Source organism: Ammospiza caudacuta, chromosome 3, assembly GCF_027887145.1.
Source record: "Ammospiza caudacuta isolate bAmmCau1 chromosome 3, bAmmCau1.pri, whole genome shotgun sequence".
In the NCBI taxonomy this organism is placed as follows: domain Eukaryota; kingdom Metazoa; phylum Chordata; class Aves; order Passeriformes; family Passerellidae; genus Ammospiza; species Ammospiza caudacuta.
Window position 1 is genome coordinate 33251191 of NC_080595.1, and position 288358 is coordinate 33539548.

General features: G+C 37.7%; 3 protein-coding genes across 3 annotated transcripts; all 3 read left to right on the plus strand.

Moving 5' to 3' along the window:
* The first annotated feature begins 25573 nt into the window (after positions 1 to 25573).
* Positions 25574 to 181707, plus strand: KIF6 (kinesin family member 6). The gene is made up of 22 exons (XM_058802336.1): positions 25574 to 25639; positions 26499 to 26605; positions 28612 to 28686; positions 42271 to 42418; positions 44990 to 45099; positions 53769 to 53898; positions 61975 to 62181; positions 67109 to 67252; positions 71550 to 71636; positions 74699 to 74802; positions 89205 to 89310; positions 90136 to 90262; positions 92341 to 92553; positions 122273 to 122375; positions 129185 to 129240; positions 152193 to 152243; positions 166260 to 166341; positions 167308 to 167443; positions 168931 to 169022; positions 176115 to 176204; positions 178650 to 178756; positions 181546 to 181707. Exons 1-22 carry the CDS (start codon positions 25574 to 25576, stop codon positions 181560 to 181562), a joined length of 2358 nt encoding a protein of 785 aa, XP_058658319.1. The 3' UTR covers positions 181563 to 181707.
* Positions 181708 to 188726: 7019 nt separating this feature from the next.
* On the plus strand, positions 188727 to 197930 carry LOC131555738 (potassium channel subfamily K member 16-like). Its single transcript, XM_058801934.1, has 5 exons — positions 188727 to 188939; positions 193148 to 193262; positions 193796 to 193962; positions 196294 to 196459; positions 197707 to 197930. The coding sequence occupies exons 1-5, from the start codon at positions 188727 to 188729 to the stop codon at positions 197928 to 197930; spliced, it is 885 nt and encodes a 294-aa protein (XP_058657917.1).
* Positions 197931 to 202223: 4293 nt separating this feature from the next.
* LOC131555737 (potassium channel subfamily K member 17-like) lies at positions 202224 to 228338 on the plus strand. Its single transcript, XM_058801933.1, has 5 exons — positions 202224 to 202442; positions 213957 to 214071; positions 222897 to 223063; positions 224208 to 224376; positions 226076 to 228338. Exons 1-5 carry the CDS (start codon positions 202224 to 202226, stop codon positions 226369 to 226371), a joined length of 966 nt encoding a protein of 321 aa, XP_058657916.1. The 3' UTR covers positions 226372 to 228338.
* Positions 228339 to 288358: the final 60020 nt, after the last annotated feature.

The window sequence follows — 288358 nt, forward strand, 5'->3', positions numbered from 1 at the left end:
TGCCTAGGAGCAGTACAGCATTTGCTGTGACCCTAAAGCTTCATGGGATGTTCAGAGATAACTGAAGCCCAGAGCTACTAAACAAATCCAGCATGACATCTTATTCTACATGGATATTTTTTAGGCTAAATATCACAGGACTGGGAAAACTGCTTCTGTGACACCCATGTGTGAATTTCTCTGTGAGCTTCACTGAGGCTACAGGGCCCATTATTTCCCACCCTGATAGCATCACAAGATGCAGTGTGTATGATCCACATCAAATGGCAAAATTCAGGCCTAGAAACAGGACTCCAAAATGTTGGTGAGAAGCTTTAAAATCCAAATGCAACAAATATAGGAACATAGAGAGCTCATAGATTTAAGCTCACACAGTCTGTACAGAAAACCTAAGAAATAAACCTTGTAGTTTTGTGCATCCTTGGTTGTTCCATTGCAAGCAGAAAAAGAGATAGATAATACACTGAAAAGCACATACCCCAAGTTAATGGCCCTGGTCAGCCAGCAGAAGCAAGCCCAAGATTTACAATGAAGGAATTCCTAATGAAAGTTAAAGGGTTTTCCCCATTTCTCTGGAGGCATTGGCCCCCTGTCTGGCATCAAACTGTTCAACTCCCTCTAGTTTCTTTGTGAATTAGGTTTTGTCCTGAAGAACCTCAAGAATCCCAAGAGACCATGACTAAAAAGGGCTCAAAGTAAAAATGAAAGTTGCCTATCTCTCTCCTCCACTGTGTAACCACTTATCACTGAGTACCCAGAACTGTAGACAGTGTTCCCAATGTTGTTTCAGCCTAGCTCAGAGACATGTTTCCCCAGCAGGCTATTCGGATCAAAGACTTCAGGCAACGCCCCTCAAAGAAAGACAAGGCAAAACACAGGGGGTACTTTTTCACCATCTGCTTCCATTTTAATTTGCTGCAGTCCCACGTGTCACCAGAGTCTGTGGGGTGGTCAGCTGGATTCTGGTTCATGTGCATTCATGGCAGGGTAAGACTACAAGGTCATCACATCCTGTTTCCTACAATCCTACAATCACAGACAACTGTGTAATAGACACGTAGTCCAGCGGTCTCCACAGCACATTTATTCCAAAACTATCACACATTAACATATGCCTTTTCAAGTGACCAATGGGAAACAATTAGATAAGTTTTCCAGTCTGAAGTGAGGCAGCAATTCTCATTCTTGTTTAAAGCAGCTGACAATGACAAACTAGGTATTTCATTGTACAGAAGTATAAGATCATCTCCCTGACCTCTGTTAACTGATTCTAGAGACTATAAAATTTAGTCCACTCTATGGATAAAAATGCATAAAACTAGAGATAACTTTTTATTTATGTCAAAATTAGAAAAAAACCCGAAATATTGATATGCACGTAATCTGAATCGTATGTTGACGTATATTGCAAAAATCAAAGCCAGTAATTAAAAAACTGATTCTCAGAACTGATGAAGTGACAATCTTATCTTGCTTTTTGATAAAAGTACAGTGATACCATATGAAAATGTTACTACATTATGATAGGTCAACTGTAATTTGTATTTACAGTATTTCCTTAGGTAAGGTTCCCATTCCACAGTAGCTTAGCTACACTAACAGATGTGTAAATCAGAAAGACTAGGGGCCCCTGGAGATGTCCCAATATATGTGGACATCCTAAACATCACCACTGAAAGTAAGCAGGGGATGAGACAGTGAGGAGTCACTTGCTAAATTTTGCCTCTGATTTAACAGAAAATGTGTCATGAAGGACACAGTAGGGCATTTATAGCACAACACATGTCACCCAGCAGGTACATGAAGCTATTCTAGATAAGTCCAGACACAGCTGGAAAACAATTCATGGGACCCCAAGGAAAATGTCAGAAATTTTCAGTCAGAAAACGCATCTGTTTTTCTCCCTATAACTTAGCAATGGTGAGTGCCAAAGACTTTGTAACATTCACGCAGACTGCCTGAATCCTGCTGACGATGAAAGGCTGAGGTCAAGCTTTGTACTTCTGGCATTGGCAACACATTTCAGGGCCTCTACAACAGAGCCAGAGAGATTCACTCATTGGGACGCCTGACCCACAGGGCAGTAAAAGTATGAAACAAGCAAAGAGGCCAAGTTCATATCTCAGTAGGGCACAGTTGGAAGACAGTTCATATTGGCAGGGCCCTAGCATGGTTATTACTCTATCCCTGCATAACAGTGCAGGAGGATGCTGACACATCAGAGCTCAAGTGAGAACAAAACCAACTGTCTCTCTGCGCACTCAGCTGTTAGGAACAGTTTAATTGGTTCCCGCTGTATACACGGCTGCAAAAGTAGCAAAGGACTGAAGTCCCCTCATGTTTGGTCAAGATCTTGCTTTCTTTCATCTGTTGTGCAGATGCTGATGGGGGTCACCTGCCTGGAGGGGGGTCATGATTCTGCCGAATGGATTTAAGGAGGGTACTCACAGTCCAGGCATCCCAGCTTAATGGTCAGTGACTCAGTAAGAAAACCAAGATTGTCTGCACTGGTGGATGGCTCCATTTCCTAAAGCTTGTAAGGAAGAATGATATCCTGGCAAACCTTTCCTACAGATGTATGCTGTTTTATCTAACAAATAAACCCATTCCACCCAGTAGGGAAATTCTCTTACAACCATTATCAGCAGTACCTAAGTTCCACAGTTTCAATACAGGCAAAACCGTAAATGAAGTGTGGAGTGTAGGAAGAACGAGAGATTGTAACTAAAGGCTCTGGGAAGATATGAGGGAGGGAGTAAAAATGGAAAGAAGTACCCACTCTGCAATAGGGTGACATTCTTGCATTCTGGGAGAAATATGATTTTGGTGAATATATGGCTTGTCTATAGACAAAAGACTGAAAACAACATAATGATTATTATAATGTTATAATATTTTAATTAGTAACCATGGCTTTGCTACACTAACACTTCAGAAGACATAAAGGTGTATGAAAAAAATGGGTCTAACCTACCCGCAGTGAGAGTACTTGTATGACAGGACAGACCCTCATTAGTTTGTAGGCATCTGAGAAAATTGTGCCTCAATTTCCAAAAATGCTAAATCCATTAATATTTGTAAAGTGCTTAGAAATTTTTCAGATGAAAGTGCTGAATGCAAACAATAAATTGCAGACTTTAAATTGCTATATCTATGTGGTTTATCCTCACATTTTTATACAGTGTATGATTGCAGACAAGAAAATATTCTCAGCATTTAACTTCTGGTCAAATAGGAGCAGACCATTGACATGACCCAGCTCTATCAGGAACAATCTGACTAATGGTCATGCAATATCCACAGCATTCAGGGCTTGATCTTAAACCAATGGAAAGTACAGAAGTTGCTGTATTGATGATTTATTGACTACATGTTTTCAGAGGGAATGGACTGTTGTAACACACTAGGGGGAAACAATGGATTTATGTTAAAGGGAAATCGTGTTACACCTCTAGAAGAGTCCAGGAAACTTCTTTCCAAGGATCAGCAGAGACAAAGATGCTTAAACAGTTCCCCAGTTGTTTCATTCCTTCTTGAAAAGGTTGTTTTCTTTGACCTGACAAGCAAAGGAACAGAATTGGCAGGCTGATGAAGAACAACATGGATTCCCATGTATTTCTGTCACAGCCTTCTGGAGATTTGAAAGAAAACAGATGGCAGTGCAGGACCAAGAGCATGGAAAGAGATTAATGATTTTTAAAGACCAGCATGATTTACTTTAAAAAATCCTAATTTTTTTAATATTTCTAAAGCACTGAGCTTTCCCGGAAAATGGAAGAACTCAAAATATTTGTTAGTTACGAAAGTATCAGTGAGAATATGCTACTGATGAGTATGCCTGTTTGAAATGTTTTAAGAAAGATTTAAATGCAAAAGAAAATACAAAATATCCCTAAAAATAACTAGAGAAAGGTTAGCTAGTTAAATATTTTCTGAAAAATTGTCACTCTTTGTAATCTACTTTTCAACTGGGGAACCAGCAGAGATGCTGGTCTCTTTTTTCAATGTTAAGAAGACACAGACAGTGCTAAAAATGCAGGTATAGTTTCTTCACATGCATTGTTGACACTTAAAGGCATCCAAAATATGAATAAGTTTCTGGAGGTTTATGATATGTCTGGTCAGCTTCCTCAGTCAACATCTTACAAATATGACTGCTGAAACATTGGAGGATCTTCACATTGTTATCTCTCACAAAGACCACAGAAATATAAAATGGACCACATAGAGTCAGAAGTCCATCTAAACCAGTACCATTTCTCCAAGTAAAGGTCAGTTGCAGATATTTAGGGAAAGCATATTAAAAACCACACATAGTCTGATCCTACCTCTGTTCAATCCTTTCAGTTTAGGACTTGCAGATGGGAGTACAGCCAGATTATCATGTTTAATAGGGGACCCATCCTCCAAGATTTTTCACCTCTTCCCACAGCTTTGTCTTAGGAGAAGAAAATATTGCCATGTGCTCTTAAACCTTCAAAGGTATGCTTGCATGATTTCTTCACAATAAATCCAACCTGAATTGTGCTCCTTGGCAGAAATGTTCCTTCTCTTTTGTGTCTGTGTTTGTGTATTTCTTCTGTGAAGCTGTCCTGGGAACACATCTTCATGTCAGATCTTATAATGTTAAATTGGACCTGATCATATTCTTCAAAGAGGAACAGGGGACTGTACAAGTTTCTATCACTTAAGTCTTCACAGCTTATTAATCCAATTCTTTAAGCAGCTGAAAAGATTGTCCCTCCAAACAGCGAACAATATGAAAAGCCCCCCAAATCAGGCTTGTTCATTGCCTTGAATAATAAAAGCTATAAAACAATTGAAAGGAGTTCTTGTTTATGCCTCCTTTATAAAAGTCCTATACCAGAGAGACAGAATAGACTTGTTGGGTCTCACAAATCAGCTTTGTCCCCATTTCAAAGAAGAGCTGGGCTGGCACATACATTGCTTGAATTTTAATTATTTTGGGACACAGTGAAGAGAAAAATACTCTCCAACAAAAACAAATGTGAACTTCAAAATTCATTAGCAGAAATACCAACTTCAACAATTATTACTGGGAAGTCAGCAAACACTTGTTATTCAGGGATGAAGCCTATTTCTTCCTTGCTGCCAAGGTTTTTCTCAGTTTGTCAAGGTTACCTCTATTTCCATTTTCACAGTCTAAACACATCCTTCTGATCTCCAGCTCCCATTCCTTGAATTCCAGCAAGTCTTCTGATCTCATCCCTTTCTTATCTACTTCCTTCTTTTTACTTGAAGTAGGAATCTTTAACTCCAGAAAAGCCTCATCTCTGGTGAAAGCCTGCCATACTGTCCATACTGTCAGAATAACTTTTCTACTAAATCAAAAAACCCCGAGCTTCTCCTGATCAGTTTTGCTACTCCATGTTACAGAATCACAGAATATCCTGAGTTGAACAGGACCCACCAGGATCACTGAGTCCAGCTCCTGGCCCGGCACAGGACCATCCCCAAGAGTCACACCATGTACCTGAAAGCAATGTCCAAAAGCTTCTTGAACTGCCAGGCTGTACTCTGATCACTTCCCTGGGGAGCCTGTTCCAGTGCCCAACCACCCTCTGGGTGAAGAACCTGTTTCTAATATCCCATCTAAACCTCCCCTGATACAACTTCAGGCCATTCCCTCAGGTCCTGTCACTGGTCACCATAGATTTTGTCCTGTGTCTAGTAAAGTCCTACTATTAGGAGACATTATCTGACACCATAGAGATCACCAGAGAAGCCAAAATTTCAAGCGTTGAAATACCATGTAGGAAACTGAAAATATATATCTAAAGGGAGCATGAACGTTGAGCAAAATATAAACCAGACACAAAGCCTCAGGGAAGGAAAAGCTTGTTTAACCAACACCAGGTACCCATTTAACAACACACAGCACTAAGATGGTTTGAGGCTACTCTACCAATAGCACTGCCCAGGGTGTGATGTGTTCATGTGCCTTCGTGGTTCTCAGCAAATCACAGCTGGGAACATCCTGTCAAGAGAAATTAACCATGAAGACAGAACTGACACACCAGAGCTCATGGAAGCTTCCAGCAACATAGGACACATTTGTCTGTGCCTTCCACTGCTGTAAACCAGCAGTAGTTTCAGTAGTTTCATGGACCTTCAGAGAGTTACTCTGCTGTAAGAAGTATGTGAGCAGAATCAAATGCACTCTGTAGATTTGCCCAAGTGCCTCAGCCAGCATTTCAAAAACAGCTTATAATTTTGGCTGCCTCAATTTTTGAGTCTCTTGGTGTCTTAAAAGACACTAAAAATAAAGAGCCAAAATTACAGGTTACTTTGCACAACTTGGGCCTCAGTTTCTCTGTACTAAGTTCTGATGTTACTTGGACTTAGAATTGAAGCATGGAGTAAGTTTCTTGAACCATTCAAAGCTCCAGAAAACTTTCACTAGATGAGAGCTGACTTGCACTCCCTGTGTCTCAGGTCACTCAGGTTGGAACATAACAATTCCTTGAACTGATAACAGACTTGTGCCAAACAGAAGTAACGTCATTGTTAAGTGGAATTGCAGAAATATGATAAATTATTCATACTACTGCATGTTAGTATGTGTACTGAAAACTACCAGTTTTCTGCACATGCCTGAGTTCAAAGGAATGTGATATTAGGAATCACAACTGGCAAATGGAAAAGCCACATGAGACACCACTGTCAATAATCAACAAACCAAAAAGCATGGGAAAATACACATAAAATCTTTCATCCAATGAAAATAATAGCAGTCAGCTTTCCTTTAATTTAGGAACACGCTGTGCTTGCCTGGGGGTTGCAAGGGCAGGGAAGGGAGAGAGGGTCAGCTCTCCATAGGACTGACCCAGGTTTGAAAATTCACAGCAACTAAAGTGCTGAAAGCCAAGCCTCCCACACATCCTTCCCCTTTGTGTCAGGAAATAGTGTCCCCTGATTGCTCAATCTCTAAGTCAGATGGCTGGCCTGGAGGGACTAGATGGGTTTTTCGGATACCATCAGACCTTGGGGGAATTTTATATTGACTAAAGCAGATGGAGCAAACCCAAACAATTTTGGAGATCCCTTCAAGATGCTATTCAACTCTTGATAAGCCTCTCTGTCAATGAAGTGTAGTAAGTGCAACTCATATCCGTACTTGGTAAGAAAAATTTTTGTGACTGATTTTCAGGATGAACAGAACTACACATAAGAAGCACAACTAAAAAAAACCAGCAGTGATAGCAGCAGACAAGTGATATGGTGTGGTAAAGCCACTAGGCTATCCAGGGAATTTGCTTACTCAGCTCTGTGAAACCATGAGACCTCACTTCGTAACACATAATATAGACTTTTAAAACCTCAGGGCTACACTGACTGTCATAAGCTGCAACAGGCAATAGCTTTCTGTTCCACAAAACAAAACTGAAAAGATGCCTGCCTTGTTCATATTGTGTTTTTTTAATCTTGCTTCCAGGGTTAGTCCATCCATAGTTGAACTAGCAATTTCCTGGCTAGTACAATCTCATCCAAATTCAAGGACGCTAAAACCCATGCATTCTCATTGGAACTGAATTTATGTCCTACCAGATCAATACCTCTCTACCCATTTTCTTCCCAGCCTTCCACTCAGTGTGCAACTTTCCTGTTGAACCGCAACTGACAGTCTACAGGGAATTTCCAGACTTGCAAACCCCTACAGGTACTGTTGCAAACCTATTGGATGCTGAGACAAAGGAAAGAGAGAGGAATAATGAGACAGACAGGAAGCAGTCAGATGAAAACAAATATGGAATTATCTCCTCCTTAGTTCCTCTTCTTACCCTCTCAGCTTTCAGCAGTTCTGAATATATGAGTCCTTAAGTACTTCAGAGAGACTAACTGTTGAAACAGGTAAAAAGTGTTTGTGGCTCCAGACACTTGCCTTGGCTGTGACAGCTCTCAATTTTTTATTGGGGCATAAAGATTTCTAACAAGTTACTACATTCCTTAAGAAGTTTTGTTCTTTTACATTGCCAGCCAAAGTGATTAGGCTTTTGTTAAGGAAAAAAAGCAGCTTCTTGGAAAAGGAGCTGCTAGGCCCACTGGAAACAAAATCTAGTAAGAAATAAATGGGATTGAGGAAAAAATTCTGATGTGTCACAGCAAAGTAGCTCAGATCCCAGCATGATTCCTTCCAAGTCTGAAGACTTCACTTCCAAACTACATCCTTGAAAGATCTGCTTTTTGAGATCCTTGCAGGATCTGCTTTTTTTTCCCACATCCTTACACATTCATCCGTACCGCTTCTTATTCTCCAGCTCATTACTTGCATAGCATGGCATCCCTTAGTGGGGATTAGACCTTGACCACCTGCCCAGTAAAGGGTATCTCCATCACATTAGCCAGCACAGTGATTACATCAACCTGCAAATGTTTCCAGCACAGCTAACTACACTTGCTCAATTTTGATACACAGTGGAGATCCCAGTAACCCTCCTTCCTTTCAGTCCTCAATTTTCCTCTTTTATTGCCTTCTCCCTGCCCCAATAACCCACTCTGCCACCCTGAAGAGGAAAAGTATTTGCAGACTTTTCCCATTATCAAAACAGACCGATGCAGGGAATGCTGACTTGCAGCGGCCTTTCTTGTGACTCTGCTTGTTGGCTGAAGCCAATTGCTAACAGCATGGGGACCCGCATTGTGCAATTCACATGGCTTCTGCTCCTCAGCCCAGCTTTCTGTTTATGCTCAAGGGCATCATCTCTCCTTCCAGCAACTGCACAGGCCAACAATGCTCCTGCTGGCCAAGAGTTTCCTACGGTTACAAGTGCTTGCAAAGTGTGTCATCTTCATGCAGGAGGCCTCAAACTGTTCCAGGGGAAGCAAGCTGCTTCTGTCATGGGTCTCATTAGAGAAGATGCCAACGAAAAGGACAGCTGCCTACACAGCTGTCCCCAGAACTGCTCCCTTCTCCACTTGAAGAATGAACAGTCACCCAGGTGTGAGGATATTTTCAATCTCAGAGGAGGTAAGGTTAATTAAATGCAGCATTGAATTTTAATTGCAAATAGATACAGCTGTGTGCCCCACTGAAAACATCATCTTCTTATGAAGTAGGCTTGGGAATCTCTGGACTGCAGAGGTATAAAAAAAATTACTAAGAATCACTACCTTTAGTTTGGACTTGGACCAGGTGCTGTATCAGTATCTGCAGGGAAATTCTCCTTGTAGTAGGTGACTTGTTAATGTATGACACTGTTACATCTAGGTTTTAGATGTGAGAGACACCTCTTTTCTGCAGAAGTAGAGTTCTTTGGAGAGCCCTTAGTATCAAACAAGTACAGGCTCGAGGTGCTAAATTTGGCAGATTTAGCCAAGAGTCCCCTCACTTGTTTTAGTATTTTTTATCACCAATAGCCTGTCAGAGTGGGACAGGACTTCATTGTCAGGGGCCAAGGAATTGCCTGTCTTATCCTCATATGGAAAGAGGAACTGCTTGGTGCACAATATGACAAGGAATTAAAGAGTTAAAAAAGAAATCCTATACTTTGGAGTTGCTTAAGGAAGTTAATTTTTGCCTAAGGCTTGGGATTTTCCTTTCCTGCTACCAGAACATGAATTTTAGTTAATTTTGTAGTCTTCTAAAAATATGACCATCCCTACCTTGCTCTCCTCAGACCTCCCTCATCCCCTGTCACCCCCATCCACATACAGAAGAGTGCAAAAGCCTGCACTGTCAGCCCCTCTGGATACCTTTGGGAGAAGCAATCAAACTAAACCTGAATTGTGCATGCTGCCAAGCTGGCTTCAGGATATTTCAGAGGAGAAAAAAAAAAAAAAAAGAAGAAAGAAAGACAATCAGTACTTGCAGGGATTTGTTCTTGAAAACAAGCAAAAACATGAGGAGCTTTGCTGCAGCAGCTGCACTTACATTGTAGTAGCCGTGTGTCTGCGCGGATCCTCCCTGTTCTGCAGTCCCGTAATCCACACAGAGAGATGCCTGTACTGCTCCTCTCGCTGGCACTGCTGTTAGAGGGAGACTGGAACTGCTGCTGTTTTCACTTTCAGACCAGCCTCTCTCTCAAATCCTCTGACGTCAGACAGCCTGCAAGAGATATTTATGGAATGAACAATCTAAAAGTTTTTCTAGGTAGATTTAAAACTGCAGTTTGGCAGGGGGGAATCTGTCATTTTTAATAGAAAACTCCTCCAAGGGGTTCAGGGAGGAAACTGTGGAGAACTACAGATGCGGTTTTATAAGTCCCTGGCAAAAGGCAGTACCTGTACTTTTCTGTCCATGGCATATTATATCCACATCCAGCCTGTAACTGTCTGTCATGAAAGTCCCCATTTGGAAAGTGGTTTTCCAGTCTCTCAGCTGTGCTTAAACAAGGTTTGAATCAAGCGTGACATAGAGGTCTCTCACAGACACACTCCAAGCCCACAGCCCTCTGCTGTGTCCAGGCTTTTACTGGATTTAACTAAAACAGGTCAGAAACAGGGCCTTCCAAGCATCTTGTCCACATCCTCTTTCACTTTGGCACTAACCTCTTTTAGCTGGATTGTCTTCTCAAGCATGTGGGCTATTTTGGCCATCTTCCCTCCTAACTTCAAAATATCTTCTCTAGAAGTTGTGTCATCTCAGATAAATACCAGCTCAGGAAATTAATTTAGTCTTTGATTTCTATTATGCTCTGCCTATTTGCATCTTTCCATTATTCCTTTGCTATTGTACAGTATGACACTTTTCACCTGCTGTGAAAGCCACTTAGGTATTATGTGGGAGAGAAGAGATGCTAGAGCAAAAACCAAAACAGTATTAGCCTTAATGTTAATCAGTACTTGAAGAGTGACATGCTCTCATGGTATAATCCTGCTGAGGTAAGTGGTGATAAATTTGGACTGATAAGACCTCTTTGTTTTGTATTTAGAAGCTGAGCTTGGCTATAAGCCTGTAAGTATCAGTAGTCCCATCTAAGAGAAGTCTGAAGGTGAAGTGATATGTGGTGAAAGTCCTTGAGTGAGCTTTGCTTGATTACAGACAAACCTTTTTAAGAAGTTCAAAACTTGTTCAACATTTTCTGCAGGAGTGTACAAATGTGCTGCTATTATAAGCAACTGGGTTTGGTTTTTTTTATACCACATCATTTCCATTTGTAGGCAGTTAAGAAGTATATGTCTTGGTACCACTTTTGGAGATGCAATTGCTATTTCAAAATGTGCCAAGGTTCTTTTCTGTGCAACTTACTAGCAGAGCAAATTTACCATTTGGGGCTGTGCGGACTATGTTCATATATATATATATATCTGCTTTCTCTTTTCTGCTCTACCATTATCACCTTCAGATCAATAAAAATCATCTGATCAACATCAAAAGACTTAAAATCAAATTTTTTGATAACTTTCTAATGGCAGCTTTCCCCATGCACTGTAATATCATCACTATGACCAAAAGTTTTGAGACACATTCCAGAATAAAATGATATCTCTTTGAAGAGATTTCCACTTTTATACTCACAAAATGAGTCTAAGAATCGGGCAGATGGAGGAACCAGAATATTATCCCAGTTCCAAAGCAGTATTCAGTCAAGCGAAGGAAGTAAAATATTTTTATATATAAAGAAAAAAATGAAAAGGTACCCAGTTTTGACAGTGCAATCGAAGCACTGACCAAGTGGTGTTGTTGTCCCCTCTGGCTATGAGATTTGTCACTTGTCTACTCAGCATCAACAAGGATCAGTCAGGGATGAGTCCCCGCCTTGTTATGCTGCATGCTAATCTTATTGAAGATCAACCCTGGAGTTACATTGTTACCTGTTGGCAGTTTGTCCCATGGATATCCCGGGGGAACTCTGAAGGGCAGAGTGATTCAGGGCTTTTCTGTAGGATACACAAGCTGTTGCTTGCAGGGAGTTCCACATCACACAAGATTTATTTGGCTGAGCTTCTCTAAAGCATAGTAGAGACTCCTGGTGTTTGCTAAAGATGAAATGGCTATCCATTACTCCTCTTTCTTCTGTTTGGTTTATAAGATTATATTACATCTTCTCCCTGGAGAGTGGAGTAGGAGGAACATGGAAATCCTGACCATCAGACAGAAGTAAAGCATGAATAACCACAGCCTGTCTTACAGGCTGAGCCAAGAACAAAATGGCATTCCTTTATTTTGAAAGATTTTGCAGCAAGATTGAAATGCCAAGAGACTGAAATGCTCTGTTTACCCATACATGACATGGACAGTGACAGTTACCCTGCGTCCAGTGCCACATTTCATTTCTGTCCTGAAGGAATATGCCCTTTACCATGTAGTTGTTAAGGTAGAAATATTCATCCCATAAGAAGTGCTGTAACATTCCAGCTACTGTGGACTAAGACAGTATCTCTATGAACCTGTTGCATTTCTATATGAAAATGAAAGTAGAATATCCAGTTGTGTGGTTGTATATTCATAGCCTCTGCATTGAATCCCACAGGAGTCAATCCCACAAGATGCCACAGAAGCCCTTTCTGGAACACAACACCTTGATATGAAGAGCACAAAGAAATCCTCTATGGGCAATCTGTACTCCTGTTTCCTATACTTGAGAACCCTCTCTATTAGATTGGGAATACATATGCAACAGAAAAATTGCTTCATTTTAAACAGAATTTATTTAAAATAGTAATTCTCCCAAAAGACACTAGAGACAGGCACTTTTGGAGGGAGAGGAGGATCAACTTTGGGCACTGGACCAACACAAGCATGGGCACTACTCAGCCCTAAAACACAGAGAAAATACAGAGAAATGTCTGCATCACTTGCATAAGACAGCATGTGCTCCTCAGATCCAAACCAGTCTAATGCATGTTCACATGTGCAACTGTAGAAGTCCAGTTGTCACTCCCTTAGTGCTACATAACAAAATAATAAACCAAAGGAAATGAAACCGTATTAAAATACTATTCTTGCTGCCATAGTGGAACAGGCCATTCAGCTCACTAATCTAGTACGCTGCCTCAAGCAGTGGTTAGATACCTGATGATTCAGAGCATGAAGAATGGAAAACACACTACATCCAGCCAGTTGTGGGCTGGAATATTACGTAAGGATGAGTGGTTGAAGAGAGAAGAGAAATTCTTTCTTGAACCCCATAGTTGATCAGTTTACACATTTAAGTATGAGGTTATTTCAGATGTTGGTTTTTTTTCTCTTGCACTGGTGTTGCTATGTATGTTATTTCTGCATATATTTCAGTTTGGGAAACTGCCAGGTTTTTTTTTTCCAATCCACTGAATTCAGGAAATGCAAAGTTATGGCATATGTTCAAAGAATAGCACACACCAAAGCATGCAGAGAGCTCTGTCTTTGTCCTCAGATGCACACAGACTTGGCCCTAGTTTTTAAATCCACCCAGTGATTTTCCTGTCGTTTTGAATGACGGAATTCTATTCACTGTGTACTCTTGGCCCCGGATTTAATTCTACACTGCACTGACCAGAGGGAAACTACCTACACGTCTTGTAGATATCTTCATTTCCAAAGCTTGAAGCAGCATCATGGCTCACCAAGTTTTAGTAAACAGTTTAAGTGTTTGGAAGGAAAACTGGTGATGTGTTGTAGATAAATGTGCCAGGAAGAAGGATTGTTCTAAGACACTACCACATGAATTGTATAATTCCTCAGACAATACCTCTGAATTGTATAAGGGATCATACTCTAATCAGGAAAGGGGGAAGAAAGCTATACAGTATGCACTTGAGGAGTTTCTTTAGCCACAAAGGACCATGCAGAACACAAGAAGTATCTGAGTATCATAATCAATGTATAGTACTGAACAGACAGCATTTTAGACTCTGTTTCCTCCAGTATCAGAGGCAACACAAATTAAAAATCAGTGGAAAATAAGGCTCATGCAACAGAAGGAACATTTCAAATTAAAAGTAATGCTGTGTTAAGTAGAGTAAGACTTACAAAACCTTCTTCTCTGCAGTACAATGTGACTGAACTCAGAGCCTGAGGCAAAGACTGGACTTCTTAAACTAAATCACAACTTAGATGGACAGTATTCATACATGAAAGTAGATAAAAGGCAGCACTAGCTGAGAACACCCTGCTCCACCACCAGCAGAAGAGGAGGCAGGAAAGAGTGAGCTTTGTCCCACACAGGGAGCTGTGGCTAGGCTCTGACTCCTTTGCAGAAGTCAATTAGACCAAAGAAAATTGAGTAGGCAAGACTATTTGGACAGTTGGTAACTAAAATTGTTCTGCAGACATATAATATCAGAATTAAACAACATTTTGTAATATATCACAGCCTGACTAGCTATTCCCAGGGCTATCTTAGATCCATTTTGTTTTCCACCAAAAACTGTATAGTGAATTCAGGTTAACCAGGGTCCTTTGAGAGCTTTGTGGGATAACAGTTTCTTGGCTTCTTTTGTTCACATACTGTAGTGACAACTGTTAAAATGGAGATGCTTCAAAGAAACCAGAGGAAAAACATATGTACTCAGTAGAAATGCCAGCAATTATATACCATATTAACAGCAATCATCATGTGTTACAGGGGAGGCTAGGTAGGAAAGAGAGTTCAATTCTAAGGATTGTATAAAAATTAAGTATCTTGACTGTTTTTTTTTTTCTATTTCCTAGACATTATCTTTTCTTGCAAAAAGATTTATTTTTAAAGGACTCCAGGAAGCCAAGAGAGCCTATTAGACTGGCAATTATCCTGAGTCACTTCCTACAATGATTTAAAACTCAGAAAATCTTTTTTGTGGGCATGAATGCAAAAGTGCATCAGTGGCCCACAGATCTGAACCAGTAAACCTGAAAAGAGAAATAACTTACAGCTAGTTACATAATATTTTTAATTACATTGAAAGATTGTCAAGGTTGGAAAATCAAATGCTGAAAAATTATAATAGCAAACACATTGTGATATGGGTATGTTTAGCCACTACCCATGCATAACAGCTGTGGCAGAACATGGGATGAGATCCAGCTGCCTGCATTTTAGTTCAAGACATTTAGCTCAAGACAACTGTCTCCTTGCAGCTCTTGCCACAGTTGATGTAAGCCTGATGGAAGCTCAGTGATGAAGCAAGCACCTGAAAATGCAAGCACACAGTTGGAGCTGGTGCTGCAATTTTTGTGCTTGTACACTTCTAGGTGTTTTGGTTCACCAATGCTTATGCTTTTTACTGTACTTCTTTCTGTATTATTTGCTAATTAAAGAAAAAAACTCCCAACAGTTCCAAAACTTTTGCCCATGTAATCCTACTGAATTTTTGAGATATGAACATAATCCCCAGGGTCCCTGAATACAATTTTACTCCACTGCTGTCATGATATTGTACTTCTCTCCTCTTGTGAAGCTGCCATTTCAAGAAGCAATGCAATTTGGCCATGATATATTCACGTGTCTTCTCAGGCAGGAAATTATAGGCAAGTTCTTGAGCTTTGCTTCAGAAGCATGCTACAGTATTATGGACATAGGCAAATAGTCTTGGCACAAGTATTCTTGGAATTTATACAAACTGTAGAGACTGCTATGCTTCAGCACCAAGTTTTATTACCACACCAGCCAAAAGTGACCTTGTGTGCTACCCCACCTGCAGAAGAAGAAATTAAGACAGCCTGTCTATAGGATAAGAGCATAGAATCTTGACTGATAATGCCAAGAAACATTTCCTAGGGTTTTATGATATAAGAAATGAAACAAGCAAACAGAACAAAATGAAACATACAGGCATTCTTTTTCCTTTGTACCTATTAAATACCATGACTAAGAAGTCATTCTTATGTGACACATAACATTTATTGTGAACACTGTTTTCAGCACCTACACAGTAGTCTACAGAAATGTGTCAACTTAAAGGATTAAACAAAATGCCACCAAAGTCCAGATTACATTTATTTCTTCCTAGACAGAAGAAAACCCAGTGTTATAAATTAATAAAAGTTTGAAGACAGAATACTCATTTGAAGAATCAGGTTTTAGACTGGGCTTGGGCGGGCAGTGAAATATGACAGAAATATAATCAGTCTTCTAGTGAAGACAGGCAAGAAAAGCAACTTTACACAAATGCACTAAGCATACTGACTTCTCTAGGGTTTTAGTCACTGCTGATTTACACATGGTTCAACATATTCAATATCCCACAGCACTAGGATTTTGTGTCTGAAGTAAAGCAATGATGCTCTGTGGGTGTGTGGGTGGGGGTTACATTATGTAATGGGATGGCTATTGTGCTTAAATTAAAAAAAAAAAAAATAAAAACAAAACGTAACAGACAAAAACACTTCACAAAAACCCAGTGAGCTGGAAATGAGCTGGAAATTCTGAAAATTAAACCAGAATAACAATTCTCGTATGTCTAAACCCACTGTCTCCCAAATCCTATAGTGCGGTCCTTAGGATCCAAAGCAGCTTGAAATAAACAAAGTTGGGCTGCTCAGCATATTCTAAGACCAAGGTACAACATATTGTCAAATGTGCCATAAAAGAGTCCATTTTGTTCTGATATAACTATTTCTAGAAGACACACAATTGGTGAAATTATCAGTGATGAACTAGTTAAGATAAAATTTCTTAACTTGTTTCACAAGAAAAGGCTATTGTACTTTTATTTGTCATTTCATTTGATTGTATAGATAGAAGTATAGACAGAAAGGTGACAGGCTTAAACAAATATTTGTACAACTTTTTGTTCATTTCACAGATTTCATGTCACAAAAGTTATTACTGTAAGATTTTTTTTAGGAATTATCAAAAACCTAAAAGTTTTGTTCCTTCTCCTCCTACCTTCCTCCTCCCACCATTAATTTGTCAGATCTAGGAAGGTACTACAATTTAATTGCCCTTGATCAAGTTTGTCAGGACATGAAAACACAATTTGCTCATAAGATAAATTCTTCAAACTTCTGAATAGTCAATTGTGTCTAGCTGACATATAAAATAATGCAATATCATGTTATATGTAAGAATTATAATATTATGAAATTATAATTATAGTATGTTTGGAGGAAGGGACACTTTCTAAAATCTTAAACATATGATTAGATAAAAATTTTACCAACTTAAATAATTTGAAAAATAAATTGAGGGCTGGAAGTTATGGAAGGGCCTGTGAACCTGCAGGAAGAGATTGGGCTCTGTGGGGACTGTTAACCAGTGAATCACAACCACAGGATTACCAACAGAGGACTGGCATTGATGCCTCATTTCCCTGAAAAAATGGAATGAAGACACTTCTATTTCCTCCTGGTCTCTGAAACATGACAAAAACAAAACTCTGTATTACAACCAGCCATAGTAGCTCTCTGAAGTAATTCCAGAAGCACAGGACCACTGGAGAGCAGTAATGTTTGGAAGCAGCAGGGGGGGACCAAAAGCGAGTGGCTTCTTTCACATAGAATCAAGCCCTCTGAGGATACATAACTTGTCTGAGAGGTTAGTCCATGATCATTCCCAGAAATTAGGGAGTGTAAAAGAAATCCAAATGCAGGAGAATGATTAGAAATTGGTGAACGAAGTATTTTGTGAACCTTAGTGCTGACAGAAGAGCACAAAGCAGCTGACTTTGGCAAAGATGTTTTTTTACAATAAATAGCTAAACCAGATTCTTTTCTTCACACTAGTGTTACAAGTCAGATTTAGTTAATGTCTGTAAATCTCTTTGAGATCTTCCAATGGAAATTACTATTCAAGTTTTATAAAAATATTATATAAAGCAAAAGTTGCACTGCCAGAATATATACAATGGATCTATGGGAAATCATTATTCTTCCATGTTTCAAAAATTGTTTGACAAGTTTTGAAATTATTTCTCTGGGAACTGATGTGACTTAAATGTGCTTATCCCTTGCCATTTGTTAGCTCATGTTTGCATTTACTGTCCATTAATAATAGATGAACACAACAGCCTAAGGTACTTGATTCTTTTATGAACTGTATAATTCCACATTTCAGTCCTACACAATATCAACAGCATAGGGAAAACTGGAATGTGGCAAGAAGCCCAGGAAAAGGCAAGTTGAGTTGGATTGGGAATTAGCTGGAAGGATAATAATCCTGCAAGCCAATATTCATTAAGTAATTTTATGTGTAGCAGAAGAAAATCATGATACACACTTGGCATCTGGAGACTTTAAAATGCTAAGAAAAATATTTCAATAACTGTACAAAGTGGTTAACAATTGTCATGCAAACTATTTATTTTTACGCGCCTTGATTCAACATTATTCAGTTTTACTCAGCACTATTCTGAGACTATGTGTTACATAATCTAAGGAACTGCTTATCAGACAGCCTAGGTATTCTCTGAGATGTTATACAATTCTTCTTCCCATTTTCCTTCTACAGCCATCATTTGCCCTACTGCTGAATCATGTTCACTTCAGCAATATGGGATTAAAATTCTGGAGGTGCTTTGGCATACACTGGGGCCTAGGTTACCCCTATGAGGGCATGCAAATATATCAAAACTGTAAAACAAGAATTCAAGCCAATCAGTAACTAATGACAAGAGCAGATAAAAATTAGCATATCTAAATTGCTATTCTGGAGTAAGTTCATTTCTGTTCTTCAACTATTAAATATGTGCCAAAATAACACTATCACCTGTAGGCACACAGTTTGCAGTAATTGGGAGTGGGGCTGGGCCCAGCCTCATCCCCAATGGGCACAGCTGTGAGCAGCATTGAAGGCAATGAGCCATGGAGTGCCCAGGGGCACTGACCAGCCACAAAAAGAACAGAGGGTGCACAGGTGCAATGCAGGAACATGAGGGGTATAAAAGGCTGGGCTGAAGAACAGGAAGGGCAGATACATCCTTCTGATGTGGTGTTAGTCTGTATGGGTGAATGCTTAAATTGTATGGTGACACTCTTTGTGTTGTGGTTATCTAAACTGCAACACATGCTATGATGCTCACCTTCCAAAGGCAAGATGTTTTATCCTCTTGTAGCTTGTGATTTGTACCAGACTGCATGGTTTAGTCATGTGGCTCTTCTTATAAGCTCTCCAGTGCAAACTACAAATAATGTAAGCACCAAGGAAAACTAAATGTTATATTGCTAGCAATAATTTAGTTGCTGAACTAGTAATGTGACTGACCCAGGAGGACAGTTATATCTTAAGGAAGGCTTTTGGATTATCCCTCATAAGAAAGGTTGGTGCTACTCTGTCTATCTGGATGTCTGCTCATGAGTGAACAACATATTATTTATATGAATGTAGGTAGCAGACGAAGATTTGGGTTTGTTGCTTTTGTTTTTCAAGTACGATTTTTGTTCATGCATCTTAGTGAATTAGAATAGACCTCTGAAAATGTAATGGAGTCCTTACATATCCCACTAGACTTATACAATGCAAAATGGTTTTTTCTTAGTCTAAAAAATCATAGCCTTTTCAAAGACAATAACTGTTAAAAATCTTATCTGTTGTTTTAAAACTTTTTATGTACTAGTCATTTGCAAGAAAAAATATATTCTAAAGAAAGTATCAGAAGTTAATAAATTAACTGCTGGAAAATTTAATTATTCATGTTAACAATCTGATACACCTAAATCTTTAAATATCATATCTAGTACTTCATGTTTATTACCTTGGGAAAAATCTGGCTGGAGTGTATGTAAACCACTGAGCTCCCCACAGGTCACAGAATAGTGCAAACTTGAGAAGAAAAGGTCATGATTTTGTCAACAGTTCTCCAGTGAAAAATATACTATTAGCTTAATAATGACTTAACCTAAAAAAATTACTGCTGACATATATTTGTCTGTCAAATTGCTACCAAGAACTTTAGGAAGCTTATTCTCAGAATTGAGGATCTGTTCTCTTCAGCCATACATGAAAAACAGGTAACATGCAGGTCATGTTACAAGCACAAGGTCACTTGTGCTTGTACTATTAGGGTCTGAGACACAGCTTTAATTTGATAAAGATTATTTTCAAATATGAGAGAAATGCAATTCACTAGTTCATTATATTCTTGGGGATTCATAAGTGAAAGATTCTAGGGAAGTCTAAACAACAACTAAGTACACAATTCATGGCCAAGCCAGAGACAGAAGATCAACAGTGGTTAAACGAACATTTTAATGCAGTTACTCAGACAAGAAGCCTGCCTCCTCACATTGGCAAATAACTCATGTCTGCAATCCCTGGATACCAACCCTTGCCCATTAATGTGATTTCTCAACTGCAGATGCATAATGTCAACATGTGACAAAATCGTGCAGCCTTAAAAGTATCTGGCATTTGAGATGTAGAAACACAGAATGGCTGGGTTGGAAAGGACTCTAAAGATCATCTAGCTCCAACATCCCTGCCCTGGGCAGGGACATATTCCACTAGACCAGGCTGGATTTGCAATATTAGTTGAATAAGCAATAGTAGTTGATTTATTTTAAACTAAAAACTGATTATTAAAAGAAAAAAAACCTACCCAAACTAATCCTCGTTTTCCTTTCATTACCTGAAAATATCTAGAAAAAGGAGGGTTTAAAATACTATTGCACTGTGCTAACATGACAGCTATTCTAGTTGATTTCCAGCAGATCAAGAATGCATGTTAATTTCTTAATTCACAGAATTGTATGGGGAAAAACAATGTTGTAATGTTTACAGTAAGGCACAAATACATGGAAAACTTCAGTGGGAAAGTTCATCTTGGTGTTTTAAGTTATTAAGTGCCTCACTACTTAAGAAACCATTTTCTCTGACTTCACTGTAGGATGTGCTTGAACATACTGTTTGAATAATCCGTGGCTTACTTTTTTCCTTGAAGAAAAAGGCAGGTACCAGCTCTAAACATTTCAATGTCTGGCACACCTGGCTGGAGCATATTATTACATCCAAATTGAAGAACTTGTGAGCCTGTGCAATTATTAGCATAATAAAAGAATGCTCATTATGACAGTTTCCTGAGATCAGTAGATCCGGTTAACATAATTTCTCTCAGTTTTAGGAATGCTATGCTACTTTGATTATGGTGCAGACTTTTGCTTCCTTAAAGATGGCCACCTTTTCTTGTGCAACTCCATCATACCATAAAAACACTTATCTTCTCACCCACTCAAGGAATGGCCACCCCATCCTAATCCATCTTCTTATGAGATCAAATATTCTCCTTCTGTATTTTTTCTTAATTATTCTCTGTCTATTCACTTTCCACATACGAGCTCCATGCTTCCATCTGTTCCATCCAAAGAAAAAGTCTGAACAAAAAGCCCTCAAGAGCTTTGTTACCTCTGTTTACCCTTGCCTCCAAAGTAACACTTCATTTTACTTTCTCATTTTCATTTTTACATTACATAAACCATGAACTTTATTTTTACCAGCTGGAGTTCTCTTTCATACTTATATTCTAGAGACTCTTTCACTATAGCTCCCTGCATCATGCCCTCTATTTTCACTAAACAATAATTGCCAAACTGAGATCGCAACCTTTATCTTTCCCCTTTTGAGCTATAAAATTTAATTGTACTCCATGGCTGTGATCACCTTCCACTGCATTGTTGTATTTTCCCCATGTATGTCCTCAATGAATGACAGCTTCTCTACCCTCCACTCTCATTCTATCCCACACACAGACTCAGTGTTGTTGCTTAATATCATCCTTTCAGTTATCATTCCATGCTGTCAGCAGCTGTGCCTCCTCCAGCAACTCTCCTGTCTATACCACATTACTTTGTGTTTCTTGAAGGCCCTTGTCCATACTGCAACACCATATGCATGACCACCTTGCAGATAAGTTTCTGTCTATGATCTATCAACGGCATCAATTTCATTTTACACTTTCAAAAATACCTTTCCCTGCTTTCTGTGATGCTAGTTTTCATTCCACAAAAGAGCTCTGCAGAGATCTGTAGAATTTTTGTCATTCTTTTTAAATTCTCTTTACAGCAACAGCTCGATAGGAAAATTCTAGCCTCTGACTATTCTGCTAATATTACCCACATTATTTCTATTTATTTTCCTCTTCCCCAGCATTGCCACCTGTCCTAAACTTAGCAATAGCTGTTTGGTACACCTGTAAATTTACACAGTGCCCAACAAAACTTCTAATCTTTAGCTTCAATTTAACGTTATTTTAAATCAATGGTGTCCAATTATTGAATTTTATAATGTTTTGTTGAAGGTGATGGAATTTTAATCCTCTTCAAAAAAGAGCATACACCAACTGGTTATACAATGACTATAAAAGAAATTATTCATTCAGCAGAATTAAACATAAGATTCTAAATTTCTCACCAGCTTTCAGATAAAAAAGCCCAAACTCTACCAATTTTTCTATTCATAGTTACCTAGAATTTTATCTCTCCTTAGTCAGAGACAAATCAACAATGGACTTTGGAAGGTTTCATAATAAAACATCAATAAGAAAAACTATTATGCTAAAGATAAACGTGGGAAGGAGGTATAGAAAATTGTGCAGATAACATTTGCAATGCATGGGAATTAGGTTTATGTCTCCTGCTAACGTTTTTCATGATAGCTTGCAACAAAGGATCTGGTTTACCATTTAGAAGATGAACTCCCCATCCCTACTTCATGCCTCCAAACCAGAAACAAACTGCTGAACTTGAAAAAAAAAGATTTGTCTGTTGTAGTCAGAGTCCTAAGAATCCCTAAATTTCTCTGTGGAATTTTTGCTTACTCTAAAAGATCCAAGCAATTTTTAGGGCACATAAAAATGTGTTGGGTAAGAATGTGAGAACAGTGAAATTTTAAGGTGCTTTCTAAATGTTTTTCTTACATACATGAGGATGTAGCCCTGTTTCCTAAGAAACAGATTGTAACAGTAGCCTAGAAAAGAAAAACATATCTGTCCTTCTCTCAGGGCTGGACTGTTTAAAGCTGAACAAGGCAGTTTTGTCTTCATGACAGCCCTAAGCATTTTAATGCTGGACAGAAAGCAGAAGAGCACAAGGGTTGTAGGACTCTGGCATGATACTTGAGGTAATATTTTTTGATAGTTCCACTTTTTCACATTCCATTCAAATACCTAATTTTCTGTATTACCACACCTTTTTACTATAAAGGTTGTACTGTTTCTGGCAGTGCTCACATAGCAAACTCAACAGATACTGTACCTAAATTTAGGCCACAATTCAGACTTTAATTTCTGGTCGCTTAAGGAGTGTTTTTGGTTATGTAAAAGATACATATTTGGCATTAATGTTTTCAGGAGTTGGGTGATGAAACAAATTCAGGATTTGGCAAGAGTTTTGGCCCTTCATCCTGCCCAGCTGATCTATGGAAAGATTGTGTTCTAACTTCTAATTGTTATCTCAGCCAAATGGCATGATAGTTGCCAGGAGTAAGTAAAGTCTATGAAAAGTAAAACTTTGAGATAAAAAAGAGAGGACTTTAACATTTGGGCTATTATAAAACTTAGAAGGCTGTTTATTTGGAAGCATAGTAAGTTGTTAGGTGACATAATGGAGAACAAGTCCTTGAATTGCCACGTCCAGTATATATTGTGACCAGTATTATTTGCTAAGTGGAAGAAAATGACAATGGTATAAAGACAGATTATTCATTTTGATGCTCTATTACTTCAGAAGGCAATGGCTGACCTTTTTAAAATATGGAATTTCCAGATACCATAAGTTATACAGTCATATTATTATTTCAAGTCTATAGGTTGCTTGTGTTGTGGGGTGCACTTCTCAAATCCTGCAGCTGAAGAAAGTGACACATCTTTGAAGTTTAACATAAATGCAAATGCTGAAAATTCCTCAAGTACAAGGTGATTTCCCAAGGAATACAGTAAGAAAATTTCACAGTAAATTTACAGCAAACCAAAACTTTTCATGCCTCCAGCATAAGGTATCATCTCTAGACCTGTACATTTTTAGTTAGATGTCACCTTCAGGCCTTTCTTTAAAGGCCATTCTTTTGCTCTGGAAGCAGCTTGAGTCTGAACTGGCTCATTGGCTTTTCTGTGCCATAGCATATTCAGACTATCCTATGATAAAACAGCGTGTCTTCACTGTGCCACTGGCTCAGAGTTTACAGCTCAGGCTTCAGGTTGAAGAAAGGCACCTAAACCATTTGCAGAGCAGGCTTGGCCCCAGAAGTAATAGTGTAATTCACCCAGCTCCATACTCCAGCTACTGAACACGGGCAGACACAAAATGGCTTTCCTCACAATTAACTGCAATATTATAATATCTGCCTGACTATAATAGATGCCTGACTAATTCATATTCCAGCTAAGCTGCTAAATAACACAGTTGACTAGTAAATGTGCAGTTTTCAATCTAGAAATAGGAAAAAGTGTACTGTCCTGCATAATTTCAATTCCAAACAAGCAAACCAACATTTCAGTTCCCAAAACTTCAATTAAACATCACAATTATTTCAGAGATCTGGAACTGAAATTATTTATGCTTCCTTCCCAAATTCTGATCTTTTAGCTGAAATTCATCAAACACTATGTCCTGCTTCCTTCTTAGCTGCAATTGTTTCCCTACCTGTAGTCACTTCTGCTTCTAATGTCACCTTTGACATCCCCATCCCTACTGACAAGAGGCAACCTTTTTTTCATAATTTTGGAGCAATGCCGAGAAGATAATTACTTATTCCATTACCCCATTGCAATGTCCTGTTTTTCCTTCACTCTTTATTTAATCATAAAGTAATATTTTCCATTCGTTTTCATTTTTACCCTTTTGACTTTTTGCACTTGACTTTAGATGGTGATCAAGCTTTTTCAGTTTTATTCCCTGAAGGCTCACTACTTATGCCTCGTACAGTTTCTGAGCCAGTTATTTGCTCAGCTGAGAGAACAGAGCCTTTTCCCTACTGTTTTTCCTATTTGGAATACAAGTTTATCATACTTTTACCATATCTGAGTTAGAGAAATTTCTATCCTCCTCCATAATTAGGTCCCTGATTTTCCACTTAATTTAAATTAGTGTGCTTGCAATTACTGTAATCTGATCCATGCCACTATATCCCGCCAAAACTAAGGCCAAAATACAATCATGTTGTTTGTGTGGCTCTTCAGTGAGCACAGAATAATGGGGTTATGCTTTTACTGCTCTCTAAGTTTGGCCCTTGTAGCAAGACAACATCTTTTTCCACTAGGTTTTGGTTTTTTGGGGTTTTTTTTCCACGACCAATTTTATATTAGAATTAAGGAGTTGACGTCCTTAGTGCCTGTAATCTTGGTATTTCTCCCCAAGATGTTTCAACTGCATAAAGACGGAAGACCTTCTCTAGAGCCTGACACAGGTGCGGGACTGAGCCGGGAGATCCCTGCGGACAAACAGATGCGGCACAAGAGATCAGGCGGGGGATCCGGAGCGCTCCGCATGCCCTCCGCACCTCTGGGCCGCGGGGAGCCGGCACGACGAGACAGGCAGGCGGTCACCTGGGCCAGGCGGAGCCCGGCCGCTCCGCGCTCCCTGGAGCCGTGTGAGGACCGGGAGCCGCTCCCTGGGGCCGTGTGCGGGCCCGGTACCGTGTGAGGACCGGGAGCCGCTCCCTGGGGCCGTGTGAGGGCCTGGTTCCCTGTGAGGGCCGCTCCGCGCTGCCCGGGGCCGTGTGGGGGCGGCGCGTGCCCGCGGACCCTGCCCGGTTACCGTTGCCGGGGCCCGGCGGTGGCGGCGGCGATGGTGAAGGAGACGATCCAGGTGTACGCGCGGGTGAAGCCGCTGGGCAGGCGGCAGCAGGCGGGGGTAGGCTGGGAGCTGTGCCCCGGGGGTGCGCTGGGGATGCCGGGGAGAGCCAAGGGCTGGCTGGGGACCCTCGTTCCTCGCCCAGGTGCGGGCAGAGGAGCGGAGCCCGTCCCCTTCGAGAGGCTCGGGCGGCTGGCAGGGGCGGGGGCGGAGATGCTGGTACGCGGGTGGGTGTGCGGCGAGAATCTCTTGCTCTCCGAAGCCGTAGGAAGTTCATAAAATCACGAAGTAGAGGAGTTTAGGCTGTAACTGTTGGGGGAGTGGCTGAGGAACTTTCTCAGCCACTATTACAGAAGGGCTCCGCAGGAAAGCGCTTGACCCGCGTCACTGGGTTTGGGCAGCTCAGCAGTGCTCTGAGCAAGGGAGGGCAACGCGTTGCTCCCAGTGTACACCCCAGGGATAATAAAGATAATGAAAGTGTTCCTCAGGAACCGTGCATTTAGGTCTCTTAATTGCCTTCTTGTTTTAAACCACCTCTTCTCGTCGCAGCCTTTGTCTTGCCGTAGCCTTTCCTAATGTACTCTTTCAGATTGTTTTGAGTGGTTTGCACTGGGGGGCGTACTTTGTTTTTTTATAACATTACAGATATCAAAGTGGTTTAGTAAACAAATTATGTCAAAGAGGCTGCGCTTTTGTTTCAAGCGTGATTGTGGTGTTTACATGGTGACAGGGTAATGCTGTTATGTGCTGAGTTTGTTGTGTAGTAGTTAAGGGAGATCTGCTCACGTATTCAGTGCAATTTGTAACAAGTTTGTCTCCAGACAATTATAGGTGCTAAGCTTAGGTGAGTTTTGTATCTAAGGGTAACGCTGTTCTGTTGATGACGTTATTCTGTGAATTTGCATCCATCCTTTATTAGAGTTATTCCGTTGATAATGAGGAACCTCTGCCCAGTCTGGAGATTACTGTGCCACGTGACTTAGCAGATGGGTTCATCAATAATAAACGAGAAAGCTACAAGTTCAAGTGAGTTGAAGCCTTGTCTTTGTACCTTCTGCCTGCCTTTGGTGACTGACAGTGTTATGTGTAGTGATACAGGTCTATAGACTCCGGAAAAGTCTAAAATTAAATTATAGTATAGATGGGTTTATTTTTTATATAACTCCTGTAACTAGAAGAATATGTCAGGACAGGCTCTTCACCACAACAGGTCTGATTGCATTGGATAAAATTGTCATACTGTTGTCTGTCCATTGCAAGTCATTATGTATTTCTAAATCTCATCTCAAAGATACATTTACCAATTCTTCTATTTTTGCACTTTGTTTTGAACTTATGTATGAAGACTGAATCAGGACTGTATGTTATCTTGTGATTTTATGAGTTGTCCTAGACTGGCTAAAGTTTTGATGTAAAACATTCTGTTTGGAAACTGTGTTTCAGACATAGCCAAAGCAAAGTAACAAAAACCAGAAACTGTTGACAGAAGTAAATTCTTGGTTTGAGAGTGTAAATATTTTTTAGGAACTTAATATCATTTTTATTAATTCAACAGAAAAGTGAGGCAACACTTTAAAATTTTGGTGATGAATAAAGCTAGATATATCATCTCTTATGATGACGTCAAGACTGTCTTTTTCCAATTCAGTTATGCTTCATTTTTTATAGTAAACAACAAGTAATTTGTTTCTCTATGCTATTAAAAAAGAGAGCTCCACATAAACTGCAGCTCAGACTGATGTAGTTTTAACCTGCTTGGAAAAGAGGAGCTGCCCTCTCCAAATAGATTCATATGCAACTACCTTAGTCTGTAAATGCCCAAGCCATCATGACTTAATGAATGCAGATATTTTTGTCTGACTTCATGATTCATTTAAAACTCTGAGATGCATTTTGAGAAACCTTATGACTTACTATCCTTAAAACAATGCAAGAATAATTTTTGAGTTACTTGACTGATTAGCAGGATAGAATAAATGCTTTCATGTTTTGTGTGTTGCATTTGTCTGTGATGCTGCACCCACTGCATGGGTCAGCACGGTGCTTTTCTACACACCCAGTGTCCCTAAGGCCTTCCTACACACCCTGGCAAGTTCTGTGCAAGAATAGAGTTCCAAATAAGGGGGGCAACACAGCAGGGCACCAGCACTATGGGGAGCTGCTGGAACATGTGGATGACAACTTTCTAACATACAGTTAAGACAATCAGATGTTTACAAACGTGGACAAGCTGTTGAGGGATATTAAGCCTGGAGGTAGCTTTGACTGCAGTGGCTGTGAGATAATGAAATTCAGGACACTGAGAGAAGAGAGTTAGGCAAAAAGCAGGATCACATCCCCGGACTTCATAAATACAGACTTTGGCTTTTTTGTGGATCTGCTTGTAAGAATTTGGAGACACATTCCTGGAGAGATGACCAGGAAAACTGGCCGATTTTCAAGGGTCACCTACTCCAAGCTCAAGAACAGTCCATCCACATGAACAGAAATGATGCAGAGGCAGCAGGAGAATTGGAACAAATGGTCCCTTCCAATCTCAAGAATTCTGATTCTGTAAAATAACTGCAGATATTTTATATTGAAAGTGACAAAACATAATTAAATATCTCATTGTGACCTACAGTAATTGTGCAGCAGAATGAAGGAAATTGCTTGGAAAAATGTGAGCCTGGCTGTACTGGTGGGATGCTGTATTTGGTTATAGTGTAATCTATTTATCCAGGATTCAGTGTGGTGCTAGTTACAAACACTAATTCTCTTGATGGTTTTAAAATACGGTTTATTTTTTTCTAAGCCACATCATTTTATCAGAGGATTTTATTGTACAGATCTTGTCAAAGCAGCTCTGTGTACAGCCTATTTATGTACAATAGCACAACAGCAAGCTGTGGTTAAGACTACAGGGAAAACATTGTACTAAGTTATGTAAGCTTAATGATGTAAACATTGACTATTACAAACACAAACAAAAATGTATGAATCAAGTACTGTTTTAACATTCTAAGCAATTATTATTTGCTTAATATTTTCAGATTTCAGAAAATTTTTGATCAAGAGGCAAAACAAGATGTGATTTTTGACAGCATTGCCAAACCAGTAGCAGAATGGTATGTTGTTGATCCTGCACGTAACCAGGGAAAAGCTATTTCTGCTTTTGTTGTGTTATTTGAAGGAGAGCTGTCAAGTCTTTGTCTCATTGTTGTAAAAGTGAATTGATGTTCTAATTTACTAAATACTGACATGTCTGAATCCAGGAGATATACAATCCCCTCAGAATGTTATGCATACTAATGTTCCTTTTTTGACTCTTCAAATAGCAATGTTCCTGTTGCCTCTTTTGTTGTATAGCAATAGAAATCCATGGCCAATTATTTTTTTGTCTGTAATATAAGCTGACTTCATTGCCTTGGAATAGTATTTTCTATATAATTTAATGCAGAGGTAAACCTAATGAAAATTTTATTCCCCCCATATAATTTTCATTAAGCTAGGGACTCTCACTAATGTTTGTGGAGATATTCCTAAGTCTTGTCATTACTTCTGTTTTGACATGTAAAGCTCTGCTTTTGGCACTGTTTTTTTTTTTTCTCCTCCATTTTCATAAGAAAGCAATGCTCATATCTGACAGTTTGCAGAGGCAAATATTTAAGACTGATGAAGACCTCTGCATTCATTGAGTGGATTGAATGCTACTCTGAAACAGGTGGATTTTTTTCAATGGAAAATGGATTTTATGCCGTTCTCTTTGCTCAGTTTACTGTCTGTGTTCCTGAAGTTTGTACTGGTGTGGGACAAAATCCCATGCAGGAGGAGGCAGAATTTCTGTATAGTGTTTGCTTGTTTATCAAACTTGCTGCTCAAAATCCAGACTGGTAGTGAGCTGACAACTATTACTTCAAGTGCCAACTTCTTTCTCATTCATTGTCTGACCCATCTGTTGGTTTACGCCACAATCCTGCAAGTTATTCCTCAATGTATTGCACAGTCCTGTGTTTAGCACTGTAGGAAAACAAACTTCAGCTGGACACTCAGCGTTTCTCAAGTTGTTACAAGGAAGAAAAATATATCCATCTCTATAATTTTATTGTCTTTCTCCCCACTCCTCTTGTTTTCGTCTCTGAAGTCCCACAAAGCAGGAAGGTAATTGACAGTGAAAATGAAAAGCCAGTGAATTTGAAATTTCATTAGAATATGCTAACTAGACTAAAAATAATGCTTGTTATTTTCTCATTCAAAAGATATTTCTTTGCTTATCTGACATTATAGCTTCACATTAACTCATACACTAAATTTTAAGTATTTCTGGGTTTAATGTTGACTGCAGAAAAAATCTCTATCAAATTTGAGTGTGTTTGGAAAGAGAAGCATTCAAAGTCCCATTGTTATGTACTATGGACTTAATTTTGATGTGTTGAGGATAACTAACTATTAAGAAACTGGCTACTTTCTTCTCTTTGGAGTGTTTTTCTTGAATATGGAAATGTTTTCCAGTTAATGAGTTCACCTATGCAGTGTTGTATAAGTTCCCTAATAATCAGGAAGGGGTGTTCTTCTTTATTTCAGTGTCAGCTGATAAAAGACTTGTTTTATATATTAATTTTCTCCATTACGTAGGTTGTAGTTTCAGAGTTTAGATGGTTTTAAGTACCTGAAAGTACTTTAGTGCTAGTAAAATCAATGGTGTTTTGGCAGACAACTATCTCTAAATATCTCTAAGTCCTTGTCTTTAATGCTGAAATTGACTTCTACAACCATTCTTAATGAAATCAAAAATGCCTCTGAGCATTATAGTGAGGTTAAGGTTGTTTTCTAAACTATGCCTGTGGTACTGATAATGTTACTCATGCTTTTATAATAGAGTAAACAATAACTGAAGTATGTTTATGTTTTTGTCCACTCCCTTAATTTTTTACCTCTTTGTAGACAAAAATATAAATTTCAAAATAAATTCAGAGTCATGAAGTTCCTTGGCTAATGGAGTCCTGAACTGGGCCTGAAATTTGTCTCACTCTGTGGTTAATGATACCATTTTGTTTTCCATCATGGAGAGAATAAGAATTGCACTGTTTCTCTTGGAGACCACAGTTTTTCACAGTAAAATGTCCTTCGTTATTTGTTTCTTTCACAGTCAATATTCTCTTGCATGAAAAAGCTGTTTGCAAGTACACATGTTTCTGTGTTAGAGTGACTTTACTAAGGGAACAAATTTTGTGTGTGTATTGCCATTGAAAAGAAAGTAGCAGGAAAATATCAATGAAATAGTTCAGTAACATTTTGAGGTTCTTTGTCATGCATTCTTGCAGTCCTGAGAAAATCCAGTTAGAGACTTGAATGCTTAGGAAAAAAAAATCTTGGGCATTGTTTAAACTAAAACCAGAAAGGCAATGCTCAGGATTCTAAAATCTTTCTATTTTGTTCTTGGATGGATGGAAATTGGATGCAACTTTCTTTTCTCCTTTTTTTTTTTTTTTTTCTTTTTAAGTAGGTTTTCTTTGATGTTGGGCCGCTTCTTCTCTTTCTCTAAGTCCACATTGTCATCTTGCCTGTGGTTTCAGAGGCACCAGACATTAGTTAGTTTAATTTGCTTCTTCAGTCAAAAGTGCCAACCTCTGCAAACCATTATAAACATATGACTTGCTTGAACTTTATTAGTTTTTTTTCTGTCCTTGAGTCATCTCTTACATTGTTTCTTTTCCTTCTAATTTTAAATATATATTCTTGATAATGTTTTTTGCAGAGTTTAAGAAGCACCACTAATTCTGTTACTGTATCAAAACCAGAGAAAATAAATAACACCCTACTTTAAAAGTTTACTAATGGCTAAGCATTGCTTTAGCCTCACAACTAAACAAGGCTACTCTCAAAATTTCAAATATTAGTATTAAGTTTATGTATGCAACCAGAAATTAAGTAGAAAATGTTAACTGTTTTGAATTTGTTGATTTTTCAGTTCTAAAATGAACTGAAAACTCAATGTATCGGTATTAGATTTCTTGTTGTTTTAAAGAATAGCAGTTGAAAATGTTTCCAGTTCTCACGCGAATAAGAATTAACTTAGTTGTTTATAAACCTAATGTCAATCACCTGTGATCTTTTGAAAAATCTGATGGCCTTGGGGATGATGCTCCCACTTCTGCAGGTTCTGATTTCTTATGGGTTATATTTATCCTAAGAATTAGCATCTGTAATATATAAACTACTTCAGTTGACCCTCAGCTGGTGGTGTGGGGCTGCTTTCTGCTGTGTAGTCTTACAGAAAATGTAGTAAGAACATTTTTATAAACAGTTATTCATTTTATACCTGGATATATTTGTCACACAATATTGAAAGTAGGGATCTGCCTCACAAAGACCTGTAGTATCTATATAGAGCAAAAGGACACATTGTTTCAGATGTCATCTTGAAAGAAATATAGCCTAAACTTTCCCCTAAATTGAGAAATTAACAATGCTTGCTGTTCTTTCTCAAAGTGAGTGCAATTATGAGGCAGTAAAAAGTGAGAAGTGTCATTGATATTTCTTCTCAAATGACTGTTAGTTGCTTGTTTGTTTTGACATAAATTGTGCAATTTAGAGTTGTTCAAGAAGGTTACTTAATTTAAGTTACAGTTTGACAGTTTTGATTCAGAATATCTTTGTGTTACTTATCTGTTATAGTGTTTATGGTGAAATTCTAAATATATTTAGAGATCTTGGTCAAAACAAGAAAATATTACTTTTTTTTTCCCTGTAGGAAAACTTTTGAAATTTCTAAGGAAACTTGCCTGCACTAATTTCTCAAAACTGTTGCATTCAAATCAGTTTTCTTTTTTAAAGATGAAGCATTACCAATTTGGATTTATTCCACAAATCTGGCAAAGACATAAAGAAAAAAGAAGTCATACTGAGATACTTTGTTTATTTTTAATTAAAAGGAACTTAATCTTACCTCCAAGTGTTAGAAGATACCTGAAAGCTGAGTCTCTGTGAAGACAAATTCTCCTGAAAACTTGTTTTTCAGATCCTTGAAATTAAGTTCTTCCTTCCTTTAATCTTCAATATAATTTGGAAGGGGGAGAAGGGGTTAAGGGGGCTGGTTTTGCCAGGATTTGGTTAATTTATTTTTTAATATCGATGAATTGAGGTTTCATGAGATAGAAGGAAGGAAAATGAGGGACACTGATTTAAAAAAAAGCTCAGATCTGCAGGAACCGAGATAAAGAGAGGGCCAAGAGTATTCAAATATCAGAGATACTGGTGTCTTCTGCTTTTTTCATTAGTTGAATGTTTTATTATATTGAATATTTGTTTTGACCATTGCTTTTATGTTACTACTCATTTAAAATGAAGATGGCAGAACTCAGATAAAAATGTTAATATGAAGCCAAAATAAACTAAGAAAATTAAATAAGTTTTTAAGATCAAAGTCGTTTCTTGTTATTGTTAAGGATTTTCTCTTACCTACTTAAAGTACAGAATTTAGTCTTACTTAATAAGGGGTTTTCAGTGTTTTATTTATTCGTTTTATAAACTTTGTACAAAACTTTCACTTTGAGTTTTTTAACCTATTAGAATAATTAAGTAAAAAGAGGTCGCTGTAGGTCATCTGGACCAATCTTCTCAGGAAACCAAGTCTGGCTTCTAGGTCATGTTTCTCAGGCCCTCGTCCAATAGAGATGCAAAAATGTCCAAAGATGGGAATCCCTCAATTCATCTGGGAACCTGTTCCAAGGTTTAACTACTCTCACTGTGAAGAATATTTTCCTTATACCCACTTGGAGTTTCTTCTCTTGCCACTTGTGACCCCTGCTTTTTTGTTCTACCAGTGCAAACCTCTGGGAGGAAGGTGGTAGTTAGGTAGGTGTAAGGCTTTCTCTTTGCTGGGTTGATAGGAAACAGTTCACTTGGCTTCTTGTGCATGACATGCTGCAGCCTGAATTCAATTGGTTCGCGCAGGCTCATTCCAGGTTCTTTAGTGCATTTTTATCTGCTGGGGAGCCCAAAAAGTGGGAACAGAACTCAAGGAGGAGAGTATTTTCCCTTTTTTTTTCCTTTTTTTCTCCCTTTTTTGCCCTTTTTTTCTCCCTTTTTTTCCCTTTTTTTCCCTTTTTTTCCTTTTTTTTCCTTTTTTTTCCCATTTTTTCCCGTTTTTTCACGTTTTTTCCCATTTTTCCCATTTTTTCCCCTTTTTTTCCTTTTTTTTCCCGTTTTCCCTGTTTTTCCCGTTTTTCCCGTTTTTCCCGTTTTTTCCCGTTTTCCCCCGTTTTTCCCGTTTTTTCCCCTTTCCCCCCTTTCCCCCTTTCCCCCTTTCCCCCCCTTTTCCCCCCCTTTTCCCCCCTTTCCCCCCCTTTTTCCCCCCTTTTTCCCCCCTTTTTCCCCCCTTTTTCTCCCCTTTTCCCCCCTTTTCCCCCCTTTTTCCCCCCTTTTTCCCCCCTTTTTCCCCCCCCATTTTCCCCCCATTTTCCCCCCTTTTTTTCCCCCGTTTTCCCCCCTTTTTTCCCCCCTTTTCCTTTTTTTTTCTTTTTTTTTCCTTTTTTTCCTTTTTTCCTTTTTTTCATTTTGTTTTCTTTTTTTTTTTTCTCTTGTTTTCTTTTTTTTTTTTTGCTAATTTTGAAGGTAACTGTTCTGTTTGATTCAGCAAAAAAGGTCCAGCAGCCGAGGAAGCAGAGTTCTTGGTTATACTTAGGCAAAAGCCTCCCTAAAGTCTCATTAACAATGAGCACAGAAACAAATGAAAAGTTCTGTGTCCATAAGCTTTAAATAGAACAAATGATCTTCACTGGAAATTGAAACAAAATGTAGTCAGAAAACCCAACCACAATAGAACAACCTCAGTCTGCTTTCAACCTCTGTCTACTGTCGCTGGGCTTTTACCACTATTTATATTGTCTCAGATACTCAAGGACAAAGTACTGAATGATATTTTAGACTGTAGTAACTCCCCATAAATTGTCTAGCTCTCACTTGAGGAATTTCTCACTTGAGGAATGTTAGGTGGTTGTAAACATAACATATCTATCAATTTAAGTGGAATTGCTTCCATTGGTTATACTTCTGTATCACCCTATATTTAGGAATTAGACAGCTTTCAGGAATGAGACAAGGCAGTGGAGTGACTGGAAGTGCCTGCTGATAGCTCTGTAACAGCATTCATTTACATAGGAGTCTGAACTGAATTTTCAAATAAAAGTTCCTATCTCACTGTGCATGGTTTGAAATCACCAAAAATTACAAGTTAGAACATGCAAGTTACTTGATAAGTGAGTGAGAAACTTGGGGGGAAAAAAAAACCACATGATATTGCTCTCCTTTACCTTCATGTAAAAAATTGTCCTGTGCTTGATAATGTATAGTTTCTCAAGGTCCAAAGGGCAGAAGAGACCACATGTCATAATTAATTATTCATTAAGCCAAAACTGATTTTCTTGAGCAATCATCATTACATAAGCTTTTATGTAACAACACTTGGGTTATTAATTGGTGTTCATGTTTTACTGAAAGTGGAATATATAAGGAACATTTGTTTCAGCCTTCTGTTTTTCTGTCTCTTTTTCAAAACAAGAGACGTACTAAAATTAAGAGTATTCCATGTTAATATGGAATATTATAATATTAAGCAAATATTCCATGCTTTCTTTTTGTTTAAACTTGTTACTGTTCAGCTCTGTAAGGTAAAGCACAAGCTGTTGTGTTGCTAGAAACCAACACTAAGTTTTTGGTGCTTGATCAGAAAATAAGCATTCAATTCTTTTGGGTAAAATGTAAGAACAGATCTAATCCTTTTATAAATTATAATCATCTTGAAGAGAACCTATAATTTGATGATAAATTATAATGCAAAATACAACAATAAAGAAGATTTGAGCATGTAATAAACAATAATCATACTTTGGGAGTTGCTCGCCTGCAATTTATGCTGTTATTTGCTTTTTTCCCATGCACTTTCTTATTCTGTTTTCCACCATGCCAAATCTTTTTACACTGTTTTGTGTTGTTCAATGATATTAACTTTGCTAAGGAGACTTTCTTATTACATAAATACTCCTAGAGTTCATAATGCTTATCACACAATCATGATGTTTCTTCATCAATATTTTGTTTTAAATCACCTTTTCTTACAGTGATCAAAAAGACAAGACTAACATTTATCATCCCACGCACCTCAAGATGCAGAAAGCTTATGTAGATATGGTTATATGGATGTACATTTCCACCATATGAAACAAATATTTTTTTTCTTACATTCAGTTTAACATGTGAAACTTCATATGACTTGACTACATGTATTTCACTGAAATACAAAAATAAATATTCAATTTTAAAATGTGTATTTACCAAGTGTTGACGTAATTATAATTTATGCTACAAAATCTGGAGATTCTGATATTCTGGTATCATGAGTTAAATCTAAAATATTGATAGTCTCTTTGTTTAGTTCTGCCCTCTTTGAATTTGCAACTGACTTTTTGGAGCCTTTCTTGACAGTCATGAAACAGATCTTCCACACATTAATAAGCCACAAAGGCAGCTCAATATATTAAATGAGATTGAAATACAACCTTTTTCAGAGCTGTTGCATGTCCATGTTTTCCCTGAAATGTCATGTTTTTTGTGGAAATCTTAGCTTAACAAAATTTGAAGTCTTGGCCGTGTTTCTTTGAGATTTCCTTATATGGAGAAATTCAGGTCAATGAGATTTGTGCCCATTCAATGCATCTTATTGTCCACAGGTATGAACTTTAACAAATCAGACTTGCTGCTCATGCATGTGGCAAATTAAGTTTTCCTTGACACATTTAAGTTTGTCCATGTTTTCCAGATAGAAACATAGAATATGTGGTTATAAGCAGTACAAGCAAAGCCAAATCAATGACTTGTTAGAAACTGACTTTTTAGTATCTATTATTCTTTTCTCACAGAGAGTAAGTCTATCACAAAGTGTTACAAATATATGCCTGCATGTTTTAGTGAATAATGAAAATGATCCCTTTCAATTCTGTAATAGAATGAAACAAACATACAAATTTAGGGAAGATTTTGAGCATTGTATTTTAAAGGGTTTTTTCTCTGTAGTAGGTGCTTTTAGGTTTAGCTTGGTATTGATAAAAAAACAAGACTCTCCAGTAACTCTGGCAATCGTAACTTTGGTAAAACATGCTACAGACAGATTTCTCCAACAGTGTTTTAGCTAATCTGTCTGGAAGTTGTCCGTGAATTTCTAAACAGGGTGCTTAATGTTGTATAAGTGCATGAAAGATCTTTTCTGCAAATCTTCTCCTTGGATTATGGGTCTTTAATATGTTTTGTTTGAAGCAGCAAAGAGACTACTTATTCAACAAAATGTCTTCTTAACCATGCCAAAATTCATCCTTTGGAGAGAAAAAAAATCTGGATATTCTGATAACACCAAGGATGCATGACTAGAGCAGAATGGTTCCCCCATTATCCAAGAGGAGGCAGTCATAGAACTACTGAAATGCTTGGATATTCATAAATCTATGGGACCAGACGGGATCCATCCCAGGGTAATGAGAGAGCTGGCAAACGAGCTTGCAAAGCCACTCTCCATCATTTACCAACAGTCATGGCTCACTGGTGAGGTTCCGGATGACTGGAAGCTGGCCAATGTGATACCCATTCACAAAAAAGGTGCAAAGGAAGATCCTGGTAATTATAGACCAGTCAGCCTGACCTCAGTACCTGGCAAAATAATGGAACAGTTTATATTAAGCGCCATCACGCAAAATTTACAAGATGGCCAGGGTATCAGACCCAGCCAGCACGGATTTAGGAGGGGTAGGTCATGTTTGACCAACCTGGTCACCTTTTATGACCAGGTAACCCACCTAGTGGATGCAGGGAAGGCTGTAGATGTTGTTTACTTGGATTTCAGCAAGGCCTTTGACACTGTCTCCCACAGCATACTCCTAGACAAACTCGCAGGCTGTGGCTTGGACAGGAGCACTCTTTGCTGGGTTCAGAACTGGCTGGATGGCCGGGCCCAGAGAGTGCTGGTGAATGGTGCTGCATCCAGCTGGCGACCAGTCACCAGTGGTGTCCCTCAGGGGTCTGTGCTGGGGCCAGTTCTGTTTAATATTTTTATTGATGACATGGATGAGGGTTTAGAGTCCTTTATTAGCAAATTTGCAGATGACACTAAGCTGGGAACGTGTGTTGATCTGTTAGAGGGACAGAGGGCTTTGCAGAGGGACTTGGAACGGTTGGATGCATGGGCAGAATCTAATGGGATGAAGTTCAATAAGTCCAAGTGCCGAGTCCTGCACTTTGGCCACAATAACCCCCTGCAACGCTATAAGCTAGGAACGGTGTGGCTGGACAGTGCTCAGGTGGAAAGGGACCTGGGGGTGCTGGTTGACAGTCGATTGAATATGAGCCAGCAGTGTGCCCAGGTGGCCAAGAAGGCCAATGGCATCCTGGCCAGTATCAGGAATGGTGTGGCCAGCAGGAGCAGGGAGGTCATTCTTCCCCTGTACTCAGCACTGGTGAGGCCTCACCTGGAGTATTGCGTCCAGTTCTGGGCCCCTCACTTTAGGAGGGACGTTGAGATGCTTGAGAGTGTCCAAAGGAGAGCAACGAGGCTGGTGAGGGGCTTGGAACACAAGCCATATGAAGAACGACTGAGGGAGCTGGGGTTGTTCAGCCTGGAGAAAAGGACACTCAGGGGTGACCTTATCACTCTCTTCAACTTCCTGAAGGGTGGCTGTGGTGAGCTGGGGGTCGGTCTCTTTCTCCAGGCAACAACAGACAGAACAAGAGGACACAGTCTCAAGCTGCGCCAAGGGAGATACAGGCTAGAATTAAGGAGCAAGTATGTTACAGAAAGAGTGGTCAAATACTGGAATCATCTACCAAGGGAGGTGGTAGAGTCACCATCCCTCGAAGAGTTTAAAAAAAGACTGGATGTGGCACTTGGTGCCATGATCTAGTTGAGGTGTTAGAACATGGGTTGGACTCGATGATCTTAAAGGTCTCTTCCAACCTAGAATTTCTGTGATTCTGTGATTTTTATTTATGTGTAGTTTTAAGTCCTCACATGACTACCATCGCTATCCATGTGAACTTGTGTAGTTTCAAACACTGAGTTTAACAAAAATTTGTGACTTTTGTTCAGAGACTCTGAAGAGCAAAGATGCAGACTATTCCTGTGGGAACTGGCATCTTGCAAAGTAGGCTTTACTGAAAAGTCAGAAAAAAGCTGCTGATTCCCTAACAACCTTTCCCAGCGACGAATCATTTTCACTACTGTTGGGGACAGCTTTAATTTGCAAGTGAGCATCTTTGAGGATCTCTTTGGTAGATGCTGTTTAGAAAACATGCTCTTCTCTTGTCTCATCATAATGGGTGTTGGCAACTTTTTTGGTACCTGCTGTAGTTACATTTTAGGATGAAAGAGACAATATGCATATTATCTGCTCACTATACTGACTTCTAGCATCTGAGGGACCCATCGCTTTACCCAGGGTGATTATGCAGTATACTTTGATGTTGTTTTCATAAACAGCATTTTATGGGTGGCTAACAGTTTATGAAAGTTTTTGAGCTTTTTATTTTCCTAAAGGAATTGTACATCTTGGGTTGAAAATACTATGAACAAATCTTAAGCTTCCTGAGTATTTAGTAGATAGTTATTATTAATTTATTGATTTGGTATTGGGCCATCTAAATGTAGTTAAACTTTCAGTGTTAAACTCGTTGGGAAAATAAGCTATAATTGGATTGATGGAGTTTTGGTTGGGTTTTTTTTGCCTTTGAAAAGAGCAAAGTATGTCTCCAACAAGTATTTTCTATGGTGATAAGTTGTCCACAAGGCTCATTGCTAAAACATCCTGTATGGCCATTGATTTCAAATGAAGTTACTTAAAATAAGTGTGAATAAGACACATCAGACCTGGATTTTTATGACTTAATCCATGTTATCACATACAGATGTTCAAAATTGACATTAACTAATAGTCACACTATTATACTTAGAATGATAGTTATATCTCTTCAGTTTTGAAATATTCTTTCATAGGTATATATGTATGCACAAAATTAACTTTTGTGTAGTTCATAAGTTTCATTTTCCCTCCACAAGCCGATGTAGTAGAGGCTTTTCACTTTCACTGCGTCTTCCCCTCTACTTTCGAGGAGGCGAGATCATGGTCTACAGCTCACTTCTGATCCAAAGGAGTTTTGTCAGTCCTGCCTGAGCTCCTAGTCCCTTGTCTCTTGTTTATGAAAGTGTTTTGCTTCTCAGACTTAGAAAGGGAGTTTGTTCTCCATCCTGTCCTCATTGAGTTGCATGTTGCTCTTAGAGGGCTTTGCCAGCAGTTTCACTGGTACTATTGGAAGTCTTCTTTCCTTACAGGCTTCCTTAGCACCTCAAGCAGGTTGTCCTTAAACTGACTTGCTGGTATGACTCTGAATGAAAGACATTCATGTTGTAAATATGGACAGGATGCAGTTATTTGTATATATTATACACACACACATATAGATACTTGCACATAAATTTAGAAAATAATGTTGACTTTTAGCTCAGAATTTAAATAACATAACTGTGGAATCAAAATCATCTGTGTAATGCAATATTAAGATAACCTATAATTGCATTAGTTTAGAGGAATGCATTATTGACATGGATATGTTCACATTTTATGAGCGGTTAGGGTTTTCCAGAAAATTTTCAGAGCTATGCTGATGTACTACAGAAAATAAGAATATATATGAATCAAATAGCAAAAAGAAAACTCACTGACTTTTGCAGCTGTTTTGACAGCATATGGTATGTGACATTTTATCATGTGTTTACATGTGAGATGGTTCTAAACAACAGCTTTTTCTGAGCTTGTTAGAAATCAGAATACAAACATGTTGAGTTAATAGTCTGCAGCCACATGTTTATTAGTTTTTAACACATTGCAAGATACACCTTTAAAGATGAGGAGTAAGAAAATTTAACAACCCCAGTTGCCAGCTCTGAAGAGCCAGAGAGCTCATCTGTAGGAACTGAAGAGCAACTATACAGCATCAGAACAAGGTTCCATCTAGTGCACCATGTTGCCTCCCACAGGGACTAACAGACAATGCTCAGAGGAACAAAACAGAGTAAGCATGTAGAGCTGCCTCCTGCGTGTATCCTCTTAGTCTTTAGTTATTTGTAGTTCTAATTTCTCTGTGATTAGTTGCTCTGAAGAAAAATGTGATTTAGTCCAATCTCTGCTGAAGCCTGTGTGATGTTTTAATGTCCAAAACATGACATGGCAAAGAGTTGCACAGCTTAACTACAATTTGCTTGAGGAATCATTTCCTCTTGCTAGGTTTGAATCTGCCGTGTCTGAACTTCTGTTGATACCCTTTTTCTTCTGACAACTCATTACTGTCGTCAGTATTCAGATATTGTGACAGTGGGCACTAGAAATTCCTAAGATAGATGAATGAGGTGTTTTATCATAATAATTGTTTTGATTTGTAACATCTGGAATCTAATATCTATATATATTCCATCTTTATGCATTTTGGGAGCAGATGTTCACTGTAGCTCCTTTCAACATGTTTCTGGTTTTGTCTTTGACATCCTACTGTAATGGATTAAAATAAGCAATTTGGCAACTACCCAGGCCTTTAAATAAACTTTAATAAGTTGGAGAATCATTGCATCTCTTGTGGCGCCAGACCAGCAGCTATCTATATACATGTTTCTTTTCATCTTACACAAGGGTTGTTTTCCCTCTAGTTATTTATTAAAATTGTCGTTTATTTATCACTTCTTCTTTAAACAAATTGCACAGGAATAATTTTTACTTTTCAGTTTGTTGATCAAAATGGGTAGGTCCTTAAGCATAGTAAATCCAATGCAAAATTTAAAATGATTAAGCTTATCTACTGTTTAGTGGAAATTAGGTGGAAGTCAATGGTGGCAGTGTGGTGAATTAAAGAAAGATATTTGAACTGGACTTTCATTAGGCACTTCTGCAAACAGAAATAAGAGGTGTGAAAAAGATGAATCTGAATGCCATTTTATTATGGCATGAATCTGAATGCTATGTCATTAACAGCTATTTTGTCTGTTCTATCAAAGCTTCATGTACAGTCATAATTATACCAGAAAAGTTTGCAATTACCAATGTGTATTTGTGTGTTTTCTTAGTAAAGGAAGATTTTATTACACTGATTTAAGCACAGGTTCTCCTGCATACCCTTTTCAAAGGATAGTCTGGTAGTTCAGTATAGTCATAGTCTCAGAATAAAAGCTGGACCCTGGTATAACATTATCCTTAATGAGATTCTAACTATAATATAGTTTTCTCTATTTGCATTTAATGAGGTCCTATGTGAAATATTTCTTGATTCTGCTAGTGTATGAATAGCACAATTCTAGACATCTACAGTCTTTAAAGAGATTAAATGTCATCTTTGCAAAAAATCATCTGCCAAACTAAAAAGTATGAAAAGGTAGTGTAAATAGTAATAAGTATGATGAACTAATAATGGATTAAGTCAAGGCATCAAGAAATCCTTCCATTCTAGATAGTTTAAATTCTATAGAATCTAGAGTATATATATTAAAGTGTACTCTTGTATTACCAAAGATAGCTTCTATGCAATTTAGAATTACTGTTAATTGTACTTTGGTTCTATACAAAGTTGGTCATGGACAACATGTTCTACCTTAAATGTTAATTATCTTCCTTTTTTTAATTGTATAGTGTTTTGGCTGGATACAATGGTACTATCTTTGCATATGGTCAGACAGGCAGTGGCAAAACTTTTACCATCACAGGAGGAGCAGAACGTTACAGTGATCGAGGCATCATTCCCAGGACTTTATCTTATATTTTTGATCAATTGCAGAAGGTATGGAACATTATTTTCTGTTAATTTCTAATGTCTGGTTTCAAATATTTAACTGTTGCTTATGGTTGTTTTTATAATAGTAGTAGTGGAAGTCCTAAAACTAATACTTAACAAAATATCTAACTTGACACGGTACTTACTGTGTGCAAGCATATATGCGTAGTTGTTTTGGCTACCTGATTTATTGCAATAGTCTGAAAACAATGGGCATCGTTAGGGGGGGCTTTTGTTGTTGTAAAACCCAGTCTATTTTCAGTTGATGCAGCATACCTTCAGATCACACAAGTGGTTCTCCTTGTCTAACGCTTACATCAGCTCCACTCTGGTTTTGTATTGCATGCATTGCATTTCATTGTTGACTTTTTATGTGATGAAATGAGTCAATAAGTGAAAGGATGTGCCAGAGTAAGCACATTGATTTTTTTTGTTGTTATGCTTATTATGTTTGTGAGAAATTTAATTTTCTTTTAGTGTCTGAAATACTTACATGAGTCAACACAGTCAATTATTCCAGTACTTTTATAATTATAGGAGAAAGTGAAGAGAGGAGTCTGGTGTAATTTATGTTTTGTCTCTTCATATATTCCACCAGGCCTCTGACTGATTAATCTTCACATTTTAGCAAAGCTATTTAATTAATCCAATTTAAATATGATTTGCCGTTAACATAAATCATTCCACTGTACATTTATACTCTTTCAGTTGTGTACTGCAGAATACCAATCTGTTTGCAGAAGGGTATACGACTCAGTCGCACTAACATGCCCTGTCTCAGTAAGGGTTAACAAGAGTGAGTAATTACTTTGGCTCTTTGGAAGTATGGCTTTGGCAGGTAAATGTACACAGCATGTACAGGTGCACAAAAACTTGCCATTGTGGGAATGGAAATAAAAAAACACACATGGTCATGTTATCTTAGACTTTCTGCTGCGCTCACACAACCTCCATGGAGGACTTTTGTTGTGGAAAGTGAACAGGTTTATCGTGTAATTGCCAACAACAAACAGTGCTAACACACCAACATTCTTTTCTAATGTTAATTATGTAGTAAAGAAAAATAACTAGATGAGAATTTACTCGTATGTTTGTCAGATTCTCAACACAGAAATACAAATGTTTCCCATTTCAGACTGGGTTTTGGATCAAAAGTTATACTTAGTTACACTTATGGGGCTATTTCAATTTTCCTGCTTCCACATCATTGTTTCATTTTTTTTTTTCTTAGTGCATTTTAAAGGATCTCTTCTTGGTGTTTTATCTTTCCTCTTGCATTTCTTTTCATATCTGTCCCCTGTTGCATTTCTTTATACCTACAACTATGGTTTGGAAGATGCTCAAATAGAGGAGAAGAATCATTTGCCTTCTAACCCTAAGTAGGATGAAACAGGAGAAAGTGAAATCAGGGACATGAAATGCAAGACTTGTTAAGCTCTTACTTGGACAAAGCACAATTTGAAACCAAAGAAACAAAATTGGAGAACTAAATGAGAAGCAAATCAAGCCCTTTGTTTTTAATAACATCTCCTTTTCATTTAGAAATTCTCCTATTTCCATGGCATCCTGTTTGAACTGTTCCTTACTACATTTTTTCCATCCATCTGTAGTATATCTTTTAAATTATGTCCCTTGAAGTATTGAACTGTCATAACCAATTAAAAAAACACGGGAAATAATTATTAAATGAAACTGACAAGTTATATCTCAAAGTATTTTGCAAAAAACCTGCAGTGGATTGAATTATTACATTTCAACTGTGATATGAGTGCTTTCACAGTGGTTTTGTCTGCTGAAAAAAAAGTGACTGATTTTCTAATTCTCTTTTATTTCTTTAATTTTGGAAATCATAGCCCACTATTTTGAGGTTTATGTTGTTTGGATTTGGCTTTGGGGCAGGGGAAAATTGTCGGCAAAACTCAGTTGTGTTAAATTACTTTTTGGCAATGTAATTTACCAAAAGAATTGTGATTGCAGAGAACAGCTGACATCATATCATATACAGTGCTCTAATGTTGTGATGAAGAGAATGAAAACCAGTATGTCATTGATGTTTCTAAGTTAAGCAAATCTTATTTTTGTTGCCGTTTTTACTTTTGCTTTGTTTTTTCTTTAAGTACAGTCTTTCTATCCATAATATGAGCATTTACCTTCTTATAAAAACTTTCTTTTTTTAGTGCAGAAGTGAAAAATGCCATATTGCATAGTTCTGTAAGCAGCTCACATGTTCTAAATATAAACAGACTTTTTAAAGTATACAGAATCAATTAAAAATCCCAGACTAAACTCATGGTAATGGTGGTTTCTGTGGGGGATTTTTGTTTTAGTGAGTGTTGTGTGTGTGTGTCTCTATTTTATTTGGGAGCTTTTGTGGGTTGTTTTTTTTTTCTCCTTTTTTCTTCTTGAGTCCTTATGCATATGGTAACACAAAACATGAAAGTATCAGAAATTGAATATGTGCACCATACCCATGAAAAGAGACAAAGTGAGAAAGTGACCTAGAAGCCACAGAAATAAACTTGTCTTCTAATCTACCTCTGACTTCTGTTTATAACACTATTTTTTTTTCTTATCCAGGATAGCAGTAAAGTGTACACGACTCATGTTTCCTACTTAGAAATCTACAATGAATGTGGTTATGATCTGCTGGACCCAAGACATGAGGCCTCCAAAATGGAAGATTTGCCGTAAGTAATAAATACAGAAAATCATCAAAACCAACAGGAATCATTTTAGTATACGCTATTACATTGTTTAAGGACTTTTTGAAGTTGTGCTACTGATCTCAGTGTTCATTTAATCAAAATACTTTGTTTTCACAGTTCTGTCAATGGCGGCTAAGTGTTCTGTTATTTTGCGTGCATGGAGGGTAGGGAGTAACCAAAGGTGAAAGGATTGAAAGTGTTCACTGCTATTATGCAGAAGAGATTTACAGGCACTGACAAGGAGAAGGTGCACTTGTTTTTCTCATGGCACCCTGTCTCTTTGTATGGCATGTATGACTGTGTGGGGCAGTGACATGGAACAGATGGTATTTCCTAACAGCAGTAATGAGAATCTCCCTGCTTCTATTTGGACCTTTTACTTCAAGGATAATTATTTTTCTAGAATATGCAATTGTGAAATAAGGTAAGTTACAGCTAGAAAATAGGCCACAAGTAGCTCCAAAGAATAGTATATTTCCTTCAGAAAAGATGGCTGCTCTAATAGTAGTCATTGATCAGACACTAGCACCTAGTGATTGGAGAAGGGTAGTAAACAAAGGTTTGTAGATCATGAATGCTCCAGGTGGTGAAGTTAAAGATTTCTAATTTATAGGAAATCCAAGTCCTAGTCTTTAAGTCTGAAATAATAGTTTATAGTATGTGTTATTTTTAAATAGCTAAGCAAACAATAGGTGTGAATAAGTGAGTTGTTCACTGGATTTGCAAGTACGCTGAAATAATGCTGGGCACTGTGGATTTTATCATTCAACATGATTGTAACAGACACTTGTATCAGCAGTGATTTTATTGCTGTTTACAAGAGCAGGAAACATGCTGAAAATTTTCAGTGGGACAATAAAAGAAAATCAACAGAATTTTATTTTGAAATAACTAATTATGTTATTCACATATTATTAAATTTTATTTGTTAAAAATAAATCAAATTTATCTTTTTTATTTATTAAAGAAAATCTTGCGGCACATTATTTTGTGTTTAAATGGAGCTTTGTTTTTTCATGCAGTATGGGGTATCTAGGATATGTATGTACAAAGTAATTTTCAAGATTGATCTTTATGAAAGAAGCTGGTCTATAGATTAGGAAAGCAGCAGACAAATGCAAAGTGTGGGACTGAGCTGTGAATTGGTCTAATTGTTTCAGTTTATTTACCTGAAAAATGGAAGTAGAATTTATTGCTTTATGACACATCCGTGCTATGAAGACTGTTTGTCATTATCAGTGTCTTTCATGATGAAGTTTAGGATTCTAATCTAATTTATTTTCTGCTTCCTGTGGCATTCAGACCAACATTTTAATCAGAGGCTAGTTTGCATAGTATAATTTAGTGCTGTGTCCATTTTTGGATGGACAGAAAATAGTAAATAGTGTGTTACACTTTTTTCTACTTATTAGATTTAATGCTATCAAGTTATTCAAGTTTATTACATTAATAATTTCATTTATTAAATTATTTAAAATATTTTATCTGAACTCATTCAATTTAACATTTTACAAGGATGAATTTATTCAATTCAAAGAAACTGAATTTTAATAATATAACTGTGACTTTGAAACAGATATTTGGGGTCACATGCTCTGGAAAATGTCATATTTTAAAACTAGGTACTGAATATTTCCTAATAATTGTGATTTTTAGAAAGCTCCAATTAAGTTTATATATGGTGATTCAATAAATGAAAGAATAATTCTGTGTTGTGTGTTAAGGTTATTTTAAAACATAAAAGTTGATGGATAATTTGATTGTAAATTAGGAATAAAGCATGCTGGGATAGTCATAATTACTTGTAAACTTGCATAGTGTATACTACTGCAGGATGAGTTTAATAAGATAATAAATTTTTTCTCTGCTAAGTAATAATAATGCTTGAAGGTTTTACTGTACATGGGCATTATTTCCACTACATCATTTATCAAGAAAATATGTACTGTAAACTAAAACTATACCTACATAAGTTACATGTTTTATGTGTAATAGTACTTAATTAATAAAATATGTTTTGTTTATTTTTTAATATTGTAGTCTGGGAATTCAAAACTTAAAATTTCTAGTGTCATTCTGATCTAAAAGGGGAGTAAAAATTGCAGGAATAGGTGGTTACATGATTAACTATATTTCAATTACTTAAAAGATAGAGGTTACTTATAAGTAAATAATCATATTTTAAAATATATCAGGTGTTTATCATCTAATATATATTTTTTGGAGAATTTTATGTGCTTAAAACCTCTTAATATTTTAGTGGCAGTAAGCAAAATACAAAATAATAACTTTAAATTTGCTTGAAAGCCTGTATTTAATGAGAATATTAAAAAGAATTTGGTTTTTATACTTTAAAGGTGTCATATTATATATAATTTTCTGTTCAACCACACAGTGGATCATCTAAGCTTTGAGCACCATAAAAAGCCAAAGGCTTTTTACGGCTTCAAACCCTATGTTCTTGGGTAAATATTAGCAGTCACAGCTGATACTTTCCTAAGTATTTAAGATGGACAGGAAGAGTATTGAAGAAATGTGTCATTTTAGAAGAATAAGCAAAATGATTAGTTAACCTCATGTGATGTGCAGATTGTTCTGGAATAGTATTGCTATCCATATTCTTGCAAAAGAAGGGGATGTAATTTGAATGAAAGATATGTACTTCTGACCAGCAAACTCATCTTTATATTACCAGCTCAATGCAGGGACTAAGCACAGATTGCATTCAGGTGAGAGAGGCTGTGAAAGGCTTGTGGATTCATGACAGACTTGTTGATAGTACTTGAAAAATGAGACCTTGAAACTGTATTTGATGCTTAAGGCAAAAGGAATAATACACATTTTTAAAATTGTCCATTACATTTAAACATTACACGATTATACCTGGAATCTCAGCTTCTGAAGTCAAGGTTTTGTGTGTAGCCATACTTTGTTTATTCTGTAGACTATGAAATTTTCATCTTAGCTCTGCTTACTCATTTCATCCAAGTCTGCCAGATGAGGAAGAGATTCTCACAAAAACCACTACTTTTCTGTAAATAAATTCCTGACAAATGCATGAATATGAGCTGCATGTCTATATGTATACATATACAGATTCCTGCATAGAACTATGAAGAAATTGAATTTAATATTGGCAATCTAATTCTGTTTGTAGCTGTAGAGAATTCCATGTTTCTACAAGGACTTTCTGATTGTTTTCAACACATAAAGGTATGAAATAATTGCTATAAAGCAAAGCTGGTAGGAGACTATTTAAGTACTTACTGCCACCTTATGTTTTGCAAGAGTGTTGAAATTAGGAATACTTTTCTGAAGCTCTTAATTTGCTGTGCATTTGTGAATGAGCCTTTTATCTCCAACAGGTTCTTGGTTGTAGTGTATATGTGACCAAATGTTACTGAATTTCACTTTAATTACAGCCTATCAGAAAAGTTCTTCCTAATGTGTTCTTATTTATCCAGAAGAAAGGAATTTTTTGACATCATATATAGCACAAATGTAAAAACTGAAGTTATAGAACCATTAGTCGAGAATGACTAGATTAATTCATAGGTAAGCAATAAGTAACTGCTTTACCTCTCTGATGGCATATGAGGGCTAACTACAATTAGTGCTGTTTTGCCTTAGAATGATAATCTAAGCTGCAGTAATTGAGGAGGTACTTGTCAGGGAGCTCAGACAACAATTCCTCCACAGTGATGTGGCCAGGGGAAAATAGAATGTAAATTTCAAGTCATCAAAAGGGATTCCCCGTTTTTGTGTGAAGATTCTTTAAAGTCTTCTTTAAAGAATCTTTTGTGCGAAGATTCTTTCAAGTCCTCTTTGAGAGGGAAGTGTTTAATTTTTAGTATGATGCAGTCTTCCTTTAAGGAAACCACACTTTAAGCTCAGAGCCAATTAACTTCAAACATCAGCAATGATGTCTATATCAATATATGTTAGTAACATGCAGAACTGTTATGTTCCATGGGGTCAGTGTGAAATAATTTCCCTTTGAAACAAAACCTGTTACTGCATATTGATGAATTATCTCAAATGAGTTTGTACTCTTCTGTTTCTCTACTGCCCTCCAAGGGCTTTAAGAGTTATCAAAGTGCTGACATGGAAAGCTAAAGCAACTACTAAAATAACTCCTGCCTTCCTTAACAAAGAAGGATAAAAATAAAATAAGGCTAAAGGAATGATCTTAAACATATAGGAAACACATTTTATTCAGTCTGATTTTTTGATGCAAATAAACCTGATTTTCTCCTCCAGTCTCAACAGTGTTAATGTCAGCCCCTTTTAATGGCTGTACCAATTCTGTAATTTGGAAACTGACCACCAACCATAAACCTACAATAATATATTTCTAGTGTTCTCAGAATTATCCCTATTTAATACTTCTAAGGCTAATAATATTACTTGTTCACTTTTTTATATGAAATAAATTCTTTCAAAATTAAGAGTGCTCATTGTGTTACTAGTGAATAGCAAAGGTTAAGAGAATACAAAGTTTTGTGAGGTTAGACTTTAATGAGGAGACAGCTAAAAACTGTTTTGAATAATTTCTTCAAAGACTGATTTTTTTAAAATTACAGTTCAAACAAATTACACTTAAAATGCATACAATAACTTCAGCATACAAGATATATTGGTTATTCACATCCATGTTTTATGTTGATTTGTTTCCTGAAAAAGAGTATAAAGTCCAGTGAAGCTTTTTAAAGGTAACTTTTCTACAAACATTTGAGCAAATGTCAAAATGTATTTAACAAATTTTTTTTTTTGTGAGTGAGATTATTTAAGTTGCCTACAAATTCTAACAGATTTTGTATGTTTTGTTCATACATGAATCACTGATCTCACTGGTTCAGTTTTGATCCCTTGTTCTACATGATGGGATGGGTGAGAGAGAGTGCACAGCTTTTTTCAGATGTCAGTGAGAAAAGTTTAGCAATAAATGGCTTGATGGGGTAACTGCTTTGGTAAGACAGAATAAGAGGAGGAAGATAGGAGGCAAATCTTGCATCCCATCACATGCTGGGTGCCCTGCACCCATGCAGAATTGGACAGAGCCTGAATGATTTCCCCATGGCACACTGCACAAGAGCAGTACAGATCCTGGCCATGGAGAGAAGGTCTCCCTTTTGCTCTTTCGAGCCTTTGTATGATTTTCTTACAAGAAAACAACTTCATTCTAGAAGGTGTTCTTCTGAGAACTCAGTGAATTTATTCGGCAGCCAAGGGATCTGTGCAGCACAACTTGGGCCTGAATGCCCCACTGCATGCACAGCACCTCACAGGCTGTGCCTGCTCAGGTTCACTGTTACATGAATCATTAACCCTAAATATGTAACAGCCTCCAGTCATGTCCATAACATCCAGAACAGCCTAACTGTGTTTTTGTTGTCTCAAAACAGAATCCATTGGAGACAGTGGGAAGGATTTCCTATCACAATATGATGTGTCAAGCAAGCAGTCTGCCCGAGCCCTTACTCATCTCATAGTTCTGCCATGTCTCATAAGGGAGATTATGCTCTAATTCTCTTCTTGGATGGTGTCCTGGTTCAGGGCAAATTCGGGAGAGAACCCCCAAAGGGGTTCCTCCAGAAAACTGCAGATTCAACCGCCCTCTCCCCGCAGCTGGTTTGGGAAAAATACCTCCTTGGAGAAAGTTGGAAAAAACTGCTTATTGAACAATTAAACCTAAACAATATTGAGCAATAAAAGCTCTTGCTGCTCCAAAAGAGATGACAAACTCAGGAAGTCCCCTCCATGGGCTGTAGCTCAACTCACACAGTCTCTTATCAGTCCCTCCAGTGCTGGAAATGTCGTGGCCCAGGCCCAGCCTGGTGGACCACAGGTGAGAGCTGCCAGTGCCCTTCTGGGTGTTCAGTCCAGAGCAGGTTTAAACAGGTCCAAAGAAAAGAAAAAAAAAAATCCATAAAACTTCTTTGCCTCAGCTAGCTAAAACTAACTAAAAGCCAAGGAGAGCTGTGTCCTGTTGTCTGTCCATCTGCAGAAAAAACAGTCCAGGAGGAGGAATGTGGAGGAGTGAGTGCAGTTTTCTGAAAATAAAAATCCACACTTCTCTCCCCACTTCACTCTTGAAACAAGTCTTAAATTTGCAAAACTTATTATTCAGCATAAGCAGAACATATGACTGGGGATAAAAGCAACATATAGTTAGCCCAGGACAGATAGAAAATCAAATCTGTGTGCTGTTGTGGTGGTGGTAGCTGAATAACTTTGTGACCTTGCCTCTTGAATAAGTGTTGACTTTGTCCTCTGTTGTGGTATTCAGGTATTCATGTGGTATTCATTATCTTTTGAAAGATCATCTTTTTGGAATGATGCATAAGATGATTATCCTGACAATTCTTTCCTAAAAGCTAAAGTCCCTTGCAGTTATAACATATTTGTTTCTTATAACTGATAAATACCTAATAAAAGATAAATAGATATCTATTTTATCTATTTATCTCTGTGCAAATAGATACCTATTCGTATCCATTAATTTATTCTGTTCTTCTGAACAGAATACAAGATGCATACTTGCTGCTTTTCTCTTTTAACTTGATCCTAAATTTAATTGTGGCCCTATAGTCTCGTCACAATGACACAGTATCACTATGTCCTGCTAATGTATTGGCATAGGGCTTGTATATCTTCATATGTTGTTTTTTTGCATCATTATGATCAATTCTTAAATGTTTATAAATTTTTTAAGATTACTTTATATTTCTTCAATTCTAAGCCCTAAAGAAAGATATAATAATGGGAAGCTTGACTTTTAAAATGGTCATTCGTTTTCCAAAATATATTAAGGGGATTTTTTATTATCATTTTTAGTGCACAAATTAATGCGATAGTATTAATTAATCAAAGGAATCTTTAAGGTCAATATTTGCTAGTAACAAGAATTTAATAAATGAAAGCATTCAGTGTGCAAGGCTATCCTGCATTGGTGGCAGCTGAGTTGATGCAGGAAAGAGCACAAGTTAATAAGAGTATACTGCAATCAGAATTGCTCTGGGCTTTAGTGTGTGATGCAGATGCAGACAGAATACAATCTGACATTATCAAAAGTTTGATACACAAGGCCAGACTTATACTTTGGGGTTTATGTTTTGAATGGGGAAGCTGAATTTTGGGAATAAATGAGAAATGTCTTATACCACCACACAAAAATAAGGCTAATGGTGGGAGGCAATCTTGGAAGAGCAATTGTTATGATTACCAAAGATTTGTGTGTATTTTATGTGCAATTTTTCTTGAAAAGAGTGAGCGCATTTCAATGTATTAAAATTATTTCTCTATATTAATTTGAATGTTTTGACCATCAGACTGTGAACTACTCCCACAATGTCTAAGAGCAATACTATGGAATGCTGCTTTGATGCTTGATTTCATTCTCAGTTTGAGGTGGGGGAAAAGAAAGTAAAGCAGAGCAAAACCCAATCTCTCTGGTTTTGAAGCAACTTGGAGTAATTAACCAGCAAAAACTACCTACTGATAAAAACTCAAGACCCATACTCCCTCTTGTGGTTTATCTTGAAGAACATGAAAAATATTTATATACATATATGTATATCTATAGGTGTATATGTATGTATAGAAAATATTATCTATACTTAAGCAGAAGATAAAGTTTTAGTTTAAATAAAAACAACTTCCAACTTTTAAAAATGCTCTAATTTGTTTTAAATTGTATCAGAACATGTAACTCACTCTGAAAGACATGTTATTTATCTTCAGATTTAGTGTACTTCTGTTTTAACAGATTCTTCTCTGAGTTTTCCAAATCCAGTGAGGCAACTACTTGGCCTCCATGTTGGGTACTATAGAATGTCCCAGCTGAGGAGACACTAATGTCTACTTACTAATGCCAATAAATTTTAACTCTCATTAACCGTCTCAAAAGAAAAAAAAAATCTTATGTTGAAGGACTATTCAAAGAAGTGAAAAGGATTTTCAGTAATATTTAGCAGCTCTTTTGGAGCTTTTGCCATATCTTTGATGCTTGCATCCAATTCCTTACTAGCAGCTTCTGTCTTATAGATGTGTAACTAAGAACATTTCTAATAGGGGGAATAAATAAAATCATTGTTAGCTTGCTTTTAATTTAAGGGGGGATAATTTACAGTTGTATTTATTACCATTTAAGAAAAATGAAAAGAGAAGTAGTCTTGACAAATGTTTCTAAAGTTATTAGAAACATGTTGACTACAGATGTGTTGATTCTGAAATATTCCATGTACATTTGTATGTCAAAATAATGGTATGCTTTATGTATCATCTGTACTTGGTAATAGCAAACAAACCCTTACATATTATTTGTTTGTGAGGGTTCATCTAATCTCTTACTCTTGAAATTTTAATATCTCAATAAATAAAAATACCAAAGCTTTCTCTAAAATGTACAGTTTTCTTATATTTCTTTTCTATGTGAAGTTTCATAATAAAGGAATAAAAAGGAGGTGACAGTAAAAAAAGACATCAATATTTCCTTTAATGTGAATAATTTGTTCTTCATGTGAATAATTTATTCTTCATGTTCTTTCATTATGATTTAACTTTGGTTTTAGATTTCACCTTTTAGGCGTGATCAAAATTAAATTATGAAACAACTCTAGTTTTCACTGTTGTTTTTATTTTGCATGTAGAAAAGTGACAATAATGGAAGACTCTGATCAAAACATTCATCTGAAAAACTTGTCTCTTCAGCAAGCAACAAATGAAGAGGAAGCCTTAAACCTACTCTTCTTGGGGGACACCAACAGAATGATTGCTGAGGTGAGATTTGCCGCTCCAATCTTCTTAATACCACCAAAATTAAAATGGTGAAAAACATCTCTTCTCTCTCAAATAAAATGTATATTTTTGAAGTCCTTGGACGTAAATTGCTATCTCCTTTGTGAGTGTATTTCCACAGTGAAATTAAATAAGCATTTCTCTGATGATAGTGTTCTATAGTGGATCTGATTGGTGGCTCTTGAAATCGTAACTCATTGAAATTTAAAGTAGAATACAGAAATTCTCATTAACTATAGACTTACTTTTGAATGTGGCATGTATCAACATACACAGACGTGTAAAGATAAGAAAATATGTCCTTGCAAAGCATTGTCAAACATTCCCAGTATAATTTTTCCCTGGAAGTGTTCAACACCAATTTGGATGGGGCCCTGAGCAACCTCTTCTAGTGGAAGGTGTCCCTAGTCATGGGATGCGAGGGGATTGGGCTGTTGGAACAAGATGATCTTTAAGGTCTCTTCCAACTCAAACCATTCTATGATTCTATGACTAAGCACTCAATTGCCTTTGAAGTACTTAATATAAATCCCCTCTTTTTTTCCTTCTTACTGCATAATAAACACGTGGTGTTTTATGGAAAAACACAAAACAAACAACCTCCCAAACCAAACAAATAAACAAAACCCACCAAAAACCCAGATAGTAGTTCAAAGGAAATTCAGAATAAATACATGCCAATATTCACACACAAGGCTGTTTTTACGGATTCTGAAAAATTAAAATTAAATGTTTCCGTATCTGTAAGGTTCTTTTTTCCCTTCATGCTTGGATACGGAACGTAAATATAAAAAAGTGTATTGTATAATATGAGCACTGGCAATGTGTCTTTACTACAATAGAGTTGATTCTCTTTTAGAACTTTTTTGGTTTTCCTCCTCTGTATTTCCAAAAGGATATATCATAAATCATTGACAAGAAAGATACTTAGATTATATGAATAGTCAGGTAGTTCTGTGCTCCTGCTGGATGACCACATACACCTGGACACAGAGGAAGAAGCATTTTATTACAAAACATAAATAGGTAACACAAATACTTGTTCTTTCTCAAGGATGACTGTTTCAGCAGTTATATTTTGAGAGGTAGGAATATGTTAACGCAAGAGATAATCAACATAAGGCCTTCCCATAAACCTGAGCATTTAGGCAAGGAACTGCTTCATGATATTGAAATAGAAATATTGATACTATGTGGAGGAGAGGAACTTGACAAAGTGTAATAGAAGACAAAAGGGTTAATCTAGAGATCTAACAAAGAGGACTTATGACATAAAACATAATTTCTCTGGAGAACCATATTTTTAGATCTTGAGTTATGATAATACTTTCTGACCTCTGAAGATTAGAACCCTCTTAAGTAAACTTTAAAGGAAAAGAAGCAAGATTAATAAACCTAAATAGAAAAGAAAGTAAAATAAATGCTTAATTCATCTTTTTTAATGATGAGTTTGGCTGTGGAAAAACTCAGATGACTGTCATGGATCACATATGACACGTGTAGCCTCTAAAATTGCAATCTAGTGCTTTCACCCTGAATAACCTTTCTTTGAAGAGTTGACTCTTTTGAAAACAAGAATGACAATTTAATTTCTGCATTGCCTATGCTAATGCAATCTAACTTGTGATTTGAGGGGTGCATTTTTCCCTCATCACTGATTGTGCTAAAAAAATGTCATCACAATATTAAAGTATTTTGCAGGCAAAATTTGTTCATTCATTCTATTTCAGAATCTAAGAGAACGTTTATAACTGAATGCTTCTTTCCCGCATGTAACTATATAGCCCAAGAGAAGGAAAAAAAGGCAACTAATCTAGTTTGCTCAGGATTACTTTGCTTAGGTCCTTTTTTCTAGTTTTGATGTGTACTACAAGTTGTGTAGATGGCAAGATGGGAGACATTTGTGCACAGACGATTCATAATGTAAAAATCCAAATAGGAATTTTTTGTCTCATATTTTGCCAGAGAGAAATAGGCAGAGATCAATACAAAAAAACCTGGAGTCTTTTGTTGGCAGTTCTACTGAATGTAAGGACTAGATTTTTGTTTGCTTGCTGATAAAGCAGTTTCTTGGTATATTTAAGTACATATGAATCTGCAGCAACAAGTTATAAAATCTGACCTGTTTTCTTATATTTTCTAACTGTTAAGACAAATTTATGATTTTGGTACCTAAAATACATGCTGAGGATTTAAAAATCAAGTTTGCAGTATAAACAATTGGTAGCAGCAACATCTAAAAAAGCTGCTGCATGGAAATAAATGTTTGGCTGTTTAGGTAGTGTTCACAAACCATTTTATCTTGGTATACTATTAATATAGCTTCAGCTGAAGTGGTCTTTTCTAAGTTTTTGTGATGGGAATCCCATATAACCTCTGCCTTTTGAAATAACATGCCTAAACCTCTGTGATTTTGAGAATTCATAGTAGTTTTTAGTGTTTCTCTAAAAGCAATAGACTAAGGTAGCCTCCCAAGGATGTGCAGCAATTTCAAAACTGTAAAATCCTTTTCTGAGATTAGTACATCTGAGGACTGTAGTGACATGTACAGTTAGAATTTATTTTTTCCTCTACTGAAAAGCTATTTTGCTTTAATGAGGAAGGAAATGTTTTAGGGCATGGTTTGATACCTACAGCACTCTGTTTTTTTTAAATTTGGCACACAGTGTATAATACACAGTATTTGTTCCATCATTTAAAATGTTTGAAGGACAAATGGGGCAATCAGTAAGCTTTTGGCAATGTTTAAATATAATCATTTCAAGAAAGAATGAAATTTTATGTTTTAAGGTTAGTTGTGGAGCCTGACTTGTGACCTATGAATTGAACTCATTCTATTTGTATTTATTGTACATTAATATTCTCTTGAATATATTTAGAAACTCAGTGGTAGTGTTTGACTGCAATTTTAATTCGATGAGATAGGAAAAACAGGATTTCAGTGTGTGAGCATATGAAATTAAATGCCACTTTTGACAAAAATGCATGCTATCTGGGTTAGTGCCGCAGTCTAGAAGAAATTACAACTTTCTGCTTTCCTAGGTTCCTCTTTGGTGTCAATTATTAACTTCTTTCCACTCCAACAAATCTGTAATATTGTGTTATGAGCACCAAATAGTATTGTTATTTCAGCACAGGTGTTTTCATTTCCATGTGTGGTAAAAATATTACTGGTCATACATACTACTTTGAATAGTCCTTAAAATGCTTTGGGATTTATATGGATAAAAGGCAATATATAACATAAGCCTAATAATGTCTTCACCAGGGAATATTAATTACTTTAAAAGTTACCTGACTTTAAAAGTTATCATGGTCTAACTGTGAAACTGTGCTTCTAGTAAATATGAAAATGAAGTATTGTTTCCAGGACATGATTGCACCTATTCTGATCCTGATATTTTCATAGAAAACTTTTTTCAATTTCAAACTATGACAAGTGTACTTAAGTACAACTGAACAGCACCTATACCTGTAACATATTATTTAGAAAGGGAACTAAAGACATACTGAGGTTTCTCTCATCTACCAGATATAAAGACAGGCACCTCCTATTCCTCTATTTGTATGCTCTTCCTTATAGGATAGTTCTATTGGAACTGGAGTTTAAATTCATTAGACAGAGATATCCATCTGAACTGTGAAATGACTGTAGTTGTCAACGCATCTTCCTACAGATATCCCTCTGATTGTAGCAACAAAATTGGAGAAAATTAATTTGATATCAGTCTTGAATGCTATCAGTACTTTCTCTTTTTTCTCCTTGCTCTTCTTTGAAAAGTTCAGAAGCAAAAAATCCTTAAGAAGAAAAAGAAGTACTCCTTAAAAGAAAATTTTGTAAGTTTTCACTGGGACATTCTCTCAAAAAACTCTGAACACTGAGAATTGACATCTCTTTATGCATTGGCTAATCACTAATTCACTCATACAGGAAAATCATATTCTTCTGCTGTCTAAATATTTTGATTCAAGGAAGAAAAAATTTCACTGGAATGGTCTAAGTTGCCAAGTGGCGATGGTTTGCAATATGGGCTTAACAACTGCATTTATCACCTGCAAAATTGTTTTGTCCCAGCGGTCCTGCTCTCTTTCATGTATTATCTCAGTCAATGTTTTGGCAGCCATGCTTAACACATTATTCTTCCAGATAGTAGCAGCTTCTGTTAGTCTAGTGGTGATTTTCAAACAGCTTTTCATATGTCTTTATCCTGTTTAAGAAGCTTTCTCTTTCTTAGGTCCTCAATCCTTAAGAATGCTGTTTAGACCTGTAGCATCCATTTCTGGCTATTTTTAGTGAAAACATTTATAACAACAGCTGCAACAAATAAAGGATTTGGGAAATACATAAATTCCTGTATAAGGAAGAACTCCTGCAGTGTTTTGCTGACTTAAGATGGGTAAGAATTAGATTAAGATGGACAGCTTAGGTTCCAGCAAGTTTTTGGATAGTTCTTGACCTTGCATTCCTTGACAAAAATATCCAACTCAGAAGTTTCTTCCAGTATGACTGTGATGTAGATTCTCATTTGAGTAGAAGCCATCTTCTTGCAACCATTGTACAAATAGATGTAGCAGTTAAAGTCACAAAGCTTCTATACAATTTATTTAATTTCAGCACGGGTATATTGTCATCCTGGAAAAAAAAACAAGACTGGCTTGTATGGCTTGAAATACACCTTGTACGTATTTTCCATGATCAAAAGAAGTGTTGATGCTTTACCAAGTCAATATTACTGAATTTGTCCTTTGCCAAGCTACAAATGGGCAGCAATAGATGACCTGGCATTAAGTCCTTTGTAGTGTTCACGTGATATCGCAAAGCATCTGAAGTCTGCTGATGTGGTTTATGATGTAACAGAATTCCTGGAAAAAATTATTCTTTGTAAGCAACTGCTGCTCATCAGTTGTTCTATATATAACTCTCACAATAGCAACCATCTGCTGAGAACCAGGCCACTCCCCTCTTTCTCTTTTTTTTCCTTCATCACATCAAATTAGTGTTAGGATGATTTCATATACATATGGTTTGAATACTACTAACAAAGCCAAAATGAACTCTGAAAACCACCAAAGGAACATTTTAGTAGGCGCTGAGACACTGTCCAGAAAATGTTGTTTTCTGTTTTCAAACTTTCTAAACGGATGAATTTGATACTCAGAAGTTGTGTAAGATAACCAAATAGTAAAAGAAAAGGCTTGTTCTTGGACTAGAGATGCCAACGCATCATAATTTCTCTTCTGTGCTGTGCATCTACTTGTGTGGTAAAAGTAGCTAAGAGTGGGGCGATAATGAAATTAACATTTCATGGTCGCATCCCATTTAACAGTTTAAATTTTTATTGCTATATGCTTTCTGCAAGAGTTCTAACAGAGCTTCCTGTATATGGGAACTCCAAAGCAAAGAGTATCATACTGCAGAAAGGAGTTTTGGTGTCTTGATTAAGCCATGGTTCTACTCTGAAGAAGGACTTCACAAAAATACCAGTTTGGGATTCTAGCCAATGACTTCCAAACCAGCTTCATTAATTTTTTTGCATTTACATGAGGAAAAAAAAAGCTGTGGAGAGAAAATCAATGGAGTTTCTAAATGACTAGTTCAGCCAAATCTACATGGAACACTCAAAATAAAGTTGTGGCTAGTGTATCAGAATAGACAATAAAAACCTTGTAGAGCAAATGTGCCATGTGCTTTTTGGAACTCAGAGTCCTGAAATTAGGTTCTTTTAGGATTTGAATTTTTTTTTTTGCCTCTGTTGACATTAAATGGGTGTGATTAAAAGCCCTTTTTGAAATAGACAAGGTTTTGCTTTAGTGTGAATCTCACATTTGCTTAACAATGCTTATTCAGAAGTATGATGATTTTTTCAGCTTCTGTTATAGCAACATTTGCTTTGTGCTTCCACCTGTACTGATACTTGATCTGGCTTAGACTTTTCTGCATTATACTGTGACTGATGCTATCTCTGTAGTGCAAAATGTCCCTAAATATCAGTTCTGTCAAGGAGAATGTGCTTAATTATTAATTCTGTTGGGGATTTTTAGCTGGGAAAAAAAATCCAGTCCTGCTGCAAATAAAAAAGTCACAGGCATCCCAGTAAAATAAGTGAAGTTGGCTCTGATTATTCATGGAATCAGAATTGCTGAATGAAGTACATTTTCACAGCATATAACTTTTTCTTAGTCTAACTGCATTTTAAGTAAGTTTGGGAATGCTTTCTTGCTTGACACCTTTCCCTCAGCCTGTTTATTTTCATTCCAACACTACAACTCACTTCCTCTTCATTTGCCCAGCATCACCTCTGAGGACAGCATAGCATGTGACTGCACTCTGATACTCATTTCACAGGATTATGAATTCTAAAATTCTTCATCTTTATGAACTAATGAAGAAAATTCTTTACCTTCTCCCTCTGAGCTTGCCTGTATTAGGTAAAGCAGCCCAAAAGAAAATACTGCCAGGGCTGAAATTTCCTTACAGAATTTTCACCAACGGCTACAAGTATATGTTGTTTCTGCACACTACCTACTTGTTCATGTCCAGTATGCTGCCATTTTCAGGTATTCTGCACATTTGTTTTCTCTAGCTGTGCTGTGGCTATATCAAGAAAATTATCTAGGTTAAATATATGTTTGCTCTCTTTTTTTTTTTTTCTTTTTTTTTTTAAGCTGGATCTGTTCCCAAAAGCCATTTGATTGTGCTGGCACTATTAAGACTTAAAAAGTGGGAACTTGAAGTGGAGACAATTGAACCAAATGGCCCATATTATTCCTGTGAAAGGACAATTCACTTGTAGTCTTTTTGTTAAGAGCTGTCCTTTCTGGATCTGTAAGACAACATCTTCAGTACCTGCAATGGGAAGGCCATTTTAACATCTGCAGTGTTGCATGCTAAAGCAGATTATGTAAAAAAAAAAAGGCAATATGTTTATATATCTGGTCAGAATCACAGGATAAGTCTACATAAAAAAAATACTGCAGAATGAATAAAGTAGAGACCAGAGATTAATGTAGACAGTATAACCGGGATGTTTCTATTACTTTTTTCAGCAGCTATAAATAAATATAGATTTAGTTGCTGACTCAATAATATTGATTTATTATTTTACTACTCTGGTTTTTTGCAGGGTCAGCATTTATGTCCTGAGAACAATGTAGTCATACTTGTTTATGAATAAAAATACTATCTGTATGCTAAACCTTTAATCTCCATATATTATCTCAAGCTTTAGCTATTTATGAAATGAGGATTATGTAAAGTAATTTTAGATTTAAGTTTCTAACAATACCTTGAAACAAGTAAACAAAAGCTGCTTTCTATGTTTAAAGGTATTTTATATGTTTTTTAATAAAAAATGCAAATGTGATGGCATATGGTAATTAAAATCTAGAGTTAAATAACTGAGAGCTGTTTAAAACTTTTAGTTCTGCATTTCAAATATATTGAGAAAACCTCTGAAGTGATACTAAGACTGCACATTTCTAAAAATTGACCAAGACTTTCTGTGTTTTAAATTAAGGAAGTGTGGCTGTAGTTATTCCCAAAAAAATATATTTAAAGCCAAATATTTCATGAAAACTCTATCATGCCACCTAAAAGTCTGATATTGATTTTGCCAAGCAGAATTTTTTCATAAAAGTTATAATTCAGAAGTCTAAGGCCTTATAGGAAGTCCTAGTCCTTGTTACACTGGTAGTTACCTATCATAAAAAAAAAATGCACCAATTTATTAGGTTCTTAGAAATCAACATTCAGTAACTTTTCCTCCAGTCAAGCTGCCCTTTTCTAGTATTCCTCGTGTAGTAAGGCCACTTGTTTTGCTGATGTTACAGTATTTTGGACCAACCTTAACTGCTTACAGTACAATTTGTCCAGATTAAAGTTAACCAAGTATTTTTCCAGAATACAAAAGTCAGGTAAATCCTTTTGGGTTCTTTTTGCATGTTCATTACGGGTCCAATAGCTAAAAAATGGGATAGATTGCCAGATTACTGAGCTATAAAGAACTGAATTTATTTATCCACTGAACATTGAGAGTTCTTTTTTTCCTGTCATTGTAGACACCAATGAATCAAGCCTCAAGCCGGTCTCACTGCATTTTCACAATTCACATCTCCAGCAAGGAGCCTGGATCTGCAACTATCCGGCGCTCCAAGTTGCATTTAGTAGATCTCGCTGGATCAGAACGTGTTGCAAAGAGTGGAATTGGAGGCCACTTGCTGACAGAAGCCAAATATATCAACCTGTCATTACATTATTTGGAGCAGGTAAAATTGAAAAAGAGTAAAACATTTCTCCCTTTACTAAATTCCTGTTTAACAATGTGCAATGTTTTGGAAAACTTTATTGCAATATTTACTCAGTCTTAGGCTATTTATTGCAGGTTTTTTTTTTAACATTGAATTGATGTGTCTTCCTTTAAAATAAAATATTTTAATTTAGAGCAAACTTAACAATGAAGCAGTAGGATTATAGTTGGTATACAGGGTAGTATTTCCAAAATAGTTTTTTTGTTTTCTTTGAAATACTAAAGATATTTACCAGATTTGAGCTATATTTCTCCTAAAAATGTTCTGCATAATCTTCTTCCCCTTCCACAGCTGGGATCAGGATGTATCACTGAAAAGCAAGTGTTTGGGCTTTATTTGGTTCAAGCATTGTAATATGGTAAATTATTGGGCTCTTCCCTCATGTGTCGTTGTTTTATTCCTCTACCAATTTAAATCTTTGATCTTTTTGCGACAGAAGATATCATTGGTAATGTATTTATGCATTGACTACCATAACTGGATTTACACCAATAGTACTCATGGATGTAGTATAATAATAAGTAAAGAAATAAAATTTTGTTATTGTTATTATTATTGTTGTTTTAGTTATTATTAATCTCCACAAAGCTTTGTCATTCAGCAGTTGTTACTAAAAATATTCACCCTCTTAATAAGGTATACTAAAATCCCTATTCTTCTTTCACTGTTGCTTTTTGGTTTTCTTCTTTGGAAAAGGCAAATATTGAGCAAATAGATTGCTCCTAACCAACCTCATTAATTAAAAAATACTTCAGACAGCAGCAGTGAAAGGAAACTTTGGAGATAAAGATTTCTAGTAAAAAGGTTTGGTTAATTATGGCGATTATTATTGTGATTAATATGTTTTATGATAATTATATAATTATTAATTACTGAAATAATTATTTAAATACTATTTTAAAAAAATTAAGGTTTTAATATATATCTCTTTGACCTACCATGATGGTTTTATATGAGTGCATGTTTATGATGCTTACCAAGTTAGAGTAAGAAACACTTGGCAATGAATGAAATCTCTTTTGTGAATGCTGCGCTATTAAGCAATCACTGATGATTTACAAGCATCCATTTCAGATCCCACACCTGGAAGAGAAATTAATTTCTTCCTAAAACCAAATATTTAATATTGCTTACACAGTTGCAGCATGCACTGTTCCTGTTGCTAGAAATTAATTATTTTGGGAATTCCAATGGACAATACAGTACTTTCTCCTAAGGCTTCTTTAAAAATTTTTATGTAGAAACATAGCACGTCAGTGAGGCTGTCATTTAGGGGGACAATTAAGGAAAATACAGAGAAGAAAAAAGGCTTAATTCTAAAATTCAAATCTGTACTTTTTGAGTTACATTATAGTACATGTGCTATTTAGTAAAATATGCAGTTGAGGAGATCATCATTAAACCTGAAAATTTTGTGAGTGTGTATATGTGAAAATTCTTTAAAATAATGATTAGGAAGTATAACAGTTCTACTTGCTGGGGAGAATATTTTTCAGTTTTAAGTGTTTTTCTGCTACCAAGAACAAATCTCTTGGATTTCATTTAATTTATAGTCAGAGATATTTCATCTGTCAAAAGAAGAAGCTTAAGGTACAGCAGGTGGCAGTCAGTCATTTACTATCGCACTAGATTTTTTCATGCCCCTCATTTGTTTAAATTTTACCTTGAAGAATAATATCTGTATTTAAATTGTACTCAAGGGAAGTGATGAGTATCACTTCCTAAAATGAATGTCTTCAGAATAATACAAATTATACTTAGGATCCCTTCTTATTTATTGTACGATTTTTATGTAGTTAGCAGGGAATGATACTATTTTTTCATGCAAATTTTAATTCCTATTTTAGAGAAATACTGTTGGAAATAGGCATGTTGTATTCTGTCTGGGATTGTGTATTAATAGAAATGTTTTCTAATATTGAATAAAAGACCACCAAAGACAGTAAAAATGTCTTTTTTCCCCCAAATAATTGGGAATTTAACCACTCAATCCTGAACTTGCAGTGAATAATATATTAAAGTGCACAAATGCTTCAAAATTTTAATTTCTTATTAAAATTCTCAAGTCTTTATCCATCTACTGGTGGTCAAGTATTGATTTATGCCATTTTGGAATACTTTTCATGGTACAATAGTCATATTAAATGATTTTTATCAAGATGACAATAAGAACACAGTTCTGTGTTACCACGCTTGATCTACTTGTTAAATATCAGCAGCATGTTAAAAAAGTCTTCAAATAAATCCACTATACTTTTACTCCAAGCAGCCTCTACATCTAGAGAAAACTGAAGTTAGTTCTTTGTAGCTGATCTGAAATGATAGCAGGAATTTGAAAGTACTTATTACTATATCTGGGTAGGGTTTTTTGTCTGAGAGATGTAGTAGCGCATTCTGGAATTACAACTGTAGTGTAACTGTGCATATGTAGATATTCCCTTAAGACAGAAATATAGAAGATCCTGGACCAGATTTAGAGTTGCAAATTAAGTTGTACTGCCATGTGATTTGACACTATAATGGAATTATTTCCCCCAAAAAAACCCCAGGTTACTATGTTCTCATTGTTTTAATGAATGTGTTTGTTAACCCTCTTTTAACACATGTTCCTTTTACATAATGTTGAAAGATTTTTATCCATTAATGGATGGTTGCTGCCCAAATTTACCAAAGGGGTTTTTTTTTATAGTTTGTGTGTTTGTTTGTTTGCTTGGGGTTTTTTGTTTTGTTTGTTGGTTCGGTTTTTTTCTGCAAAGACCACAGTTTAAGCTTCTAAACTCTACCAGAAATGGGAAGTAGGATGGGAAACAAAGACCTCTGAAGCAGGAATATGGCTTCAGAGCCTGTGATACACTAAACAGCAAGATAGAGGTGTACCTGACAGCTGTTTCTGCAAGTGATGCACGCCAAAATGCCCATCTCTTGAGGATTCTCTGAGAACTGGATGGCATGAGATCCTGGTGCAAATCTGCTCCTTGCACCAAGGACGTGGATGGAAGCAGGGACCCTTGGGCACACTTCAGATCATGTCATATTCACTTGCGAGTCTTGCACTTTCTGTTGCGCTAGCAGTGTTTCCACATGTGTCAGTGGAGTTATTTGTGAGTGACTGTACCTGCTCTCTTTCATATAGCATACAATTTTACAAAATGTGAGAAGAGTTCTGACAGTTACTAGGGCTTAAGGTGGTTTGTCCGACCCACTCAAAATTAATCTTTCTGCTTTAGTGACATTATTAAGCATAAAATTGCAGCTATTAAAAAAACCCTTTTTATATCTAAAGGATAATAACACCTTCTTAAATGAGACAATTTTCTGATTTTTGCATTTGGTGCCTCTTAGAGAATCCAGGTTCAGCTTCTGTACAGGTGGTCTTTGTCACTTTGTCAAAGTATTCAGGAGTCTCCTCTTTCTATTCCAGATTACTTGATTGGATTGTGAAGATCTATGTAGATGAAGTTTTACTAATGGGACTTTGAACTAAAATAATTTGTGTTATGAGACTGTCACGTGACAGTGCAATGGGTTCTGCATCATGATAGCTGGTCACAGCTTTCCAGCATTAGTGTGGGAGGGTTCAGATTCTAACTGGGCTGCAGACTTCCTGCATGGACTTCAGAAAAAATGAACTTCCCTGTAACAATGTTCCCATTTTTAATGGAAATAACTTATCTTCTCTCTGGCTCTTTTCTCATCTTGTCTATTCCATTTATAGTCTCTGTGTGGCAGCGGCTGAGAATGTGCTTATTAATGTATGTGCTAGAGTACTATGAAATTTCTATGCAATATTATAAAGTAACAAAGTTTTAACGTGTTTCTATATAACAACTTGTAACATATGAGATTTGAAACCCTTGATCCAGGAAGGGGTTTCTAGATTCCTTTGCAAGACAGTAATTTTCTTATTATGCATTTGTGTTCCTCAGGGCTGCCAGTGTAAGAGTTATAGCTTTAACTTTGTGAAGACCATTTAGAGAAACTAATGCCACAAAAAAGTCACTACTAAATTTTCTAAAATAGCATTTTTTTAATGTAGTGTAAACAAAATATATACCAATATGTAACATTTATTAAAGAAAAACCAACTCCTAATCATTTAGGAGAGCTTGCACAACTCATATAGCTGATGATTTTCAGTAGAGTGCTTGGCCAGATAACAGTTCACATATTTTATATCACAGGACATCATGGGGTAATCTGGCTTTTTATTTAATAATTAGGTCCCATAATATAAACAGCTGAGGAAGGAAACTGAGAATGGTAGGTGTACAATTTCCTTTCTGGCCAAGGCATATATATTCTAAACTGAATCATTTCTTTCCAGCAGTACATTGTAATCATGCACCCTTTTATTTGTGCTTTGCTTTCCAAGACATTTTCTCAGAAATAAATATATTGGCCCATGTACAAAGTGCATGTTTTAAGAATGTGTAATTTTTAAAGCATGCTTTAGCAAATATTGAGGAAGTTTTTACTTTAATACTATACATATTTTGTAGTTATGACAAAAAAAGCATGAGGAAGATTTTCATTGAGTTCCTGTGTCTTAGGAAAACCTGTGGGTTTGAGTTTATCATGTTCAGTTTCCATGTTGCTGAGAGACTGTAAGGCTAGGGCATGATAAAATTTAATGTATTTGGTCTTTCAGGTCCAGCTCCTACAAAGACATATAAACATACTGAATTTTAACTTGGAATTCTTTCAATAAAGCCAGTGGGTTTGCAGCTAACAGTGGAGTGCATAAGCATCCCATTTTTGTTGTGTCAAAAGTTCTTGAGCAGATTGGATTTGTTCTTTATATGTTTTATATGTTGGATATGTTCTTTATACGTCAAACATTAAGAGACATATAAGTTTAAGTATTTTATTTTTGCTATTGTTTCAGGTAATAATTGCCCTTGCAGAGAAAAACCGGTCCCACATTCCTTACCGAAACTCTATGATGACCTCAGTGCTAAGAGACAGCCTGGGAGGAAACTGCATGACTACCATGATAGCAATGCTTGCTATGGACAAAAGAAACATAGATGTATGTTATTTCTATCTTGAACAAAAATCTTGTCACTTCTCTCTAGATCCTACTCTTTTGATTTTTAGTATAGATTAAAATTCAAGTGTGTAAGCTTTTATTCTTATCTTTTTGAAAGGATATTTTAATTTTGTTTCTAGGAGATAATTTGGAATAGAAATAGATAATCAATGAAAAATGCTTTAGGATAGAAACAAATCATTTAGAAAAATGTGCTTTTCTCCAAGTAATCTCAAGTCAAGGAGCAGTTGGGAAATGACTTGCACCTAGTGATGAGCTACACTTTTTTTCAATTTTCTGATTTCCTGGTGAATAAATTTTTGAGTTATGAAAGTACATTTCCACTTAAAACCTTGGCAGAACTTCTGTTAGACATCTTTGGAGTCAATTTTATAGAATATGGTAGACAAATGGAGCGTTCACTCGGAAAGAAGGGGAATTGGGAGGGTAGTTTGGGATTTATGGAAATGTTTCAAATATTTTGTATCCTGTCACTGATTTCCTGAACTGGAATTATGTGTAGTGATGTTTTCTGTTTTTTGCAAATAGATCTGTATTAGTTTTTATCAAAAGTCTGTAGTTTTTATCAAAGGGCTCCAGACAGACGTAATGGGGCTACATCTGTCTGGAGATTGGTCAGCAATGATATTATTCAAGGATCTGTTCCAGGGCCAGTTCTGTTCAATTCATTCATCAATGATCTGGATGCAGGAGTTGAATGGCCCACTAGCATGTTTGCTGATGATGCCAAACTGGGAGATGCTGTTGACTCTCTTGAGAGACAGAAGGCCTGGCAGATGGATCTAGATATATTGGAGCATAAGGCTGTGATTATTGGGATGAAATATAACAAGTTCTGTATTTATATTGGAGTAATGTCCAACACAAACATAGTTTGAGAGACCAGTGGATGGAAAGTAGCCTTGCAGAAATGGATCTAGGGGTGCTGGTCAGAGGAGCAGTGAGCCCTGGCACTTAAGAGGGCACCACGTCCTGGGACACATGAAACACAGCACAGCCAGCAGCTCTAAATAGGTGATTATCCTGCTGTCTGCTGTTCTCGCCTTGAGCACTGTGTGCAGTTCTGAGCCCCACAGGTTAAGAAGGATGTGAAGGTCCTTGAGTGCAGCCAGAGGAGGGCAACAAAGCTGGCTAAAGTCTGGAAAAAATTACCTGTGAGGAGCAGCTGAGGAATTTGGGCTTGTCTAGTTTGGAGCAAAGAAAGCTGAGGGTGGCCTCATTCCTCTCTGCATCTCCCTGAAGAAGGAAAGTGGAGAGGGAGGTGTTGAGCTCTTCTCCCTGGTGTCCAGGGATGGATTGTGTAAGTATGGTTCAAAGATGTGCCAGGGGAGGTTCAGGCTGGACATTAGGAAGAATTTCTTTGAGAGAATTGTTAAACACTGGACCAGGCTGGAGAGGTGGTTGGTGTCCCAAGCCTGTCAGCATTTAAGAGGTGTTTGGACAACGCCCTTAACAATGTGCTTTAACTTGGTCAGGCAGTTGGATAAGCTGATCATTGTAGGTCCCTTCCAACTGAAATAGTCTAGTCTATTTTATTCTAGAACATGTAGCAATGTGAGTACACAGAACACTGCTCAAAGCCATTTATAATCAGTTTATTTCCTGATTTTCCTAACATAAAAGCATTCTAATATGACTAAACAAGAAAAGAAAAACTATTTAGTCTAAGACTGTTTTCTGAAATACAGTGTAAAATATACTCAAACCGTACTTCATTTAGTTATAGACCTTTCCTTTAGAAAAGTGGACTTTACTGTTAAATGAAGACATATTGCTCAGACTTGCTAATGTAGTTATGCAAACATATTGTCTGGTTACTGAGAAAGTTGGGGAAGTTTGCTAATTTTATTTTAAGCTCTGTGAGATCAGAAGCCTTTCATATATGAATTCATCAGGTGTATCTCTCATTGTGTTCTAGATTTCTATTTTGGAAATATTTAGATCGAGCAATTATCAAGAACGAGCTATTAAACTTTTCATGTTCTTGCTTTAATATATACTATTTACATCACAGATCTTATTCTTTGGTCCTCCCAAAAATAAAATAAAATGAAACAAAAACCCTAAAAAGCAAAACAAAACCCAACAACAAACCAAACAAAAAACAAACAAACAAACCCCAACAAAATAACAAAATCCCTTCCTTAATCCCCAAAATCTGGAATGTCCAAATAATAAAGGAAGATGATAAGCTAATATGTCCAAATAATATAAAAAGATTATAAGTTGCTAATCATCAGAAAATGTCAGAATTAGAATAGGTGCATGAGTCATTATCTATAGCTATGTTAGGGCCGCATGTTGGTTTTTTTTTTTCATTGGGTGTTCATTTCACTCACAAACAATGCAAAAGATAGAACTATCTGCAGTATGATAAAAGCCACTTTCTGAAGGACCTAGTGTTGCTTCTTGTAATGAAAGTAATGAAGCAGAAAATTCAGAGTAAGAAAGGGTACTCATATGAAGAGGACAAATAGATTATTATCCTATAGAAGTGGATTATATTCCTACTTCTACCAATGAGTTTACTGAATTTCTTAAGTCATTACATTAAATTTTTTTGGAGTGCTTGGATGAAGATGTTGATTCTGATTTGTAGATACATTATTCAATATAACTGTAGCTGAAGCTGAATGGAAGCTATTTTGAACAGCAGATCATAAAATTACAATGATTGAGTATAATTTTTTGATACTTTTGACTTCAGTTTCTATTCTGTTAAGTATAATCATTCCACACACTTGCAGAAAACTTTAATTGATTAATCCTTGTAAAACCCTGAGGTGTTGTGATGATAAGCATGCTACAAAAATGATTAGGAAATTAGATGTCTGCCTTGATTACCATTTTGATGGCATGGAATAAACAAATTGTAAGCTAGCATATTGAACATTGAGAACTGAATTGATTACCTACTCATTAATTTAACATGTGCTGCACACTAAATGGGGCAAAGAGATCTAATGGAAATGTATGTATGTGTACTGTACATATAACTGTACTTACTCTACATATAGGATTTAATTAAAATCACATTGGCTGATCATCATTGCAAAGGAACAGCACAGACAGATATAGAGCCCAACTAATACAGTGTGCAACTCTATTAATTGTAAGGCCTTCCTTTCTCTGTGTGTATCCTGTGTCTTTAGCAAGAATCATCTTTCCTCGTGTAACCCTTATTCAACGTTCCAAACCGAAACCTCCAAGCACTTAAAGGGACAGAAGTTGTGTAGAAAAAGGTGTATGAACATAACATTTAAACTGGTGTTTCCCTATACTGGAAGACTGAAAACTGCAGAATTACTTCTGTTCTGAAAATCGATTCTGTTACAGTAGTGAATTAATTTAGGGGCTAACAAATTCTCTTTTAAATGCAGGCTGTCACATCCCATAAGGGTTTATCATCCTCAAGGATCATTTAAATTTCTAAGATTTATTTTTAAGATTTAATTCTGTGTTTTATTACTTGACTGAACTTTGATGCAGGTGCTGAGGTTTTATTCGTTAAATATGTACGTCTTATAACAGGGTCTGGCATTTAAGTATCAGCTGATCTAGAATGTGAGAACAATAGTTATCAGCATCTTTGATTTCTCTCTGTGTGCTAGATGGGAGTACACAATGGCTGTCACAGAATTTCCCCAACCAATTCAGTCTTGTATCTTTTTTTTTTCTGCCTTTCAGTCCTGTGGATCCCTGTCTTAGCTCATCTGACAAGTTTTTATCTGGTATCATAGTTCCCTTGTATGTCTCCCAGTTTCAAGTCTCCCAGCTTGTTTCTCAGTTGTCCTGGATTTCCCGTATTCTTCCCTCCATTTTTTCCCCGGCTTCTTTTACCTAAATTGCCTAGTCCATTTTTCACCAAAAAACCAACCAACAAACCAAAACCAAAATGACAACAACAAAAACATAACTTTTATTAGTTTTCTCTTTTTCTCATCATTCAAAGGTTATTGCCTTCTGTGTAGCATGGCTTTGTTATCCTATAGTTCCAGCTGGGGACTTACCTGAAACACAGTTGCTCAGGGGATAAACTGTATCAGTAAAATATGTCCTATGATTTAACAGTTTTATGTGCTCCTGTCATAAATATGCTAACCTAATTTCCCTTCGGTATTATGATTTTGAAATAGAAAATGGTAGAATATTTCTGTAACATACTCAAAAAATGGAAATGTAGTTTAATGGCTTCATTAGCAGTCTGGCTACTTACCTGGTGCAAAGGTAATTGGAATTCTGTCTTCTCTCTCATTTTTTAAAATTTTTCTTCCAGGAATCTATATCAACCTGCAGATTTGCACAGCGAGTTGCTCTTATTAAGAATGAAGCAGTTCTTAATGAAGAAATTGACCCCAGATTGGTGAGAACTGTCTGGGCACAGAGGGAAGGAGATTGCCTGGCTTAAGTTTTGTTAATCAATAGCATACAAATTGATGTTGGGGATTTTATACTGAAAAGTGCCATTAAATTGTTTTCAGATGCAAGCTCCAACTTTTTTTCTTTAAAATAACTGCCACTGTAACTTTTTTTCTTTTGGACACAATTATAATTAAGTGGATCTTTATCAAATCTATAATTAAGTGGATCTTTATCAAATCAAAGGCTTTCTCAACTCTTAAAGCATCTGAGGAGAAATGGTCACTTTCATTATCATCTTAGTGTTGTTTCTTTAGTATGATAATTCCTAAATCATAGTCACAGATTATTGGATGGTTCTAAAACTCTAAGAACATACCAAGATTGCTAATCATTTGATGAAGGCACACAATTTCGCTGAAACAATTTGTGTATTAAAAAGCTGAGAAATATACCAAGTCCTTCATTGAAATTGGTTCAAGGAACATTTTAGATAGGAACAAAGAACTTTGTGAAGTTACCATCAAGAAAAAAAGAGGGAAACAAGCAAAGGAGACAGAAATGGCTAATTAAGTAGCTAATGATTTTATTTATTGTTACTTTATGGTAATTAACATATTTCAGTTATTGTTAATAATTTTACTTTTATTTTTTCTTGTCTCTTCTTCTTGACTTTCAAAGGGAATAGAAGATCCTTGTCAAGTTTTCAGCTGGTTTCCTTTGTCATTATTATTATTTATTTTATTTTTCCTTGCAATTTCTAATAGCAATAGTATCACTGTTAAAAAAACAGTATTTTTTAAAAAAAAAAAGGCAAAAAAACCCCAATAAGCATTGCACAACTTCTTAATTTCTATCTGTCTGTTTTCTTTTCTTTTATACATAGACTTTCTAGTAGCAAATCATGCAAAGCATTTCTTCCATGGCCACAGAAAGCTTTGATTGAGGTAAAGCATATGCAGGCTCCTGAACATTTACTACATCCTGTGGAGCTATACTCCACAAGTTTGGTATGTCTTGCTCTGCAGGATCATTTAGCAAGTAAAGCAAAAGTGGACACACGAGAGTTACAAAACCATCCCCTCTTGTGGAAAAAACAGGGGAACACAAGTACCTTGAATTTATATGGCCCTGTGCTCATTGTGGAATTTGTTGCCCATCTTAAGTGTATTCCCAGGGGGCAACTCTATTATTCAAAGTGCTGGACTTAAGATCTTTTTCATAAAAATCAAATTTTATTGTAATAAGATAGCATTAATTTTATGAAAAATCAAAACACAATTTATTGTTGGTATCTATCATCTGTGATATATGCATGCTTTATAAAAGGTGTTCACAATACGTCTTGGTGGATCTGAGTTAAGTCAGATTATTGCATAAACTTTATTCTTCATAATGGAGAATTCCTGACTTTTTATCTTAATGAGAAAATGAATTTGTACCTCTTATACTTTTAAGTGACTCATCTTTGAACCTCTCTCACTCATGGCTAAAGGACATAATTTAAACTGAAAATTGAGGTCTTGAATTAAACCTCATCTCTTCTGGTGTTCATGTAAAAATAGAAATGAAGTTATTTGCCTTCTGTAGATTTTTGTTTGTCTTAATAAGACTTGAAAATGAATCTTCTATCCATATCCTGAAATTGGGATTTCTGTTGTTGTGAGATTGAAGTTAATCATCCTAATAAATTTGAACATTGAACAGAGATCTTACTGTGATTCAGCTGTTTTAATTTTCTTGACTCACCAGCTGGCACAAACTATATCAGAGTATGGCACCAAAATGGGGCAACGTAAAATTAGGGTAAAATATTTGGCCTGCAACATTCTCTAAGTGTTCTTGCAACTTCTCTAATTAACAGTCATAATTTTAATAGGCTATTAAATAAAATATTTTAGACTTTCATACTTTATTCTAAAAACAACCCTATACACTGTAGGTTTAGAGTTAAAAGAAGTAATCATATGCACATTTAAAATAATTGAGTTTTCAAAGGAAGTTATCTTAGGAAGTTATGATTTAACCATTAAAAGAAATAGAAATGTTTGAAGGTGTTTTAACATCCAGCAAAAATAGGTGTCATTGATTTCAACAATCTCATTACTGGAAAGTGCATGCAATGAAAATGATTAATTTTCCTTAAAAACATTCTTCTCTTGGAAAGTTATTTTGCACATGGAATCAGTGTATGCAAATCCATCTAAAAATACCACTGGCCTACTGATACATTTGAGCCATATAAAGAGAGACTTCATTAAATAATCAACCATTAAGTGTCCAAGAATGCACTCATTCATGTCTTAGACTTAGGTATATGCACATTGCTCTGCTTTGTAGAATTTGGCTTTGAGAGTTTAATGATTAGTAAAATTTGGTTTTATATAGGCATTTATTCCCAAAGTACAGATTCTGACAATGACTTCCTAGAATTTAAAAATCTAAAGTTTTCCATGTAATGTTATTACTATTCATTAATACCATTTAATTTCATTGTTGCTTCCTGCCATCAGTTTGTTGTTAGCAACTGATGCATCCTACAAGTATAGCATGCAATAATTTTAATAATAGCAAAATGTCACATGAAAAAGAAAAAAAGGTAAGATTAAAATTATGATATTGCTTGGAAATTTCTGTTTCTATAAGAGAAAGAAAAAAAAATTGCTTTTGTTGTATAGTTGTCCTTACTCTAACAAAGGTGTCAGTTCTTAAATGTGTTTTCATTATTAAGAGGTAAAACGAATGAGTCAGAAAAACTCTTTTTATTTCTATGTCAAATAATGTTTCTCTTTTGCAAAATATCTTTTGAGCTCTTTCTGTACAGCCAAGTCTTCTAACACAAGAATTTACTGAATTTGGAAGACTTTTCTTGGGTTTTTAAATGGAAAAAAAGGGAAAAAAATGCTTGGTGTATTTAAAGTATTTTGACAGTTTTTAGAAAAGACATCTTGTTTAAAAAAAGAGAAAACTACAGTTTATTTACCTAAACTAGACCTTCTACTGAAAAAATCATAAACAAGCTATTAATTTGTTGGTGATGCTTGGTTTATGTCTTGCTGTTTGTAGATGATTATCCAGCTGAAAAAGGAGATCCAGGATTTGAAGGATGAGTTGGCACTGGTGACTGGCAAGCAAAGAACATCAGAGCTTTCCCAAGAAGAGCTACTTCAGTAATGTCTTACATTGTTTTCATTTTCTCCTTTTATTATTATACTTTTCATCTGTTTCTTTATTGGCATAAATATTTAAATTCATCTGTGAGTTTTAAGCTTCCTTGAGTGAATAATAAAGTGGAGTTAGGTGCCAGTTTAGAATGGCAGATTTCCATGAAAAGCTCTGTGAGGCTGCTGGCTCATGTTTTTGCAGCCTCAGCATTGAGGAAGTGAAGTAAAGTAAATGCAAAGATGGGAATGCCTGTCAAATGCCAGGCAAAAAGAAGTGTTGTATAATAGGGGAGAATGAAAAACAGTCTCTCTCAAAACTGGATATGCAATCTGAGTAGATTCCAAAAAATATTCTTGTGCTAAGATGTATCCTGCTGCAGCATTAGTTTGATATAAACCAAAAGAAATCTCACATTTCGGATCCACGATTAGTCCGTGTCTTGAAAGCCAAATATTCTTTTTTTTTTAAATGGAACATTCGGTTGAAATATACTATTAATTCATGTAAATATTGTAACATTCTGTAGCTTTTGGTAACAGATCAGTACCGCATATAGAAACTTTCTAAATATGATGTGTTTACTCAGGTCTAAATGTTCACATTGACTGAATTCAATTTCTAGGCTTGAAAAATTGATTCCTATGTAGTATGGACCTATTTAATTACTGTACCTCAAGTCTATAAAGAAAGAACTACCTAATTTTGTTTGATTAGGATGTTAACAGTAACCAAATTGAAGCTGTAGGAATATTTAGTCTTTAATTTCTCAAGGGACTGCTCCAGAAGACAACTGCCAGTGCTCACAATTTCCCCCGACACATAGGAGAGTCTGGAGACATGAGGACAAGCTGCTACCTTGAACCTTGAATTTCTCATTTAGATTGTTCTCATTATTGATCCTTTACATCAGCAGTTATCAGTAATTATAATTTTAAAAAAATAGTTATATATATATTAAAAAAAAATAGTTATCTCCTACCAGAAATGTCCCTGCAGTTCCTATGGAGTTAATATATATTTATCATCTGCCCAAACATGAGTGTCAAATGCACAAATAACATTGCAGAGTAGCATGAGATGTGACCAAGACTAGCCATAGAAAGAAAAGCACCTTTCTTTTTCATTATATGCAGAATTAAATGCCCTTATTGGTTATCTTCTTTTTACCCTGGCAGAAGGGTAAAAATACACCTTTTTAATCTTCAAAAGATGACAGACTTTCAGTGATTTTATTCAGACATACTTAAATAATTTATATGTTAGTTTAAATAAGTGCTTTCATAGCATAATTGTAAAAATCTGTCACATTAATTTTCCACTGTTTGCTGCTTACTTTGTGTAAAGAAACTGGGGTTTTGAAAATTGTATGAGTTTTCTAAGACCACAGTCACAAATCTTACTTGCTAAGATTTTTTATCTTTTTGCCATGGAAATGGCAGTCTTATAAACAGGAATAGGTTATAAATAGTAATGGATTAATGATTTATTAAATTTTTCATTATGATTATGCAAAGGAAAAGTAGGAATGTACCTTCTGCATAAAATTGCACTGTAGCATACCTCTGGGAGGCCTGATTTCAGAATTGTGACTAAAAAGAATATTAGTTTTATGTTTTTCCTTTTTATCTATGTAGCACAATATATAGTACATTACGCTATCAGAAAAGGTTTCTTCTAGGCTCATAACAAGGAATTTTGCATCCCATTACTCCAGAAAGAAGCAGGGTGGAGACTTTTATGAGTTTCTACCTGTATTAAGTCGCGCAATTAGAAATAACTTTCAAGGACCTCAGCTACGCTAGGTCAATGCAAAATTTTAAGGTTTCTAAATTTATCATTTCTTTATATTTATTTAGGGTCATGTAGCACATGTATTCATTGTTTCAAAATTAAGTTCTTTCTTGGAACAAATGCTGTGGAATTAAAATATAGAGCAGCAGTTAAGTACGGCTGACTGGGATATAATAATTTTCCTGAGGATCAATACTAAACAAGAAGGGCCTCAAACAATTAATCTCATCAATCATCAGTGCCATATAATAACATTTTTCAGGGATTGTTTTCTTAATATGTTTTTAAGTGAAAAAAAAGAAAATTGGATATATAGAGTTGCTCAAACAGACAGGCAAAGAGAGTGTTAGAGAATAACTGTCACATACATGAGTCAGACTGGCTTGTTGGTATTTGGGCTGCAGTTGAATGGAATGCTGAAAGCTAAGTCAATCTTTTCTAGAACAATTCAAGGGAAGGAAAATACCAAATGTCAGTGTTTATGAGTTTTGCATTTGTCTGTGTTCATGCAAACAGAGTGCTCACAGATAAACAGCTGATGCAGCTCAAACACCCAAATGAAAATATAATGAAATGATAGTATAAAAAGCCATTACTTCAATGAAAGTATCTTTTTGTGGTTTTGAACATTTATACTTTTTGAGCTTGCTTTCATATGGCGATAACATTTGTGACCTTGCTGATTTACATGTGTGGGCTTGAGGTCCATAAAAGTTCTGAGCATTTATGACAATCAGCAGATAGAATCTAAGTGTTCTGTCTCCAGTTAGAGTCTATCAACACATAACAGCAAATCTCCACGACAGTTCTGTTTATTGGGACTGGCCATCTGAGCTTGGAGCTACTCATTATCTGGAGAGTTTGTACACATTAAAGAATAAATATACAAGTGAGTAGTCCAAACAGAACTATGGACCTGGATGATGGCTGATAAAATCACGATTGACTATTACTGGAAAATGTCTATGTTGGGATTTAAATCTGGTTTTGCATCTATAATGAAACCTAAATAATATTATTTATCAGGAGCCATACAGATCAGTTTGTTATGACAGGGAGAAGAAGAAAAGAAATATGGTAAAGGTGATAATGCAACATACTCTGTTGTGCTTTATTTCAAGTGGCCACCCAAGAATGATTTTAAAGCACTAGTATTGTAGGGGATTATTTTATTATTATTGTTTTTATTGTTGATGTTTTTCTTTAATGTCAGAGAGGAAACTGTAATTAAGGTCATTATGGATTTCAAATCCCACTTAGACATTTTTGCTGAGTTAAAATATCTTCTGTTTAAACTTAAATAAACTATATCTCATTGTGTGTGTGTGTATATATCTATGTAAATAATTCAAGTTTATATAGTTATTTTCCAAATTCTTAGACTTTGACTGAAGTCTAACTGTGGTTAATTTTATTGCAAATACTTGACTAGTAAGGAGAACTGTTACAAAGGATAGTCTTATAAAAAATGGATATGTTTTAATACTTTTTTTGATTCATCATATGTATTTTAACAGACGTCACAGCAAAACTGATCTGCTGAGAGTATTCTGACCCTGGGTTCGTTTTTTTTAATTCTTTGATGCTGAGCACTGATGGTGAAAGGTACAAAACATGTCAGTGAGAAACTCCATGCACTGAGTACACATTTATTGTTTTTGTCCCACACAATACTTTATCTTAGGCACTTTTCAGTAGAAGACAGATGCCAAAATGAAACCAAGCCCAGTAGTATGTGTGTAGATCCAATATTTTTTAGTCTAACACAATGCTTATGGTATTGCATAGGTTTTTTTGCTCTCTACATATGTTGCAGGAACTAGGTGTTAGTGATTACCCAGGAAACAAGTGTTAATAATAGGTGAAAATTATATTTTGTATATTTCTTGACTTACTAAGTCAAGAAATGCTGAACATTTCTCATAACGATGAGCTTCATTCTACTTGTTTACATTCAGAGCATTCCAAAGGAAATTGATGGGCTACTCAATGCAGTTGGAATTGCTAAATATTTGCAGGTAGCCTATGAATAAGCTGATTTTCATTCTTTATTGTTTTTTCCCTCAAAAATCAAAATTCTTCAGGGATTTATTTTAATTTTTTTTTCATTTAATGGAAGGAAAAAATCTGTCAAATAGGCTTTCCTCATAATTGCTACAATGTCACGCTACTATTCACTAACTTTAAAACAAAATGGAAAACAAATGCTTTTGCCTTTTGGAAATGGTAAAGTATAATATGATGCACCTTATCAGCTGTGTGTGTGACTAAAGCTACAGCTCTCTGGAATTCAGAATTCTGTGTTAAATGGTGAGCGCTTGCATTACTGTGTCATATTTTTCATTTGATTAGTTTGTTCTCATAAATGTTAAATATAAATCAATTCTTCTGCTCTCATTTTGTTTATCTAAAAAGCAAAGCTTAAAAATTTCAGCTAGACTACATAAGTGGTTCAGAATGTACTTCATAAAATGCTTCCAAAATCTGAATTGCTTGCTTTGGATCTTGTCTTCTATTTCCTCAGCAGTAAAAGGCTGATCTAAATATTTCTTTGAGCTGAAGAATTAGTTTCATATTTAAGGGGAAAAAATTAGAAAAGGAGCTCTTTGAACTATTTTAAAAAGTAGAAAATAACATCCTACATCCCAAATACAAGGAAATCGTACTCTTTCAGGTTTCAGCATTATGGTTTAGAATAGAATTAAATTACCTTCAAATGATTTTTTTTTGTGAGTTATATGCCAAAAGTAAAAGGGAAAGTCCTTTTTGTTTGAATAATTTGTGATTTATTTTAATAATATAAATGAGCTCACTAGCAATTTTCAGTATGTGCCCAGAAAGTCAGGATTTCAAATCAATGTCTTATGTTCCAGAGAACCCACGCTTCCAGAGCTTTTGCCAGCTGGAAATCTCTGAGAACAGGACTGGAAGTACTGGCTTAGCACTTTAATTTATTAATAACTTTACCTTATTTCTTTGAGATACATATGTTATTACAGACACTTCTATTTTTTACTTCAACAGCCATATATATTGTTCATGTTACTCAAGTCCTGGAGATCTCATTACTTCTGTCTTACATTTGTTCTGTTTCAACATTGTGACATCTGTATGCTATCATAGTATTAACAATATTGCACTGTTGTACAATATAGACCTTTAAGAGTTACTCAGTTAAGCTCTTGAACAAATGGCTTCTTTTACAAAGCAGAGCAAATGTTCTTATTTGCTGATGTCAGTGTTCAATTTCATTTGCAAGGTGGAAGAAATAAAGACATATCACCTTGCCTTTTGGCAACACACTTTTGCAGACTATAGAAGTTAGCAGATTGACCAACATGAACTGTGTAGGCAGTATTCAAGAGAAAACAAGCTACCTTAGCTATAAAGTAGTCTTAAGATGTCTCATGTTAACTGCTTGCTTAGATGCCTGATTTAGAATGCTATTAAATCAGTGCATTTTCTTAGAGGACGTGTTTTCTCCTACATGTTATGAAATCTGTAGCAACAGCACAGAAAGTTCAGATTCCTAATGCATGCAGCTAAGCTATGTGCTTAAATTGTAAATAATTTTCTGTGATCCTGCTTTTTGTTCCAAGGCCCCTGAAAGAAGGGGAAAAAATCTTATTTAAACTGATCACCTTTTACATTGAAACTATTCAGAGACAATAAACTGTAAAGTTCTTTTCAAAGGATAGCAAGTTTGTTTCAGCATGGGGGTGGGAGGGAAGTAGATGATCGACTGTGTCCTACTTTTTAGTGTTCAAAATTATACCAGTCATCTAATGTTATATGGTTTCAACAGTAACGGTGTAATAAACGCATATTAGTGAGGTGTATGGAGAAAACATAACATAGCTTCCATTGATTATTTATATGTTTGAAAAAATCTTGGAGCCAATTTTCAAGTATATATGACCAAATGTGATCATAGAAGCTTTTAGAACCTCACTGAAATTCACTGAATATTTGGTCATGTGCATTCTTCTGAAGGTACCACTAAATATCTGTTTGCATATTTTGGAACTTTGAATACTTTTTGGTCGTCTTTTTCTTTTGAGCTTGTAAGTAATAACCTGTAAGTGATACTTTACAGAGTTTTTTTAACTACTTCTGTCTTCTAAACAGTAAGATTATCTTGGTGTTCATCCATATGAGTACTTTTGGCTTCTTTGAATTGCTATTATGCTTGTCCTATGTAATTTCATTTTATTTCAAGTTCTTCCTACTTTGTCGATATTTTGATTTTTTAAAATTTTGATTAAAAAAAGGTTGGTTTTCTCTTGCTACTTTTATATATACTCCAGTGATTAGAACATAACTACTGTTATGGCCACAATTATTAGCTGGCAGTGAGTAGCATTCCTTTCTGTATGCGCTTTTGGATTGTTTTTATAAAGTGCTGTTGAAGAAGGAAATCATCTACTCAGCAAGCTACTTGACATGTTTCTTCTCTGAAAAAAAAATTTGCATGTGTAGAATTAAAGGCAGTAGGCACCTTTTTCTCTCATAAACCAGCCTTGGTCTTTTGATTGTCCAGTCCAAACCACCCCTTTTCTTACTGATACAAAGATTTAGAGCTGTGTGCATTTCATCATTGAAATGAATGCTTTTCAACTGTGTAGAAACTCATCTTACATCTGTTTGCCACACGGTAGCCATCTAATTCAGAATAATCTCCTATAATATGTAGTTGTTAGAGCACTATATAGATATTTTTCAAAACTGTGTAAATCTTCCAGTCTGTAGAAGGGTAAGACACTCAAAGGCTTACTGCTCTTGCTTACTACCCTGGTCTAAGACTGAACCAAATCAATGTAGCCTATAACAGGGCTATGATAATAGAACTATTCTATGAAATATCAACTGAAGGAATTGTACAAAGGCTTATTTAACTGCTTCCACTATTTACCTGAATTATTATTATTTCACCCAGGAGTTAGCACACTTTTGTTAAATGAGGGGTTAAGCAGTTATTTCTGGACACAGCATAGAGAATTATCCTCTATAAATGTCAGTTAAGCTGTCAAATGTACTACCTGTCAGCAATGTATACCAGCTCTTCTCTGGGCAAGCTGGGTGTATTCTGTGTACTTTTACCTTCTGTCATTTCATTCACAACAATGCCTGGAAATACCTTTCCTTTTTTCCCCTATCTCACATAGCATTATTCATAGAATCCCCTACTTTGAATCTCCATGGTCTTCCCATGCTGATGCACACTTGAGGCTAATTTAGCTTCAAGTTAGCTGTTTTAAATGTAATAGTAATTCTGCTTCCACTGTCATGCATGTTTTAGATCAATGAATTCGTAAAACTTTTAGAGATGTGGCATTCCTAATTAAACAATATAGACATTATTATTAAACTTAAAAATAATTTTTGGAATTAATATATTTTAAAACAAATTGATACCAATTATGTTACCAATAGGAAAACTATTGCAAAGTCAAGGTAAACAAACTTGTTTAATTAAAATGAACTCTCTAATTGCCACAAGTTCTTCATTAGCTGCCTTGTTAGCAGCCTAGTTTTCATAAACTTAGATTTTTGCTTGTGACAGAGTTCACAACTGACACACAAAATTAATTGTTATTTAAGTGGACTTAATTTTGATACATAACATACAGTGTCAGTGATCAGGGGTTAAAAGGCAAGTTGTCTCAGGAATGAATCATGGCACATAAAGCAAGGTCAAAACAAGTCCTTCCAAATCTGTGTTTTGAGACTGTGCATCCTGCAAGCTATTGAGAGCTCCAGATTTTAAAAACTTACTCAGTTGGCTGGAAGTGCTTTTCTGATGCATTTCAGCTGTGTAATTTGCACCCTGGTTCATCCAAACAAGTGACTGATTCAGAAGCAGATTTTTAGAAAAAATATAGGTGGGTGTTATTTAATGAATGGGTAAAAGTGAAGTAGTACAGTGCTCAGTTAATCATTCTGAAGTTGTGCTATCAGAAAAATTGCATGGAATCTGAAGTAATGTGGGTAGAAAAGTTTTGTGATTTATGTGCAGTCTAATCAGTAAGGATTCTACATTAAAGAAGAATTTCTGAAGGGTGGAAAGTAACAGAAGAGAAATAAAGTTGATAATGTAAAAGCTGTTTCTGAGCTGCAGTGCAGTGTGTGTTTACATTATTTGCAAAAGAAAAGATATAAAGAGGGGAAGGCTCCACCAAGAACTTGGGCCTGATTTACAGTCACTAATGAAAGAGCACTGTTAGTTTAACACGTTTCCATCCCAACTGTTTATGACTGTTCTACTGTGAGTTTTCTTCCAAGCATCAGCACAAGGACTTGTGCTTGACACAACTTGTGGTTTCACATTCTGTTATCATGATTCAAACCTGCCTGGATCAGCACTGTAATACTTTTCTTTTTGTACTAGGTTAATATGTAAAGGGCCACTATCAAAATTAGTTTTAAATTAATCTTGCAAATCACTTAATACTGTTCCCTTGACATTGACTTTAAAACTTTTGTGCATGTGTCTAATCTTTTGCTCCTATTTGGGGTTTTGTTGTTTGGTTTTGGGTCTTTTTCTGATGAGCACTGGGAAAGAAAGACCCATTCTTTGTTTATTGCTGTTTTTCACAGAAAATTAGTTTTTGTTTCATACATCTCTATTCTTCATCCTTCTGAGAATTTCTGTTGGGAAAACTATTCTTTCTGATACAGCAGGGTTCTGGCAATAGTCTTCAGCATACCCTTGCTCTTATTAATGTAAGTTAGGCCTGCTGTTCTCAGGGCAAACATTGCAGTAGTAAAAGAACAGAAATCTATTAAAAATAACCTTGGATGCTCCATTTACTTTAATAACATAAAACCATATTTACTGCTCTGTAGTTTACCTTACAGCATACAACAGAAAAGAGAAAAAAGGGAGTCACTTTGCATGCCCATGAGTTATGAGACATCTTCATATGATACTTATTTTCCTGTCATGTTAAATTAACAGTGATTGTCCACGTTCCAGTTTTGATTCTGGAATTCTGCATGAAAACATTTTTTAGAGCCTTACTAAGCTGAAACTAATGAAGAATGCAGCATCTGGCTTGCTAATGTTATTAACTACAACAAATGAAAGATTATTAGTTTAATATTTGTTTACACACAAAAATAGACTTTTTAGGATTTCTAAAATATACTTTTAGGTTTGGGGATTTTTTTTTTTAATACTGGTTTAATACTTTCAATGTAAGTATCTTGTGGCTAGGTACTCCTATTTCAGATAAATGGAGCCTTTTCTGATACAACTCACCAGCATAACAAAATCCCTTCATATTTAAATAAATTAAATTGACCATCTTATGTTAGAAGAGTACCAAATACATATATATATACATATGGCATATTTCCACTGAAGCAGTTAAGTGTAACAAGTAAGCAGTTCAGTTATTTTCAATTCAGTGTTTGTACCTAGCTCCATGATTAGGTTTCTGTTGAATTTCAGTTAATTAATCAGCTTCTATCATAGCTTTTTCCTATCAATCTGGCTTTAAAAGCAGAACAGTGTGAATTCATAGCTATAAGTATTTTTTTATAAGGGTCTCTCCAGTGTATACAAAATTCTTGATGTTGATCTTCAGATGATAGTACAGAAAGCATTTCTTTATCTGGTTTTCTGCCTCAGTGAGTGATAGGTATTGTTACAAGGTTTTTGGTGTAATTTCATTACTAGGCCTTTGTCTTGAATTTTAATTGGGGGAATTTTTTTTGCTACCAATTGATACCTTCCTTGCAAAGCTCATTTTGTAAGTTATAACTGAGAAATAGAATGTCAAAACAGGAATTTATTTCTTCTGTAGTCCATCTTTCATATAACAGGGAGGTTCAGGACTGCTGTAGTGCTGCTCTCCAAAAATACAGTCAAGAAAGGAAAACATAATATCATACTGTAAGCAGGAGTGTTCACTTATATTCAATGTTATGGAAAGTGGTTTTGGTATGTTTGTTAGTTGTTTTTTTTTTCTTCTTCTTGATTTTAGCTGGTTTTCATTATATGCTTTTAATGTTTAAAGCATTTAAACATTTTTCCTTCCCTCTAAGTTACCTTGGCATTCTCAATCATTTTATAGAACCTATGTATATGATTTTTCTAAATTATTTTCCAATTGACTTTTGACAGTTTGTGTAACGGGGAAATCAAGGTTCAGCCTGGGTTGTTTTGGGGAGAAGAAAATCTCAGTCACATACTTAAAAATTTTTCAAACATGATATATACTCGGTGTCCAACATGCTCTTTCCTTTGGCAATTTCATTATCAAAACACCCTTCTTTGGGCAGCTTTATTTTATAATTTCTGTTTTGAGAGAACATAAAAATATTGGCCATTATTCTCAGCATAAAAGCATAAGATAAAAAAAGAATTAATTGCTCAGGTCTTTTTGAAAAAACTCTAGTTCACAGCTCTTACAGAAAATAGGACATACTGACTGACTAGATGTATGGTCTTAGGACTGAGCCACAATAGATGACTAAAAATACTTTATTTCCTATGCCTTTTTTATTCTACTATGACTGAGTAAAAAATGAACCTTTAGAAAAAGGTTTTTTATTTTACCTCATGATTTCATATTGCCTTTGTTCTGCCACTTACCCATATCTCTGAGTAGATCAGTAAAGATTTGCTAGAAACTTCTCAGGACTTCTTTTTCTCTACGAGTTTCTTGCTACTCTTGAACAGCTGGATGCTACTTTGCTTAGTGTTGGGATGTTTATCTGTTCTGGTTCAATTCTTGCTGACATTTTCTTGCAAAAGTCTTTGGTTTGAGAAAAACTGTTCAATATGCATTCTCCTTGTAGAAAGCTAAGGATCAAACATAGGTGACTATTTCAGAAGATGCTACTATTGCTAAGGAGAATGGTATTATCCATCTCTTGAAAGTAACAGAATGAAAAAATGAAATCTCTTTTGGCTCTCCTTTATTTTCAAAAAGGTTTTTCTCACTGTCTCTATTGGAGGATGACTACAGTTTGTGCATGGTTTTGACCAAAAAACTTGTTCTAGGCTTGTAACTGTAGGTGCCCTAAATGAATTTCATAGATCTTTTACAGCCCTATTTTATATAATTCTGTGCTCTAATTTTCATTTATATTTATTTATATTTTCATTTATATTTTTCATTTATATTTCATTATATATTTAATTTTATGGAATATTTAGAGAAAAATAGTAAACTGATTTTGTCAGGAATATGAGAAGTAAAAAGGATACTCCTCTTGTAAATTCTGTTGTCATTTGTTTTTGTGCCACCTACCAAACAGATATACCTTGTCTAATATATCTTAGGAAAAGGTAAATGTACAGTCAGTATTCCTTTTTTATGCTTATTCTCATCTGTATTTTTTTCCCTTGCCCTGTGATTCTTCATTGTCTCCTTGAAAAATCTTGTAAATATTTCTGAAAATGAAGTAGCATTGTCTATTTTTAATTTATAAAACTGAAGATCTGAACTGTATAAATTCATTTGTTATTTTGACAATCTTTGAGCTGCTGAATCAGTTAAACAAAAGATGGTTCCGTTTACTACGATCTACTCATTGAGAAGAGAATCTTCAAGTTGCCTCTGCATTGCATTGTTTAAATAAACCTTTGTTTATTGCTTCAATTTTCTGGAAGAAGTCCCATAATGTCCAGAGTGTTGCCAGACTTTGTGTTATTTTAGAAAGAGTTCTGGTTGGTGTTTTTTACATGGAAACCTCAAAGACTGAGAGAGGCAGTGATTTCTTTTGCTAGAAGTCATGGAGTTTTGCATGGCTGGTTTTCTTTTATTTATTTATTTTAATTTTTGTTTTATCCATAGCATTTATACTTGGATGGTCTTTTCCTTATCTTGTGCTCAGTCTTAACAATGAAATATTGAAAATTTATCTAAAAATTTAGTGACAATCTAGGGTTTCCTACAACTAAGAAAGAGGCTGAATTTGTTTATAACTTCAGATTTACACTGTACTATTTTAGATTTGACTCAGTCTTTTGGTGCTTAGATCTCTTTTGGCTTTTATGTACTACTTGGAAATCAAAACATGAATTATATTGTTGTGATTTTTCAAGAATTCAGAAAAGGTAACATAAGAGAGAGGAAATAACAGTTTATATCTATAACTACAGCTTGTCTAGTTTGCTACACTTAACAAATTAACCTTGACTCTTGACTGCAATAATAATTTCAAAAAATTGAACATTATGTTTCAGGAATTATATATTCTTTATCTTTCTCTAGAAATATTTTCACATTGTAGTAATTATAATTGCAAGTCAGGGCAATTTTTTATGATTGATTCCCATAGCACAAATCTGTTGTAATCTGAGTATGGGTAAATCCCGGGCAACCAGATAATCTTTAGAAGGTTAAAACATCTCCCTCATAATTTCTAGTTGAAGATAAAGGCCCATTTGTGTAGATGACTTCATACAGTCAGTCTAGACAATCTGATTATCAAAAACCATTTTTTAGTTATTTCCTCTTACTTACTGAAACCAATAAGGTGCTTAAGACAGTGAAAAATACTGACTCTGTGTAATCACAATCATATTCTTATTAAAACTATAAATGCCTCTTTTTTCACAGTGCTTACACAAATACCTGCCTCCATGGATGAAGGATTAATTCTCCTGCTCTTTGTGCTTAGTGTGTCTGCAGAGAGCATGAGTAGCTTTGTGCTATTGGCTTCTGTTTTGTTGTACTCTTAATGCTGTGAAAAATCATGTAGCAATAATTAAAATTTTGGGTTATTTTACTGAGTAAATTTTGTTATCTCTTCAGCTGAGAAGCAAGTCAATGCCAATAATATTTCTGTAGCTAATATTTCTCTTTAAATATTCTCTCCTTCAACCTCTCCACATGTACAGTTCACATTGACTTCAGGGCAGTCCTATAAATTAAGACATTGTGAATTTTGGACATTTGATGAGTGGGATGCATAACATATATGTCTTTTGCTATTTAAGTGAAATTATGAAAATGAGAAAGCAAAGTTTGTTTGAAGCTAATCCTCTTGTTTCCTTTTTCTTCTGTTCTGAGTGTTGCCACTTTGCTGTCTCTAGAGGAGATAAATACCAAAGGTTTTTGTTGTTTGTTGTTTTCCAATTATCATTCCAGTCCTGCAGCATTATTTTCTCCAGAAAATAGTGTTAGGGTTTTTTTCAGATTGTCGTGCATGTTATTGTTTCACTCTCCAGCAGGAATTTCCTATTACTGTAATGTGAAGAATTCCAGTGAGAGAAGTCTTCAGAAGCAGGGAAATACCACAAAACATACTCTAGGGTCAGCTTTGGATGCTGTGATATTGTAATGGCTACAATTTTTCTATGTGGTTACAACAAAGCGATTCTGATAATAAAACAGCAACAAGATTCCCAATCCTGTGACTGAAATGACTATGAAGTGACATTCAGAAGGCTCGCATATATAGTGGGGAGCTGAACAAAAACAGTCCAAAAGAAACACTAGGCACAGAGATGAACTCTTGCCCTTCTTGGGCACTTGATGCAGCTACCTTAGATTCCCTGCCTCAGGCTCAGAACTTAATCTTCTGAGGATGATAACCTAAATAAACATTTAAAATTATATAATTATGCTTTACAGGGCATATGCCTGTCATTGTTGCCTGCCTTTTGCCTATTAAATAGCAAAGAACATTTGTCAGGAACCAGGAAGCCATAAATCTGAACCCAGTTGATGGAGTTTAAATTTGCACTTGAAGTTTCTCAGAAACATACCTTAGTAAGTGGGTTAAAAGTCTAATTTGGGCTTAGAAATCCTCTTCCCTTTGTATTGAGAATGAACTGCAATGCATCCTGAAATATGAGACCTGGGAAGATGGTGACAGCATGTAAGAGGAAGACTGACTCTATCTGTAGAGATGCGACATCTGGCCTAAAACATGATATATTACACCTGTATAGGTTTCTGGTCTGATAATTTTAATTTGGGTTTAAAAAATAAAGAAGGTGCTTCTCTGTGCCAGATTGTCTTATGAAGACCAAATTACTGAACGGTATCTCCCTAAGGAAGACTTGCAAGAGAATAAAATGCTAATTATATTTCATTCCTCAGAGGAGCAGTAGGTCTTTGAGAAATGCATAAATATCTGCACTAGAAGATATTTTGCCTTACTTGGTTATTGGAGCAGGTAATTTAAGCATGAAAGCTGTGCTATCTGCTGACTATTGTAATAGAAAAATAAGTTGATTTTTCTTTTGCAGAAATAATCATATTAAGTTACAAATCCTATGCCCAAAATATTTTAAAGTGTAGTCTTCTGAGAGAGCAGATTTTAAGCCTTTTCAATTATGAGATAGCAAAGAGGAAAAGGTTACAAAATAAATGAGAAAAAGAAAATATTACTTCTAAGTTGCTTTTTTTTCAAGAACTATTCCTTACCATGTACCAGTATGTTCATATATGCAGTTGTAGAATCTTCAGTATCAAATCCAGGTTTCATTAATCAGAACAAAAGTGCATTTCAAATGCATGGACCTTGAAGAAAAATAGCCTATTAATATCAGGTAGCTTGGTACATTTTGTATTGTATTTGGCATGCCACTTTGCAGAGTTGTCTCCTTGTTTGTGAAATTTCTTTTTTTCTCTTCAAAAAATGTAATTTCCAGGTTGGTTGAGTTAATTGAAGCATTTCTCAAAGATAATGATCCTGATAGCTCTCTAGATGTTGGTGCTGACATGCGGAAGATCAAGTATTGCTTCATTTACATGAAGGTATTTTTTTCAAATGGGGATCAAAGTGTGGCTGGTACTCTGAAAATAACTTGAAGATATTCATGGTTTAAAAGTGTTAAAAGAAATTCAATGTAGTTGAGAGGCACTGGGAAAGGGTAAACAATTGAACTTTAAATAGTGTGGAGGACTCATAGAAAACTTACATTTAGATGGGGAAATTCAGCAGCGTTTTGTGGAAACATCAGGATCCCAGCATGCAGTAAATTGTAAGACTGGAAGTTACTGGAATCAAGACAAGTTGTTTTTATATGGATAGATGTTCTCATCTGTATTTCCAGCATTGCTGAGGCTTTATTTTGGACAAACTATGTTGACAGAGGTAAAAATGTAGGTTAAAAACATTATATCCCTTTACCTGTTGCACTAATTCTTCTGATGGGCTTGCAAGACCTTCTGAAATATTGAGAAAACAAGACACACTTGATAATTGTGAAATTATAGAAGATAATACTTTTTTGTATTTTGGGATATTGTCTTTTCAATATAACAGTGTATACATTCCTAATTTTAATGTATTATTTTTAAATAATTAGTTTTTAATTATATTTTTAATGCTATGATACTAGAGAACACTAGAGTTTGTGTAGAAGGAGTAAATTGAACCCTTGCTAATGAAGATTAAAGAATACAATTTGTTTCATACTTGATTCAATGGATATAATTTGACAGTCAACTGTGGCATGATTTTTTTCTGTCAAGACTATAGAAAGGTTTTACCTTTCTTTCTATAGCTAGACTCCCTCAGAATAGAATAGAGAGTTGGATGGAAAGTTAAGCGTGTGCTTTTTTTGTTTCTCTTTATAGCAAATTATAAATCATCCGATAACTTCAGGTAAAAAACTGCTCTCAGAAGACACCTCTGATGAAAAAAACAGTAATGAAGAACTGGAAAAACTGAAAGGACTTCTGCAGCAAAGAGACAATGAAATCAGTATCCTTTGTGGGGAAAAAAGTACTATTTGGGTTTGAGATGATCTTACAACCATTTTTCTTTGTGTGAGAGAGGCTGTGCTGTGTTAAAGGAAATACTCAATTCCCAGCTTTTATGTGACAGGACTTCTGCTTTGCACCTGCTTCTCTTTCCGTTTTTACCAAAATCTAAATTCTGGATCCAAGCACCTCTTCGCTTTAGAATGGTCCAACCAATAACCAAATATTGTGGATCAGGCCACATTTAAAACATTCTCCTCAAGCAAATTAAACTACTTTTTAGAGGGGGAAACTATATAAAGCATATAAAGATGCTATATAAAGACCAATCTATACCTTACAAAGAATAGAATTTCCTATGTGTCTTATTTTTAGCCAAATGAGGTGTTGCTTTGGGGACTACAGGGCAATTTGCCCTTAGAACAAATATAAAACTTGTACTTTTTACATTTAAATTTATATCATTTTGCACATAAAAGTGCTAAACTATTCAGATGTTCTTTGTCTGTTTCACTGCCTCACAGGAAACATGAGTAGCTGCGCTGCAGCCTGACAGGTGGGATGTATTTTAGCAGTTTGGCAGACCTGTGGGCTAACCACAGCTGCTACAGCCCCAGCTTTGTGGCTACTCAGTGGGGAAAGTTTGTAATACAGCAGAGAAATTAAAATATGGGGTTGTTGAATGTAAAGGTAACAGGGGTTGTCTCATAGTTATTAGTAAAGAGCAAACTCGGTTGCATTCTTTGTGCTCAACGATTCCAGCTCAGTTTTATATGTCAAATGAGAATAGCATTTTTTATTGGCGTGTAACATGTTACCTGTCTGAACTGAGGTGGCAGGAAAGCTTCCCCATTTCTGCTCTTTCACAGATGATAAGATTGTGTTTTTCCAAGGTGCAGTTTCAAATAAATTTAACTAATACACTAACTCATTTATTTTGAAAGAATATTCTTTCTAAAACTTCTTCAGTTTCTTTTTTAATGGAAATTTTAAGATCTGAGTTCCCAGAAACATTTCCTCCTGAAATGAATTACTTCATTAGCATGAGAAAAAAAGCAAAAGATCTCTATAAAACACACTTCTGCTCAACAGAATTATACAGCTTTGCTCACAGAAGTGAAACGAGGAAACTTGTGCAAATCCATGTAAGAGTTAAATAGAAAGAATATAGGAAGACTTTGAAGAGAAGACTGATTTAGGGAGTCTGCAGTGGCTAAGTGACAGTGCATCATCACTAGAACATTAATAACATGTCTAATGTGATGAAATGGTGGGAAGTATGGAAGCTGTTGAATAAACTATGAGTTTCCTCTTGCCTACTGTAGCTAGAAGCTATCATAAAAACTGAATTGGAAAGTGTTTTATTATTATTACTTAGTCTAGTTAATAATATTCCCCAAAGACTACTTAGAATTTCTGCTGTTCATTAAGAAGATTAATTAGGATTAAGAAGAGCAGCATATAAAAAAACAGATCACAGGGACTTCAGTGTTGCTAATTGAATGTATGCAGGATTTCCATTATATGTCCTCTATGAGCTGTTAGGCAAAATGTATTTATATTTAATATACTTCCAGTAAATTCACAGTGTTATTGCAAGAAATTTCCTAAAGACTTTTTCTGAATTTTAGTGAACCTTTAGTGAAAAGCTTACAGATAGGATATACTTGCAAAGCTACCTGTAAATTAAGAGGTTTTTTCTTTTGTTATTCTGTAATAAAAAAGTTTTTTTTATTACAGAATTTGAAAAATAAAAAGGGCCTACCACAAGGGCAATAAGATCCTGTTTGTCTGAATATGCTTTTATCAGGAGTTGATTGAATGGGATCAGCCATTGTGGTCGATGTGTGACTTTGTTATTGTTTTAGAAAGAACTAATGTGCTGTTTGGAAAAACTGAGGTGGATGAAAATAATTTCAAAGAATATGTCCAACTTTATTTTCACATTCACACATATGCTTCCATAATGTGAATTTTTTAACTTTGGAAAAAAATAAAATGCTTATGGACAAACAATGATGATAGTCGCTTAAAAAAAAAAAAGAAAAGAAAAAAAATTTTCCTTAATATATTTTGCAGATATTCTGGTAACTATGCTGAAAAAAGAAAAAAAGAAAGCACGAGATACTCTTTCCCAGCTTAATACCACCTCTGCTGGTTCTGCAGTCTTGGAGCAGTCTCCTTCTGTGAGCTTGGAAGAACGTCAGAGTCCATCTAGATGTTCTAGTCTGAAAGAGGCAAAAGTTTTCAGTTCTTCCATTCCCAGACTACCTTTTCTTTCCAGAGCAACAGGTTAGTGTAATTAATTAAGTGAACAGTTATTGCATCATTCCAGTATCACTTATAGCATATCCTTCAAATGTAAACCAAAACAAGGAAGCTTTATTTTTAGTACTAGTCATATTGTGCTAATCCTATATCTACAAATGCAAGGTTTTAAATTTAAAGCCCTCTAAGGTTCTGATGGCTTTTACAAATTTATGTAAATACTCTGTTGAACGGCCGTATGGAACCATAGTATAAATTCAGTTGCAGGCCCTTTATTCTTTCAGTAAATTAAGAGAAAAAAATGGGGGTTTGAGCATAATTCATTAAGAAATATAATAATATTTTCCCCTGGAAGATCCATTTCAATTTATCCGTATAAGTGATATTTCAGGATTTAAGTTTGTGTTTAAATCATTGTAGAACCAACTCAAACAATTAAATAATATTGACCAGTTAGCATGGATTGGTAGGGCAGTTTTTATAGTGGTTATTTGAAAAGTGTTAAATGTGGATCATTGTAATTTTCTTTCCATACATCATTTGAGCTAGTTATTTATGAAAATAGGTAGCAATATTCTTGCAAGTTGTTAATTTCAAAATCCACATGAAAAAACTTCTAATAACTGTAGACAGATTTTTCTTGCATGGTTTCATGTTTTCTTCAGTTTCTAGTTGAATTGTTCAAATAAAAAGATTTTTTGGTGTCAGCAGATTCTAGAAGTTCTTATGTTTTTGTTACTAAAGAACACACCTCATCCTAAATTATCACATGTTACATATTCTTTATTTATATTTCTGTAAGCTTTTTATGCATTTTGGGGATGGCTAGCTGAAGAAGAGTTTTTAAACGTGAAACTCATACATGGCAGCTGGCAAGTAGAAACTTAGATTTTGCTAGAGTACTAGTGGGAATGGCATTCTTAAACCACATAAAGTTGCCAGTTATCCTCTAAAATTGCATTGTAATTGAACTCGTCAGTTTTCACACTTGCTATTTTGTTTCAGTTGCTCAACTACTGAGGAATTCCCTTTGCCTTCTACTCTTTGTATTCATCATCCTTCTTCTCATTTTATAGGAAGAATTTATTGGATTTGGTGTCACAATACTATAAACTAAATATAATCATGTCCTTAGAACACATTTCCTTTTCATTACCTCAGAAATATGCCTGCAAATAATAGCTATATTTTTTCAACAAATTGCTAGTATAATTACATCTTTTATACAGTGGCATTTCTTTGATCTTTTAAAAAAAGCCCTCATAAGCATGAGAAAATTCTTAGTATTGATCAGCGCATTCCCTTTTTACAAACATTGTGTGGGTACATTCATATGAGTTTTCTTTTAGTGTAAAGTAAGAAGTTTGAGCATGTCAGCTCAAATTGACTGGGTTGTAGAACCTTATTGCCTGCACTCTGCACTGGCAAGGCCAGGTTGGATGGGACCCTGAGCAGCCTGCTCCAGTGGAGGACATCTCTGCTCTTGGCTGGGGGTTTGGTACTTTTTCATCATCAAGGTCCCTTGCAATCCAAACTATTTTGTGATCCTTTGCTAAGTTTGGATGAGACATCGTTCTCACTTAAGCACATAGACTCATTTTTCATCTATTGAAAGACTGAAAATTATGTTCATCGCTATAAAATTATCTATCCATTTCAAAATCTATCTAAGCTATATATATATGTATGCTATTTTGTCTATAGGCTTTAAGAATTCACTAAAGATTGTGAAAGGGCTTGGGCCAGAGCCAGGAGCAAACTCCTAGGTTGAAGCTTTCATGTAGTATTAAAGCTATTCTTCATAATTTAAACCCTTTGCATCCTTTACATTGTTTATGAAGATTTCAATTTACAGCACAAAGGCTTTATAGTATGTTAACTATTTGAAAAATTTTGCTTTTCTTTTTATTTAATTCTGTACTATCAAACCTGCTATCAGCCTGATTTATTGCATTATAACATCATATTTCTATTGTCTCTAATGTGTTTTTCATTTTCTTATCTAATTTCCTCATCCTGAAAGTAAAATTAGGAAATCAAAAGAAAATATAAGGAAAAAAAAACTTAGTTTAACTAAATAGTTGTTGGAACATCTATCTAATAATTTGTTTAATAAATATATATTTAGAACATTCATTTATTTTGCAGTTGATTTATTATGTAGCTTTACATTTGCTTGCCCAGAAACAGATCTTTACCATTCTGTGATAGAAAAATATTATTACCATTTTTTCCCATATGATCTAGGACCATATCTAGATTGAAAGATATGTGTAACTAGGTTTCTTGTCTATCCTATCCAGACACTTCTTGAAGTAAGAGAAAGGCAGTAATACTATTTCACTGCTGAGCTTGATGTGATAATCTGTGATAACACGAAATCTATCTTGGTCTCATCACAGCAGTAAAACAATTCCTGGTCCAAATTTGTCCCTCAGCAGGCTGACTTTGAAAGTAAATGAGTAGTGACTCCAACAAGAGTTAATGTTCTACAGGTACAGCTGTAATTTATCTCTTTTTAGGTCATCCTGCACTGAATGTGCATGGTCTTTTCAGAAGAAACTGAGTAAACATAAAAAATCTTCAAAGATTTGACATACAGTATTATTTACCTTCCTGTACACTCTGCCTTTTCCCCACCACGTGTATTCTGAAACTCTCAACAGAAGCCTTTAATCACAGTACAGACTCAAAGATTAACAAGGCCTAACACCCAGATTTGATTTCCATGTAGGTTTTTGGGCACCATTATATAATCTTTTCAGCTGATAGTACTAATTTGTAAAGAGTTTATTCCATAGAGTCATAGAATTGCTTGGGTTATGTAAGGGTCCTTAAGAATCATCTAGTTTCAAACCCCCTGCCATGGCCAGGAATGCCACTCACTAGACCAGGCTGCTCAGGGCCCCATCCAAGCTGGCCTTGAACACTTCCAGGGGTGGGGCATCCACAACCTCTCTGGGTAACCTGTTCCAGTGCCTCAGCACACGCTGAGCAAAGAATCTGTTCCTAACATGTATTCTAAAAACACTGTCTTTCAGTTTAAAACCATTTATCCTGTCACTACCTGTCCATATAAAATGTCCCTCTCCCTCCTTTATAAGCCCCTTTAGATAATGGAAGGACACAATGAGATCTCCCTGGATCCTTCTCTTCTCCATGCTAAGCAACCATAGCTGTCTTTGCCTGTGTCTGATTTAATGTTGAAAAGTACTTTTTCTGAACAGGTATGTCTTTAGCTGCTTGTTTGAATATTATATTTGAAATAATGTCACCAGTAAAATATTGTTGAATATGAGATTTGATACCACTGGAGACCTAATTAAGAACAGCTGCAATTAGACATGTGGATTGTTGTTGTTTTGTATTGTGCTTTTTTTTAGTTTGTGCCAGAGTATGGATTAGTCTGTACTTCTTGACAGCCACAGCAGAGAAATATGCAAATGCATATTGTCCTAGTAATGCCCTAGCTTTGCTGGTTTTGGGTCACATAGCATTGAATTCTACACTAATTACAAATGATACCATTTTACATGCTGTCAGATTTCTTCTTCTTGGATCCCAGAAGACTTCTTTTAGGAAGGACTGGATGGCAGGCAGGCTGCCTGGAAGCAGTGGAAGGCTGCCTGCTGCTGTCATTTTGTCAAGTCAGATGGCATACAACAGTGAACAGACCAGAACTTGCTATCTTAGTGCAAGTTACACCATAAAAGGGGATAACTTGCTTTTTAATATCCATCCTCCATCACAGAGAGCTCTAAATTATAAATCCATGACCACATGAGGGAGAGTGAGCAAAATAGTCTGGCATAGTAGCCACTGTTATTATTGCATCATAATATCTTTCCTGAATCTGAAACAGACATAACTAGCTATGAATTTAAATTATGTTTCAGATGATCATACCAGAAAATGCAAAGATAAGTTATTGGCATAATAACCTGAGCATAACAAATGCTTCAGCAATTTTGCTTTTAATATAATCATTTAGTTCATAATCGTAAAGTATCTACTGCAGCTTTGTGTTAATAATTCATATCTTCTAGACATATAATTGTAGAACTACATGTAATCCTTCTTAGGAGTTGAGTCAATTGTTAATTAGTAGTTTCAGGATAAATCAGAGAATGAATGAGTCTATCAAAACAAGAAAAAAAATCAGACTTCATCAGACAGTAGAGTGATAAATATTGTATTGTATTTAACTTTTATTGCATGATATCACTCCTGTACAGAGAAGTCTTATTTTGCAATCAGTTTCTGATTTCAATGATGGCTGCTTGCCTCTTAGGATAATTCTGTGAGCATAAAAGATGATATATGTATGATATAATTTTTTACCCTGATAGATTTGTTTTTCTCCTGAAATATAAACAGTTTAGTTACAGAAAACAGTGTGACTATTGTGACATTTAAAAAATGCAGTAAATCTTAGTAAGAGGTTCAAACTGTTGTATATGCTGATGGATTTGAGAGTGATTATTTTGCTTGTACAAAAGATTTTGTTAGGATAATGTTTTGACCAGTTTGAGCCCTTTCATTTTTTTCGTTGAGAAGTTGTGAAGTTTTTTGAGAGTTTTGTGAAGAATTTACCTTCTTTGTATCCCCTTCATGATTTAAGATCACTTTTTGCTTGACACCATGAAAACACCTATATAAAAAAGTATTCCTGCTGAAAGGCTGACTAACTGACTTAGAAATGTAAGGTGAGAGATGGTTTCTGTAAACAGATTACTCTTATGAATAGCATGAAAATAGTGAAGCTAAGACACATACTGCCCATTTCTGAATGCTAAATATTTCTGTCATCTATTAAGACATTTTAAAATATATATCTTGTCTATTTATGTAATAATTTGGGGAAAATGCTTCCTTCTATTGTTGAAAATCTATCTATTGTCTGAAAAGAGAAAGTTCCCTAATGCAAAAGGCTGACTGAGGTTTTCAGTCAGTGGTTTTCCATCTTATGTTTTTCACTTCAGAGTAAAGGCAGGCCTCAAACATTCAGAAAAATTATATGCTTAGCAAACCCATATGTATCTTGGAGCATTTTCTGTGTCCAGTAGTGCTTTCAGATATCTGAAGGCAGTCTTGGCACTGTGCTCATGACAGATCTTTTGTTAACAAACACATGTAGTTATTTTATTGCTATCTGGCCAATAAAAGCGTTCACTGGTGCATTTAGGGCACTGCTCAGAATTACTGTTGATCTTTCTCATTAGTCAAAAAAGAAAGTATGTTCTACATTTTCTGTTAAAGGTCCAGGAAAAAGTATATGTCCCAATTGCTCTCCAGCTGAACTTCTACCAGCTCCTAGTAACATGTAGTGCATATTTCATTGCTACTGTTAAATCTTTGTAACAACTATTTCTTGTTACAAAGATTTGTTAATTTCTGAAGCATTAAATATTTCCTATAGTGCAGAGTGATTATAGTGTAGAGTGCATTTTGCCAAGTTTAAGGACCAAGCAGGAAGTATCAGACTTCACTGCTTGATTTAGTTGTTTTAAAAAGTCTTCAAAATAAATTCAGCAAATATTAACAGACAGCAGAAACTTTTGAACAATTTTATTCAACTTTACTTCTGATAAGCTTAGCAAAGTTATTTTCTGGTATTTCAAGTTACCAGATAAAATGTGTATTGCTAGGGCTTCAATTTATGTCATAATTATGAATGGCTGTCAATGGCTATCTATGAGAAGTTTGTAGCATGTAGCTGTGAAAATTTTTTACTCTGTCACATGCTGTTAGACATTTGGTATCTCTGTTGTCTTTTTAAATCACAGTTTTATTCCCTTTTTTAATCTTGTGACATGAACAAAAAAGTAAACATTAAAACTCAAAGTAATTTCTAAAACAGAATTACCCTCCTTAAATGTACACTCGCTGCAATAAATACCAAGCAGTATTTATTTAGTATTTATTATTTATTAGCAGTATTTATTAGCAGACTAACTCTGAATTTAAAGGAAACTCAACTAGCTTCTGGGGCTTCCTCATTTGTTTGTTTGTTTGGTTTTTTTTTTTCAACATCGATTCTTCTATCTGTACTGCTTCCAAGAGCTTTATTTTGTTGGAATTCACTGTGAGTCCACTGTGACTTTCGCTTGAGTGAGAACTTTGAACTCACTGAGGTTAGTAAACAGCAAAAAAAGGACTGTGTTAAGAAGTTTAAGACTCCAGAAACATCTCTGTAAGGAGCAACAGATGACTATTTCTTGTGACATAGAAATATAATTACATGTTATTTGATTTAAAGGGAGCTTCTGCAATTGATAATCAGTGATAAAACCCTCTGTGTTACAATTTTCATCATCTTAACTAAGTGTTTAGAAATATGAACATCAGATTATTTTTATGAGATGAAGCCCAGATTTTCCTCTTTGGTGCTTAGTTCCCATTTGCAACTTCAAAGGCAAATTTTGTAACTTGTAAGGATTTAATGAGAGTGAGAAGATCATAGCAGTACTTTCACTAATTTTTCAGAGACACTGAACCTTACTTATATATTGAAAATGTTGTTATGTAAAAAAACTTACTTCTTCCATCAACAGCTTTTTCTTTCTTCACATTTATTTGGTTTTACAAAACATGTCTGTTTTTTCTAAGATTCTCATCATGTTGTTCTTTCCACTTCTCAAATGGGAATCTCTTCTGATGTAGAACGTATGTTTGGAAGCTTGTTAAAGATGCTTTTGGCAGTTTTTACTGCCTTCCTCTTGAGTCTGTTTAGATGGGGAAACTTTCCAGTATTTTTATACTAGTTTACTGTTCTCTATACTGGATTAGTCTGCTAAATGTAACCTAGTGTTCCTTGGAAGTTCTCTGCTATTTCAAATCTTTTTGGCTTTCTGTTTCATTAGCCATATTTTGACTGTCCAAAAATACAATTGGATCCTTCAAACTAACTTCTTAAAGTTTTTTTGGGTTTTTTTGGTGGCTGAAGGTCTTTAACTCTTGATATTTTAGAGGTAAAATACGCTTCCGAAAGTTTCTGCATGTTTGAAGGGTGATCAAATTCCTTTATATATTGACTGTCAGGTTTGGCAAATACCTCTGTAAAACTTCTTCCATATTGTTGTTATGAGCATCAGCCCTGAGAGACTACAGTGCCTTTTAACAGAGCCACTACATGCAAATTATATATGCATGTGGGTAATCAAAATACTACAAAGTTCTTCTATTAGCTTAAACTCTAGATATTTCTGTACAGACATTACTAATTCTGCTAAATAATATAATATGTCATGTCTTGAACTTTTTCAGTAAAATAACTTTAATGCTGAGTTGAAAAATTCGATTATAATGTCTAGATTTCTGTCTCTTTTATTTGTCAATTTAACCTAAAAAAACCTTTTTTTCATTCTGTTCCTGGCAGAAACAGATATTTTCTGGAGACTCTTGTCTCAGCATATTTGAATATAAAACCAGAGTAGGTATTAGTGGAAATATCCTACAAATCCCTACCTTTTTTTCCTGATATTTGTACATTTAAGCAGGTTAAGTTTCATACAAATGTTTCAGGCCAATTTCATGCTTCTGTTCTTGCACAATTTTTTCACTGAAGTTTTCTATGCCTGTTTGCCTCAGTGATAATTGACTCTTAAGTTTTGGATGCTTTTGTTGAAAAAATCATTGCACAGTTCACTTACCTCTGATGCATCAACATTTTTTTTCTCTTACACTTTTAACTCTGAAATATCTATTTAGTAACTGTGCCTTTGATTCATTAATTTTCAGCCCTGCTATAAGTTCAGAAGGATACTTTCAAAAGAATAACATTATCTTCACAGGTTATATTTTATGTTTATTATACATTGTATATTTAGGTTAATTTGAGAAAAAATAGACCATTATAGATATCTGTGTGGAAGAAAAGAGTAACCACATAAATGAAAATAAGCTAACAGCTAGTGATACTTGGTTTTCCACACTTTACAGTAAGTTTGGTAGATTTTACTTCTAGGTCAGGTAAAACCTCTTACTGATTTTTATTGCAAGGCTGGTCTTACAAATCTTTGAGTGAGGTTCTCTGCTTTAACCATCTACCAAGCTATATTGAAAGCAATCTTTGATCTTTTTGTTCATAGAGTCGCGTTCCAACTGGTCTAAGACTTCTTAAGGCAATTTTGGCATTTGAAATGATCACACAGCGTTATACAAAGAGCTGAAGTTGCTCTTTGTAAACCCGTGCATATCAAAGATGCTTCACATGCAGATAATTATGCCATTTTCCTGTAGCAGAAGTTATATGACTGAAGAAATTATTTAACATTTGTAAGCATTTAGCAGTAATTCCAGGTCTTCTTCAAATAACTTGTATCTGGCTTGAATGCAGTGAGTGGTGGAGTTGGGCATGATAAAAGTCTATCCATTTTTGTGTTCTATTACAGTACGCTCATGTTTAATTTTCTCTCCCTTAACAATTTCTTTGTTTTCCATTTTTCCTAGCAATATTCTTCCTAGAGATGAGTAATTTGGTATGATTGAGCAAAACATTTGCTGAAAGATTTTGTTGTTTCTTTTTTTAATGATTCTATGCTAAATACTCACACAAATAGCCCTATCAAACTATGAGCCCCTTCCTGATTTTCAGCATACTTTTACTAAACTCTCATACAAATAAAATTAAATTTCATCTTTTACTCTTTCCTTATCATCATACTAATGTCCAAGAATTTTCTATTACCAGTATTCTTAGTCTTTAATGTGTCTTGACTGTAATTATCTCAAGCCTTCTTATTTTGGTCACCTCACAGCCCTTGAACTGCTGCTGAATGTTCATGTTACTTAACTTGCTTACAGTTGCTGTCTTAGCTATTGTAATGGTTATTGTAACCCTGTAATTCCTTAAAATAAAGATCATCTCAGAAACAGCATTTTGAAGTTCAGTTCTAGGCAAAACTAATATAGACATGTAATCTTAAAATCTGGTGCTGTTAATATCAGATGCTGTGTTTGAAGGCTTCTGCAGTTTATTTTATTATGTATATTTTAATGCCACTATTGCTTTCTGCTGCCATTTTAGGCTTTCTACTACCTAGATATAGAAGCCTTTGAGAACATCAGTTTATTATGCTGGACATCACAATAAACTTCCTCAAAAATCTAAATGGAGAGATTAACTTCTTCCTTAATATTTGTTATGTATTTGAAGCACAAGTCTTATGGTGAACAGCTGAGGGATCTGAGGTTGTTTAGCCTGGAGAAAAGGAGGTTCAGGTAGAGGAGGTGGACCTCATTGCTCTCTACAACTACTTGAAAAGAGGTTGTAATGAGGTGGGGGTCAACCTCCTCTCCCAGGTAAAAAGTGACAGGATAAGAGGAGATGGCCTCAAGTTGTGCCAGGAGAGGTTTAGATTGGATATTAGGGACAAATTTTACTCATAAAGGGTTGTCAAGCATAGGCGCAGGCTGGCCAGGGGAGTGGTGGAGTCACCATCCCTGGAAGTGTTAAAAAAGTGTGAATACAGCAGTTGGATATGGTTTAGTGGTGAACATCGTGGTGGTGCTGGGTTGACTGTTGGACTCGGAGATCTTGAGCTTGGGCTTAGATGACCTCAGAGATCTTTTCCAACATTAACAATTCTATGTATCTGTGATTTACACTCTATTTTAGGAAGACACTGGAGGGTTTTTTTCTTAGCCCTCAACATAAATCAAACCAGTTTCTCCATATGTATGTCTCAAAAATATAGGGAATACAAAGAGGACATGTTTCTGTGTCACTGCCAAAATACACAGCAGCACCACCTCCTGGGCATAAAAGTGCTGGAAATACCTGCGTCTCTTCCAAAGCCAGATAATTCACAGGGAGGGTAAAAACCCAGCATAAACTGCTGATTGATAAATTTTGTCCAGTTTTGTTTCTTTCTTGATATCTGTTACTTAGTGTTTAGATTAAGTACAAAAGCACAAGATTTATTATTTCTTCCTGTTTTAACTTGCTATTGTAATTCTATTTATGTATTTAGCCTATTCTCTTCTGGTTTCTGATGTGTCATATGCATATTTAAAATGATAAGTATTTAGACATTTATAGCTCAGCCTTTTATATGCTTGTTTTCTGAGCACAACAACTTGGCCCAGTGATCAAAACATCCGCATGGCTGAATGAGAATAATTTAGGGTAAATAATCTCCAGCTCTTGTGGGGAATCCCGAGTTTGGGCACATAGCCTGTAAAGCTGAGTTAATCAGAAAAAGGAGAAGTACTTAGAAAAATAGGTCTAAGGCAGTCATGAGATTCATTGTATCATTGCATGACCAAGCAGGATTTATAGTTAGGGCATCTGTAAACAACTAATGGTGTTGATCTCTGTAGGCCTGTTTTTAGTTCCCTGTGATGTCAGTTGGACCTAATCATATATCAAACACTCATGTAATGTTTTGATACTCTGTGAATTAGAACTTTAATCTAATTATCCTATATCCTTACTGTTTGAAGAAGCAAGATTAAGTCCAGAGAATTTCTTTCCCATGTATAACTTCCCTTCTAAGAATTTCTTCCCTTGTAAATTGTTGCAGGTTGCTGTCATGTGTTGCTCTTAGGTACAACTTTGAGGGATTTAATGGTAAATAAAACTGGATATAAAAATTAAGGTATTTTTCAAAGTTAAAAAAAAAAAAAGTCCTGATAGGGATTTCTGAATTTTAAGATTGCCTGGAATAGTTATATTTTGGAATGTGGCCTGTTTGATTTTGATTTTAAAATTTTGACAAATGCTTCTTTGAGATTGGGATATTAACATATCCACTTCAATCCACAAAATTATTATGCAGCATCATGGGAAAATGGGAAGAACTACTCAGAATGAACATCACCATTCTTGAAGAGAAAGTTTACTTGAGATTTATAATACAACTTTGAGGTATTTTAGACTCAAATAAACAGGCATGTTTTAATCTGTGACTGATAAGCCCTGAATGAAGAGAGCTTTTTCATAATAAATGATTTTGCTACACCCTTCCATGCATTTGTTGCACTAGGTTTGATTCCTGCAGTGTACTCTGTGTAGAGCTGCAAATTTAAACTGGTTTGAAATTTAATATGGTATAAAAAGTATCTGCTTGTCTGTTAAACAGAAATGATCTCTGCATATATGTAATGGCACAGCTCTACAATATTTCTTAAATTAGGCCTTTGGCCTAGAAATGTCAGTCATTTAGGACCTGCATTTTTAAGAAACCCTGCTAGAAGTTGCACCTATTACAAAAGGGAAGATCTGTGGTCAGGCTATTGTTTCAGAAATGTCTTTGCTGTCGGCATTCTCATGAGGTGCTGCAGAGTTTTCTTGTTTTGCACACTTAAAAGTCAGATTTTCTCCAGATTTTTAAAAAGAAGGAATAGATTGAAAGGTGCCAACCATGAAAGATACATGTTTTTATATTCCTATGGCTGAACTTGTTAACTGTAGCTCTTAATATTAAATCATTGAATTTATATTTAGGGGAAGAAAGCTTGGTAAATTGAGTCATGTCTTGAACTTTTTCAGTAAAATAGCTTTAATGCTGTGTTGAAAAATTCTATGATAATGTCTAAAACAGTGGAAGCGGACTCCAAAAAAGGGAAAAAATTGAAAAGTTGATTGGTCTTTTATTCTGTCTTACACTGTTCTCCTGGACTTTTTTTATTCGAATGTCAGGAATCTTTTTGATCTGTTTAATGGAATAAATTAAGAGACCATGTGCTGGTTACAAATAGCAAATGTGTTTCTGAATACTGCTTTTGTCTTTCTTGTGAAAATACTGCGGCTGCCAAGAAACTGTAGTAGGAGTACACAGTAGAAGCAATTGATACTACAATAGTTATTGTACCTCACACTTGACAGCCTGAACTCTGGGAGGGGAAAATTTATTTGGAAGGGGTAAAAAGGAATGGGCAGGTGCAGATTGGAGTTATCTTTTATAAATAGGGTAGAAAGGAGCAAAAATATATGTGGCTTAGGACGCGTTCCTAATGAAGCTGTGAATAAGATCAGAAATGAGAGAGACTGTATATTCAAGGGAAGGAAGAGCTAAGTTACTAGGAAATGAAAAGTGAATCCAAGAGAGTTATTGAATGGGAAATGGGCAGAAAGACATGACAGTAATACGTGTTTTGAAATTCACATGCATTAAAATGGAAACAATAGTTGGGAAGTGGCTGCTTGTCATCCTTAATTTACCTGTAGCACCCAAGAACCGAAAGTTCAAAGACGGAGGCCTCAGAGGAATCTCATTTTAGATTTAACAGAGCTTCTTTAAATTAGTAGTGCTGTAGGAAGAAGAAGTACAGTTTTAAACTGAGGCATATATAATTGTGATCCCTTTGGTAAATTTGTTAGTCTTCCAGATGAAGAAGATTGATCTGGAGTCAAAGCAACCAGATTAATAGCAGATTTTCTTTTCTTTATTGATACTTTTAAACACTTGGTTAGGAAAAACTGTATTGTTACAGTCGAGCACCTAATTTTGTCATAATAGACATTATGCAGAGAAAGGTCTAGTAAAGCACCTGTTAACAAAGTCCAAAAATATATGATTGACAGCCTGTTCAGCTCATCTGATGAGCATCATGTATTTCCTGATTTCCTGTTGCAGCAGCCCAAGTGTTTGTTATAGAGACTTTCTCATTAAAATGTCCTTTTTTATCTGCCTCTGAATGAGGCATTAAGAGTGTCAATGCCAAGAATAACAATGATTATGTTTTCATATATAACATTCATTATGTCATGTTCCAATGAATAGTCTCTCTGCAGGCTTTTCATAAATGACTCTTTACAGTGCATTCACATGTGAGGCTGTACAGAGAGAGGAGAGGGAAAAAAAGCAAAATGGAAAAAATGCAATAGTATCAGGTCATGCATGGATGAAGTAGTCAGTGTGTTTTTTGTTTGGAACCTGTTTGATACTATTTTTCCAGAGAAATGTAAAAATGAATTTATTATTACTGGACTGTAATGCTTTGAGTGGTTAAATATGTACTAGTGGTGTACAGTTCTGGGGCTAAATTGAGGTTTTGTGTGGCTGAATGGAATGCCCAGCTTGGTTGGATTGAAAAACGTCATAAGACTTTTTTTCCCCAAACATTTCTGCCAAGTGCGTACAGGAAGTGGCTTTGGCAGTTGTATCCAAACAAGTAACTTCATTTCCTGGAATCTGCTTTTTGCAAAATGTGGACTTTAGGAAAGAAAGTGTAAAGAGGGATGTTAAGTGGTAGAGGAAAGATCACCCTTAAAAGCCTCTGAGAAGAAGGTACAAATTATCAAACTCCATTTTTTCTTAGTCACAACAGTGTTATATAATATCTTTTTTTGAAATTGATAGTTTATTTATATAGTAAAAATAACATTAAAAATCTATTGACCATAACTGCACATAATTATGAAACCACTGTATTTATTATGGTCCATTTAACCATGGTCTATTTTATGTCTGTTTGGTGTTTACTAGCAAGGCAGCCACAAAGTAGTTGAGATAGAAAAGAACATGTTGTATGACCACTCATATTAAAAGGACCTATGAGCAACCTGAGATTTTGTAAAACTTCTGCTTATTGTCATTAAAAAAAAAAACTAAAAAGAGAATAGATGTTGCAGGTATAGTTTTCAGTTATACAGAACACACGAGATGATGTAATATTAAACATATTCTGCTAAGAATATGAACATGTTATCTGACTGGTCAGGTGCTTTATTGCATGCTATTGCGAGTGCATCTTTTTCTAGTCTAACTTGCTGGATTTGAACTACAGTTTTTTTCCTCTGTTTTGTTTCGAGGTGTTTATTTGTTTTGTTGTTTGGGGTTGGTTGAGGTTTTTTGTGGGGTTTTTTTGGGTTTTTGGGGCTTTTTTTGCCAACTTTTTTAAAGTTACTAACCTTAATATTTCAATAATAGTGCCTGCATTATAATGTACTGCTGGGTATCTGCCAATAATATAAACAAAGCCTTCATCATCCTAAACCCTTAATCTCAGGGTCAAATCATTGATATTTTTCAGATGCTTGAAAAGCGGTAGTCAGAAGCTGTTTTGCATCAAATAATTTTTAAGGGTTGTTGCTAATGAGGGACTATTTCAGAGTTCCTAAGAGGGAAAAAGTACCTTGAGAAATGTAGTAGCAATGAGTTATACTGTGATGGGTCAGATAAGAACCTTGGACAAAATTTTAAAATTTCCATTTTCTTATAAATAATACTACAAAATCCTATACTTCAGACAGCAAGGTAAGTGCTTAAAAATATCTTGATTTCAGAAAAAAAGCTTCAAACTTCAGACAATCAATAAATCAGAATATATAGTTTTAGTAATAGATGTAGTTACTTGCTACACAATGACAATACATAAACCAACTTTGTATAACTATAAGTATTGTTCTATGTGGTTTTTATCCAGTCATTAAAGATTCTGCTCATAGATGAAGACAGGAAAAAATGCTTTGGAAGCAGTTCAGAACAATAATTAAAACATAATTAAAGATAAGCAAACAAGTAAACCTTTCCCAAGTGGCACAGGCTGTTCTTGCTATGTCATAAACAGCAGCTGCTGTACGTTTTGGGCAAGTGAAAGCTTTAGCTTTCCCTTTTCATATTTAGTTCTTTTTATATTTTATTCTTCATGCAATCATCTATTTTTTTTTAAAGTTTACTTTTTTATTGCTTAAGCAGACAAGCTTCAGACAGTTGTTAGCAGTTATGCCCTTTGACTACTTGTGCTACTCTTTTTATTCCAAAAGAAATTAAATTTCTTTGTAAGAATAACGTACAAGCTCCTGTTAACATTTGCCTTTGCAGGTTTCTGATTTTTCAGTGAATGCTTGTGATAAAGTGGATTGTCTAACAGAGGTTGTTAGCTGGCTTATTCTTGTTGTTTGTCATAAAACAACTCAGCTTTCCACTGCATTATGGAGGCAATACATTGCATTGAATAAGATCCTAGACTGAGATGTACGGCATCTGGTTTTTATTTCAATCCTTATTATTTACTAAGTTTGTGAACTTACACAAGTGACCTCATCTCTCTGAATCACTTTTTTCAACTGTGAAATAAATTAAGAGTGGCTTATCTTCCTTGATCACTTTGAGATTTCATGTTCAAAGGCCATCTGTAAGAGCAAAACCTTGTTTTTCTAACATTGAGGAGCAGTTGAAATGATTTGTGAAAATAAGACAGTGAATTAGATGCAGAAACCAACATGAAATCTTGGAAGTCTTGACTCTTCATTTTTAGTCAGCATAACTATCCAACCCAGTTCTTGAAATTTTCTTTTCATTGATAGCTTATTTGTTTGGGAAGCTTTGCTGAAACTCTAGACTATGCTGGCTACTTAAAATTCTATACAAGCATGGGCAAACGTATGGTATGTTTGATATTTATTATAAATTCTGAGAGTAAGCTACTTGCAAAGCTGTCTCTACTTGCTCAGTAAAAGAGAGAAAAGCACTCAGAGTGGGCTAAAAAGTTGTGTTAAAATTATTGAATATTTTTATTTTGAATCTTTTCTTCTGCAATACCTCCCCACTTTGGTCAGCACTCCTTATTTATGCCATTTACATCCAGCTATAATTCTGGGGAGAAATAATTCTAAATATTTCAGAAATTTGCTTTAATCGTTAGGTGTACAGAGAGAGACTGACATCAGTTTGAATAATGACCAGTGGCTGGAAACAGAAGAATGTCATAGCTTTGTATCAGAACCATTAAAAAAACCTCGCATTAGGGAATACTAGAAGTAAAGGAGTTCCGGGAATATATCCTTTGGATTTTCAGCAGGTTTATTTAATTAAATAAAGCCTCATACAAGAGCTCATGGCTCTGATACAGCACATTTAATGTTGTAGTAAGGTTGAATGACAAGGAATGTCCATAATTTATTGTCCCCTTTGATCTTCGGGAAAACAAGCAGTTTAAAGCCGTCAAATAAATATAGTGTGCTTGGCTTTCAGGAAGAATTATACTATTTTTCTAGTGATAGTCACTTATTTCAACAGATTTTCAAGGGGCAAAGCTGCTTTTAATTCTATGTCCTGACATAAGCAGATTTAGAGCTACAGAGGTTATTGGTTCAAAAATTGTCTTTTGATCCTTTGTTGCAAGTTAATTATATAGTTCACTTGGTTACAAATTTTGGTTAAAAAGGAATTGAAAGAAGTTTCTTTTCACAGTGGAAATTGTGCCAATAGGAAACGGAATTAGATTCAAATACTTTATATTACATTATTGGGTTTTTCATTTAGTTTTGGTTTTTTGGTAAGAGAAGTTCCCTCAAATAGCTTCCAAGACCATTGAATTTTCACCAGAAATCTCTGTGGTATCATGAGCCAGAGAGACAACAGGGTATTCTTGCCTCTGTGACCAATCAATTTTGCCTTTAATATCACTGGTACAAGAATGTCATCACTTTTGATTAAAATGAGAGTTTTTTTAATCACAGAAATAAAAGTCAATAATTATAATTCAGAAGAACCCAGATTAGTTTATTTTTAATTATGATTATTCCCAATTTTAATACAATAGACATGTTAGGCATCGTAACAAAGTTTTACTTTTATCTATTTATTTACTGTGGAATCTATAGGCAGAATAAATAAAGCTGAGAATAAATTAGTGCGAGCAGTTCTCTGAAGAGAACATATTTAGGTTATGTCTAATGTTATTGTGCAATTGTATGTGTGTTGTATAAAAGAAAAATCATTTGTATTTTGAATAATGAAGATGTCCTTCTAGTTTTGTGGGGATCAGGGGGGGAAGTTTCACTTGTTTATTCTCAGGAGCAAGAAAGGCTCTGTCTCTCTGCTTATCCATATGTTTATTGTGTACATATGTTGGCTGTCTCTTCAATTGCTGTGAATGTACTTGGGAAAAAATATCTGCACCTGTTTGTTTGCAGGATCAGGAGTTTAGTTTCTAAATTAATTTGCTTTCCATTATCACTGTTGAGGATGGAAAAAATGTGTAATCATGTAGTGCAAATATACATCTAATAGTGAGGGATTTGGAATCACTATAATTTTTCAAAGGCTCATGGAATATATATATTTCTATAAATAGGAACCCACCAATGAGACAAAAAGACAAAAAGTGGTCAAGAAATTGCTTAGGATGCATAAATAGATTTCTGAAAGACAAATATTTTTGAATTATTATAAGCAAGTAGATGTTGCAAAATTGTAGGTTTATTTTACCACACTCCAGTATCACATCTGACTTTTATATCATGGGGAATGGTTGCTGTACATGAAGACAATGAATTATTATTTTGCTGAATGTGGTAATTTGTTGTTATGGAAGCAGGACTTATTTTAATGGGATAGGCCAAGCTAACCCACAACTACAGGGCAAAAGGCAGTTCCTGCCTTAAGGAACAATTTAAGATGGAAGCTTCATCCAAAATTTGAATTTACTTTAGCATGATGAGGTTTCGGGGATTGAATTTGGAGTTAATATGTGCACTTCTGCTTCAAAACTATATTTGTACACCCTGACCCAGTTACTTCTGATGTTTACTCTGAAAACAAAAAATAACATGAATAGCACAGATCTTTTGGTTAACTTAGTGGCAATTTTGAGGTATTAGCTATTTCTGGCTATTCATTCTCCCTTTGTTATGATATAAATTCATTCTCTGCAGCAGACCTGCCCTCGATGAAGTTATCTTAATCCCTTCAGTGCCCCAATATGGTGGAATTTTACCTTGAAAGTATGGGAGAGGAGGAATTAATTGTCCAGTAATTTTACAGTGCTCATAGTTTTATGACTTTAAGCTCAAAACAGAAGTTTCTTTTAATTAAGTAGTAGTTCTTTATTAAAATGTATTAAGATATATTTAACAAAAAAAAATCTGACTCCAACTTTTTACAGCAGCAATAGCATAAATATCGTACATGGCCAGTGTGATCTCCCTTACTGTAGCAAGCTGAGACTGTCAGAGAGAGAACTAATTTTTAATGAATATGTTCCTGCTCCATTTCCCTTTTATATTCTTTATTGGTTCTGGGAGCAGTACTGTAGTTAGACATAAAAGGTGTTCTTCATTCATCATCCTAGAGTGCATGTACCATGCTCCAAAGATGAATGTGCAAAGAAGAAAAGGTGCAGGTGAAGCCCTGGATTGAAAGGAAGAGGCTTTGAGATCTGGCTGCATAGGGCTAGACATACGATGTAGTGAAGAATAGTCCTTTTTTAGCCATTTGAAGATTGCAGAACTGGCAGTGGGGAACTCTCACATTCAGTCTTATTAATTCAAAACCTAGGGATATTTATATATTTGAATGGCTATTTTCACAATAACAATGGGCATTAAGGATTGTATTTTGGGTGATAATGATAGTACCAGAGGAGAATTTAAGGTTCCTGATTTTAATTACACTTTCAATTTAAAATATAGACATTTCAAACATTGCTTCTAGGTCAGATGGGTTATTAGAATCCTATGGGTTGTGTTTTTTCAAATGTTTCTCAGTCTTCTGTGAGGAGTGCCTGTGCCAAGAGGAATAAACAGGGATATTTGTTTGAATTCCAGAAATATTTCTGTAGTATTAATGAAATTTCTCAAACTTTTTTTTATTCCTTCAAGCCATCTAAACTAAAGACACTTATTACCACTTACTACTTTTAGTCTTGGTATAAAAAGTGAGGTTATTGCTTTATCATTTTGTCATATGTTAGAAGTCCCAGATTTAGCACATGCAAGGTTTTAGAGGCTTTTAGCTGATACATAGGATTGGATAGTGCAATACCAACTTTCACTGACCCTGATAACACTTTGGCCAACTTCCTTCCATCTTCCTTCACTCAAATGGGTCTTTAGGTGGTGTTTCTTTAGAGCTGCACTCAAATAGCAAGTTACACATTTTGAGTATTCACTTAAGTATATATCCCTTCTAAGGAAAAATACATCCACATACTTAACCTTCTGCAGTGGTTTTACATTGACCATTTTTAACCTCCTTTGTGGTGAAATTGCTAGAGCAGAATTACTGTCATCCCTAAAGTAACTGAAGAGGGACACCAGTGGATGCAATCAGAGGATAGGAGCTCTGTTGTCACGTTAGGAACTTAGAAGCATGAAAGCAGATATTCAGTTGCAATAATTAATGACTTATTGATTTATAACCTTAAAAAAGGGTCACCTCACAAGGGCCTAACTGTCCAGCTGAGTTTGTCAGTTATATGTTTGTTGATAAAAGCAGTGTTTCTGTTCAGTATACACAAATTTTTCTCTGCAATATATTAGTAGAGTGTGAATGCATTTTTATTTAAATGAAACTTTTCAAATTCATCTGTAAGCTACTAAGTGAAGAAAATCATAGATTTATCTTAGAATTTCTTAAGCTTGAGCTGTATGAGAAGAATAACAAAAGAAATATTTGAATGGAGTTTGTCTCTGCCTTCATACAGAGTTTTCCGCTGGTCTCTGGGACCTGGGATAGCAGAAGGCTGGGGGTGATAGTAATGACTAAAGTGAAGAAGGCATTCAGAAGCCCTGCCTTTTCCTTAGTAACTAGGTTCCCCACCTCATTCTGCAGGGGACCCACATTGTCCTTGGCCTTCTTTTGTCACGTGTATATGTATAGAAGTGCTCCTTGTTGTCTTTAAGCCATTTCTTTACATATTACACTTTGTGTAGCCCAGTACAAGAAAGGAACAGTTAAACAGCATAACATCAGTACATATAAGGTGATAAGGTAATGCTAGGTCACAGATTGGACTTGCTGATCTCAAAGGTGATCTCTTTTCCAACCTACTTGATTCTGTGATTCTACATACTTACTGTACAGCTCGCATACAATCAACATGAATATCCAGTGGCACTGGAAACAGCCAATGGTTTCAGTCTTGGCAGACAAAATATTTTTGATAAAAACAAAGGGAAGATAACTCATTCTTTTACTTTTCTCTACAGAATGAATGTATTAGGGATGGAAATTGAACTTTCCTTTTAACAGTTTTCAGTTTCTTTTCAAAATGTCTTGCTATAGATGCAATTTGATATCCAAAAAAATTGACCGGCTGTTCATATATATTTTTGTAACAAGGACAGCTACTGCTTTTCCATTTTGATTAATTTATCAATACTTCCATAGAGGCAAGATTTCTCTTTTTACAAATGACCGCTAATGACTATAACTCAAACCATTGTGAACTTCAGTAAATTTAGTATTATAAATTAAGAATGTTCAAATTAAAATATTTTTATTCCTGCTCATGGAATCTGAAGGTTTTATTCTTAGAATATTGAAAGGGAATACTACTGATGTGTTGCATAATTTTGTTCTTAAAAATATGATGTGCATGCTATTTGTCATAATTGTCAGAAAAAAAATGATTTAAACTCTGAGCTATTCATTTTACTTTATCTCATTTTTAGTGAGTAGTAGGATTTTAGTAAAGCTAACTGAAATATAGCTCTAATTTGCAGTTTTAATAAATTGTTTTGATGACTGCCTCTGCTCAAAATGTTTTATTAAAAATGCAAATTACAGCTTTACTTAAACCTGCTCAGCCTTCTAGACTGTGTTATCACTAATTTAGAAAGCAAGTACAATTACTTCATGGTCTTTGCAAAACTGATTTTAAAAAAGAATGTACATGGCATTCAGAATAGTTTTTCTTTTTTCTACAGTCTACAAAGATTTAATATTTCCTTTACAATTCAATCCTTCAAGATAGATTTTTATTTCCCATCCAAAATGAAATGCAGTCAAAAGAGTTCTTAAAAGCAGTAAAAAACCTTTAACAGCTGAGGAAAGTCTAAAATAATTAGAAATTTTACTTAAAGATAACTGAGAGTTTTGTAAAAAACTTTGTCTGCTCTTTCAAAACCACTATAGATGAAAAAATTGAATAGATGAATGTGGCTGAACAGGAAATAACTGCTCTCTTTCTACATTCACTAATCTTTACTTTGTGTTACTAAAATGCACTCTTTGTGTAACCCAAGAGGCACAACTTCCTTAATTCCAAAGCAAATTCAACACCTTTTGTCAGGTTAGGTGTTTAGGAACATGCAATTTACACAAGTATTCTCTAAGTGTCTGCTGATTTATGGGCACAGGACTCCCATTTTAACTCTGCTGGACTTCTGGAGCTTGTCATGTGCCTAGAAGACCCCAGTTGTGAGATTAGTTGAAACTACTGAAGGCTCTATTTTGTGTGTATACTTAAAGTACAGTTAATGACTGTAGCAGTTACATGATTCCCTCAAAGAGGGATAAAATGCTTTTTCAGTAGGTGAGTGCTTGAAATTTATTGTGGTCACTTCTGAGGTATAACATGCCTAATGTTATATTGTCATGCTATTGTTTTTTCAAATCTGGACATTGGTACATAAGAGGCTTCTGTGCTCATTCTCAGAGATGAACCCCAATAAAGCTTTGAGAGGGCAATAATCAAATTTCTATTTTTTTACAGATCAATTTTATTAATTTCTTAATTGCTGATGTTCAACTTCCAAAAGATCTAAGTGATGGAAGTAATAAAGCTGTGTTCATCTTGAATATAAACAGATAATAAATTTTAAAATTACTTAATTTAGATTGCTGCCTGGCAAAAATAAAAAGCTTACCAGGAAGTTTATCTCATGGTTTCTTCTCTGAGCTCTCTACCTCAGCATATCCCATCCGGTGCTGGTGTTCCTGCTGGGAGAGAAAAAAAAAAATTATTTTCTCATGAAGTTGCCCCTGCACTCCTGTAGTTTATAGCATGAAATATTAAAAGAAAAAGATAGTCCCAAGATGATACCCATTACAGAGGATTTTTTTTCTTTTCTACCTAAGATGTAGTATATAGAAGCTTCTACTTCAGAAAACCTCAGGATCTTAATAAAGAAAAAGCTAAAATGTAATATGAAATTAAAAGTACAGTAAGTTTCAAAAACCAGATTGATATTTATAACAAGTTCTTTTCCCTCTCCTAAAGGGTTCTGAAAATGAAGTATGCCTCTTTTGTGGTTTATGGTGTTACTGGCAAGCCTGGTGGTAGAAGTTATGCTCCAGACACCAAAAATACATGCAGATGTCTACAGATGTCCCTAACAAAAAAACTTCACTTGCATTTGATCCAAGCTGTCATGACTCCACTGATGTAGGTTGTCATTTTGTAGAGCCCTTAAAATATTCTTATCCACAACTCAGAGTAATTCTTCTAAAATTGAGAAAGATATATTGAAAAGGAGAATTTACGTACTGTGTCTATCACTCAAAACAGCATAAAACATGTAAATTGAGAAAATGTTGAGACTATTCTATTTTTTTATAAATATGTTGGTTTGGTTGAAAAAAGCAGAAAAGTTTCTGAGCCTAGAAGCCCTTTTTCGGGTCTAACACAGAAGTGCAAATATTGCTGCTCCAGCATGTCAAGTACATGAAGCATGTAAAAACTAATTTAATTTGCTATTACCCAATCTTAATTGAAAACCTCTTCTTAAGTTCAGTGGTCTAAATTTGATTTTAAATCAAATCTAATTTGAGTTGACACAAGTGCATAAATATAGGCCCTTTCTTGTATTTAGTAAAACTTTTACAACGGCATCAACCATTGAAGGGAACAGATTTAGGTTCCTAAAAACAAGGGAAATGCAGTTTCTTTGTAATATCTGGTATTTGATGTAAACTGCATAATGGAGTATGACATATATATCCTGTTTTATGAGAAGTTATCTGAAATGTGTGATTCTGTCATATGCAGAAATGAATCTTATTTATTTAGAAGTGGCAGCACCATTGGGTGGGTCTCCTAAAGTTCTTGTGGGTTTGACTTCATATTTTCCTTCATATCCACCCACTGAGATTCTGCCAAGCCTACCATTCTTCATTTCATGCTTTGCCTTTGTACCTACTAATTAAGGACTTTCAATGTGTGTGTGTATTATACAATCAAATATGATCTCACAGGCAGCTTTAAAGAAGTAAATGATTGCAAAAGAAAATGACATTTTTTCTTTTGAAGTAGGGTGTCATACATGAAATGCAAAATATTTCTCCAATAATATTTGTCAGAACACAACTACTTTATTCCCCACTGCTGAGATACGTAAACATTTTGTTTCTGCCAAATAGCCTTAAACTGCTTTCTCGTTTCTATGCTCCAACTTTGGCATTGATAACACTGGTGCCCACTGGCTTTTTAAAGAGAATATACTAACATCATTAGGCAACAGAAAAGTAGGCATGCTGTAAATCATTAGTTCTAGTGCAGATATGCTAGAGCATCTTGATTCCATGCCATGTAATCAGAGAAATGATACTAAAAATTATATCTGAGAAATATAACAAATTATGTCTGAGAAATCCGTAAGAAACAAAAAACATAATCAGACCAAAATGATCCTGAGTCTGACATCTAGGAAAATATGTGCTCTATCAGGTAGAAGTCATGACCATATTTGGTTGCTATTAACAGTTTCCTTTTATCCTGCAATTCTCTCTAAAATTGTGCTTTGCAATATTTGACAGGGAGGCAAACTGGTATACTAACTTTCCAGAAGAGGAAAATGAGGGAGCAGTATTTCCATAGTTTCAATCTTTACACGTAGATATCGCTCTAAGATTCAACCTGATATTCAACCAGACTCACCACATTTCAGTAAGGAGCCTAAAACCACATTTCTTTCATTAGACATTAAAGGTCAAGTGGCTTTTGTTGCAAAAGTAGAGGAGTTAAAAACATACCTGCACCGCCACTTGAGATTTCTTAAAATAATGAAACTGAAGAAATTTAACGTAATTGAATTCAGCTATCATGTCCCATTTAGAGTTTTTTTTGTTGTTCTGTGGTCTTAGACAATCTTAAAATAGTCAATTTCATATTCTTTAAAATTAAGGTTATACTTAATTTAACCCTTGCTTTTGAAATACAGTTCAATATTTTCCTTACTACTCCTGCAGAGGAATATTAATTACTGTAATGGTCTACTCCTTATGAGATTCTTGTAATTAGTTAGTTGCTGCATTCTTTGGAAGCATTTCAGTTGAACTTTATAAAAATTGACTTTTATAGAGTTGACACTATATGAAATATCTAGGGTTTTTCTGTTTTATTTCAATCAGCTTAAGTAATCCCATTCTTAGTTATATTAATTGCATTCCAAATAGTGTTTGTCCTTGATTTGTGTCCATCATGCTCCTGTGCAGGATTTTTCTTTGCTGTTCATCATTTTCAGGGTTTCAACAAATTGTTCATTTTGCCCTCTTCCTCCCCTGTAAATAAACAAAGAAACTCCAGAGCCAGAGAAATTAATTTATGCTCATTTTAGTTTTATTTAGTTAATTGCATCTGAATATTTTAGTTTTCCTTCAAAGCTTTTAACTTCCCCAGAAACTTTAACACTGCAGGAGTTCTGTGAGCAACCTTGTTTTATGTCTTTCCCATTTTTGAATTGTAGTTTAGTGAAGATAGCCATATATAATACACACACTTTTCATGAGAAATTTAGCTGAGCATTGCAGTGGGGAAGTATTTGTTGTATATCCTTTTGCCATCTGCTTGCCTATTTGTAAGTATTTATTCTTTATTGACTCAATATTGCAAGCTCGTTTACATCTTTTTCCATTCTGAACAGATGGCTATGACATCTTGATGGATCCTGGTAAAGGTGTAATGAATTGTGCTAACATGACCTCTAATACCTTAGTTCTATAGCAAAGATTTACCAAATAATTTGCCTTTAGTTTCCTTTGAAAGTTTTTGCAGTTCCTTTGTTCCCATTTGATAGTATGTGGAAATACAGAATAGCCCAAACAGGCTGACAGTCCTTGTAAGCATGACGACTCACAATTCATGCTGGTTGGTATCCTGAAATTCTTCAGACTACCCTCACTTGAATGAGACTTTACCTTGAGCCAAGAGGACTCCTTGCCTCTATTGATTTCAGTGCAAGGTTTGATAACTCTTGTCTAACAGACCACTTAGTAAAAATTGAAAGAAAATAGAATGACAAAGTCTTTTACTCTGAAAATAAAATTTCTGCAAAACAGATACATGGGCAGATATGTGGACAGATGCATTTCTCATCAGAATACATTGTCTGAACAGTTATTCCCAAGAGTTTGCTTTTGTCAACAGTCTTAATGTTCCTCCCTCAGAACAGATCAACTTGCAATCTTAATACTTCTCTTCTGGAGAGTTGTTTACAATTTTTTTGTGGGTTAAACCAGCAGCCTCTGGCATGAGGGCTGCTGAAACCTCCTCAGAGCCCTCATACCAGGACCAAAATCTGGTTACAGGGTGGTATTGTGAGGAGACACTGTGGTTCTGCTTTCAGACAGAGATGATGTCAATTTCATGCTATTGTTTGACAGATTTTCCCAAACCTAACTGATGAACAATGTAAATTTTTCCTGTAGGTTTCATGCATTAAACTTAATGAACATCTTCTTGCTCTGAGGAATAACCCTTTTACAACAAACCAAAAAACAGAAGGTGGCCAGACTCAAGACTGGAAATGCCTTTTCCAGATTGAGCAGTCTTGAAATTTGTATGGGGAAAAAAAAACCCACTAAAATAAGTACTTTAAAAATATCTGATATTTATAAATTTTGATCACTAATACATGCTGCAATAGGATCTGTTGGTGTTAGATGCATTTAAATATCAGTATGGTCATGTAAATAGACAACTGTGTTTGCTCACTTTTAAAAACAAAATAAGGCCTATGTTTGCATCCCCTTGCATGCATCCCCTTGCATGCTCCTACCTACTCAGTCTAGTCCTTGATTAATTCCAGTTCATACTATTTAATTTAAAAATAGCATTCATCCAAATAATTTCTTTGTTGGTAGTTGAAGACCCAGTGCCACAACGGGGCACCACACACCTACCCTACATATTCCTTTAAAATTAAAGTTTCTTTAAAATTAACATTTGGTGTTTAGGATGGCTGTAAATAGCATTTTGTATGAAACAGCACAAAATAAATGCTTAAAATCTCTAAATTAGTTAGTGATAGAATAGCATGCGCAATGTCTGCCAGGGTCTTGACTGATATGCAGGCTTATACCGCCTATAGCCATACAACTGAGTCCTTAAATCCCTTTTGTCTTTTCTCACCTTAAAAAGTAATCAACAGCATTCAAAAGCCTCATTATGTTTTTGCTAACTGTATTTTCAGTAATTACTGGTTTTGAGAGTTTAGCCCATAATCAATACCACAGGAACCTTTCTATTTCTTGGTCACGTCAGATTTTGTTCTAGTTCAGAGCCTGGGAGACATCGCTGCCACTCTGCTTACTTAGGCAAATTCAGTAGGACAGATGTAATTTGCACAGTTCAGCAGAGGAGCTTATTGAACCAATTTTTTTTGTTTAATATGAAAGTTGAGAGAGTTCACTGGGTCAGAGAACAGACAGAAATCAGACCTTCAATGAGAACATTCCTAAACACACAAATTCATGATGTGGATTGAACCTGAATTTTACCAAAAATTTCAGCTATGTGAATTTGCTAGAAATGATGATGGGTTTTCTGCAAATTTTTCATTGTATGAGTTGAGCATATTTGTGTTTTAGTATTCAAGCCAAGTTACACAATCTAACAGGAAAGGTATCATTAAAATTAGGTTGATGCAAACTTTATCTCTTTTTTATGCAATCCTGTCAACTGAGGTTTCATGAATGTGATTGAAAGAAAATTTTATGCTTTTTCCAATGATCTGAATTATTTTTATGGTAATGACTATTCCAGGTCACATTGTAATGACTTGATGACATGTGTTTCCTGGTCCTCATCCTGCAGGATATGGTAGTTCTTCCTTAGATAAGAGTTTTCAAATATTTATTTTGTAACATTATGCCATGAGAATTAAGAAGGAGAGGAGGATTTTTTTGGCTCTTTGAGTGAAATAAATTGTTTTCTCTAGAAGTTTTAGCTGAACTATTCCATCATCCTGCCAAAACTTTGTCCTTATCATTGGTTTCTTCTCTTAATTCTGTTTTTGTTTATATATTGTAGGCATTGTTGTACGTAGATTTCAATTTCAAAGCTAGAGAAAAACAAATCCATTAACACCTTGTTTAAAATAACATAGAGCTTATTTGTTAGAATTAAGCTCAGGAATAACAGCATGCCAATAATGGCACTTGGAGGTCATTTGAAAGAAAGTGAGGCTATTTTATGAAATTACAGATTATTTAAGGAAATGTAAACATCATGATTGAAGATAGCACATCAACCATGGAAAAGAAATAAGCTTCACTACTGAGCAGAATGAAAAAACTACTCCATCAAGCTTTCAACATCTCTTGCAGTCTTTTTACTGTTATTGATATTATTGTCTTCCCTTATTTTCTCCATAAATGTCACTGCCATTACCCATAGGCTGCAACATTATTCTGTTGCTGATGTATGCTCATATTACACTGAAATACAATTTCAATGGTCCTTTCTGTTTCATTCCATTTATACTATTTTCAGAATGGGCTTGTTTACTACTTCATATGTTTCTGTATTTTCTTAAAATGAACAGTGTAAACCAGAAAATTTCCCCTTCCAAAGTGTTCTGGGGATCTATTTTTGTGTGCTTTGTTTGGCTGTAGAAATCTGATGCCTAGTGCTGGAAAATTATTATCAGGTTACCTTTAATTTTGGTTGATGCATTTCTGCCAGGCAGTAGCAATAATCACTGTAATAGTTTTGTTTTCCAAACTTACTTTACTGTTTTTATTTGTACTGTCAAAGGCAGCACATGGCCAGAAGAGTTAAATACTTTACATTGCAGTGTTATGTATGAGTAAGGGCATGTCACTGTTTATCTTAGGCTTGATCATGAATTTTTTCCAGGCTTTCTGCACTTAATACAAGCTTTTTCTGCAACGAAAGCAATTCTAGGGCGTCAGTTCAGGCTGCATGTTAACATTAGTGCTAGAGATGGGATGAATGTACTATAAAATTCTGCTCACAAAGCTGCCTGTTTTTCTACAAGGCAAGCATGAAACATGAACATTACACTCTCAGGTCATCACCTCAGAAAAAAAATATTTTCATGAATTCTCTTGCTCTTTTGGATCACACAGCAGTAAATAGTGTACTTTATCTTTCCTCGATTTTCATATACAGAAAGGGTGGAGCATTTCTGCATGCTTTGCCATTCAGACATTCCAGGTGGTTCTCTTTTCAACTCAAAATTTTTGAATTAGTAACAGATGTTCTGATTCTTTTGACAGAAAAGGGGTAAAATTTTCTCTGTATTTTAAAGAAATCTTTTTACACTTTTACTGATCATTGAACCTTGACTCCTACTTTTTGCTACCAGCCATCTCTATAAACAGTATATCACAGAAATCTTGCTGCTAATGGGAACTTATCCTGATATACATATGATGAGGTGCACCAGAATATATTTAGAATTACTTTAAAATGCAGCTTATGGATCAGTAAGGGGTAACATCCCAGTATTGCACATCCCAGCCTGTTTAGGCATGTTTTGCTTATTTCTTGCCTCAGCTTCACTGATGTAAATGAGTATAAGACTTGGTGATGCTGACCCCAAAAACAAGGTATTTCATGCCTATGAAATAAGAAATATGTGTTCAAGAAAGCAGAAGAAACTACGGAAACCTGGAGAAGGAGAAAAACCTTACACCAAAATTACAAAGCAGGTAGCCTGGACAAGAACTGGTATATGTGCATATGTTACTGGTAATGCTGGTCCATTGGCATTAAACATAGAGAAAATCCTTGCACAGCAGAAATCCTAGAGAGTTTTACAGCTCTTGTTCAAAATGGATTGAGGAGTCTTGGATAGCTGTGAGGGAGGAAGACAGACTTCTGGGTAGGACAAAAGAAAGACTTGAGGGGGAAAATCAAAAGAGAATCAAATTCCAATTTAAGGAGTATCATTTTGGAGGTTTAAGTTGCAACCTGGATGTTGAATTAAAGGTGGAGCTACTTTGCATTCTTCACAAAGTTTGAGTGTTAGAGTCCTCTTCCTTTCTGTTCCTGAACTGTCTTGATTCCCGTAGTTTATTTAAGTGCAAGTCTCATCCTTTCTTCTTGCTAATTTATTGATATATATGTACTGGTGATAACACAGATGCTGGCAGAAGCTCTCATTCTCCTTAAGCCTTTGAATGTTTTTGTTAATAATAATACAATGTATCTTACTTGGATATATAGATCATCCAGCAGCAAGAACTGAAAATAATACAGACTGTAATATTTTTCTCTAATGATTTTAAAAGATTTGAATGCCAAATAAGTCTTGACATTGTTGTGCACAAAAGGAAACAAGCACCATGTTGTAGATGTAAAAAGGCACCAACCATCTGTGTATGTAGAATTCTTGCTTTACCTAAAAGGGTATGGAAAAGTATTTGCTAATGCATTATTAAAGAAGCCTGATTTTTTCTTCCAAGAATATTGAAAATATTCGAGGTATACTTAGGGCCCAATGTGAAACAGATGGAAGAAATACAGAAGCAAACTGCATTGTAATGTTGTGAAAATACCTCTGGCACACACTTAAGAATATTTCACATATTTTAAATTTTCGAAGTTCAATTTTACTTATGAACATTTAAAATTATCTTGAGGAATGATATACCTCAAGCATTGAGACTTTAGAGAAGTGATGTGAAATATAATTTTTCAGATAATAGAAATCTTTTGTCAAAAATGCTTTCCAATCAGTGGAAAATCAAACTTAGTCTTCTCTTTGCTTCAAGACCCCTGGGCTGACTTGCTGAGTTTATCTAAGAAAGGATTTAAATAAGTGCAAAATCTCTATCTTTTGATGACTGAAGAAGTTCTCTTTTTTTTTACCTTGGCCCAGGAGGAAAGATGTCCCTTGGATGTCAGGAAGCTTTTGAAATTTTCAAGCAGGACCATGCTGACAGTATAACCATTGAGGACAACAAACAGCTTCTGAAGCAGAGGTGGGTGTCATAGGAAAATACAGCTGGGGGAAGACATCTGAGGGTTCATTAGCAGTCTGAGCAGGAACACATAATTTTACACCAGACATCCCAGGCTTCTGCTGAGGACTCATTACAGGCCCTTCACCTTCTCTTACTTAAGACATTTCATATTCAGAAGGCACTGAGTGGTGATAGAAGTCTGGATAGAAATGAAAATAGCATGAGGAATCTTAGTGCATATTTCCGCTGGTTTTATTCATCTTCACAGCCATGTTGAAGCAACGTGGCAATGACATTCATGATCAAGAATTATCTAGGGGAAGTAAAATCCATGGGACTGAATCAATTATTCCAATTTCCATTGTCAAAAATGCTTCACTGACTTCACCACTGAATTGGATAGTAAGCTAGGAGATACTTAACATATGCATGTCTGGTGTCCCTAACCTGTTTGCCAAGTGATTTTAGCTTCTTTCTTACAGTTTTGCATTCACAAACAGAAATAATACTTTTGTCCTCCACATTTGTTTTTAATGTTGGTAAAACACTTCATATGTCTGGTGAAAATAGTGATAATGGCAAAACATTGAAAACACAGGTTTTCATACAGATTTTAAACCTCACACACAAGTTAAACCACCAACACTTGTCTATGTTGATTGGATAAGAGTACTGCTTCACTGTCAGCTTTTCAAGTGTTAACCCTCCTAGTACTGCAAAAGAAATGCATGGCTTTGAGATTGCAGATGCAAAAGTGAATCTCTCAATCTGTGTTTGTAACTTCCATGTTTCCCCTAAGAGTTGCTTGGGGCTATTTTGCTTGTTTTCTTCTATTTAATTCAGGGAAGTGTTTGTTTGATTGTAGGACGTTGTCATTTGGTTTGGTTTTCGTTCTGAGGTTTTCTCCTTCTCCAGGTTTCTTCTGCTTTCTTCTGTTTTCTTTTACACAATTTTCTACTTCACATGCATGGAAGACTTTTTTTTCAGGCATTCCAAGTCTTATACTCATTTATTTCGGTAAAATTGAAATGATCTCCACATCTTTGTGACTTACTCAAGTTCCTGCTATTTATCACTTTTCTGAACTGATTAACTTTTTATCTGGATCTATACCTCAGCCACAGGAAAATAAATTGCTAAGATATTAGATGTATGTAAGTATTTATCCATGTAAGCTGGATATCTAGCAATGCCTTTCTTCTGATCAATTTATCAGATCATGCCACAGCACTGCCTCATCACTGCATAAAAGATTACACTGCAGTCATTTCTGGTGTCATTCCATAGCACATTCAATAGTTACAGCATGACCATGAGAACAATACGGTTCTGAGCCATGCTCTGCTCTTCTTCTAATCAATAACAATTCTTCCATATTTTTTCTATTTTTTCTGTATGTTATTACTATGAAGCAAACCAGTATTTCCTTCTGGTTTCAGAATATATAATAGAGATGAGCAGAATCTACTAAGTTCTGTGTAAGATTTGCTTTCCTTAAAGGACAAAGATTCATACTAATGCCTTGTGTAACTCCTCTCTAATAGGCATCAGCTGATTGCTGAAATCAGTGCTAATGTGAATTTTGATATTTTGAAATAGGCAGTTTCCCCTGCCATTTTTAGCAAAGATGCTTAGCTCCAAGTTTACCGAGTTCATTAGAATGGATTTGTATGAAATCCAGTCTGTAATTTGGAATGCACCCTCTCAACTACTAGTTACATAAAAGCTCTGTTGCCCAGCCAGTGTTCAAATTGCACAGGAAGAGTGTGGACACCACATGTTTAAAGGTTACCATAGCTTCCCTTTATATGTAGGCTTCTCTTGTTAATAATTTTGTTTATAGTTGCATAACCACTTCTGTCATACCACAAACACTGTTTGGTTCACAAATTACTTATTTTTAGCTGTCTTATTTTTTCCTTTGGGCATTTTGGGTAGATCCTCTTGGTTTGCTAATTATCATAGAGTCAGGGAATAGGCTGAGTTGGAAGGAATCTTTAACAGTTGCCTAGTCAAATCCTGCTGCAATAAGCAGGGATATCTTCAACTAGATCAGATTGCTTGGAGCAAAGTCAAGATTGACTTTGAATGTTTCCAGGGATGGAGCATCCACCACTTCTCTGGACAATGTGTTCCAGTGTTATAGCCCTCTCATTGTAAAAGATTTCTCTCTCAGACCTAGTCTAAATCTAGCCTAAAGCACTACCCTAAAGCACCTTGTCCTATCACATCAGCCCCTGCTAAAACATTTGTCCCTATCTTTCTTATATATTAAAATATTGAAACGCTGTAATAAGGTTATCCTGGAGCCTTCTCTTCTCCAGGCTGAACAACTCCAGCTCTCTCAGTCTGTCTTCCTAATAGAATCCCAGACCTCCGATGATTTTTGGGGCCCTGCTCTGGACCCACTTCAGCATGTCTATGTCTTTCTTGTGCTCCAGAACTGGACACAGTGGTGTTGCATACATTGAGTGCTGGTAGCTTGGTGTGCAGCTCCACTTTGAGCTCTGGTTGGCAGGAGCCCTAGGCAAGAGGCCTTGAACTGGCACTGACCCTTTGCATAACAAAGGACACAGGGACCTGGTGGTCCCAGCCAGATGGACACTTAAGAGACACAGTAGTAGCCCTTGCCTCAGGAGGAAGGGCAGAGACTTTCATGCTTTCAGACTGTGGGTAAAAGAATCCAGGGTTTTCTTTGTTCAGGGTCTCTCCTCAGAGGCACCAGCTTAAGCTGTTATCCTGCTGTTGCATCATGATTAAATTATTTTAAGGACCCAGACATCTAAGTCTCTGCTATGGGAAACTCGGGGTTGAGTCAGTAAGGCAATGTTGTCTGTGTGTGGTAAGTGCAGGGAGTCAAGCAGTTCACTTTTTGGCTCACTCACTGCAAAGGGGCTTTGGTGCTATCTCAGGTGATGAGAGTATAACTCATTTTGGCTAAGAAAAGGGTTAATTTTTTGTGGGAGCTGTGAGGGTGGCAGGGCCTGGAGCCATGTGGGTGTAACCAAAACCCTATTGTCATTCAATACCATGCTATGTCATGGCAAGGGGCAGAAGAAAAGGATAACCTAACCATAACCCTCTCTCATTTCAGAAAATAGCATTCCTTTTCCCTTGGGGGAGTGTGGCAAACAGAGTGGTGGAGTAACACTGGTCCCAACTGAAGGGAGCACTTTGGATGGCATGGATGTGGTTGGATCAAGCTCCAAACTTTCTCTTTTGCACACTTCTGTTATGAATATTGTTGCTGTTATTAATAATTATTTATTTCATTGCTGTTTCTAGTAAATTGTTCTTATCTCAAATTATAACCTTTGCCTTTCCTGTTTCCAATTGGACAGGGATCAAGTGGAAGTGTGTTTTCTTAGTGGGACTCCTAAATCAGAAAATGCCATTCCTAAACCATTCTAGCCCAATCCCTACATAGGTAGCATCACTATACTCTTCCTAGGTTATCCATCTGTGCTTCTACTGCCTGTGCATTTCCTGCTTGCTTTACTTTAGATTGATTTGCAGATCTCAACTCAGTCATGCTAGTCTCTTGCCCTCCTTGCTTGATTTCTTGCTCCTGGGGATTTTGAGTTTTTGCACTTCATGGAAAACATTCTAAAAGATCTACTGGCTTTGTTCTATGCCTTGTCCCTGAAGGCAGTTTTCCAGGGGATCTTCTTGACTAACTCCTTGAAGAGCTAGAAGTTTGCTTTCCTAAAGCCCAGGAGCATAACTATACTCTTCCCATGAACCATATTCCTCTGGACTGTGAACTCCACCAATGTATGACCACAGCAGCCCAGGCTGCCTCCAATCTTGATGTCTCCAATTAGTTCATTACTTTGTTGACCAACAGGCCCAGTATCGTGTCCCTCTGGTAAGGCTGTCTATTACCTTCCTTAAGAAGTTATCCTCCATGCAGTCCAGGAGTCTCTTTGATTGCCTACAGCTTGCCATGCTACTTTTACAGCAAATGCTGACTTGTTTGAAGTCTTCCAGGGGGACAAAAGCCAGTAAGCACAATGCCTCCATCAGCTGAAGCATGAAAGCCTGATAAATAGGCTCCCCTTGATCATGCATCCTGTAGTAAATGCCAACCACTCAGTTCCCTTGGTTGCCTTAGTCTCTGATTCCTATCAGCAGCTATCAGCCTGCTCAGATGATAGATAACTATTGTTCAGAGATAGTTCTTCACACTCAGTCTGCCTCTTGGTTTAGAGACCACCCTTTCTCCTTACTTGTCTCTTCAGACAATCTGTAGCCACTAGTAGGCAAACTCAAGTTATGGGATTTACCCTATCAAGTTTCAGTAATGGCAACTAGATCAGAATTTTCTACCAGTCTGGTGACTTCCAGCTTCTTCTGTCTGTTGTCCATGCAGCATGCATTGGTAGAAAGGCGCCTTAGCTGTTGGCCACTCCATCTTCTTAGAACACACCTTAATTCCTTTGAAGTATTTCCTTGCTGTTCCCCTGTTGGCTCCTACTGCCTCAGGAGCCTCTGGCACATCTCTGTAAGACATCAAATGTGCATTATATCATTCTTCTAGTAATTGAATGGTGAACTGTCAGTGAGACTTGGAAGTTTCACTGTGAAGGTCACAACTGTTGCCTGGGCTGTGAAATTATTCATATAGATGTGACTATGCATAGCCATACCTATAAAAATATGGATGTATTTTTTCTGTAACTACTGGTGTAAAAATGATCAAAGGCAGTCAACTAATTAAATACTGAAAAGCATTTGTTTTGTTAAATATATATATAAGAAAAAATCTGTTTTTGAAGAAAACTACTACTACTTTCACCTACTACTTCAGAGCTCTTCACAGGTGCAGTAGCTTATACTGTAACTCAGTAATGTCTCTGAATTTAAAAAGTCAGAAAACTGATACAGTGAAAGATAATTTGAGTGAAACAAAATTGAGTCAATTTGCCTTCAATTCAAGTTGCCTACGGGAAGTGCCTTTGTAAGACAGAAAATATGATCTTCTACAGCTTTACAGCAATTGTTTTTAATTTTTCTTCCATGCATTAATAACTGCTTCCTTGCTCAAAAGAAACTACCCTGTGTTGATACCTGGACAGAATCAGATTTCTGCAATTTGAACTTTCTATACCTGACGTCCAGAGAAGTTAATAATATCCTATTTCTTAGAGCAATCATGTTCTCTTCGGATTGTTTCTCTGAAGGGGAGAAAAATGCATCCCATTTTCTGGTGAAATATTCTACCAAGAAATCTTTCCAGTTGTGCCACTCCAATGTAATGCATACTGCATAAAGCCTCTCAATCCCATCTTGGACAATATTTCCAGTAGTAAAATTCTACTGAGCTTATAGATGAGATGTAAATCTAGTTTGCTTTTTGTTGTTCTCCATTGTTTTTATCCCATTTTCTTCATTCCTAGCTTTCTGTTTTTTAGCTGTTTAACAGTTAACTTGGTTTTTCAGTACCTATGGGCGAGTTTCATGGAAAGGATGAGTTTCACTTGCGTCACTTTTTGTTCTAATTTCTAATAATTAAAAACAAGTGAATACTCATTTAATTCACTGAATGTCTCTCTCATTAGACAACCTCTGAGTTTGTCTTCGTTTACATGATGAGTTAGAGATTTGTTTTCCAAGCTGTTTATATTTTGATTACTGGCACTTGCATTCAAAGAGTGAAATCTTTGCCAAAAGTGCTTTTTCCACTAAAATTAGTGGCTAAATTAACTCTGATGTTTCATCATGGAGTATTTATCTTGTAGGTAATAGAAACCATGATTTGGCAATTTCAGCCTTTTTTCTTGAGTGGTTTTCATGTAAGATACACATGAAGTTTTTTCAGCAAACAATATAATTGTTCAGTCATCACTATGCATATCACCTTAATGCTAGATAATGTCATCCTTTTTTTTTATTAAAGTATTGAAAATAGCTTTGTCTCATTCAATATTAGAGTCAAGTCTTGTGCATTTACCTAACATTTTGTTTGACAAGGATTCATAGTCACAGATGGAATCTGATGAAATATCATAAATTCATGCCAAATTTCAGTTTATGGTATTGTGCTGGTTTATAAACGACAGTGTTTGAACAACAGATGCACAGCCTATTCAACTATTGGCAGTAACCTGTGAATAAAGGCTGGATAAATATCTGACTTCAACTTTTCCAGATACATCTCTTTGTGAACATGAATCAGAGTCAACAGCCAACATGAGACCTGTCTCAGGAATTAATAAGTAATTTATGAAATTATTATGGAACCTGAGAGAAAGAAGGGGAGAGATACTTCAGGGTTTCTTTCCTTTGATATTTATGCAATCCCTAATGCCTACTTGGGGCTCTAAGTTAACCCCAGTAGAAAAAGCTTTTCTAAAAACTAACAGAAGATTCAATGGCTTCCACCTTTTTTAGTAAGAAAGAGTAAGTGTCCAGAAACCCTCCAGCTTCAGCCATTTAGCCTTGAAAGCGTATGTGTGTAAGCAGATACACAAGTAGGAACTTGAAATTCTAACTTGTTTTATTAAGAAATGGACTAATTGAGATGGGGAAACTTTTTCACATCCCACCTTTGTAGGGAGAAGCCATATTTGTTTACTCTGTTTTGATATTTTTTGAGTTGGACAGAAGTACAACTTGTGGATTTCTTCAGTTTCTTTGTCTAGACCAATATTCTTCTAGATAGTTTCTCTTACACCAGACAATCTCTCCTAATGGAAAATTGTTTCTAGTTAATTCTACTTACAAATAAAAAACTAGTACTGAGTAATTCTGTATTTTATTGTCATAAGCTTCTGGAACTATATGTTCTTTAGAATAATTCTGTATCATTATGTTTGCATTGACAGGTTTGATGAAGCTAAATGCCTTGGAGAGAAATTAAATGAAGTGAGAAATAAAATAAGTGAGTACATTTTAACTTCATTTTCCCTTTAGCTAATGAAATCACAGAATTCAAATATATGGGAGGAGATTCTAGTTTCTAAAAAAAAAATGCCAATGCATTGCTAAGACTTCCAATAAGATAAACTGTAAGCCGATGATAGCAGTAATAATTTTATGTACAAGTTTGATTATTTCAAATATTGTAATGTAAAAACAAGTTCCCTTCTTTATTTGATAGAATGTCTGAAATTTATCAAAAAAGAGAAGGTAAGGTATTAGCATGGAATTGTAAATTTTATTTTGGAATAAAAGGATCCAAAACCATAATTTGAAAAATTCATATCTATGGGTTAAGGATTGTATTTATCCATAAATTTACATGACTTCTGATAAAAGATTAGCACTCTGCACTTTGTACAGATTAATTAGTTCAATTTTGAGGAGTGCCTCAGTTTGGGAGGGAGTTTCATTTTTTTTCTTCTAAGGCCCCAACAGTATATGGTTGATATCCAATTTCAGATTGTTCAATGTCAAAAATCACCCATAGATATATTCAACCCCAAGGCAGGTCTTATTTGATCCTCTTAGCAGCCTTTGGTATGTTCCTAGATGATTTTGGAGTTCTGTTGATTCCAAATCACTCAACTGACTCCAATCCTGGAGGCTGTCCAGGATTTGTCAGATGTTAAACAGTTTTTTTCTGACCCTGAAGTTCTTGGAGATCCATGTCCTTCATTTTGCACGTTCAGGTGAGCCATGTGTCTTCAACCTTTCAGATGCAGAATGTGAGGGACCAGATTGAAAGGTAATCTGGCATCCTGGGCAAGTGGTGTAGATCTTGCTCTTATTTGGGTGGCACCAAAATAGACATGGACATTGAAGTCATTATCATCACTTCATGTCTTAGAATAGCAGTTGACTTCTGGGAAAGGACAATTATCTCACAACACAGCTGCCAAGTGCTCTGTACTTGCACCATAGCCATGATTATATTCTTTGTGGTCATGAATGATAATTATTGCCAGATTCCCCTCCCAGTCACCTTTGGGTTCACCACAAGTCCCTCAGAGATATTATGCAGTATATTTAAATTATGTCAGGTATGCAGAAAGCCTCAGCCATGTTGGCAAAGTGTTTTCAAACCACAGCACAACTGATGTTTGGAATAGATCCAGAAGCAGACACATCAGGTGCTGAGTCTTCCTGCAAGAGTTTTCTCAACACTTGGTTATTTCTGTAAGACATGACACTAGAATTCACCTTTCTTCTTTCAGTAGGTTAATTTGCCTCTGTTAGGCTGGCCAAAACATAAATGTCAGTACAGAACCTGTGCATAGATATTCATAAATTGACCCATGCAAGAAGAATTTCAGTATCTACCTCACAACTATGGGTTTCTGCAGTGTCCAAATAAACTCACTTAACTCCTGCCAAGTAGGCTTTTTACTGTGGCAAACTTGGAAAAGCAAGTTAAACATTCCATGGAGGACTCTTTTCCAAACTCTGCTACCACCTTGAAGTCCATGTTGTCTTGCATTCCTTCTGTCTCTTAGATTTGCTCATCTATGTTACACCCAAGAAATTCTTTAGCCTAAATAAGGTGTAGCCAAAAGTCAGCCCTGACTGCCAAGTTTCTTTCTCTTATGGAAGTTTAAATTAATTTTAGAGCAGGAACAGTGAACACCAGCAATAAGCAGCTACACAAAAGCACATCTTACTCAGTATCTGGGGTTCCAACTGTGCTGCTTGAAAGGAGGAGCCTAGCAGCCACCTTAAAGGCATTTTCCCTGAGGGAGAACAAATGTTTGGAGGGCATGGGAGACAGTAGAAGATGCAGTGGGACACAGGCCAGTCCTGAAGGTACCACTTGCAGCATCATGCTAGGACAAGACTTGTGTGATCTCTCAGTCCCTTGAGATTTGAATCTCTCAGAAATAAGGTAACAATGCAATGTAGACATCATCTCTCAAGACTCTGTTTCCATGGATTGCTGCAAAATCTAGAAGAAACCCTTGGTTTGGACTGAATTGCTGTGTGTTTTTCCTCAGTAAGGCAAAGTTTCAGAGAGCCGTAGTGCAGTAGAGTATGGATTTAGCTGCAATTAAAAACATCTGTTTAAAACTTGCTTTTGTTAAAATTCTTCAGTGTTAATATTGAAACAGTGAAGTATATCTGGGAAACATGAGTGATACAACAACAGTATATATAAACTAAAAAACCAAACTGATGCCTTGAACAAAGCAAACAGCCATGTAACAAATCAGTAGTGCTGCACTGGGCTTGACAATGCTTACATGCCTCCTGTAGAAAATTGTAATAGGTTGTAGACCACATGAATGCTGAAAATGCCCCTTAAGAATCAAGCTAGAAATGTCTCCAAAATTCTAAAACAAAATTGCACAAAGGACATTTTGTCTTGTTTTGGTATATAAGTGTAGCTACAAGAGAAGCGTTTTCAACTTGAAAATTAATTTCCTTACTTTCTTTTTATTTTGGTAGCAAAATGGGAAAAATGTATTTTCATTCAGTTTTTACTCTAGTTCTATTGTATAAGGAAGAAATTATTTCTGTGTTGTATCCATTTATAGCTATCTATATCCTGATTGATGCAGGTCATGCAGATGTAACTACTTTGTGGATGGTTTTTATGCACTGATGTCTCAGGCTTAAAAGTGATTATACTGTAAATTCCTTTCTTCAATTCTTTCTGTGTAATACTCTGCAACATGTGAAAATTAGCACTCTGGCTAATATAAATATTAGATTTTATTAATCTGTCCTTTCATCCTGTCCAGCTTTGTTTAGAACATATTTGTTCATGTATCTACCTGTAAGCACCTCCTAAGAAGTATTCAAATTTTCTATCCAGTTCAGCTTAGCCAATTCAATTACATTACCTTATACAGTTTAACAGCATAAAACATTTTTTTTCAATTAAGTCTGTTTCATCATTGAAGTCATACTCAAAGGATCATTAAAGATGCTAAGTAAGTTTCCTAAACTTCCAAATTATTACTTAAAATGTGGTATGAGAAATAAGAGTCATCTGCAACTAGATCTTTCATTTACTTTTATTGTTGTTTTGGTTTCCTTAAGCATTCCTGGCTGCCTTGTTGTGTACAATCAAGAACAGATCCCATCAATATCAGTTTCCATTATTTCTAAGTTACTCTTAATAGTATAAAGCTAAAAACCACAGAGGCCATAATAATCCATTTCATGCAGTCCGATTATATTTTGAGATAGTGACAGCAGCATCTGGCTGTAACTTTTATGTCATAAATACTCTTTCATTCTGACTTTGGAAATATTAGTATTTTGCAGTGAAAAGTACACACAATACTCCAACCCCTTCTCAATTACACTAGCATTTCAAAAACATCAGGAAATTAGGGCTGTAAAAAGAAATTTGTGGTAGGATTTTCTGGGTAGGCTTTTGTAGATGTACTGCTTGCACAAAAGATTAAGGAAAACTATGTCTAGATATAAGGTGGATTTCAAGTGTGGAATAACTATAATATCAGAAATGAGACATTGTGACCAGCATGCCTCTTTGCTAGTATACCACTTAGTCCTGGATTCTGTCTCCTTTTATGTTTAATTGTAGTACAGGGATTTATATTTTTTTAATGAAATAATACGTCTTAGATTTATCATTATGCTTACTTTTCACAATGACTTCCTAGAATACGAGGATGACTTTTATTGAGGATGAAAATTGTCTTTTTCTGATACTTGGGAAAAAAAAAAAAGAAGAAGACGAAGTATTTCTAAGTCAGGGTAATTTTAGTGGTACTATTTGCTGCATTATGACACTAAACTCTGTATAGGCAAAAATAAAGGAGCTGAGGGCTTTAGTGCAAGCATTGAGGGGCAATTCTTTTTGCAAGTTATTGCATAAATACACGATAAAAAAGCAGAGAAATTGTATAGATTTTGAACATGTAGACATGCCTGGATTTGTTTGAGTGAACTATTCAGAATTGTTTACATATGGCTGGAGAATGTACCCAATGACCGGGCTTTAAAAGACAAATACAAAAAAACAACATGAGTGAAACTGGAAAAAAATAACTGAGAGGACAGGAAATAATGAGAACTCTGTAACCAGCGTAGGAGAAGTGGAAAGTGGGCCAGCACTGACACAAAGTACATTTTTGCCTCTCTAGTCCAACATCAAGAACTTTCAAAGTGTATATTTTGCTAGTAAAAAAAAAAGAATTAAAAAAAAAAGGTTTTTTTCTTGGGAAAAAAAGTGCTGTATGACTGCATGTGTTTTTGCAATGTATTATTTTCAGAGTTAGAGTCTCTAACAAGAACTGTAGATCCTTTTCGTATTACTGAAGAAAACAGTGAAGGAAATTTGATGCTGAAGCCTAAGATTTGATTTCAGAACAGTGAAGAAAATTTCTCATTGCAAAAATTTGAGTGACTGTGCCTAGCACAGTGTGGTGAGTCAACCTCAGCTGACTATCCAGCAGCTTCCTCACATCCCTTCCTCAAAGGAATAGGGTGGAGAAGTAGGAAGAAAAAGGTTGTGGCTTGAGATAAAGATGAGGACATGGTTTAACAACTACTAAGTGAAACAGATTGAGGTCAGGAAAATTAGTTTAATTTATTGTCAATTAAACTAGAGCTGTATGGTGAGAAGCAAAGGCAAAACCTCTGAAATAAAAACTTCTCCCCTTATCAGGGCTAGCAGGAGGGTTTGTTTTTTTCTAGGGTGCTGCTATGGACAAGGTGGTTTTACACTATTACTGCAAAAATTCTGTGTCAAAGTGGTAAGGATTACTCTACATCTGAACAAACTGTAAAGCATTAAATAACAAAAAAGACACAACTGCTACTACATTAATCCAAGAGTGAGTTGGGGAACTGCAACTTCTATTTTCAATGTAATCAAACTGATACATTCATTCAGAATTTCACCACCAAAGAAAGTTTCCTATGTGCAAGAATGTGCTGTGTGTTAGAAGCCTTTAAGAGTAGTAAAGATTTTTATTTCACTCCTATAAAAGTCTGACTGTTTTGGGTTATTTTTACCACTATTAGATTTAGTTTTTTCCTAAAGGGAAAAAAACATACTAAATGGTATTTAATGCCCAGAGGGAAGCAGCTGTTGTTTTTAGTCTGTCCAGAAATCAGCTAACATTATGATTGAAGCTGGAAGAGGAAGGACAAACTCATGTGGGAGTAATAACTGTGTGAGGAAACAGGCACTCTCGGAATGAAAAAGGGTAGGTGGGTGGATTATGTGCACATGATGTTGATGGTGCATCTATACCCACAGGAATGCTGAGCTCTTGCGCTGCTCTGCCTCATTTCAGGTTTAGATTTTTGTGCACAAGATCATGGAATACCAAAGCAAATTATAATCTTTAGTGACAGCAGGCTCTAGTACTGCAAAGCAAGGTTATTGAAGAGTCCTCATTTAATTTGCCTGCAAATTCAAATACTGTTCATATGTGTCACAGTTAATGGCATGATATGCTGAAATGGTAAGGATGAAGGAGAGCAAGGACAAGACATGTCAGTGCTCAGAGATAATATTGGTTCTGATTCGCTAACTTGGATGTCACACTGTTATTTCTGTGAATGCACAGTAGATGTTAAACCTACTCCAAACCTAATTAATATAAACCCAGAATTTTTATTCACCCTTTTTTCTTTGTGCAAGATTCTATTTATGTATACATAAAAATCAATCTTGTTACTGTCACTCTTCCTCCCCATCTTGATGAGCCAAGCAGACCTATGTTAAACTCCAAAGTAAAAATATTTCTTGCAAGCGTTTCCTTTGCACCATGCAAGGGTTTTCTTTACACCTGCACAGCTTTATGAAGGACATTGATAGCAGCATTTTTGCACAGAGAGAAAAATAAATAAGAGAGATGAAGTTCAAGTTTTTTAGGCAGAGACAGTCTGAGAGCACTCTGTGGTATACATTATTGTAGCTTCACATTTGGGCAATTACTTGAAAAAAAAAGAATCAGCTAGTTAAGAACTAGAATACCACAGCTGATACTAGGAATGCTACACATATTTTAAGCCATGATTATATGAGCTGAAAGAATTGAGGGAGTCATGCACAAGCAAATAGCATTTTTATTAATTTTGCTGAAGAAGTATCTGTGCTTTGGAAGGATGGGATTTCTCTGTTAAAGAAAAGTTCTGTGATTTACATGAAACCTAAATGAAATGAAAAAGCTGTGATGATTTGCTAGATGAAGAGAGAATCCGTCAAAATCTATGCATGGCTTTCTTAAAGCTTAATATTATTGGTAGTATTATCTATTTCTTTACAGTAATATAAATGTTCTGAGTTAAAGACCTTAACTTACTGGACATTGTTTCAGCTGTGAATGGAGACAATAAGAGAGAAATTACTGTGCTTTGAAATGCATTCCATTCTTTAGTGTAATATTCTGAGATACTTACTCTTTTATGGAAATAAACACTGTGACTTCCTAGTTGCTGATTTAATTAACTGTTCTAATGTAATTCCAAAAACTATCAAGTAGTTATGAAAACTTATATGTGCTGAGCAAATTTTACTGGAAATGACTAGTGTAGAAGAAAAATGGCAAGGTTTGGTTTAAAAAGGGATTGAGAAACTTCAAGAAGAAAAGGTTACATTCCACAAAAAAATGTGGTTCAAATGAGATGCAAACAACTCATAACTAAATATATTCTGTATGCAGATTTAATGGGCAGATAAGTCAACAATGTCATTCCACAGCATTTCATTCTTCAGGTAGTTTGTATTCACAGCAGAGACCTTTAAAACCCATGGAACTTGAAATCTTGAAATCTTCACTAAGGAAAAACTCTAGCTGAATTCAGTTTGAGTTCTACTTGTGTATGGATTGAAAAGAAGATTCTGAAAAGATTTCCACATTTATGTTTATTTTTTTTTAGTTCATCAAGGGCAACAAGCATTAGCTATAGATTCATAGAATCATTGAATGGTTTGAATTGGAAGAGACCTTAGGGGTCATCTGTTCCAACTCTCCTGCCATGGGCAGGGTCAGCTTCCACTAGAACAGGTTGCTCTGAGCCCCATCCCACCCAGTGCAAATGGGCACTTGGTGCAGCACATGCTGTGCAGCTCATTCAGCACATTCTCTGTCAGGTGTACTGTGTGTGCCTTCTTCAAAGCCAGTTCAGTGTCAGGCTGCATGTACCATGATTTCTGTGTCCAACATCCCTAGCTGGATTGCTCAGTACCTGAGAAATTCCAGATCAACAGCCAGATCAGTGATCTAGGAGAAGCTGAAACAGTAGTTTATTATGAGAAGTAGGAGATTTGACAAAAACACATCAATGTAGACTGGAAGCTCTCTGAGCAAAAAAGCCAGGCTGCCTGCTGCTTCACCACTTCTGTCCTGCACTGGGATATATGGAAAATTAAAGCTTCAATACACATAGTTTCCACTGATTTCTTTTCTCCTGGAACACTGCCTGTCTGTTACAGATGTCCGCTGTCACTTAACAGAGACAGTCTTGGTATCAGGACACAAGTTGTATCAGAAAATAGTACACAAACATTATTTCTTCCATAATTCATCTCAGGTGTGTAACTATGCTTCTCAGGTGTGTAACTCTGTTGCTTATTCCTGAGTGATGTGGCTTATACCTAACATAACAAAGCACATTGGGTCTGCAAAACCTGCAGCCATCTCTAAGAAAAACAGAAGAGAAAACAGGCCATGGGGACAAACAGTCCCCCAGATGTAATTTCCCAGCTGGGATGTTATTCAATGTGGCCCAGTGCCTAGAAGCCCCAGTCTGTTTCTGATCTGCAGGTCAGTTTCAAAGCAGTTTTGTAATAAACGAGGCATGTTTATGTGTCTACCAAAAATAGCAGTAGCTGTTAAAGTTGAAGCCATTCAGCATGGCTGACACAGTCTTCAGAATCTTTCTCCTTAATTTCTTGGCCCAATTGTTTGGCAACTTAATGCTGAAAAAAACCTAAGTTCCTATGTGTGTTTGTTTTGGATAAATATCTAAGTTTCGTGCTATTATGACAACAGTTTTGAGATCTAATTTTTTTAAATGTTACATTTTGATTTTTGGAAGCAAGGAATTGAAAACACAGAAAAACAGCTGAGTTTCTAAAGATATTATTTTCTTAACTACTTTGTGACCATCTGCAGTTTCTTCTTTGTTAGAAATGTAATTTACTTTGCTTTGTAGGATGCTACATCTTATTTTTCTGTTTGGTTACAAATCCTTCAGTTTTAACATATTTCCTGCTTTCCATTATGCAATATATCTTCATCCTGATCACTTTCATCCTGATCCTGTTCAGGTTCTTTTTCTACCTCTTCAGGCAGGATTTGTATGGCCTAGTTAACCATAGATCTGTAGAGCATAATCTAAAATTTTGTGGTCTTTCACAGTGTCTTCTGGAAGATCTCTCAAGGTGCTGTAAGGCAGAATTGGTGTCATGACTTTCACACAGGCCTGGCAGGTAGCTACCATATGGTAACTGGTTACTGTCCTCTGAGGCAGACTATGATGGACGTTTCCACAACCTATTTTCTTGTGTCCTTTGAGCATCTAGTTGGATCATAATATAAAGCAGAGAGATGGAATGTATTTTTCTTTCTTGCTAGAACTTCAGTGAAAGGTTCGTGTTAATGATTTTTTGTTTCTTTGCTTTTTTGCTATGTTCATAGTGAGAGTAATCAATTAACTACCTTGTTTGTAATCAACAGATCATATTTTGATTCCCGTGAAAATTTTTTTAAAATCTCAAAAGTCTCTGCCAAGTAAGCAAGGCTTAAATTGTCTTGAAGTAGTGCAATTATGTTTGCTGAGTGTAATTCTAAACAACCTATGACTAGGTAATTTATAATACAAAAATTCTTTTAGCTGAATTGAGTCCCCAGAAAGCTGATAGTAAGATGTGCAAATAAGAAAGAGAACCAGACAAAACTATAAAGTCTATTATAAAAGCCTGTGAAGTGTTAGTATTCCTTTCTGAAAACAGTAGAGAAAGTATATCTTTGTTATACTTATGGTAGGCATTGCACATGTTATAGGTCCTAACTGTAAGTGGAGCAGGAAAAATCAGCATTTTCCAAGGCTGAGGATCAAGACACAAGGGAGGTGCCAAAAGGAAGATGTGAGGAAGCAATGTTGGGGCAGCACCATGCTCCCCTTGGCATGCTTATGCCCCTAGTTTTTGTAGCTTTTTCAAGCCTAACCCTAAGCAGAGCAGAAAAATCAGAATTTTTCAAGGTGAATTTCCACCTTGTGGGTGGTGCCAAGGTGTGAAGAGAGCAATGGTGGGGTTGGCATGCCTTTTCTAGTTGCAGTGTCCACGGACTTCAAGGCTCTGCGGTTTTCTCAACACAAACTGTAAGCGTAACCCTAACCCTAAGTGCAGCAGCAAAAGCAGCTTCTTGCCCAGGTCCCTGGAACATAAATGGACCAAGAACAAAGCTGTTGAGGATGCAATCTTTGGGAAGTGGTGTGTTCCTTTATAAATACAAGGCTTCAAAACCTACCAAAATGATACCAAATAAAACCTAAGGGACTGAAGTTAAAGGAAGAGACAAGAGACAAAATTCATGAAAAGAAATGGGGAAAAAAAAGGTAAAACAATAAAAAGGCATGGGGTGCATAAAGGGCAAAGAAAAGAATCAAACCCTACAGAATTTATCCTCATTGAAATCACAAGAACTCTTCCTTTCAGGAAAGGAAATGAAATCTTGAAAACAGAAAGGAAATTGTTACAAACACTCGGAGCTTTTCTGTTTGTGTTACAAACAGAAAAGGAAGTGCTACACACACAAGAATAAAATTTTTAAAATTTTTAAAATTTTGAAATGGAGGAACTAGAAGAAAATGAATAGGGATGAAATGAAGTGCAGTGAAAAGGATCAAAACTTGCTGAAATTATTATCACTGAAATTGCAAAATCAGGAAACAAAGTCAAAGAAAAAGATGGAAGAGATAGGTGAAATGAAATGCCTAATGTAAAAAAAATCTTCCGCTAAGGAAAAGCAATAAAAAGGCTTGAGATGCCATGAAGTACAGGGAAATGAGCAAAACATTGTTTAAAAATTCCTCATAAAAACACGAGATTTAATTTCCGAAACTGTATATTTCAGGAAAATTTACTTGACAAAAAAGAAAGCAATTTCTTCGCAGATATATTGCTTGACATGGTCTTCTGATTTTGAGATTTCAGTAAAGGTTAATTGGGGCAAGTTTTGGACTTTTTCACTAAATTTCATGGCATGGCATGCCATATAATTGTTTTCACTTAGGTGAGAATTTTTTTTTTTTTATTAGGCAGGTCATTTCCTCAATATCCTCACCTATATTTTGTCTGCGTTTGTTTCCTGGATTTGGGATTTCAGTACAATAAATTTTGGAAATTTTTTACTTTTTCAAAACACCTCACTTCATCCCAATCCATCTGCCTTTAGTCTAAATTTCCAAATTTTATGGGGTTTTTTCAATTGCATTTTATTTGATCCTATCTCCTTTCCAGACTGTTGGAACACTTTCTTTTCTGTTTTCAAGATTTCATTTCCTTTCTTGGATGGAAATTAATTTTTTTTCTTTCAAATTAGGCTGGTCCTTTCTTACAGTTGTTCTCTTGTCTTTTCCCTTATCTTGTTTGATTTTTTTCCCCTGATTTTGCAACTTCAGTGAGGCTAATTTAGGTAAGATTTGGTCCTTTTCACTGCAACTCATTTCATCCTGGTCCATTTGCTTGTCTTCACTAAATTTCCAAATTTCCTAATTTTTATCAATTGCATTTTATTTGATCATATCTCCTTTCCTGAGTGTAATGCTTTCTTTTCTGTTTTGGTCCATATCCTTGCATTTCATGGTATCCCATGTATTTTTATTGTTTTCCCTTTGGTGACAATTTTAAAATTTTTTAGATTAGTCAGGTAATTTCATTCAATTCTTTTCCTGCTGTCTTTTCTGTCTTCCTCTTTTATTTTTTTCTCCTGATTTGACAACTTCAGTGAGGTTAGTTTTGGCAAGTTTTGGTATTTTTCACAGCTCTTAATTTCATCTTGGTCTATTACCTTGTTGACTATTTCCAAATATTTTTTTTCAATTGCATTTTATTTCATCATATCTCCTTTTCTGAGTGTTTGTAATTTTTCCTCTGGAAATTAACCTTACTGAAATCCCAGAACCTGGCAATGGAGTCAAATGAAAAGACAGGAGAAGATATCCATAACCTACATGTCTATGAAAAAAATCATGTTCACCAAAGGGAAAACAATGAAATTGCATGGGATGCCATGATTTGCAGGTAATGGATCAAGGCTTGCCAAATCATTCCTCTTTGAAATTGCAACCTTTAATTTATTTTCTGCAAAGGAAGAATTTTCTTTCCATAAAGGAATTTAAATTTTGAAATCAGATAATGAATTGTAACCAATACTCTGGAAAGGAGATATGTTCAAAGGCATTTTGTTTTTTTTAAGCCTTTCCATAATTTTGTCAGAAAATATTACTATTTTCTTAGGCATAGATACCCAGCATGTGATTATTTTCACCATGTAAGGTGTGGATGGAGCAATGTTGTTTTATTGCCATGGTCTCCTTGGCATACCTTTTCCTGTGCACTGATCCTGATCTCTGGACTTTCAAGTTTTCTCTACCTTAACCCTAAGCATAACCCTAACCCCAAGGAGAACAGTAAAATTTGGTTTATTGTGAGGCTGATATGTCCAGCCTGTGGGTGGTGCAGGCTCTCTCCCTTCAGAGATACACCTGTGTTTATGGCAGCTGTGCCAGAGCTGTCTCTTCTGCTGCTGCTGCAGCATGGTCATGCTTTGGCCATTTTCAAAAAACAGAGAAGGACACATGTCATTGCTCTGTCTTCCTCATTCCTTAGCTGGTGTAGGACTTTTCTTATCTGATCTGGTATAAGTGAGACTGGTAAGAGAACCAGGCAGTTCTAGTAGCTTTGCTGAGGCCTTTTTCTTTTTTGTGCTCTTCCTTATAAGAAGAGGATACCATCTTTGGTAATATAAAGTAGTCTTTGCAGCAGCACTCAGCAAACCTATTTCAGAAAGTGGAAGTCTTGTGGCTTCAGGGGGCAATGCATATGTTAATGGCAATGCTAAATATTGTCCATTGTTTCAGGGTTGCTTGCATATGTTTGTTTTTACTTTCAAACAATAGGCAATGCCCCAGGGTTGCAGTATGTATTCTGAATGGATCCTCAGAATGAGAAAACATGATTTGTCAAATGACTTATTCAGAAAATACCAAACTGAATGAACTCATTTGAGCAGCTCTATTATGCTCCCCTGGTGGGCTATTCTTTAAACAGAAGAACCTTATTAGTGTAACAGTCACTCCAGGCCCAAGATGTTAATGTTTTCTTTGGCTCTAAGTTGGAATGTACATATGTAGGAATCATTTTCATTTTCTAATTATTACAAATGATGTTCTGTTCTTTACAAACAGAACTATTTTCAGGGGAAAAAGTTATGCTCAGGAAGAAACCAAGTAAACATATTTTACTTACGGTTTCTCTAGAATAACTAAAACTAATTGACCAGGCTCATTGGATTTAATCAAGCCATGACTATAAACTTGGAAAAATACTCAGTTACATGTTTCTGCCTGCAAGCTGTCTTTTGACTGAAAATAGGTAGTCATTGCTAGATTGCTACCCTGCATTTTGCTGTTTTATTAGACTATAGTATGTTCTTATGTCAATCTATGCAATTTGCTCTATTAAAGAAAAAATGCTAGGTGATAGTTAATGCTATATTTTGAGGTGTGTGTGTGTGTGTGTTGATTCCTACAATCTTTCATACAAAAAGTTTTCCTTGATCATAGAATCACAGAATATACTGACTTTGAAGGGACCCATCAGGATTATTGAGACCAACTCCTGGTCCTGCGCAGGACAGACAACCCCAAGAGTGACACCATGTGCCTGAGAGCATTGTCCAAATGCTTCTTAAACTCTGTGAGGTTTGAGACTGTGACTATTTCTCTGGGGAGCCTGTTTCAGTGCCCAGCCACCTTCTGTCTAAAGAACCTTTTTCTGGTATCCAACCTAAACCTCTCCCGATGCTTCATCTGATGCTCCCAAGGTACGCTTGGCCCTTCTGGCTGCCAGGGCACTGTGAATCCTGTTCAAGTTACCATAAACTGAGAGCCAAGGTCCCGTTCTCCATCACTGCTCTCCAGCCTCTCATTCCCTACTATATACAGACAGCCAGGTTTGCCCCACGCCAGGTACAGAATCCCTTGTTAAACTTCCTCTAGTGGGTGAATGCCCATCTCTCTAATTTGTTACGGTCTCTCTGCAGGGCCTCTCTGCCCTCAAGAGAGCCAATAGCTCATCCCAATTTAGTGTCATCAGTAAATTTAGCATTCCCTCAAGTCCTGCATCCAAGTCATTTAAGTCTTTAGTATTGGACAGCCAGACGTTTTAACAGTGAAGAATCAAACCTTCAAATTTTAAAGTAGATCTCCACTTATTCAGAGTAGTACTGTACAAGAGTGATATTCCTTCCTGAGCACAGAAAGGGAAATTTGCTCTTCATAGTTTCTCATGGTTCATTTACATGTCTAGACAGCATTAATACAGACTTGTAGCACAGGCATATAGACCTACACATACTAAAAGACAATAGCTGTTTTTTTCTAATCAAACTAGTTCCTAAATAATGTAATATCACTACAGTTGATTGTGAATATTACAGAAGGAATGCAATCAACAGCAAATAGCTGTAATATGAAGATTTTTTCATGCACTTTATTTAAGGCTGAGGGAAGCTGTCCATTCTGAGCTAAATATATCATTTTACCAGTTATATATAATCAGGTTGTGTTTTAAATTGCTGAGCAATTCAAGAAGCCATCTTGGGCTTATCCACAACAGTGAATATATGCTGCACCTTCACAGGAAGCTATGTCAGATTTTACTGGGTTGCTAGTATGTGTCTGACACTCAAGATGTCACTTCTCAAAGGTTTGGTAGATATATTACAACTAAATGTGAACAAAAAAATGTGTCATACACTCATTCTTACTCTGACTTGTTTCCATCACCCTGAAATGTTTATCTGCATGGGCTCAAAACATGGTAGCATATCTAATCAGCTTCAGCATAGTAATTTTTTAAAATTTATTTTATTTTTAATTTTGTGTCATATTTGTTAGATTCTTAATATCAGTCTGTCTCATCTGACCAGAAGTTACACCGCACTATGTGCTCAATGCCAGGACAATTCCTTTGGTAAGAGCAAAATTCTAAGTTTCTGAAACTGAAGTATATAGTGAGCCCTGGAACTCAGTATTTAATTTTATGTTGGACAGCTCTGGCCAGAAGAAATGTCATAAAATGAGACTGGACATCAAATTGTTGCATAGAAATTACAAAGCCATGAAGGCAGAAAAAACAGAAAATAACCATGTTCATCTGAAACTTGGATATAGTCATTCTCTGCCCAAAATATTAACATGGTCCAGTGCATTATTATCAGAAAACTTGTTGAGGGTAAAATCCTTTGGTGTTGACTTTGCTTGTTTGCGCTTTTAAGAACCCTTCATTTATTTTTCATCCATCTTAAATTTGCATATTGGAAAGTGTGGAAAGGATAGGAGCTGTATACAAGGCTATTTCTCTATTTTCCTTATTATTTTTCTTCACATTAATTTCTAAGAAATAATCAAGAGATAAGTGGCATTTAATCATATAAGCATCCAGAGCACTAAATTCACAGATTATGGCTCTTTATCCATATGGCATTGCTTTTCAGTCATGCTTTTTGGACCAGCTTAATATTTAATTCATGAACAAATAGATGTGATAAACAACAGAACGATAGTTTCCAGATGTGCTTCATTTCTGTTTCTTTCCTAGCATATGAAGATAAACAGAATATTTGTTCACTGTGGACAATACCTAAAATAGCACCCTGGCATCTAAGATACAGCTTAAGTGAAATTTAGGTACTTAAATTCAGGAGAGCTACCCAGGAAAACAAAACCAAATAAATCCCCCCTCCCAAGAAAACTGTTCACTTATTTCCTGAATGCAGCAAACTGCCATTGCTACAGCACATACAGAAGTACTACTTTATTGGCTGAGCTGCCTATCCACTCCCCATGGAGCATCCAGACATAATGTGTGCTTCTGCTGAAGTCCCTTGGAGTGTGCTTGCTGCTGTATATCCATGCTTGGCTAGAAATGCCTGGTCAGAAATAAGTAGACAGCCAACCTTGGGACATGAAAATAAAGGTCCAAGCATTTGCTTGTAAATCCAGAAAGTATTGGTTCTGATCTCCAGTTTCAAGGAGATGCTGAGCTGCAGTCCAGAGCTGTTGGTGTTTTATGTAGGTTATCCTAAATGTTCAAGTGTTGAGTATCTGGATTTTTAGAAAAAGTATTGAAGTGTTGCCTTGGGAATGCTTCAACAATTAAGGCCTATGTAGCCTATGACAGTTTGTACTTAGAGGAAGATTGAGGTCCAGAATGATGTCATCAGGAAAATAAAGTCAGTTTCTGTATAGTTTTGCTGTTAACCTTATCAAATCTTTTTTTTGTTCTTTAGCAGCCAGAATGTATGAAAGGCTATTAAAAAAAAAAGTGGGATGTAGGATAAAGGATGCTGTGGAAATGCAGGCCAAACAATAAACAGGAATGTCCTTCAGTCATGAAGTGTAAGTCATCATCTTGTGAGACAACAAAAGTAATCTGGCCAGAATTAACAAGAACAGGAAGAAAAAGGGGAGGAGACTTAATATGGAGGTTAGAAGTAAATACATAGAAATGGGTCAAGAGTTTGGAGGACTGTAAATTGAGTAGCTCAATGAGCCACAAGATGATTGAGTCCAATGTTTAACTAATCACTGTCTCTTCAATTAGATCATAGCACTAAGTGCCATGTTCAGCTTTTTCTTGAATGCCCCCAGGGATGGTGACTCCATCACCTCCCTGGACATTTCCATCCCAATGACTGAACAACCTTCCAGTGAAGAGATTCTTTCTGGGAAGTCAAGTGCATTGTCATCCTGTAGCAGTGACTGGCAGAGACTGCTATGTCATAAGCTTTCTGTCTGCAAATTTGATCATACTTGAAGATATTAAATGTTTCAATAAAACCTATTATTCTCTCAACTGAGTCTGGCAAGGAAGGGAACATGCCCCAGTCAGATATTTTAAATAGTAATCTCAAAATGTGCAGTATCCTACATGGTAGTAAAATGTATCCATTTGAATCTGGGATATTTAAATTCCAAGGAAGGAGATTATGTATCCTGTATTATGGAGGAAAAACTGTGTATTTCCATGTGTGTTTGGTAATGTGCTTAGGCTATGGTTTGCAAATATGAATTTGTGGAAATCAGGGTTGTGCTTCAAATTCTAAACCTGTTATCCTTCCTGGGAGCCCTGACTGCAGAGCTCTATTAAATCCCATCAGCTTCCTTGCTCCCAATGGTCTGGCCCATCTCTTTGCTGGTAGTTGCTTTCTCCAATCTTTTCTTCCCAGCTGGCAAAAGAGAGTGTTTACTTGTATTTCAGACATTGTAGTTGAGTTGATGATAGTGTCTCAGCTTAAATTGCTGGTATGATTGTGCTGATGTGCCAAATTCTGCTGCTAGAGCAGCCAGAACATGGGCAGACATTTCCTTCTACATTCTCTGCTGTGGGGCAGTGACCTTTGACAGCAAACTTTGGGATGGAGGGAAGGGAGAGGAAAGAGGAGAAAGGAGAGGCAGTAAAATCTCAAACCACTGCAGAAGGGAGAAATTTGCTGCAGCAAGTTATACTCTACAGTATGTTACCTGAGGTATTGTCACTCATATATTTTTAATGCTGATGAGGGCCATATTTCATACCTGGAAAAATGCATGTGCATCAGAGAGGCCCTGAGTATTGTAATAATATATTTTCCTCCCTAATGCCACCAAGAGTTTTCTGAAAATGAGAAGCTATCAAATTACATGGGGATTTGGCCAACCATGTATTCCAAAATTAAGCATTTCCATCAGACATAGTGTTGAGCCAGTTTACTAATGCAGACTACTTTGTCTCTGCACATTGTCCTAATAGAGCCAACTGACATGTTTTTGCCATTGGAGAAGGACAAAGTTTGAAAAGAAAATTCAGAATTTGTCCCAAATATTTCTCTGGGTCAGAGAAAGGCTGAATGGTTTATTTGTTCTTAGTGCTGCAGGATTTTGCATTAGAATAGAATATTTTCTTTTATTCCATGAATTTTCTTGTCAGATACTTTTTATCATATACTGTGTTCTCATATAATTTCATCACCAGATTTTAAAAAATATTTTAACACATCTGGTTAGATTTCCTATAACTATCTCTGTTTAATCTTCTTAGTTTGAGAAATTGTTCCATTTGAATATCTATGCTTGGGTTCAATGTCTCCTACTTTCAGGAATACTTTGTAAGCCGTTACAACTCTAACCTCAAATGCAGTTAAAAATATATCTGTACAAAGCTCATGGAAGTTATGTGATTGCTCCCCTCTTTGTCTCTGAGTGATTATTTGCTGAATATGCATCTTTAACTTCTGCTCATTCAGCAGGACTTCTTATCTGATTTGAGTGGGTGCATGCAACTTCATGAATCAGATTTAATAGTTTCAGAATCTTGAGCTGATTTTCATAGTTGGGTGGTAGCTGAGTCCAACAGCAAATATAGGGGCATTGCATTACAAACAAAACCCCCACTTATTTTCTCTCATGGTTTAAGCCCAGCTGGCAAAAAAGCACCACACAGCCACTTGCTCACTCCCCTGTGGTGGGACTGGGGAAAGAATCAGAAAAGTAAAAGTAAGAAAACTCATAAAACTATATATTTTAATGGGTAAAGCAAAATGTGTGTGTGGAAGCAAAGTAGAATAAGGAATTCCTTCACTCCCTATTGACATCCAGATGTTCAGCCATCTCCAGAAAAGAGGGTTCCTTCACTCATAAGAGTGACTTAGGAAGACAAATATTGTCACTCCAAATGGCTCTGCTTCATTCTTTTTCCCCCTAGCTTTTTTTAACTAAACACTATGCCACATGGGGTGGAATATCCCTTTGGTCCATTGGGGTCAGCTGTCCCAGCTGTGTTCCGTCGCAGTTTCTTGTGCACCCCCAGATTATTCACTGGTGTGGCAGTGTGAGAAACGGGAAAAAAAAGGCAACATCTAATACCATATGGCCTGATTAGAGACTCAAAATCCCTGGAGGGTGTGTTCCAGGAATCAGATGCCCTGGATACATAGAAGGACATTCTGCTAGATATTTTATGTAACACCAAAAATTATTTAACAATGAAGAAAGTGAAGCATACAGCATTCTATTTGAGCTATAAAGGGTTCAGTATCTCCATGATGAAAGGGTGCATTAAGATAAATTAAGGCTTGAAAAATGTAAAATAACAGGAAAATACTAAAAAATAACAAGAGATGAGAAGTCATTGACAAAGGTTTTAGCCTGTCAGTTCTTGAGTTAGCAGTCTTTGAAACCTTATAATAGTATTATATTGAGGATCTAATAAAACATAAGAGAAGTTTTATAACCTGTAACGTGGACGCAAACAAAACAAAAAACTTTTTTAAATCAGTGGGGGTTTTTTTTAATTGTAACATATTCACTTTTGTATTGTCCTGCAGCATATGCTTCAGGTCAAAGCATTCCTTGTCTGTAATATATTGGAAAATAATTTCAGATCCTTGAAACAGTCTGGAACAATGCAAAGACAAGTTAAAGGACAGCCATATTATTCAAGTTATGTATTCTGTCCTATTTAGTCACCAAATGGGACACTTTCCTCTGCTTTACATCACTCTTAATTAGATTTCTCTATTCCGTTTTATCCTCTCCATCTCCCTCCTTGCTTTTGTCTCCTGTCACAAAGCCGAAGTTCTGTGTTACCGGCTCATCTCTTTTCCATACCTATATGTCTCCAGAAATGCAGGCCAAAACCAACAGATTTATCACTGCCTTAATGACAGCTGGCTGCATGCTGAGTGAATTCTTAAATTCCACAAAACTACTTTTCTTGCCAAAACATGTGGAGTTGCAGCAGTCAACATTTTATTGGGACCGTTATCTCCAGATGAAGAATGATTCTGCTGGAAAAAATTATTTGGTATCAGCTACAGACCTATTTTTAGCTTCTTGTTTGGTGAAACTTCAGAAAATATAATTAGCCATATGTTGAGCGATGTTCTCTAAGTCTTAAATTCAATTTTTGCAAACCACATTTAAGCACTACCTCTTCCACAACTTTACACTTAGAATCAGAAGACATGGTAGGGTTTTTTATGAGAATGTGATTTGTCATACTTCTTTGAGTATATATTTGTGCTTATGAAGATTGTAGAACTGGCAGTACTTAAGACTGAAATCTTCTTTTTGCTTACATGGGAAGATTTGTGCAGGCAACGGTACTGGAATCATCCCCTACTTCTGTCACTTATGAACTTCAAGCCTAGCATGGGGACAATGGTGTTCTCAGAGGCAGGAAAGTAGTGCAGGTCAGAAACATTCATTCTCCCCCACAAGTATTTATAGTGAAAACAAAACAAGATTACTTTAATCAAAAACATATACAGAAAAACTTAAGGGTTTATCAAAAATAAGAGCTTCTAAGTAAAAACATTTTTTCCCCAAATGAAATCTAAACAAACTGTCAAATTTCAAATTGGATTAAAACAAATCAAAAGATTAAATCTGTCTGGCTAAGTATTGCTATGGAATTATAGTCAGGTGCCTCATGATACTACTATGTCCCCCAAATCTGAACTTGTGTTTGGCCTACTTTTCCCATAATACAATTTCAGTTTTTCCTTAGGAAGTTTTCTGGGAAATGAAGTTCAGTTTTTGCTGCCCTGAAAAGGCAATTTGAACTATGTGAATTGGATAAATGTTACCTTTCTATTTAAAGAAGAAAAAGAAAACTCCTTTGCTGGAAGAATAGTAAGGCTGGAGTTTTATTTTTCTAGTCGGTGGAGAAGTGTTCTTTGGTTCCTCTCTGATTACAGGTGGTCTGATTCAAACTTGCCATTCTTTCACAAAGCTGCCAAATAGAAGAAGTTGTTTTCTTGCAACATCATGGTCCATGTCACAGAGCAGAAGTGTACAAATGCTAGAGTGAAGGGAGAGAAGAATATTTGGGGTAGTTTCACACTGCTGAATGGTCTGACAAAGCTCACAATACAAACAGAGCTTCTGCAGCCTCTGTCGTTTCTATCCCAGACTAAACTCTATGTAATTGAAAGTCAAGCCTCTTGGCTATGATCATTTAAAACACAGTCCCAATGTTCTTGTGTTTCCACATTTTTGTACTGATGGCAAGCTGCTGTCTATCTGCTTGATCTTACTCACATTGACTTATTTGGCCTGCTTTTTTCAGTTGGCCTCATTGCTATTTGAAATGCAAAACATTTAGATCTGTTTCTAGCAACTTTAAAGAAGGAGACATAACACCGTTTGACAAAATTGAGACCTGCATGTCACCCTTATTTTCAGGAGGCTCCTGATGAAAGCCTGTTGTCCCTACTGGAGCCATTTTTTTTCAAATGACAGTGGCAGTTGCCTTTTGCAGCTCACAGTGCTTAAGAGAGTTTCTTACACAAAGGGTAAATGTATAGATTGTTATAAATGTATAGATTGTTTCTGAGGCGCCTCTGGTAATGATAATCCATTGAAATGAGTTTCAAGATTACTGCAAATTGTTTCATGGCAGTCTCATGGCTCAATATCGAGTGAGTAACATCACACTGTATGAAACAGTGCCATAGAATATAAGGATTTAAATAGTCAGAATAGCAAAAAGCAATTTGAAGAAAAAGTAGCATGTTTAATCACATTTCGCTGAGTATTGAAATCAACTGAGTTGCTTTATAGAGCTTTCAAAGCACAAATAGCAAGGATGTTGATCATTCTACAGGATTTTTATCAGTAAAAATTAGTAATCAAGGGTGTTTTTCCTATAGTTAAGCGAATCAACTTATTTAACTAAATGTGTTGTTTTGGTCAAGTGTTAGTACAGCTGAGATGGAGGATTTATTTGTTTTTGTAGCTGGGTTAGATGAAGTTAGCTACTTCACTTAACCTCTTTCTCAGTAGCTGAAGGCTTTTCCTAATTTTACAGATTATATTTTCCTAATTTTACAGGTAACTTTAATTACATAAAAAGTCATTAGCTTAATTAAAAATAATTTTAAAAGAATAAAACTTCCTCTGCATAAAAATAAAAATCTATGTTTATTTTATAGTTGAAGAGTAGGTAGAGTGTTTACTTTTGCTTGTTCTCTATAGACATTCAAAACAGCAAAACTTGACTGATATACTGCAATGTATTTCAAATAATACATTTCCTACAATTCTACTAAATACTTAATGACTATTCTCACAATTTCCAAAGAAATACAATTTGTTATGGTCCTTTTGTGCTCACAGAACAATCTAATTCTCATGACCTGTGAATTTAAGTGTTTATTTACATTCTCTGGTTAAGCATTTGCCAACTTTTAATGACTTAATTTGTCTCTGATTAGCTTACTCTGTAAGACTTCTCTTGTAAGCAAAATTATATTTTTAATTTAAAATGCATACTTATATGACACAGATAATCACGGGTCTGGGGAAGAAAAAAATGAATCCAGCATGGATTTTTTTTCTTTCCCTGGTATCCAGATTTACAGTTTAGTAAATATTATGAATTGTAAATATAAAAGTAAATATTTTCAAATTGTTTCAATTTGAAAACTTGAGAGACATAATCCCATACCCCTTCAGAATACATTTACTGCCGAAATTCCGTATTTAAGGTTATGTTATTCCTTTATTAGATCCATTAATATCTTTGAATAATGGCTTCCCATGTGGTAATCTAATTGTTGCTTGGAATAATTGGGATATTGGCCCATTGTCATAGATCAGGTAGGAAATTTATAAAAGAAGGATAAACAATTAGTTTGATGGGTCATGGGAGTCTAACTAGGAATGTTGAGATAATGGAATTGGTTAATTTTTGATTGAAAACCAATGACATCTACACAGTGAGACCTGTTGAGCACTTGCCATGATTTAGGAATATTACTGCCCAACTCAGTGCCCCCACCAAGGCTCTCCAAACCACACAGCGCTATCTCTCACTGCCCCATTCTCCCCTCCCCTTCCCAGCTGTGGTGGGATGGAGGGAATTATTAGAGGTAAGAAAGGCAAAGATCACACATTGAGATAAAAATAATTTATTGGAAATAAAGAGATAAGAAAGTGAACAGTAACACCAACAATGTTAATAACAGAGGGTACAGGAAAAGAAAGAATTCACACAGAAAACCTCCTCAATATTAGACAATATAGGATGGTTCCCTCTGACATGTTTTCTTGACCCTTGTGAGAAGAGTGTCTCTTTCCCCTGTCCCCAGCAATGATATGAGGTAGTACTGAATAACCTCATGATCCCCTCCCAGCTATTGAAAAAATTAACCCCAGCCAGAACCAGGACAATAGTAGAACTTGCAGAAGCTCTAATACATGGAATATTTAAAAGTGAACATGACAGAGGAGAAAAAATGGATTTGGGGGAATTAGTTTTTCATTGGCAAAGGGGTGGACTAGTGACCTACTATCTCATAAGCACCCTTAAGTCTTTTTGAACACATACTTGGAATTCTATATGTCCTCTGGTCCCATTTGAAATTCTTTTGTATCTACCAGTAGGAAATCATTATCCTGTGAAAATGCTGGACAGTAAATGCTTAATTTTTGGTCTTTCTTACCGGACAATTAAATCTCAGTATTTGTAGAGTCATTTGTTTCCTTGCAGTAGAGAGAAGGACAGAACTCAGAAATCAACTTGTCCCATGGATCACAAAAATGCCTAAAATTGGCCAGCAGCACAGAGAGTTTAAAATGGTGGGAAATATGCAATGACTTAATTGATTTTTGATACTTTGTATTCTAATTATTTGCATTTTGTGTCTTTTACAGATCATCTGAAAGGAAAGATAATCCAGAGGCAGATACAGAGAGCAGCTCTAGGTGAGAGAGTAGTATTTCAGACAGGATACAACAGGGACAAGCTCTCTCCCAGGGCTGAATCTGCTTGGGTGACAGGCTGTGATTTCTATGACAGATTTTTTGCCACAGTATTTCTACAATAGTCCATGCCACAAGGAACATGTGAAATTTGCCTGAATTTTGACTCAAAAGGCATCTAATTTTATGTGTGATGAGAAAAAATAATATGAAATTATTACAGATTTGGGAGTTTGCTTTCTGATTAGTCTAATCTGAATTCTCATTAACAGGCACTGATTTGTCCTGAGGCTGAGCTAATAGCCACGTTGCCACTATCTAACATTCTTTTTAATTTTTGTCATTCCAAGGGGAACTGAAGGCATATACAGTTCATTTCTCTCACATCTATTTATTGAAATTGAGAAGTTATTCTTGCCATTTCTGTTGACACAGCTGTAAGGCTAAAATTGTCTGTGTAAGTTGCTCACAAAAGCTTAAAGTCATCCAAATTTGGTTTAAGATGCTTTAAGCTGACTTCCCTGACTTTGTACTGAAATGGCCTAGGAGTGTTTAGAAGAGAATTCCACTTTGGGATCAGTAAACTTCAGCCAAAATTTGACAGAAAACGTCTGGGGCAATCAGTTTAGATCCCTCCTCATTTAGATCCATAGAAGAATCCCAAAATGTACGTTCATGGACCTCCTTCACATTAAAGATGGAGCTAACTTGGATCAGATTGCAGCTGATATGAGTATTTCTATGTATACATAACATAGAGAACATTTATCTCTTAATAAGAGAGAGAAAATTTGGGGACTGTCTCTTCTTACAAAAGTCGGGTGAGTAAGTTAATTCAGAATAGCAAAACTGTTTCTGTTTCTAGTTTACCCATGCATCTCAAGCTTTGGTGATAATGTTATTGTTTCATACCTTTATCCTTTTTTATTTTGATTTAAAAATCAGCACTAAATGTAATTTTGTCTGCCAACAAAGCCCAGGTATTAAACTCAGTTGATTTTTATCAGGATGAGAAGGTGAAGGGAAGGAATTGCTGATCTCTTCTTCCAGTGACAGGACACATGTGAAAGGTTCAAAGCTGCATCAGGGGAGGTTCAGATGTGATATTATGAAAAGATGCTTTACCAAGAATAGGCTTCCTTGATAGGTGATCAATGTCCTATACCTGATTGTTTAAAAAGTATTTGAGCACCCTGTTTATAGTAATATGCTTTCACTTTTGGTCAGCCCTGAAGAGGACTAGATAATTGCTGCGAATCCTGTTCAACTCCTCCCCTTCCCTGCCCTCCCCTTCCTTCTTCTGAAGTTCAATTTAAAGGTGCTATCTTCAGAATAGCAAGGAATAATTTCTTTAATTCATTCCAGGTTTGAATACCATCTCTTTAGTAATTTTTTTAACATTCTGACAAGTTACGTCAAGATAAATCATAGCAGTGCTGTTTATGAGAATTCCTTATTCAATGTTTTGAAAAATGAACTAATATATTCTGAATATATGTTTCAATCTGAATGATAATATCTGGTCTTGTACACTGACTTTTTTACTACATAGAAAAATTGTGTTTCAAATGCTGTTTTCAATAACTAAGCTGTTTTTTATAATGTAGGTAGGTATTATTTTTCTTGTCCTTAGGAAATGCCTTAGTAGTGACTTTACAATTCTGTGACTATACATTCACAGTGTGAATATTCTATTAGTATTTCACCTCATAGCAGGCAACCTGTGTGGTTTTGCCTTTTTGTTTTGAGCATCGCTGTCTGCTTATTCTCACTGAGTCTGAAATGCACAAAGTGTTTTCCCTTATTTACATTATTATTTGAAATTCTTTGGATATTTAAACTTAATATTCATTATATGAGTTGGAGAGTATTGTTTGCCTGTCTGCCTTTCTGGATGAATGTTTTTTCAAAGAGTAACAGGTGCCAAGTCTCCCAGGAACTTCTTGATGATCAGAATTTCATCAAGATATTTTTAAATGAAAACTGTGTGGTCAAAAGTCTAATTAAGGCTCTGTTGAAATCCCAACCTGAAATAAAACACACCATTGTTTCAACCTGAAACCAAGTAAAGTTAACATCTTCCAGCTGCCTTTTTTTTTCTTCCCATTAACTTAAAGCATTTTATGGTTAAAACTGTTCAAGAAACTATTCTAGTCTGATTTGAAAGAGTGTAGATCTGTTTCCCTTATGGCTGTACTTAAGATGTGGATTTCTTTTTGAAGGAAAACACTACTACTCAGCCCGTTGCTCTTAGCTATCTCTTTTAAAACACCATATGCTGGGAGTTAAAAAAGGACACAAATAAATGGGAGGTATCATCAGAGACAAGGGATGTTCAAAGTTTGTCAGTACACTACCGGAAACATTGAATATTTTATGTAAACTTGCAAGGATTCATCTCAGTGTGCCTTTCATCTTTATTAACTGCAAAAAATACCTTATTATGCAAATAAATAATTTTAGTTATCTTTATTAAAATCTTTCAGAGTGACACACTTAACTGCATTTTTAGGCAGGATTTAAAGTTCCTTTTGCATGCTTAACTGCACTTCAGGAGTATTTAAAATTAAATAATGTGCACACTGCCTAAGTATTGACAGCAAAAACACTGGGTCACAAACATGCTTCAGGGTGGAAAAGATGGGAGAAAAGAATGGAAAGAAAAGCTTTCCCTGGGGGTTACAGTGTTTTAGAAGAAAAGTTGATGTTTTATTTTATTCTAGTGAAGCATTATCTTATGATGCTTTAAAGTAGTATTTTTGTAAAATGCAGAGCCTGATGGCAAAACCTTTTTGCTTCTGAGGAGGTTTGTTGGGAGAAAATTATTGTCCAACTCTGTTGTCTTTGTAAAGCTACTTGAAATGAAAAAACAAAAAGAGGACACATGTGGGTCTTTGTAAGGAATATGCATCCCTTGTACAGATTTCAGTATTAAGGCACAGTTTTATCAATATTTATTAAAATCTTCAACCAAACCAAATAAAAAACACTTGTTTTTCCAGATTTTGTAACTTGAATTTTATAAATAAGATTCTGTATTTCTCATATTATTCAAAGACTGTTCCCCAGTTCTTTTTTAAGCAAAATTCCCTTGAAAAACTTATTCCTCATAAAAAATAAAATGACGAGGTGATTCAGAAACAACAGATATGTTTCAGTCCCTGAAAATGCAAACCAGGATTTGATTTGGTGTGGCAAATGCCTGCGAGCAAAGATTTTGGCATGTTATTTTTATATTTGGATTTATAACACATATTTGGTTTTAAGCAAAGATAAATTCCTGCTTATCTTTCTTCCCTTTACAGCTTTATCTGTACCATTTTTTTCCTACATTTTCAAAGCTAGATGCCCATTCTAAAGATGTTAGTATCAGTCTAAGCCCTTTTTCATTCCTTGCTGTGTGTTTCTTTGTAGCATGTTTGATTCTGCTTCCTCACCTTTCCTTGTCTAGAAGTGAATGAACGTGATCAGCACAGAGGACAGACAGTGCTGTATAATCATGGTACTCCTGCAGGAGTATTCCAGCCAGTCTTAGGAAAGGATTTCAAGCAATGATTCCTCCAATGCTTTGATGCTGCCACTACCATATATCCAACATCAACATGCAAATATGTTGTCTGACAAATTTCTGCATATCAGAAAAGTTACAAAGGGGAACTGCTGCTTCTAGCTGTCCAGTGTCAGATCACAGAATGATTTGAGTTGAAAAGGAGGTTTAACCCTCCAGCCATGGGGAGGGACATTTTTCACTATATTAGGTTGCTCAAAGCTCCATCCAACCCATCATTGAAGCATTCCAATGTGGCTCATGCCACTAGAAATGCTGGTCCACCATGGTTTGTACCTGCTCTGGATATATGTTCAGGAAGTGTATGGTAGTCCTCTCTGCAACCCTTGCAGCCTCTCCTAGACATATATAACATTCATTAGTCCAATAATTATGACTGTCTTGAATTAATCTGCTATGATCTGTGTGAATGGAAAGCACATAGCACTTCCAAACTGCTGGTTTGCATCAGAGTTAAACTGCTCTTTAAACAAATCCATATTTAAATAAAATGAACTTGGTTTCTTTCACTGCTTTGCATCTTGTAACTAAGATGACATTTAACTGTTTTCATATGGAGCAGAAGAGTCTTGATCTGTACTAATGCCATGAAATGAAGAGACACAAGTGTTTTCAATCTCAAAATGACAGAAGCTGAGGAAACTGGCAGTTTGTGTTTTCCCACACAAATCCAGCATAGTCCATGGAGAATAATAGATGGCCTGTTTTAAGACCATCATTCTTGGTGATGAAAAATGATATCTTATGTATGGGCTAAATAAAGCATTTTAGAGAAATAATCTGAAGTCCATAATTTCAAGGAGGTTGTGGTTTGTTTTTTTTGCTTGGTTGGGTTTTTGGGTTTTGTTGGGGGCTTGTTTGTTTGTTGTTTTTTGAAAGAGATAAGGCAATGTCTCCAGTACTACCAGGCATCCAAGAGCTAAAATATGCTAGACAGCAGTGTAGTCACTTTACAATAGCCTCAGAATAAGGGAAAGATTTCTCTTAGGAATACACAATTTTCACAAGTCACGATCTTTCTGTGTGTTATGTTCTTCTGTACATTTGCGCTTGAAATGTCAAACAGCAGTGGTGGTTTTGTGGTTTTGTGCATGCAGCACACTGATTTTTTATTCGTAGGGTGACCTCTAGTGGCATCAAGGCCATTTTCTTTAGAGATGAGTTTAATTTCTTTCGTGTTTCAAAAAGGAAATAGGAATGGTGAGTGACTGGTAAGATTGTGCTTGCTAAAAGGGACATTTATTTTTCATTATTATTAAGACAAAGATACCAATGTCACAACTGGATGAAAATTCAAAATCAGTACCTCTTTGCCTTTATTAACAAGTTTTACTCTGCCAAAGATACGGATACTTTTGAATTTGCTTTGTACAATTATTGAAATGTATTAGATACTTTTAGAAATATTTACCAAAGTGTTTGTTAATCAAATGCTTGCTACAGTATAGGAACAATTAATTTTGAAAATATATACAAGCAGTTATTTGGACATTACAAGTTGTTAGACTATATCCTTTGGTAACTGTGAAGCTACACACTGTAACAAACTTACACTCTTGGTTTTGCATGCTATTTTGTGCTTCAAGTCAGCACAGTTTATGGCTGAAACTATGAGCTCTTGAAGAGTTTTTTATTTTTGTATCTGCCAAGTTCTTCTGTAAAGATGATCACAATCAGGAAAAAAACCATGGATTCAAAGCAGCAGCTAGACAAGCTGCAATGATGCCCTACCACAGCACTTGAGGTTTCTTTTAAGGTAATATGTTTTGGGATTTTCCCAGTATTACATGGGATGTAAGTTTAAAACTGTAGGAGTATATTCTAAATAAGACAACACTTCCTCCACCTGTCTCTTCAGGCCTCAATCTCACACAGACTTTTCTTTCTACAGGTTTCTCTCCAGTTCGTCTAGAGTGTTTTGTAGTTTTATTTTTTGCTGTATTTTTTCTATTACTTTTTTTAGCAGGATTTACTATGTCCAAGGTTAAATTCTAGAAGCAGGCATGACTCTTCTCTTTCAGTTTGTCTTCAAGAAAGAGAATACTGATGTTTGCTGGAAGTCTTTGCTAATATGTCCTCCTCAACTGTCAGAGAAAATTCTGAGATTACTTGTGTGCCCCTATTAAACTTCCCATGTGACCCACTCAAAACCAGTGATCAGACCTTAGAAAAGAGCAAAGACATTTTTTGATCAAGTGATATTTTTATTAGGAGTCATGAACTTGTGGCACAGCTACCCAGTACTCAGCCTTTTGACATTGACTTTGGCATTTCACTGTTGTTGGAACAGCTTGCAGCTTCTGTAAGCTTTCTTGTAGTAAGCATTTCTTCTGAAATAATGAAAAGTTCAGTGGGAGTTGTATTATTATTTAGAAATTCCTTCTGGTGTCTTACAAGACAGAATGTGAAGACGAAGCTTTCAATTCTCTAACTTTGTCTATTAAGATAAGATAGTAAGATTCTGTGAGGGTAGTTACACATTGGAAAAGTCATCAAAGAAGTTTGCAGGATCTCTGTTCATGGAGTTTTCACAAGATGTCTGAACATAATCTGGTTCAGTTTTCACCAAACCTTGAGCAGTTTGAACCACACAGGCTTCCAAGGTCCCTTCCAACCAGAATGATTCTATGATTCTAAAACAGGACTTGAGGTAGAGTGAACAAAAAATAAATCTGGTTCTATGCACACAGACTACAGATTCTAGGCCTAAGTTTGTTTGCTTATCTTCAGTATATCTTTGAGTACATCTATCTTTTGGCTCTAAAAAGCTGGTAAAAAATTTAACTAAGAGTAATACAGTGTTTAAAGTTCTGTAGGTTTCTTTCTTCTGGCCATGTCCAGTAGGTGTGTTGGGCAGCTTGACTAGTTTTGTTTCAGTCAAGGTTTTCTCCATGAAAGCTCTCTGTAATAAAAGAATCTGTAACCCAATGAACTGTAAACAACAAATTGAGCTCTTTTACATCTGTATTTATGTGAGTTTTTCAAGGTCAGAACTAGAGTAGAAATTTCTATCTAGCTGATTATGTAAAGGATAGGACAAGGGGTGAACAATGAAATAGCATGGCGAGTGTGATATCCAGCATTTCAGAACAACCTGCAGGTCTGGTAAAAAACTTCTGCCATTTATTTTTTGCTGACATAGCTAGAGCAAATTAATTCATTCCTTCTTTGCTGAAAAATGTTTGCATATTTGAGATCAAAATAAATAATTACTTGGAACAAGTAGCTAATAATATCCTACAAATGTGCAGAGGTTGGATACAACTTGTCCAGATAAGAATCTTTTGGTTAAGTTGTAATTGCTTCTGGAAATATCAAGATTGTCTCTTCTCAGTACACACTACACTCTAATTCAGCCAACAGCTACCAGAACTTCAAGCCCAGTGTCCTTTCCTTCACAGGTCATAGGAAAGAACTGAGCTATGAGAACTCCTTAAATACCCCTGTATTTCTTGTTCCTTCTTGAGCTGGTAGCACAGCACAGACAGCCCAGCTGTTCTGCAGCCAGAACATGGGAGAAGCAGCAAAAGTATGCTTAGTGCATGGAGAGGCAGCAAAAGCATGGCACTCTCCATGGGACAGGGGTGTGGCCAGTAGGGATAAGGGGTCCCAAAACCATAATCTGGTCCCTACAACTGCCCAAGTTGCACATGGCCCTAGTCTAATACACATACCAGAACACAGAACAACATCAAAATGAATCTTCTTAAAGAATGACATTCCTGGTGACATTAAATCCTATAGTTTTAGTTTCAGAAATTTTCTGGAAAATTCATACATCATACCAACATGTAAAAAAGCATTTAGGAAGCTGTTTTAGTGGAGTAGCCATGTGGGAGAGTCGAAACTAAACTTTCTCTAGTACTTTTGTCTTTATTCTACACTTAACTGAGGTGGGGTCTTAGCACATCTCTTTGCTATTTGCATTGAAAAAAAATCAGATCCATGATAGAGGAGCTTCAGCCCAACATCTTTTGTTTTATTTGAGCCAAGAGTTAAACTAAATAATCTATAGTGCAACCTCATGCTCATAATGTAATGATTTCACCAATAATGATGTCTTTCCTTTCACTTTCCATCTCCTCCACTCTCTTGCAGATGAAAGTAGCAGAAAGATAAAGTTGTTCAGACTTGTACAGCCATATACATTTGTTTGGTTAGTATTCACTTCGTGAATCAAGCTCAAAACCTCAGTTTCATGGCCCTATCATGGCCCCATTCATCTATACCTATACACAGCTGAAACAGAAGCAGTTAAGGATAAGCATGTATGCTTATTTTTCCTCAATATTCTTTCAAATGACATTGCTATAAATTTAGCATACCATCCAGAATAAATGCTTCTGTGCATTGTCACAAGCATTAGTACTGACAACCACAGTACAGTTCTAGGTTTACAAACAGTTCAATGCAGAATGCAGGTAAAACACCCCTTTACTTTTAGAAAACACTGAGCCTATTGAATTAATCCCACAGTTGCTATGTGCATTGCATTCCTAAATGTGATCTGCAAGCACAGACTTTGCTGCCCATGCCTGTGTATGTTGTTCATGCCCAGTAATCTGTGACACTCATTGTGACTGCACCTTTAGCACCTTTAGGTGTGTCTTATTCTTAGGAAAGTTGTGCTATATTATTCTCAGTCAAATCCTTCTCTTGAGTAGGCATTATTTTACAAAAGTTATGCTGCTTATTGAACTGCAGTCTGGATATTGGTGGTGGAGTATTCCTAATGTCTCATGACAAAGCTTAGAAAAGAGAGATTTTTTTTCCATGAAAGCTCTTGGATTTTGTAGAAATTAATGTTTACAAAACTTCAAAGCTTATGGATGACAAATCACACCCCTTCTTGGGAGGCAGAGAAAGATCATTCAAACATATCAGGTATGATTTAATCTAATATTATGAACAAGATAAATGATGCAACAGGATTCACATGTAATCAAATGGTAAAAAGTAGGGGGGTTCCTGGCTAAGACCCAGCTATGTTACTTCTTCACTAAATTAACTGGCATGTATGGAACATATTAAACTTGAAGCTGCTTTATTGTTTTTGTTTGGGTTTTTTTCCCCCTAGTTTACTTTAATTGTATATTTGGAAAGCAACAGGGAATTTTTAGCCATGATGGTTTTAGAAGCTTGTATGCCTTAAGTGCAGCTGACATGAAGGTAACACCTCCTGTTTTGTATGCCATGTATTTTCAGGAAGAAAAATATAGATTACTAGCTTCAAAGAAGAAACTTCAGGGAATTAAAGTGTGACTATTTAGGAAAAACAGCTCATTGAGATGGGGAAAATAGTTCTGCTTGCCAGGTGTACATTGGAAGCTAGTTTGAGCCAGTATTAAGCCAGTAAAACAGTAAGCAATGCAATGTTACCAAAAAACCAACAAAACAAACAAAAACCAAAAAAAGCAGCATACCAATGGACCCTTTTACTAAATTCAGTTATCAAAATCAACAAAATACACATCCTTAATCCTTTGCACATCCATTAACTTTTAAAATGTTGAAAACAGGACAGTGTGTTTCAGTGTGTTCTATGACAAACTGGCTGAAAATTTTAAAAATCTATTACATTAAGGTTAAGTCAATTGCTCTAAACCCACAATATAAACTCATCCAGACATTTGGATATTTTAATCTTCTCCTGAGTTACATTATGCCTACTCATCTTTGCTTTTGTATAAGGTACACAAATAGTGCCCAGTGACAAACATAGGCTGACATGGCCCTGGGGAAATATAAAGAAAAAGAGGAGAATTACTTGTAAGATGATCCTGAATAATGATAGACAGATATTCCTTCTAAAAAAACATCCACTTACAACATATGTTCCATTTTGAAAGTACTAATGCTTGAGTTTGCCAAAAGCTGCAAAGCTGATAAATAATGCAGTAAATATATTAATGGGATACTAAAGTAAATTCTAAATTTGGTTACTTCAAGTGACTATAAATTAAAGCAGATAAACACAAGACTATCCAGTGAAAAAAATGAAAATATTTGACTGCAAAAGTACAGCTGGAGGGCAAGACACAATGTTATTTGAGGCACAAGACAATAAATCCCTAGGAGTTTGACTTCCAGGACACACTTAGGTTGAGAAATATATGAGCATCCCAGAGAGTATAAAGTTCAAGGTCACAGAGAGTTTCTTGCAAAATTTTCTGACTGTAGAAAAGAATCTGCCAGAGAATTTCAGATTGTTGCCAGTTTGCAGTAAACTACGGTGATAACACTTGGTATCATTCTAGAAATAGTGTGTTTCATCCATGCTTTCCACATGGCTTTGAAATAGTCCATAATAGATGAAACTGTCCATAATAGATCCAGTTAGCAGGTGCTACAATTTCTCTCTGGTACTTTGTGATTTGATCATGTGGAATGTGCTGTAAAATTTACTATTTCCTGTACTACAAAATGGGGCCATTTCATTAGAATAAAATAATTATATTTTAAAATGCCTCTTAAAGTCTTCTTTATGGGAAAAAAAGCCCCAAAAATTACAAACTCTTATCGTATGAACTGTCACCTCATGCAGAGCTCACCTTCATCTCTATGTGGGCAGCTGGTATCAGTTGTATCCTGTGCTCACTTCACCAAATGGGTTGAATATGAAGATGAAGCAAAAACAGTTAGTCTTAAAGTAAACATCAAATTTGCCAGCTATTTGCCTACCAAGTGTAGCACTGCCAGTCTCTTCTTTACATCTTAGGACTCAGTATTCTTAAAAAAGGCTTCATGACTTAGGATTCATAATTTTTGCCACTCAGCTCTATGTGCTATTATGTTAATGTAAAGAAACTAGTATTCTTTATCAGTACATTGCTGACTGCTGCCAAAATAGTTCTGTTGTACAGAACTGGATGCCAACAGATGCTCCTAGTGTACACAGACCAAATGTCTTCCTAAGCATGCATGTCATACCTCCCTGCACCCCTGAAACCTGGGGCTGCATTATCCAGGATTAAATTGCAGCAACTGCATTCGTTGCCCAGGAGAAGTCACTGGGGCATGAAAAGTGCATGTGGTATTACACTCCAACTGAACGAAATCATCTCAGCTGATGCACTAAAAGCCTAGATCTAAACTGTGCAGCTGAGTTTCATATGACAAACTGTCAAACAATGAATTAAAAGTCAATCCTCACTGAACAAAGCAGATACCACTTTGTGTTCTGTGCAGTTGCAGAAATTATATTTGATAGTTAATATTTTAGCAGTAGCACGTCTACTACATCTTTTAATGTATTGCAAATTTTTTCGTGCATGTGGGCAAAGCTGATGTCACGATTTTTCAGTGCTTCATAACCTCAGTGTACTTGGTATATGTGTGTTTAATGTATATTTTCTGTTTCTGCATGGGAAGGTAGATATATACAATAAACTCTTTAGAGGAAAAAAAGCTGTAGCCAAAAGAATTTTTTTCTTAGGTGTCTAAATTGAATTTGTGAGTAAATAGTATGCTTTTTATGTTTTACAGTCTATTCATTCTGTGTCCCCCTAACATTATTATAAAATGACTGAGCCTATGTACTGAAAAATGCTAACATTAGATATGAGATACAGTGAGCCAGTAACCTCTGCCTTAGCTTCCTTTCTTCAGCTGTAGCTGAAATTGCCTGGATTGGTAAGAGGAGAGGGGTGTGAGGCAGCAGAGGCCATGGGGCAGAAAGAGGCCACTGCAGGGATTCATCAGGAAAGGTAAAGAGGAGGAGAAGGGAGAACAGAAATAGCAGGGAATGAGGAGAAGGCAGAAGTAGCAGGAAACATAAATGTTGAAATACCATCCACCAGACTTTAGGTGTCTTTTTGCTTGTAACATCAGGAAAGAGCCATGATCCCTTGTATATATTACAGTAGGTATTTTCCAAAGGTCTAGTCTTTAGAGCAGAATGTTGTTCAGTTCACAAACATATTGCTGCAATGAGCAGACATGACAAGAAACTGAAATGGACATTACAACAGCTTGGGAAAAGACACTGGAGAACTTACAAAGCAGCGCCCTGGCAGGCATGCCCTGGACTTGACTTACTACAGGACTTCACCTGACACTGTGATCAGATCTCTTCTGCTTTTGTGAGCCAAGCTCAGTGATGTGCACAGGGATATGTAAGTTTTAGCCATTTATCTGATGTTATTTCTGCTGCTGGGGCCACACCAGCCTGCAGTATACTGATCTCTTTCCATTCACAAAACTCTGCTGCTCACCTTGTCTACAGCTGTGCTTCTGCCTTTCATCACCAGCTAGGGGTAATGGGCAGACTTGCATTCATGGGTGAGGATGCTGCATCCTGTTTATGATAAAGGTTTTCATCTCATACAAAAGGCTTCATTATTATTTCTGAAGGTAACATGCAACCAAAAAATCCCATCTGCAGCATGTAACCAGCAGAAAGAAAACAATTCTTTTGCTGTTTTTATATACAAGTGACAAAATTTTGCCTAAGTTTGGCTGAGCTTTCAGAGCTAATATAAAAGTATTTTTCCAAGTACTAGATGTCCTAATAAACCAAGGAAGGAAAGCTATACTCTGGCTTGTATCACTCTGTAACAACAGCAGAATTTGATGATGTTTTCATGTAGGGAAGTCCTCACTTCAGAAACAGCATTATCATTTTAAGATGTTACTTTCTTCCACCCTGTGTAATTTCCCTTCATTATAAGCTGCTAGAGCTGCTGCCTCCTGAATTCAGTCACAGTCACAGGTTGTGCAAATAGGACAGATGCACTTCAGCGTGCTCAGGAGAGTCCCCTTTAACCTGAAATTGGCTCACACTAGGTCTGGCTGGAATATTCATGTAAACAGTACAAGGATTTTCACATGGTCTGTGAGCATGGCTCACTTGAGAGCCAGTAACTCCCTAAATCATTTCAGTTTGTTCCACAAGAGCACATTTCCCTCAAGCCTGGCTGCTGTGTGTTCATGAAGTTCAGAAAAGCATGAAGCCTCAGGAGCTCTGCAATGAGAGTCCCCCCACCAGTTCCATCCGCAGCTGTGCTTTCCCACATTATGCCTTCTCCTGGGGATGATATGTGAGAAATCAGAAAATCCTCATCCCTTGTAATCATGGAAAGGTTTGCTCCTTTCCTTAAAGGTTCTGGCACGGTTATGATGACCTTTGTGTTATCTGTTAAGTTCAGGTATAACTTACACAATGTCACTGTTGTATCATCTCCTCCACCTTTTGTCTCGTTTGTTCACTTTAACATTTCAAGCCGTTCATCTTTTAAGGGTACTTTCCCCACCACAAATGTATTCACCCTATCCTTCTTTGTAATCACACACAGCAAGACCTTTCAATGTATGAAATGAGACTCATGCATGGGCTTTGCCCACCTTGGCTGTCTGTATTAACATACTTTAGCTAAGTAATGAAATAAAATGCTTTTCAACATCATCTGTATTAAGCTGTAGGGTGCTACTACAAAAGATTAATGGTTTCAGCAGGTGTGCTGACAGGCAGAGAGGGGTCACTGCTGCCCTCTTGTTCCAGACAGAATTCCTCTCCTTGAAGAGAGGGTGCGCTCCTCAGGCCTTGTGACAGACTGACATAGGATTTATTTTCTTTGCAGAAATAAGAGTTGGGGTGGAAACTTGTGTGTGTTATACAGCAAATCTTTTGGTTTTTAAAAATTTTCCTTGAGTTAAAAAGGTCAAACATATTTTCTTAGGAATGTAAACCTCTTCTCATTCATCCCAGAAACAGAAACAGTTGTAACATTAGTAGGTAACTTTACATTTCCTTTCACCACTGAACATATAAACCGTGATGGAAAGACTGTTTCACAATCTCTCAGAATAAGCATATTGTGTATTGCATGTTAACTACCTCTGTTACAGGATAGGGAAATCATAAGCTGCTAACTTAGGCTACTCTTGAGGTATTTCCTTAGTTATCCTTTACCTTGAAAATTTTCTCACATAGGATATAAAGGGATATTTTCCTTATATATACGAATATAAGTATATATATATATATATAAAATATTTTCTCACATATATAAGGATATTTTCCTTACATATACTAATTTATTGCTTTCCAAATTTCTCTTTCAAGAGCTACTGATGTCTCTTCTTTTTGCAACAGCTTCTGGTCCTTTTTTTGTTGCCAAAACCATTGCAAAAAGTGGTTGAACACATTTGATAGTGTTTTATGCCAAATATGGATGTTTAACTTGTTTTTATTTATAGCTAAAATTATTGTTCCAATCTTTAATGATGAAAAAACCTAGTTATAAGCAATTTGATTCAAATTACTATTTATTGATTATGTCCTCTACTAAGTAAGGCCTAAATAGGGAATTTGAAGAAGCATTTCCAGAAGAGAGAAGTGGTTAATCACCCCAATTTCATTAACTGCCTCTTAAAAGCTAGTTTTTATTCTAATCAGAAGTTGCTTCTTTGGACACCATATAGTCATTGCTAAAATCTGATTTACCCTGTAGCTGTTTTAAATCCTTCTGAAGAACCAATGTTTGATCCAGTGGAAGAGAATCTTCGAATGCAAATTGAAGAAGAAAAAAAAAGGTACTACTTTTGCCTCAGATTTCTACCATCCTTGAGAAGATAAATTATACTGATAGTATATTCCAATTACAATTCTACGCACACAGTTACCCTCAGGGTTTTCTCTGACATTTTAAAAATATCAGCTTTGTGGTTCACTAATAGTTCTAAATTTGTGTATATGCTGTTGGTTTGTCTGTCAGATGCCACAGTAGATGGGAGAGCTAAAATTTATGCTTGAGCTAAAGGTTAAAAATAAATAAAAACAGCATAATGTCCTCCCTGAGGATTAGTGTTTTCAACTTGTTGTTTGAATCCAAATGTATTGTGAGCCTTTTGGGTTGATTCAGAAAAGTCCTGCCTTTCTCGACCTAAAGAAAGCCTTTAGGTTATACAGAACTCACTAAGTGTAAATAATATGCAGATTACACATTGGTTAACCAATCCTTGGCAGGAGGATTAAAATAAATAGATAGAAGGATATCAGTATGAAGTATTTTGCTAGCATTTGTTATTCACAATCTCTGAGGAAACTTCTGGCTCTTTCATATTCCTGGTAAATCTCCGAGTGTCTGATAGCCAAGAGGGTAATGAAGTTTCCATCTGACAGGGGAACCAGTCTCAGCTCCTATCTGGATCCCAGATACCAGTTATTTATTAATGGTAACATGTTGAGAATTCAAAAGAAATAATTTCCATAGTTGATTGAACCCATATTTTACCTGTTAATCAATGTTGATCCCACTTGAATTTCACTAACTTCTTTATGAAATAAAGGGTTTGTGGAATAAGTTTCTTGCACTTACTGTCCTGTGAAGCTTTTGTAAAATATGAGATGTTTCCTTCTACCATCTGTCTGTGTCCTCTGGATCTCTGATTATTATACATTATTTTATAGTTTAAATCTCTAACAGTTCTAGCTAGGATTTACCTTTGTTCAGATATATGTTGGAAAATCTGTAATACACTTTCTTCTTCTCATATTAGCTATAAAACAGTGTACAGTCGTTTCAAAGGACTGAAGGTAGAGATTGAGCACCTGCAGCTTCTTATGGAAAAAGTGAAGATGAAGGTGCAAAAAGACTTTGAAGTCTGGTGGTCTGAAGAGGCAAAAAAATTCCAGGTATGAAATAATTTGTATTTCTTCCATTTTCATGTAAATATAACATCTTCAATAATTTCTTTAAGAAGTTGTTAATTGACTAGACAGAAAGGAGTATGAAGGAAGGAATTCAGGGTCTGGTTCACCTGTACTTATGCCAAAGTGAGTTGGAGAAAGGTAATGTGAATTATACTTGTGCGAAGCTAAAAAAAAAGATCAAACAAGCCCATTTTTTTCCTGCTCTATTTTCTTTTTGATGTTCTCCCAAACAACTTGACTAGTAGGGAAGTATGGGCCCAAAGTGGTAACAACTCTGAAAGAATATTATCAGATTGCAAAAAATAATCTTTTTTACTTCTAGCAAAAATAGTTTTTATAATTTCATCAGCATTTTTTGCAGCAAATATAGTTTCTTTTTAGCTTCCTTTGCTTGCAAAGACTCCAGTAACTTTCCAGCTTCCCATCAGCTCCCATCACAGTGTTTCCTCACTCTCTAGCTGAAGTCCACCAGTGTTAAAGCACAGAGTGCACTAATGCAATGACTTGTGTAAAAATGAACTAAAGACCTGTCATTTTAACCAGTGTATTGGAAGTTCATAACACAATCAGTCTGAAAACTACACTCTACTGAAACAACCTAGCTTTCTGGTGCTCCCCTTCTGACACTTTTTTAATGGCTTCGAGTAGTGACACAGCACCTCACAGCAAAGCTTGGCCATGAAACGTACATCAGCCTCGTGAAAAAGAATGCTGAGTGCAGTCCATCCAATATCATTTATTATTAACTGGAAGAGAAGATTTACTCCTTGAGGAAAAGTTGTTATAAAGAAAGAAAGTTTTAGCTTATATTTGGTTAATTCTCATGAGTATAGATTTAAACCATATTTTTAAGAAAACGGCCTAAAATAAATGCAGAACTTAACACTGGGAACTTAGTTATCCATACATTGCCATCTAAGCAGCCTAATTGCAAGTTATCCTGACCAAATACTTTTCCAGTTAAAATCCCTAACCATACAGGTGGCAAAGAAGATGACGTTTTAGTCACCCTCCTGTCTAAATATTTAGGCTTTTCAAAGCACTGCAAGTAATATTCTTGAATATACAGCAGCACATTTTTCTCCATCCCTTAAAAGGAGAGTTCCACAGTTCAACCTCTCATGATTCAACAATAGAAGATTAGAGAACTGGAAAGCATAATTGGGATTGATTTCTTAGATCTTGACCTATTTATACATCTGAGCTCCCTAAGAAACTGAAATCAGTGAACATATGCTGTAACATATTAAAAACCTGTAACTTGATCTTAAAAATACTTGAACCAACCCTAAAAACTTTTCTCTTTGTTCAGAAGTGTTTTTGCAAGTGGAGAAAATACTGTGTGATTCAGGCTCTGTGTTTTCTGAATGAGTCATTGCTTACCTTGTTATTGCTGAAATTTATAGGCCAATATGAAGCACTTTAAAAAAATCTTAGCCTGATAATTTTGTTTTTCAATCTAAATCCAGGAGGAAAAGCCAGAGATGGTTGCCTCACCAAATACTGCCCATCCTGTTTATCCACAGCTTATCAGATCCTCACAGCACCTATCACCTATCAGGTAAATTGTTTATTTTTCTTTTCCTTCCTTACATGGGAAAAAAATGCACTTTTAATAAAAGTGAAGTTGTCCAGAATGCTTTTGCAAATACCACACTGAAACACTGTATTTTCAGTTGCAGCAGAAACAATTGTGTAAAAAATGAAATTTTATTATTCAGTTATTTGGAAGTCCTATTGAAGGTAGGACCTCAGTTCTTTTGACATGTTTGTCTTGGAACCTTGGAAACTTTTCTATAGGGGCCCCACAACAGCTAAAAAAGGTAGGCCTGTTAGCAGTCAGGTTAGTGAATGAGGAGACTATCTCCTTTGGGATGTATGCAGGGGACTTCAAAACAAAAAAGATTTAAAAATTATTTCATACATATCCTAGATAGACTTGCTCCTGAAAAATGTCATAGTACTACATTTATGCAGCATATTATTCCACAATGATATTATATTTGATATTGTAAGATGAGGATGTGTCATATACAGGAGAAAAATGTAATCATCTTAGTTGTTTCATCAACAGTCACCTCTGATTTTAAAACCTCTAACTTAAATTTGTAGTAATAGGTTTTTCATAACCATCAGGGAAAGTAGTGTGCAAGAAACCACATACCTGACTGTGCAGGTTTCCATATTCAAGGACAATAAATGGAGGTGTTCTCTCCCCTTCCTTCTTTCTCCCTCCCTCTTCCTCTTTCCCTCCCTACCTTTCTCTTGCTTTCTTTTTCTGCCTCTCCTCCTTGTTATGCAATTAACATTCCTCTGATGAGTGGCTTTACCTACATTTTTATGACAGTCATCTGCATAAATGATGTTTTACTGTTTTCTTAAAACTGTAAAATAACTTCAAAGTTTTATTTAACACTCTCATGTATCCATAGTAAATGCTTCGTAATCAGTATAGAAAATGATAGACATAGTCCTCTAAAGTTTTCTGACAAGACATTTTCAGATCTCTCAAACTGATGAAAATCAACTCTAGTCTTCTGTACTTTGTTTTGGTTCTTTTCCAGTGTCCTCTCAAGACTTAGGCATTAATCACTTTGCAAATGGTTTTAGGCCTAATCTGTGCTGTTCATCTCTGGTCTAAGGCTGAAGGTTACTTGTCCCAGAGAAAAGCTCACAGACCAGAACATGAGAGCATTTTTTGTCCAGTTTAGCACAAATTCAGCCAAATTAGCTCAAGCAATTTGTGTAAATATCTTCACAAATTTCTTTAAGAAGTAGTTAATTGACTAGACAGAAGGAAGGAATTCAGGGTCTGGTTCACCTGTACTTATGTACTTATGAAAGCCACAATGACTTTCATTTAAGGAATTTATCCATGACTGTCACTCTCTACACTGTTCTTTGAACTAAGCATCTCTTGCACAACCCCTCTGCCCCATTGATCTTGGGAACAACAAGTTTCAGTTGGTGTGCTGATGCATTGCTCAGGAGAGCGATGCCTTTCACATTCTAATTAAAAATTCTTGAACTAAAAAGAGCATATGGTAATGCCTAGGCACTTTCTAGTGCAGTGGGGAACTGGCCTCCAGCAGTGGTGAATCCTCCTTTCTCTACCCTGGCTCAGAAACAAAATTGCATAACTGATTTCTTTATGTCTTTTTAAGCTTTTCTATCAAATGCCTTTAGTGTTCATGTTTATTACTGGAGGACAAGTCTAAGGAAAGTCCATCTGGCATTTTGACTAGAATAGAGAAAGGTGCATGGTTGCTTTCAGCTGCCAAGTTTACTTCAGAGTCCTGTACTGCTCCACGATTCCCTGCAAAAAGCAGATGTTCTTTACAGTGAACGTTTTCTCTGTGTCTAAGTAATGGGCATATTGACTGAGGCTGACTGGATGATCCTTGCATAAATATCACAGACACAGAATATTTATCTTCTGGAACTAAAATTGTAGAGGGAGTTGGGATGAATGTAGTTTTATTTTCCCATCTCTATCAATATTCTTGCAATGATTTTAAAAATCAAGCACTCTTTCCTTCCTGTAGTTCTAGAAAGTTGATATTATTTTATGTTAGGCTGTTTAAACATATTTTACTAAGGTACATTTCTAGTGGCATGTATATGGAAGTAGAAACACTATTTCTGATTTTTCTGAGGCAGGAGCTACAGGCTTAACCTCCCACTGTGCATGAAAATTTACTTTTTCCCCTACCCAAGTCAATAACATTTTAGAGTAATGGTTTCAAATTTCAGACTTTAAAAGAATAAAATAGTAGAATATTTATTTCCCAAGGATTTCTTTGGCCCCAGTTGTCACAGCAACTTTACTTACCACTTCCCATAATTGTGTAGAATGAATCCAGGCTACAGGCACTTATTTTCCTGAGACACAAATGGCTCTTTTTTTCTAACCTGTTTAAAAATCAGCCATCTCTCTTTGGAATGATATTGCTGTCTTCACCCAGCAGAATAACAAGCCACCAAAGCAAAAGCTGACATAAATTATGTTTGATATAATGTGGTGTAAATAAAACCTGTTTCCAAGATGGAATTCAGTTAACAGGTGTGTTCAATAAGTATAAGATCTAAAACTATGTACGCTAAATTCTAAGACTGCTATTGACAGAGTAAGCATGCAGTAAAACCATTCAGACAAACTCCTGAATGGGAATGGATGTAGATACAATCTTCAGGCTAGCAATAATAATTTATATAACTCATCATGCAAAGGACACAGGTGTATTCCTAATCTTTGTGTGTTTGAACAAGGTCTTTTGATCACGTTCTAGTGCATGACTTGTATGCATTGTTATTGTGTGACACACCTAATATGTCATGTTTCCAGAGAAAATTAAGCCTTGGGAAGGCTCAAATTTTATTTTATACTAAGTTAATTTATAACTAAAATAACAGAGAAGGGAGGCTGGTAATCCTTTTGAGGCTTAAGAAGGATACACACGCCTAAAAGGCACTTGATCCATGGCCAAATATGTCTCTTTTTTCAGTTGAAAAAATGGCTGAATTGTTAAAGTGTTGAAATGGGTCTATGTTAATAAAAGAGTTGAATAGTGACCATTTCTGCCTCAGTCAGTGAGATCTAAAAGCTGTGGTGCTGCCTGAACTCACACTGTATATATGTTTATGTCTCTTAATGGATTCCTGTCAAGTCTGCAAGAAGTCTGAAAATACACATCGGGCTCAGGATTCCTTATGTGCTCCACACATTCAGAATTCAAACACAGCCTTTTGTTCTTCCTCATACAGTCTCTCCCACAATGGCTTTCATTTAAAGAATTTATCAGATCCTTGTCTATTCAAATTGCTTCTCTCACTGAACATTTTGTTTCAGTAGTGTTGAACGGTTCTTGTATTCCCTTTGAATCATATAAATTTTAGATAGTTATTAAAATCTTATAAAAATTTTGGATTTTTTTCCTCCTCCTAGAATGGATGCATTCCTTTTCATCTCAGTCAAATCTTTCTTAACCTCACTCATTTCCTTTTACTGCATCTCATTTGTCCTATTCCAGAGAGCCCCACAGTATGTTCAATCTCAGACTCCTCGGCTGTTCTGTTTCTTATTCAAAGTGTTCCTGGCACTTTAAATTCCCTTGGAACCATTTTCAAATAAATCTTCATGTTGTCTGATGACTCTGAGAATCAGATTTTTTAACAATTACTGTCCTGGATTGCAACAGTTAGCCCCTATATTAATGTTGCATGAAACAAAGTCAATGTTTACATATTTTACAGCATTTTCTGTCTAATCATTTTTTATTCATGCCAATTTTCTGCAGCGTTACATAATGATAAAAACATAATCTGGGAATAACATCATCAATTAGTGACATTTCAAAGGTTTTCATGTTCTTTGGTAACAACTGGAACAATACATCTATGAATTTGCAAGTTAGGCCAAATTTAATTTTGTAGCCAGCTACTAAAATGCTCAGCTTTTAACAGCTTGAATCTTTCCTGTCTGTACACTGAACATCTGTTCCCCTCATGTCCAAAACTCAGATAACTGGACAACTGCAGCTGAGGGTTTTTTAACATTACAGAGGTTGCACAATTTCTCAATTTCAATTGAAATTGAAAAATTGTGCAATTTTTCAATTTCAATTCAAATTTTCAATTTCCATTTTAATCTACCTGATTTGCCATTATTTTTCAGCTGGCAAATTAAGCACTCATACCATGACATGCATCATCTCTGCAGCTCCTGTACCCTGTGTACTTGATGGAGCTGATCAGTCCATGGGTCAGTTGTCTCTGCTCCTTGGGTTCCTGCAGCAAGGGAAACTCTGCTGCAACCCTGTGTTCATCTCTATGACCCCTGCCCCATGCCTGGCTGAGAAATATACCCTCAGCAGAGGATTCTCCCCCTGAAACTGCCCCAAAAAAGAAAGTTATCCACTGGGGGAAACATCAGGTACCAGGTTATAAAAACAAACAGACATATAAAGTTGACAGACTATCTTTAATCTCCAGAAAAAGTAGGAATTTTACTGAAGTTGTCAGGAAACAGTCTTTGAGATTTCTTAAATTCAACTCATGGAAAAATCAGATAGATTGAGAATGAAAATGGGAATCATACACTGTCAAAACAAGCTGAAAAATGTTAGAGGTTAAAGCTTGGGTGACAGACAGACACAGGACTTACATACCTTGTACGTCCACCCAAACCCAAAATGTGATCCAGAAACGCCTGTTTGCACATTAGAGAAATGTTGAATGGCACCTCTAGAGATCTCTGGATAAACCCCTTGCTTGAAGAAGACTTTTATCACACTAAAGTGTGTCAGGCAGGGGTTTTTTTGGCTTTGTTGGAGCCTCCTGAGATGTCCAGTCCTTCCTGCTGGTCACACAGAGAGGGGTATTATTACCTCCACCCCATGCTGGCATAATAACTTGCCATTAAATCTAAAGCATTACCTAGAACATTTCTAAATTTTTTGCATTACTAGAACAGCATCTAACACTCAGATGAATAAGGAGGGTCCTGAGTTCTAAGAACAGGTTAGGAATTAGTTGTATCTGAATGTACAAACCACTGCACAGCAGAATTACACTCTTTTGTCCTCTTATGATTCAACTTATCTTGCAATGTCAGTATCAGAGCTTCAGTATGAAGGATTCAAGTTATCCCCATACTGACTATCCCTCAAGCCTAGGAATCAGAGAAATCTCTAGGATATAAGAGATGGATTTGAGTTGTGCCAAATTGATGGACTCATTTATTTGATTAGCACACTAATTGCTAATGTCTTACATGGAAGCAGAATTTTGAGTCATTTAAAAAAATAGTTACAAGCTTCGTTATAAATTTCTTTAACTTGCAGGATAACAGTTTGCATCCCACAATAAAAATGTCTGCTTGCAACACCACAGGCACTGGATAGGAGATGAAGGTCCATCTCTAAGTGCTGTAACGTTAATTTCCTGATTTTGGGCATCATCCCACTCAGTCTAAGTGGGTTTTTTAATATTGCTTTCCGTGGGTGCCAATTCTCCCAGAGCACCCTGAGGCAAGTTTTGCCATATCGTCCTTGGGTCCAGAAATGTACAAGAAAGTGACATCCCTAGAGTTCTAACCATGCCATACCTTAGTATATAGGGTTTGGGGTTTTTTTAATCTGTCTAAATCCAAATCTCTTTCAAATGGGGATTTAACAATTTTGGGCAATTTTTTTTTTTTTTTACAATGGAAAAAAAGAATTCAAATAGGTAAACTACTGCAACTTTAAAATACTTCAGTTGACTCACAGTATTTGTAAAATTATACATCTTGTGCATGGCAAAGAGAAAGCAAAGATGCTTATTTTAATTTTAAAAAAGCAATAAAAAAGAATCACATTAAGTCACATTACTTTATGTTTGTTGTAGGCTAAGAATAGAGTCAGGGATGGTTGCTAGGGTTCAGTTGATGTGGAGCAATTTATTAAACCTCAGTTATGTGACTTGGATGCCTCAGTATCTCAGGGCACAGACACAGAGGCCTTTTAGAAAACTGAACTTAAAACATTAAATCACTTCATTTTTAAGAACTGCCAAATCAGTGGAAAAAATGTTCAGGAAATCCAAAAGCAGAATGACAATATAAGGTTCCCAGATATTGTTGAACCACATAGTAGGTAATAACATCACACATCCTTTCTAGCTCTTGTAATATGTAGATGTAATAAAGTACAGAATATTATTGACATTAAATAAGATATTGCTTTAGTTGAATTAGGCAGGTGTGAATGGTGTGGGACTCGAGGAGTTAAAGAGAATCATTCAGCAAACCTGGAGCTGTTCAGCTGAAAATGACTTATACTCCTGGTCACAGTATCTGCTGCAAAACTGAACCTGGCACACTGTAACACAATAAAATTTTAGTAATAAATTTCTTTCCCTTTTCAAGTTCTCTGCCAGAAATATCAATTCATCAGCCAGCAATGAACAAACTACTGCAGAGTTAGAAAAGCAAGAACTTGCCAATCCTGCCATCTACTGGAAAAATCCTTACACTGAGTAATTTACTTTTTCCACTCTAAGATTGGCACCGGATCTGGCAGTATGTGCAACTCCCAAGAAAAGCAGAGAGTCTCTAGATATCCAGTGGTGGAAAACCGTCTCCCCAACAGTGAGCTTCCTTGATAATGATATCTGCAGAGGCAGGAATGCACAGCAGCTGTTTGCAATATATTTGGCTATCATCAACAAGCCCCATCCCAAAGTCCTCACTGAGTTTTTACCCAGTCTCTTGCTGATTTTGGTAACAACTTTGCCTGACTAAAGAAAGAATAGAAAATTAGCAAGGGCCTCACTTGGCTAATACTCAGTTTAAGAGCTAAATATACCATTACAAACTGTACATCGGATATATCAAAGTGCTTTACAAGTCTGGCTTAGAAGGCAAATAATAAAAGTATATTTTTTTGTGAAGGTATTCGTCATTCTTTCATAGCCACATTCTCTACAAAAACATAATCATCATATGGATTAAAATGAAAATCTTCTTTCAGTAAACAAGTGTTTTATATAGATTTTAAAAATTTTGAAAAACATCTTCTTTGTAGTTAGTTAGTGTATGTATTAATATTGCCTACACAAGGGCTATATTCTTTTATTTCCTTCTTTTTCCTTCATTTCTTCATTTCCCATTCAGTTTTGCAGACACCAGTAGAGAGAGCCCTAATGAAGATCCACCTGTGAAAAACAATTCAGTCACTTCTGGTAGCCCAACTTTAAAAACAAGGTAAGAACTATACCTTGGCTTCTCAGAGGAAGAGCAAAGTACAAAATAATATAATGCCTTCACAATCCTCCATCCATCTATTCAAAAACAGTCTCCTTGAAATATAAAAATGAAAAATTTTACAAATTGCAGATTTTCCTCTAACTTCCAAACCAACTGCAGGCTGCCACATAGCTTTACACCAATCAGCTGCATCATCAGTATTACAAAGGTGGTTTCGTGTTTGGCCTGAAGCTTTTTCCTCTATAAACTTATGAATATTCATGACTGTGCCTTCCCAGCCTTCTCAGAGAAAGGAAATATGAAAGAGTAAATAAAAACATTTGAAAATAAGAGAAATCAGTGTGTATGTATTGAAGAATTGTAGAATGCAGGAACTAGGCAGAGATTTTTTCATACTTGTGATTTTATCTTTAAAATATTTTTAATCTCCCTCCCACAAACTATTCTATTAAAATAAAAAGGCAACAGTTTCAGGCTTGGCAAAGGTTATATGTCATGTTTTCTCAAAAGAGGAACTGCTTTGTGAAAATTAGCTTATCAAGTTAACAGAAACTACTAGGGTTTTGAGCCTCTCTGTTTTTTCTAGCGTGTTTATTTCCAAGTTCTTTTCTCCTGCTGAAATATTACGCCAAGTCACTCTACTTCCAGAAGAGAGAGTTATATTCTTATTGTGCTCAACAGTTCTGGCTATCAATGCCCTTAGGAAAATATGGTCAAGTTACTGTTTTTCCAACTGCTTTAGTAAGAAGAAAGCACAAGGTTGTTTTTTTTCTTCCATTTTCCAAAACAATCAATTTCTAGAGTAGAAAAAAATCGTGGAAAATGTCATCCCCCAAAACCTAATGTTTTAAATTGCATTTGGATTTAAGAAAAGCAGAAGAAAAATAGAAGCTAAAATGAAATTTAGAGAGTACCTTCTCAATATACTGTGGGTTTTTAATTTTTGTATTGTTGCTAAGTAAATGAAAATCAATCAAGAACAGTCCCTTATTGGTGTTCTGTGATTACCTTGTAAATTACATAAAAATAGGGAAGTTTTAAGCTCAGAGTAATTTCTTCTTTATTTTTCCATTTTGGTTCACTGATTCAGCAACTGAGAATTTAATTAGTAGCACAAAGACAAGGATATTACACTGCTGCGTAGGTCAGTCATAGAAACCACCTACTGCTGCAGTCAGTATGAAACAGTGAAAATAACTATAATTACAGAGGTATGATTAAAAAAAAAAAATCCCTTCAGTTCCCCTTGTCCTTCTGTATTGTAATTTTTTGTTGCTGTATTTCTCCTCTCCCAATCTTTAAATAAGGTTAAAGATGCAGGTGAAAATTCTTAGCTTTCTCAACCGATTAGAACAGCTTCATTGTATTACATCATCTTACACCACCAGAGCATCTGTCAAAAACAGTCATAAGTCAATGATTTAACAGCATAGGTACATGAGTTCAGCTGGGCCTGGAGATTCAGCAGCACAAAGGATTTGGTCTGTCAGGAGATGTCCTGTGGCATTCACATTCTCTGAAAAAATTCCTTCCTACTGTGCAACCTGCACAGTATATTATTTTACCCTTAAGCAAAATTCTCTGAAAAAAATCCTTCCAGGATTTTTCTCCTGGGAAGCTGAGAAACCTCAGAGAAAAGGAAAACAGTCCTTATCTCATTTGCTTCTCCCATGTTTTGCTCATGTGGAATGTGTTTGGAGATAGTTTACCCACAGATGATTGTTTCATTGGATTCTGGTGTGAGTTGTTTTGACTCATTGGCCAATTATGGCCAAGCTGTGTCGAGACTTTGGAAAGAGTCATGAGTTTTCATTATTATCTTTTCAGCATTTAGTATCTTTTCTATATTCTTTAGTATAGTTTACTACAGTATTCTTTAATATAAAATAATATAATATAATATAATAAAGTAATAAGTTAGCCTTCTGAGAACATGGAGTCAGATGCATCATTCCTGCCTTCGTCGGGGCACTTCCCTGCAAATTCAATAATGTCCTGAGTACCACATGATTGTTTACGTCTGTGTATGAAAACTTAACTCCCCCACAGTAGGCAAAAATTCTATTGATCTGTTCAGATGTATAACAGCCTGAAGCAAGCAAACACATGGCATAGTCACATGCATAATTTCCTTGGTAAACTCACTATACTAAGCTTTTCCACTTGGGAATTAAGTCTTTGACTCAGCACTACAATATTTTTAACCATTTGTGAGAGGTCTATAGCTGATAAGCAAGTAGCCTTCCCATACTAAAGAGATGGTGGCTAAACTTAGGAACCTACACAAGACCATTAAGAAGTCCTGAGATCAATTCTCTGCTAAACTGTGCCATATTTAACAATGCATCTAAAAAATAAAATCCTTTATGGTGAAAAAAAGAGGAGACAGAAAAATTAACCTTCTTACTCCCTTGAGTTGACAAGCATGCTTTCTTATTTCAGGACTCCACCAAGTTCAAGTACATCTATTCCTCTGACTGGAGACAGCCAGGCTGATGCTGACATCCTAGCTTTCATTAAAGCAAGACAGAACATCCTCCAGAAGAAAGGTAAATCCTGCCAAAATATAGAAAGCCAAACCAAAATCTCCAGTACTGCATTTTGAAGTCAAAATAGCTTTAGTCCACATTACACTGATGCAAGTGAAAACTGATTCTGGCTTCAGTTATATTACATTATGTTCTCATCCGTTCTAAACACTTGAAGTTCTTCACATGTATTTCTTAAGTGGCTCAATGCTGCAGTGAAAAACTATGAAGGCTCTCTGTTTTACTAAGCCACCATCAGTGAATGTCTGGGGCATACATGGCTGTGCAACCTGCACAGTATATTATTTTACCCTTAAGCAAATGCATTTGAATGTGGTTCCTTGATGATCCAAATTTTTCTCTATAGATTTTCTTTAAACCATGTGTTCTGGTTTTCATCTGGTACAAATTTAGTTGTAACAGTTGAAACCAAATAAAGATAACTCAAATGATTGCACTGTACCCCTGCCTCAGGAGGCCAACTGGCCCACTGTGCCTGAAAAAGAAAATATCCTTAACAGGTATTTCACTATGTCAAGGTCTAATGAAAATTTCTATGAGTATTTGTCATCGAATCAGGTACCAAGAGCAATCATAGGAAGGTAATAAAGTTCACCCTAGAGTGTAGATAAGTAAAATTGGCAAGAAGCAGAAAGCAATAAATAAACAACAGTGGCAGTCCAAGGTAACCTAAAATTTATTATGACAAAGAAAAATGACCTGTGCCTTTTTTTTCCCCCTGAATAATAGTTTTTAGTGGCAGCAACTAATTAGACAGAATATGAGCATGTTAGTGGTTACCGAAGCAATAACTTTCCATCAGCACTTCAGTGCTGACGACAGCATTTTTCAACAAGCTATCTGCACCTGGCAGATGGTGTTAGCACTGTCACAAAGTGGGGCTTTGGTATCACACTACTTATCAGAAAACTGTCAGGTAAACACACACTGGCTGAAAAAACAACCTCCCTACACTCATCCAAAGCAAACATTTAGCACACTTAGGCTTTGGGATCCCTTTTGTCTTTATTTAGAAAAGCTGTGGTCAGGTTTCTTTTGCAAATGAAATTAAACTGGATTTATAGGCAGCTCATCAAAAGAAGGTTAGAGATAAATGTCTTACAACAAATATTTCAGGCCTTCAGAAGGCCCAAATCTAACTTAATGTGTGATGTAGAGTAATGTAATTAACAAGAGCACGTCTTATCCTATCATCATCTCCTAAATCACACCATATCAAGAATGTCTCTCTCAAATGCCTTTTCCATCCTGATTGTTTTCAGTCAATGGCTATCACCTGGCATCATCCATCAGTTTCAGAAGGGACTAGACATTATCAACATTGACAACTATTTAGACCCCAAGTCATAAAGGGTATTCTTGTGGAACAAAGGACAGTCAACACTTTTAAAATTATTCTGAATTTCAGTCAGACAAGATGAGCTGCCCTAAGTAGATGAAAAAGAAATGGAGTATCATTTGATCTTCCTGGTAGTGCAGGGCTGGATGACTCAACAAATTGCTAAGTATGAGCAGGAGAATAAAAATGTAAAGGGGCTATATCAGTTCAGCAAACGTGTAGGGACCTGATGTGTCACAGACAAGAGACTGCTCAGCAGCAAGTTCTGAGAAGGATTTGGAGTCAACCTAGCAGATAAAAAAAGGCTTTTCTTCCATGTAAGGAAAGGCAAAACCTTCCAGATTTAAGGGATGGAGCTGCTGATAGCATGAACCATTGAGCAAATAAAGTTTGTAAATTCTGATTTAGCAAGATAAAGGAGGAGAATTAGAGGGTTTTCTTTTAGGGGACAGGGATGGGGGCTATGATGTCCCCATTCCCACCCCCACAAAATAAAACTCTCAGATGTAGAGTTAGGTAGAGAGGAAAAGTAGAAGAAGAATGTAGTCTCACTTCAAACTTTGAGAGAAAAACACTGTGTCATCAGTAATATAATTTTTCCTTGAGAAATTTCAAACATATGAAAAACAAAAGAGAAATTATTTGTCCAGAGTCATTAAGCTGAGTCAGACACTTCCACACAGAATCTAAGTGTGCTGAGTCCCCCTTCAGTGCTCTGTCACTTCCTTACCAAAGTCTCTTCAACTGAGATGTTCAACAATCCTTTCTACATTTGCATGCAAATGTATTCACTCTCTGCATGGCTGTTACACACACAGTGCCCTGCAGGAAGCATGAGGAAGCATAGGGTTAGCCAAGCCAAAGTCTGCTGGGCTTAAAAACTGTCAACATCCTTGCTGCTCTTTCCTTTATTGATCCTGACCCTTTCAAACTGTTGTATTAGTATCTTAGAAGCAAGCTGGGGGCCCTACTATACATTAGGAGGGGGGGGATGTGTGCAGAAGCCAACAGAGTGGAAAATAAGTTTCCTAAATGGAAAGCATGGGAATGCTCAATTTCCTTAGTGACAGTAATGCAGAGGTGGGAATGAGAGGTCTCAGTAAAGATTACCTCAGGGACTGTGGGTTATTACCATTTGCTTTCTAAACAGAGCAGAATTAAAGCAGGTACATACAGAGGGTCTTGCTGGGATTGTGTGAGCGCTGTAATAACTACACTCGAAAGCTTTTTAGAAAAGGGCTTCTCGGCAAACATGCTTTTGATGCCATGTTCAGTGTTGGGGTAGAGAAATGAAAATGCAGCAGAGTAGATGAATTATTTTTGTGTCTTTAAAGATTTAAATTAAAGGAATTTTTTTTTCTTTCTTCTATTTTGTCTTTCTGAAGTTTGTTTTAAAACTGACAATGCAACCTGAAATGTAGTCTAATGTATTTTTTTTTTCTCCTTTCAGGTTTGAGGAACAAATGAAATTCTTGTCAGAGTCCACTATTTCCTTTTAGAAACAGGGAGAGACCTTTATTCTTTCCCTTCCTCTTCTGTTTAGAAACAGGTACAAGTAAGTACTTCAGATGTACAGGTTTAATTGTCTTTGACAGCAAAATCCATTTCTCTGACAATAGATATTTGAGTATTTGCACTCAGTATCTTCACCTTGCATGAAGATTAACAAAACTGAAACAACTAATCAGGAGTTTGCCAAAGATGTTTGTTTATGAGAATTCATTATACATTTCTAAATGTTAAAATTATCTAATGTTTTAATGCTCTTATGCATCTTTAATCTGCAAAAGGTTTATTACTGCTGGTAGGGTTTTTTTGCATTGATTCACATGAGGCTTTGTTAATTATACCTATTGAACATCAAGAGATATCCATTCAATAACAGTGAATGGGTTACAAAAATCCATAAAATTTCATTTGAGATTTTTTCTCCCTCAAGGAATAACAATTTTCATATCAGATTATTAGAATATTGAGATCACATTGTAATAAAGAACCAAATGTATTTTAGAAAGTAATTCTAGAGCTCAAAATTTCCCACCTGTTTTCTTCTTATTTTAAAGGACTAAATGTTGTGCAGAATGGATTAAATATTGTACAAATTCATTCCCTCCCAGAATACACAGGTTTCAGAAGAAACAACTACACTAAATAGGCTTTAAACAGAACAAAGCCAATACTTCTGAAACACCAATGAGATGTGAAAATTTAAATGCATTTATGTCTTATATGCAATGTAATTTCACTATTGACTTGGTACTATTTTATTGCATAATATCCAGTTATGAAACAATTTGTTTTACACATCAAATTAAAATCAAAATTGCAATGCAAAGTACAATCTATTTCTCTTAGATAGACATACTACCATATTGAAGCTGTCATTTTTCATGCTAGTGATAATCTTATAGTCATGCATTTAGAAGTGTATGGGTTGGTCACATAAAAATAAAACAATATATTGGCAGAAGTCACATTCTCAAGGATGTATATTTCTTTATATACATGCTGATACTTAATTCTTTGTCAAATTCATAATTATACAGAAGTAAATGGTGAAGTGCTGTGTTCAAACCCACAGAAGATGTTTGTCAAATTAACAATTAATATGCAATCAGTTAAAAAATATTAAAGTTGTACCTTTTTTGCATTTTAATTTTCTGCAAAGTCAACACTGATACCATATAAATTGGTAAGCTTTAGTAGAATTTAGTATGTGCAAACTGAAATAAAAGTCAGATCTACTCTTGCTTTGAGAAGAGTTCAAGGATTTGGTCAGAATTTGAAAAATCCACAGGCCTTCTCCCTTTTATATGTCTGCTTTGTTGGAGATTATATTAAAATGTCCTTCTTCCAAAATTTTTATGTCTGTCATTATTTTTCTTCTTCTCACTCTTTTATATATAAATACTGTATTAAATATGCTCTGCATTATTGTTCATGCAGCTTTTTTGAGGAGAGCAGGCCACATTCCTGCTGCCATTCAGCATTGCTAGCTGGAGAAGAGCCACAGGTTACAAAATGTTGCTGGGTCAAGCAACCACCTTTTTTTGTTTCCAGTGAAATACCCATTGTGGTGAATTTATTTGAAGGTGGCTGAAAGGGAATCATTGGTCCAACATCTCCTTCCTTTTGACATTGAAGCATTTCCAATGGCTTTAAGTAGCTAGTTAAAAGAAGGATCTCAGTGCTATCTTCGTATGAGTTATGTGATGCTGCTACTGCTTGATAATTCAGTATTCTGTTCTCTGTTTGCCACACATCTCACTCACAGAGAGAAAAGAATTCTTTACTCTTCTGTTTCAAAATTCTCTAGCCTTTTTTTACTCTATTATAAATTTGGTGTAAAATTCAATCACTGTCAACAAAGTAGTACCTGATTGGCAAAATGGTCTAAGATTAAGATTATACCAGGCGCTTAAGATCTTTGACAAAACTGCATCCAGTAATAAAAAGCAGTATAAATATATAAAGCCATAAAAAAAAAAATAGAAAGTCTTTCTTGCATATTTTGAAAATTTTCATAAGATCATGTGGGGAAAAAAAGATAGCTCATTTAGTAAATAATAGTCTAATGCATAAAGCATTCTCTTTTTTATAAAAACAACTGCTCCTGTCTTCAAAAATTGTGTTTTGTGTTCACAGGAAAATTCAGGTTGAAATTATCTCAGCAGATCTTTAATCCCTCCTCTTCCTCAAAAAAGCTTGAGCTACAAAATCAAACCAAGCTGCTGAGGGCTTTGTTCAATGCTCTTGAAAACCTCCAAGAATGAAGACCACATGGCATTTCTAAGCAATTCATTCTAATGTTTGACTGTCATCATGACAAACAGGTTTTCCCTTATGTCCAGCCAAAACTTTTCATTTTGTCATTATCTCTCTTCCTTGCACAAGCCACGCTGTCAAAACCAAGCTCCAGCATTTGATTGCCTTTCGTCAGGTGCTGGCGGGCTTCTGAATCTCTTATCTAAAGTCTGTGTCGTTTTCTGAAAGCATTTTTTGATTCAAGAATTGTTTTTTGGCCACAGACAAGCAAAATTCCTTCTTTTAATAATCTCTCTTCATATAACTTTAAGATTAATTTGAAATAACCCAAGCATTTGCTACATTGAAGAAACAACCAGTGGCCCACATTTATCCCGGTTTTGAATCCTCTCTAGGCCACCTGTAAAACAGCATTGCTAAGCATGGCATTCCTCATGCACATCTCAATTCAGTCAGTTCACATGCTATCTAGTTGGCTTGGGTTCAATGTTCATATTTATTTGTTTATTTATTATCTGCAACCAGAATAAATACAAATATCTTTGTTTTTTCTTTTTTTTGGTGGGGATTTCTTGAGGAAGTAGCTCTAGAATGCTAGATCCCACACAGATATTTCTGGGATTAATTATGCCAGGCATTGTGGATCATCTCATCTTTTATTTCAACACATTTCCAATCTTCTATATAGTTACATTCAGAAGAAGATGCATGTCCTCTGCTGCGTTACAGCACTGTAGCTTCTGGGAGGGTTGGGATATGACCCAGATTATAATAAAGGCCAAGGATCTATTCTCATTTATATTGAATCTGCCAGGGTTCTGTACACAGTCTGAACCTCCATTACTGAAACCCGTGAGATAACCAGGTTTTGGCTTGGGCATTTCACTACTTCCTGGCCACTGCAGCTTTCCAGAGAGCTCCAAGAAGAAAATGGCATAGCCTTATGTTGAGTTTCTCTTTCTTGGAAGATGGACATGCTCTAACTCAATCTCCCTCTGTCGCTCCTGTGTTTTTTAAAGAAAAGAAGCTTTGAAGAGGAGTAATGAGGTTCACAGGTGTAACAGTGTAAGTATCTAATGTAGTATATTCTTACCTGTTTAATCAATCATGGGATGCAAGTATCTTATGTCATTAGTATAAACTGAGAGCACTTCAACATAATAAAATGTTAAAATCTTATAAATGTTGCTGCAAACATGCAGCTGGTAAATATGGATGCCAAGAAGATGAACATCTGGAAATGCCTTGTTACATGCAGCATATTTGGTAGCTCTATATAGAAGGTGTTTGTCTTTTCAAAGTGAATTTTTAATAACCACAACAATCAAACCACTGGTTTCATTTTATTTCATATAAATCACTTTTATTGTTGCTTTAATCAATGTTAAACAATCTTTTTCTTATTTTTTTTCTTAATATTCTTACTTCCTTCAATGTTTGCTTTGAAATCCCATCTATAAGACAAGCAAATTAAACTGTCATGCCTGAAGAAATTCAATGGTTCTCTTATTTATATTTAATATGGTTCTAAAATAATTTCCTTAATTCTTCTCTGCAGTGCAGATTTTAAAAGTCATTCAAAGAGCAAAACTAATTAAAATAATTCAGTGTTTCCTTGTAGAAACTGTTCTGGCTGAAATGCTTAGTACATGAAAGAATGAATCCCCAGATCTTTGCATCCACTTTGTCAACTAGTTCTGTACAGAGATATTTCTACCAGAAGAACTAGTCCAAAAATCATTCTCCATCAGAAGCTAGATAATAACAGGATCAGTCAAGATATCTTTCGACTTATTTTATTACTTAATTTAGAAACAGCTTTTCTGTGTTGATGTAAATAATACTTCTGATCACAGTGGTATTTTTTCTGGCTTTTGAAAACCAGTGAGGAAAGTGAGGAAACCATGTCACTTATTTTTTGGCCTATCTTTTATTTCGCATCTATCCATATTCAAGATTTGTTAGGGGCTGTAAGAACAATAGGTAAAGCATTTAGAGAACATTGAATCCTTTGATTTGCTCCAAGTAACACATGAAAAGTGATTATTATGTATATTGTAAGCCAGGATGTCATTTTGGTATCTGTCATTTCCAGAATGTCTCAGATTTTCTATGGGAAAAGCTGGATCCTATTGGGTCAGTCACACTGAGGAAGAAAGACAAGTGAAGGAGCAATCAAGGAGATTGTGCCCAATCCTGGATTCAAAATATGTTTTGTGAGAAGTCATTCCCTAGTTTTGAGACCAGAGGCACTCTTACATTCTATATTGTCAGGGAGCGCTGAAAAGCAGCACCTTGGAAGAACAGTCTACTTCCACGTTCAGGTGCTATTAAAAAGTTCTTGCATTTTGCATTTTTTATTCCTAAAGTTTGTGAACTCAGGTTTTTTTTATTTTGTAATCAGAAGAGCATTAGAAAAGCAACAAGTGAAGTTAAGACTAGAGAGTGTGCTTTGTCATCATATCATAAAAAGTGATTTGCTAGTATTGTTGTTTCAGCACATTGTGTATGATGTCTTTTTACCTGGAAGCTAAATTTAATTTCTGATGTGGTAAGCCATGCTGAACTCTCTCTTCCAGATTCAGAACTCACACAAAAACCATAAGTCTTCAGTTTACTTCAAAATATATATATTGGGTTTTCTTTTTTCCTGTGGCAAGACATCATTTCTGGGCTGCTGAACAGATTCTGGCTTTATTTGGTTCCTATATTGCAGCCTGACACTAGAGGGGGAAAGAACCAAACCAGTAGGAAGTACTATATTATAGAAATAAGCATACTTTGATGAGGTTAGTGACTCAATTTGCAAAACCTTGGAAAATTAAGATCCCAAAAGTAAGTCTGAGTGGACATTTTTTCTTAAGGCATAATTTATACTGCCAACTTTGTCAACTGGCATGCTTTGTTGATCTGGACTGAAAGAAGGGGACAAAAAATCTGATTTTGTGCTGTATTTGTTCATTTATATTATATAGTTTCATACCCTTAATTGTGAAATTTACTTCAACTGAGAAAATTTGTCCCAGCACAGCTGTGTGCAATTCCATAGTTTGCATCCATTCCAGAAACCCAGTAGGCTGGCATTCTCTTGGCCTGGTAGGCATGGGTCCTACCAACAACACAACCGACACCTGGATCTCCCAGCAGAGACAGCCCTGCTAGTGCAATACCCCAGGCTTGTCTACCCATATCATTGCTCTGGGAATGGAATAAAAAGCTGCACCTTTTAGTTACAGAAGTCGGACACAAGAGTGATATTCTTGTTAAATACTGTGTACGTAGATGTCATCCTTAGCCCTGAACAAGAGAAGGCCTTCCATCAGTGATAATAAGCTGGATGTCTCAGCTGATTCAGATCAGTTTGCTTCATAATGTTGTTGCAGTGCTTAGTAATATCACTGCTGCTACAACTTCCATCTCCCAAATGTTTTGGTTTTTCAGCTGAAAAGAAATGCCAGACCACCAAGGCTCTGAGTCCTTACACATGGCACTTCCCTATTGAAATCTTTCAGTTCCCCTACTCACACTGACAGAGCAGTCCCAAAGACCAGGGTGGTCTCCTTGGAATTATCAACAATAGTTTTCACTTTTCAGAGTCATAAGTGACCTTCTGCTGCTGGTCAGCCATCCTCCTCTGGATGATGGCTGGCCCCAGGTTGTGAGCACAGTACAAATGGCAAGTCCAGGGATACTCCCAAATACAGATATTGATATGAATTAAATAATTTTTTCAGTCTTTTTCTACGAGCACTACCATTTGTTTGAAGATAGGAGTAAAACCATACAAATGCTAAGCAAAGTAGGGATATCTATATCCAGAACATTTTAACTGTAAGGGAGTATAATAAGAAAATTGCAGCCCTAGCCACCTGGCCATCTTCGTGTGTGTGTGTGTATCTGTGTTTGTTTTCTTTCAGAAGCAGTGTGACAGATGACATTTGCCATAAAGCTCTTCCTACAGAAAAAAATGCAAGCCCAGCTCATTTCCAGTGCATGATAATTATTAAGGCTGCCATGAGTGAAACCGATACTTTTTAAGCTAATGATTAAACATAAGCCCTCCTTCCCCTTAAGTATTTGGATTAAAAGGGCAATATAGAGACTTGAAGGCAGTAGGCATGAGTGGTTTATTCTCTAACTCTGTGAACTAAAGGGTGGAGTAATCTGACAGGGTTCAGGAGCAGTAGGTGAGGCAGTGAGAGGACTGATCTTATTAGGACTAGAAAAGAAAGAGGTTCTTTTGTGTGACCAAGTTGAATTCAGGATGTTTTTAAGCTTCACCATGCTGGTTTTACTGGTGCCAGCAATGTTGGTATGGTACAGACAGCAGCTATTGATTTTTCCATTTATTCAGCTCCATATTTTTCTTTGTGGGGAGTCTGCTGTAATTAGAGAGTTTAGAGCATTTTGTTGTAGAAAAGTCTAGTGTTTAGAATAAGGCTTTACCTATCAAGATTTTAAGAGTCTATCTGTGGCTCTATATTCATATGATCTAAGGTAAGTCATATAACCACAGTTTTGATTCAGCTTCCCAGAGACTAGAAATTAATACCATCCTCAGAGGGCTTTATTCATTAAATGGAGATCTTTGGATAAGAGCTAATAGAAGAAAGACGCTATGATTCACAGTCTTATTAAGCTATAAATGTTCACCCTTTATTTTGGATAGAGAACAGATGTGGAGGGATAAAATTTCTCTGTTAGTCTCATTTTGTAAGCCCTGATACGCTGACGTTTTATTGAAAAACTCTCCAGGGCAGTGGCTGGGAACATGGTTGTGTGATTCCTGGTGTTTTGGGTAGGTCACATCCTGGAACAGTAACCTATGAAGTGCTGAGCAGGGACTGGCAAGGGCAGATCAGCAGCATGCCCCTCCTCACCATGCACAGCCGGCAGATCAGCTGGACTCCACTGCTGCTACTGGGGTACCTCTTTTACCTCCTCCTGGGTGCTATGGTGTTCCAGCTGCTGGAGAAGCAGGCAGAAACACATTTTCGGGACCAGTTCCAGCTGGAAAAGCTCAAGTTCCTGCAGAATTACACATGCTTGGACAGACAAGCCCTGGAGCAGTTTGTACAGGTAAGAGGAAAGGGTTCCCATTATTTTGGCTCAAGTATTATTTTCATTAGAAGAAATTATACTATCAGGCCAAGTAGCCTAGCATGATATAAACCAATCAGCTGTCCATGATATTAAATATCTAACTTTATAAATAACTCAAGCCCATTCATACATTTCCTTATCTTGATCTATGGAACTTGTTTCTTTCCATAGTCATGAACTCCCAAAATCTAAGTGCATCTAGTGATGCATTTGTGCTACATTGCAATAATTTCAACTTCATGGTTCTCTCATCATCTCCCTCATTAAATATTACTGGGAATTATGCATGGGAATAAAAAAATAAGAATCAAACCTAAAGAAGTAGGTTGCCCTTCCAAGGTTCTCCAGTCCAAACCTGTGCAAATTCTGCCCTTTCATACTAAAAACAACAATGTGCAGGCAACAACTGACAGAACCAGAGGACACAGTCTTAAGCTGTGCCAAGGGAAACATAGGTTGGATATTAGGAAAAATTTTTTTATAGAAAGGGTGACAAAGTATTGGAATAGTTTGCCTGGGGAGGTGGTGGAGTCACCATCTCTGGATGTGTTTAAAAAGAGACTGGATGTGGCATGCAGTGCCATGGGCTAGTTGAGGTGTTAGGGCTGGGTTGGACTCCATGATCTTGGATGTCTCTTCCAACCTTGTGATTCTGTGAAATTGTCTACTACCTTTTGAAGGCAGTCCTGCCCTTCCAGGCCTAAATAAAAGATAAAGTCAATCATCATAGGCTGTGTTATCTATCGCTTATAAGAGATAAAGGGCTTTTGTTCAATATGGGTTGTCAGTTAATGACAGCTTCAATTACATTTTAATCTTTTCCTCAAAACTGGCTGGAGGTAAATTACTATACCTTTCCTGGTATTATAGATATATTCTCATAATAGGTAGTGCAAGAACTATGCAGAAATCCTTGAACTTTGAACTCTTCAATCCTTGAGTTTCTTTGTGCTCAAAACATACCCAGTTGCAAAGCTAGGTGCCTAAACAGTTTGAACTCTTTCTACCATGTTGTTAAAACAGATAAAAACTCAATTTGTACTGCTCAAGTCAGAGGACTTCCATGAAGGTATAAGATTTTGATCAACAAAAAGCCCAGACTTCATATATGGATTTAAGCAAACAGCAAAGTTCAGATCAGAAATGGTAGAAAAGGTGCCTGAACCTTTACATCCACAAAGCCAAAGTTCTGCTTACTAATACTGTGATATGTTACTTGTGGAACCTTGGACATGTGCCAGAAAATGACTAGAGCTTTCAAGAACTTACATACCTAAAAACATGTCTATTTTTTTCACCTTCATGACTTGGTAATATTACCTGTCCTTCCCTTATCTCTCCGATAGTGATTGCAGAGGTGAAAACCCTGATTCTCATTCTGAACCTAACTGTGATACTTTATGGGATTGAAAGGTTTATTTAAATCTTCACTACCCTCAAAACATTAGAGGAGGTCACATGTACCAGATTCTTCTCTCTCTGACTCCAGTGGACTTTTCTTAGGTCCACTGCTGTGCCACTCAGAGAATCACATTTTGCTGAATTAAACACAATTTCATTCATTTGTAAGCTGTTCCAGACAAAACCGGCTGAGGGCACCAAATCATCTACAATGCACCAAGCTTCAGAGCACTCAGACTTTGCAGTCCTCAAGGTATATGTAAGTGCAGGTACTCTCTGACCCATATGTTGCTCAAAAGACCTGTTAACAGATTTGTCTAACTCTTATTAATATTAGAGAACACTAGTCTTCCCATATTAAATGTCTAATGCAGGGAAGCAGTTGTGTCTCTGCATGTTTTAACTATATGGTTAAGGAGGCCTGTTCATCATGTCACAAGTTCCAGTCTGAAAAGTCACAGTAGTTAGACTGCAATGAGACACAGCCCCCAGGCTCAGTCTATTCAGTTAACAAGTATAAAATGTCTTGTCTTAATGCCTTAATTCTTTGAACCTAAATCCTACAATGTGAGATTCAACACAGATTTTTCTTGGCATATCTATTTTCACTAATAATGAGTTACCACTTATAATTCATTAACTTTTGACTCTATCATGCATGAAACAAATTCTCATAATTCCATGTCAATAAACTGCATTGGTTCTGCACAGCTAAAACTGCCTAGCTGGGGGATGATTCTGAGATGCAGCTCCTAACATGAGCAGCCTAGAACTTTGGGAAAGAGCAAATCCAAATTCCTTTATCTAATGCATCTCTGGTAGGCATACTTTGGTCAGGAAATTATGCCAGTCTGACAGCATAACTGAGAAACAGATGCATTGAGTAAGGAGTCCGTGTTTTGATCATGTCTATACTTTTTCAGTCTCAAAGGACGTGACATAAATACAGACCAAAAGGACAAAATCCTTATCTATGACCACAGTTGGCTGCAATGTGCATTGGCAGGGGGACAGGAGCAGAAACAGCAGGCAGTTTTTATTCTCTCCACACCCTGCTATAGCTTAATGTAGTTTCATATTCTTACTGTAAATTACAGCACATCGCTTTTACATACTGACAACTTCTCTCCCAAAGACAACAGCTAATGTTCACCAACCATTCAGCAGTTGCCATAACCCTTCCCTGAGCTGTAGGTGAAAGCAGTCTGGAGCCATTATAACTGTCCCACAGGAACCTGTTTGTTGGGCACTGAGATGCCATTCCATTCACAGAGTTCTTTCATTGGATTGTATTTTAACAGCATCAATTACACCAAGAAATTTGGCCTTGTCAGACTATGTCTAAAAGGTTCAACATTTAAAGCTGCCTTACTCTTTTGTGTTGGCTCTCATGATGTGAATATAACTCCTGTGACCTCTTGTGCATTGAAATGCATAGAACTGTCAAGTGTTCCTTACAGGAGTAAATTAAACCTGTGATTATTTCAAAATACTCACACCTCAGTAGCTTCTGAGTGTTTCTTCTAAGCAGCAAATGAAATAAGTGACTCTACAAAATCTGACATGTTGAATTCTTCTCATTCTAAGAAAAAGCTTTTAATGGATAATGCAAAATTTTTGTCATATTGAAAATAAGCTCCGCTGACACTTCAGTCATGAGATCACACATGATGATGTCCAGCAGCCCTCTGATAAATTTGACCAATGCTACAGGATTTTTTACTGAAGGAATCAAATTAGCTACTATACTTAATATACTCAGTCCACCAGTACAAATCAGTTAATATTGCAGAACCTGTCCAAAGGTATCACTAGAAAAGCACCTTTCACTAGAAAAGCAATCTTTCTGGAAGTGGCTACCATTTGAATCGAGAAAGAGTATCTTCTTGGGTCTCATACTCCTGGAACCAGCTAAAGCTGGGGTTGCTATTGACTCCTGTTCATCTTGCATCATACAAAGTTTTTGAAGAGATGAACAAGTAATTCCTTCAGGCATTTTGCAAAAATACAAAGGCTGTGACTTAGCTTTTGTAAGGTGTGTGATAAACAAGGGGATTCTAAAAACCCCAACCACTGAGCAGAGGGAAACTAATCTCCCATAGACAAATCTTTGGGGGCAGCAAAGGGACACAATCTTTATTAAGGAAGTTGACAGGATATTTGATGTAGGAATGTTAATTTTTTGGCACACTGTAGTTTTGCTTTGGTAAGAGCTGTCTGGAATAGCAGAGACTATTTTATTAATTAATCTTTCAGACTAGGAGAAGCCTCATATTCACTGAAAATTATATGGAAGTCATAGCCAAAAATAGTAATTCATCCTTACAAGCACTTACATGGAGGAAAGAGAAATGAGCATGTTCCTCATGCCCTTGCCCACAGACACAAATATACATTTACACATGCCTAAATTAAAAACTTGAACGAAATTACTAGATTACAGAAGGAGAGAAGAGCAACCACATTCTTTTTTATGCCACAACTTTATTTTTTTTCCCCAGTTTGATCACTTTGGGGAATTGTCCACCTCCTTCCCCTTGGATTTCATCTAGCTGGGGAGCCTATCACACTTTATTGACTGTTCTCCTGTAGCAAGAGTTCAAGTTCCTGACCAGCTCTATTTCCAAGTTCTGCCATGTCAACAGAAGTTCTTTTTAGTCCAAGTCTATCCTGTTATCTACACTGTTTATCACTCTGCTTGCTCAAGATGGAAAACAGTATTTACTTATCTCTATTTCTGACATTCTTCCTCATCTTTGCTCCTTTGACCTTTTCCGCTTCAGGTCCTCATGGAAGCATGGGAAAAAGGGGTCAACCCAGAAGGAAACTCTACAAATCCCAGTAACTGGGACTTCAGCAACTCCTTCTTTTTTGCAGGAACTGTTGTCACCACTATAGGTGAGGTTCTCTATTTCCTTAAAAACTGGTGTTTCCTCCAACTGTCCTGTAAAACCCCCAGAAATGTGTAATTAGTGGACAGAATATACCTGCAAGACAATCAGCTACTGTGGGTTATGGTTTTCTATTGGTTTCCAATTATGCCTGTTATTTTTCTCTATACAGTATTTTATACTCCCAAAAAGCTGAGTGCCTGCTTGGTATATGCAAGATCATTTTGTACATGGACACATCTCTGGGTTGCTTTGAAGCACTGAGTCACACTCACCACAAAATCAGAGACCTATAGAAGGTTACAGTAGTACCTGGAAGAGTAATACTTTTCATGTTTCATTTTCAGCTAGTAGTAGTGAACGTAAAAGGCTTCATCATAAGCAATGGCAATTTGCAGACAGATTTAATTGCAGAAAATCCTAGATCCACAGGTTCCTGAAGATTAATGTAGTTGAGGTTCCAAACCTATGAACATTCCATGATGCCTGCAGCTTGCCTGCAGAGCCTTTTCATGTAGCTGTTTTCTTCTTTTTTTCCAGGTTATGGCAACCTGTCCCCCAGCACAGTGGCAGGGCAGATCTTCTGTGTGTTTTATGCCTTATTTGGAGTGCCCCTCAACCTGGCCTTCCTCAATCAGCTGGGAAAAGCTCTCAATGCTCATCTGCTTACCCTGGAAAGATGGGTGCAAAAGCCAGGGCGTGCCCAGGTACAGTGTTCATATACCATTGGATTTCACTATTTTAAAACTAGTTAAAGTTCTTTTCTCAGATAGCTGCTGCTGCTAGCTTAGGTTTCCTTTGTGAACCACAGCAGTTACATGGCCCTCTCTATCATAAACTTGATACACTTAATCTACCTATGATAGCTTTAAAGCTATAGGCTTTTGCTTGAGGGGCCCTAGATTTGCCTTTTTAAAACCTTACTCAGCAAAACTATAGACCTGGTGACCTTGGCAGAATACGTGCATGCACACACATTACCAAACCAAACTCTTATTCTCCAGCCTATGCCAGCATCTGTCCAGAGATTAGCTCTACACTGTGCAAAGGCAACTTATTTTTATTGGCCTAATGATCTGGCTGGAATTAACTTTCCTGTTTGTGCCAGCAACTGAGCATTTCCTTCCTTTTCTTTTCTTAAAATGCAAGTACTCCTCCTTACTTACAGTTTACTGGTGAGTTGTTGAACTAGTCCAGACATTTTTCAATAAGAAAAGCACTGATAATGGAAAATACATGAAGCTCATTTATTACAAAGTTAGTGCATATTTCTGAGAAAAGGTTCAATGAATTAACCCCTTCAGTTAGGGAAAAGGGAGATTAGATATGTGAGATATGTTGAAACATTTCAGAGTTCTGGCACACGTTTTTTCTTTTACATTTGTAAAGTCTCTTGGGTCACTGCATTCTTTATCTACAATGAGAAAGCTAAAAAGGTACCGTCAAATGCAGACTTGGATTATATCAGCAAGAAATTCTTTAGCTGCATAACCTCTGCCTGGTCCCCAAACACATGCAGCTCTACCACCAGAAGGATTTTCATGCTAGTATAGCTGCATCATTCCTGAGATTTCTGATAGCAGCTCAGGGATGTGACCTTTTTTTCTCCCATTTTCACTCCTGAATTGACATTTCTGACAGGACTCCTATGATCAGACAAAGCTTTGGAGCTGTATCTGCTTGTTTGCTCTGAAAAGTTTATTCAAGGAAGTTGGTTTATCTTCTTATAAACAGAATTTTGTCGTGCTCTGGGAAATTAATTGCAATCAGTTCTTCATTTTCCATGACTTATTGTTCCCAACATAACAGGTTTATACAAGAAAGTTCTTAAAAGGCAAGTTCATTTCAGTATACATTTTAATGCAAATTTTATTATGTAATTAAACTCTATTACAGTACTGGAATGAAATGAGAACAACTGAATTATGTATCAATCAATCAGTAATTATCAAACTGCTCTGCAAATGAGGCAAATATTATTACACAGCTAGAGAGACATGACACATAATATAGAAGTGACTTGTCAAAGTCACCCAGTCATCTCAAGTCATGTTTCTCAAGCTCAGAGCATTTTTATGTGAGATAATTCAGAGAGAGAAATTAAAACATGGTATCTGGACCTTCCACTTCATAAGCAGTGGTTTGGCTTTTCCTCCAGTCACAATAGGCTCATTAATAGAAAATCATTCTCCGGTTTGATTGCCCTTAAGGGCATTTTTAAATAATTGCAATGAGTTTGCATCAGGCCACACATCATTAGTCAAAAGTTCACCAGAATGTGTTCCCTGGAAACCCATAAGTTCCTGATCATCAGTTGTGCACTCCTAAAATCCCTTCAGGACTCATCCACTGACCACTCTTTGTACCTATCTACCACAATCACATATATTGTAACTTATCTCCCTGAAGGCAGATGTTTGTCCTGAGAGACACAGATCTGCTCTGTGCTAACACAAACCAGCTCTGCTCTGAGCACTTCTAAGTTAAAAATGAAACCAGGCAAACTGACTTCACTTAGGTTTCATCCAAACATATTTTTGGATGAGCTCTTGCCAGCCACTCTGTAAATCTTTGGAAGCAGTCATAGTGAAAAGATCCCTAATTTGTTCTTGTCCATCTTTGCTTCATGACTTATGCAGTATGTGGTGATTTTCCTCAAAGACAAGAGCTAGTTGATTACAAGAGCATCTCTACTTGAATTGAAATTATAAGATTAGTATTTCATTACAGTGGCCATCATAGTAAGTCTGAAAATATGACTGGACCATTCTTGAAAACTCATTGCAAAAAGCTTTTAAAAAATCCTCCTTTTTTTCCTAATTTTAAGATTTTTTTTTTCATGCTTAGATACAATATCTACGTGCAGAGTAAGCAGTGAGCTCAGCCTGCAGTACATGGAAGCATTGGCTTATCCTTCTTTTTTTTGCCATCACTCCAAGGTGGGGTGGGTTTGTGATTCAAGAGTAAAACAGACACAGCAATTTTGACAAGACATCTGCTCCATGCTTTTTAGCTGCCATCTTCCTTTTCTCTTTCAGGTGGTTCAAACACTGGCAGTGGTCATCTTCCTGATCACTGGGACCTTGCTTTTCCTGGTGTTGCCACCATTAGTCTTCAGTTATGTAGAAGGCTGGAGCTACGGAGAAGGCTTTTACTTCACCTTCATCACCCTGAGCACCATTGGATTTGGGGACTATGTAGTAGGTAAAAAAGAGCATGAACTGGATTGAGCTTTGTTGAAATTCATAACTCTAGTATAAAACTAAATACAGGGAGCATAGATATCCATTCCACTATAGATCTGGTCAAGAGTGAGCTCAGCCAGACTGGTAACAATGAGCTAATGTTTTACAGGACATGAGCATTTTTCTCTTGACAGCCAACCAAATAGTCACCCAACTTATTTCCCATGTGCCACTGAACACTCATTCAACAGTGGCTGTGTCCAGGCTGGTACAAATGTTATCAAGAGTGAAAGGTGGAATATAAACAAAATTCCTTTTTCAGTATTAAGCCTTTGAACCACACTCTCCTAACACTGTTTTGTTTTAGCAAGTGCCTACCATTCCCAACAACAAATCATATCAAATATTAAATAATCAGTACTTAAAACAGGGAGAAGATTACTGACAACCACAGGATGCCTCTGAAAGAAAACAAACCCACAGACATTGCATAGCCTTTAGACCTCTAGATTGAGAACATAATGGTAGAGACACATGAGACACATTTTTCCACACACTTATCTGAACAAATGCATAATCTTAACAGATTATGTCTAATGTATTTATTTGTTAAAATCACTAGGGTTTCTTATTCACAAGTACTTGCTCTCCTCTCCTAAAGGTCATAACTATTTCCCAAAAGGAGATAAAAAAATCCCATGCTGAATCTGGCACTGTGGAGTTTCATGACTCTGTCAGCTGCACTGATTGCCCATGCTGTGGAAATACCAAACCAGGGATTAAGATTCTTGTAACCACTTAATTAAAATGGCTACATTTACCATATTATCCATGTTATTGTGAATCCCAGTACTGAGGTAATATCACTCTCCAAAAAGCAATCACTGATTCACTAAATTGTACCTGTCTAAGTCATCTGAGATCCCCTGTGTGCCTCTTGAGTAACATACAGTTAATATGGACTCAACATTTAATTTCCAAGACTTTTTTCCTTTGTTGTTGGCTAGGAACCATTGACTTTGAGCATCCCTAATTAATATTAGATATGGCTATTTTTATTATATAGTCTCAGCTTCAGGGATTTCATGCTAACTGTGCTAAGGTTAACCTGAGAGTTGGCATGAAAAAAAAAATCTATCTGCTGATGGATCACACAAACTCATTAACATCTACACTTTTGCAAAGAGTGGAGGGGGTGTATGAGTATGTATATTTAGCAGACCAAAGCTGCCAAGATAAATATACAAATTTTCCTGGATTTTTCAGGCACGAACCCCAACAAGCACTACATTCCTGTGTACAGGAGCCTAACTGCAATATGGATTGTTTTTGGCTTAGCCTGGCTGGCTCTGGTTTTCAACGTGGGAGCTGACTTGATGGAAAGATACCTTCAGCTAAAGTGGCACAAGTCTGACTTAAGCTTGGCAGAAGGAGACACCACCAAATTGGAAGATGAACCTGAGCAGCCTAGGATCCATATCCCTAGCTGAGTAAGGTACAAAGAAAGCAGTCTTGAAAGTGCATCTTCCATCTGTATCTCACACTAAGCGACCCCTGTGGATAAAGAACTAAACCACAGGTTGTGGACTGTTTCCTAAAGAGGAAATGGTTCAGATGTGGAAATTTCCACACCCTGTGTAGGCATCAGCCAGTTAAAACTGCAAGGAAGGAGCATAATGATTACACAATTGCCCCAGGATTCATTTTACACTTCTCATTCTAAGGCAACTTCCCCTGAAGTAATCAATTCTTATCCTTTCTCTTTCTCTAGTGGGATTCAGTTCTTGTGGTCACTCATTTTCAAAAAATCCAGAGTGACTGCCTCCCAGCTTCAATAAGAAGTCATTTCACCAGGAATCTCAAATGGAAAAAGTCAAGTACAGAAATCTTTCTTCATTTTCAATCAAAAAACAAACAAAACCACAGAGGAATGCCATCAGTTATGAACACCTGCTTATTGATATCCACTCAATTAAGATTCAGTTGATATTGTCTGAAATTAACATCTTTCATATAAATGACAGCATTTCTTTATTTTCTGGGCTAAAATGCTTCTCTTTTAATTGTGAGGAAATTATGTGTCTGTCCAGTTCTGCCTGGACTGTTACAACTTGTCTCAGAGCAAACTGCCAACTCAAAGCAGGTCCTTATCACATTCATTTCACAGCCACTTGAAAACAGCACTTTAAACTAAATCTAAAAGCAAAGAGGCATCCTTATTTCTAGCCAGATCACAAATATCATTAGAGTCTGGAATTTGCTTTGGGCCAGGTAATGGAACAGCTATTATGCATCACAGAGAACTGATGCTGTATGTTTAAATAAGGCCTATGATAGGTTCTTCCATTAAATCTGATCCTCAGTCAGGCCCATTGTGTTACCCATCAAAAACAGGGTGACTGAATTTATCCCAGTTATTTTAAGTCAAAAGAGGCAGCCGCCACCCTCAAAGGAGCTGAAAAACCAAAGTACACACAAGCACCTAATAAGGGACTAGACACTGAGATGCAGCTCTTTAGTCATACTCTCTATTAGACTCCAGAAACTTGATAAAACAATTATCCATTCATTTGGGTACCATGCTTAATCATCACTGACATGTTCCATGGGTGTGCTTGTAATTATATACTCACTGCTATTTATTCAGTATGTTTATGTCTCATAGTAACCATCAATTAATCCCTTTGAACTAATTTTTAAGTGGAACTTTAATGTAAAGGATGAGTTAAATATGGCTGGGTACACAGACTTGCCCCAAGCTAGCAGAGGTCTGACAGATTATAGTAACATCAAATGTCAGCCTCTCAGCATATGCTTTGATATTTCATTTTGGAGATGCATCTATAAAACATGTAGAGACTTGTGTAGGTCACTAATTTTTCCCTTCATACTTTGTGAGCTAGATTTTTACTCCTGAGGAGGGTCACAGCAGATGTTTGTTCTTATACCTGACAAGGTCCATGTTTTCTTTGCCAGTTGCTGACTCCTGCTTAGTGCAGTGTGGCTACTCAAATCTGAAATGCTGGCAAATAAGAATACTGGTGATGGTTTATTCAACTAATTTAAAAAATGAATGTTCAAACGCTTATTCCATCCAAGATTTCCCTCATGTCTTACCACTACCTACCTCACAGATTTTTATCTTCTTGGTTTTTGCACTGATCTTCCTCTATGCCCTCAGCTATTCCCATAAATTTATTCAATGGCTTTCTCTGTAGACTTTCACTGGAAGCAGCCAACTCTCTTCTGTCTGGCTTTTTGTATTTTTGCAAATCTCATGGGAAACTTTGTTTCAGTATTTTCTGTTCTTTAGACACAATGTTTGCACTTTTCCTTTTAACATCATCATCATCACTGTACTCTGTACCTGCCTTGTGTTAACACCAGGACACTTTTGGCCTCTTTATGTAAAAGACAAAACTGAAGGTCTGCTGACTTCTATATCTAACCTGTTTTCTTCACCTTGCCTTTTTCCATGCCTTCTGTACTTTATCAAGCCACAGTCAGCCACAACACATACACTAGTCTAAAGGTGATCCTATCTACTGTTTACACCATGCTGCATGCTATAAAAAATGATAAAGAGGTTTATCAGTGATAGAAAGCACTTACTGGCAAAGTGTTTCTCAAAATTACCCTTACTTGACATCTGACTGCAGAAAGTTTGGATTGTTTTTACTGCAGTCCAGAATATTGTTCCCGTGTCTGATACTGATTTTGCAAAGTAGCAGGAAATGGTGAGACTATCTCCTGGACTTTTTGCTACTGCTGCACTTACTAAAGCTGACAGCAGTTCTCCAGCTGCCCAACAGAAGACTCAGAAAGCTACCCTTAAATCAAGCATATGGCCCTGCTGGAAGAGAAATGAGAAGGATACTGATGCCCTCTCCTGTGCTACATAAGCTATAGAAATTTATTGCTTATTTTGTCAATTTTCAAGGTTCGGAAAAGCTCCTAAAGGTCATGCACATCTATAATAAAAGTTACTTTGAGGTACATAATGGGAGTACTGACCCAGGTTTTGAGCATGGATAGACCAAGTGCTTTCTGCTAGTGTTACTCTAATAAAAATGTAGTCATCAAGTGTCAACTGACCAGCTAAAAAAAGTAATGTGGAAGAACTGCACAATCACAGGAACTTGCTATGAGCTAGAGGAGCCCACAAAATGGATTCTTATGGTCTAATAACCCATTTCACCAGTGGTATATTTTTGCCCAGCATGGAAAACACACATGCTCAGTTTCAAGCATAAAAATCAGCACATTTGCAGCCTCTGAATGTGGCTCTGCAGGCTGTGGCAGAAGCAATGGCCCAGGCAGTGTTCATCTGTGAAGTGGAAAAGAAGCACTTTGTCCTGAGCAGCTACCACCTGCAGCCCAGGGCAGGACAAGGAGCAAATGTCCTTCCAGGCTTACCCTTACCCTTTTAGCCTACTCAACAAGCCCTTCTTCATCCTCTGAAATACATGCTGTCCTTCCAGACAACACCAAAGTATCATTGGCAAAGATTTGAGCTTTCTCTATGGAAATGTAAATAGAAGACTGACAGACGATGTTTCTGAGAAGGAAGGAAACAGCCATGTAACTATTATATGATTCTGTAAAGATTTGTTGTGAAACTTGATCCCTTTCTTCCCAAATTCCTTCTAGCAAGCACATGCCTGATATCCTGAGTTTTCACAGCATGTCTCATAGTTTAAAACCCCAAGTTTTTAACTCACCTGTAATTAGTTTTATATATCTTTAACATAAACATTAAATTCTATATGTTTAGTTTATAATGTTTCAACATAGTTATACTCAGTGTGCTTTGTATAGACTCTCTGGGTTTAAATATAGCTAAAATATCAAAATGTAGCTCAGATGTATCTATTTCCTGATCATAAATGTGATTAGTAAATATATACTTGCATTTTTCTTACTTATGTATATTTTTATAGAGGGTTTTCTTTTATATATATATAATTCCAATTTTGTCTTTAAATATCACTGAGTAATTAATATCCTGAAAGGGCAGAATTAAGACTGAGCAGTAACCAGTATTATTTTTGTTTTCTAAGACTGTGCTCTGTATGATATCGTTACACTGGAAATGGTCTAGCATATAAATTTTTGCATCTTGCCAGTGAAATCGTGTGTCTATACCAGTTAGTTTAAAGCACATCTCAGAGAACCATGAATTAGCACATTGCCAGAACATTGCCAGGGGGGCAATACATGTTTGGAGGCTGCCTCACTTGTAATAGTATGTACGCTCCTCTGGCAAAAATAGTCACAGGGCAGAGTGAGAAGACATGACCCTCTGTCAGTGTATAAAGTCATCATGGGCAGAAACTTACTGGGTTTATTCACCTTTATCTCATATTATGTAACAAAATAGGTAAACTACAATGTTCTTATATACCCAAAACGATTTGATTGTTTTATCTACCAGTGAGAGAACAGAAAGGAACATTGGTTGCTGTCTTATACAAGAAAGTAATTAATCAAATAGGTCTCAGAAACTACCTATATGAAGAAACTATGAAACATTTTCTTTCACAGGAAAATCACAAATTATAAAAGGTCTAAAAAAGCTGCAGTGGGGTGGGGTGGGCTGCTGCAAGAGTGGCACGACCGCCTCCATTGCCCAGCACGGCTCCGGGCTCCCCTCCTGGCCGCTGCGGGTGGCAAGGGCCCGGCCGGGGGAGGTGCTGGGGGCCGGGCTGGTGCTGCCCTGTCCTCCCGCCCCGGGCCGAGCCGCCTCTCCAGCGCCGGGGGCGGCGGCGGCGGCAGCGGGGCCGATGGTGGCGGCGCGGCAGCAGCGGCGGCGGCGGCGGCGCTGGGGGGTGCTGGTGCTGCTGGCGGCGTACGTGGGATACCTGGCGCTGGGCGCCGTCGTGCTGCAGGCGCTGGAGCGGCCGGCCGAGGTGCAGGCGGCCCATAACCTCCTCCAGCAGCACTGGGAGCTGCTGGGCAACCACACCTGCCTGCAGGGGCCCGCCCTGCAGCGGCTCATCGAGGTGAGCCCGGGCGCGCCGGGAGCTCCGCGCCCGCTGGGGCTGCGGGGCAGCGCTGCCTTCCGCCCGCGGGGGGAGCGGCACCAACCGCGCCTCCAGCCCCAGAGTAACTTTAACAAAGAACCAACAAAAACCAGCAAACTTCTTCCTTGTGTAAGTGTACGCGCGCTCATCCCGAAGGAGCCGCCCGCGGCGTGGGAGGTTTCCGTGGGCAGCCGCCTCGGGCGCGTCGCTCCGTGCCCGGGACGCGCCGGGCTCCGCACCCCGCGCTGCGGCCGCCGGTGCTCCCCGCTGATGGAGAGATGCTCTCGGTCTCCGCCGCCCTCCCACCAGCCGCGGCGTTCGCGGGTTTGGAGCGCCGCCGGATGACCGAAGGCAGGCGGTGGTGGAGTGTCCCGTTACGTGACAATTACCTGCGGTTAATTACAGGTGGTTTAGGTTTGCTCTTGCCCTTCGGAAACTGTGACGTCTTGCAAGCGGTAAATTCTAATGGGAAGGCTTTGTCGTGGTAAATTTAGTTGATGTGTATACTTCTGTCAGACTCTTTCCATCTTCTGCTTGTTTAAAGGGAAAGTCCTTATGTCTCTTAAGTTATCCTTAAAAATGCTTCTGACGATATTTGTAGGATGGTTGCAAAATGTAAAGCAACAACAAATGCAGTTTTACGAAAGTACAGGTGGTTGAATTTTTATGATACAGGTTCGAGCTAAGTGACATAAGTGGGTTCTCTCTTTGCTCGGCTTTTGCCTGAAAAAGAAAAACCTGCAATATTGAAGTGTCTTGAGTACTTACCCAAACCCTTTGATTTCAGTAGGTGCTGATAGTTGAGTATGTACTTCTTGCTTTGAGGCTTTACTCATCTGCCTCAGATAGGTGCTGCCATCACAAAGAAAACCTGGGGTTGTTTTGTTTTGATGAGTTTTTGTTTGTTTGTAAAAGCAGTGTATGACGATGACTGAAACCATAGCAGCTGGTCACTGCAGTTCAAAGGCTCTAAAAGAGACTTGGAACTTGAATATATACTTTTTTCTTTTCTCTTCATCAGAGAGGAAAATACAAAAGCCACCAAATAGGATAATCATGGGTGTTTCAGCAAGGCTCTGGCAGACAAAATTATGCTGATTCCTTATGTCATACTCTCGTCCCTTGGCTGAGTGGTATATTCTTTGTTGGCAGACAGTAGTACAGTGATCATATGCTATAAATTTGGGCCTTTGTAAGCTACTGAAGTACCCACTTTTGTTACTTATGGTGTGTGCTATGCTATCTGCGGAGTTTAAACAGAGAGAAGTGAGAAATAGAGCAGAAAAGATCAGTCTGGCATTTCATAAAGCTGAATCTTAGTTAAGCTTCATTCAGCACTGGTCCATTGTGTAGTGAGCACCTGGTATGACGCTTGCCCAGGGGTTGCAAGCCCTTGGTGAATGATGGTAATGAGGTGCTAGTAATGGAGAGAAGATAATCACAACTAAATAGGTAGAAATGTCATTCTGTCGGTTTGTTTTACTGCAGCATGACCTCTACGTGTTCTTGATACCCCGAGAATAGGAAAACCCCTCAAATCCCTTTAGACCGGAGGTTGTGACAATACGCTGTGTGAATACTTAATTGTGACTGAGCAAGCCCTTGATGGGAAAGTTACAAATAAGCTTTGTTTCATTTTATGCAGTGTCCGCGTGTGCCTTCATGCTCTGAGAAGCCATACTCTGTTTGAATGGCTTTGTGTGTTATTTTGAATAACTTTAATGCTGAGAAATTAATCCTCAAAAATCCACAGAACTGATGCTTGCCTATACTCTTTTCTAATTTCCTAGGCAGCAATCCCTGGCATGCTCTAGGTATGCTCAAAACGAGATGTTTTTGTGTGCAGTAAATTGTTATTGCACATAGTTTATCAGGCAGTGTCATCACTGGCTCTTTTCAGATAAGAAACTTGTCTTCTAGATACACAGCTGATTATTTGCTAATTAAGAAAGACATAAAGCATGTTTGTGAAAACTTAAAGCAGTGTGTGAATTTTAATTGCCTTGACATTACTGGGAACTCCTCATTGTTTTCTTATAGCTCTCAGATTCCAGATAATGCTAAACTCTGTTTGTTTTAAGTGTATATGGGCCAATATGAAATAAAATCCTAGTTTGCTGAGCAATGTACAAATGTAATTTTACAACCTGGTTATCACTTAGTTCCTAGTTACCAGCTGGGAGGGGAAATCCACTGTTCCAACCCTTGTGCAGATGGGGGAGCAACAGAAAGCCCCAGCTTTAAGGAACTAGCAGGAGAGCATGGAGTGAGGATGGTTAGGAGGGAAGCAAAGCAAACAAACCATGCTGCAGTAGCTAGATGAGTGAATTATCATTCAGTAATTTCTATGACTTGGGTCCTTTCCAAGGAAGAAGCACCCTTCTACTTGACAAAGGAGAGGACAGAAGGAGGTGAACATAGCAGACCAACAATAAAAACAACAGTGGAGAAGAATGTGTTAGGAAGCATGTGACATCTGTGGTTGTGGGCCTCTGCTTCTTGTAGCTGGATTTTGTTGGGGCTCTCTTGCCTGGAGGAATTGGCCAGCTCTTCCCCTGCAGGAGCAGTTCCACGTTTCCTGGGTAGTTAAAAGTAGCCCATGTGAATGCTTTACATGGAAGCAGATAAACAATGCATGGTCATGTGTTTATGCACACACAGAGGGCACAATGGAGGCACTGTGGCCACAAGTCTCTACAGTGCATCCAGTGATGTTTACTCGAGGAACGCATAAGTTTGACCTTGTTGACCCATGTAACCCCAGGCTATTGCTCTGCCATTGTATACGCTCTGACTGCACACGTGCTCAGCAGGAGCAAGACTGAGAGCAGGCCATCCCCATGAGCCACTAGGCGGCATGCAAAGAGGGCAATATCTGCCCTTTTGTTATCGTGATGGTGGTGATCTTTACATGCTGGAATTTCTGGGTGTGAGGTCACATCAAAGGAAGCCCTCAGTGGCAAGACTTGCAGAAGATGGCAGCAGATGCCATGATAGGACAGTTGCAGGTGATACACTTTCAGTACAATGAAAAAAAGTAGCTGGACTCAGATGGGGAGAAAAACATGTCCGGGCAAAAATTATGTTGGTTCTAGATTCTGGAAGTGTCCAGAAAGTAGTGAGGCTGCACACAAAGAGGACACTTTGTATATGGGCATATTTCTTGGGGCTGAGACCCTTTCTGTCCTTTTGGGGTTGGGGACACCTAGACATGCTTTGATGTGAATCACTTCTAGTACAAAAAGTGCTTTACTGCATAGTGTGAGTGTATATGTAGCTCTAGTCCAGCTGAGCTGCCCTCCAAATTCACTCCTTTTCCTGCATTATTTTCAATGTTTACAGGCACTCAGCTGCTGTACTTGCCAGTGTCTCTTTGATCAGATGATTGGCTGTAGGGCCAAGCTTGGAACAGCACTTTTTGTGTGTTACCTATTACCATGGCATCCCTTTCATGCTATCCTTCCTTTTTTTTTTTTTTTTTTTTTTTTGATAGAAACCTTTTGTGTTGTATACGTATTTCCCTAGTACAGATGTTTCCTATACTTATTATGTTGTTCTGTTGGTTTTCTATTGTAGATATATAATGCTATTTAAATACAGTTTCTTTCATAAAATGAGAAAATGAAAGCTGAGCTAATTTTTTTTCTTATACCTAGAAAGATGTAAGGTTTAGTGAAAAGGGCCTAATGCTAAAGGGCAGGTTATAAACTAAATGGCTACAGGTGGATCTAGATACTCTTATCTCCAGAGTCAACAGCTAGAGGTACACAGAGAGTTTGAGTAGATGTTTACAAGAGCAATGAGATCCCACGTGACTGAAAGATCCTCATCAATACCTTGGCTTGTACTGACATTGAACCAGCAGAGAATTGTGACAGCTGTCAGGAAATAAAACCCTGCAAACACAGTTTACTAAAATAATCTTGCACTCAAATGATGCAACAGGAAGGGATGAGCATCAGAGATCACCTGCCAGTGGTGAGGGCCTTTAAGGAACAGCACTGACTCCTGGTATTGTGGAGCTGTAATATCTATATGGAACCCAATTTGGTCACATTAGCTTGTCACAGGGTTGATCCTCTGTAATTATTTTTCCCAACTTTGTGCTTATCAAAATGTACTACTGCTTTGCTTAAGCTACAGCCAATTCATTATTCTTCTGACCTGTTGGTTAAAAGAGCTGTAGGTGCCTTACCAAGAACATGTATTCTGTGCTAATAATACCATCTTCTAGCATACAATTGACAGCAGTTGTTGAAGGTAAAATCATTATTCTGTAAGGCAGTAGGCTGGCACTATGTCATCAGACTTCTTGGAAGGTGATGAGAAGACATACTGATGACCTGTTTCTGGTTAGTTGGCTCAGCCCTAGGTCTTCTGGTAGTGTCCAGTACCTAGGTTCAAAAAGAGAAAGGCAAGGGAAAAAGCACAGCAGCCTATTATATCATACCTCTGCCTAGAGAGATAGGTTCTTTTGATATTATCAAATTCCCAGTTACAGCTGGTCAGGCTTGGTGGGAAACAAGGGAGTGTAGCCAGCTGCATTTGAGTGGTGTCTCAATAATTTGCCCTACCAGAAGATTTGAGACCCACAACTAGCAGTGAATAGCTAAAGACTGGGGGTGTCTTCTAAAAGAGAAATGGTAATTGTTGTCAGTTGTTTGAAGATGTGAGTTATTCTTATACATATTGTTTTTCATACTTTATCTTTTTTAATGCAGTTAAAAGAAAAACAACTAGGGAAAGAAATCTTCAGTTTTACAAGGATAATACAATGCAACAGTTCTGTGTTCTGTAAATTATACAGGCAGCTTCTTTGAACTTCTTTCAACAGGCCCTGCCTATTTCTGTTGCAGCCCAGCTGTTGTCATTGGGGTTTGGGAAGTGACTGGAATTCAGCAACATTTTGTGTCATGAATCATGCCACAGGTTCTTCCTTGATATAAAAGCTTAATTTTCAGAAAAAGTACTAGTGGTTTACAGTAGCATTGGTTGCAGCATTGCTGCACTAGGCTACATCTTTTGTTCCTCTCCTGTTGCTAAGTCTAGATGAAATCTAGAAACTGTAGTGCACATCCAGCTGTGAAGTAAAAGTGCTTTTGCTCTCAGGGTTCCTTTGGCATTGAGGAGCTAGTGCCAATTACATTGGCAAACATTGCTGGGGAGATGGGGGAGCAGTTACTTGATCTGCTCTGAGGTTATTCAAGTGGCATAAAATTAAGGAAAAAAAAACCCCAACACTATGAATTCAAAAGAAAACCCAGCTGGGTGTTTTGTTTGTTTGTTTTTTGGTGGGGGTTTTTTGTGCCAGTTCTTTCAGGCAGAATTCATATAAATTTCCTCTCCAGACAAAGACAAGGGATCGGAGCTCACGGCTGGGAGGAAAAGTGGGATTAATAATCTATTTGTCAATTATTTGGAAATGAATTGACCTTTGTCTTTGCAATCTGAGACCAAGGTTAATGTTAACCATTTTCTTCTCATTTACATCTGGTATCCTGTGAGGCATAAATGAATGTTTATATGCCAACATTGCACAGAATTTCCAGTGCACAAAGTTTGTGAGTTGTTTTCTCATTAATCTAAATGGTAGTTTGGTGCCTTTTGAACACCTTATTTTCCTCCTTTATATGTTGCAAAGGTGAGGAAATTGTCTGTAAGGAGGCAAGCCATTTTCAGGAGTTCATGTATGCCCTGGAAAAGTTGATTTCTGTATATGAATATATAAACTTCAACTAAATTTAAGAATAAAGTTTCTTATACCAGTCCATTTTTGCCTTCTTTGAGAACTGCTTTCAAATACACTTAGTAAATACTCCTTTTGCCTTTAAAGGTATCTCAGGATTACTGTCACCTCTGGCCAGAATGCCACAGTTCAGAAGCAGGGGACAACAGCAGTGACAGGAGCCACAGTTTATAAAAAGGTCATTTTTATGACTCTTTCCCTGATGTTTTCCTCCAGAAAAAAAAAAAAAAGTCATGAATTCTTATGGATATATTTGGTAGGGTCATAAGCTTTTGGGGCTTTGCTTTAGTCATTTTCACTTAACTTGCTCATCTTGGGGAGAGCAGGCAGATTAGAATCAGTCTGTTTAATCATTATATAAAGCTTATTTTTTGCTGTAAAGATTATGGGAGGAAAGAGAAGCATAGTGTTCTGAAGAAAGATTGTAAAGAACATAGTGCCTCAGTTTACATATACACATTCATTCATTCTCTACTGCTGACCTTAAATACCTTTTCTGAAAGCTGTATGCTGGTCATATGCTGTTGTGACTCAGTGCAGAGGCAAAAGACTGAATTTTTAGCTGGTGTCAATGAGGTCAGATTAACTAATGGTCCTTCCTTTTGCAGCACTTGGTGATCAGAAGCTGTGCTGCAGCCACAGGCAGGTGGTGGGGGGCCCACGTGTGGTGATAACTGTGGAGGAGAGGAAGTGTAAGCTGAGAAAGCTGGGAGTTGCCCAGAGCTGATAACACAGCAAACATGGTCAATGAGACTTATGGGTATGGCTGAAGGATAGAGTGGCTCTGCAGCAAATACAAAAGAACAAACCTACGTTTTTGGGGGAGGAAGATGCAATACTCAAACGTCAAGTGGAAATAAAAATGTAGTTGTTGGGGCTGGGTTTTGGTGGTTTGTTTTTGTTTTTTTTTGTTTTGGAGTTGGTTTCTTTTAGCTAGACAGTATGAACAGATATTTTGAGTGTAATTCAAAGTCTGTGGTTGAATTTTTGCTAGTATGACTACTGGTTGAATTTTTGCTGGTAATAACTACTTTGGGTTTATTGCTGCAAAGCTGAGTAGAACTGGTAAAACTCCAGTATAGGTGAGTCTTGCATTATCAGTCATCTGTAGAGGTGCAGCCCCAGAGCTGTGAAGGGTTAAAATTCAGGCTGTAGGAGTGGTTTAATTTTTTTAGTTTCTTTTTTTGACTCTGATAAGGAAGCTGTGGTAACATTGTGTTTGGGTGTTCCTGCAGAAAGAACCAGCAACTGATAGGAAAGGACAGGGAAGGAAAGGAGTATTGCCATCCTAAAATAAGTGTGATAAGGGAGTCAACAGAAATCCACAGCTTCCTCACAGGGTTACCCCTTAGCTTGAATTCAAGCAGGGAGTTCCTTGCAGAAATATGCACAAAGCAGGCTTTTGTACTGGGATGTCATCTAACATAGAGCTTGTATTTGCAAGCATGAGTTTATTCCATTTCTAACTGAAACTTCTGAGCTTATACTTGAGAAAGGTGGAGCTGGAAGCTCAAGTTGACTCTTCTGAGGCATTTTTTTCTAACAAAGGTAACAGGATAGGCATCTACATTTTAAATAAACCTCTTTGAGTGGACGTCATGCTGGTGTTCTAATCACCAGCTATGGCAATATTAAGGAGCACCAAGCAAAGCCTACTTGATGAGAAAATGCAGCAGCCTGCAAATGAAGTTTCATTGGCCCATGAAGGTCTAAGAATATAAAATCTCAATTTATAAATCCTGTAGGAGTTACAATAATTCCCACAAAACTTTTATCTGTAGTTTAAAGTTATGTAAGTACTGTCAGCTAAAGATGCAGTAGTCACTGCAAACTTTAAATTATTACCACTTTAGAGAGGGGGAAGTAAGTGCAGAGAAGTGAAACAATGGTTTTATGTTGTACAGCTTGTCTGTCAGTAGAAACCAAAGAACCACTGCATTCTGGTTTTTCCTAGTATTTTACCCACCCACCTGTTTCCTTTCTGCTTTCTGAATTGCACATGACCTTTAAAGTTTCCAAAATATCAAGCCCAAGCTCTGCAACTTCAGTATTTTTTGTGTTGTTGTGGTATCGACTGAGGTGTTAGGTTAGACAGATAACTGCTTTTGAACACTGGATTTAAGATGCTGCTTCTACTAGTGCCTTTTAATGCATTAGGTTTTGAGGCAAACACTGTACAAATCTCCTAGTCCTCTATCCTAATCAGTGTACAAATCAGCCTAATTAAGAGAAAAAGGAAAACCCCTAGGATTTCACCTCAAAGCAATCATAAAGTAAAACAAAAGTTTTGGGTCTCAAAAAGGCTGGCTAAGGAAACTAAGCACTTATGCAACATTTGTGATTCACTTTCTTTTCCCCTGATCCCACAGGCTAAAATATACTTCAAATTTACTTGAAAATCCATAGCAGAGACATATCAACACCTCTTCAATGGAAAAAGCAGGGAGAATTCGGCTGTTCTGCTAGAGTGTTTATCAGCTGGGTTTTTTCCTGTGTCCTCTCTAAAATTATAATCCATTTTTAATTTTTCTATGAAGAAGAGCTATAGCCTAAAGTCTAAAGAACAAGAGCAAAAGTCTAAAGGAATATAGTAAATTAGGGAGAATATTCACTGGTATCTCCCTGAATGCTCGGTCAGCATTCAGGAGTTTGCAATCCAATGACTTCCTGCGCCAGAAGTAATTTCTGTGCATTAATAGCCAGCAATGGATTTCTCTTTCATGAATCTGCCCCCATGGGCACATCTGCAGGAAGGCAAGCTCCATTAGTTCTACAATTCTCAGAAGAGTCAATCTTTAGTTTTCTGTCATCATTGTTGCTATGTCAAAGGTTGATTCTAGACAGTATAATAAAACATTTTTTACTTTAGGAAAACAAAGACTGTATCCTTATCTCCAACCACTGTGAATCTTCCCTTTTAAGGGTGGTAATAGGTAGCTCTTTCTTCCTAACAGTAATGAGCTTGACATTTTTTCTGGGAGTGTTGTTTTATTTAAGTGGCTTTGATTTGCATGAATATTCAGTGCTCCCCATTGGGCTGGCTTCAACAGGTGGGTGGGCCTAGTGGTTAATGATGTTCTCTGGTTATTTGATCACAAGATGTAACAAATAAATGCTCAGAGACTTCTTGCTGAAAGGGTTTGGAGACCTCAGCAAGCGCACCAAATGCCTCACAAAGTACCAGGAACAGAAAACAGCTGGCATGCTGCAAGCTCAGGGCTCGCTCTTTGCCAGTGAGTCACGGTTCCGTGGTACTTCCTTCCCACTGACAGCAGTGCAGGTCACTGTGCATTTAGGGCAGGTGCTGTGCCCCGTCTTCAGAGCCTCAAGACACATCCTGCGCTTCCTGGCAGTAGCATCACTGCCTGGGGAAGGTCTACAGTGACCCTGGGATTCTGAGTTGTTACGAGTCACTGCAAAGCTGGCTCACAACTGCTCAGCCTCTTGCTTCTAATCCAAGCAAAACAGAAGTGCTGCAAAAATGTGAAATTAAACATTTAATGACTTGGTTACTGCTGCTTGCTTCTCACGTGATGTCTTTTGCAGGCTCTTTGTTTCTCTTTTCTGCATGAAGGTTTTTCCATTTCTATGGGCCCATTGAGCTGCAGGTCCTTGCAATCCTCTCTGGTTCTTAAGTGTTTTTGGCTTTAAAAACTTAATGTTGAGTGTAGTATTATCTAATGCTGAGCTTGTATCAGCAAGACATCAGGCAGGAGAATGGACAACGAATATGCCGCATGTTTGAGTTTTTCAAGTATCCCTGATCCAGCTGATAACAAGTTATCCAAGAACTGGACTGTTGCTGTTCCAGCAGGTATATATGTGTTCAAGACTAACAACTGCAGAGATCACAGTTTACAGAAGGAAATTTGGAATAAAATATCAAGCTTTTTATTTCAAATTTCACTACTGGTTTCTGGGAGGGGGAGAAAGTAGGTCATCTGTATAATTTTCCAGCGTCTCTCTTGCCATTTAACTTACTTTGGGAGTTATTTTATGTTCATGCACACTGATTCCTGTCTAGGCCATTGTCTGCAGAGTTTCTTACACTTCTTAAACCAAAGGTCAAATATTGTCAGCCTACACCCCGTGTAACCTGACAAACTTCAATGCAGACACCAGACCTGGAAGAAGAACAATGAGTGGGGGAATTACACACAATTGTTCAAAACAAATCCTTCTGAAGGCTTTTGAGGCAACCTTTTCTCTCTCTTTTGTTTTTTTTATTTTGGTTTTTTTTTCCAGGGGTAGTTGCATGGAAAAGGGAAACAGGGCTTGGTTCTTTTATGTCACTAATGCTATATACAAAAGCTTTTTTTTTGAGTTGCCCCACTCAACATTACAGCAACAAATCACAGAAGGAAGCAAAATGCAATAAAACATGTGTGGTCCTTAGCCATTCTCAGAGCACAGGCTCTCTGCTCTGTCTCATAATTTAGATTTTAATAGATTATAGTATGACTCTGAGGGGTTTAAGTTGCCTTCAGTTATGAGTAAATCAAGATATTGCTGAGAATGCATTATCAAACAGTGTTTATTGCTTAGAAAAATGTGTTGATTTCTGAGCTGCTCCTTCATCTTAGTGTGAGAATTAGTAGCCACAGAGAAAAGAGAGGATAATCCTTTTAGTTAAGCTGCTGCTTGGGACCCTGGAGACAGTTTTTAATTCACAGCCTTGTATAATATATAAATAATGTAAATTATGTAGAGCACGTTACATCAGTAAAATGGGGCAAAGCTTCCTCACTTTGCAGGTTTGATGTTCCAGTTTGTTTGGTGGATGTATAAACTACAATTCCTTTGCAAAACCAAAACCTGATCAAAATCTGAGTGTGATTCCTTTTATTATCTGTGGTGAAAGTTTTATCAGCAGTCTTTTTTGTTAGGATGGGGACAATACTATTTAGTATCTGCATGTCTTTTTCAGAGATGATGAATTTTATGTGTTCTTGGTTATACTTTGCATTCAAAGATAATTTACTGTGAAGTGTGAAATGTTTAGTGTTCATGCTGTGAATAATGCTGTTTTGGACACAACTACCATTGATTTTGTTGGCATGGGAAGGTATAGTCAGATGTGGGCACTGTTAAGACATCTCATATCTTATTTTGTCATAACTCTGCGCACTTCAGCTAGTGACTTCTAAGTCTTTCCCAGGAGGATTGAACAGAATTGGGCATAATGCTAATCTGATGTGTTCGTTCCCATTTGTAGTCCCAATGTGGGGACATATTGGCCAACCTGAGTAGTCTCAGTCTCCTATAACACACCAGATGCATTCCTCTCCAGTCCAGGGGGCTTCCCTGCAAGGGATCTGTGTCATTTACACATGCAGGTATATTTGTTCCTCTGGGACTTCTGCCATTGGAATATCCCATCTGGAAGCATTTCATTTTCCTAATGAATATGTCATAAGGCAGTCTTAATTATTGTCTGTCTAGGCCTTCTCTAGTTAGATCTTACCCTCCAATCTCTTCCACATTTATCTATATAATCTACCATGTGCATGTGCAACTTTATTGTATTGCTGTAGGTGCCCTTTTCTTAGAAGCAATATGCTGGCTTTGGCTTTTCTGACCTTGCAGCCCTTTGGTCTCTAAGGCACAAGAGATCCTCTACTAAAAGGGAAACAACAGAATCAGAAGTGGTTGTAGTTTGGGATTTTACCAGCCAGACGTGGAAATGCCAGTCACATGAACTTGCCTTAAAGGGGTTTGTGGGATCTCATGTTATTGTCTCTTTGCAGGGTATCATCCAAGCCTACAAGAGTGGCATAACCCTCCAGGGAAACACCACTAGCCTGGGCAGGTGGGACTACAGTGGGTCTTTCTTCTTCTCCATATCTGCAATAACAACCATAGGTAAGAGTTCCCTGCTTACAGGGCCGCCTCATAGGTGGGAAAAGAGTGGGAATGAGGGCCTGTACTCAGATGCTGCTCCAGCACTGTGTGGGTCCCTGGAGCTTGCAGTAGGGAAGCACCCATGACCCCAGCCCTAGGAGTGCTTTGTCAGTGCCTTGTCAGTGATCTCTAACTGATCAGACACAGGCATAATTAGCTCAGGACATATTCCTGCTAAGTTACATGGCTTCTGGGGCCTGAACATCATGGTGCTGCACTGCCTGGACTTTCCCAAGTCTTGTGCCACTCTGAGAGGTCTGAAGTGAATTGTGCATTGAAAGGGCTTTTACTATCACAAGGACAGGAATGATTTTGGAAAACTTTTTATGCTGGCTATTGCATCTCCAGAGACTGTATTTATGAATTATTCCTCCTTATTGCTGCCTGTATTAGATGAGGACCTGCTCGTTCAAGTGGAAGTTAAATAACTGGATAAACATCACAATTCAGTTGACTCAGGTTTCAGCAAATGGGTAATGCAAAGCCACGAAGAAATGGTGGAAATCAGTAGGGGGAGGGAAAGTGGAAAAAATAAAATGTACTGGGTACAGAGCTAGTTAAGGCAGATGCTGTTAATTATTGTCAGTTTGTGTCCCCTGTCCCCAAAACCATTAATAACTTGCCCTGATGTCTTTTTCTTATGGTGTGACCCAGTATTAAAAAAATCATGGAGGGGAGAGCATGTGGAGAGATGGTTATTGAGTATCAAAAATCCCTCATGGGTTTCTTGATTTGTCAGCTGTCTTGGATTTTAAGAACATTTTTAAATCAAGATTTTTCTTTTTGTACCCAAATGGAACCTTCTTTTGATTTCTGATTGTTTTTGAAGATGCATTGGCTCCAGAACACTGAGCCCCCAGGCATGAGCTCAAAGAGAGGGTTTGTGGGTTTTCTGTGGGGGTGGAGGCGAGTGGGTGGTGGTGTGTCATCTTGCTGTGACTCAGTACTTCTTTCTGCCCTGCTCCTTTGCACATTGTTCTGGTTGGGAACACACTTACAGTGTGCTGCACTGCCAGGCAAGGGTTGCACCAGATGATGGCAGTGGAGGCTCATCAGACAGGATTGCTCAGGCTGTGGGTTTCCAGCAGAGCCTGGTCAGTTCCTTCCCGCCTTTGGTACAAAGCAGCATCTGCTCAGAGCTGCTTTGCGTGCCTCAGTAGTGAATCCTGATGAGTTCCTAAGCCATCAGAGTGACTGTTTCACCATGGCCAATTTAAGTTAATGATATTCAGGAAGAATCAAATTTATCATGTTAAAATATAAGGGGATGTTGGCAGAGACCTAGACTAAGCATTTCTGCTCTTCTATACTAAGAGTAGCTGCTAAACTACTCTTCCCACCCCAACCCCCTGCCCCCACTCCCCTCTTTTTGTAACTCCTTGCCCTGATGGCTGTAGGGGAGGAGGACAGGACAGGGCATGACACAACTGAGTTGGTAACAGAGGCAATTGGAAATTGAAAAGAACCACATCTTGCAGCTCTTTATCTCATGATTTTAAAGCTGATGCTATGACTCTAGAGACTTGTTAATGATTTTCAATTGCAGATATGAGAATGCCATACGAACCACTTCTATGCAGAAAACTTCAGAGGACTGGACCCTTCACTCTGCTTTTTCAAGTAAAATTGTTAGTTGCATGCAAATTAGTGTCATAACACTGTTGATATGTTGTAGAAGAGAAAACTACAAATGGTTTCACAGAGCCCTACCTGAGTCTGTTATCATAATCTCTCTTTATGCAAATTCTTGAGGTAGTTGAGGGGTTCAGCCTCAATGAGGATACCACAGTGTGACTGGGAAGGATAATTGATTATGTCAAGAAAAGAGACAAACTTCTTTCCAAAGAACTCAATGAAGTTCAAAGGGGTGAGTCACAATAGGAAACTTCATGTGTAAGGTGTGGCAATGAGATAAATGACAATTGAGAAGGCTTCTGGAGATTTTGTAGAGGTTTTAGTGTTCTTACATGGCAAGGAAGGGTTTATCTCAGGCTGTGATTATGGAGCCAATGAAAGCAGGTCCATCTGCACAAGATTAGCCTATAGGACTTAAAACCCAAGGCATTCTGGCAAATGAGTTCAGGAAGGGTAGAGTTAAGATGATAATGCAGAAGAAAGAGTCTCAGGAATTTAGGAGTACTATATAAAGATTTGAAGAATATGGATGACCTCTCTTCCATGTGTTCTAGCTGCTGCAAGTCCTTTGGCCTGTTTGTCTCTTCCACATTTTTTCTTTGTAATTAATGCTATCTATGCCTTGGTGGCTTCTTATGCAAAATAACAACTTTGTGACTCTTGTCCTGTTCTCAAACAGCACTGCCAAAACCACTATCACTTTTACCTTAATCGCTTTCCTTTGAGATGCTCTTTCTGTTCTGCCAGCTTCTGTGTTCTACTTTAGGTGCTTTAACCCCCCCTCAGAAGGCTAGGTCCATTTCTCAAGTCCTTACCCCAGAACACTTTCTCACTGGGATACAGGAGGGGATAACTTCTTTCCCCATTAACACCAGCTGAGGGGTATTAGCTTCTTTCCCCATTTACAAGGTTTAAATCCCCGTGTCTCCTGTTGCAGCATCTTCTGCACTGTATCCTTCTTCCAGTTAAATGAGAGCCTCATCTATTTTCACTACTAGTGATTAGAAGCAGCATGTGAACTTCGCTTAAAACAAAGCACATTCTGACCTGCAGGCTGGACATAGTTGGTGCCTCAATTGCACATGTTTAAAGAACAGATATGGATGAACTAAGATCTCTTGTTTAAAGAAGTCCCCCAAATCATGAGATTGCCTCATGGCCAATCTCATTATTTGAATGGAACTGCATTTATAACTTTGGGATGGGCAGCCCTGGCCACCTGCTGATTCTTTCACCCCCCCTTCTCTACTTTCCTCGTTGCTGTCCTTGACATATCATATCATGCCAGATTTTATGTTATCTCATTTTCTGCAGATTTTTCCATAGGAACCCTTTCTCCAATGCCTTGAGGGGTCATCCTCAGAGTTCCTGTAGAGCTGTAGTAGTAGTAAACATGATTAAAGAAAGAAAAGCTGACTTGCTGCTGGGTTTATCTCTCGGACTTCTTTATCCCTTGCCGACACAAAGTCTCTCCTTTCTGTGTTTACTCTCCTCCTACTTAGTTTGGACTAACAGGACAGAGGTCAAAGCAAGTTCAGAGTGGGGCACAAGATCAAAGTTCCTGAAGTCAAACGACCACAGGGTGGTGTAATTTCAGACAAGGTGCTAGGGAAAGGCTCTTTCTGTAGTCAGTGATGAGGCTGAGCCTAAGAGTAGAAGGAGTATTGTCCTCTGTAGCCTGAATGTCCCACCTAATATAGAGTGGATGGATGCCATTGCCTAGTGCTGTATTGCCATTTTCTGATAGCACAACCACCAGAATTCAGTTGTGTGAATTTCAAGGGCTCTTTTTTAGATATAAAATGGGACAAGTAAACCATCTCACCATGAAGAGGGGAAGTTCCTGTTTTTTCCTTCTCTAGTTAGCACAGCACATAGCTCCTAAAAGCAGTATCCCAAAGGACTGGGAGATAACAACAGAGGCACGGATCAGGCTATTCAGTGAGTGATGGTATTAACCACCCTGTTACAGACATTTAGTAGTTGCCCCAGAGGATTCCAGTGCAGGGAATAAAACAATAGCAAGTTCAGGGCTGTGAAATTCTGGTAGGGTAAAGCTTTGGGCAGCAAGAGTTTTGTGAAAACTCTGGCCTTCTGCAGTGCTGCCCAGTGTCTGGTGGAGTTCCTGAAAAATGGTCAGGTTCCTCCCATTGCTGGCTGACAGTCTGTTGGAGAATTCAGTTAAACTAACTTCATGTCTCAAAGTGGTTACTTGGGACGACTTTCATATTTGAATCCTTTGTGAACCTCAGGATCCTCTTGCGTAGGGGAGTTCTCAGCTGAAAATCTGCCACTGTTGATGTGTTGATCTTTTCCCTGCCCTGTGGCAGCTGGCAGAGCTTCTCTATAGGCTTGGCCGCTCAGGATGTGGCACAGTGGTCCATGGGAGGTCACTGTGGGTCTGGGGACAGCCACTCACAGCAGCATCCTCTGAGCTATCTCTTGAGCATTGGAAATGGGATCTGCTTTCCTGACTGCATACTATCTCACCCAGCTGAGCCTAAGCCCACTGTACAGCTTTCAGTGTATGCACAGCATGAGTCAAAGACTGCAGTACTCATCTGAAGCATATTTTCACTCATTGGAGGAGTGTGCAACCAAATTTTGTTCTCATCTGGAACTTCATAGGGCTAAAACTCTTAATAACTTCCCTGGTTCAACCTGCCAGGGTCCCAACAAGCTTCCCCATATGAGACACAGTTCCTGAGATTCTGCCACCATTAGCTTTAAAATCAAATTCTTAACATTTTTTGTTTGTTCTAACCATAAAACTGAGAAGCCAATGCCAGCAGTGTGGCTGCTTGGGGATTGTGTCCCGTTTCTGTCCCACATGTACAGGCTCCATGTCTGTAGCATCCTCCCTGGATGGATGAATTGGGAATACCTGACTTCCCATGCCAGCTGTCCTCAGCTGTGTGCAGCTGATAAGTGTTCTTGAACTTAGTGCAGACTTGGTGGATACAATGTGAAATCTCACAAGAAGGTTGAGAAGCCAGCATGTTAATATGTTTTATATAGTTATGGAGACATTCAAGGCAGGAGGCAGAATAGGAACCCCTGACCTGCTGATCTTCAGGTGAATGTAGGTGGTACCAAATGAGCTCTGAAAATCCTAATGCTTGTAAGATCATAAGATAATTCAGGCTTCCTGGTACCTGAGGAGATCTCCAGTGCAACTGTCTGTTAAAGCAGCCAGCTATGAGGTCAGAGCAGGCTAGTGAGTGCTTTGTCAGGGTCACCTTCCAGCTAAGCTGGGGCCATGCTCACATTTTAAGGAACCAGACAAACATTACCATAAGGCTGTGTGAGTGATCAGAAGGTGTGTTTGTGGTTGTTCCACTTTGAAGTACCCAAAGATGTCTTTTCCATCTAAAGTGAATTTTCTTTGTTTTTTTTTCCTTCAATGAAACATTTGAATTTTTCATGGAAAAAACCTTTCATTTCTGCTGGATTAAAACATCCAGATCACTTGTAAAGACCACAAGGGAAAGAAATTTTAGATTTCCTGAAAAGTGTTAGAGGAGGAGCTAGTGGTGGGAGGAGCTGGATGGTTTAAGGATTTAATTTCCTTCAGCACCTGGGAAAATAGGAATATGGCTCACTGAGTATCACCCCAACTGCCAAGCAAGAAGTTTTACTGAGTATTTAAATGTGTAGTGAAAAATAAAATAATTCTGGCATTGGCACCCCTCAGTGAACTGCACAGTGGATACCTGGCCCCCATCTTAGATGAATTCCTGATTATTCAAAGCAAAATATTGTCAACAAGAGCAATATGTAAATTTTGGATTAGACCCATGTCTGTAGGAAATGATGGCTTGTATACTTTCAGGTAGGAGAAAAGATGTAATAAAACAAGAAGTGTTGCTTCTCTAACCATAGCTTTATCAGTGGTTTTAGCCCTCAAACACATTTTTTTGGGAGATTTGGTTTAATGCTAACCCTGGATTGTTCTGCAGATGAAATTTTTTTTTTTTCAGATGTTTTTCAACCTATGATAGACACGTATTGTTCTAAGCACTTTTTGATGAAAATGCTCTTATATCTGGACAGTGAGAACAAATCTTTCATTGTGGGTAGCAGGAAGTTGCAGCTGCCTCAGTTAACTGAGGGCACTGCAAGTACTGTCTTGTGAATGAAAAGATCTTTCACTAATAAGTCTTATCTTCTTAAGAAGTCTACAGAGATTCTGAATCCCTCATGGGCAGGAATGTAATGGGAAAGTAGGGGAAAAAATCCTGAATTACTTAATACATGTAACAAAAGCACATGAGTTAAAGCACATGGCTGTGAGCATTTAGAAATAAAACCATTCTTGTTTCCTCCAAAGAAGCTTAACTTACATTACACCTTATTTTAAAACAAGAGGAGCTATACATGCACTTAATCCAGCTGCTTCAGTGGAAACACACATTTTGTCTTTGCAGATTTTAGTGATCATTTCTCAGTGTCTCTTTGCTCAGACATGCACCTGTGACATCCCAGCAGCAGGCTCATGAGGGATGTGACAACTGGCAGTGCAGTCTAATTTCTGAATCTCGTTCAGATCTTCTAATATCTAGCTCACAATGATTTAAGACACCAGCTAATACTGAAGAGAGGAAGTCCCATTTTCCCATTCCTGCTTAAGTTTTATAACAGTTAAGGTTTATATACAATTAGGTTGGCATTTCTTTGTCTAGTGCAAGAACAAGTGGATGTAACCAGACAGGAGTAAATTTCTGGCCATTTTGCATGATCTAAAGTCTCCTGTGCTATTTGATTATACTTCATATCCTACATAAAAGCTGGTGGGACATGGTTTTTTTGGCATGTGTACCGCAACTGTGTACCAAGTCTTCAGAAAATTGTCTCAATTTGCTGAATCCAAGGGAGGAGGGACCAGAGAAATCAAATGCAAAGCATGTCTGGTGTTTGGAGGGCTGAGTTTACTGTGCACATTAGACCTTCCTACATCATTCAATTTGCCATTCTAAATTAATTGTAACATAGAAGTTAAGTTTAGGTGCCATCCAGCACTATGTGGCATCCCCACAATTCTGAATGCTGCTGTGCTTCGCACAGTGGCCAGAGAACATGGGCCTTTCTTATTTTATGTTTTTTTGCAGAGAAACTTAAAAATCTGTGGTTAAAAGAACTGCCCAAGACATTCCAGAGTCTTTCAAAACTTGATATAGAAGGAAAAGAAAGGGGAAGGGCTGGGGGAAACCACCTTGGGAATAACTGACCATAAATGATTGTGACTCATCTTCAGCCTCCAGCCCTACAGTAAATGCCCCCCAGCACTTTCTCCAGGGCCAGGTCAGGCCACAAAACACCCTAATCCCATAAGAGAAAAATTGGAACTAATCCACAGAAATGTCACAGCCAGTATGAAATGCATCACACCAGACACATCTTTCTATAATTCACTTAGAAGGGGTCATCTACCAGATGTTCTTGCCTACATGTCTCATTTACCACACTTGTTAGTCTAGAAATGGTGAAAGATGGCAGAAATTAGCAATCATTGAGGAAAAGTGCATTAGCATTGCTAAGAAGGAGTAGCACTGGCATGAAGTCTTAATTTAGCCACTTTTTTTGGACTGTACTTCAAAACATCTAGTTACATAAGTGCACCCATTCTTTCTGGGGGATGCTCTCCCCCTTCCCAGAGACAGGCTCCTGGGGCTCCATTGGAGGTGGATTGTGTGCCTAAAATTATTGAAGGGGATGTCCTCTGTGTAATCAAATTTGGGATTTGTGGGGGTGCATTCTTAGGAATAGTTTGCCCCCAGACCATTTTCTGGGTGTAGTTTGCTGACAGTCATGCACAACTAACTGCAGAGTTGGCCATGGTGAGAGATTTTTGTTAGCAAAAACTTGGCCTGTGTAGATATCCCCAGCTCATAGCTGCACACATTTCTACATTGTTGGTCAGTGGCTTATTGCATCTGGCATGTGACAGAGGTTAGTGAAGAAATGGGACTCTGGAGTTAACCACAGATGTTTGCACTCTCACTTATCTGGGATACAGAGCCCAGCCCTGGGGCCTCTCCCTGCTGGGCACTGCTCACTTGCCCTGAGGCTACAGCACCCTGAGGCAGGGTAGCAAGGCAGCAGTGCAGGGAGCACCTCTGTGCTTGCTGTGCCCCTGGCTGGGCGGTGCTGGCAGGGGATAGCGTTATTTGTGGTGAAAAGATAATCTCCTCTGTGCACATACAACAATCTCTAATGAGCAGAGGTGATTTTGGAATGTAGTCAAGGCCATAGGTCTCTGACTGGCTAATGCAGTGTTGAAATGCTTGTGGTTTGCTAGTTCTCTGTCTTTGAAAGCATCCTGTGAAGTATACCCTAGTTAAATCTTTCTTGTGGCAGAAGACACTGGAAATTACAAGTGCAAGTCTGCAAATTCATGGGGCATTTTAAAAAGAACCTATGTGGAATGAAAACAAATGATTTTGAAGCCAGAACAATCTGGGGATACAAGCAAGGCTGTGATTGCAAGGCAGGACCTTTTATTTGATCACTTCCTATGATTAGAAGAAAGAGGAAAAATTTAAAACTCCTTTTTCTGTAGGTCAGAAATTGAAGTATTTTACATAGGTTAAATGTAATTTCTCTGGATATATTGACTCTAGACAATAATTTTGACAATTTAAGATGTATTTGGTACTTGTGGTGCAAAAGAATACACGCCAAGAGGCACTGTTAAGTTCACTAGTCCTGTGGGACAAAGGTAGAAAAGGGTGGTTGTTATAATTAAAACACTATTGTTGTGATTCAGAGACCATCTGACAGCGATGCAGGATCATGTACCAGTAAAGCCCATGCCAACAATGCTTACAGAAATTGAACTAAACGGAAGGTTTGCATTTACGTCAGATCCCAGCCAGGGCAGTGGGCAGGGGAGAGGAAATTGACTGGTAAATGGAAAAGGAACTAAGCAAAATTGGCAGCAAAAGAAATGTTATTTTCTAGCCCACGAGAGGATATGACAAACAATGGATGTAACTTACAGTTATTTATAAAAAAGGTCCTTTTGGAGCAGTGACCTTCTCACCTAACTTCTGTGGGTGATGGAGGTTCACCCCTCCAGGGGGAAGGGTGTAAGCAGAGACTATTTTAGATTTAAGGCTTCATTAAAGCATTTCATCAAATCCCTTGTCTAGGCTATGGGAACCTGAGCCCCAGCACTGCAGTTGGTCGAATCTTCAGCATCGTGTTTGCACTTTTTGGGATCCCCTTGAACCTTGTACTCCTGAATGAAATTGGGCACCTGATGCTGCTTGGAGTTCAGCATTGTGCCTCTCGCCTAGAGGAGGTGTTTCACTGGCAGGTAAGCAGTATGGGCCAGCATACCTTAAACTAAAAAAAGACATTGTCTGGTATTTGAGATCCTATGACTAACAAGGAGAGCCTGGCTGACTATTTGACCAAAAAGGCAATAATACTCAGGAATAACTGGAAGCAAATAAATTTAGTCTATGACAGCCCTACGAGGTGTCAGATAAGGTTGTTTATTAATTGAGGGAAATTCTGTGATGAATGACTTCCCCTACAGCAACAGAAGTGATAAAGCATGTGAGCAATGCACAGTCCTAGACTATCTAGTCTGTTTGTCATCAGTTTTAGTTAGAATTGCATAAGTTACATGGGAGCATTTGTGGAACAGGCTTTAAACTGGCATGAATTCAGGACTTATGAAGGTGATGCCCAATTTGTGTTGGCTCAGTGTCAATGTTTAACCTCAGCTGACATCTAAGCACCATGCAGTTGCTCACCCCTTCCCAGGGGTCTGGTGAAGAGAATCCAGAAGAGTAAAAAATTCATGGGTTGAGGTAAAGGCAGTTTAATAAGTAAAGCAAAAGTTGTGCACACAAGCAAAACAAAAAAAGGAATTTGTTCACCACTTTCCATCAGCAGGCAGGTGTTCAGCCATTCCCAGGAAAGCAGGACTCCATCGTGCATAACACTTACTTGGGAAGACAAACTCCATCACTCTGAACAGTCCCTGCTTCCTTCTTCCCCTAGCTCTATATGCTGAACATGGTGCTGTATGGTGTGGAATATCCCTTTGGTCACTTGGGCTCAGCTGTCCTGGCTGTGTTCCCTCCCAAATTCCCGTGTACCCCCAGCCCACTCAGTGGAGGGGAGGGATGAGAGGCAGAGAAAGCCTTCACACTGTGCAGGGCACAACTCAGCAACAATAAGAACATTCTGTATTACCAACAGTGTTTTCAACAAAAAGTTAAAGCACAACCTCCTACTAACTGCTCTGAAGAAAATAACCATCCCAGCTGAAGCCAGCACACATGCAGGACAGACACACCATTTGTTATAGTGGAATTCAATGAATGTTTGGATGTTTTTGTGGAGTCCATCATCATATCATCATCATGTCTAACTGGAAAACAAGTTGGACTTTCCCTGCTTCCCTTCTTATGACAATCTTTTTTTTTTTTTCCTTCCTCTTTTACCAGAATAAAGCTTCCTTCCTGATGAAGACCTGTGCACTGGTAACTGGCTTGTTATTGTTCCTCCTGCTACCTCCCTTGTTATTCTCTGACAAAGAAGGTTGGTCTTATGAAGAAGGTTTCTACTATTCCTTCATTACCCTCAGCACTATAGGGTTTGGAGACTATGTGATTGGTGAGTAGTTCACATTTCATTGCTGTCACCTACTAAGCAGCAAATCCATGGCACACAAAGTTCCCCACATGGCAGTTTGGCACCTGTAGCAATCCCCAGACCTGATGATCAGTATGTTGTGGTGTGCATTTGGCAGGTGGGAAAAGACATAATTTCTGCCATAGCAATGCCACCTGAGGAAGAACAAAGGCATTGTTTCCCAGTCAGTAAGTGGCACTGAAGTGGCCTGTCCCTTGAATGTCTGCACCACCAGGCAGGAGTGCCATGGTTCAATCACAGTGGTTGCTGAGGGCACACTTATCACACTCCAGTGCCACTCTGCCTCTTCATTAACAGACACTGACTGTTTCTTCTGTCAAAACCCTAGGTGATTACTTTCTAAAAGGCAACTTAAATCACTTAGGTATAGGCTGTCAGGCACTAGGCACTACTTAGCTTTGGATGCCAGAAACCCTTTGCCAGAGGAAATGGGATTGGATCCACACCCACTGCATTTGCTGAAACACAGGACACGCCTCTTTGATAAAGACTTTCTCATTAAAAACAAATTGATTATAGAAACACATGCACTCTTGAATTCCTGAGAGACAGATTTGCTATTCCTATTACAGATTTGCTATTTTCTTTTCTTCATAGCACTCCCTTGATGCTTAGACAATTTAGTGGCATTACCTTAGGAGTTGTCTGTAATGCATCAAAGTTATGATTAGAGCTTGTCTAGGCACACATAAATAAGTTAGGAATAAAGTTAGCTTGGGTAAGGGTAGCCAGATGGAGCTTGACAAAAGCTGGGTCAGCTCAGCATTTTCCTATACTGATTTTACATGCTGAACTCTGCTACAATAGCTTTACTTCTCTTAGTTTCTGGTAATACATTTGGTATTCCTTCACCTGTGTAGTACCTTTGTAACTGGAATACTGCCATAGAGGCACTAGGTTTGTATGAGAATAATTGAATGTCAGTTGTGGTGTAGAGAGGCTAAACAATTCTGCCTTACAATTCTGTATGAGTGGTTTATGCCTCAAAAATGAGGTTCAAGTGACCTTCACACTGTTTCCTCACTAGTGTGATACAGAGCTGGGAGGAATAAATGACCTGTGGGGAAGCATCTCTGCAGAAAAGGATCTGGCAGTCCTGATGGGCACCAAGCTGTCCATGATCCTGCAGAGAGTGCCTCTGTGGCCATGAAGGCTGGTGATAATTTCAAATTGTCTTCCAAGGTTTGGTTGTTCTTAGAGGCTTTGGGACTGCTCAGGCCTCTTTTCTCCTGCTCTCAGAGACTCTTGCTTATATCTGGTTTAACAAGATACGTATAGTGGTGCATAACACCTGCTTACCTCTCTGCCTGCAGGGACCTCTGTTACATGCTAATAGAGTATTGTGGTGCTGAGTGATAAGCAGAGAAACTAAACTATGCTTGAATGCAAATAATTTCACTTTGACATGGATGTAATTTGGGATTTGTTTTTTTTTCTCGAGAGTGTTATTTGAATTCCTAAGGAGTACTTAGGCTGTTGCTGACACATGATGAAACATACTTACAGCATCAGTTCACATGCTAAGTGGATGGCATACTTTTGTTTTGTGTAGAAATCACTAATATCCAATGATATTTCAACTGTCTTTGCTTTACATGTAATGTCTCCTTTGAGGCACTCTTGATCCAATATAGAAATGTTTTGGGTGGTTCTGTTGTAGGGATGAACCCAGATCGCACCTATCCCAGCTGGTACAAGAATGTAATCTCTCTATGGATCCTCTTTGGGATGGCCTGGCTAGCACTGGTTATCAAATTTTGCATCAACATTCTAGAGAGCTCCAGTTACTTCTGTCAATGCAACAAGAAGAACACGGAGATGGCTGAAGATTTAATGGATGGTAACAAAAATAGCATGACTGGACTTCAGAATGTGGAGATCTGCTGTGACAAAGACACAAAAATGAAAGCACCAGTTGAGTCTCACTCTTACACAGCTCCTACAGAAGCCCTGTAGGGAAGAAAAATGTTCTCTATGTTCTGCAGGTTTTAGTGCACCCAAGATGAGCCATTTAGAAATGTGTATGTGGAGCTGCTCTGACCTTGGAATGGGGTGAAGGTTTGCTTATTGAGCTTGAAACGCTTTTATTTTGAATTGAGCAATGACAGAATATTTTAGTTCCAGCACCACCAAGTACTACCAACAGGACTCTTAGCCAAAAGTAGATTTATGGAAATATTGCCTGCCCTCCCACCTCAGTCTATGAGGTAATCTTTGACATCCCAGAGCAACACTAGCTGTTGTGCATTTCTTTGCATGATTCTTGCAGTCTCTAGTTATACCTATATAAAAGCAAGTGCCATTTAATGCAGGAAACAAACAGCATATTGCCAAAAGAAATGAAAAGCACTGTTTAAAGCTATCTGGCAGTCATGGCAGATGTGCACCATCACCTATGTACTTATGCTTAAGAAAGGTAACAAGGTTTTGCTCTCGGATCATTCAAATGGGGATGGCAATGAGGAAGAGCTCGTAGAGGTGCCTGATAGAAACAGATCAATTTTTTAAAAAGTAATTTCTACGTCAGAAGTCTGCTTACAGAAAGAGACTGGGAATGCTATTCCTCACTTCAGAACTTATGTGGATTCATTCTTGGAAGTATTTTGCAGACCAAATGTCATCAGCTTAATGCGACAGTTCATTTAGATAAATTTGTATTTTGTCACATCTTGGAAGTCATAAAAGGAGGACTAGAAGCAATTTTAAAAGTCAGTGGTTCCAACATTTTCCTATCACCAATATTAACAAATTCAGTCTAGAAACAGACTGAATTTTCTTCAGCTATGATCAAGAGATGCTACTGTGATGAACTTCTCATGTCGTTAATGATTAGTGTACTGTACCTGTTCTATCTAACATCTTATATATAATAACAACTCTTTGATCTGTGGAATGACATGCTTGTTTGGCTTTTGTGTCAGTCATGAAGCAGAACTTGGTTGCATCTTTTTAGTTCCATTAAATTCTCAAAAATATTTTTAAATATTATGCCATTTATAAGGGCACAACAGTCTAACTCCTGGTGCTGTTTGTATTCCGTTATCTGTTCTTCTCATTTTGTTACTCCTGCTGTGCTATTTGCATCCTAAGCATTAACTTTGAAAACTTCACCATGGCAGCAAACCAGAATGAAGCATTTGATTGAGCTTTCAGCTTTTGCAATGAACTAAGGTCCCATGGGGTTGTAAGAGAAAAGACTGAAAACAGAGTCTGCTGGAGTACGGGATTGAGGAATTAGAAATATTCATTGCTATATTCACAGAAATGGAGTGAGTGAAAAGTGTACAGTCTTCAGGAACAAAAGTTCTGAAACATATATTGTGAAAAAAGTGTTTCCAGAAGAGGCCAGTCTTGAGTATTGATATCTGGTGGAACTGATTACAGGAAAAAATGCAGCAAAAGGATCAGCTGAATGAAATTCAGTCTGCTGACCTTTTTCTAATTGCATAGTACTAAATGTTCTCTCAAATACTGTTTGAAGGGGCAGCAAATATCAGGAAGAGGGAGACAGTGGACCTCTTGGATCATACTGATACAAAATAAATACATTTCAAATTTTTGAACATTGTGTAATTTTTTTAATAGCCTTTAGCATAAACTTTTCTGTTCCATGTTTCATCATTCTTGTTTTCACTGATGGATACACAATGTAGGTTTTATTGGCCTACCTGAAGAAGAAAGTATATTTCTTGAAACATGAGTAAATTACAATTGACTTCACAAAATGTGATACCCTTTAATGGATATCCTTTGCACCCTTTTTCACAGGCAAAGTTTAGTAAGTGCAGGTGTATTGTAAAATCAGGATGCCCAGCAGGTAGTAGAGTTTCTGCTGTCAAAGCACAGGAATGACTGTGTTAATCTGTTTCAGCTATTACTTGAAATGTCACAGACTCTGGGAATTTCTACCAACTCTGCTATTTGATGAGATTTGAGAAGAGTTTCTTCTTTTGGATTTGAATGTCTATTATAATAATCTCATTTAATTAATGTTCTCATCTATTTTTAGGCTGTGGATGGAGTCTTCAAAAGTGCCTTTGAGGTTTAGGCATCCTGGTCCTGCTGAAGAGCAGAGTTACATGTCTTTGGGCAGCTAATGTATATTTCTGAGAGGCAAAGGGGAAAGGAACTCAAGGAATAGTCTTGAAAAAAAAAGAAGGTTAAAAGCCTTTTGCAGATCTCAGGGCTTCCACTGTATATAAGGGTTCAGCCACAGACTTAGGCACGTGGCTGGGTCCCAAGATGCCTCATTATCTGCCCCAGCTCTCCTTTCTGAGTCCTGTCCTTCTGCAGCCCTGCTGCCCAGCCCCTCACCAACAGCACAGTCCTGCCACCCACAGTCTGATATCCCATATTTTACGGGAGGCGCGTCAGAACTGCTGGCAAGCCACGCATACCTCCAGAGCCACAAGTTCCTGCTTGGATCTTGGCTCACCAAAAATTTTAGGAATAAATGAGTCAAATACCATCTCTGGCTGGTTTTTCTGACACTGAATTAGCATGTTACCTCTTATGAATACCCTTTTTCTGACAATTCCTCTCAGCTAGCTTTTGATGCAGACAATAGATATTAGTATATCTGAGTCCCTGCAAAGTGCTGTGCCTCTGGTCTTTCTGCTCTTTATAAACATGTGTTGTGGTTAAATGATATGAATGTATTTGTTCCCAAGGGGATGAGAAGAAAGTGGAGTTTTGCAACATCACAAAAACATCTTCATCAATATGTCTACTACACCAAAATATGAAAGGTTATCTTCTCAAGGGTAAAATAAAGAAAACAAAAGCATGGTCCTGTTATCATTCTTGTCACAGCTGACTTGCAGTCTTCCCTAGTCCGCATTGGAAAATTACAGATGCTCCTTGATAGGTTTTTTTTGGTCTCTTTTGTTCAGATAAGTATGCAATTTTTTCATTAGCAATTTCAAATTGACTTTCACTGCTATTTTTCTCCACAAGTCAATTTTTCCTTATTATCCTGTTTTCTTCCTTGGGAAGAGCGGAGGTTGGAAACAGGTTTGGTAGTTGTAAATATTTATGTAAAATCACTCTCCAGAGGCTTTTTCACAATCACATAGAGAATAATGTGCTTCTGACCTTTATGCAGTTTCCCAGGAAATCAATCCCTTGAAGCAAGAAGATAGAGGGGGAGCTATCTCCCCAACTTCAAGGACAAGTTCTGGCTTCAACCTCAGTGTTTCTTACTCTGGCTCTTTCTGTTAGGCCAAAAGAGATGTTTATTCCTTGGAGAGGGGTGTGCCCAGAAGTCCACAACAGGATGTCACAGCAGTGTAGTACAGACTGCTCAGAACTGCACAGTTTTTGTCCAGTTGACTACAATATTTTGAGGTCCCTAGAGTAGAACAAGGAGGCTCTTTTCCCGTAATGGTCTATGGCTTCAGAAAAAGTCCAGGATGTTATTTTTCTTGCAGCGTATGGCTGATGATATCTTGTCTTACAGCTGATATCCCAGGTCAGTTTAGAACTGAATAGCCTAGAGGAGGTTCAGGGGGCTGTCATCAATGTATCTAAATATCTGCAGGGAAGGTGTGAAGAGGATGGAGTCAGGCTCTTTTTCAGTGGTGCCCTGTGACGGGGAAAGAGGCAATGGGCACAAACTGAAACACCAGGAAACACTTTTTCACTATGAGGATGACATGGCACCCATTCCCCAGAGAGGTGGTAGAGTCTCCATCCTCAGAGATCTTCAAAAGCCATCTCTTGGTGACCCTACTTGAGCAGGGGAGTCGAGATGATGTCCAGAGATCCCTCCCAACCACAACCATTCACATTTATGCATTTTAAGTTCAAACCATCCTCCTCCTAGTAGTCCACTGTACACAGCCTTCCCCTCTCTCCAGACTGTCTCCATTATCAGCCGGGTTGCACTGCCAGCAGGCCTGGTAGACCTTCCTGCAATTTTGTCGATGCTAATTATTTTTTATCTCACAGGCAGAAATGCACTTTGTAAGAAGGGAGCAAATACAATTATTTGGGGGTAGGGAGAGTGTCGTGTCCATATGTTAGATACCATTGTACCATTCCAAAAATGTGCAATGATGTTCAGCTTTTCAGGTTGGTATAGCTTCCTGTCAGTGTTGGATCTACCTGCAAGTTCTAGAAGATGGATTTGGTGCTTCATCTCTGACACACTTCAGGTAAGACAAACCTCATTTTGGTTTACCCTTTCCAAAGTAGAGACTTACATTGGTACAGGTGGCAACTTATCATTTTGATTAGGGCAAAATTTTAATGTATTAAGGTCTTATAAGCTTGTCATCCATGTAAACAAATATTCTGTCTGATGGAAAAGGTGAATGCAATAAACACAAATAAATGGTCTTTTTCAGTACTGTTACTGCCATGGCCTAGGGAACTGTGTACTTAATAGTGTTTCCCCTTCCAGTGGTCCTGGCTTTGGGTGAGGTAACATCAGGGCAGATAATTTTTGGGATTGCCTCTAAGCACCTTTTTGGTCTTAGATGGTTAGGGGATTTTTGGTTGCTTGTTTTGTTTTGTTTTATTAGTATCTCAAGTAAGTATGTGGAAACTTACAGATGAAATGGAGTTGGGTCTGAACATCTGGGCAGCTGTCACACTGGATGGTCCTGGGCAAAGATTCAGGGGTTTCTCAGAAAGATTATTTGGAACAATATCTATGCCCTGAAAAATCTTGGAAAATCATACCCTTAAACTCTTTATGTTAATATAACTGAAGATGTGATCTTCAAAACTTCCTTTCAAATTCTGAGCTAAGGTACCTTTATTTTTAAAGGAAGCTGTATAAGAAAATATTCCTAGTAGAAAATTGATAGATCTATATTGCTTGAGTCTAAGTACTGGAGCTACCTCTTGAAGCAGAAGCAATGCAGTGTAAATTAGAAAGGCTTTGAAAATGTTTTAATTTTTATGATAATATGTAACCTGTTTCTTTGCTGCTACTGGGGTAAACACACTGGAACAGAGGATTTAGTTCTCAGGTAATATGAGTTTCCAAACTCCCTCAATTAAAACAAGAGTATGCTTACCAAAGAGAGCTGTAACAAAATAAAACAGAAAGGGAAGGAAAATAACAGGAAAGAAAATGTTGAGGAGAGAAACCTGTGGAGTTTATTACTCATTCCTGAGGAACCTGGTTATCAAATTTGATTGGGTAAATACTTTTTTCCCTTTTTTTGGTAATGCCTTTAAAAGCTATGCCTTAAATAAATGAATCCAACTGTATTTATTTAGTGATTGTGGAAATGCTTCAGACATCCGTGTATCTGAGTGAATAGGAAGGCCCAATGCATAAATTTTGGGGTGTATTACAGCCCCAGAGGCAAAACTGAAGAACAAACAGGTGTGGAAATTGAACAAAAAGGCACACAGAAAGAATAGGATCAAAAAAGAAGGATTAATTGAGGTAAGGAGAAATCCAGTGGGGCAGCATTTGCCCAGCTTACTGTGGTAAATGAGAAATGGGTCATTGAGGGAACTTCCAATATAATTAAAAATCAGAAGTAACCTAATTTGGATAACTACTGATCAAGAAGTCATGATTGTTCCACAACTGCTGTTACTTGACACCTAATTCTATTGCAGGTTGGAGTTGCAAGGCTGTTTTTAAAACATTTCAGTTCTCCAGGTTAATGTTGTTAATCGCTTTTCCAGCTACTCTTTTGGATCTTCTGAGTTAGAACACTATTGTGGTACTAATGATCCTCTGCACTTCAAACTGATAAACAGGGTGTCTGCCAAAGACAGGTTTCAATCTGTTGATTAAGGTTTGGTTAGAATGTAAAAATGCAAATTTTATGAAGTATAGTACAGAAAAATATATTCCTAGAAGACAAGTGGGATGGATGACTGCATGCTGTACTGAAAGTATCATAAAAAGTGCCTGGCTTCTTGGTTTTATATGGTTTTGCTGTCAACAAAGCACAATGAGGAGTTTAATTAGTTATGGGCTTTAAAATAAGGGAGAATTGCTCCCTAGTAATCAATAAATGTAAGACAATACTTTAATGGAACACAACCCATTTGGGTGCACCTAAAACAAAGCCACATCTCAGATATTACTTAGTAAGGAGACTGAAGTGTTGACACCATTTGGATGAGAGGACTTTTGGAGTCTTACAGGACTTTGAAGTCCAGGGATTCCAAAAATGCTGGGTTATACTTTTCTGAGTCTGCCCTTTGAATTTTGAACTGTTACTGCAGTACACAACATTGTGTGTCTGTGTTTGTATGAAAGAGAGAAAGAGTATGTGCTGCTGGTGTTGCAAATCATATTATGGCCATGTTAATTCCTACAGTACATTCCCCATACGGCTCCCACCACTTTCCTAGCAATTAAAACAATATTTCATTATTTCTTCTTCACACACCTTTTCTTACTCATAGTTTTTCTGGTCTTGCTTCTGTCTAATCAGTGTTTTCAATCTTGAATAACATAATATTCTGAGTTAGAAGGGCCCCACAAGATTCATCTGGTCCAACTCATAAGTAAATAGCTCATACTGGGATTGGACTTGCAACTTTGGCATAATGAGCACCATGCTCTAATCAGCTCTGATCCTACATTAGTTTTCTCAAAACTCCTGAGCCAAACTCAGCTCTGCTCCTCTTGCACTCCCCCTGTGTGCTCAAACCCTTCTCCCGAGCCAGGTGTGTATGGCAGAGTCCTCTCTACTGTGCCGGGGCCAGGACTGTATGTGATGCAAAGAGAAGAGGCAAGAGCAGAGAGTTTGCAGGAACTGCTTTTCTTGCTCCTGCTCTCTTCTCTTAATGATCTTAACTGTAGGATGCCAGCCCTGAGGAGGGCTGAGATCTCCCCAATATCTGCACCAGTTCTGGTCTGCTGGTCTTTACCATGAGGAAAGTAAGGGGGTGCAGACAGTCTCAGGTGGCTGCCTTCCTTTCAGGTTGGTTGTAATGTGCTGGAAAACTGAAGCTTTGGTTGTGCCATGCTCCAAGCTCATTTGGAATGTGGAGAATTTGAAGGAATGGCAACACTTAAGATCTTCAGGAAAAGCCTGAAGGAAGGTGGTGATGGCTTTGCATTTTGGCATGGCTTTGCATTTTTTTGTCTTCCTTTTGAGAGAATGCTAGCTGTAGTTATCCAGGAAGTGCCAGGCAGCAATGAATGACCCCAGGAACTGAGCCCAAAATATTTCTCTCCATGGATTCTCTTGAGATCCAGCAGCTCTAGATGTTATTGCTGTTTGTTCCATGATAGTGTTGCCTTTGGGGGTCAGAACAAAATGTTTCAGCTGAGCAATGCATTGAAGGCACAAGAATTGAATCTGAGTATATCTTTTGATGTGACATAAAACTAATGATGACAGCTAGTAGCCACAAGAGAGTGTACTGCATAATGTTCTTGTTGTGACTCTGGACTAAAACTTTTGAAGTTTAGAACTTGTCCTAGAATTTCTTCATGATTTCACAGATAAGGACATTTACCACTCTATGTGCATCATCTCTATATAACTTCTAATTCTTAGGACTGCAGTACAACATTCCCTGCTATGCATGTAGTAGCTAGCAGAAGTCGTCACTGAATCCAAAGATAATTAAAGGACCTAACCAAGCCAGGGGAAAAAAAAAAAAAAAAAAAAAAAAAAAAGCCAAACACGTGGACCTCACTTTTCATCATAGTGAAGTACCTTTGTCTGGACTAGGTCCTAATGTTAGGTGTAATGCCAGTGCTTGGGACTGGTATCTGGGAACGAGGGATCTGTTTTTAAGTCTTTAGTCTGAGATAGGTAGGGCAGGCCAGCAGTATGACATGATTGCCACCTACTTAAGGTTCATGGGCAGGCCATCTCAGGCAATCTTGAAGCTGTTTCACTGCTCATAAATTATTAACTTGGCTGCGAGGTACAGAACTATTAGCTATCTTCTCTCTTTCTTCATGAATCACTGCATGTGTAAATGTTAATGTGGATTTAGTCCTTAGGGAATTACTACAATAGGAAGCAAAAGAATATCCAGTTTGGATAGCAGTAGCCACTGGTGTGAAGGATTGCCATCACAGGTGTCACCGAGTTAGCTTTCATGAATTTAGGTGCTTGTTGGTTCTCAGACGCTGTAAGAACATCTTGGTGTTAGGTGGACTTATCCCATAGAGGAGCCCTTAGCCCTTAGAATGGTAAACATGTTCCCCATATAATGTATGGCAATATATAGAGACATTTCTTTGCCAAGGACTTGTCCATGTGAGCTTGCAAAACAAGAAGTGACAGCAGCAAATGGTAGATACAGAAGTAGCTGACTGGCATTTCCACACAGAATTCAGACACAATTTCTTTGGCAAACAGCTACCTGCAACTTTTCTGTTTGTAGAAACACAGTGGAGACACCTTAAAACAGGCAGCAGCTAAATGGTTAGGGAAGTCATTGAGGTTAAAGCAATGCATGTTCATATTTCTGTGTGACTAAAATCAAAGGATTTAAATCTATCTGATTGTAAAAGCCCCAGGCTAAAAGGAAGCTGGTCTTTCTCAGTCTCCTTTGCTAAATGTTGCAGGGATAGAGAGCCAGTGGTTCAACCTTTTGCTCACTCATGAAAGTATGGGGGTTATGAAAAGGTGACATTTAGGATCCACTCCTGTGAATATTAAATAGTTGCACCAAGTGGGACAAGTGTACTGGCAGAGATTGAAAAATATTTAACCCAAGGTACATAAGCAACCCCAGTTCAGGTGGGGCAGAGCCTTCAAACCCTGGCCCCAAATCCCAAGTGATCACCTGCTGAGTAGCTAGTAGCAAGTTTGAGAAGGTCGCTAGCCCTTAAATAGAGCATGGAGGCACCTACAAAGCAATTGCCACTGGAGAGCCCTGAGGATGCCAGTTAGAAAACAGAACTGCAGAGCACAGTTAAGCTCTGCTAGACTCAGTTAGGTTACATAAGACCTGAATGATCTGGTTTAAAGGATGTAGCTGTACATACAGCTGGAACAACTGTGCAATGCCATTAGTCAAATAAATGACGTGCAGAAATAAAGTCAACCTGTGGGTGGGTGAGCAAGTTTCTCACCTATAATCTTCCTCACCATTTGCTTTGCAATAAAAGGGAGCTGTCAGAGACTGCCAGTGGGAGCTGTGTCTCCCAGCCTTGCCCTCCCTTATCATATTTCTGAGCAAAGCCAGCTGATTAAGCAGCGTCTGGTGTGACTGACCTTGTATCTGAGGTCAGCCAGAGACCTGCAGAGCAACCTGTTGATTCACTCTAACAAACACAGGCTGTAACTTTCAAGTTTGCAGCCCTCGATGCCCTCACTCAGATGGGCATGGAGGAGTTATTTTAGGTTTATTTTAGGTTTAGATGTCTGTTAACTTGACATACAGTTCAGCAAGTTGCTGTGGCTCAGGGTAATTTTAGCCTGAGAAATGAGGGATGATGAAACCCTGTCTGCACACAGACACACACAGGTGTGCACAATATGGTAGGAGTAGGATTTGGAATGCAATAGGATATGTCTATGAGGATCAGTGAAGTAGAATGGGAGAACATGAGATCATATTGTAAGAACATGTGTTTCTGGAGTAATTCAAACCTTATCAGCACAAGGAAGTGTTTGCCAGTGTAACTTCAATTGGTATTGCTGTACCAGGAAACCCTCCTAGCAAGTATAAAGCTTGTATTACTTTCCACAAGGAAATAAAGGCTTATCTTGTTGGAAAAACTGTTGTATTCTGGCCCAACACATTTAGGCTGGCAATCTTGGAAGGAGAAGTAAGACCTCTCTTTATCTTTTCATTTTTCTGTAAGTCAACATCAATCATGAAATGGGATTCATGTTTCTTATTCTGTAGTTCCCAGGAATAACAAGATAAGTCACTACTTGAGCTTTGTACAATACTTTTCAAAAGAAGATCTCTAATGCTCTCTACTGATGCAGTGGTGTACTGTTAGCATGCTGTGAGCACTCACACAACCCTTCAGACTGCCTGTTGTCTCTAGCTGGTGGCAGCAGTTGAGGAATATTAGGTGTGGTCTGCTTGGCTGCCAGTTACTCAGAGATAATCTAGTTCCCAAATACTGAATTTCTACAGGGAAAAAATGTTTAATCACACCTAAAGCTTAATTAGCCTCTTCATGCTAAGCTGGAGATAGTGCATGTGACTGTAGGCATGTGGTCCTGTGTGATATGCCAGAAGCAGTTTGGTAAAATCTTTTGGTGTACAAGAAACCCAGGGAATCACCATCACTGCACAGATACCACAGAACAGTTCCAGTCTTCCTTCTGCTTCTACTGTTCTTTAAAATTCTTAGTTTGCCTGAAAAGGGCACCTGTGATATAACAGACTGATTTGTTAAAGATCAGGGAAAGAATTAATGTCAGCCAGTATTAGACATCTATATACAAATTGATCAAAGGACTTCATGATTTTTCTGATCCACTTCTAGAATAAGATGAATTTCCTCTAATAGTGAATGTCATTCAGTTGGTTTTACAGGAGACCCCAGCATTGTGCACATTCAGATGGCAGATGAATCACAGCCTAGAGGTCTTTACCCACCCTGCACCTAGGCCTCTGAGTAGTCTTCTCTGTGGATGCTAATAAAGCAATCACTTTTGCTTTTATTTTAGGTCAGTTTCACATTTTGGTATTCAGGCACTTGGCAGCTGTGTAATGTTTGGTTTGCAAACACTCCCAGGGAAGGGCTCAATCCAAGCCAATTATTTTCTTTACAAAGAGACAAAAACTCAAACATTTTTCTTTACTCTCACATTTTGTAAAACATTTTTTTGTTTTTCTACCCCAAAAAGGCCCAGGCTCAGTTCCTATACCCTTCACATATTTAAAGATCTCCTCTTTCCACACTTCACCCGGGATTATTGTGTGCTCGATTTTTATAGAGGTAGAAGTATATTTAACTCTTCTTTAGCAGCCTAGACATTTTAGAAGCTGGAAAAGGCATGGACACATCCACCCTGTTCATCTCAGGCACATGGACTAAGGCTGACCTGCTGCTACCTGAGCTGGTGTGTCTGAATGATGCACAGCAGCTCTTTGGAGGAGCTGTGCTGCTGCTGCTGCTGGGTTGGCTGTCTCTGTGCCCGTGCTTTGCTGGGTGATGCAGACGTGCCAGCATCACCACCCAGCACTGCTGTCACCCCTGCTTTGTGCCGTGCAGCGGAGAGTGCTGTTCTGAGGAGCCTCCAAAGAGGAATCACAGGGAGTGTTAAAAGCCAGCACTGTCTCTGTTTATAAAAGCCAGGTCTCACTTCAGCTGTTTTCCCACTGAGAAGTTCTCCATTAAACTGCCAATCCAGTCTTCATGCTTCCTCCCACTCATGAAAGTCTAGAGATCAAGATAATCTACTTCCAAGACAATGGAAGAATACTAAATATATGCCAGATACTTGATGGGATAAATGAGCATATTGTGATTAAAGGAAGTGAATCATATCTTCAGACAATGTAAATTTGTACAAACTTACCTCAGCCAAGAATGTATGCCCACGGTCATACTTTTAATTGGAATTGAAAGTTAACTAATAAATGGGAGGGATTTAGGTAGCAGGTCAGTCAGGCTTGTCCAGTCCTTCTCATGCTGGAGGCCAGGTAGGAGCTCTGGGCTTTTTCCACTTAAGCCCCAAGTCCCATAGTGGTGTCTTTCACATTCCTGGTGCAGGAGGGACCCCTTTGATTTCTACTTCCACTTTTCCTTTCCTTCATCCATTCCATTCCTTCTACATCCACTGAAGGAAGAGACATTTGCTGTGATGCAAAGCAGGCACTGAATCTGGACGACACTTACCTGTTTGAAATAGTTTGGTCAGTCTGTGCTGTTGTTCAAGGAGTGTTTCATGTGGGATGTTCACATTCTCATCTGCAAGTTTACCCAATAACAGGGGTGCTTGTAAGGCAGCCCAAGAGCAGCTTTCAGCTCATTGAGGAGTCCATCTGTACCCCAAGCAGTTTCTCTTTTTTTTTATCAAATGGTTTTAAATTATTTATCTGACCATAAAATTTTATACTCTCCTGTTCAGAAGCTGGACAAATCTGTCTTTTATTTGGTTTCTCCAGTCTCTCTGATGGCATAGATACAAGATAGAGGAGTATATTTGTTTTAATTCTTTATTAGTTTTGTGTTCCATATAGAGACTGTTGAAAGGCTTTACTACTCTATATCTTTTGAGCATAGGCTTCTCCTGCACAGAATAATTAAGAATGAGTAGAATAAGGCCTGCTGGATGACTCCCAATGGATAAGAAAGACAGCAATTCTAGCACTACCAGAGACGAAGAAAGCAGGTGAGAAGGAATCAGCTCAAAGATAACACCAAAAGGAAATAATGTTGTCTGCATAGACTGAGTTGGTTTTGGTTTTTGTTTGGTTATGGGTTTTTATTTCTTTTTTATTTGGTTTGGGGTTTTTTTAATAGACACATTAGATGGTTTTGTCTCTTCTATTTTTTCCAGCTAAAATGTTTTCAATCTTTTTCTTTAAAGATTATTTTCTTCATGGTGTTGGAGAATGCAGAAATCAATATGTTTGGATTGTTTGATGCTGATGCCACACTGAACCTCTGGCATCATGGAAAGTGCCAATTTAATTGGAAAGACCTAGTTTTTCATTTTCTCGATCTGTGAAATGTGATTTTAAATATAAATGAGAGTCAGACCCAAGGGGATTATCTAGATTTATTAATTTAAATTATCATCAGTATCTTAGTGGATGCTCTTGTGTCAGTTTCTAAGTGATTTTTAAGGTGGATAGATTGGGAGGCAGACAGATGTATAAGCAGGTTAGTGGGTGTAACATGAACATAGCTCAGAAGTCACGGTTGCCTAAACAGGAGTGCACAAATGGAGGGAGCTGCTGGATGCAGGGATGCCAATCAAGTCACTATGGGCAGTGGTGGGTTTAGGTCCTTCCCCCTTCTCTTGATCAGCCCACCAAGGGATAGAGCTGTCCCTGAGGCCTGAGATATGTCCCTGTCCTTGTGCTAAGGCTCCAGCTATGGAGCTGCTGTGAGCTCCCTTGCTTGGCACGGTGCTGCCTTGGGGACAAGGCCTTTCTCTCATTCAGGGCTGCCCAGGCATTACAGAGCCACTCAGCAGCTGGGTCCTGAAGGCTGCTCAAGGATGTTTTGTGTAATGACATCCTGGCAATGAGGTTGCAGAGCAGCTACTCAGGGGTGAGGTGAAGTAATGCCAGTGCAGGCAGAGTGCGCTGAGGTTGGTGAGGCTGTGATGAAATCTAACTCACCCTGTTTTCTTGCAGAGTTTACAAGTGTTATGAAGTGAAGATGTGTGGCAGTATTTCCCAGCTTTAAATGATGTAGGTTATCCAGGCTATAAAATGCTTTGGTTTCCTTTGAATGGTTTCTATAAACAGCTACAAACATGTCTCTCTTTCCCCACTGCTTGATTTACTGATGACATACTCAAGCCTGCTGTTATCCCATTGCTTATTGTTACAGGTCTCAATAGCTCTGAAACAAAGACAAAACATCTTGTTTATTGGGGCAGGCATCTCAGATGACATTTTCCATTACTTTCAGTATCACTGGTTTTTCCCTCACTTTATACATCTTTTGTAGCCATGCAGCATAAAGGTTACCTGAGCCAGGCTTTTGCCTGCTTCTGGTGGGAATTTTGTGATACTCTGGGAAGAGAGGGTGCTCGTAAGAGTCAAGAGATGCACAAGCTGCTTTGCTGTTGGGGAAGTCATATGTACTAGTTGTGAACCACTTAAGGTGATTTGTGAATGCTGGCTATGCCTGCTCTTGTATTATCACAGTGCTGCCTGCAAGATCTGGCCTGTGTGGTGTTTTGTATTGTACTGTTGTTTGTGAATGCTGGGTTATCATGGATTACTTTATTATTCCATGTCATTCATGCACATTCATGCAGGCAAGCCAGGTTATCAGTTTGGATCCTATTTTCTGTCATTAAAGATGCATGCCTACATGTAAATCTACACTTAAAAAAGCTGTATTTATACACTAAATCTCAGTTTTCTCTTTGCCTGCTTTACTTGCTTTACTTTGCCTGCTTTACTTTATCTTGTGTTAATCTCAGCAATGTGTTGTAGAAAGATGAGTGCAAACCAGTGAACTGTGTGGTTGGCTGGTAGTTTAGAGGTCTGGATTCTGTTCTCTGTTTTCATTTTGACCTGGTGCTTGACCCCGGGACCTTTCTTTGTTCATCTTGTCTCTTCGGATTGATGGTAGATTCAAGTCTGTACTGGTTGGAAGTACTCAAGTCAAGGGAACCAGGATAAATCTGCATTGCAGTTTTAAGCTGTGTTCCTGCCTGTGCATTTGCCTAAACCCACCACTATGTCTGCACAAAAATCTTGCTTATGTGGCTTGGATTAAGTGATAAAGCTCAAGCTATTCCCAGCTGCTAATCAGTGAATTCCTGAGAGTGCCTTTTGTTATGTATTCTTGGCTTGACAAGAACTGTTGGCTAAAATTATTTGTCTCCCGAGGCACCATCCTGTGCCCAGGGTCACAGGAGCTGCTGGTTCCTCCAAGCAAAAGCCAAGTAATCACAGCAGGCACCAACATTATTTGTGAGATATATTTCTCTACAAGCAGTAAAATCTTTGTCATGCAGTTATGGGCCGGTGCGCCTCATTCCTGTAGCAAAGTGAAGCATCCTGGTGTGAGTGACTGCAGGAATTTCTGAGCTGTCCCTGTTTCTCCTGCCCTCTCACAGAAGTGGTGGAGGTGCTGCCCCAGGTCAGGAGTCCTGCAGAGTCCTTCCAAAATGCTCCCATCAGACTGGGACCCACCCCACAGTGAGGCTTTTCCTCATTTTTAGCTTGTGTCTGCTAACTAATATTAATTACTTCAACTTTGAAATACTTTAGCAAATAAATGTACTGGTTTGATATAACGACCATTTATCTCCCAAACTGTGGGATAACTGAGTGTTGCAAAAGTTAAGTCTTTCACTTCCATGACTGGTGCTGGTTTCAGTCTCTTTTCTTGGCAAGGCAGTACATGAGTTGTTCTTCTATAAATTTCTCAACAGTTTAATAATGTTTTAAGAGAGTATGATTCACTGCTCTCATTACTAGGCAGTTTTTGTTAATAATCAATAATTATTGCTGGCAAACATCAAGTGTTTCCTGTCTGAAAACTAACATTTTTGCTGCTCCAGTTTCTAAGCTAGTGTATGAGAAGACCCAGTTTGCCTGCACTAAAACTGTGGTTGTTGATTACACTTTTGATGATGAGGTGAGACGTAGGAAGATCTACCTGAGCACCCTTATTTCTCCACATGTTAGTGTTTCCTTATGCTGCTACATAGGGGCCTGAAAAGTCAAGATACAGATCTGATCAGTGATGTGTTCTATCCATAAAACAAACATCTGTTATTCACCAGAGTAAATTAATCATCCTTTTTAAAGTCATTTGCCCACTGGATTATAATTTAACTTTTATTTGGGAGTGTGAACCGGGAACCTGAATGCTGACCGCATGGTCAAGGAAAGTAAATGGTGTTTCCTCATTCCTTTCAAGTGGTTGGGCAGAAAATTGGCGTTGTAGCTTTTGTTTAGCTTGTGTACTCATAAGCCCTTCTCTCTTTCTTGCTCTGAGCCACAGTTCATGTGGTACTACCAACACCATTAAAAATCAGATCATCCCAAAGGACTGCTTCTCCAGGAAAGGATGGACAGCCAAAATCCTTTACCTCAGAGTTAACTGGCTTCTGAACGGTGCATTCTTAGAGCATGGCAAGCTGCAAGAAAGAAACCTACCTAAAAATACCTATCTAACTGTCCATCAGGTGCCCTTTGTTTTGTGGGTCCTTGGAAAAAGAAATGGTTCGAAACAGGTTCAGAAAATCAGATCATGTTAGTTAGTTGTAACTTGATATCAGTGAGGTTAGACCTGGGGTTCCTATTTCTTGTCTTTTTCTAGGTCACAGAGACCTTCATGACTGTGAAAAGACTCAGATCAGTTCTCTGAATTGTTTTTCATTACATTTACATGTAGTCTGAGACTTTTGTTGAACTAATTTTCAAGATGCTGAGAATTAATTAAATTTTTTATTGTCTGTGCTGCAAGTACACATTATTTCCTGGAGGCCTGGTGAGCTGTAAGGGACCTGAAGGCTGGAAAGCCAATGTTACAGATAGGAGTAAGACTCAGAAATCCTTTCTCTATGACAGTTCTTCCCGTCTTAAACTATTGCTGACTCAGCAATGTCTTTTTCAAACATATGTTATCCAGATTTCTTTAAGGACAAATATCATGACAATTTTTTAAAAAAACATTAGCCCACACCCATGCCTTTTCATTCTGCTTTGTAGGCCAGATCAATTTGTAGGCCAGATCAATTCTAATACCCAGACAAGTTGTTCATGGGAAGAAAAACCCTCATTAGCCTCAAATTAGACCCAAATGATGAGATTTTTAGTTATGATTATATCAGTGAAAGGTAAATTACAACCATGTGATCTTACAGGTACCTGGCAGAGGAAAGTGAGATTCACCCAGTGCAGACACATCTGAACAAGATAATTATTAAGTGCCCATGGTAGTTAATAGAGAGAAAAAAGATATGCCTAGGTCATGATTAATTTAATGCCCAAAGTGTTGATGAAAGGACAGTAGATAAATCTGACTATAAAAGTATCTATTTCCATTAACTATAAAATGAACTTAATATGACTGCCTTAGATAGAGATTCGCATCACAAATGTCTAAAGGTGATGAGATCCCTCAGAGAATGAGATCCCACAACAAACAAATGTGGAGGTTACCCTGCAATGTGAATGCCAGAGCCCACACTCAGGAAAGAAATTATTATGCTGGAGAAGTCACCACCTGCAAGGCCCACAGTGAAAAGCTCCAGTGTGTACAGGAAGCTGTATTAAGATGCCAATAACAAGATTTCCAAGATACCTGCTAGGAAAGCGATCTATTTTATAGGCTGAAAGGGTCTGGTTATCTACCAAGTTGGTTAATTGAACAAGAACAAAGTTCGGCAGGGTAAAGCCATGCATGAAAAAAGCCCTTTAGTCAGACTAGGGCACGTGTATGAGACTGATACACCTGGCCTGTAAATGCCTCCAGGCCCCAGAGATGCGGGTGGGAAAGCCATGTGGGCACTGGCATGTGTGAGGATGTGGTGTTCCCCAAAGCAGTGACAGTTTTTCCTCCTTGCCCACATTACGAATTAGTCATATTCCAAGGGCACTGGGGCTGCTTGAATGGGATTTCAGGTTCCCATCAGTTATTGCATTTCCCTGTGTCCATCCCCTCCATAGTTTCAGTCTCTGTTCCATACAGTGATTTATGTGTCCCAGAAAGACGAAAAGTAAGCTCCTGGGCTTTATCCACAAGAACAGAAAGTCCCCATTTGCAGTCCCCATAGCCCTGCCAGCAGCAATGGCTGTGGCCTCAGTGAGTGTGGGCAGGTGCCAGTGCAGCTGGCTCCTGCTGAGCTCTTCCATGCTGTGACTCCATCGCCTGCATCCGAGGCAGTATCTACCTGCAGCCATGCTAACATGGCTGAGGTTAATTCCAGCACTGCCGCACGAGTTTCAGTGAAGACAGCTCAGGTGTGCACTCCACCTGGAAGCTTTACCAGTCCAGTTGCTGATGAGCTGCCTCCTGTCCCCACTCCACAAACACTCTTCTGACTTCGATGACAACCTGACTGCTGAATCAGCTGCATTGACAGGAACATTTGACACCAACAGGACTTAGTCAGCTAAGGCAACCTGCTTGTGGTGTCCTGCTGAGTGGTTTAGTGCCCTGACATGAGGACTGGGATGTTTACCTTAGGCTGTTAGATGGTTATCCCTTTTTTCCTCTATGCTCTGTTAAGTGCCTCTTCAAGTTACCTTGTCCTACACTTCTGCCCCAGCGCTGCCCTACTAGGCAGAGGGGCAGGTGTGAGATCTGGCTGTTTGCTGTAGTGGTTCAGTAACCTAAATATTCTTGACCAATGTCTTCATTGTTATCCTAGACAAATCTAGCCACCACAGCAGGCCTTTCATATACCCACATTACAGAAAGAGTACTCAACAGGCCAGAGGGAGTTTAAGCCAGAAGTTCCCAGATGCCAGACTTGTGACCCACAGTGTGAAAGCAATCTCTGTTAGGAGGTTTGCCATGCTGAGGAGTGACTGCTGCAGCTCTCCTGATGGAGAGAGGCTGACATGGTGCCAAGCACAGGACATGACTGGTGTGACATCTGCAGATCATGCCCTGGGGTTGCAATCAGCAGTTTTGGATGACGTTTTGGGATGCCAGCATAACACTTGGTATCCTGGAGTTCTGACCCATCACTTTGATTTCAGCTCATTTCTGTAATTAAGGAAAAAAAGGAAAACAGCAGATCAAAAACCCATGTGTGTTCTTTAAGAATCATCAGAGGCTGGTAATGCTGTAAGAGTCTTCCTGAGCACGAGAGATTTGTCTATTAACAAGGGCTTTATAAAATCTTCATTATCACCACCTACCTACCAAGGGATCTACCAATTTCACACCCTTTTTATTATTAGCTACACATAATACCCCCTTAACAACAATTTAAAAATAACTGCAGGAAGAACTGAATCGCACATAATTTGAACAATTAGAAGTGACAAGCTGTTTTTCTCATCTAGTAAAATATGTCCATTTGGCATACTTTGCTGTCTAGCAGAGCTCTTTTATTCACACCACTCCAGTCTCTAAGGAAGACAAGCTATTATTATTATTTCTCCATTGACAAAGTGGACATCTGTACTTTCAACAAGATTAATATATTGAGTGCACCAGAGTTATTTTATAGACCCTGAATTTGTTGTTATGAAGCAGACCCAGGAAACTGAAGACACAAGGCCAAGCCAAGCAAGTCCTTGTGAAAAGCCTCCCTCCTTGGTCCACAGAGTTAGCCAAACAAAATGAATCAGCCCTCCCATGTGTAGCATCTCCTATTTATAAACTGGGCCTTGTAACAACATTTGCTCCTGAACTTTAAAAAGCTTCAAGGGTTTTGAGAAGAAAGCACACTCCATGTCACAGGTGGCATAGCCATTCTCTAGAGAAAACAGGGGCCCCTTGTTGAGGATGTTATGTACATGTTCTACCAGCCAGATTATTTTTTTGTTTATTTTCTTCTATGAACAGTAAAGTTCAGGATTCTTGCTGAGCAACAAGCTTGACCTAAGAGGCAAGCAGAGAGCTAGGCTTGCAAAGACCTGATGCCTGAGGGTACTTAAAGCCTAACTCCTATGACTTTTTTCTTTGGAGACCTACCATAGGCATAGCTTTAAGATTCTTTATCACTATCAGAAATGAACCACTTGCCTCTGATTTTTAGGGATATTTATGTGCCTAAAAAGGCAGGTAAATAGTTAGTGAATATTTCAGAATAGTTTTGTATCTAACTTCTATCAAGCAAATGTCAAATGACTTAATGCTTTGAAAAAATCTTTCAAAGAAGATTTCTGAATACATTTACATCTCCAGACACTGTTACCCCATCAGTGAAATGAAAACTATCATAATTGTCCATTTCCTTAAAGGCAATGATGAGACCTTGCTAGGAAATAAAGAGCTCTGGAGCACCAGTGCTGCTAGAGAATGTTAGGTAGGATGGTGAATCTGAGGATGGTGAGAACATCCTTGTTTCTGATGTGTCTCTTGCCATAGGGAAAAGAGGAGGCAGTGAGCTGAAGCACTTCTATTTATTGTATTCTTATTTTGCATTTTTTCATAGTGATTGCCTTCTTGTCTTCACACATCTCTGACCCTCTTCACTCTGCCCTGTTCCTCCCACCTGCAATATACACAGTTTATTTCATCCCACCATCTTGAATAATAATGGGAGCTTCATTATCCAGTGGGAGACAGTGTGACTCCTTTCTTCTGTCGCTCTGAGTGCTGACATAGTGCTCATAATTACAACTACTTCAAATAGCATGCTAGCTATTTCAGGAGGTGAAAAATGTTCTCTATTTGCTACCAGCAAATCCCATTCTTTTCTGCTTGATCCAATTTTTTTCTTCATCTGCTTTCCTGAAGCAAGTCAAGCATGTTTTGATTGTGCACTCCACTAGCAGAAAAGCAATGTCTAATTCTTAAAAATATCGTGTTGGTTTCCTGTGTGCCTCTGTGCCATTGAGGCTAAGTAATCCCTTGTGAAAAATCTGACTCTGTTAGGATGCAACTCCAAGCTCAGAAGAAATCCGTGAGTATCCGCTTGTTGGTGTGCCAAGCAAATCTAGATAAAAGACATCAAAAAGATAAGATTGATCCATTCCTCCAATCAATTCGAAGGGAGCAAGCTCAGTGCATTGCTGTGCTTCCTTGCATAAACTGTAGTGACTACAGGACAGGGTTCTGCCTGGTACCCAGAGTTTGTCCCTTTCTACAAAGCATTAATCTTAATTCTTCACAGAGGAAATCATTGTTCAGTAGTCCAACAAGTAATCCTTTAGTCTTGTATTGTAGTGTAGCTGTACCCAAGAACCACTGGTAAACATTCCTTCTCGCTGGAAACTGATAGTCCTGATTAATTTACAGGATCACACTGCAGATGATTCACTCCAACAATGATAATTTGTCCCTTAAGCATTATGTCCTTTAATTTCCCTGATATTAGGTATAGAATTCTGGTCTTTTTAGCTATGAAAAATTGTATTTGAATGCAGGTGAATTTCAAGTCAGGTGTTTGAGACACAGGGAGAGGTGGGAAGGCTTTACATGCAGAAGGAACTGGCTGCAGGAAAAAAGGAAATGAAAGAGGTTACATGATGTAGTTCGGGAATGGCAGAGATTTGGAAAGTAGTGCCTCATAAAGCAGTGAGATTCTCAGTGTCCTCGCTGAATGGGAGTAGGAAACAGCCCTGCCTTGGGCCGCCACACTGCAAACAGTTGTACCTACCTTGCCTCCAGCAAGGATTATACGTGAACAGCACTGTTATCATCACTGTTCACAGGAACGATCAAGGGTTTGCCTCAGGAACACCCTTTTGGACAATAGTAGCCTTCCTGCCCTCTCTTCTCTTGAAGCAAGTAATAATTTATAGCTACATCAACAGCAGTCACTGCAGCCCTCAGGCAAATGAATTACAACTGCAGCTAATAATGCACACAGGACTGAGCAAAAGCTACACCCTTTCACTATCACATAGATTCCACAAATGGCTTAAACTGGGGACAAACCCTGCAAATTCCTCTGTGACATATTTCTAATCTTGGCAGCCTGCATAGGGCTGTGGAATCAGTGTCTATTACTTATGTATTATACAAATTACTTACCATTTTGTGGAATAACATAAACCTGTAAACCATGGCACAAATTATCTGTAGTTCAGTCTCCACTGAATCCTAAGAGCTTGTGCTGATGGAGCTTGTGCTTGCCTCCTGATCCCCATTCAGGCTGCACATTTAGGGCCACATCCAGAGTAGGGCTGTCTGCCCTGAGCTGTGAATTTGGGTCCCAAAAAGGCAGGAGGGTGCCAAATTCACAAACCTGGAAAAGCTCACTCCACAGCTGTGTTATGAAACATCTGTGTTTTCTTTTTGTGTTGAGCTACAGTCCGGGGAATAAATTAGGAGCTGTTAGGTTTGTGGGGTTCTTTTTCCCTGTATAATGATTTTTATTTTTTTTTATGAACTGAATTTTAAAAATGGGAAATATTTGCCATTATGTGAGGAATAATCTCTTTAGTGACAGCCTAGTAAAAGACAGTCTATGTCCATAACTTTTCTTTTCTGCAAACACATCCACAGCCTCCTGTTTTCTTTTCTCTCACAAAACTTTTTAATGAAAATTATGAGAGAAACACTCTGGATTTTCAAATGTAAAATCTGCAGAACTTGGACACCCAAACTTCCCCTGTAGAAAGTATTGCCAGCTCAGAACAATTCCTGATGGGGCAGGAGACCTGCTAATGGGGGATATGGAAGAGGCTGAAGATCTTATTTTTTTCTTTTCCTTAGTCCTTGCTGTCAGAGTCTGCCTTCAGTCTCACAGAGCTGCATGCCTCATGGCAGAGCTTGAAGGAGACAAATATTACTAATGGGAACGGGAGATTAAGTCAGAGACTGCGTAAACAAATGCTTCAGCGTAAGCATGGGGACGTGTGTGAGTCCTTGGGCTGTGATGGCACGGATCCAAGAGTTAGGAGGGAGTTGGCTGGTGTCATTGAGTATGACAAGGCCGTACTCTATCACATGTGAAAAATTATGGTAATTTGATGAGGTTCCCAAGGTCAGGAAGAAAGGCAAATGTCACACCCACCTCCAAGAAAGGCAAGAAGGAGTGTATGTCTTAGCAGGAACCTTGCTAGGAGCAGGATTTGCTCGCAGCCTAATGAGGCTGCACTTGAAGAACTGTGTCCAGCTTACAGGAGGGCATCTGGCAGAGGACCACAAGTCACAGGGCATGGCAAAAGACAGACAACAGGTTTATTTACCCTAAGAAAGAGGAGGAGAATAGGAAAGCCTATTGCCATCTTCCACTGATGGGGAGGCTGCAGAGGGAACAGAGCCAGATTCTTCTCAGACATTTAACAGGAAGGTACAAAAGAAAATGTTCTCAGTTTGCAGTACAGCAAACTCTAATTGAATATAAGAGAAGAAAATCTCATCCTGAAAGTGACACTGCACTGGAACAGGGCAGAGAGGCTGGGGAGTTTCAGTCCTGGACATTTTCAAAATTCAGCTGGTCAAGGCCTTGAGCAACCTCACCCAGCTTTGAGGTTAGCCCTGCTGTAAGCAGGAAGCCTATCAGGTGGCCTCAGGGATGCCTTCCAGCCTGAATTAGTCTGTGGCTCTGTGACTCTTGTGTTGGGGCTTGAGAGTCTTTCATGGGTTTTCTTTCCTATGTGTATTCCCAAAAAGAGGAGAAGAAGACAGGAAAGTGTATGTAACTATTAAAAACTAAAAATATTTTCTTACCCCATTAGAACAAATAAGGAAAATAAATACATACTGAAATGGACCAAATTATATATTTTGTTCTTAGCTTGCTGTTGTCTGGAGGGTAATGATTCCAGGTGAAGAACCATTGCTTTCTAGAAAAGTAAGGATGTTTTGCAAGATACCCTCTGGCTTTTTAACAGTAGCCTAAATTTATTTTCAATGACTGGAATTGCTTCCAGTGTGTTCAAATGCTTTCAAATATAAGGAAATCCAAATCATTGCTGCTGATGGCTGGGTCAGGAGATGGTGACTTCTGGCATGTGGAAAGCAGTCTCTTCTGACACATCTGTGGGATCCTTCTGCTGGGATCTTTTCTTTCTTTTCTTGCAATCCCAACATTGCATTGCATCATCACTCAAAGCTGTTCTCATTTAACTCCTAAATTTAACAAGTGTCTAAAACCTCCAAATCCACATAAAAGATGCTAGCTTTTAAAGATTCTTCTGACATCTTCCTTTGATACTGGAGCTCATTTAAGATCTTTCCAGAATGAAAATAAATATGCTGGGGAGAATAAAATTAATATGATGGACAGTCAAACACTTATTGATTAAAAACACTGTTCCTTAGTGCATCATCAGTTTGGTATGGACATTTATGAGCAAGCATAATTTTACTAATATAGTGAGGCCAATACCAGTCTACAGCAAGCACTTATGGAAAAACCATCTGGCTCCACAGTATTTCTATTACTGTTATGCAGCACACAGTAAATTTCACCACCTTCAATTCCACTTTCAAATTTCCGTTCTACAAGAATCTGTAGGAACATCTTGTCTGCATTCTCCACCCACACAAACACATGCACACACAGGCACAGTGTAAAATAGTAAATTAATTGTTGTTATTCATATGCTGTTCATTGTATATTCATAGCCACAGGTTTTCCAGCTGCGGCTCCCAGCCTAGTTAACACAGTGGCAGCACACAGGTATTCCCTCAGCTGACAGTGCTAGTGCAAAAGTGAGAAGTGATCTCTCTAGAAACAGCCTGAGCACCTGGAAGTAAAGCTAACTATTGTTCTCTTCTGAGTGTGAAATGGGACCAAACTCCTGCCTGTGTCTGGGTGAGTTTTCCCTCTGTTTGGGCTCATCTTCAGTAAATGTTGAACTGCACGTGCAATAGGCACATTCCCAAGCATTGTGAATGTCCAGTATCACTCTCAGCTAGCACTTGGCAAAGTACAGTAATGGATTAGGACAGTCTCTTATGACAGGGCAGATCTGTATGACATCCCAGACCAGGTCTATTTCCTGCACATCTGTGGAGCAGTGCCACAGACAGAATCCTTGCCGCAGCTATCTCACCTCAGTGCCTCAGCACCCTGCTTGCAAGGCTGATGTTTCCCAACTACACACTTCCTCCTGTTGGCCAGATCCAAACTCAGTCCTCTCTGAGTAGCCTCAGCTCCCGTGTCTTCCCATGAAAAAATGTGCTCTCGAAATGTTGTCATCCATTTTTGTAATGGAAAGAGCTGCTCGATGCACCTCCCCTGAGAGCCTTACATACACACTAAGTCACGCTGTGATTCATCCTGCTTAGCTGGTGTGCCTGATGCTATGATGCTGTGTGCTCCACCTTGTATTAACTCAGACTCTGAGTCCAGATAGGCCCCTTTTGCAGCCTCATGGACTAATAATGATCCCACTCTCTAATAAAAGGTTAATTCTATTTTTTCTTGTTCATCTTATCTCTTGGCCGAGGCACAAGCTAGAAACATTTTTTGCATGTAAAGCTGCCAAAACCCAGACGTCTTACACAAGAGCAGATGCTTAGAACTTTGTCCCTAGCTGGCTGGCAGTGCAATGCTAGAGCAGAGCCCAGTTTCCTCCCCTCCTGGCTGCAGCTCAGCCTAGATTACACAGACCCTTGAACCTGCAAGTTCCCACATGGCAGCGAGATTTCTGCTTTGGTTTCAATTGGGTCATCAACGTTTTAGTGACACCACTGCCATGCATCTAATCTGGGGATGCTCTGCAGGCCCTAAAAGAAATCTGTTCAAGGGTGGATGCTTGCTTATGGGAACATCTGCCAACAGGACAGTTTCATCAATTTTAGGGCAGATGCCCCCATCTGTAATTAACTTTATGCTACAAACAAGACCTATCTTCTTCACTGTCTCTGATGGTTCAATGTTCTGTAGCTTTCAAGTTCCCATTCTTTACAATATTTTTTTTTCCCTTGACCCCTGATTTATAGAAATTATCATGTATTCCTTCTTCTTCTTCCTTCTCTGCCACATACCTTCACATTATTTCTTATCAATACCAAACCTCTATGAACTTGTGCATAACTAGGTAAGAGCATCATTACTCATGAGTATGAAGACAAATCCTACCTGTATTGTGCCTTGGTGTTTCAGCTGAGAGCCATCTGTGCATTGCATATGGATGGTCTCCCCAGCCTTGCAATTTTTTCTTAATCAAAGGAACAACTGGTTCTCTCTTCTACACTATTGTACACAGTTTAATGAAAAAAAAAGTAAGACACAAGCTTAAAAAGTTGAGCATACAGATGTATGCACAGATGTAGAAAACAGTATCAAAGCCAAACACTCTATGTTTCAAGAAGCAGAAGCAATTTCTTGTGTTCAGTGGCATTCATACTCTGGGGTTCTTTCCAGATTGAACATTTGTTATTTGAATACTGTATGAGTTGTCTATGCAATTTGCATATCAACATAATTACATGTTGTTGAACTCTGCGAATGTTTAGCACGGACCTTCTTGTGCTTTAACAGGGCAAAAGGAGCTGTACAGGACAATATACCAGTACTCCTTGCATAAACCTGTGAGAACTTGAGCTCACAGTGAGCTTTTGTATCTTGAAACAAGCAAAAGCATCAGATCTCATGCATCATCTCCTTCTAAACTCTCCCCTGGTTTCTTATATTACCTTAAAGTCATCACAACAGTCTCTTCCCAAGCACTGCATCTGCACTCTACCACTGACAGCAAGCCCCCCCAGCCAGGTAGAGTCCAGATGGATGAGTGCAAACATACTGTGCAAAACTCTTCTCAGGACTGGAGTCGTTTTGAGAGATGGATCCTCTGAGTACTTTTACCCTAAGACATATTCCTTATGAGGTCTCATGCTGTTTGAAGGCAGGAAATCCTTATAGCATTAAATAAGGATGAAACCAAGTGTAGAACTAAGCAGGACTGAATTAAAATTGCTTCTATAGTAAAGAAGGAAGGAAAAGAGGAAATGCTAGTCATCAAGATGTGAGATGACAATAGACTAGGAAAGAACTTCAGCTGTGTAAGTGAAGGTACTTTTGAGATAGATTTAACTAGCCTTAGCAGATAAACAATCTCATTGAATCATGTCCAGAGTACAGGTATATATGATAAAATGGTATAAGAAGTTTAGACAAAAGATCCAATATTTTAGTTAAGATTAAATAAGGATAAAATGACATCTAGGCATCTCAACTGGAAGCTTGTTGGGGGAAAAAAAAAAAAAAGGCAAAAAATCCCCAAAATAAATCATCAGGGATGCAATAACTTTGTCAGTCCTCTACACTCAAGTGGTCACTTCCAGGGGCGTGACACATGTCTGCAGAAACTGCAGAGCAGTTGGCAGTGACTTGTCTCCCTGAGTGTGTTCTACAATTAAACAAAAAGAGGCCACCAGTGATGATTCTTTCAGTGTTGTTCCTTCTGTGAATATATTTGCCTTTTGCTTCCCACTCATTCATAAACAAAACAAAAGTAGGAAAACGCCAACCAGTGCTGAGGGAGAATTGGTGTTGCTGCGTAAAGGATTCCTAAAAATTGGGAATGTCTTCTTCTGAACCTTAACCAATGACTCTTTGTCAATTTGTTTGCAGTGCCAGTTGTGCCAGTTGCAGTTGTAGTAGCTCACCATTCATCCTGAGAAAATAGAAATAGAGCTATTGAATACAGGCTGCTTAGGGAGGTTTGCTTGCTTTCTCTTATGTTCACTGATGGAGAGCTGTTGTTCAGCTGCAGCAGGGTGCAGGTGTGCGCTTTCCTCATAAGCTCAGTCCAGTGTGGTAGGCAAGCTCCTGGTTAAGTGACACAGATCCCCAAAAGTAATTGCAGACCACTCACCCTCTCCTCCTCCTCTCCCCTTGCATTTTACCAACATCTTCATAACCTGCCATGAGATGAGAGCTGATACCTGCTCTATACCTGTATATCCTGTGACTGATTTAAGCAGCAGAGAAAGTGTGTGTTATCACATCCTTTCTGAAGATCTGTTACCATTTTTCTCCTATCACAGGACTCATATTTTCTGGCTGTCTAATTGCAGAAGCATTTGAAGGCAAAGGACTTTGTTGTTGTTTAAAACTTTGAACACTTCCTGTAACTCTTTCCATTGAGGGAGCTAAAAAATCTGATGCTCTTGTTCTGATGCATTTTGGGCCCACCATCAAACACTGGCTGTCACTCCCCTTCTTTTTCTGAAAGCCCCTGCAAACTTTGCTTCTGGCAGTATCTCAGAATATGACTACATAGTAGTTTTAGTTGAATCCCATTACTCTTTCGTCCCATTCCAGTACACTGCTTGTTTGAAGTTGAGAGTGTGATTTTGATTTTCACTGCCTCGTGTATAAGCTGCAAGCCTGAAGGGACTTTTTATTATTGTAATAACAATTCTCAACAAAATCAATGGCACTTTCATTAGTGGTGTGGAGCATCCATTTTGTTTTGCCCCCAAGGAACAGATGCCTTGTTGCAGAAGATGTTACAATAGAGGCTGACGCTCAGCAGTTACAGAGCAGAGCCACATCATAAGGAGGATCTGTCATGAGGCTGCCTTTAAGAGGCAGCCAAAAGAATTTGGCTTACACTACACTGAATTCTCTTATCAACAAATTTGGCATCAAAGGAATCGCAGACTTCTTCTAAATTTTCTGAGTTTGAACAGTCTGAAACTCAGTGATCTGGTGACCTCTGCCCTCATAGCAGCCTTGCTATGTGTTGGAAAGTTGGAATAGAGTTACCAGTTTGATATGGGAAAAGGAGTTTCTCAAGTAAATGCCTACCCAAGATGTCACATCAATATAAGGCCTGGAATTGCTGAACTATGTTTTTAGGCACTTGGCTCACAGTAGATACCTGTAGATTCAACAACAGATGCCAGAGGGTCTTGCTCCAGCACCACTGCACAGGAGCACATCCCAGCTGTGCTCTCACCCACAGCTTCTGGGTTTCTTTCCCATGAACACAGAGACAGCACGAAGAGAAAGATAGAGGAGTGAGCCTGGTGCAAGCTTTACTCTGTTAAAAGAGTTAGGCCTTGGACCTAACTAGCACCTATCCCAGGAATACAAATGTGTTTTCCCGAAGCACAGAGGCAGATTGAGGAGCTGTGGGGTGTTCAGACTGTGCTAAGCCAGTGCTATTCCTTCTTCCCTCTGCTGCTGTATTCTGCCCCTGAAAAGGGTGCACCAGCTGTGCTGATAGAGCTGCTTGTGTGGTCACTGTGTGAACCAGATTGGGAGACTCCATCTGAGAAATAATTTCCTTTTTGTTATTTTCTGACTGGAGTGGTTGCGCAAAGCTGTTTACAGCACAGCTGCACTACTGAGGGATAGCGTGCCACTGGACAGGGTGTAAATGAGAGGAGGCATCTCTGGGGAGGAGTCTGTAAGGAGAGGAAGGAACTGATATTTTAAACCAGAATAGCTGTGAAACTCTTTGTAATGTAAACTACAGCTGAAGTCAGTTCATTTTCTTGGGCTTTCTTTGTGGTCACTAGGGAGAGATAAGCTGTTTCTGAGTGATGGAGAGCAGAAGTCCTTATCTCCATTGATTATAGAAGGACCCCAGACACTGAAGTGCTTAATGTTACAAATACCTCCAAAACAAGCAGTGAAGCCAAACTTCCAGTGTCTCAAGCAACTTCTCTTTTGCTGCCTTCATATTAAGGAAATAACTTTCATTTTTGTGCCAAGAGTCTGCCAAAATAGCAGAACTATGTTCCTGAGTGTAAAGCTACTTTGAAATCTGATCAGTGAACAAACAGGAATCTGAATCCTAACTTCACTTACCAGTCCTGACACTCCTCATCTCCATAGTTTGCTTTATTTTCAGATATTATACAGTGTTTAAGATAGGTGTCTATCCCCATCCCTACCTAATAGAGATAACCTTTTCAAGTCTGCCTGGACTTCTTTTTTTCTTCCTCTGAGTATACCTTTCTTAGTCAGTGAGCCACATTTCACCCTTGAGCTTATTTACTCAGCTCCCACTCCAGTCTCCAAAATGCTCCTTCATTAATTCAAATGGAGTCTGGACTGAAAGGGGGGGGAATGGCACTATCCATCTTCTAGTTGAGCAGGAGCAAGGAAGCTGCAGCTGCCTGTCCATGAATACCAGTTTTTGTGCTCTGCAGGATCATGTGGCAGTGCACATTTGATATGGATAGACCATGAGTTCAGGAAACTGTTTTGGGCAAATTAGTTGTAGGAGAGCAGATCTTACCTGCTAAGCTACTCCTTCAAAACATGTTGGACATCCTTGAGCCAGCGGAGAGAGTAAGAGTAGTTCAGTGCCTTGCATTCTGAGGCCACAGTGGTTTTAGGTCCATGACTATGTACCCTGAAAGTAAAATTACCATAGCAGGAAAGCCCAGCCCAAGAAGTGTCTGCCAGCAACTCAACCATCATATATTTTACCTTGTGAGGATGGCATTTATATTCACTGTGGTCAGCCATATCAAAATTTGCAGTGTTTATTTATATCAGCTGAAAAAAGACCACACATCTATTGCGACCACACAGTTGTCAGCAGCCATCACCCAAGCAAAACAATATTACATGTTAATTGACCATGGAATAGCATGCTGGGATTTTGTCTTTCCTTGGTATTTTTCGTTCTCCCTGTTAATTAGACCAATAAATCTACCGCACTGTAAATCTGTTTTTTTCATTTTTCAGCTGACCAATCTGCAAGTCACTTCACACACACTGCACCAATCACAAATAAGATTGCAGATTTCTTTTAGTTAGGTCATTCTATAGATGTAGATTATGCAATAGCTGTACCAAGATACCTGGTTAAAATGTACTACAATAAAGTATTTAATGCAAGATCAAGCTATGTCTTAACCATATCAAGAACTAATCAGATCCTACATGAAGATACAGTTTCCTGATATACATGAGAATTAAAGCATGTATCTTTCAAAGATTTGTGGTTTTAAACTGAAGTTATGATGGTGGTGTGTCTTATATCATTCCAACCTCCAGTACTGGCAAGTGTAGTTTTAGTTTATATCTCTCTTCTGTGGCGTACATCCAGAGAAAACAATACATAAGGCAATGTCAGAATGTCCTTATGCAGAATTGCAGTGCATAACTAAATCTCTGCAGCATCACAGTATTTGTCAAAATGATACACCTTTTTGTTTAGAGCTTACTATTCTCTTCCCAGTCTCACATCCAGATAAGATTAGTTAATTTTTCTTGAATTCTACTTTAGCCCATGTGTAATGAAACCCTCCAAACTCTCCATGTAAAACTGTGAGCAAAAAGTCATGCTTCTATAAGAAAATGCAAGATTGTTCTCAAGCTGGTAGTGGGAGTTTAGGCTATTTACTTTTAGTCATTCAAAAATAAGTGATTAATAGTATGTAAGAGATCCTGGATAAGTCCTTGCCTCTTTCTTACAAATTCGCACCTGCTGACACAATGAACATTAGCAACTTCATTCTGCCTGCTCCTCTTGTAGTTGGAAGAAACAGGAGCACAGAAACCATCATAGATTGGGATAAGCACTCTGGTAGCAGAGTTCTGAACCATCTTTACCTGTACAAGGTAAAAATGGCCCCACCCTGTTACGGTTTGGGGATCACCAAGCCCACACCTCTTGCAGCCTAGTCCCTCTCTCATGCTGACACAACAGCTTGTGGGGCCATGCCATGAGCTAGACCACTGAATGGAGATGAGTTTCAAACAGGTGCATCTGTCCTTTTACCCGTGAATGGTTGTGGAGGCTGGTGTGAAGGAGCACCTGGAGATGGAAGGGATGAGGCAGGAGCAGCCCAGCCAGACGGGTTCCTTGCTGAAGTGCCTGCGCTGTGGCGGTGCAGCCTGGGCAGGTGGTGCCACTGAAACAACACCCAGTCCCAGCTGAAGGTGGGGTCAGTGCTGAATTACTGGCCGGCCCTGCTGACTCAGGAGAGATAAGGAAAAGATGTGGGCTATCCCTGTGATAGTGAGACTGTCTGTCAGGCAAAGGTCCTGAGGGAAAAAAATGCCTTGTTTTAAGAGCTGTGCCATGATACAGAGTTGTGTTACAGTAGCACTAACAACAGTGCCCCATTTTGCCAAACAGCTCTAGGCAGAGAATAAGGTGTATCCTGTTTCAAATGGCTCAAAAGTCTGCAGATGATGGAAAATACTGCATTTGTCCTGAGTTCTCCCTGTATGTCAGAGATATGTTTAACAGCTGTTTGCCATTTCAGAATCTTCCCCGTTCCTATCACTTGGCTGTGGCAAGTCTCTGCTTCTCCTGGCACGCCCCAGTTTGGCCAGATGGCCACTGGCATGCCCCATTACTCCCAGTAATACTGGCACTGGAAAAGCCAAATGCCCCCCCAGCACCTGACTAAGATCTGTTCATTGCCAAACATGGAGTATGGAAAGAACATTCCCTTGGATCAACCTGCCAAGAACTAACTAACTAACTAACTAACTAACTAACTAACTAACCAACCAATTATCTATCTTCCTATTTATTTTATCTTTTCCTGTAATGTAGGGCCACACTCCTAAATCTTCTGCATATTGTTTATCCAATATATCCTTTACAGGGCAATGATGCAGGGAACTGGGAACTCTCTTAGATACCCTGATGCCTTCCTATGGCACAGTTTCTGTTGTAGTCTTCCATACAGAAGTTTGTTGTGGAGTATGGCAGAATGTTCTGTGGCCCATGGTGGGGTGTGGAGCAGACGGCATGAGGAGTTTTTTGGACCAGCATTGTCTGGAGCTACAGAGGTACTAAATCAAGGTTGTTATCCACAAAGGAGGCCTTTTTTGCATGTTAAATGGAATAAGAAAGTCCACCAACTTTTCCCCTTGAGGTTTTTCTCTTACGCTTACATCATTAACCTTTCAGAATATATAAGGGATATCTTGGGTTCCTGAAACTTAATTGCTGTTTTATCTTCTGGCATGACAAAAACACATGTCATCATTAGCACTTTTTCCTGCCTACAATGGTCCTTTTCTTCAGGACCTCCATTAAAATCCCCTTGGAAACTCCACTGGCACTCCCATAACTCACAGTGATACTCTCCCTTCCATGCTCAGTCTCCTGACAGTGCTGCCCATATGACTCGCTCATGGATTGGTCTACTGACTGCATCGCCCCACACCACTGCTTTTCCATACTCATGGTCTTCATGTTGCAGGTAGAAGTAAAGTCACTGTCTGCCCCAACCCAAAACATCTCTGTCAGTCTTCCCAGGTCCGTCTGAAACTGAATCCTTTATTACTGGCCTTGAAACTGAAGCTTCATTCCAGTGTAGACATCCACACATCTGCTGTCCCCATGGCCCCTCCTGGCTGCCAGACCTAAACCAGAAACAGAGCAGTCGTGTTAGCCTGGTCCTGCCCCTGAGTGCACAAGCCTTGCTGAGAGCAGGCATCTGAGCTCAGCTGTGAGTTCCACACTAAGGCTGTCACCTCTGTGCCAGAACTGGCTCGTGTCCTGGCAGCTGGGAGAGCAGGAGGAGCAGCCCTGGGACCACCTCACCTGCCTGTCCAGAGACATCCTCGTGTCCCTGCACAGAGCTGCTTCCAATGTCCAGCTGCCCTGACACTGGGAGCAGCTCCCAGCCCCGGGTCCCCAGGTCCAGTGCAACTAGAGAGATGAATAAAGAACCTGAAAACATTACTTCTGGGAATCACATCCTAAAGGCAAGAAACTCAAGGTTTGCATCTAATGGTGTAAAAAGGACTGTAGTCTAAGCAAGAGTAGGAATATAGCCTAGTAATGGATCTTGTTTTAAAGCTAAAACATATCTGCTATATTATTTCTGTTTAAAAAAAAAAAAAAAAAGCCATCATTTAAGCATTTCCAAATGCTTTAATCACTACAGTGCAGTTAGGCAAAAAGCTTGGATCTGGAATCACTGTACAAGCTTTATTCATTACCTGTGCAACTTGGCAGCAGTAGAGAAGCCCATTGCAGCATCAGTGGTGAAATGCTTGTTTACTTACGTGGAAAATTATTAGCATAGTTTTCTTGTTACCTAACAGCAGTCTGAATTCCTGAAAGGGATAAAGGAAGATGATCATCTTCATTCTTTCCAGCTGCACCAAATAAACAGCATTCCTCCTTCATGTTTGTTATTGCTTACAGGCAAAGAGCCCCATTTTTCTTATCCAGCTTTGATGCTTATGAAAAATTGGAAATTGAAGGGACACACCCTGCAGCTGCTTTCAGCCAGCAAAGGGTTAATTGCAATTGCCCCTGACATTTGGCACTCGAGATGGATGATAAAACCTTATCTTCACTGAAGCAAAAAAATCTCACCAGGATAACAAGCATTGCATTGAGGAAAAGACAGTTCAATGAGCAGCAGCTTCTTAGTAATAGGAAGCTTTGCAGCCTTTACTGTATTTGTATAGTCAAGGCAAGCAACCTTTCCCCACACTTTATCACAAATATAAAGATATCAACTGAAAGTGCTGCACAGTTGGTTTTGGCTTGAGAAGCACTAAAGTTTATATTGGTGTCAGGCAGCTTTATTTAAGGCCTAAACATTTGTCTGGTAAAAAAACAATATATTGAGTGTCTGATTGAAGTATTCATAACCTGTTTAGGATAGACCAAAATGTCTAAATCTTAATCTAGAAAATTGTGAATCTGTGCTGGTGGAGCTCCCTCTTTACACTTGTGCAATGTAATTACTTGTTGATAATTACAACGTGTAAATTTCTTTAAGGGTGTAGTGACATTAAGAACATTGAGACATTTGTGGAGCAAAGCCTGTAGGAGACTGAGCTGTTGGAATGAGTTACCCCTCATGCATTTGGGTTGAATAGTGCTTTACCTTCTGTAAATGGCAAACTTATGGAAACAGCCATTGGAAACAAACTCTGAACTGAAGAGCCTGACTACTCAGGGCTTTGTACCTTATAAATGTAATAATCTGTGATGAGTCTGAATAACATCTGCCTTTGCTCACTCAGATGAGTGCAGATTCACCTGAGAGCATCACGTCATTTCAGCTCATCCTTTTTTTGAGCTGCTGATCTCTTTGAAGTAATAATACTTCTATGGGTCCTGTGTCTCCAGAGCAAAGGTACTGTACCAGCTTCAAGAACTTAACTCCTAACACTCCAGAGAGAGAGAGAAAGATAATCAGAGTCTGTTTTGTAGGCTTTAGCTCCATGGGAGCTACTGGGTTAAGATGGATGTTGAGAGAGAAGAGGCGGAGAAAATACCCATCTCCTCCTGAGTTTTGTCTGCCATACTCATCTTTTCTCAAATTTTCCAGTGAATGGCTCACATTTTCCTTCCTCTTGGAAGAGCTATTTTCTTCTGTTTGCAGTCATATAATATTGCTATGCTGTCTTCAAGGACTAACATAAGGAAAGTATTTAATCTGTTTTACCTAAGGCTATTAAACAAGCTACTGTGATTTAAAATGTGACAGTGACAGCTTTCTATCACATGATGTAAATTGAACTAAGGTTACTTTGGCTGCATATGCTCTTACAGTGTGAAAGTAAACCTGGAGTAGTACAGGAAAAAATATGCTTTAGCCTTTCATTTAAACATTTAAATTTATTTTATCCATGAATATAATTATATAATAATTAAATAATATATTAATATAATTATGAATATAACCAGGATAGTTATACTGACAATCTCCCTAATGGAGTTGTACCTAATGTGTATAAACTAATTAGCTGGTTTAAATAAACTAGAAGACCCAAAGGATTAATTTTCCTTTTTGTTTTAATTCTTCCACTGATTTTTCTAATTCTGTTTTAATTCCATCTGTATGAGCAGAGGTATGATTTCATCTTTAATTCTTTCCTCTGAGCTTGCATACCTTCCCTTTTGCTTTCCATGAAAATTTTCATTGGCAGATTCAAGTAGTTTAATTGAAACAAAATAAATTCGTAGCAAATATCCCATAAAATATTAATACAGATCTTGAAATGCTGCTCTCTATTCCCAGAACAACTGCACTGAAAAAAAAAAGGGGGGGGGGACTGAAAAAACCCAAACATATCAAATAACTGGAAGGTTTCAGTGAAACCCATCTCAAAAGTAGCCGCCAGGTACCTGTAAAACACATTTTGGCTGGGGAGTACACAGCAGTGCTCATGGTACCCCAGGGCTGGACACAGAATATGAGAGACTGCATTGACATTGCTTCTCCCCATGCCCTGGTACAGAGTGACCTCCCCAGTGGCCTGTGCCCTTGGAGGGAGCAAAGTGGGGTAAGAGAAATCTTGGGTCAAGCCCAAGCAATCACATTTTCATGACCTGAATATTTCCCTTCTTATTCCTATCCCTCTAAGTAAATCACATCCTGAAGGACCTTGCAGATTTCTGTGGGTTTACTTTTATCCTCTGTGGGAAGGAAAGAGCCATGATTCCTCACCAATACGTGCTGTGCCAGCAGATATCCAAGGGGCTTACTCAATTATTTCCCAAACAGAGTGCCTTTGTCGGTGCAATTAATAGGTGGTTCATAATATGTGAATGTATGACTGTCCTACTGCTGTAAATGTGTCCTCACTAGGCCTTAGTATGGGATATGGAAGCCTTATGCCCTAAGTAGCACCTACAATAATGTAATCTGAAAGCTATTTGCCACATTCAGGCAGAAGCTGAAACTGATCTCAGATCCCACTGCTGCTGGAAGCAGAGGGCAGCCCCACCTCTGCCTGTTCTGTGGGCCCCAGTGATGCTCATGAGGGAGCTGCTCCTGCTCAAAAATGAGTTTTATCAATAAAAAGCTTCTGTTTCTTCTTGTTCAGCTGACTGGCCTGGCTGTCTGTGTGGATGCAGCACATCATGTGTAGTGCCAGCACAGAGGAAGGGACAGAACTGCATGAAGTGCAGCATTAAATCAAATTAAGATAATTGGGGAAGTAAAACTTAAGTCAACAATTAATGTTGATTGGTGAATGAATATGAGCAAATTCTTTTCATGACAACTATCCATGCAGAAAGACAAAAATATGTCAGACAGATATGTCAGTTACAGCAGAGAAATGGCTCGGTTCTAGATAATTCAGAGTAAGAAAGGAGTGATAAGACACATTAACCCTTGAATTAATGAACAGAATGTTTCAATTTTAGTTTGGTTGGAGCAGAAACAGAAAAGCTTAGGCTGCTTTTTCTTCATTTTTTGAATGCAACCCAAGATGTGGGCGGTAACAAAGCATCAGAAAGGTTGCAATTGATTTAGAGCATATGGCAAAACTCTTTGTCAAGGAAAAGGAGGGGGGGAAGTTTTGTTTGCTGGAAGAAAAAGAAATGAGAAGACCAAAGCAGTTCAATGTGCTGAGTGTGAAATGCATTAGGAAGGTAGGAGTGTTGCACAGCTGAATGCTGTGCTGTCACTGCCAGACACTTCTCTGCTGGCTCCCAGTCCTGGAGCTCTGAATGAGGTCTGGCAGTCCCAGCCCCATGTCAGACACAGCCCAAAGCTGTGGGGACAGCCGCACATTGACCCAGCCCAGCACAGACATGGAGGGACAGAAGGAGGGTTTGTAGGCATTTTGAAACAAAAGGAAAAAAGCTTTATAGGTATTTTGAAACAGAAATGCAGGCAATATATACCTTATTCAGATATGGATGGCATTCACATCTGATAATTGCACATTTGTAGTAAAAAATCCAAAGGTTCTCCTGTGTTCCAGATTCCTGCATTCCTAAAACTGCCTGTGCCATTGTGGAGTTCTTAGCAGTGCCCTTCCCCACACAGCACCATCACTTCAGGAATCATGTTAGCCGTGGTAGGAAATGAAGACCTAACCATCTACCAGAGCAGGCTAGTGACAGGCTCTGCCTTGCTTCTAATGAAAGAAGAGAATTGACATCTTTTCTCTGTCTTGGGAATGAAGAAGGATGTGAGAGATATAAAAGTGAAAGCTACTCTGTAAAGCTTTCTAAAACTGCTACATGGAATTTACACTACAGTTGGGAAACCACTGTGCTTTATGAGATAAATTAAAATTTGGTCATGAGTGAAGCCACAGAGATGAAGCCATTGACTACAGAACCCAAAGCAAGCCTGCAAATTTTATTGCTTTCCATGGACTGCTTTCAGCTTGAGCTCACTGGGAATGAATGGAGTCCAAACTCACAGTGTCAGGTAGGCTGTGTGGTCTGTGATCAATGTGCTGTCAGTGGAAAGCACACTGATGGTCGGTCTTTGCCAGTTCAGGTGTGCCTGCACTGCCCACACAAAATCAATACAATTAATTTATATATCATTGAAGTTACAATTGACAACCCAAGCATTGATCACGGTGCCATAAGAGGCAGATCATAACTTGGAAAGCAGTGCATGGTCTAACAAAATAGCACAGGAGGAAACCTGGAAGAAGAGGGACAGATGTCAGGCACAGTTTGTGAAGAGATGCCACCATCTCTTTGTGAGATGTTAGGAAGCCCACATTTATTCCCTTTTGACTCTTTCATGAAGGCTTTGTGCTCCAGCTAATGGGTTGGAAAGTTTTGACCCCTTTGATGCTTGAAGATCTCTCTTCCCACTTAATGTACAAAAAAACTTAATCTTTCTTAGGAAGTAAATGTTTGGAGCTGTAAAGTGTTAGATAAAATGTTTTGAGGAATTCATGCTTATGAATTAATAGATATTTATCACAGAAGAGATTGTAACAATTCCCTTGTTCAACTTCTGTAAAATCCGGCTGAAAAAATTTGTCTTAGTGCAATCAATTTATCTCCTACTTAAGCCTATGGAACTCCTTCTGTCATGTAATGATACATTATAAAAATGTATTCAGCAAAGAGAAATTTCAATTTTTCCCAGTGTAGATCCAACCTGGTAGGGAATTATTTCTGCAGGACAATAGTTCCTTATCTTAGCTGGGGAGCAAAGATGAAGACAGGTACTGTAATTCAAAACAGCCACCCAGATGTGAAAAAAGTTTTGTATTCCCTGCTATCCAGATACAGCACAGAATCTCAGATGAAAAGTTTATAGCAGTCAAGCAGGCTCTTACTGTCCTCCACTTACAATGGAGAAAGCTGGGAAAACAGCTGTACTTTCTGTTTTGATATTAGCACAGGTGTCCTTAAAATGAAGTCCATAGACAGCCTTTATAATATTAAGATATATTTTATGATATGAAGATATGTTAGAATTTAATCTTTTGAAGAACTTCAGTTGCTGACCAACTCTCTGCAGGGCTTTCAAATTCTCCTTTGTAACATGATAAATAGGAAAGAAGTTGTGAGCTCTGATAACCCTGTAGTGTGTTCAGAGTTGCCTTGAATGGTTTTAGTGCCTGTAGGGGTCTGTTGTCAGTGTTGCTTCTTTATTGTTTTGGAGAGGGAGTGGGCAAAGAGGCAAAGTCGTGTGGACATGCACCTATTTCTGTTCTATCCATATGCTTAATTTGTTTAGTCCTTTTCCTCAGTGGATCTCATGATACTATATCAGGAATAATCCGTTCCATGTCTCAGATTGGAATGCACCCTCAGTGGAGGAAGAGAGGAGGATGTAAATGTAGGGCAGTGCTTTCAGGAGCTTGGCAGGAGGCTCATCCAAGGATGCTCAGCACTAATAGCAGACCAGAGAACGAGCCCTGGAAGCCTAGCTCCTGGTCTTTTGCTCTAACCTCAAACTCATATGTTTACTGAGAGCATACTTCTATTACTTCCTTAGCAATTTCCACATGATAATCTCAGATTTTGCTTTCCCTGTTTGTTACATGCCCACAAAAGCCAGAAGACGAATGCGGACTTAAATGTTCTTTTAAAAAAAGAACTGAAATGTGAGGAGCACAGCTTACCAGGGGTATTACTGTCTGTGGCAGGCTTCCCTTGGAAATGGCAGTGCTGATGAGTGCCCTTTAATGGTAGCTACTTCTCAATACTACCTGCATCCCTGACAGACACAAATAAATAAATACAAGCCATTTCTAAACTCACTTGGTAACTTAGTTGTTCAAGAGGCTGACACCTCCTATTGTAAATACCCAACGTGGCCACAGGGAAAACACCATGTCAAGTTTGCTTTTCTGTATTTGTAGAGCACGTTTATACCCCAGTGGTATGCAAATATCCAGTTGCATCACGTTGCCTGTAACTTCATTTATAACACACATTTCTCACAACGGCCTGAGCCCAGGTAGATCATTCAACTGAGCAAACTGTCCTGCTCACAGTGACTCAGAGGAAAGGGGCCTACAACAAGCAGCCAGGTGATGGATACACAGCAGAACATGAGGCTGGTTTTATTTTTCTAAGCAGTTGGCATAACTTACTTCTGTAGCTCACAGAACTTCCAAAGTGCTCACTGACATACTACAGAGGAAACCAAAATTACCATTCCTATGCCTTAAGAGCCATTTCTTCTAAAGCAGAGTGAACTCTAAAATAGTGGACTGCCATAAATGCAGTACCTTTAATCCTCTTTTGTATTTCATCTTTTGAATCATGAAACACATAAAAACATTTTTTATATAAAACTGATGCATACTTTTATGAGGCAAATGATTGAACACTCTTTTCCAGGCAGTAGTGCTGAGAAATGGTTTGCCATAGATGTATTGGGAATTAGTTTTTTATTAAAAATATAATAGTAGAAAAATAATATCTCTTAGTCTCAAACCTTGTTAACTCGAATTTCTGTGTACATCTAGTTCGAAGGCATTCTGAATTCTTTCTTTTAATCCTTGGAATCACAAGGACGAAGCTTTGATGATTTAACATCTCCCATCTCAGCTTTCTGCCTCATTTTAGTACTTCAGAGTGGGAGACGGCTCCCACGTCGGGGATGTTCCTAAATTCATTGACAGATCTTATAGTCACTGAGAAAAAGCATCATTAATGCAGAGTTAAAACTGTCCCCTGGTATTTCATGCCTTTCAAGTCAGCTTCAGTTCCAGCACCTACATCTGAAAATATGGGAAATAAAGGATTAAAGGACATATCTGAAACCTTGACACTCGCCCTTCCCTGTGAATAGCACCGCAATGATGTGCAAATCATCCAGCTACCTTGCCTGTGTAAGGCGTGATTAGCCAGAAGGATTAGTCACAGCAGTTCAGCAAAGCTGATTCATGTTAAAAGCTGATGTGGATGGACCATTCGCACTTGTGAATGGAGGAAAAAATTCCTTGCCCGGCCCTTCATTTGAACAAAAGAGGGTTTCCTGTAGCTTGGAGAGCTCTGCAGCCCTCACTGAAGCGCTGCATGGGATCGGTCCCCTGAGTAAGGACGCCAGCAGCTCTCAGTGCACAGGCTCAGTGGCAGGTGAGTGTTGGGCTGGACGTGTCAGATACAAAAAGTCAGAGAGCCTACAAAAGGCGAGAGGAGCAAAGGGCTTATCAAACGTGAGTGATCTGGTGTTCTGGGAGTGAGGTGCGTCAGGAATTTGGCTGCAGGGCAGATGCAGCCACCCCCCTGCAGAGTTCAAAGCCACCCTTCGGTGTGGGAGCGATTCCCGGAGCCGGGGTGCACCAGCCAGGCAGGGGAAAGGTTGCCTGAACTTGTACTTTCATTCTTCCTTTCTAGTGCTCAGAAACTTGTATATTTCTAACTTGATTCTTTCTAAAAAGACCTGGGACTTTATCACATAATCTTAGCTATGCTTCAAGAAAACTATTTGAAGCCTAATTTTCCACCCTTACTCCTTTTCTGTAAGAGAAGAGAGAAACGCAGTTGACAAGAGTTAGAAATCCTTCAAGAAGCCAAAGCTATCACAGTTTTGCAGGAGAGATGCTATGGCAACTAGTTAAATATAAAGGAGGCTATATGTTCTCCAAGTGATTCTTCTGTTATTTATAGAAATGGGGGCTGCAATATTTGGGGTTGCTGATATGGATTCTCTTAAAGAAACAGTGACCTGCACTGGATGGGAGAACTATTGCATGACTTGAGGACTTGGAGCTGCGCCCTGCTCCAGCAGCCCGTGCAAGTACATCCCTAGTTCAAGTAAGGTTTTGGCCCCCCCATATCTTTTCTGTGTGTCTGGCTTTCAGGGCTCCTGACAGGGACAACTAATTAGGATTTCCATCCAGGTTTGTATCAGAGCGGTCTGTACTGTCCACCAGCAGCTCAAGTGAAGAATACAAGTGTGAACGGCTTTAATATGTTATTCCTATACACCTAATCCTTGTCTTCTCTCTCTCTCCATACAGTTCTTTTCTGCCTGTGCTATTCTGGTCTTTCAATTTCTTCCCATTTATGTAAATTTTCTATTTCCTTGAAGTTGTAAAATCGTGCACTTTTCCCATTTCATGCAATCTCTCTGTAGTGACTGGCAAATAAGACCATGTGAAATAAGATTGCACAGCACACCACACTGATTTTTAGTGTATTCCATTCCCCTCAGCAGTAGGAATTTTCTCTTGGGCACCCAACACGCTACTGCTGCTCTACTACTACTGTAATGTCATTGTGATTTCCAATAATAACAAGAATTATCACCTTATTTTTCCAGAACTTGAATGCTAAATGTTCCAACTTTGTAGTGGCAGAAAAAGAGAATATTTTTTAGATTTATCTGGAGGAATAAAGTGAATACTAGAAAATAATGCTACAAAAGAGCTTAATTGGAATAAGGTACTAGAAACAACAGGATAAAATTGACTTTATATAAATGATAGATATATAATGTCTGAGGGTCACTTAAGTTCAGCTGAGGGGTTCAAATGAGGGTAATGCAGGTTCTTATTAGATCAAACAGTTAATTTTTTAGAAATGGTGACCTTTACCCAACTGGGTTTTGAAAAAGAATATTTGACTGTGCAGAAGGTTATTAGAGTTGGTTAATTATCTTCTAGTGCATTTGTAGAATATGATAAGCATGTGAATTTGAGACACCCCTATAAAATGGATGATTGCTTCTAAAGAAAAGTTCAGTGACTTCCTCTAAATGAGCAGTAAGGGCAAGCCAATGGCCTCAGCCATGAACAAAGTCTCTCTCTCTCACCTTTCTGTTTTCTTTTCCATCATGAAACACCTCCCATTCTGTGAGTATAATACTGGTGTCTCTCCTACTACACCTTTCCCAGAAGCTTGTTTCTATAACATAATCTACCAGATACAACCTTGTAAAGTAGTAGAAAAGTACTTGGACATTCTCTTTCTCTTAACTGTCCAGCTGAAAAGTGTCACTGTTGTTCCACTATTCCCCTCCCTCTATTTAATTTGTTTCTTTCACCAGTTGTCTGACATCTAACATTTTAGGCATCTCCCTTCCAGACATATAGCTGCACCTGATCTCATCTGAGGACACAAACCCATCTGCTGAATGATGGGTGTAATTTATAATAGTGAGCAAACAATTGCATTGCTCTTACCCTTGAATGAAGAGACTTGGAAACTGTGCCTGATAAGGGTGCAAAAGAAAACAGATCCTAATGTTCTGCTGAGGTTTTGACAGTCACGTGTGAAATGGCTGTTCCTAACAAAGTCTGGACCTCTCTGCTCTACAGAACCAGACCCTCAGGAGGCAACCTGAGAGTCTTGTGGGTCAGAACTGTGGTTTACATGTGAAGACATGTAAAACTGGGACTCAAATACTGGTATTTAATCAGGATGGTCAGAAAGGAAAAGCTCAGGCAGGCACAAGAGTGAGGATTCTTATTCCCAGTAAAGCTCAAAGAATTTACTACGATATCTGTGTTCCCAGAAGCAGGTAAACAGCTGCAACATGGCAATGTCTGGGCAAATGAAAAAGCCCCACCCAAGGTGGACGTTGTTCACAGTTTGCTCACAGTCATTTCTCGCTATGCATGTGAGTAGTTCTTGTAACTTAACAACTTGTAACTTGACTATCACTTCAGTATTAGACCTTTGCTCCCATTCTATCTTCAGTTTAAGCTCATAGCACTCCTGTAGGACACTCTTCTTCCTTTTGCAGAGGAGAAAATAAGGCACTGAGACATCATTTGCAGATAGCTTTAATGTGCAAGTTATAATAAGATGAATTAGGATTTTCCAAATCCATGATTGCTAGTGCAGCTGTTTCTTCCACAGTGACTTCTGCTTCACCTGTTGGTTAAGTGTTGTATCTTCCCTGGGTTTTTAAATCCTTCCTAGATGGCCTATATCAAAGCAGGATTGGGGGCACCTGAAATACAGTGTCTGGTTTCTGAACTATCTCAGAAGGGCCCCTCTGAAAAGGTTCAGAGGACTGTGACATTCAGTTCCTACATTGTGTGTGCCCACCTCCAGAGAGGTCCCTGGTGCTAAATGGGGAGCCCCACACAACAAGCAGGCAGGGGCAGATGTTTAAACCTGATGTTGACATCAAGCATTTCAATATTCAGGGCACTGAGCCAGGCAACAGGACATGCTGAAGAAAAGTTTGTGTTTGAAGTTCTCCCTCTAGCCTCCATAAAATAGTTTAACTCATAAATTGAGGTAGGTGCTTTGGTGAGGCAGAAACCAAAACCAGCGCGTGAGCATTGACATCTCAGTCATGCAGCTGAATGAGGGCAAACAAGGTGGAAGAACAGCCCATGCCAGTGGCCCTCCTCAGCCCCAGGGGCGTTGAACCCAGGGCTCCCTCTCTGCAGCACAGACAGGTATTGGCCATTCCTGGTGGACACTCCTACTCTCCTTTGGAGGATAAGGGGTCAGGACTACACAACAAGACAAGAGAGACATAAAATGTCACCACAGCGTCTGGGGACTCAGGGAGCACCTGCGTCTCCTATGCCATGGCTGGGTAGATACTCTGTGTTGCTGATCTATTCTGTGGATACAAGAGTGAAACTCAGCTTCTCAGTCCAAGCTATGTGTCCTTAGGCAGTTTAGATGAGATTTGAGTTATTTGCCTCAAGTAGCTGGGAAATTGTCTTAAATTGCACTTCATGTGGTTAAATGCTGTTATGGATTGTGCTGTCAGTTGCTGCAATTAGGAAATTAATTTAGTGAGAGTTAGGAGATCTGGTTTCTATTTTTTGTTTTGTCACAGATTTCCAGCATGATCTTGGCAATCAAATCAATTCAGGTCAAGTAACAGTGAACAGTGACAGTGTTTTAGGCATTAGCTAATACAAGAAATTGGAATGTATCTGCACTTAATTTGTGGAGTCCAGTATTTATCCATTCCTTATACACATCAATCACACAAGTTTACTTATTTTCTTGTATTTTGTGAACATGCTGACCAAACAGCCTAGTTTATCCTGGAGTTAAATTGAGATTATGATATTTCTGTACATCATAGGTAGTGAAATAAGGTTTGCAAAGCAGTCTGAGACTCTCATGTGCATCATATTGTGTGTAGATGCATATACTTAATGCCCTTACTTTAGTTAATAAGTTTTAATCTTCTGAAGCTTCACAAAATATGTCAATATTTGATATGGATGCTACCTTAGGCAAGAAGTTTACAATGCTATGTCACTCTCTGTTTCTGAATCTATTCCAGGAGGATGTGGGGCAACCATTACTTCAGACAAATGTTTTGATTATGGAAATGTCTTAATCTAACCTCTGTGACGAGACAGACTCATAAACAGTGACACCATTTAAGACATAGTAATGTATCAACACTATAATTAATAATTAATGTACTATTTATATTGTGGTAATGTTTACAAACACAGTTTACAAACATGGCAAGACCCAAATCTGCTGTACAAATACACACAAACATTATTTCTGCCCGAAAGAGCTTAAAATCTAAATCGGGGGGAAGAAGCCATTTTCAGGCTCTGGAAAAAGGAAAAATATCAAACCAGTGACAATGTAAGACTCTGCAAAACAACTAATCTACACTGTAACAGGGAACTCATGGTTTCTCTGCAAGGGAAAGCTACTCTAATAACTTAACTTGAGGAGATTTTAAACAGTGTAAGAGGTCATGTAGATACTCCTATTTCAGAATATTAGTGGCTAATTTAAGTGTAGATAAAGATTTGCCTAAGTGTTTGCCTACATGGTATATATTCTTCTCATTAGCACAATGTAATTAGCTAATGAAAAAATAAGTGTCATTTCCTCATGCAGATGTCCAGAGGGAACACAGAGGTTGGCAATTATGCAGTTGGTGCAGGGAAGGAATATTGGCACACTCAGTTCTTCTCTGGAGACTTGCTAACACAGTATGCTCACTTAACTTGGATACCTCCTTTTAGGAATTCCACACTTCCATGTCTTTCCAGATGTGTTCTCTCCTTCCAGGTGCTCAGTAGCCCAGTTATTACAGTAGTACAGCCCTGCCTGGACTGTCTGACAAGAAAGCCCAAAGAAATTTCCAGCAGTTCTGTGCAGATCAAAGTTACAGTGTTTGTGCAGTTTGTCCTGCGAGCCTCACTGTATTGGATGTTCCTGCACTTCATGGCACAAATATACTTCTGTTAGAGAACTCATACAAAGAAGAAAGGGACCCCTCCCTAAACTAGAATATATACTGCCCACATTACATTTTTTTTTAATAGTAGAAAAGCGTGTCTTCAGTTTACAGTGCTGAATTATTCAAGTCACACAAAGTTAACCGGAGATAAAAAACGATACATGAAGTATCTGAATGGTGATTATGTTCCTCCTCACATGGGGAAGGAGGGGGATTAAGTAAATCTCCATCACAGCTTTCTTCTTATTGGACAAGTCAGTTGAGAGCAAAGGGAATAATTGGAGCTGTAGTCTTGACCTACAGCAGTGATTTTTGCTGGTGCTCATCTGTCAAAGCTGCAATGGCAGCATCCACATTGGTTGAATCATATAGACATAAATTCACTTCTCAAGTTAAATTGAGTTTTTCAGGCTGTAATTATGCTGTCACATAAAACCCTTTACTATTTAGTGGATGAAACTAGGGGAATCTTGCAGTTCATATGATTCACCCAGGTCTTTTCAAACTGACACAAACTGATGTGGCCTCAGCTCACCCTCAAATGAATATTGCAAATTCAGATGGCTCAAGAGGATGGGAAGACCAGAGCACTGGCAACTGTGGAGACAGGATATCAGAGTCCAGAGCCAAGGACAGCTCCAGCACAGCAGTAACTGCCCCAGTGCTGGCACGCCACTAAATGCTTCAGATTCCTTGTAGGTAAGCAGCCTGTACCCAGGACATGCCTGAGTGAAGAAAGGCTGCAGACAAATAAAAAACATGTACTAGTAATAGAACTGTAGGGATTAAACTTTGCCCCAGGTGTCTGCATTTAAGACCACTGTTTTCAGTGCAGTTACCCTGGGTTGGTGTCTGTGTCACAGGGCAGGGAGCTGTGGGAGCTGTTGTTGCTTGGGGCAGTTGCTGGAGGGCATTCAGCCAAGACACATCTGGACACATGCGGACAGAGAGGGAATTATTCCTGCTCAGACTGTGTTTTCCCCAGGATTCACTCTGAGCCCTCAGCAATCTCCTCCACCATGTCACACCACATCTCTGATATGCTCATGGTTTCTCCACTTCCTACAGTCAGGCTCCATCTCCTCCACATTCCCACCTTGACCCCTCAGCCCAGACCACTGGCCTGCCAGCCTGGCTCTGTCCTGCCTTGCTCCTGCATCTGCAGTGAGATGCTGGGAATGGCTTCCTTGCTCTGCACAGTGCTTAGCAGTGTGGGATAGCTGACTTGTGGCCTCTTGCTTCATCCAGCTCTGGGCCCAGGTCCCAGGGATGTTATTTGCAAACGTGTAATTGTTCACAAGGAACCTCAGATGCACTCTAGACGAGGAGATTAAATTCCAAATGGTTGCAATTAGACTTATGGAGTGGCAGGGTTTACCAGTCTGAATGTTATTCACCTATATTGCTTGTGGACCTCAGCAAGTGTCTTGAACATTTATTCTCCACACAGAGTCATCTAAAGATGCTAAATGAGGAATCTCTGTACTGCTCCATTATTTACTGCACATGTGCCCTAGGATAAGTGAAATTAAAATATATGTTGCAGAACCAAAAGCCCAAACACAGTCTGAGGAGACAAGCATATTTATAGGTATCTATCCAAGAATGTCTTTGCCCTACTTTGGCTAGAAGAAACGCAATCTTTATGAAGTGCAAGGCACCAAGAAATGGAAAAACAGGGAGTAGAAAATCTGGAGGTATTCTGGACAGTTCCAGATTTGTGTAAAGATTGTTTACAGTTTGAGCTTCTGATTGTGTGTTAGAAATGGCAGGGTCCTGACCAGTACTGTCTATACTGCTTAAGTCCATGAAAAGCTCTGCAACCTTGCCTTGCAAGATAGAAATAATATAACATATATATCTTGTCCCTACCACCCATTGCACAGCTAGGGACCTTCAGCCAACACATTGAATTAGTGCTTCAATGGCCTTCCACAAAAAGAACTCAAACATCAAGCCTCAAGCCCTCCCTATGAGGTAACAAAATACCTTTGCCATATGCATGACCCAGGGTCGTGATTAACTAACACAGCTAACTAACTGCTACCTGCCCCTTTGGACATTATGAATGGCGAGGCTGGAGTAGAATTAACTTATTACACACCATCATTGCCAGCTACACTGAGTATCCTATCCTGGAGTTCATCTTCCAAAGTGCATTTATATTTTCTGGGTTTTTAAGCCCATTTCAGACTGATAGCACAGAAAGACTGTGCTTGTAACAGGGTTGAAATCAGGCATATATATTGTCTTTGTCAGTGTCTGGAAATATTTCCATGTTATGACTATGAACTTCAAACATACTTTTAGGGGAGATATTTCACAATTTAAAATCAAAAGCACCTGATGTACTCATTAATAAGAATGAGCCAGACAGTGACTATTTAGGAAACATTTTCCTCAAAGATAAACAATGATACCTGAAGGAAAGAACAGAGATAAGGAAAGCTGGAAAAATCATAAAGTACTCCATAAAGTGAAGCATCAGGAGAAAAATATGCTGTTATTTTTCCCTGTTGATTTCTTCTGCCCAGGAACTGTGTCATTATTGTGCATGGTTCTCTGCAAGGCAGAAGGAGATGGTTCTGTGCCTGTTAAGCTGATGCTGACCTGCCTTCCTCACGTCACTGTTCCAAAGATGGGCTATTTTAGCTGCCTGAGCTCTGCTACCTGCACAGGTGCTGTCTGTTGAGACACTGCTGAGGGAGAATTGCCTTTCAGAAAGGTCCCCCTGGCAAAGGGTAACTGAGGCATCCTTGGCCTTGAGTAAATTAGAGACACTGATTTGGACTTGCTTTGACTTCAGGTTTTGTCTTGCTTTAGGTTTGCTTGAGAGCTTGTGGCATTGTAGATAGTAGGAAAACAGGGATCAGTGGCAGTTTAGAAAATTAAAAGACTGCAGAACAGGCTTTGAAACCCGTAATCTAAATCCCAGTTAGCAATACTTCATCCAGTGTAATGTGGTAGCCAGCCTGAGTCTGGCTCCATGGAAAAACTGCCTGCTGGTTATTGCCTCCCTTGGGAGAGCTGTGCTGGGAGGCTTTCACCCTGCCCTGTCCCTGGGGGTGGTTTGGGGCCGGTTGTGGCAAAGGTTAAATGACTGCTTTTATGAGCTAGAGAGGAGAGGAATGGGGAAACAAGTGTGCAATAACTGGAAGAAAACTGAGGACAAAACTGAGAGCAATGGGGAATGTCTGTGGCCAAAGCAATGGTTATAGTTAGAAAACCTGCAGAATGAACTGAGGGGTCCAGGGTGGCCTAAAGCAGAAATCTGACTTGGAAACAGACCAGAGTGATGGTGGTGGTCACTTGCTGTGAAAACATATGGAGCAATGCTGTTCTTATGAGTAAAAACATGAAGAACAAGGCAGGAAGAGTCATGATCAGAGAAAATGTTAGGATCAGAGTGATTTCCAAAAAGCAAAAGGACAGGGAATCAGTGGCCATAAACATTTTCACTCTTACCCAGTACAACTAATGAACAGAAGTACAGCTAGAGATCAAGTATTTGTGGATGGAAGTCAAGCACCTAACTGCAGACAACTTGCTTTCTTTGTCCTGGAAACTTTGAATTAGTGAATTTGACCTGAACAGCTCTCAGGGTAGACTTTGTGTGCAGATAAACATGTATGACACAGCAGTGCACCCACCAACCCCAACACCTGAATCTCACAACAGAGTTATGTTAGGAATGGTAATCAGTTGTGGTGTCTGTGGACAATTTTTCCATCAGGGATAACATCAGCAAAACAGATGGATTTTTACAAGAAGTACAGTGTAATTTTAGTGTCAAAAAGCCCATTCAGATAGGAAAGTAAAGAAACTTTTAATATAAAAAAGCAGTTTCTATAGAATAAGACCTTCAAGCAGGAGTGAATTGCCTTCATTGTGTATTTTAATACTGGTAGGACTTTTTCTCTCCCTCAGATCTCAGTTGACAAGGGTGGACTCATTCTGCAGGTAGTGTCCATATGGTTTGAAGTTATGGCAGAACAGATTACTAGCTATGGCAAATAGGAAGGAAAAACAGTTAAATAAAAAAGGAAAAAAGCAAGCAGCTAAATAGTGACAATCACACGGTTTTGCTAGTATTGTCATGGGTTTTCCTGGGACAACCTCTGCAGTGATGTCTACAAGAGCAAAAGAATGCTCCATGTGCAGTAAGACAGTCTTTTATTCACAGTAACTTGGTTTAAGCTAGGAAGTTTTAAATCCTTGCTTTTTTTTTTTTTTTCTTTTTACACTAGACACAGTTGTGGCTCTAGAGATAGCCAGTAGGAGTTTTGAGAACTCTTCTTTAGGTGCGATTTTAAGAAATAACAGGAGCTGAAAAGCAACAGTGATCTGCCCAAACGAGCCACACATTATGGACTGGGTCTGAAATTATATTAAAGTCAGTGAATTCATATAGGCAACTCTAACATTAACATTCTCAAATGTGTTCTTAAAGAAAGGACAGTGCTCAGAACCACAGAATTACTGAAGGGGCAGGTAGGGAGATATGTTTGAGGTTATACCCACTTTTGTTTATCTCCACTGAAATGCTGGTTTGCATGTGTGTCTTGCATGAAGGATAAGATCAGTGTAACAAGCAAAGTCCTTGGTGCATGTAGAATTTGAGTGTCACACAAGATCAGGTATGTTCCTACCTCTTTTCAAACAGAGCTGATTGGTGTGACTGGCATAGACATTATATATGATATCAGGTGGTGTAAATTGGAAATGAGATAGTGGCACTGGACAGGGTGAAAAAGGTGAGTGCTACAGGATGCTCTGTTGATATTCTGTTGATATCTGTTGATATTGGGCTACTATGTTCAAACCCACATAATGTCAGGTCTAATCCATGCACATATTTTCTGGAAACTGACAAATATAGTAATAAAACCAGCCTTCCTTACAATGATATGTCAAATAAACATATAGACACCAGTGAAGCAAAAGCAGTTTATTTTTCTTTTCACAATATCTTTTTCTTTTCTGTGATACTTTCACACTCAGCCACTAAGAGGTGCTTATTAAGAAAAGGGAATTTTTTTTAATGCATGGATACAACTAGGGCTCTTAATTCTTACTTAGTTACTAAGTTTCTGAAACTAGTGAAATCTCATGCCTGAAGATGTCCTGGACATTTATCACACTTGGTGTCTAGCTGTGAACCCATGAGTTTAGGCATCCATTTTAAAAAGCAGGTGAAGGTTTCCTTTGTATTTGTGTCCACTTTGAATGTCTGTTGCACAGCGGGCAGGTGAAAAGGCAATGATAGTGAGGTGAAGGCACTGCCTCAGGTAGCAGTTATCTGGATATCTGGATTCTGTGCCTGGGTCTGCCAAGCCTTCTTATATTAGTTGCATAATTTTTGAGCTTCATTCTTTCCTATCTACAGAACAAGGAAAACAAATCCCAATTTACATTGGCATTGCTTGCATTGCAAGTGTTAATTCATTGCTGTCTGTAAAGGAGATCAACCCTCTGATAAAAGGTGCTAGAGGAATGCAAAATATGTCTATAATATAAATATGAAAATGGAGATTCTGTCAAGGTTTGCCTTGGCTAAATCAAAGGTTCCAATACCAGCTGTAGTCCCTCTGAGAGCTGAAACTGTCTGGTCTTTGGATATGTGGCAGGATATGTGAATTCTGATGAGGGCAGGAATAATATTTAGCACTAGTGAAGATTTTCTTTAAAGGTAAAGTTTCTGTTTCTTAGTAACACAGAGTTTTACTGTCCAGCTTGTCATGGTTGTGTGATTTGTGTTGCAAAGAATGTGCTTCATCTCTGCTCTGTATTCCTGTTGGCTTCTGTCACTGTGAGTACATCCAGGTACTCAAGGACCTGTAAGTGGTCCATCACACTATCTTTTTATTATTTTATTTCTTACTATCGGGTCCCATAGGGTTCTAGTGACAGCCATTAAGTCTTTATGACATGTTATGTAAGCAACATAAAAGGAACATTTAGGATGAGATTTAGTGAAGAAAGCAAATGAGAAGAGAAAATTTCTATTCAAAATTCACTTCAAATGAGGGTCAATGTAGGACACACAGAAGTGCACAAGCCAAATAAGTAATAATAAAGGGTCTGTTTTACAGAAATAGAACATCGAACTTCTGGACAGTGGCTGGAGTCAGCTATACCTCAGACATACATGATTCTTGGTGTACTAAACTAACCTACTAAACATATGCTGTATGGGTTTGTAAATATTAGCAAATGCTGTTCTTAACTGCCAGAATGCAAATTTAGAGGCAAAATTTCTCAAATGGCCTGGTCCCGTGGGTGAAATAACTAGTAATGAGAATATGAAGAACAGTAGTTCCTTATTCAGTTGAATGCTGTCAGCAGGGGCAGGGTAAGTATTCTAAGCAAGGTCTTGGCCAGCCTTTTGAGGCCTTCTACTGCTAACCTCACCACTCAGTCCTTCATCATCACACACCATATTTCCAGTGCATACCTCCCTTTTGGCATCAGCCATATTTTGTATTGATTCCAGACCTCAGGCAATGGAGACTACTTAAGTAGCACAAACAGAATTGCTTCTTAACTTGGTTACAACTTTTTCCACCAAAATACATTTCCCAGAAAATAACACTTTTTCACTGGCAACTCCATAACTACTTTTTTTTTTATTATTATCATTTTCCCTCTGGAGACACACTGGTACTTTGAAAGCTCTTGGCAGAACCCTGTCAAGTTGGCTGCCTGGCTAAAGGTGTGACTGCCTGATGGACTCAGAATCTGGCTGAGCTTCTTGCAGAATCAGCCAACTCCCTTGGCTTCCCTGCTTATAGATGAGCAGGTATTTTGGCTGGCCAGTGGACTGAGTTGTTCCCATTTACTGGAAATTTGGCTGCTGGCATTTTGTCATAAGTATAATATTATTAGCCTTGAGTTCTACACAAAGCAGAAGCTGGTGTGGTTGGAGTTTTCCTTCCTGCCACCACTATTCAGTGGTGAATACACAGCACTAAGTGATGCCATTTTATAAACTGTTGCATCCAAATAGAAAGTCTTGGTATCACTTTTGATCTGAGTTTGTGTTTCAACCCTTGCCTAACACTGGTGGCAGAACACTGCAGTGATTTCTGGTGTCGTCTAAAACACGACTTGTTTTCATTAGTTGATTAATTTTTTCCAAGAGGAACGAAGAAGATAAAAGCTGTTGTGTGCCCTCCTTTTTTCTACTCATCTTGTGATCTACCAACATATTTCAAAAAGTCTCGTGGCTTAGATCCTTGACCTTAAGAAAGTAAGTATTAGAATTTTTTCCTCATTCCTGCTACATGTGAGTGCATGTGATGGTCTTGTCTATTTGTGTTTACATAATGAAACATCAGTGCCCCAAAGGCACTGGTCATTCATCTACTTATGCCAGCATTCTTGGCACTGTATTGGTTTTTCCAGGCATTCTTTTTGTGCATCAGCATCAACACATGAGACAGCATGCCTTCTTAAATCTTTTTCAAGGGACCTCTTAAAAGCTTTCCTTATTTGTCTTCTCTACATATTTTTTAAAAATTTGAATGTAGCTAACAGACAACCAATCTGACAAAGAATACAGACATCATGTTTTTAGAGATTAGGATCACTGTCTTTACAATGAATTTGTATGAATATTTTTTTCAGGAGGTATATCTAAAGTGTAAAAATGTTTAATGGCAGTCAGTTTAATATACATTGTACATTCAATTTGTCTTGTCCAGCTCAGGAACATCTTTTATATCTCATTAAAGGAACTCATATATTCATGCAGACTATTGCATACAGCACACAATCAGTGCAATTACAATTAAACCTTTGGACCATAATCCATCTTCTTGGATCCTCTGAGTTTTCCAGTGTCCCACAAAGTATATAAAACAGGCACTCCTTTCTCAAGAGTTTGAAAAGAAATTATTGGAGCTAGACAAGTTTTGAGCAAAGTGTGTTTGGATTATTTGTCCCAGTGTTTTTTATAAATCTAGTTGGAATTCAGTAGATACCTTTGTCTAGATCCCGGTCTTTCTCTTCTTTTACCACAAAGATAAAGGAAGATGTGACAGATACTGGATTTATGTGACAGCCTGGGAGTGGGGTGCTTGGGCTGTGGGAAAGCCTGGGTTAGCACCACAACTCCCCATTACAGTATTACAAAAGAAAGACCACAGAAAAGTGTCCAGGAATGAGCCTCTACCTGTTGTGTGAGAAACTCCCTGGAAGGCTGGGGCTACAATTGTTTGTCCAAAGTGAAAGTGCACCAGCAGATAACCAGAGTGGCTCTTTGACCACACGTGCTGATTATGTCAATTTTCTGAAAGGTGAGCAATGGAGACAGAGAATAGAGTTGAATCTGGATAATTCATGTCCTTTGCAAGGACCACAGCACTTGAGATACTGAATAAAGGGGCAACTGTTTCCTCCAGAGCTGTCCTGAGAACTACTGCTGCTCTACATGTATATACTTACATTCTGTGAAAATACTTGAAACTAAATATTTTTAATTAGCCAGAACATGACATGTCAAATTAAATAAATTTCTAATAATTTGTTTGGGAAGAAGATTCAGATTCTGAATTTCCACTTTTTATTTGGCTTCCAAGGTACAAAATCAATTATTTGACAGCCATCTGGTAGATGTGTCTGCTGAAATTGCTCAGAACAAATTTCACTGAAAATTTTCTGTGTTTATGTAAACATAATTTTCTGTATTTATTATAACCTCATTGCTAAGCAAATATTTTAACCATTTGCTTTCCCTTTGGCTCCCCCATTTCTGTAAAGTTTTCAAGGACAACAAAAACATCCAAACACAGCTTGTTTTTTCTGTGAGGATTTCCATGCTCAATATGTACCCTTGAAAGACCTGTGAGGAGAACAATCCATGTTTTTACGAATGTTTTCTAAAAATGTGTGTATTTTCTCATTATGTTGCACACTGAGGAGCAAGGCATGTGTTATCCCTTTCTTTTCTAAGTACAGAAAATGAGACACAGGTAGGCTGATTGTTGGCTTGACTTTACCTTGGCAAAGCACCCAGAAGACTCAGAGGTTCTCTTATCTTTAGTGAATTGAAGGGAGTTAGCAGATAAGATACAGTAACTGATCACAGTCATGGTCACAGAACAGCAAATTAAGGAGAAAAGTCTGTAAGTTCTCTAGAAGGTGTCTAAAGCTGTCCACACTCAAATAGTTGTACATAATTATCCAGCTGAATGGGCAGCAGCTGCTGTTTGTGGGGTGGACATTTGAAGCTGAGCAGTGAAACTATTGTACCAATGCATGTACCCTAATGCTTGGTCTCAGATTCCATCCTGTACGAGCAGCAGGAATGAATATGGTCACGTTACCAGGAGCACTGGCTGGGAACTGATGCAACAGCTTTATCAATCCAATAAATGTAAGAAAAGTGGGTAATTCAAGCTTCTATAGGAATGATATCTGCTTCCTCAAACCTATGGTGCTCCACCCACATTGTAAAGCTGACCATCTGTCCAATGTCCTTGTTTAAAAGACTGACTGACCTCAGGAATTGTTTCAGATAGTTACACAGATTAGCTGAGCAGATGGCTTTAAGTAAACATCCACCCTAGTGGTTAACACGTGCTTATCACCCCAGCAGAGCCAACAGTCATGTGCCTGCATTCAGAGCATCAGAAGTCGATTCCGCTGAGTGGTGCAACTCCTGCAGTGCCCAAAAAAGGTACCAACATAAACTCTGATTTAGTGAAGTATTTAAACCTGTGTTTAAATAGCACTGCAGCAATAAGACTTGAACCTTGAATTAAGAACCTTGTTCAAATAGAGTTTTCATGAGAAATCGGACTGAACATCCAGCTGGTCCAAGCCCACTTGAGACTGTGGCCAGACGGATGGAAATCCATCTGCCCATCAAAAATGGAAATCTCCATTCTTGATTCCCACTGGTAAGCAGAGGGTCAGGAAGAGGCATGGAATTTCTCAGCCCCTTTTTGTCACCGTGTGTCATCTTTCTGATGCAAGCTTTGAACCTGAGAACTGTTTGTAATTAAATATGGAATGGGTTTTTGAGTAAAGTGTGCATTAGTGATGGATCACTAATTTCAGTAAAGTGCACATTGAAAGGTGCTGGGACCCAGGGAAATGAATGAGGTTTGACTGATACAGTTCCTAGAATTGCAGACAAATCAGCTCAACAAGCATGTACAATTTCAGTTCATTTTGCATTGTATCAAAGCACATACATGTCTTGAAAGGCATATGCTGAAATTCTAGGTAGGGTTCCAGGCACCTTGATCTCATTTAAATTTGGGCAGTCCTAATCTTAACTTCTCCTTTTTCTCCTTCCCAGCCTAATATTCCTTCCTTCTTCCATGTGCTAAATCTAATATTTATATGTCTGCAATATGATCTGCTTTGTGAGATCACAGAATGGTTTGGCTTGGCAGGGACTTTAAAGGGCATCTAGTCCAAACCCCCTGCAATGGGCAGGGACATCTTCAGTGAGGTCAGGTTGTTCAGAGCTCCTCTTAAATGTTTCCAGGAATGGGGCATCTACCACATTTCCAGGCAGCCTGTTCCAATGTTTCGCCACCATCATTGTAAATAACTTCTTCCACATATCTAATCTAAATTGACCCTCCTTCAGTTTAAAGTCAAGACCCCTTTTCCTATTACAACAGGCCCTGGTAGAATGTTTGTTCCCATCTGTCTTATAGGCTCCCTTCAAGATGATCTGGTTTATAAAGGATGACTTTTTGAAGGTTTTGGTTTTTTTAATTGCCACTTGCAAGCCTGTGGACCACTTATACCCTTTCCCCCTGATAAATGGGAAGATTTAACCTTCTAAAATTCCGTTAGTGGTATGTCTAATTAATTTTCTCTTAGTGTTTGGAGCTGCACTGCATATGGGGGCACTGTATCTGCAGAGCCAGCTCTTACAGCCAGGATCAGACCGTACTTCTGGCGAGAGGCCACCAGAGCAGGAGAAGCAGCAAACCTATTTATAATAGGCATTTTGTCCATCAGAAGAATGTCAGCAGCCAAATTACTATAACCTGCCTGAACCAGCTCAGCCCTCCTGCAAATGCAAGCCCAGATTGTATTGGGAATGTTTGTTTTGCCATTTTTCAAATACATGAAGAAATCAATGGCGTATTCATGGCAGTCAGTAGAGCAAGTAGTTATTTTAGATGGACAACCCCCAAACCCTTATTGCTGGCACTAAGGGACTGCACTTCTGGCTGGTATCAGCATTAATCCTATCTGGGTAAGCCCAGATTTGCTTGAGTCACAAATTTAAGCTGTATCAGCTGCCATGCTTTCATCTATTAGTTTCAGGAATGTGGTTTCTGCACCAGATCCATCTGGAAATTACCTCCTCAAGACAGATTGCTTGTCAGTATCTCTTTAGGGCTTGTCTTCAGTGCTAAACTCTGCTTTTTCTTTTTTTTTTAACCTTGGGGTAGCTGATGTACATCAACTTTCTGAAGATAAAAGGAAAGGTAAAGAATACCTAAGGCCACAAGAACAGTTGCAGTGGGACAGGAGAGAGATGCTGGCTGTGGGTTAGAACCTTAGTGCAGTAGGACTTCATAATCTTAGGTACACCTAGGAGTTGTCTACCCTGTCATTTCATTCCTGCTGGCAGACCTGCTGGACAGATGAGTTTGGGGATGGGACTGTGCAATGTGCACAAGAAACACTGATTTTTTAAATTTATATATTTATTTTAAATAATGATTTTGGAAGCCCGACTGTTCCATTTTGATCTATTAAAAAATCAGTTCTCTACTTTTAACACTGTTTCACACACAGGTTAGTCTTTGTTTTCAACTACATTAAGGTCCTTCTGAACCTTCACCTTGATAATTTTATTGCATGATAGCACTTTTTTATTGACAGGGAAGTAGCTTGTTGTTGTTAATATTTTCAAGGTGATGCACTGGAGAGGAATATTGACTGGAGAAGCATTAACCAGCTGTCCCAGAACCTGAAACAGAATCCCAAAACTTCATAGGCAGATATATAGGGCTGGTGTGGTCAGGCAGCTAAGTCCATCTGCAAGCCCTGAAACATTTGGCTACATTCCCCTAGCAAGACACAGAAAGAGGCTATTCTATGAGTTTCTTATGTAGATATTTAGATGTTTTTCTGTTCAAATCATATTCCCTCCTCATGGAAAATACTTGTCTCTTGAAAGCTAGGATTAATGCTAAACCTTTTGTTATTCACATTACAAGGCGAGGTCTGCAAATTTAGCCAAGAATATATGATGATGATAATGATATACCATCCTGTCTCAGAACTGGAAATGATGCCACCATGTTCAACGAAGGTAGAAGATTAAAGTATTTAATCTCCTTGGTTATATTAAATTATCTGATTGATGAAAGAGGTGGGGAAGGAAAATTAAGATCATGAAGCTGTCTGAAGCCATGCTAACGTTGTGCTTACTTGGTGTATTGACACTGCCAGAAGCTACATCCTCATTCCTAAGTTTTTATGAGTCCACATTTTATAGGCTAGTTTAACAGCTGGGTTTTTCAGCCTGCGTGTTTGCAGCCCTCTCCCTGACTTCAGTTTCACTTTGCATGCTCTCTTTCTCCCTTCCACACCCTGCTCCTTCCCCTCAGTTAGAGATGCAAACACCAGATAACTGACAGTTCAAGAGCTTGTGATCACCACTGGCTTTCATGATTGGAGATCATTACTAAATGAGACATGTGAAATCCTTAGGCATGGAAAAAGTGTAGCTAGCTTAGAGCTCAGCGTTCTCTGGAGAATTTATGCCTGGAGACCTGAGATGGCTTAAATGCTGAAGTTCCTGTCATTTCTGAGTGTGAAGGTGACCTCAAAGTGATCACCACTCCTAACCTGCAGCTAGGCAAGTTTAAACAGTCCTGGTCAGAAGTGTGAGTTCTCTCTTTGATCTCTCTGAACAGTTAATTGTTTATCCTCAATTAAATATTTACTTTGGACTTGTTTTCTAATCTAGGGCTTTATGCTGCACGATGCAGGTGGAGACTCTTGCCATTTTAAGACCACTGATATAATTTTCAAGAAAAGCTTTAGTGTCTTAAAATAAGTCTGAGGTTGCTGAACGTGCAAGTAATTTCTAAAAGGAGTCTTGAACTTATAAGTCACTTTACAGAAAAGAAAACTATAATGATTAGAAAGAATGCACCCTGATATATAGGAAGTTTTGAGTAGATTTAAGGATTTAGCTTAAGTCAGTAGGCAGTTAACTAAAGCTAAATCAACATAGAAAATGCTATGTCTACTCAGATTATATCAGGTTAACCTCAGTTTCTATACAAATATAAGGCTTACTTTCCTAATACCTTTATAGCTGTGTGATTGCAACTTTACACAAGCAACTGCCCTGAGAAGCATGAACATCAGTGACATCATTGCTATAATGCCATAGTGCACCCTAAATTAGATAATGATTTGGTGTCATGCATTTAGATGAGAATACTGATGTGGTACAAGATAATCACCCATCTCTTTTGGGTATCCTGAAGTTGTTCCCAGCAGAGTCCTCAGACTCCCACGTTCCCAGCAAGGGCACTCACAAGGAAACATTTGGACCACTGGTTTTGAAACAACCCATATGGCAAGGCAGGGCTGACAGCAGAGGATCTGGGTGCCTTGGAGGATAAATGTGAGACACCAAGTCAGCTGTGTGGCACTGACACAGAACTATGGACTTGGAAGCTCAAGCTCTTGGTTATTTTCCACACCTAATGGCTGGACTCAGAACAAGCTGCACATCCCCAGTGGATCCAGCCTGCATTTTATCAGGAGTGCACTGAAAACATTGTGGTGGAACATTCTGGGGTTTATGAATATTTGTTTTTTGATAAAACCCTTTTACATTGCAAGTTTCTCACTACTCTCTACTGTTCAATTTTCACAATCACCTTTTGTTATATTCACATAGTTTGTCCCAACATATTTGATTCATTTGACTCTGACAGTGTTTGGAGATTGTCCCAAAATTCATTTGCAAGGTAAAATGACAAGAAAAAATTAGAAGTAACCTTCACAAATATTCTGAGGGCCTGAGTAGATAAAATTATGTATGTTAATGACACTCTTTCCTTCAACATCACATCACCTCACAGTGATTTTATGATTAAAATACTATTTCTCTCCTCATATTTCTTGTTTTCTTTCTGTCTTTAGACAATTGCTTTTCCAAAACAAGCATATGCTTTTTATGAATTCTGTTCATCTAGCATATGGGGGAAGACACTGTAATAATAGCATAATATATTATTAATACAATAAACATTTAAAAACATTTTCTATTTTATATTTGTGTGGTAGCATTTAACTTATTTTCTGGTAAAAAAATATAGTATAATAATCATTGTACTGAAATATCAGTTGTTCTTGTTCTCTAAATAGAGGACTTCTAAAAACCATCTAGCGATTCATTTACTCACTGGGTTCTGATTCAGCATTTACCTAAATTCCTGTGCAGTGAAGCATTTAATCTTAGATTAACTTAATGTTTCAATAATTTTTTTTTCAAGAAAACACTTAAACTAAATGTACCCATTATCAAACTGAATTGTAATTCCACATTAATCAGGACAGTCAGCTGGGTTTAAAAAGAACCATGAAAGTCCTTTGGGCCATGTCTCCACCTAGAAATTGTACTGTTCCAACTATGTTCTCAATTGAGGATGAAGACATATTGACAGTGAAGTGTTTATAGGAGAGCAGATCATTACCTTAAGAGAAGCAGAACACTGTATCTGCTCTTTTCAGCTGCATTTTCCCTACAGGTTTTAGCTATATAGTTATGCTGACAAAAGTCATACCTCAGACCAAAATGCTAAACAGCCTCACTGAAAATGGCAAAGAAGTGAATAACATTATCTGTCAAAGACATCATGAGTTTGTGAAGATAGAGCTGGATGGAAAAATACTTGCTGTGCCTGAAAAAGCAATCCTACTGCTTAGTTAACCAAAGGGTTCCCAATTGATTAGGCTTTTTGGGAGGGTAAAGACAAATCCAGCATATCACTGCAACAAGATAAAATACATATGAGGATAGTAAAGTCTGAAGTAGGACACTAAAAGAGGTTATGGATTTATAACTTAATCTATATTGTCAATTTCTTTCATGCCTTGGTTTCTGTTTTCATTCACATGTTGCAAATGGCATGAACAGCAGACAGTAATTAAAGAAATGAGACAAGAACACGCTGCTAGGAAGCAGCACTGTAACACAGCAGCCTCACATGATAAAGCTGTATTCCTACATCAGGTAAAAACCAGGGCATCAGCTAAAACCCAGCAAAGCACAGAGAATGCCTCTAACAGCACGTCTGCTGCAAAAGTTAGTGGACTGGATTAATATTATTTTTGAAAATTTCTTTTTTAGGGTTGAAATTTTCAAGTAACATACCCTGACGTTAAAGTGATTTACAAAGAGAAAATAATAATTTTTCTAATTCTCATGAGGCTCTGTAACTGAGAGGGATTCTCAGTGCTATATTTTTAACACTGGTTTACTTAAAGGACTCTGGATGTTTTATAGTAAGATTTTTATTTCTATTTGATTACTGTAATCAGTGGCTGATTAAATAATATGAGAGAATAGGAAAGAAGGAAACATGAAGTCTTTAGCAAAGAATTTTTTCACCTTGTAAGTCTTTATGGGGCATTAGAATTGTAAATTTGCATAGTAGAAATTGAGTTTTAAGTAGGCAGAAAAGAGTCCCCATCACTTCAGATCATCAGCTTCATTCTCCTAATTTGTTAATGTCCTATACCAGTGTCTGCTTACTGGTATGACACTTTTTCTAAAATTTTTATCATTCTTAAATTTCTATTAGTATTTTATTCCTAAAAAATAAACCAACAAGGTAGAGAATCCAGGTATTCAGAGGTATCCTTTTACTCTTTTTTTTTCCAAGAAGAAGTGCTGAAATATTTTTTGTGTTAAGACTTAAGAAGAATATTGCAGGTTTTGGTTTGTTTGTTTGCTTTTTTTTTTTCCCTTGGCTTCCCAAAATTTCTTGGGAATCTTTGAAATTAAGACTTTAAAGGTGTTATGGAATTTAAGATAAACATATTTCATTTAATCCAAAAGCAAATCAGTATGAGGGAGATGTCCCCAGACAATTAGTCAAGAGATTTATCAATTCCTAACAGATTAGTGTTCTTTTACCTGACAGGGAATATTCAAATATATAAACCTATAATACTATAACATAAATCTATGCCTACAGGCATATAGGAAAGTCACATTCATGGCTCTTAGCAGTAGCTCTGTGGTTCCTATGAGGAATTTGAAAAGTCTAAATATGCCATTACTGTCACCCAAACTTTAATCTAATACCTAAACATGAAGTATAGGATAACTTTTAAAATTACCTATCTTGGAATTCTCACCCATTTGGAAACTAAAAATCATGTTGGGAAACAGTTTTCTAAATATGTGAGTGAGAGATGTTGTATTTTTAACATATGAATATCTGGAGGATGTTTCTGTTTTCATTGGAAATTGATGAAAATTGAATTCTCTAAGGTTAGGTGAAGTACTGATCATTTCAACCCCTCAACTCT

What these genes read in the sequence shown, in the direction of transcription:
- LOC131555738 (XM_058801934.1), top strand. Translation starts at nt 188,727, where the DNA reads ATGCCCCTCCTCACCATGCACAGCCGGCAGATCAGCTGGACTCCACTG. An exon ending in CCCTGGAGCAGTTTGTACAG is followed by an intron (nt 188,940 to 193,147) that starts GTAAGAGGAAAG and finishes TTTCCGCTTCAG; the next exon opens with GTCCTCATGGAAGCATGGGA. An exon ending in ATTTGGGGACTATGTAGTAG is followed by an intron (nt 196,460 to 197,706) that starts GTAAAAAAGAGC and finishes TGGATTTTTCAG; the next exon opens with GCACGAACCCCAACAAGCAC.
- KIF6 (XM_058802336.1), top strand. Translation starts at nt 25,574, where the DNA reads ATGGTGAAGGAGACGATCCAGGTGTACGCGCGGGTGAAGCCGCTGGGC. An exon ending in TGAAGTGAGAAATAAAATAA is followed by an intron (nt 129,241 to 152,192) that starts GTGAGTACATTT and finishes TGTCTTTTACAG; the next exon opens with ATCATCTGAAAGGAAAGATA. An exon ending in ATTGAAGAAGAAAAAAAAAG is followed by an intron (nt 166,342 to 167,307) that starts GTACTACTTTTG and finishes TTCTCATATTAG; the next exon opens with CTATAAAACAGTGTACAGTC.
- LOC131555737 (XM_058801933.1), top strand. Translation starts at nt 202,224, where the DNA reads ATGGTGGCGGCGCGGCAGCAGCGGCGGCGGCGGCGGCGCTGGGGGGTG. An exon ending in CCCTGCAGCGGCTCATCGAG is followed by an intron (nt 202,443 to 213,956) that starts GTGAGCCCGGGC and finishes GTCTCTTTGCAG; the next exon opens with GGTATCATCCAAGCCTACAA. An exon ending in AGGAGGTGTTTCACTGGCAG is followed by an intron (nt 223,064 to 224,207) that starts GTAAGCAGTATG and finishes CTCTTTTACCAG; the next exon opens with AATAAAGCTTCCTTCCTGAT.